General features: G+C 42.6%; 1 protein-coding gene across 1 annotated transcript; it reads right to left on the bottom strand.

Moving 5' to 3' along the window:
• Positions 1 to 60,424: 60,424 nt before the first annotated feature.
• Positions 60,425 to 168,961, bottom strand: STAC (SH3 and cysteine rich domain). The gene is made up of 11 exons (XM_065399811.1): positions 168,845 to 168,961; positions 139,284 to 139,560; positions 97,120 to 97,220; positions 92,901 to 92,982; positions 89,048 to 89,163; positions 83,059 to 83,140; positions 79,212 to 79,276; positions 75,444 to 75,532; positions 70,405 to 70,456; positions 70,170 to 70,307; positions 60,425 to 60,523 (listed from the first exon to the last, which is right to left on the bottom strand). The coding sequence occupies exons 1-11, from the start codon at positions 168,959 to 168,961 to the stop codon at positions 60,425 to 60,427; spliced, it is 1,218 nt and encodes a 405-aa protein (XP_065255883.1).
• Positions 168,962 to 288,358: the final 119,397 nt, after the last annotated feature.

Consider the following 288,358-nt stretch of genomic DNA (forward strand, 5'->3'; position numbering starts at 1 on the left):
ATTGCCTATGAGCAGAATAATACCGTTTGGAAAATTTAGTTCAAACCCTGTTTTTTTTAACATGCTCTTTTCCTTTCTGTTCCTTTGATATCCTTCCCAAACAAGCCAGGAGAAGAGGAAGAAGTGTCTGAAATGGGGTAGGAAGGAAATCTATTTAACACAGGAAAATGTAAGGCAAATTCATGTATTGCTTATTTATATAATGCCAGGGTGCTTCTTAAAGTGAATTTAACACTGGTGAAGATTCACAACCTGGAGAATGTTGTCTTCGTGATAGCAACGGTATATAAATGGTATAGCGGGTGGCAGCAGCTGCAGTGCAACCTTTCCTATGCTACCCCACCAGTGTGCTAGACCAACTTGAGGAATGAAGCAGTAGTGTAGGCTCCAGGACTATTCGGGGAGATTTTCAAAGGGGCAAAGGGCAGGTAGGTGGCCAACTCTCATTGAAAGTTATGTTTTCAGAGGAATGTTTTCATAGTGTTAGAACCCTAAAAAGCACTAAGCACCTTGAGGAGAGTACAGAAGCCCTTACCTAGGACTGTCTGCTTATTTGAACTACAGTCATCACCACCATTACTCCAGTTTAGTTTATTAGGGGCAAAAATGCATCAACCTTGCTCTATGTTAACTTCTGCCTAGGACAACAGACAGCAATTGTTCTGGTACAATTAGCCTCTACTTCTGTGTGTCCATGGGGACAGGCAGGTGTAGTGGATAATTGTGTCTGCATGTGCAGTGGCCAGACACAATCTGGCCCTATCTATTCACTGAATGAAAATCCCTGCAACTTTTATTTTAAAAAGCGACAAAGAGTCTTGTGGCACCTTATAGACTAACAGAAGTATTGGAGCATAAGCTTTCGTGGGTGAATACCCACTTCGTCAGACGTATTCACACACGAAAGCTTATGCTCCAATATGTCTCTTAGTCTATAAGGTGCCACAGGACTCTTTGTCGCTTTTTACAGATCCAGACTAACACAGCTACCCCTCTGATACTTTTATTTTAAAGGTACAGCTCATTTGACTACCGCTCAATCTACCCCTACATTAAATAGATGGGCTTTTTAATTATGTTTTGAATTTGACAATAGATAAATCATCCAGTGAGCTCTTACAAGAGAGAGGCTTAAAATTGCTCAACAGGCTATTGAAAAAATTAGGCTTTATTGTAGCCTGTGTGTGGCGGGGCCAGGCTACCCCGCCTTAGCCTGGAAGGAGTTAAGCCCCAGGGACTGACAGCGGAAGTCCCGCCTTCCTGGGCAGACTGGGCATGCTCCAAGTGCTATAGGAGTATAAAGGGAGGGAGACCTGCTCATTCGGGGCTGGAGCCCGTAGGCGAAGGACCTGCCGGGGAAGCTCCTGCGGTGGACCAGCCACGGCCGGTGGCTGCGCCGGGAAGAGACGCTGTCCACGAACCGCCGGCGCCTCGGCGGTTAGAGGAGACCCAGGGGACGACCGAACTCGCCGAGCACCAAGGACCCGTCGACTCCTGGGAGACCCCAGCGGAGGCTCTGGTAGGAAGGGACCCCGGGAGGGTGACAGAGTGGTACTTCTTCCCCCCCCCCCCCCGGGGAAACTCAGCGTGTTTCGGTCGGAACCCCCCCGCTGAGTTGGTGAAAAAGCCGCACGCTACCCTCCGCCCGAGGGTCGCCTTTGGGGACGCCGGCCACTAGGCCTTGCTACCCTCCGCCCGAGGGTCGCCTTTGGGGACGCCGGCCGCTAGGCCTCGCTACCCTCCGCCCGAGGGTCGCCTTTGGGGACGCCGGCCGCTAGGCCTCGCTACCCTCCGCCCGAGGGTCGCCTTTGGGGACGCCGGCCGCTAGGCCCTACCGCCCGGTAGCCGAGAGCAGTGTTCCAGACTCCTGCCGTTAGGCCGTGTCTCCTTGAGGAAAAGGGGACGTCATAGACTTTGGCTGCAAGGCCATACTGCCCTGGACCGAAGGGATATTTGACAGACGGTGGCGGATAGTCCACGCCGCTCGCAACCTTAGGGGTGTGGACCGTCACACTGTCCTTCAGAATGTGATTGATTTAATTTTTAAAGAGAGCAATTTTTGTGCCCTACTGACACCTGCACTTCCAGGTGATGGACTCCAAATGAGTTGTGCCTTTACAAATCCTATCAGTTATGAACATGGATGTTAGGGCCAGAGTCTTTCTAGTCCTCAGCTGCTGTTCTGTTCTCCAGAGGGTCTAGTTTGCCAGCCTGTCTCTCTCTTTTTTCCTGGATTCCAGTTCTCACTCCCCAACCTCCTGCTGCCTAGCTCCATGGAATAGTGCAGGGAGCAAGCCCTGTAATCCAATTAATTCCCCCTGTGAGAATCTGCAGAGAAAGACAGCTGCAGGGAAGTCCTAGCAGTGCAGGAAGAGCAAGATCAAAATGCCAGGCACCTGGCTGTAGCAAAATGGTGAATGCCATCGCAGAAATACTGAATTCCCTGACATCTTGCAGAAATGCCAAATTACAGAATTGCAGAGAGCATAGGGCTCTGATTGAGGTGAACAGGGCAAATGGCTCCTCCCAGAACTATTGTACTGGTCTCTCTGGGGATATAGATAGACCAGACTCTATCCACTACAACTGTTCATATTTTTGAGGCTTTTTTGGGGGGGGGGGCAGCCATAGGAGCTAGAACGTTACTTTTAAAAAAGCAAGCTAAGATTTTGGAGCAAAATTCTGTTGCAAGGTGGAAATCTCTGGGCCAGTTTCTGTGGCTGTGGAATACATAGTGCACTAAAAAAAAAAAAAAGTACATGCAGGCATTGACACATGCCACTAGCTGAATCTGCGTTAAGGCATCACTGCAAATCAGGCTCCGAATCCCTTCTAACCTGAAACATACCCATCCCTCTGCCAGGGAAGTGAGGTCCTTCATCTAGTTTCAAACACTTTGGAGTCATTGGCATTCTTTGTGGTTTTGGCATGATCTGCTTCTGTTTGCGGCACTGAATCTAATGGAAACATTCCCCTGTATTAAGTCTGATTAGGCTAACAGCAGGTACCCGATAGAAAAGACAAACTTTTCTGGTGAGCTACATGTTGAAGTGCTATTTGTCATTGTGCCACTCCATAACTTGATGAGATCCAGCTTAACATGACATGATCTTATGTGGAAGAATAAGGAAGTGCAGAGTTACAAAGTTAATGACAAAAAAGGACAAGGTTTGTCTGGTGTTAGGACTACAGTTGCTTTGGACCAAGATGCTTATGTACAGAAACTGACCAAAATCCTGTAACACAGGCTTGCAATTATTTATTTTTGTGCTTCGTGTAGTTTCTTAGACCTGCATTAAGTTGTAAACCAGCTCTTACTATTTTCAACCCTGCCTCTTAGTTAATGGAAACCCATCTAATTCAGCTGCTATCTGATGTGGGTGAGGTGATTAGGAATGGGTGAACCTCTTGGCATAAGAGCCAACTTAAACTGTGAATAGGGTTGCCACCCAGCTGGGTTTTACCTGGACAGTCTGGTTTTTGGTTTGTGTGTCCAGGTGCCATTTAGGGTTGCCAGGTGCCTGATTTTCAAATGCAATGTCTGGTCAATTAGGGTACCTGGCACTGTCCAGTCAGATGTACACACTAGAAACCAAAACCCAGTTATGGAAGGATGAGGGGAAGCACCGGGTCATTAACCCATGCTTGCCTCTGCTCAGCTGGGCCACCTCTGACCTGCAGGCAGGCTCCTTGTCGGGCTGCAGCAGCTCCTAGGAGCCCAGCCGGGGGAGAGGGAGGTGGAGACAATCCAGCGAGCAACATGGGGGGGGGGGGGGGGGGAGAAGAGAGAGAGAAGAGGAGCAAGTGATGTGGGTGAAGCCTCAGGGAAGAGAAGGAATGGGGGCAGGGCCTCTGCAGGGGTCTGGTTACTAGCAATTAGAAAGGTGGCAACCCTAACTGTGAACCTGAACTTTTTTTTTTTAAGTCTATAGTTTAAGGATCAAAAAGTGTTTAATCGTTTTGTTCTTTAACTTTTGTTCATGCTTCTTTTTCTTCTTTTGGATGGGAAGGAAGTTAGATAAATATAGCGACTGGCCCTTTGCACAGTATTTCTGACCTGACAAGCACCTCTTCCCTGTCCTCTTTGGAGTACATTGCACTCTGAGGAATCCATACTTTCCTGATACCAGAGACTATAATTATGTCTGTCCCTTATGTGCTCAAGTAAGATGTGGAGAAAGATTCTTCTTGCCCCAGCCTCCATGCATCCCTGTAAATTCTAGTCACAGTCTGGCCTGATTAATTCATTGAATGTGTTAAACTGGTCTTTCAATCAGAAGTATTGTTTAGTGGTTACAGCCTAGGACTCAGAGTTAGAAGAATCCCATTCTCTTCCCAGCTCTGCCATAAACGTCTGGTGTAAATTTGGGAGAACTCATTTGACCTCTTTCTGCCTCAAGTTTCTCCATCTTTGAAATGGGGAAAGAATGATATTTCTTTCATAGTGAAGTCTGAGGGTTAAATCATTGTTTGTTAGGCAGTTTAAGGTTCTCAGATGCAAGGTGTTATAGCTGTGCAAAGAACGGTTTTTTCAAGCTAGAGTGGCCAAACTCAAATAGTTGATATAGCTCAGGATTGTCACTTTATTTTTCAAAGCAACTTATAGTTTGCACTGAAATGCAAAGTAAATTCACCGCTGTCATGGCAATTTTTCACCTGGGGCCAGATCCTCAGCTGGTATAAATCAGCTGAGCATAATATGGTCTTACACTAGCTGAGGATCTGGCCTCTACTCTTTAGAATAAGTACTGTGATCAATGGAAAGCAAATGAGTGATGCATAATGTAGATTTATGTGCGGTCTGTCAATCTGGGAAAAGGAAAGTTTATTAGAATAGTTGAAAGGTTTCAGCTCATTAGCTCTCAGCTGGAAAAAAGCAAAAAAGTGACATGACTCTATATAAGTGTCCCAGCACACTGTCTACTGAAAGCACTTCAGCTTTCCCAGCATTAGTGCTTGTCATTGTTCATATACTTTGCTAACTACATATTTACTGACCTCTTTCTGAAAAGCTGAGTAGGAATGAAGGCTCTGTTTTCCCCATTTGCTCATCATAAACATTTAATACAGGCTCTGTGCCAGGCACAATGATAGTAGATCTTGCCTTAAATTATGACTACTTGCTCTACATTGACAGGTATAATGTGAGTGATACTATGCCAACAGCTCAGTAAATCATCCATTGTCAACATCACAAGGGGGTCTCTGAACTGTGAGCTACTCCTAGCTAAGAAAGCAAAACTAACAGCATGAAGACCTACTTTTTATTTATGAACTACTGAAATTGTCCTTTCCCTAGGTGAAGGATGCTACCAACGTCATGGAGGGAGAATCCTTCTCTTCAGTCTGGTAATGACTGACTTGTAAAAGTGCCCGTCCTTAGTCCATTCATTCTGTTTTGTTGCTATATCTGGCTTCCAATAAGCCATGTGCCCTTGCTTTCCAAATTCATGCTCTGTGCAAAGCCAGTCCTTCAACAGAACACTGATCCCATACTAAATTTAAGGCAGAAAATAGATTGCTGAGGTTATGGTCTCTTCTGATTGTCTGGACTCCAATTTGTGGACCTCATCCAAAGCTCATGGGAAGTCAATAATAGTTTTTCCACTGACTTCAATGGGCTTTGGTCAGGATATATGAATTATGGGTCCACTCCTGCTTAGCTTTTCTCTCCCAAGCAGCCCTTACCTCTTTAAAAAACATTCATAAAGAAACAAAATTAAGTACAAAAAGGTAAGACTTACAGCTTGTGCATGTCTCCAAATACCATATGCTTAATGGGATCTCCAGTAGAATTATGTAGTTTTACAACTTGTCAAAACTGCAAGACCAGACAATACAAAATCAGACAAGACTACACAGACATAACATGTTAGGTTGGGGGGGGGGGGGGGGGGAGGTAACAGTAATAAAGTAGACATAAAGCAATAGGGAAGGAGGGGCTGGGGTATAGAGGGAGGGAAGCAGGAGAGGTGAATGGAGAGCTTGACATTTTTATCCAAATGTATAAACAGCCCTTACGCAGAGAAGTAGTTCCATTGAAGACACAGGCATTACAAGCCAGAGTAAGGATTATTCCTGCAGAATAGGTTGGCAGAAGCGGTCATTGTCTGCCTCTCTGGTTAGAATAATTCATCCTTGTTTTCATGTTACATAATTGTTTTCCTGCCTGCAAACTAACTTTCATATTCAATGTCATTTCCCCCCCCCTACCTCTCCCTAGGAGGCCATCCCATCTAAGATGTTAATACAAAACATTTTAAATATCTTCATCTATGATCCTCTATTTTCCCCTATACCTATTATGACAAGTTCCCCTTGAGGTGCCACCTGGAACTGGGGTACCACTGAGCCCACCTGGCCCATCAGCCTGGGCTCCCTTTACACTGTACTGCTGTGACAGGCTCACAAGCCCCCAGCAGCACACATACAGGTAGGGACACACCCAGCTGCACACACACACACACACACACACACACACACAGCTCTTCATGGGAAGGGTCAGCTAAGGCACCTCCCAGTCCCCCATCTGGAGTATAAACCCCAAATGATATGGGCTTGGGCTGCATAGAGAACTGTATAGCATAAGCGCATGAAATTCACCCCCTCCCTCATGTGGAGGAATATACACAGCTTTCTCTCCCAATTATGATTTCCACACACTGGTTTTAGACTAAACAAAACAAGTTTAACTACAAGAGATAGATATTTTTTAAGTGATAGCAAACAGATCAAAGCAGATTACTTAGCAAATAAACAAAACCACAAACTGAGCTTAACACATTAGATAGGATATTGTAGCAAGGCATCTCTTTTCTCTTGCCAGCCTTAGCACTTCCCCCTCAGGCAATGGTGGGCCTGGGGTAATCAGCCCCACTCAGGCAGGCTTTGCCTTCCCTCTTCTGTACTCCCTTGGTTGTATTTTCAGGGTAGGCCTGAGGGTCAGCCTAAGGGTGATCCTCCACCAAACAAACAACAAAAAGGAAACAGTCTCATTAAAAAAAACCCAGGGGGTATCTTTCCTTGCCCACTTGCTGGGGCAAGGTGTCATCCTATTAGTTACCCTGGGGTGTCGGTCCTTCACGAAGCAGGCACTCAGTTTTGGCTGTCTCCCCTATGGGAAGGGGCACAGCCTCTCACCCTGGAGCAGCTTGCTTGTCTGTGTGTGTGTCTCTCTCTCCCCCCAATGGAGAGGTTTTTAAAGGCCTCAGGCAGCCCTTAATTGGATTCAGGTGTCTGTAATTGACCTGAGGTAACCACTTCTCAGCTTGTAGGAAAAAGGGCCTTTAACATTCTAGGGCTAATATATCGGCCTTCCAGGACCCTCTTGCAGCTGTCCAGCCTGACTTTGTCACGCAAATTCTCAGCCTGAGTGATAAACAGGCTGGCAGATTTTTAAGGCACAGGCTGCCTTAGCTTTTCAGCTTGGGTTTCCCAGGTTTTCATACACAGGCTAGAAATCCCTCTAGCCTGGGACCATCACTTCCCACATTTCAGTCTTTGTTCCTCAGGTGTTTCCAAGTGTGTTGTTGTAGGGGGAGTGAGGTTCCATCATGATGTCATTTCCCCCCTTTTATATCTTCTTTCCACTTGCTGGAAAGCTCTTTTGCGGTGACCTGGATCAAACAGTTCCCATTGTGTAGTGCTATCTCTGAGAGGTTTCTATTGTACACAGTTCCTGGGCTAATCCTTGTGCTTGTGTGCATTTCCTCAATTAGCCATTAACATTGTTTGGCCTTTTTACTGTTGTACTGTACCTGAAAGGCTGCTTGCGGGTGTTTTCAACCTCACAACATGTTGCAGTAACACATATATAGCCTAACTTCACATACAATGATAGCACATACAATCCAATGAGATATAATGTCTAGCAGATCAAGACTTTTAGAATGAGACCTCACAAGGCATACTTTGTACAAACATATCCTTATTACATGACAGTGAATATTGGGCTGCCAGGGTGTCACACCTATGATCCTATGTATCACTCAAGCCAAGGTCTCGGCATGATGGGAAATTTTTTCTTGTCTTTATCAGGTATGCTTTCCTGTTAAGACCATTTCTCAATACCCATTACTGTGTTGTTTTGAGTCAGAATGGCAAGAGACCACCACAATGCCACTTAAGCTTGTGAATGATATTTTGACAAAGCATGCAATTTCTGCTCTATTTCAGCATATTAGTGTGGGTGAAATCCACTCCTATGGAGAGGGCCTTTATTAAGCCCTAAACCTTATGTGATGGATCTGGTAAACAGCAGACTATAATTCCCATCAGCCACTACAGCACATCCCTTTCCTCCTGACCAGGTAAGGGGAAAGGTCCTGAACCATGAAGTGGCTGGGCTCTGTTTGGGAAGCAGTGTCTGCATGGCAAGCCAGGAGCTGCGGGGAAACTGAAGCAGCAGCTGCATGACAAGCAGGGAGCTGAAGAGAAGCTGAATTCAGAGCGGATTCCCCAGCAGCCTTATGCAGAGACACACGTGGAACAGGCTGTGACTGCTGGACATTACAGCCAGGTGCCAGTCTATGTGGGACTTCAGCGTGGCTGGGTGGGGATCCAGTGCAGTGGAGCCCCAATGAGGGACACCAACTGAGCCTGGCCTGGAAACCTGCAAGCACCTACTTGGTTGGAATACAGACTGGATTGGAAAGGGTACCCTAGGCACTAGGCCTGAAGAGCCCTGGCTCTCAGTTGGACCACACTGGAGATGCAAACAAGAACCTCTGTTGCTCACATTGAAGTGTAACCATTTAAGCCTCTGTACCTAGGATATCTGCAACCTTTCTCTTCCCTGCTGCCCCAGTAAAATATCCTTTTGCTGAGCCATGTGTCTGATAATTGGTATCCATCTGGGTTAGTGCCTACAAGGCCTAACTGATGAAGCAACCTACAGTGCTTGCCTCCGAGCCGTGGTACACCTGGCACAGTACTGGCACCTTCAGAGGTTGGCATATACTGGGCAGCCTCATTAATTACACTAACTTAGTCCCTTACCAGAAAGTTTAAATGGGAGTTAAATGGCGCATAGGACCTTGCGCAGGCTTTGCACAGGAGGTAAGTTTCACCCTCCGGAAATGAAAGGAAAGGAAAAGCTGCATACACATCAATGGAAATTTCACTGTATTGGCTCTGACAGTCAGGCTGATCTACTGCCGCAACTGGTCCCAGCAGGGGCTAGGGAATATTTCATCATCATAAAGCTTCAACAGTTGTTTAAATGTAGTCCTGGGAGCTTGTTGTTTGAAATAGAGAGGCTCTAGAGTATGTGCTGTCTTAGGCAAATTGGAAAATATTTGCCCCTACAGTCACTTTTTTGCATTAAATAGCCCCTGAACATCTTGATGCCCTTTCCTGGTGCTAGGTAATAGCTGCTTCTTCCTAAATGGAGGAGCCAGCCCTGGTTTGAGAACGGTGCTATGTGGATGTAATTGGCTTAAGGCTAATGTAGGATAAGATGCTCAAATTATGGTTACCACCAATGCAGGTTTGAGAGCACCCCATATAAGAACCTACCGCACATAGTAAGTAGGACTGTTGCCAAGAGATTTAAACACGAACAACAAAGCTATATTTATGTAGGTTCAAAAGAACGTGTATGCCCTGCAATGAACATCACTGAGAGATCAATATTGTTTATTACACTTTGGGAAATTGCTTGGGCTAATTTATGTTGGTAGATTTGCTAGTTGAATAAACATGGCAATCTCACTTGCAGGAAGCCTCAGATTGCTCACATAGGAAAAAAAGTATTAATGGACTGCTTCATCAACCTTGACAAAACATCCTTTCAAATGCCTGGGCAGTTAAACCAAGTGACAAGTTTACTGTGATGTCCATCTCTCTGATTTGCATTGCCCATTTCCTCTTCTGTGACTTGGGTTTTAAGCAGCATTTGGGTGACAGCTGAGATCCAGGCATCGGCAGGGAATACTGATAATGTACAGCACATATTATTTCAGAAGGATGAAAAGCATTGCTTAGCCACAAGCTGGAGACAGACCAATAAATAATGGGATGCTTCCTTGTCTGCTGTGTGTGAGGGGGAGAACCTCCAGCCCAACGTCTGATAAAAAGAGAAGGTACCAACTTTGACTCTGTTTTGTCTTTTTATTTATTCCTGACAAACTTGATTTATGAATTGGAGCACTTTTTTCATTATAGAAAGGATCTATCTGCTCCATGCCCCGACAAAATGATTTGTTTCTAAGCTGTTCCGTCTACTGTTATACATTTCCTAGCCACATTTCTATACCAACTTGTCAGTTCCATAAATCATTACAGATAAGTAAATTCTTCTCTTAACCTTTTGGAATGGTAGTGTCACTAATATTTTCTGAACATAACAATCCCAGCCTTACTTGAAGAGAGGGATGTTTTAGGTCCAGCTACTGCATTGGTGTATAACAGAATAAAATACAAGGCCAGAGGCTTGCTCATTTTATCGGTCTCCGCTTTAGAGCTTTAACCCTCTCCTTTGCTTATGCGGAAACTCTTTTGATGGAAAAAATTCCAGTGACACTCTGATTTTTGAAGTGCAGCTGTCATTGTTCTTGTTCTCAGTATTTAGTCACTGAATATGAATTCTGCAAAGCTTCTTATCCATTTCACCTAATATAAAATAATGTTAGCGTTTGTGCCTCTGCTGAGCTTCCCTTTCCGAGCAAAGTCCGATAGGCCATTTGAGACCCAGGCTGCTGTTTATGTCATAGGCATGTCCTTTTTCCATATTCAAGAGGAGTTACAACTGCCCATCACAGATCAATGGAGTAAATGTTGGGTTTAGAATAAGAAGGTGATGACTGTCCTCCTTAACAACAACAATAATAATTAATATAATATCTAACTTTTATATAGTGCTTTTCATCAGTAGATATCAAAGCATTTTACAAAAGAGGTCCATATCATTTCCATTTTATAGGGAAACTGAGGCACAGAGCTGAAGTGATTTGCCTGAGGTAACAGAGCCAGGAATAGAACTCAGGTCTTCTGAGTCCCAGTGCTCTGTCCACTAGGCAATACTACCTCCCTCAATTCCCTTCTCAAGATCCATTTCTTCTGTGGCCTTATCTACACTGGGTGTGTGTGGGGGGATTGATCTAAGTCACGCAACTTCTGCTACATGAATAACGTAGCTGAAGTCGACGTACTTAGACCTACTCACTGCAGTGTCTTCACTGCGGTGAGTCAACTGCTGCCGCTCCCCCCATCGACTCTGCCTGCACCTTTGCGGCGGTGGAGTACAGAAGTCGACGGGAGAGTGCTTGGGGGTCAATTTATCATGTCTAGGCTAGCCGCTGGATCGATCACTGCCCGCCGTGTGTGATACCTACAAATAGCCAGCCAATTAGGCTGTAGCTCATAGTTTCTGTGCATTTGTTCGTTAATGGAAAACAAACCGTGGATAGAAATCTGGGTGTTAACATATATAAAGTCACTAGGGCTGTCAAATGATTAAAAAATAATCACAATGAATCACGAGATTAAAAAAATAGTCACGATTAATCACAGTTTTAGTTGCACCTTTAAACAATAATAGAATATCAATTTAAATTTATGATGAATATTTTTGGATTTTTTTCTATATTTTCAAATATATTGACTTCACTTTTTATTCTGTGTTGTAATTGTACAGTGCTCACTTTATCTTTTTTACAGTGCGAATATTTGTAACCAAAAATAGTAATATACACAAAAGAAATAGTATTTTTCAGTTCACTTCATACAAGTCCTGTAGTGCAATCTCTTTATCGTGAAAGTGCAACTTACAAATTTAGACACTTTTTGAATAACTGCACTCAAATACAAAATAATGTAAAACTTTAGAGCCTATAAGTCCACTCAGTCCTACTTCTTGTTCAGCCAATCGCTAAGAAAAACAAGCTGCTCGCTTCTTATTTACAATGTCACCCGAAAGTGAGAACAGACATTCATATGGCACTGTTGTAGCCATGTTGCAAGTTGTTACACTGGCAGACCAGTCAACCTGTGATTGACCCATAACAACTTAACAAGAGGCATTGCAGTTGTATCAAGACAATTCACTTGTATGTGAATTTCAAAGAGATGTACTAGTCTAGCAATCATCAACTCATTCATTTGGAGTAATAGAAATCAAGGGTAGATGCTCAGTGTATTTGCCTGTGTTTACCTATATCTTGTTAGAAGTTTAACAATGTAACCAGATTAATTTGTAGATGTTCATTGTCTTTCATGTCTTAATTACCTGACATTATGTAATTGAATGATTCAGTTAACCTTAAGATCAAAGATGTAAGATATTGCAGGAACTAATAATATTGATCTACAATTGTCTTCAGCTTAACTATCTCTATTATAATGAATGACCAGCTGTTGTCTTATAGTGTAACTGGGTTACCAGTATATGCATAGTAAATAGGATGTTAACTTTAAAGTGATGAGACAGTGTGTGCTCAACAAAGAAGACTCCTCAATCACATGCTGTGCTCAAAACACTTAACAGCCCACTTCAGCTATAAAAGTGAAACCTTGGGCCTCATCCTTTCATATCAAGTCTGCTGAATTTTGAACAGGGAAAGTTTATGCTGTGGGACTGAGATCTGCCACAGCTATTTGGAATACCCTTGGAAAATACATGGAAAGTCTATCAGATTTAACATCTAAGCTGAATTTGGTTCTGACCCCTTGTCATGATGCCAGAGAGACTTTTACAAACCAGCATATTATTCCATCACTGCTATGATCCTGAACTATGAACACTTAAAGTCACTTGTATGTGTATGATCTTTTAACCGTTTGATAACTCTCTTCTTTTCTTTCTTTTTTATATTATTAAACCCTTAGTTTTTGTTACTAAAGCATTGGCATCAGCATGATTATTGGGTAAGATCTGAGACTCATATACACCTGGGGCTAAGTGTCCGGTCCTTTGGGATTGGTGAACCTCACATATGGTGAATTGGGTTTTCAGTAACCTCTCACTATATTAGATCTGTTTGCCTAGATAGGAGCCAAGGGCTGGAATGCTTAAAGGGAACTATATTTGGCTTCTTGTTACCCAGTGTGGTACTACAGAAGCTGTTTTGTTACTGGCATGGTGAATATAATTATAGAATAAATCACCAGTTTGAGGGATTGTCTACCCTATTTCTTGCAGTCTTCCATGAGTGTAGCTTTCTCAGTGTGGCCCATCCAGGCACCAGGTCACACAAGGTATTTATGGGCCAGATATGCTAAACATTTATATGCCCCTTCATGCTTCGATTTGTAGGCTCTAAAGTTTTACATTGTTTTGTTTTTGAGTGCAGTTATGTAACAAAAAAGAAAGAATTCTATATTTGTAAATTGCACTGTCATGATAAAGAGAATCCAGTACAGTACTTGTATGAGGTGAACTGAAAAATACTATTTCTTTTGTCTTTTTACAGTGCAAATATTTGTAACCAAAAATAATAATATAAAGTGAGCACTGTACACTTTGTATTCTGTGTTTTAATTGAAATCAAAATATTTGAAAATGTAGAAAAACATCCAAAATATTTATACTAAATTTAAATTGATATTCTATTACTGTTTAATAGTGTGATCAAAACTCCAATTAATTGTGACTATTGTTTTGATCTAGTTAATTTGTTTTGTGCTAATCACTTGCATTAGCTGCAATTAATCGACATCCCTAAAAACTGCACAACTTTTGATTGTTTGTTTCTCCCAGTTTATGATGATTGTCCTTAGATGCCCCAATCCTGAAACTTGTTGCGCAAGGCCTCAGTAGTCTGTTTATGTAGAGCTCTGTTGAAATCATTAGTAGTATTGGGGCCTTAACTCTTTGGCCCATGTCTTAATTATATGTGCAGTTATAAAGGGCCAGATTCTGCTCCCATGACAGTAAGCAGTACCTTATGCCATGACTAGTTGAATTACTCCTGGGGGAATTCTGAGCCAAAAAATTAAAAATTCTGTGCACAATATTTCAAAATTCTGCATATTTTATTTGTCAAAATAATCTAATATAATCACACCATGTTCAATTATTTTGGTAATTTATTTCAAAATACCCATCAACAACTATGTCTGTAACAATACAGACAACAAAAAAGATTCAGAAAATGTTTTTGACAAATAGATTTCTTAGTAGGCATATTAATACAGAACTCTGAGTAATAATTCATTTAAACAGAAACGTATTTCCTGCACCCCTCTGAAGCAGTGAAAAGGCTTGGGGGAGTCAGGGGTAATGGAAGAGCTGAAGGAGAGGCAAGTAATTGCTGGGAAGGAGCCTGGGAGTGCACCTGGAGGGTTGTTGGGTGTGGGTGGGAGAAGTATGGAACAGATTTTTTTGTGGGGTAGGGATTGTTAGGGAGTTGGGCAGACTCCCCCATGCAGACCCTGGCTGACCCCTAGCCTCTCCCATTCAGTTAGACACATCTATCCCTCTCCACAAGTTTCCCTGCAGCCTACTCAGCCACCCTACCTCCCCCTACCCCATGTGTCCCTGCACCCCCCACTCAGCCATCCCCCATCCCCATCCTTATGTGGCCCTGCACCCACCAACCCCCCAGTGTCCCTGCACCCCCATTCCCATTCAGCCCCATCCCATCCCCCCACTAGCCCTTCTGAACCCCAGTCTATGTGATCCCTGCAACTGCTCTGTGTGCCCTGTTCTGTCCACCCACTCATTTGCTATCCCCCCTCATGTGGCCCCACGGGCATGTTGCTGTACGAAAAGCAGCCTCTGCTCTCACCCTACTGGCTAATTTGGTGAGCCAGCTGCCATCTGTACAGGCACCACAGCAGCCCCTGGTGGATGAAAGGCGTAACTGCAGGACCTCTCCAGCAGAATGTATTTTCTGCGGAGGAAAAAGAATCTGTGGGGGACACAGATTTCGTGTGTATGCAGTGGCACAGAATTTCCCCAGGAATATTTAATTCATTTCAATGGGACTGCTTGAGGAATAAGTGCTATTTGTTGTGAATAAGGGTAGCTCTTAACTATAGCAGTTGCCTTTCAGAGATTGCTATAATTAGTTGCTATTATTCTGAAATGGCAGGAACTTAATAATAATCGGAGTGCTTTTTTATTATTATTATTTTATTACTATTATTTTTAAGATTCTTTCTGGGGCTTGCAGAATGACTAGGTCCTGCCACAAATCTGTCAAAGGACTGTCAAACTGTATTTTGCAAGGACTTCTATTTTACTGTGCTATATCTTCTTTTAACACTGTAAATCTTTTAACCTAATGTGTTTATAGCATAACTCATGGTCTGTATGTTCTCTTCCATAATATCGTATCTATATTTACATTTCACTCATGGTTTTAACTGGATGCAATTTCTTCTCCACTTTCTGGCCCAAAGAGTTGTCAAGAGCTTACAGTTGCTTTGCACTGTTATACAGCTGCCACATGCTTTTCAGTGGTGAGGCCTTTCCTATATCTAGGGCCAAATCCTGCCTCAGCTAGCTCGCTCTAGAAGGAGCAGGGATGCTGGTAGATACATCCTCTGCTCCATGAATCATAGACTCATAGACTTTAAGGTCAGAAGGGACCATTATGATCATCTAGTCTGACCTCCCGCATGATGCAGGCCACAAAAGCTGACCCACCCACTCCTGGAATAATTCTCTCCCTTGATTCAGCTGTTGAAGTCCCCAAATCATGATTTAAAGACTTCAAGTCGCAGAGAATCCTCCAGCCAGCGACCCCTGCCCCATGCTGTGGAGGAAGGCGAAAAACCTCCAGGGCCTCTGCCAATCTACCCTGGAGGAAAATTCCTTCCCGACCCCAAATATGGCGATCAGCAGAACCCCGAGCATGCGGGCAAGATTCTCCAGCCAGACCCACATTGACCATTGATAGTAATTACCAGCGATGGCACGTTATTGACCTATTGACTAAAATCACGTTATCCCATCAAACCATCCCCTCCATAAACTTATCAAGCTTAATCTTAAAGCCAGAGAGGTCTTTCGCCCCCACTGTTTCCCTCGGAAGGCTGTTCCAGAACTTCACCCCTCTGACGGTTAGAAACTGTCGTCTAATTTCAAGCCTAAACTTCCCGATGGCCAGTTTATATCCATTTGTTCTCGTGTCCACATTAGTACTGAGCTGAAATAATTCCTCTCCCTCCCTGGTATTTATCCCTCTGATATATTTAAAGAGAGCAATCATATCCCCCCTCAGCCTCCTTTTGGTTAGGGTAAACAAACCGAGCTCCTCGAGTCTCCTTTCATACGACAGGTTTTCCATTCCTCGGATCATCCTAGTGGCCCTTCTCTGTACCCGTTCCAGTTTGAGTTCATCCTTTTTAAACATGGGAGACCAGAACTGCAGACAGTACTCCAAATGAGGTCTCACCAGTGCCTTGTATAACGGAAGCAGCACCTCCTTATCCCTACTAGAAATACCTCGCCTAATGCATCCCAAGACCGCATTAGCTTTTTTCACGGCCACGTCACATTGCCGACTCATAGTCATCCTGCGATCAATCAGGACTCCGAGGTCCTTCTCCTCCTCCGTTACTTCCAACCGATGCGTCCCCAGCTTATAACTAAAATTCTTGTTAGTCATCCCTAAATGCATCACCTTACACTTCTCACTATTAAATTTCATCCTATTACTATTACTCCAGTTTACAAGGTCATCCAAGTCTCCCTGCAGGATATCCCGATCCTTCTCCGAATTGGCAATACCTCCCAACTTTGTGTCATCCGCAAACTTTATCAGCCCACTTCTACATTCGGTTCCGAGGTCAGTAATAAATAGATTAAATAAAATCGGACCCAAAACCGAACCTTGAGGAACTCCACTGGTAACCTCCCTCCAACCTGACAGTTCACCTTTCAGTACGACCCGCTGCAGTCTCCCCTTTAACCAGTTCTTTATCCACCTCTGGATTTTCATATCGATCCCCATCTTTTCCAATTTAACCAATAATTCCTCATGCGGTACCGTATCAAATGCTTTACTGAAATCGAGGTATATTAGATCCACCGCATTTCCTTTATCTAAAAAATCTGTTACTTTCTCAAAGAAGGAGATCAGGTTGGTTTGGCACGATCTGCCTTTCGTAAAACCATGTTGTAATTTGTCCCAATTGCCATTGACCTCAAGGTCCTTAACTACTTTCTCCTTCAAATTTTTTTCCAAGACCTTGCATATTACAGATGTTAAACTAACAGGCCTGTAGTTACCCGGGTCACTTTTTTCCCCCTTCTTGAAAATAGGAACCACATTAGCTATTCTCCAGTCCAACGGTACCACCCCCGAGTTTACAGATTCATTAAAAATGATCGCTAACGGGCTTGCAATTTCTCGCGCCAGTTCCTTTAATATTCTCGGATGAAGATCATCCGGTCCGCCCGATTTAGTCCCGTTAAGCTGTTCGAGTTTGGTTTCTACCTCGGATACGGTAATGTCAACCCCCCCTCCTTTATTCCCCTCTGTCACGCTGCCTCTATTCCTAAACCCTTCATTAGCCTCATTAAAGACCGATGCAAAATATTCTTTTAGATATTGTGCCATGCCTAGATTATCCTTAATCTCCACTCCATCTGGTCAGGGTTGAACGATGCAGGATGGAATGTGTGGGAGTTGTCCTTTACAGATCATTTTGAGAAGGAGAAGGATACACTCTTGGTTAGCATCTGTGATGCACCATAGCATCTGTGCCAGTTAGCTGGGGGGCTTATCACACTTCCTAACCTGCAGACCAGTGATATGTGGCTCTTCTTTCTCCCTTCCTTCCTCCCCCATGCATGTAACAGGTGTGGGAGCTGCTGCAGCTGTAGTGGAACAACTCTAGACTGCAGCCCACAGAGCAACAGCCTGGAGCTACTCTGGAGCTACCCAGCACTCAGACTCTAAGTTGCCAGGATAGATTTAGTCCTGAGGTTGGATAGTGCAGACCCATGTCCATCAGATAAGGACTAGCTGGAACAATGAAGATATTTGGCTATATGAAGAATGCCCTTGAACAATGTCTATAGATTTTACTTCACGTTAATTGATGAGATTCAAGCTGATTTAAAAATATAGATATTGCTCATCTAAATAAACTGCATATGATAAAAGGCTGAATACAGTACAAGATGAGCTATCTAATGGGAATAGTAATCACACCAAATCTTTAGGTCTCTAGGGGTTAAATTAAGTTCCCACCTGTATCTCTTTTGTAATGCATGTGTAGCATAATCATATCTACCAACAATGGTGCAGTCTGGACATGAGAAAATGACACCCCTGGCTGATGAGAAGAGTTTATTACCTTTAAAGTAGAGCATAGCTGATGAGTGTTACTCAACGTATCAAACTTCTTGGTGTCTGCAGGGCCTCTGTTAGAGCAAAGGTATTTGCTCTGATTGAATACTGCTTACGTGGCTGTATCACCATTGTCATTCCAAGGACTATACCATCCCTGAGGATACTGCATTCTAGAACTTCCCAAGTAATGCTGAAGAAGATGGCCGCCCTCCAGCATCCAGCATGTCAATGGGCAATGTGTTTTTTGGGAAATACCATTGTAGGCTGGTGGGCATCTCTGATATTTTAGTATCAGTTTTCTTATAAAATGCTGCATCAAGACTCCAAGGGAACCATTCGTGCATAAGTGTTCACAGGAGCAGACTCTATGGGGCTTCTTTTTATTTTTAACTTTAACAAGAATTCATTCAGAACATAACAAATAAACAATGCACAAAGTTTTGTGAATAATAGATCTGTTGAACTAAATATATGATAAAGATGAATATTTCCATTATTATTGTTCTTTAATTATTCTCATGTTGAACAAAATAACTAACACTAATAGATGTATAAGTGGTGCGTCTATTACAGTGTTACTATTATGCTATTAGTAGTATAACTGTTAAATACTGGCATTATATTACTTGTATTTGATTAGTTTGTACACAGTATAAGGATTATGATGATGACACAGGTAGCTGCAAGTCTAGGCACAAGACTCTTATAGCTACTGAGTTCTAATAATGAAGTTAAAGAATATTTATGTCAATCTCCTCAGACATTTTGTACACACAACAGAAGAATTTCCTGATGAGGTATGAAGGCTTCTGCTAAACACAACATGAAGTTCATACTTTCTGACATAGTTTTTAAACTCCTTGCTCCCTGTACTAGATATCACATTGTATTAAGGAAATTTCTGTAATCTGTACAGCATTTGTAGTGAACAATACTGTAGCAGCAAAGTTTTTGCATTCTCTAGTGTTCTCCTAAGTTAGCCTTCCAGTGCTCCTCTCACCTTGTTTCATATTTCTTCCTTTCACAAACTTTTGTTGAGTGAATGTATTGGGCATGAACAGTACCTGACTGAGACTTCAGTGTCCAGGACTGAGCATTGTACATCAGAAGACACATGACCATGCAATCTGCCCAGGCTATTCTACCTATCTGCCTTAGCCCTGTACTGCAGTGACTTACCTAGGAGTGTTCACACTCCATGCTCATTCATTCAGTGGTGTCTCTGCTGAGACAGACAACAGGGCTGCTCATTACAGCCAAGTCTGAGGGTAATTTTAATCAATTTGTCTGGCAGTGTCAGCACGTTTTATACAGTTCCATTTTGGATTCCATGTTCTCAATCTCTTCCCAGCTGGGACCCAAATCCAGCTACATTTTTTTGCCTACAAGGAACTGTGGGACTTTGATCATAGTAAGGAACTGTTTCTGCTGCTAAATGGGGTGGGAAGTTTTGGGTTGGGGTAGATGGGTTTGCTTGTGTAAACATCAGAGGAACTTCTTATATTTTTTTCTAATGGGTGTTAGATGTGGGCTCATGGAAACACAACAACAATCCTCTCATTTAAATGCTCCTTTCCCCAGTCCTTTAAGGCCCTTATAACAAAATGACCATCCAGTCCTGCTACTGGTTGACTGTTGAGTGATACAGACCACTACTAGTCTGCACGTTATGTATGAATTGTCAAAAGAAGCTTTCACTCAATAAATCTGCCCTGGGAGCTGAGTTCCTAATCCATTATTTTGCAGGCAAGGGATCAAAAGACTGAATTGAATTCATGAGGGTAGATGACCTACGTGGTAGCACATTTTTGTACCATCACTTAAACTGTGCTGAATGCTGCCAGTGCATAAGAATGATGCATTCTATGGCAGCCATTAATGGAAACCTCAGAAATATTGGTTTTAATGAGAAATTGCATGTTCAGGTTTTCAGCAGAACGGGGAAACAGGTTGATCTGAGTTCATGATGCAGCAAAAACTGGAACGGAATTGCACCATGGAATCAGCAGCGTTCCTTGTCTCAAACAGAGACAGGCTAGAGGAAGCGGGTTGGAGAGGGAGGACGTCATGTGGATGTTCGGAGTTAAGTAAAGAATTACTGATTTTTGCCATAGATAATGGAAACAAGAACCAAGTTGTGTGTTTTAAAATATCAACTGATTTTCAAGAGGTTTTACTCGACAGGATAAAATACTTTTATTGTAGGGTGGAGAGGAGAGGAAGAAAGAGACCAAGGGCACGTCTATGCTGCTTCTGGGAAAGAGCCTCCCAGCTCAGGTCCCCACACTTGTATTGGTGGGTCTTGCACTAGCGCTCTACAAATAGCTGAGCAGACATGGCGGCTCGGGCTCTGAAGTCTGGGGAAGTGGGGAGGCTTGAGAGCTGAGCTGCAACGTCTACACAGCTCATGTGGTGTTGTTGTTTTTAAACTATGTATTTATTTATTTATTTAGGAAGTGTTTACAAGTGGAAAATCCTTGCCATGTAAATATCGGAAACAAAACAATCACACGTTAGCTTTTGTTTACAGAGACATTAAACAGGAATGTCCTCATCAGATCTCCCTGTTTAACAGAGTGTTACTATATTACAGAGTGAGCATCTCGGTGTTATTTCCAGTGAGCTTATTAAATTGAGTGAAATCTCTAGAAACATATTTAACAGACCAGGCATGTCTATCAAATGTTAATATTCCAAAAAATTGGACAGGTGTACTTTCTTGCTTTCTTTTTTTGTTTTTGCAAGTGAATATACTTTGAGTATTGAATAAAAGGTAACCAAATATCTAAGCGCCTATCTAAGTGTTCTGTCTATTTTTCTGGGTATGTAATTGGTGTGTTAATTTTTCCATAACCACAACCTCCCATATTTTTTTTAACCACTTCTCTGGGGCTGGGCTATTTTTATTTTTCCAATGAGAGGCTACCAGTAGCTGAGCAGCTACTAGCCTATGAGAGATTAATTCTTCATTTCCTTTTGTGGGATCATGTCCACTAGGAAGTCCCAGGAGGATTACCAAAGGATCATTTGGTAATAAATATCCAACAAGTTAAGGTATTTGATTATAGATTACATCCTAATACTCTCTAATAGTTGGACACACAAAATCTCCTTTTTCACCACAATTTCGCCAACATTTAGCCCCACTCAGTCTCTACATATGCTTTAACCTGACTTGTACGAGGTACCATTGAAACAGTATCGTAAAGAAATTTCCTTTTATTGTGCTACTGACTGAGGATTGTTGGTCCTCTTTTCCAGACCAAACCCCATTCTTCTGGGGTAATTAGTCTATCCACTTCCTTTTCCCGGCATGTCATATATGGACAATTTTTTGTTAGCAAAGATTGATAAAAATTAGTTATAATTTTTTTGTTTCCTAATTGAGAAGATGCCATCACTTCTATTAAAGTTAGCTTTCTGTATAAAACAGACTTTTTTTTTTGTTCAATAAAGCCAGGGTTTGTGGCTGTGTTAGAGCACTGCCAATCCATTACTGCTTTGAGCTGGCTGGCTTGATAGTACCATAGAATATTTGGAACAGCTAATTCACCTGTTTAATGGGTCTGTACAGAGTATCTGCTCTCACTTTTGGTCTTTTCTAACATTCTAACAACATCCTCTGCATTCCTGCTAGGGCTTTATCTGGGATGATCAGAAAAAGATTTTGAAACAAGAAAGATACCCTTGGCAGAATATTCATTTTGACTGTGGTTATTCTTCCGAACCAATAAATCACACACTTTCCCCAGCATTCCAGGTCTTTTTTTCATTTGCTGAAGTAGTGGTTTGACTTTTAAATCATAGAGCTCTTCTAGGTTGTTTGAGGTTAGAATTCCCAGGTATCTTGTAGAATTTGTTGCCCATTTGTACCCAAATGTTTGCCAAAAGAGTGACTTTTCAAAGTCTGTCAAATTTATAGGTAGCATTTCAGATTTGGCATAATTTACTTTAAATCCAGATGCTTTCCCAAAATTCTGGATTTCTTGAGAAACTAATTTTAGGGAAATATTTGGTTTAGATAAAAATAATATTACATAATCTGTATGTAACGCTATTTTCTGATGTGTTTCTGCAGGATTTATTCTTCTCATGGGTCTTTTGTTCCTTATCCTCTCTGCAAATGGGTCCACAGCCAGTGCATAAAGTAAAGGAAACTATGGACATTCCTGCGTAGTCCCGCTGTATAATTCAAACTGGGGAGATTTTTACCCCATTAACTTACACAGCTGCTTTTGGGATGGTGCAGAAAGCAATTATCCATCTAAGGAACTGGGGGCCCAAGTCCATATGAGACTGGACTTGAAACAGGAAGTTCCACTCTATTCTATCAAAGGCTTTCTCTGCGTCTAGTGATACCAAGAGAAATGGATCTTTATTTTTGATCTGGCATTATGCATGATTCCAAGTATTCTTTGAATATTCTCTGACATTTGTCTGTATTAAATTCATTCAGATTGATTTGAATTTATATAAGCTCAGAGCATTGACTGTAATCGGCTAGCTACTAGTTTTGCTAAAATCTTTGTCATGATTCTACAGTGATATGGGCCTATAGGAACTGCATAAGATCAGGTCTCATCCATTTTTAGAGAGAACAACCACAGTAACATCTTTGTGGAAGTTCCTCCCCTAGCCAGGATGCATTGAAGGTACCTTTCAACAGACCTACTAACATCGCCTTAAATACCTTGTAAAATTAATCTCGAAAGCCATCAGGTCCGAGAGTGTTACCACTTTCCATACTTGTTATTGCCTCTAGCATTTCTTTTTCCTACGTAGGTATCATTAGAGCACTAGCATGGGCCCCACTAGCACAATGCTGTGGACCCAGAATGGAAGGCTTGCTCCCAGATGCAGTGTAGGCGTGCCCCAAAAGGCCAAGAAGACTGGCCGGCAAAGGAAGAGTGGGGGAATAAAAGATGAGGAAGTAAGAAAGCTCTCAGCATTTCCTGTGTTGTGCCCTGATGTAACCCCAGTGACGTCAATGGGCATCATTTCACTGACTGCAACAGGCTTTGGATTGGGAGAACATAAGAACATAAGAACGGCCATACTGGGTCAGACCAAAGGTCCATCCAGCCCAGTATCCTGTCTACCGACAGTGGCCAATGCCAGGTGCCCCAGAGGGAGTGAACCTAACAGGTAATAATCAAGTGATTTCTCTCCTGCCATCCATCTCCACCCTCTGACAAACAGAGGCTAGGGACACCATTCCTTACCCATAGCCTCCATGAATTTATCTAGTTCTCTTTTATACCCTGTTATAGTCCTAGCCTTCACAACCTCCTCAGGAAAGGAGTTCCACAGGTTGACTGTGCGCTGTGTGAAGAAGAACTTCCTTTTATTTGTTTTAAACCTGCTGCCCATTAATTTCATTTGGTGGCCCCTAGTTCTTATATTATGGGAACAAGTAAATAACTTTTCCTTATTCACTTTCTCCACACCACTCATGATTTTATATACCTCTATCATATCCCCCCTTAGTCTCCTCTTTTCCAAGCTGAAAAGTCCTAGCCTCTTTAATCTCTCCTCATATGGGACCCATTCCAAACCCCTAATCATTTTATTTGCCCTTTTCTGAACTTTTTCTAATGCCAGTATATCTTTTTTGAGATGAGGAGACCACATCTGTACACAGTATTCAAGATGTGGGCGTACCATGGATTTATATAAGGGCAATAAGATATTCTGTCTTATTCTCTATCCCCTTTTTAATGACTCCTAACATCCTGTTTGCTTTTTTGACTGCCGCTGCACACTGCGTGGACGTCTTCAGAGAACTATCCACGATGTCTCCAAGATCTCTTTCCTGATTAGTTGTAGCTAAATTAGCCCCCATCATATAGTATGAATAGTTGGGGTTATTTTTTCCAATGTGCATTACTTTACATTTATCCACATTAAATTTCATTTGCCATTTTGTTGCCCAATCACTTAGTTTTGTGAGATCTTTTTGAAGTTCTTCACAGTCTGCTTTGGTCTTAACTATCTTGAACAGTTTAGTATCATCTGCAAACTTTGCCACCTCACTTTTTACCCCTTTCTCCAGATCATTTATGAATAAGTTGAATAGGATTGGTCCGAGGACTGACCCTTGGGGAACACCACTAGTTACCCCTCTCCATTCTGAACATTTACCATTTATTCCTACCCTTTGTTCCCTGTCTTTTAACCAATCCATTAAAGGATCTTCCCTTTTATCCCATGACAACTTAATTTACGTAAGAGCCTTTGGTGAGGGACCTTGTCAAAGGCTTTCTGGAAATCTAAGTACACTATGTCCACTGTATCCCCCTTGTCCACATGTTTGTTGACCCCTTCAAAGAACTCTAATAGATTAGTAAGACATGATTTCCCTTTACAGAAACCATGTTGCCTTTTGCCCAACAAGTTATGTTCTTCTACGTGTCTGAGAATTTTATTCTTTACTATTGTTTCAACTAATTTGCCCGGTACTGACATTAGACTTACCAGTCTGTAATTGCCGGGATCACCTCCAGAGCCATTTTTAAATATTGGCGTTACATTAGCTATCTTCCAGTCATTGAGTACAGAAGCTGATTTAAAGGACAGGTTACAAACCATAGTTAATAGTTCCACAATTTCATATTTGAGTTCTTTCAGAACTCTTGGGTGAATGCCATCTGGGCTCGGTGACTTGTTACTGTTAAGTTTATCAATTAATTCCAAAACCTCCTCTAGTGACACTTCAATGTGTGACAATTCCTCAGATTTGTCACCTACAAAGGACGGCTCAGGTTTGGGAATCTCCCTAACATCCTCAGCCGTGAAGACTGAAGCAAAGAATTCATTTAGTTTCTCCGCAATAACTTTATCGTCTTTAAGTGCTCCTTTTGTATCTCGATCGTCCAGGGGCCCCACTGGTTGTTTAGCAGGCTTCCTGCTTCTGATGTACTTAAAAAAACATTTTGTTATTAACTTTTGAGTTTTTGGCTAGCTGTTCTTCAAACTCCTTTTTGGCATTTCTTATTACATTTTTACACTTAATTTGGCAGTGTTTATGCTCCTTTCTATTTACCTCACTAAGATTTGACTTCCACTTTTTAAAAGATGCCTTTTTATCTCTCACTGCTTCTTTTACATGGTTGTTAAGCCACGGTGGCTCTTTTTTAGCTCTTTTACTGTGTTTTTTAATTTGGGGGTATACATTTAAGTTGGGCCTCTATTATGGTGTCTTTGAAAAGTGTCCATGCAGCTTGCAGGGATTTCACTCTAGTCACTGTACCTTTTAATTTCTGTTTAACTAACCACCTCATTCTTGCATAGTTCCCCTTTCTGAAATTAAATGCCACAGTGTTGGGCTGTTGAGGTGTTCTTCCCACTACAGGAATGTTAAATGTTATTATATTATGGTCACTATTTCCAAGCAGTCCTGTTATAGTTACCTCTTGGACCAGATCCTGCACTTCACTCAGCTCTAAATTGAGAATTGCCTCTCCCCTTGTGGGTTCCTGTACCATCTGCTCCAAGAAACAGTCATTTAAAGTGTCGAAAATTTTATCTCTGCATTTCGTCCTGAGGTGACATGTACCCAGTCAATATGGGGATAATTGAAATCCCCCATTATTATTGAGTTCTTTATTTTGATAGCCTCTTTAATCTCCCTTAGCATTTCATCGTCACTATCACTGTCCTGGTCAGGTGGTCGATAATATATCCCTACTGTTATATTCTTATTAGAGCATGGAATTACTATCCATAGAGATTCTATGGAACATGTGGATTCATTTAAGATTTTTACTTCATTTGATTCTACATTTTCTTTCACATATAGTACTCCCCCCAACCCCCTGCATGACCTGTTCTGTCCTTCCGATATATTTTGTACCCCAGAATGATTGTGTCCCATTGATTTTCCCCACTCCACCAGGTTTCTGTGATGCCTATTATATCAATATCCTTCTTTAACACGAGGCACTCTAGCTCACCCATCTTATTATTTAGACTTCTAGCTTTGTGTACAAGCTCTTTAAAAACTTGTCACTGTCACTTCCTAAAAGAAGGGAAAATAAAGCAGATGCAGAGCAGACTGTAGTTCCTTTCACAACCTGTTTGCAGTCTTTGGATCCTCTCAGGCTTATTTAAGATTTGAGTTCTGGCTTCAGGCCATAGTGCCATCAGGTTTCACTAGAGTAGAACCTCAAAGATTGACTGGTCAACTGGACACCGGAAGTAACCAATCAGACAGCAGCAGGGACCAAAAAAGAAAAGCAAAAGCAAATACTGTACTGCACCTGTATTGCATCTTAAAGGTAGGCACATCTGGGCTGCCTGTCCCCAACCCCATCTTCACGTGTGGAGCAGCCACTTACAGCAGGACGCTGCTGAAGCCTGGCCTGGAGTGTAAGCTGCTGGATCTGGAGTCCAAAGGGTGCTTTGTTCAGAGTTACAAACATTTCAGAGTTACGGACTGTCCGTAACTCTGAGGTTTTACTGTATCTCTTACCTCCTCCAGTCAGCTGCTGATGCTGAAACTTTGGCTTTGCCATAGACAGAGCAGAGCATCGGCCGTAGTGCAGCTACTGCTGATATTTAGTGGTTTGTTCAGTAGACAGGGGTACTAAATTTAGGGCCTATTTTTTGTACAGCTTCATTTGTTTTGGTGGCTCACACAGAAAACATGTTCTTTCTGTATCCGTGTGATGTCTCCCACCCACTGTTAATTTAATCTACTTGTCATTTTTTTGGATTACATTATTGTACAGTTCCTAAGCAGAAGGACACAGCCATCTTAAATAGTTTGCAAAATGCTTACTCAATCCAGCAGAGTCCTGATTATCCAAAGATCTAGGGAGCGCATGGCTTCACTTTCAGGAGTGCTGACTTCATTACAGGTGGTCAGCACTTCTGTAAGATCAGGCCAATAGTGTTTATGAAAGGGTTAGTGAACTGCACACCAGTATGATCTGTGGCCCCAAAATTTGTCATATTACCTATACTGGCCATTTGAGGGGCTGTTCAATTTGAGATACCAGGCATGAAGATGTGACACAGAGTTGTGGTCAAAACTGATCTCCCCGATCTAATGTATATTGCTGTGAAATTAAGTATTCACTGAGATATCTTTAATTCTTCTAGAAGCAGAGAAACACACACATGAACCTTGATGTAGGTTGGTGCACACATGACACCTTGGTGCACACATGACAGGGTAGAAGCACTGTTCTTCTGGGCCACCCTGTCAACAGGGATTAGAACCCTGCAGAAAGCTGCTGTCTGCTGCCCTCTTATGTCACGCATGGATGATTAACTCCACCTGGGAGTTAGATTCTCCATAGAGAAAGGATACTAGGAAGTTAGGACGGAGGAGGGAAACCCTAAGGGGACAAAGGGTCCTGTGGCACCTTTGAGACTAACAGAAGTATTGGGAGCATAAGCTTTCGTGGGTAAGAACCTCACTTCTTCAGATGCATCTGAAGAAGTGAGGTTCTTACCCACGAAAGCTTATGCTCCCAATACTTCTGTTAGTCTCAAAGGTGCCACAGGACCCTCTGTTGCTTTTTACAGATTCAGACTAACACGGCTACCCCTCTGATACCTAAGGGGACAGTTAAGCTGTGGCGAGGAAGCTTGCACTGAGTGCTGTATTTGTGTTTGAGGTACTTACAGAGCCAAACCCCAGGAAGAGAGGGGTGTGTGTGTGTGTGTGTGTGTGTGTGTGTGAGTTTGGATGTGTTCACAGTGCTGTAAACTCCCAGCTGAGGGAGTTTCATTTCAATTGCAATGAAAATGAAAGGGGAGGAGAGTTAGGGTGACCAGATGTCCCGATTTTATAGGGACAGTCCCGATTTTTGGGTCTTTTTCTTACATAGGCTCCTATTACTCCCCACCCCCGTCCCGATTTTTCACACTTGCTGTCTGGTCACCCTAAGGAGAGTAGTGAAACAAAGGGAACGATCAGCTGCTCCAGGGAAAGACTGAGGGATTGAGTCTCTGCTGCCTTGCATACAGGTGATCACTTGTGCCTGTGCAAAGTGGCAGTGTTGTGCGCCCACTTTGCATGGGTGTAACTTGTTGTGCAAAGCAGCAAAGAATCAGTCCTCGGGGAAGGGGTCTTTCCATTGACTTCAATAGGTTTGTGGCCTAAATCTTGCAAGCAAAGCACATGAGTTAACAAATGATATTACTACAGCAACAACAAGCAGCAGCAACTTCTTCCTAAGGTCACATGTAATTATCTCCATATTAAAATAGTTCTTTTGCTGCTTTCCTTTTTTTCCCGGCCATGGATTGATGGCAACTACTTCACATCCATCTGTCTTGTCTTTATACTGGTGTTTATCTCCACGGTGGCAACAGCCTTGCAAAATCTATATGTGTAATGCTACACTGGCCTTGAGTTTTCTCTTCTTTCCCCATTCCAGGAGCAGGTTGAGCTGCCAGCTGCTAAGCCGTTCCTTTGACCCCATCTCTCATTCATCAAGCGGGATCTCTGTCTGCTGCTCAGCAGCCTCACAGCTGTGCTGTGCTGATGCCACCAGTCCTCTGGCAGATATTTACTTTCCAGTTTGTTAGCTGCGGTTCTGCAAAGGTCACTAGCAAAGCAAAGGAAAGAGAGAAACGTTGTCACTGCTGACAGCTCACTGCTGCCTCTTTTCTGAGTGGCATCTCAACTGGACACTCAGAGGCTGGCTAGAGAGGCGTGTGCTAGTGGCGGGGGAGGAAAACCTGCGATGTGTTTTCTTGATGTGAACTATGAGGCAGACATTTCATTCATTCCATAGTATGAAGAGTAAAAGTGTTCCGGCATGTGATATGCATAAAATTGGATCATTGTTCATTACGTTTTATTGTTCTTTCTTTTGTTGCTTTGTCAATTTTGTAGTCTCTGCCTGATAAACCTGCCTCTGAAGTTTTCACTGAGCAAATTAGTAGCCAGGTATGATGGCATCTGTGTACAGTCATGAGCCTCTTCTACACAGAGAACTCCCCTCCCCGCCTTCTGTCTATTTGCATGCAGGCAACAGAGAGATTTCCTTGATCACATGTTCTCTTTATCATGTATTTATTTATGATGCTCATTTCTATAGTGCCTGTCCTTTTGGTGCTTTAGATACAAAGATTAAAGCATGAATTTTCGGTGTTACTCAGAAAGAAAAACTAAAAACGAGCACTAGACAAAATAAATGACTCTTACATTGTGCTTTGATAAAGGGAAATTATGATTTTCTGTGGCATCAACATTGCACTAGGTGTCTACTAAAAATGTGAATGTAGAGACTGCCCCGAAGATCTTATAGTCTAAAGTGCAATATCACTAGCTAAATTGTTTGAATTCTAAAGCTCAGGGAGCTCAACTGAAAATGCCCTGCTGCCATTAATGGAACATCCAGCCCTAGGTATTAGTGGACTGAGCTTCACAGCTGATCTTAATTACTATGCTAAGGACTAGAACTAGATGTGATCTTTCACATAACTCGGTTTCAGGCCATTCGGGTCTTAAACACCTTGAACTGCTCGTACAATTAGTCCAGAGATCTGAGCATAGGTGTTATATGCTCACAGTGACTGGCACCATGCAGGACTTGGATTCTGCAGAAAGTGGGGGTGTTGAGTGGGCTTCAGCTGCAGCCCTAAAGCACAATATATTGCAATAGTAAAGCCTGGAAGATACAGAGGTGACCATTACAAGGTCTGTATAAGACTGGTTGTGTCCTCCTGAGTCTTCTAGGCTTTCCCACCAGAGGAAGGCTCAACATTGGCACATGTGCAAGAACACTTCTCAGTTGCCAAAGCTTTCATAAATGCATGCCGGAGATCACTTGAGGAACAATACAAGAATGCATTACGGAGGCCTTGTGATGTTAAGTCAATGAAGAAGTGATGTACAAAATGAGAAACAACCCCCAAACTGTATAAGATTTTGATTCTCAGGAGGCCTGGTCTATGATTGAGATCCCCAGATGCTATTGCAAAACAAATACATAATCATAATAATTAATAATTTGTAATCCTCTTGTCACTGATTCCTCTGACCTGCCTGAAGTTATTATAGATTCATAGTTTCAACTTTTTTGTAAATGCCCTGAAACAAAACTGTCAATTTATGTCAATGTAATCACATTCATTAACAGAAAAAGATTGTGTCAAGTCAATTTCTATGGTTGCAGTACATATTGCAGTCTCCCACTGTTTGCTTATAATAATTCCCCCACCACCCAATCAAAAACTTTCTGCAAACTTTTCATTTCTCGCCAGGGAAAGAAGATAACTTTAACTCAATTAAACAAGTGTAAAATTTCTCTTATCCCCTGCTGGATTTGTAAAAGGGTCTCTAAATGACTAGCTGCAGAAGAGAGGAATTTGCATCCCAGAACAGACCAATGGTCCACATAATCCAGTTTCCTGGCTCTGAAAGTGACCACTGCTGGATGCATCAGAGGAAGGTATAAAACCTCACGAGGATTTAATTGATGTGGACTTTAAATATATTATAGACAGAGAAAGTTCCTTTCTGATCCATGGATGGAGGTCAACTTGTGTTCTGATTATAAGGATTGTTAGCCTGTGTAATTGTATTTTACTGGAAACAAAAATCCTCCCTTCTGAGAAATTTGCATGTGTTACATGTTGAGTCAGAAGCTGGCAGTAGGAAAAAGAAGTACACATTTGTATGGAGATTGTACGGGGAATATATATTCACCTTCCTGTTAGAGGAACATTGTATTTTCATTCTGGGTAAATCAAGAGATCCACCATACTGTGCAGTCATTTTAATCTTACCCCAAAGGTTCCTGCAACAGGGGTCTAGCACTAACAAAGGCAGGATTTTGGGCCAGGTACTGAAAATACCATCAATCCAGCTCACTGATATCAAAACATGGGGACTTTTGAGTCCTTAAGTGTTACTCTGATTCTGCATTTTGTCTGCTTTAGCTTTGTTTTTTTTGCTGTTGCTTGGGGCAGGGGGAGACTGTGAAGGCAGTAGACTTGCTTCCCAGTGCATCACTGTGCATGTGGCAGTCTTCTCTGGAGATGCAAATGAGCCGTGCGGCTCTGTTCTCCTTTGAGCCATATCTCCTGCGTCCAACTTTGTGAGAGACTCCCCCTTTGTTGGTCTTTCAGTCCTTTGTGGCCACAGTTGCAGTCTGTGAAGACAAGGTTTTCTCATTCATTAATTTTCTTGTTCTTGTTACCATGGTATATTTTACTTGGCAGGCATGAAGTGCTGTTAGCAAGTGCATTGAAGTCAAATTGATCAGAATGCCTCGGAGAGTGTCCCTGAAAAGTAATCTTCATTTTTTTTTCACAAATGAAAGAGCACTAGGGAAAGATTATTTCCTGCTGTGCATTACCTGCTGTCATCTCAGTAAGCAAAAGGTTGCAGCTAACCCACCTCTAGAGGCTGGACTGTGGAGAGAGCAGGAGCTCTAGGATGGTGTTTTGAATCAGAGGTGGCCCAAGCATGCTCAAAGCCGCAATGGCAATCCAAACCCATTAGTATAAGTGGGCTTGATTCTATGACATCACTCCTCAGTTTACGAGCCCATTAATAGGGAAGATGGGGAAGGAAAGGAGACAACTTGTCATGCCGTGACACTGTAGGGTCTGGATACCACCTGAATTATGACTCTGGTCACAAATGTTAAAGGTCACACAAGTTGACAAAGCTGCAGTCTCGTGTTTAGTGCAAACTCCAGCTAGCTTGAGACATTTTTAAAATAAACCTAATAAATTATTAACACTGCTAAAAGCAGAATTCCTGTTATAGTTTTCTCTCCCACGCTGCCACATTCTCTCTTTGATCAGTTTGAGAAGAGCCATAATGTTTCTTTCTATTTATTATGCATGGCTGTAGACAAAGAACAGTTATATCCTCTCAGGCTGAATTACTTGTCTTTTGATTTAGTGAAAATCAACAAAACATGAGAGAACAGAAGTAAAGGCTGTAGGTGAGAGCACGGTGTGTGTGTGTGTGTGTGTGTGTCTTCTCTTGCAGGCTACACCCAAACTGAATGCAAAATGGCAACCATCTGCTGGAGAATTCTAGGAAGATAAGAGGTGAGGGATGCAAAAACAAAGATAAGAAGTGAGGGATGCCACCTCTTGATGTAATGCTGTTCACTAGCTTTCAGAGAGGACCATACTAAGGGACTCAACTACATATGGATCCTGAATTTTTTTTTTCAGTAGATTACAAAATGTGGTGTGTATGTAATGTCTGGTGCATATGAACAGTACTGTGTATGAATGGAATATTCCTTCCCAAATTAGGAAAAATTTCCACCAGGAAATGTATTCTGGCTGTGTGTGAGTGTTGTGGGGTATGCCCGGAAGCTGTCACTTTCATGAGAGATTCCTGCTTTTTACACTCGTGTCTTGGATTTCAGTTAAATCAGGGCTATGAAACAGCAAATATATGCAAACTGTCTATCTTAAATGGCCTGACTGGTGACTACTTTCTTGAACTTGATGGGTCAAATTTTCAAAAAGCCCCTAACCTCTAGCACCTATTTATGGCTGCTCAAATTGCTTGTGTCTGCCATGTTAGTGAATGACCAAAATGAACAGAGAGTACCAAAAGCCTGATTTTCCTTTCACTTACACCAGTTTTACACCAGTATGGTTGATTTCAGTGGCGTCACTCCTGGTTTACACTGGTCTAAATGAGAAGACTCAAGTTCTATGTGCCTAAAACCTATTTGTGCTCAGTGGAACATATCCTAAGCTTGGTGCCCACCTCAAGTACCCAGGCACTGACTGGGCAGTTGTGGGACAGGCAAGGAATCCTCCCACCAAACCATCAAATAGCTGCCGTGTGGCGGCTACTTGTAGCCCAATAGCAGGAATAGCTCTGCACTTCCTGTATAGGAGAGGACCAGAGGATTAGCACAGCAGCTGATCCTGTGCCCTGCACTATCCCCTGCAAGTTGTTATGCCGACACTTCACTGGGTGCACACCCCCATTTCCGCATTCTCCTTGGAAAGTGGAATTGCATCAGTTCTTCCATCTGGGGACCATTCACAGACCCCGAGGCAAGGCTAGGATTTGCCCCGCTTTATGTATGTAACTGGGTATTCTGAATTGGTCTCATGGTATTCTTTTTATGTCCTGGCTGGTGTCTGCAACTCCTCCTGATTTAGTATCATTTGCATTGTTTTCTAATATGTCATTTATTCCCTTTGCTAAATCAATAACTATCTACTTATCCAACCAAACTTTTCAATCTACTTACATGGCTCCCATCGGTACAGCCCAGTATCTGAGTTCCTAACTCTTCACCCAACATAGATCATTGTGGCACCTCCCTAGGCACTTCCGCCCCTCCCCCGACTTCATATACTGCCTTTGTTGATGGCTCACCGACCAGGTTTTAGTCTATGTGACAGTGTTCACATCCAAAGCAATTTGAATGAATTTAGAGAGTAAGATTTTGTGAGATGGTAATAAACGCTTTATGAAATCCTACTATATTAGAGCTACTTTTCCCCCCCTTTGTCCACCCATTTTGTAATTCTATTTACCCCCACCCCATGTTTGTCTGGCAAGGGCTTTCCTTTATAAACCCATTCTCGTGGTTGTATTAACTTCTAGAAATGTAGTGATATTCTTCCTCTTAATATTTATTCCAAGGCAGTGAAGTAGTGAGGGCTGTTGTATATACACACACATTATTTTTTTAATAAATATGCAGAATATATTGCTAAGCAAGCTCCCAATCCTGTAAAGCAACCATAAATTATGTTAATAATACACACACGAACAGTCCCATTGAAGCCAATAGGGGGTACTCATGTGAGAGAGGATTTCTCTTGTAAGTGTTTCAGGATTGGGCCTTAATATACAGGGTAGTGAACCTAAGTTATGACACCATTCCGTATTAGTAAGCAAGGTGAATTTGGAGAAGATAGTGAAGAGAGAATGCTGGATAGTCATCCAATTGATACTATTTAAAACAATTATTCAGGGGTCTCATGAAGTCAGGTGGTCTTAAAATATATCCTGCAGCCCTCCTCTCTCAGCTTTTCAGCTATCCTGTGCCTACAAGCAATTTAGATTATTCTGACATGGAAGGTATGGTACAACTACAAGCACCTCGTATTATATTGTGCATTTACTTTTGATGTTTAAAAATCTGTAAATATATATGCAACTAGGGTGCTGACCTCAGGGCCCTGACAAGTTGCCAGCATCGCCCTTAATGACACAGAGTTTGGTCTTTTTGGTATGGAGCCCAATTCTGCAGTCCCTATTTTGGGCCAAATTCTTTTGGAAGCGAACAGTGATAGGCCCTGAAGAACAGCTTCTTCAGTTTTTCATGAAAAGACAGTTCTCGAATATTTCAAGTCGTGCTGGACCAAACTCATACCTGATGTAATTCCACTAATTTCAGTATGGGTTATTTTGGCCTGTTATATCCAATAAAGCTGCAAATCCTTGTGAAAAGTAGCAGTGGGGAAATTTTCCATTTTAGGTGTTATTATTTTAAACACCATTTAAAGAAATCTACTGCTGGTGGAAAATATGAGCCTGATAGCCCTGCAGAATGAAATTCTTAATTTATCCATTGGATGGGTTCAGTATGGACAGTGGCAGTATAAACTTGCCCTCCTGATGTACCATACTGACCTGGAAAGATGAATTTTAGGGGGTAAGTTCTGTCTTCATGCTCATTCAGATCTTGGCTTCTCTGGCTGTGTGGAAATTGCAGGTAAATTTTTTCATTTGATTCCTGTTGGTTACTAGATTTAGAACATCGCCTGGGTCTATTGATCTGCATGTTCCGGGGGCCACTGGGCCTTAATTGGATGCCAACGGAAACTAAGAAAGATCACTAGAAGCCAGGTAACTTATTCTACTGCATCAGGTTATGAGTAATTTCTGTCAAAGCAAAGGGGAGTTACTTTTATCTTGTGGTAGGGGAGAATGGGGACTCAAAAATGACCAGTGGAAACCAAAAGAGACCAGGTGAGTAATTGTTACAGAGTCCATGGGAATTACAGATAGGAGTGATAGTTAATGACAGTTATTAGCAGCAGTTACACTCTATGATGGATTCATCCTATGCCCAAGATTGCTTTTTAATCAAAACTATTTTTGAATGACCCAGGTTGAGAATGTATTTTAAATCAATAAATGTGTGTGATGTATGTATGTGTACTGTACATGCAGTTATGCCCTGTGCAACTCAATTGAAGTCAATTATATTGCATATAATTTGATGTAGAATTGTATACAAAATATATGTAGCAAATACATTTTTAGATAAAACCAATTTTTTTCTTAGTTACAGCGGTATACCCCTATTGATTTTAATGGAGCTGTACTGGCATAACTGTGAAGAGAATTTGGCCTATATATCTATCTATCTGTGTGCAGTATATAGGCCAAATTCTCTTTTCTCTTTTTGTGTGTATATACACAAACCAAATTCTGCACTGATTTACTCTGTAATCCCATTCACTTCAAAGATTTTAAAGGGTGCAAGCACTAAATCTGCTTTATAGCTTGATTATAATTGAATGACTCAAAATGATAAATTAAAACTATTCAATCTTTGTGCAAAATGCCTAAAAATCCCCAGCCCTAGAGCGTTCCTTCCCTGAGATCTTGTATGTCAAGATTGAGTCTAGAACAAATATTTATGCCTCCATTATAATTTTAAACAACTGAAAATGCGCTTAACAGTAGGAATCCTGCCACTAAACAGTAGAAGACCATATTGTTGTATTAAATAAGAAGAGACTGAGTTTGGTTCTCCGAAAGGATCCACTGAATCAGACACTTGGGACTTTTTCAAGTTGAGTTGCTGGCTTTGAATGTTGTGGATATTTTGGTCATTTGAGATCTCATTTTAGCTGCATTAATTTTTCATTTCCCTTTGTATCCCTTTCTCTTTCTTTTGCGTAAAGGAGCCTAAAGAAAAGGTCACAAGAAGGCCTGACTCATGTTTTCCAGGAGGTGGACTGGATTAGTGACAGAGCAACAAAAGACTTCTACTAATTGACCATTCTATTTGGAAATATTTGAAAATTAGAAAAGGGGGAACATATCTGTACTTTTCAATGGCTGAATCCGAAATGATAGATTTCTGTCATGCCTGGATTGCTAGCATGAGTACGTACCATACTATACAGATGTCATGTTGCTAATACACTTTCTTTTCAGAACCGAGGCATACTATATACTTGCTTTCTGTTTACTGCTGATAGATGAAAATTAAGTCTTCAAATCAAGGTATGTCTTGCATTTCATATGACCTTACCCCTCGGATGGTTTCGTTTATGAATTTCAACAGGCTGTAGCTCTGATTATTATTATTTGAGGCTGCCAAGACACTTAAACATTCAGGGCTGCAATTGCTTATCACAATGAAAAAGGCTGTGTTCAGCTTCCATTTCTTTAGTGCTGTGCTGTGGATCACAATGACAGGTGTTTGAATATGAGACTTAGGGGAACAAAAGGCAGTGTTTACTTGTGGTAGGTCACTGAGAATGGGAAACGGGGCACTGAGAATACACAGTGCTGGAGGGATGAGGAGATCTTGCTATGTTGTCCTATAAGTATGTGGAAAATTCAAGTGTATTTTAGGAGTCGATGGGGGGCACAAAAGTTTTCTAAAACTGAAAATTTAACCATCAGCATAAACAAGGTCATAAAAATGCTCTTTATATTGAAGGCCATATTTTCAACATCTAGCCACCATTTTCCTGCATGCAAATCATTTGTATATGACAGGTTTCAGAGTAGCAGCCGTGTTAGTCTGTATCCGCAAAAATAACAGGAGTACTTGTGGCACCTTAGAGACTAACAAATTTATTAGAGCATAAGCTTTCGTGGGCTACAACCCACTTCTTCTATATGCATCCGAAGAAGTGGGTTGTAGCCCACGAAAGATTATGCTCTAATAAATTTGTTAGTCTCTAAGGTGCCACAAGTACTCCTGTCATTTGTATATGTTATTTTTGTGCATATAAATCATAGAACATACCTGTGCAAAACCAATTTGCCCTCAAGTTACATACACACAAATGGTTTTTTGCATGCACAAGTGACAGTGCACACAAATGATTTCCACAAGCAAAGTTGTGTGAGCACAAACTCAGGCCACATTTTTGGTTTTCAGAGGTTCTGTTTGTTGCCACACAGACTCCACTGGCTTAAATCAAGCCATGCCTGATTTACATCAGGGTGACCAAGAGTATAATCTGGTTTATAGAATCTTTACTACTGATGATAATGCATGAACTAGAAAAGATGCAATTTAACTTTCAAAATCTAGGTTGACTGTGCAGTGATGATGGCAGGAGAAGTGGGGCTGGTTCTCCAGGGCTTCTTCCCCGTGTGTCATGCTTTACATCAGTTATAAGAGGGTGTAAAATGTCACCACATCAGAAGGACAATGATTTATAACCCATTGGCACAGGTGTAAATGAAAACGCATACTGCAAGGCAGTGGAAAATTAGCCCTGCTACATTTTTAATTGAAATCTGATCTAGAATCTCAGAGAAGCAATAATTATGGAAGCCCCCGCTGCAATTTTCATAGTCACTTTTCAGAGGCACTGTGCAGTAAGGTGGGGTTTAAAGTAAAGAGCTTTCTTTTCAATAGCTTTAACAAGGTAAGATCATGATGGCAAGAATACACGGAGGTTACAATGAACCAGGAAAATTCAAAGTACAGCCTTTAAAATAAAAATCTATAAAATATGCAGGGCCTGATTCCCTCTTGCATGTGCCAGTGTAGTAGATTGGGACTAATACCTCTAGAGTCAACAGAGCTCACCCATGTAAAACTGCTGTGTACCAGAGACCTATTCTTATGATTCATGGTTTTGAAGCCTGGCCAGTTCTATAATTCTCCAGCCCTTGCAAAGGCAAACAGCCTGCCCCTGCCCATCCTTTGATCTTCCAGCCTATTATTTGTTTGGAGTCTGTGCCCTATTAGTTGACTTACTTTGGTATTAATCTGGCATAATTATTCAGAGCCATATCTGATTATAAGAAATGGTAAGCGCTAAACAAGAGAATGCTTTTGTAAACAACGGAACAGTTTTTTCCATTACATCAACAACGAAGTCAAATGGGGTGCTAGAAAAAAGCAATTTGCAGGATAACTGTAAAAGATGATATCGTTACCTAGAGAAGGGGCAACAGCATTAATTAGTCACTGATCTGGAAAGTTATGGATCATTTCCAGCGGACAACAAAGGTGCCTTCTACGATGCACTCACTTGAGACATATCAGTAGCTGCCTTAGTAGTATATAGCTCAGCCCTCCCATCGGGCTAGGTGGTTAGCACGGCAGTTCCCCAGAAGGAAGAGAAAATTATGAGGGAAACGAATCAAAGTCATTGAAGGTGCTAGTAGGAGTGTTGGTGGCCCTGTATACACTTTCTTTTGAATTATACAGTTATGGGCACTAGTCTTTAAAACTTTCCCTCATTTTCAATGAGAGAAAATTATGAGGGAAATAAATTGAAGATATTGTGCCATTCTCCCTGTCTGTCATATCCATCTAGGGCCTAATCCTGAAGTCGGCAAAGAATGGGAGTGTGAGAGACACATATGAGGATTAGTGTCATGTTTACTCCCCATCCTGCTTGGCACGTGTTACCTCAGGTCCATATTAACAGCTATCCTTGTCAGCATGCATACATAATGTTTTGTTTTTTTATGAAAATGGTGACTGTAGATCAGAGTTTAACCCCAGGATTTGATATCAGGAAGTTTGCTCATGTTCACAGCTGTTTTCTCCCACATCACACCAAGTTCTTCCCTTTTTGGCAAAGATGAGATTGCTCAGGGACACAGACAGTGGCAGGATTTGTTACCCCCTGGCGTCCACACCTTTCTTTCTGATTTCGTACACCCTTGCTGGTGAGCAAAATCTCTAAGTGTGCCTCTGAGCATCCCTTTGCATAGGCTGATGCACAGTCACCCCCCAGCTCATTTTTGATCCAAAATTTCCATGGGATTATGTTTTCCTACAAGCTTTCCTTTTCCACCCAGCACATTGACATTGATTTGATTCCCGGGGGCTGATTTTGCTTTCGCAGGCTTTTTACACTACTGTAATTCCACTTGGCCATTAACCTTGGCTAACAAAAAGAGACTGGAGGCTGCCCATCACACGTGGCTTAGGAAGATACTACAGAAAGATGAAATAATAAATGCAAGAGGAAGGGAGCTGACAGAACAGCACGTATTAGAAAATATCATAAAAGAAAGAAGGCTCAGGTGGTTGGGACATGTACCCTGTATGGAAGATGGGAGACATGCTAAGCAAACATCAAATTGGGTACATGAGGAAGGAAAGAAAAAGAAAGGAAGGCCAAAGAAGACCTGCCAGCAGCCAGTGGCACAGGATATTGAATGTGCTGCATCATGTGGGAAGAAGTAGCACAACTAGCGAGTGACCATAATCAGTGGGGGAACTGGACTGTCTGATGTGTCAGCGGCACAGGATGAACTAGTGTCTAAGGGTACGTCTATACCCAGCCACTAGTTCGGCGGCTGGCAATCGAACTTCTGGGTTCGACTTATCGCGTCTTGTCTGGACGCGATAAGTCGAACCCGGAAGTGCTCGCTGTCGACTGCGGTACTCCTGCTCGGCGAGAGGAGTACCGCGGAGTCGACGGGGGAGCCTGCCTGCCGCGTCTGGACCGAGGTAAGTTTGAACTAAGGTACTTCGAACTTCAGCGACGTTATTCACGTAGCTGAAGTTGCGTACCTTAGTTGGATTTGGGGGGTTAGTGTAGACCAAGCCTAAGGGTAATTCCACTGATTTTAGTGGAGTGACTCATGATTTACATCACTATGAGATCAGAATCTGGCCCCCATACACTGGCTGACTAATAATGGGTTTCAAGGTTAGGATTAACTTTGTTTAGACAATTGAAAACTGCAACTAATGCTGCAAACACTCAGGCAAAGTTTTTTCAAAAAAATAAATGCCACTTCTATAGCTAGGAATCATTTCCGCCTCTTGTTCCTGGATAGCACAATTGTTCCCTTTTGTTTCTCTGTATGCTCAGTAATGTTAATACATAGGTACTTGTAATGAGAGGTTTCCCAAAGATTTTCAATGATTTTTATTTTTCAAGTTAATGGCAATGATTTTCAGTAATGGTTTAACTTTCATATCTGAAGGGTACTCAGAAGGATGCCCTGTAGCCTTTGTCATTTTGGATCTTTTATTTGAGTAATTGACATGGGGAAGGGCTTTGAATAACTTTTTGAAGAAAGAAAATGTGTGTATGAGTGTGTGTGTGTGTGTGTGTGTGTGTGTGTGTGTGTGTAAAACTCCTAAAAATCTTTGTTGACTTCGACATAATGCTCCTAGAATGCAGCTTTCGCCAACACAAATTGTAAAAAGCACGGAAACAAGCAGTTAAGACCTGCTCCAGAGCCCAATGATCTTTGGATTAGGCCCTTCATGCCCATCATTCTCCATCTCATCTGCCCTCCACTTCTCAAATTCAACTCCCTTCCACCACTCACAGGCCATGCATCATTTGTAAAGAACACACTCTTTTTACTGTACAGCAGGCTGGGAACATGGTGTTTTATTCAGCTACATAACAAACAGAGTGGGTGATCCCCACACTAACTAAACAGTGAGTTAGGGAGGGGTGGAGAATGGCTCCAACCCATAATACTCCAAGTCACCCAGTTAAGCCCTGGATGACTACTTTACTACAATATCTTCATCCTCATCCTATCAGTAAAGTATCTACTGGAGTAGGATTGGAAATGTTTGTGATTATTTGGTCATTTCCCTGTGGAAAGTTGTGGGCTAGGAGCAGATGGGAAGGCCATGGGCCAAATCTTACTAATGCTATAGATTGAAGTCAAGAAAGGTGCTAGTAGAAATGTCGGTGTCCCTGTGATATAGTAATCTTTCTTTTGCATTATTTAGTTATAGGCACTAAATTTTAAAATCTCCCCTAATTTGAAATGGTTTCTGTCCAGGAATTTCTCCTATAAGTCTCCAGATGTTGTCAGATTCTCTTCCATTCAGTTCAATCTCTCTTCCACCCCATTCTTTCTTTCTTCCTAATTCATGTTGCTTTGCCCTTTCCTTAATTCCTTTTTTGGACTCTGCTTTATTGACTCCCTGTATTATAGGCCTGATTCTACTCACAATGGGAATCTTTCAATTGATTTTAATCAGAGCTGGATCACGGCCTATATAGCAAGGCCCTGATCCTTTAGTAAGCTCTGTGTAGGAGGACCCCTCTGCCCATACAGAGCTCCACTGATTTCATTGGGACTCTGTTCATGTGCAGCTAATTGCAAGATTGGGGAAATAATTCATAAAATGTGGAATCATGTTTGTTTGAGTCCTTTGTGTATATATATATTTAGTTGAGATTTTGCACTATATCCTGGGCAAATAATAACCTACTGCCAGTATTGTTATGTTCCCATCAGTTTCATTGGTGATGTTGGTGATCAATGCCTGGGTTCTGTTTAAGTCTGTATAAATAAAGCAGTGGCCTTTATGCTCAGCTTTGCTGTGGTTCTCCTTTAATGAAAGATATGTACCAAGTGGGAGGAGGCGGAGGTGGGCCAATACAAAAAAGTGCCTTTCATAAGCACACAAATTCTTCAGGTCTTTTTTGAGATGCAATTCAATAACTTAGCTTTGACCTTGGGAAAACAAAAAGCTCTGCCATGGCAGAACAGAAGTGCTTCTCTGCATGTCCCCCGCATAGCTGAGAAAACACATGAATGGAAAGCAGTATATTTTAATCCATTTTTTGGTTGCATTATTGTGTGTATCGGAAGGCTTGTTTGTTCACTGATGGCTATTTTGGTGTAAAAAGAGTAACGCTGTACTCGATAAAAAGAGAAGTAAGACCAGATTAGCAAACCTTGTTCTTCTGAAAGGATATCTGTGCGATTTCTGTGTTCTGAAGGTCCATTATCAAGCTCTTTTCTTCTATGAATTTAAATTCAGACCATCCACTACTTTTTAATATCAACCTTTGCTGTATACTATTGAATCTATTTAAAATCTATTTTAAAAATCTATTTAAAAAAATTCAATTATTCACATACATACACTGATATATATGTATGCATGTGTATAAAATAATAGAAGTAACACACACACTTAAAGCAGAGCTAACTTTATAAACAGAGATCTATTAACTGTAAGCAACATTTAACATTATACATCATTGTAAGAGAAAACACTTGAAAGAAGCAAAATTCAAAGTTAAGGCTATAAGTCATGTTTGAAAATCAGAATTGGTCAGTAACTAAAATAAGTTAAAAAATCCTAATTCTAAAAGTATGGAAATACAGCTCTTATGCAGCACTTTATCTCTTATAGAGCGCTTTACAAAGGTAGCATTATTGTTCCCATATTAGAGATGAGAAAACTGAGGCATGGTTTAAGTGAATGACTCAAAGTGAGTCAAGTATCAGGGGGTAGCCGTGTTAGTCTGTATCTACAAAAACAACAAGGAGTCTGGTGGCACCTTAAAGACTAACCGATTTATTTGGGCATAAGCTTTCGTGGGTAAAAACCTCACTTCTTCAGATGCATAGAGTGAAAGTTACAGATGCAGGGAGTTACCCTGCTCTCCATGTGTCAGTATATAATGCCTGCATCTGTAACTTTCACTCTATGCATCTGAAGAAGTGAGGTTTTTACCCATGAAAGCTTATGCCCAAATAAATCTGTTAGTCTTTAAGGTGCCACCAGACTCCTTGTTGTTTTCAAAGTGAGTCAGTGACAGAGGCAGGAATAGGACCGAGGTCTTCATTGGATGTCATGATCCTGGAAGGTGTGGCAGTCCCTCAGGTAATTTAGGTAAGTCCGATGGTGGGCTTTGAAAATCAGGCATGAAGTCTTGAATTTAACCCAGTATTCAACAGGGGACTAGTGCAGAGAATGGAGCACTGGACTGATGTGTTCTCAGTGGTCTGTATTAACAGAGCAGACAGGCTGCTGAGTCGTGAACCAACTGTAGCTTTCATAGGACTGGCGATTTCATATTTAAGGATAGAGAATTTCAGTAAGCAAGGCTGACGGTCAGGAATGTGTGTGTAAGCAGGGGGATTTGTCCCACCATAGTAGGAGAATTTCTATATGTACACAGTACCCTGGCTGAACTGAGTGATAAAAGGATCTGAGTCCCCACCCTGATTCACTTCACCCTGGTACCTGCCCGCCTTGACTTTCCCTCCCAGCCTTATGTGAACAGGACTCGCATCACACAGGGAGGACTGAGCCCAGGAGTTCCTGGGTGTTTACTACAATCTTTCCATGGGCAACGCTGGGCAGGGACGAGGGTGCCCCTACTGCAGGATATGCCTAACTTACTCATTCCCCTTTTAACCTGTGATCACTGCAATTCACTTAAACACAGTGTAATAAACTTTTACAGTTACAACAAATTTACAAATCTGGTGTCTTCTTCCTGGACCTGGATGTGCTGCTGTGAGGCTGCTGGCATGACACTGCCCCAGGATAGGTCTGGGCTCTATGTGAGAGAATCCATTCTCCACCTTCGGTTCTGGCCCTCCTCTTAGGCCATGTCCTTCTCTGGCTCTCTCGACTGGTGACATCCCCCTCTGGGGCTGGCACTTAATGCCCTCTCGACAGTCTTTGGGAAAGGGGCCCATCTCTTTCTCTCTCCCTAGAGCAGCGGACACAACCCTGCTGTGAGAATGGGAGACTTCCCCCCCTACCACTATCTCTCCATTGCTTCTCTGACTCTAGCTGCTGCTCTGGTTCCTTGGCTGTGGAATGCTGCTCGGGCTGCTGCACTCTCGGCTCTGGTAGCCCTAGCTCACGTGAAGGACCAGCCCTGGGTGCTTGACTCCCCTGTTGGCCTGTCTGCCCTGTCAATCTGCCTGATTTGGAGCACTGGCCTCTCCTTGTTGGCCCCGGGACCTGTCAATCCCTGGATCCTGACTCCCCTTCGTCCCTTCCCCTTTCTCCTGGTATTGGGAGTGGGCCAACCCTCCCCCCAAGTTTCAATAAGGGACCAGCGGCCCCTTTACATGTGGATCCTGTGTCTAGATTTGACTCTGACAAGAGTGGCTGCTTCTTACAGGTCATAGATGGAAAAGGACACTTACAGTCCATGGCTATCTCTGTATATGAGGAAATAATAAGGAGTCCAGGTGGACACCAGAGCTGCAAACTGTCTCAGTGATCTGAGGGCAGATGCCTTCAGTGAAGTGATGTTACAGATGTGGCAAGTTCTTCAAAGTACTTCTCCCTCCCCTCCAGCATCAGCTCAGTCTTTCCAGGAGCTAGCTACAGCTAGTTGCTCATTGTCCAACTGCTGTACAGATGCTGTAGGGCTGGGTGACATTTTGTGTATTGCTGATATTTTAGTCCCTGCTGTTTCATGGTCATCCTTAGTAGCTTCATATGGAAGTGGCACTAGCTGAGGTACTGTTTGGCAGTTATTGCCTCTTTTGTTCTTATTATACCAATTTGTGAGAGTATTAAAAAACAATGTGCCAAATGGTTTGAACCCCACGGGTGACTCACCACTGGATGCCTACAGATCTGTGCATTGTGGTAGCAAGCCCGAATGCTTCACTTCTTGACAACCCAGAAACAAAATGGGCCGGGGAACCTACTGCACTAACTAAATCTGGAGAGATCTCTCTGTCTACCATATTAATTATTTCTGAAAACTGTGACTTCTTTCACTTTAATCTTAGTCTCCTGAAGTTAAAATGTCTTTAGCTAATAATGTGTGCGATGTATCATGAGTCATATCCCATATGCTGCACAATAATATCACACATGAATGCAATATTGTAGGCTGGCATATCTGAAGAAGACATCATTTTCTGAAAGTTGATTCTGCCCTGTTGCAGCAGAGCATTCCTTATCTGAATGTGGTAGCCATCTTCAGAGACATACTTTGAACGTATGTCGCCACAACAGATTGGGTATTTTGAATTACAACAGAATAATTTTTCCTTGAGGCCAGCAGGATTGTAATTAGTTTAATGTCTACTAAATGACAGCCAGTGTCTGAACTAATCACTAATTGCTAAGCAACTGTGGATGCTTTAGGGCTTGGACTGTACCAAATCATGCGGAAATGGTGTTATTTAATTTTGCATTGCAAATATGAGTGTGAGTTTATTATGAACTCCTCCAATTTGCTCATGATTGATGCTTCACCTCAACCCAGCTATGTGTGCTCCAGATAACGGCTAAGCAGTATAATTATGCAAAAAAATTATTGCGCCAAATATTGAACTTTGATTAGAATGCAAAAAGATGTATTAAAATGGCCTTTATTTAACAGAAATTGAAAAAAGAAAAGCCTTTTCTGAAAGCGTCACACACATTGTGTGGGGATCACTTGTCGGGTCTGGGAGGTGAATGGTATTTTATATCTCCAGCTTTGAAAGCGTACTCTTTAGACTGTGTAAAAGTGCTTTGTTGCGGGGGGGGGGGAGGGGGGTGAATTAGCCATGAGACTTGCAGATAAAAGTCAGACCTGCTGATCTGAAAATGTATTGCAAATTGCAGATTCTAATAGGCCCAGTTCTGCAGCTGCTCATTGTGCTGAATGTCAATTGAAGTGAATGGAAGTTTTGTGCATGGAGAAGCAGCAGATTTAGTCCCTATAGATTCTTTCCCCCCAGCCCATAGTCAACAAATATATAAGAATAGACCTGGGAGGCACTGTGACTTGAGGACACATCTTTCTGAGGCACAATTCTGCTCCTTCTTCTCCTGTGCTTCCAGGTGCTAATGATTTACTGCTAGGCTGTACCAGCAATTAATTACTGAGGTCCCCCACCCTTCTTGCTCAGCTGCTCTGAACAGCCCCGTGAGTGGTAGAGCCAAGCTTCTACCCACTCTCACAGTGTGGGAAGTATCAACAGAGCAGAAGCTCGGCTTTGCACTAGACCTGGGTCCAGGTAGGCTCAACAAGGGCATAAAGAGGCCTCTGCCGAGTAAAACTGCCTCTGCAATACTCCCTAACCCTAGCCTGGTAGTGTATAGATAGAGAGTGGTATCCCTTTAAATAGTGTGTGAGCCCTTTTATGGTGCTCACTGCATTCTCTGTGTTAGACACTGCCAGAAAACAGCCATAGCAATGGGTAGGCCTTTCATGTTTGTATATATTTAGTAAATGTGGTTATTTATTTGGAACCTTACTGTGTGAGTTCGTCACATGATTTTCCTTCTGCAAGGAACAAAAGACACAATAGGCGAAGAGGCTGGGGTTCTAATCCAGAAATACAGTGGGGGAGAGAGTGCTTGCAAAGGCCTAGTGAAAGTAAACTGCATCTTGCACCCACTGGGTCTGTGGGTAAACTGCTCATTTAGAAAGAAAACAATATTACCTTATTCCTACTCTACAGAGGTCCTGTGGAGCCCTTGCTGTGTCCTGTATGCGTCATTGGTAACCTTTGTGCATGTATGTGCACTTCCTTTGCTATGAAGTTTTTGAGCTTAGCAAAAACTAAAGACAGCCCATATAAAATATACTGTGCTTGGGGCCTGATCCAAAGAAGTCGACGGAAAGTATTGGGAGGAAGTCGTTTGTTTAAAGTGTGCATGGAGAAAGGCTTATTGGATGGAAGGGAAGTTAAGGCTATAGTATGTGGCGTATGGCAGTCGTGGTAATGCTAAGGACTGGCGATCGATGGGAATGGAGATGTTAGGTGGCTTAATTTTCCATTTCCTCACTTTGGCCTGGTCTACACTGGGGGGAAGGGGTGGGATCGATCTAAGATATGCAACTTCAGCTACGAGAATAGCGTAGCTGAAGTCGACGTATCTTAGATCGACTTAGAATCACTTACTTCGCATCCTCGCGGTGCGGGATCGATGGCCGCCACTCCCCTGTCGACTCCGCTTCCGCCTCTTGCTGTGGTGGAGTTCCGGAGTCGACGGCAGAGCGATCGGGGATCGACCCCGATAGATCGATCACTACCCACCAATCTTGAGCATTTCTTTGAGGTGTATTGGGAAAACACTGTTTAGAGCTGGTTCAAAACTTCCCAGGAACCATTTTTAAAAAAAAATTGGAATATAGCTTTTCAATGAAATAGAAAACTTCATGGAAGGCTTTTATTGTTGTTGAAAATGTTCAGGCTTTAACTGAAATCTTGAAAGGTGAATATTTTCAGTTTAAAGCTCGCAAACAATTTTTTTCATATTTTGATTATAAACACAACATTTGAAGAAAAATTTAAATGAAAAAGCCATTTTTGTTGAAATTTTTCATGTCGGTAAAAAAGCTTCTTTCCCAGACAGCTCTAGAATTGCTAGACCCATTTTACAGATGAAAAATCTGAAGCAGATGAAAATTGCTTGCCCAAGATAAGAGAAAGTCTGTAGCAGGGCCAGGAATGGAACTTTCCAGACTAATTCTCCCAAGTGAAGGTTAAGAGGAATTCCCAGTGAGTTCCTTATATTCTGTGGCTGAAGAATAGTGCCCCAGAATGCCTAACTCCCAGTCTGATCCCTTAACCACAAGACCAATATTAAGTGCACATGCACAGTGCTTTAAAAACACGTTAAAGAATGGGATAGCATTGCCCATGTTATTCTTTATCATGCTAATATATACATCAGTGGTACACCCTCAGCTCAAATTCTGCATTGCATTTTGGTTGCCTGTTCTTCAAAAGGATGGAATCAACATAGAAAAGGTCCCAGCCAGAATGAATGACAGTGCTTAAGAGCATGATGGGAAGACTAGGTTTCCATATAAGGAGGTGGGAAAGGAAACTGCCATATGAGGAGAGATTAAACAAACTGGTATATTTTAGTTCGGTGAGAGGGGATGAGACGGGGTGCATAAAAGCAACAGAGTTTAGTGTCAGCTAATGCATCTTTGAGCCTGGCAGAGTTGGAGGCTGCAAATAAACAGCCTCAAAAAGTATGTAGGCTTTTCCAAAGTCTAGCTGGGGTAGAGACGCCTCTTCACATACCTGCATAGAGTCATGACTGACAGGTCTGGTAGCTGTCGCCAGCATTCTTCTCAAGAAACCTTGTGGATGATAGGTGCTTGTTTATTACACCTCTGTTTGCTTAATATTGATATAAATAATGTGATGAGGAAGGAATACATGGCCAGAGGTTTCTGACTAAATGTTTTAAGACAATAAAGAAGATGGGATTATTAATATAAACCCTCCTCTTCTCCTCATCTGTTCTTTCATTTTATCTTGTAACTCGTTTGCTACTTCTCTTCTTCTACTCCACTGCAATTTCCCCCTCAATTTTTCTTAATATTAGCCAAGATCTGTTACCTGTCACCTGCTACTTAGTGTTGAATCGGGCTCCTGACACTGCTTTACCCCTTTCAATTAATCACCATGCTTTGATGATCCTTTTTAATCCCTGCTAACCCCAAGGCAATTTCAATCTGCTGTTTTGAGAGGTGATTAATGACTTTCTGTTCCTTCAGCCAGCAGGACAGACAAAAGAGAAATGAAGCAACCCAGCACAGATTTTCCTTCTAACTTTCCTTACACCTCAGTCATTTCAAGAAGAAAGAGAAGAGTAATGGATTTTTCACTGTTCTTCAAGGAACACCAGCCATGTTGGTGCCCAGTGTTAATTACATGAAATATGTAAATGAATTAATAGCATCAAAAGAGACTTTTTCTGTCGTCAAGTGGGCCGGTGGCAAGACTAGATTCCTTTAGTAACTGCTCGCAGTGCTGAACATCCTCTTCTTTCCTTTAAAGTCTGGCATTTTCCCTGACTTTAATCTGATCCCGTCACAGAGTTGCATCACTGCAATGGTGTGAGCATTTGCCTATAGATGTGCGGCTGTGGATTTAATCTAATCTATGGTATTTTATAGACTGCTAATTACTGCAACATGCCACTGCTGATAGTAATACTTTCTGCTTCTATGATGCCTTACATCTGAGATTCTCAAAGCACTTTACAGACCTAAATGAATTTAGCCTTTACATACATTAATGAATTTTATTACTCTCATTCATCCACTCCCAGCACTCAATGGCTTGTATGAATCTGGTTCTACACTGCAGTAATATACAGTGATTATGAAATTCTGCTTTATTCATATGCAATGTGATTGATTCACATGTTCCTCCTCCTCCTCCTTGGGACAAAATCAAGATTCCACACTCCTCTTGTCTTCCCTTCTTGAGTAATGATCTGCCAGACTTTATTGCTCACACTTGACTGCGATTTGACACATCATTTTGCCTTTTATGTGTCCCAAGTTGCCTCATACATTTTCTACCACAATTTGAGCCACATCCATTCATCACTGTTTGTTTGATCATGTAAATGTCAACCGTGCCTTCCTTCTCATTACAACCCGCAAGCCCAGGGTCTATTAATTCAACTCATTCTGTAGACCTCTAGGGAGGTCTATGTAAAGTTGGGTCCCTTCCTTGAATATTCACCAGTTAGTTATGAAATTTGCTGCAGTGTCCTGACTTATGAGTATTGCACACATACAGCAGTGTGCACTATTTATAGCTCTTGTATTTTGTGGGCCAGTAAACCAACTCTGCCTGTTTTCTTTTAATTTCAGTACTCATTTGACAGCATATGAGATTGCCAAATAATCCACTAGTGAAATTCTGGGTTTGTTTATTTGCATCTAATCAATACATTTATTGCTGTGGTATGTATTTACAAGTAAGTATACTGTCGTCTTGGCTACATGTTATAAGGAAGAAAACAGGCTGAGTAAGGATCTCAGAGTTTTTGTATGACTGTATGATCTTGCAGTACTGTCTATGGTATCTTGATTACATACATACCTGGTTTCTGTTCCTGACTGTCTAGCATGGCTGGAGGTATCATGTATGATGGTCAGCGGTGTGACTTTAATAAAGCAGTGAACCATGCGGGAAGCACTGTCTGCCTCACCTTACTCTAGCTCTCAAACCGTAATTGTATAATTCACTCTGCATCTCAGTACTCTGACTGCTTCGCCTTTCCCCACTCCCCACAGGAGGGGAAGGTGCATATCGTAGTTGTGTCTGCACTGTAGTAATTTGGCTGGTATAATTCCATGATATGTCCCAGAAGCTACCACCCCACGTCAGGTGTTACTCTAGCCCAGGGGTTCTCAAACTTCTGTACCGGTGACCCCTTTCACATAGCAAGCCTCTGAGTGTGACTCCCCTTATAAATTAAAAACACTTTTTTTATATATGTATTTAACACCATTATAAATGCTGGAGGCAAAGCGGGGTTTGGGGTGGAGGCTGACAGCTTGAGACCTCCCCATGTAATAACCTCACAACAAACTGAGGGGTCCTGATCTCCAGTTTGAGATCCCCTGCTCTGGCCACTCTGTCAGGCACGCCAGTGATTGGAATTCTGCCGGGGGCTGATCAGGACAATGCACAAGTAAGGTGACACTGGGTGGAAGGAAGAAATCTTTGAAGAACTAGCTAGGATTCTCCCCTCCCATCTACAGCTTGCTAGGGAGCCCTACAACCCAGTTCAGGTTCTGGACATAATTAGCCTCATTCGCATTTACAAAAAGAGCCTCTTTTACACCACCCAGGCACTGCAAATGGACTTGAAAGCAAGTGTCCCATGACACTCATTATAAGGCCCCTTTATAATGAAGTGTAAAGGGATCCTAGTGTAAATGAGAATTTGGCCCAATGGTCTGTGCATTCATCACCTCTGTACTTGATTACTGTGGTTGTGGGATTCTGGGACTGAAATGTGGGTGCAACACTGAATCTCCAGCTTGCCGCAGAATGCAGCTTTCTGCCTTGTCATGCACTTCACCTCTCTGCTATGCTCCCTCCACAGACTCTCAGCTCAGTTTCACTGTCAGTCAGCTTTGGTCCTGATCTTCTTAGTCATCAATTCCTAGCTACATCAATTACCACCTCTTCATCCACAACTTGCCTAGCCAGCCGAAGTTCCTCTCAGAAAGCTTACAAAGCCCTGAACGACACGCATGAGAGTCGAAGATAGATTATTCTCAGTCAAAGGGTTGTGGAACAAGCTTCCAGAAGAGAGAGACCAGTCCAGAACCTGGCTGCTTTCAGGCTGCAAGGCCCTCTTCTTCGATGGAGCAATTCCACCAGAACGAGCATGATGAAGATGGATGGGTGCTACAGAAAAGCCCGAGATGGACAGATAAAATGTCCTGGAACGATTCCCTTTTAAAGGGCCATGTCTTTGGAACAATCATACGTCAGAAAGCGTTTGAAGGACAAAGTCTAGGTTTTGCCTGCGCACGGTGTGCTTTGGAAGCACAACCTATAGCCCTTACTGTGACCTCTTTGCACTTTGCTGTTTGAGTAATGTGGCCATACTACTGCTCCAAAAGGGCCGTTGAGGAGTCCCCCAGTTTGGGTGAGTATCCAGCAGGTATAGCTGCTGGATACTCTTCTGGCTATGGTGGCATAAGCAGCATGCTTGAGCACATGTGGCCAGAGCACACTGCAGTGGAGTAATTCCTGTCTGGCATAATGGTGCTGTGGGCCCTGGGGCTGCTCTAAGTTACCCTGGAAGCCAAACCAGCTGACAACAGACCTAGGGATTGGGGCATGTGATCGGGGAGCCCCTCTTTCTCCCTGCCACCCTCAGTTATACTGAGCAGAGCTCTTGCATGGAGTAAGATCTAGTTCAAAGAAAAATGTGTTGCAACAGTAGGCTTAGACACATTTCGCTGCTGAGGCCTGCTTGGTCAACTGCATAAAAATGAAAAGGGGGTGGGGGGGATGGTGCCACCTTCAATAGTTATGTAATCTCAAGACATGGATTTGTTGAGCTCCAATTTGCAAGCATTGTACAACATTGCCTGCTAGTGAATGAATTTGAATGGTTCAGTAACTGCAGAATTGGCTTGCCAAATCTGGTCTGACAGCTGATGCGTTACAGTCATCTGTGGAGCGTGCTGGTGGTGTTATACAGCAGGAGTGGTGGGGCAGGCAGCTTTTCAAGGAAGAATAAACCCAGTGGGCTAGAGTGTGCAACCCTTCCTGATGTCAGTGGGGCTAATCATGTGAGTAAAGACTCTCCAATGTGAGTTAGGATTATTCAGCCCAACCCACTGAGAACTGAGACAAAATATCAGTGCTGTACAGCATGGCTTTGCTTATAGTTGGCTCTGACTGGGAACAGGAGCAGTAAATGTGGATTTATTTCTGCACATTAGTAGATGCCATTAAAAAGCAGCCCATACCACATGCTAGTGTTTGACTTTGCCATGGTTTTGTTGGATTATTTCCAATAAAACCCAGGAAATCCTGCAGAAAAGTCACATACCAGAGGGTAGCAAAGGCTGCTTTGTTTTTTAATGGCATGCAGTCTCGGTCGGCCTTTTAGGTGCAGCCCTGGAACTTGCTGTAGTGGCACAGGTGCTCATTACAGGCCAGATTTTGTCCATCGCTGACAGTTGCATGAGGCATTGGGGGCCTGGAGTGTGCAAAGCTCTTCCCGGTCTGGCATGGCCTGCCCAACAGCCTGTCCCAGTTGCAGTCTCTGTATTTGAATGGAGGGCAGGGACTGCTCTTCTGTGTGCTCTTGTGGTTTCCCATCACCTCCACGAGGAGGGGAGAGGAGCCTGGCCTTACCCTGCCCTGGCACTGGCTCATAGAACAGGCCAGGCATGCTCACAAGGTGTTGGGGTAGCAGGCGCGCTCCTCTGGGTTCCTCAGAGATTTGAGCAGAATTCTCCCCCTCCCGCTGTATGCCTAGAAACCCCATCCCTTTCCCTCCTGGGCCGAATGATTTGCCTGAACCCGAATGAAGGGCCGTTCACTTTGGCTGTTCAGCTCTTCATTGAAGTGACTGTCTGCAGGGTGTAACGTAACGGGTAGCTGTGGGAGCGCAGTGTCCTCTTCTTTGTACTGCAGTATGATGGGCTTTGCAAGCCCCGTATGAACCCCTGTGGTGGGTGTTAGGCCAGAAGGAAAGGGCTGAAAAGAAGCTGGCTAGGAAGAGATGTACAGTAATGGCCCTCACGTGGCAAGAGAAACTGGGCAGGAATCCAGCGATGAGTAGGTCTGCTGCCTGATCAAACCTCCCTGCAGGGGGAAGGTAGGACCTGACAGGGGACTATGTGGCTGGACCTAGGACATGCTGATGGTCGTACGCCAGGCCACTGTAGAGGATATGTTACCTGACAAGACAGAATGGGGATGGAGAGCTAAACCCAGAGGGTGGATGGACAAATAAGCCCAGAGGGGCTGAGAATTAAGCTGATCTGGGGCAAAAAGTCCTTTACAATGTGTGTTTTGGACTGAGACAACAGTCTCTGCTAGGGAATGAATTTTTATGGTGATCTGGCTGGAGCGCTGAGCCCCATAAATCACCAGAGTGGGTGGAAACACACAGTAGGAGAAACTGAGGCAGAGAGCCTGCAGCGCTGTGTCTCAACACCAGGAGGCATACAGAGGGTGGTGGTCTGATCCTAAACAGTAATACCAAGATACCACAACACTGTAGAGACTCTTTATAAGAGGCAGTCCTGCTCTAAAGAGCTTAAAAGCTAAATCAACAGGGTAATGCAGGAGAGAAAGGGGATAGTTTTTATTCCCATTTAGACGAGGGGCACAGAGGTTAAGGGCAAGATTTGTAAAAGTATTTAGGTGCCTAATGCTGGAGATAGCTGCTTAGGCCCCAGTGCAAACAATGGTAGATGGGTGCCTAGGTGCTTTGGAAAATTCCATTAGGCACCTAGCTGTATCTTTAGGTGCCTAAATACTTTTCAAAATCTGATCCTAACTGAGTGGCCCAAGGTCACACAGAGAGTCTGACAGAGCTGGAAATTGCTTCCAGATCTCCTGGGCCCTAGCCCAGTGACTAAACCCCCAGGCCCATCCTTCCCCATTTATGAGCAATCTTAAATGGTAAGGGCCCGATTCAGCCAGCTGCAGCTGGTACACAGCACCTGACAGGAATGAGGCCTAAGTGGCTAGTCCAGTTAGCACTATATTAATTTGGATGGCTGTTTATAAGATACGTACCATGTGTAATATTTATGTCCTTATAGTGTCACCCTAGCCTCTCCCATCCTGGTATAAAATGACACACCTTGTGGCTGTTTCTAAGCATCAAGGGGTGTCATGTGATGCCAGTATGTGTGAATAACAGCCTGCTTGTATCTAATTTTACACACCATCCATTCTGGTCAAAGAATTCTGCTTCGTTGGTGCCCATGTGGGCCAGCCAGGTCTGATTAACCACACTGTATGCGATTAAAAACCAAACACAACACTTCCCACATACCCCTTCCAAATGAATGTAAAGTAGTGAATGCTAGTACATCACATCCCTCTCCAGTGACTGGCTTTGCAAACATGTGCTTCAACCGATGCTCATTGCTGTTGTGCTGGAGTTTAGTCACTTCACATTGTAATCTGATGAGGCACCACCCAGAAAATTAAGGCGCAAAAAACAAAACTCCCGCCCTTCCTGCCTGGGCATTTCTTGTCATTTCACATTGTGCTGCACAACTGGGGCCAAAGACATTCTCAGGGTACTTCAACAGGGCCATTGCAGTGACATAGAAATCGCCAAAGGAGATGCAACATCATTAGCCTAAAAAAAATCCACAAAGAGGAATTCCTCGCAGTGACTTTAGTTACCATCCACAAGGCGCACAGCCCTTGGCAAGGGGGCAAGAGGAACGCGTATTGGGCAGGCCTTGGAAATGTGGGCTGTTTCCAAAGTGTAACGAATCATCACAGTTTTTTTGCTCAGACATGCAACCCTCTCCTGCTGCTTGGCCCCCTCGTTTCAGATCAGCCCTTTGCCCCTACTCAGCTTTCTGGCCAGGGGCTGGTAGGAAAGCATGCAGGACCTGTGTTTCAGGGAAATCGAGATTCAAAATCAAGTCAGTTTAGGGACAAGACTATTTAACAGGGCAGCTGCGATGCAGGCTTGTGTAAGCAAAAGGACGCGCCGTCAAGGGAGAAGTGTGTGTGTCAATGCAACCAAAACACGAATGGATGGTGGGCTAACGGTGAATCAGGGCAGGCCCAGATGTTTACTATTAGTCATGACAAATGGCCCATGGCAGACAGATACAAGAACTGGCGGGTCTGCATATGGCTGTGTAATGTGTCATTAAGAAGGCCACACTGTAAAGTTGAGGGCCTGCCTGTTGCCATTTTAACTGTCAGTTTTATTTGACTGTTGTTCCTGTGGGGACAAATCTAGCGCTTTCTCCAATGGGTGCAGCCGACCCCAGCAGCGGAACTGTCATGCAGTCATTGCCGGTGGGGAGGGCAGACAGGATTTGGCAGCGCCACTCAGCAATATGCACTGCCCGTATGGCATATAGCTCAGCGCTAGGGTGTCTCCGGCACGCCAACATAGCAGAGGGGGTAGGTGGGTGGGAAATTACTACTGTGATGGAGATAGTAGGGGAAGAGTGGGTGCCAAAGAGCTGATGCTACATCTGGGTGTGTGTATATGTGTGCACACGAGCGGGGGGGAGGGAGGGGTGTTGTCACTTCATCATCAGTGCTGTGTCGGAGACTTTGGGGGCCTTGATTAATTTAATGTTGGCAACTGATATATATATTTAGGCAGACTATCCCAATTGTTTGTTATGGCCTCTCATTGTTGGAGCTCATTGCAGCTTGTTTCAATGCTAAAATAACCCTTGTTTATTTATATGCCACTTTCCTTTGATCATCAGGTATCAGTGGCCTGGCAGGATACTTAGTTAGCTGTACCAATGGGCTGTTTCTGTCTCATTGATGTAGATTTTCATATTGTGCCGTTACCATAGCATCTGTACATTGGACACTTTTTTTAAAAAATCCGTCTAGCCCCAAGTGAAGAGAGATATTTTGAGTGTCTTGTTCTAGTGAGAAAGCTCAGTTCAAGAGGTGAGTTTTACATATTGATCTGACTGTGGTTCTAGGGTTGGGGTACAGTACTTTTTATATGGTAAAATAACCTAATTGTGATTAGCTAGGGGCATTTTGGAAATGGAGAGCATTTTGTTATGACTATGCCTACAATATTGTATGTTTGCAGTGCAGATATATGGTAGACACTTTGTCTAATGCAGATAGCACCCTATATCTATTTATCTTGCCATCTCAGGGTGCCACTTACCTGAGTCTCCAGAATCATAGAATATTAGGAGTTGAAGGGTCCTCAGGAGGTCATCTAGTCCAACTCCCTGGTCCCAATTGTAGGACCAATTCCCAAACAGATTTTTACCCCAGTTCCCTAAATGGCTCCCTCAAGGATTGAGCTCACAACCCTGGGTTTAGCAGGCCAATGCTCAAACCACTGAGCTATCCCTGCCCACCTCTCTAAGTGCCAAAAACATTAAGAAAACCAGTCAATAAGGCTGGACGATAAAGGAGCTAAGCGCTTGCCCTCCATTTGATGCTTGTGACTACAACGGACTAATAGCGTAAGACACATAGTTACATGCTGACTTGCAGCAACCCTGCTGTTCCAGCTCTGGGCCTCTTGTGAGCAAAGTCTGCCAAGTGTTTGTTCCCCAAGCACACTACCGATTTCTATATAAAGAATGGCTTTAAAAATAACACTTGTGTGCCTCTTAACTTAGATTATCTTATTTTTGCCATGGAAAAAACTAAATGTGAGGAATTTGTTGACATATAGTCCCACTGGAAAACATTTAGGAGCCAGGCACTATGTGCTTTACAAAACGTATTGCACACATCTTGATGATGATTTGTAACTTCATACAAAATGTATAAAATGAACTGGTTTGGTTGGTTTATGATTATAAATAAGCTAGTGAAATATAGAATAATATACACGGTAATATCTTTCATACCACCATCTATTCCAGATAGAATGAAAACTGACTTTTTGTGCATTTTTAATATTTCCCCCCCTTTCACTGATGTGCAAAAACACTTGTTTAAGCATGAGACAAACTTATGGAAAATATCTAAATAGTATGTCTTTCTATCTTGCATAAGTGAATAAGCATACGGACAACCACAGTGTATCAGACCTGTGTTCCAGCCAGTCCGGTATTCTGTCTCTCACGGTGGCCAGGACCAGCTGCTTCAGAAAGTGTTGCAAGAAACCCTGCTGTAGTCAGACTGATGGGTTTGGACTGTAAAGCAGCGGTCTGAAAGAGCGGTAACTTCGACTATCCCAAATCCGCACGGATAACACAAAACCTTTATTCTACACTGCACCATCCTGTATATACTACTATGTTACAGAAGAACTGTTTTAGAAATGTTTCAAAGGAGAAACTCCAGTTGGGACAGGAGCAAGCCATATAGGGTTTCAATGAAAGTATTCAACAGCTCCTGTTGCTGATGCCTGCACTAAGTGCTCCGATAACATCTCTGTAATGATAAAATACCCAGTGCAATGAAGAGATTGATACACGTGTTCTCCATTCTCCTTCCAGCCAGCCACTGCATGTTCTTTATTAAGCAAAATATAAAATTAGATATGAACAACCCTTATCTCCTAAAATACAATTTATCTGAGCAAGTGCTAGATAGGCCAGCCACAGTGATGAACTGGACTTTATCTGTTTATTAATGCAAATATCTATGATGAACTGCACATGGTAGAAAAAACTATGGAATGCCAATCTGAAATCAAAGTAAAGCATCCAAAATTGATGAGTAAAGTGTTTAAGCAAGTGCCTGGCTTCAACCATATGAGCCATTGGTTACTCTTCTGCTTAAAGCTAGGCACATGCATAAACAACTTGCTGAATCAGGGACAAAATACACATCAACCAGTGACAGAAAAGTAAAAAGTAAAAATAACCATGAAAGCTTTTATTTAGAAAGTAATGCTTGCTCCACCATGATGTAATCCACTTAGGGGCTTTTATTTATTATTTATTGCTTGGTATCAAAAGAAATCAAACTGACATTGATTAAAGGCCATTGTGAATTGTAGTTAATGTTCATATTATTCTTTGAATAGTACGATGCATGTTTTAGGGAGAAACTGAAATAATAGGAGAGTGACATAGGAGGGAATCACAGTATGATGCAATCATGTAAACAAGAGCATATATGTATAGATTAAAACAGATTTCCCTAGTCTTATGCATAACAGGCTGGACCAAAGTAAGCAATAATTTTAGTTGTATCAGGCATTTGAGGTTTTTTAAAAATTGGTGAATATCAAATAAAATAATGTTATAAAGCAGGATGGATTAATAGCATTTCTGCTGCTTTTCCTCTTGGTCTCTAAGCCATATCAGCATCTTCAGTCCCCCCATCCCCCACAGGAGTTTTCTGATTATCTTGGACAATAAGCTGAGTTAAAGTAGTTCATTGTTTACACTGAAAAAGGCCATTTATATATCTTTGATCTCCCCACTGAACAATATCTGAAATGAAATGACATGTGATTTGTTTAGATTACATTAGCTATGAAGAAAAAAGGTTCAGCAGCTGACACTACCACACTAATGAGAGCCAGACGAGAGCTACAATGTCTGGCTCTGATCTTGCACTCTGAGGCTGAATGGAACCCCATTGTCCTCAGGAAGCCTCTGCATGGACAGTTCATATAGGCCAATCTAGCTGCAGGACCAGGGCTTATGGATACAGATTCATAATTCTGCAGTGCTTGACTGCAGGATTGTGTGGTTCAGCCCATTTTAAAGAGTGTTGCCACATGTGAAGTTCAGATGCAGATCTGAAACTTCTCCTTTGTGTGGGAATATATGGATTTAGGATTTTGAGTTGGGTCTATCTCTAGTAGTAATCATAGGTGCTGGAACCAGGGGTATGCCGCACCCGCTAGCTTGAAGTGGATTTCATTATATACAGGGTTTACAGTTTGGTTCAATGGCTCTCAACACCCCCACTATAAAAATTGTTCCAGCACCCCTAGTAATAATATAGAGTAGGGTTCTGTCACAGGCTGGACAACAAAGGCAAGAACTCAAGTGGGAAATATTATGAGACCAATAGACCAAGGCCCTGATGCTGCCATCTGATCTGCACCGGCAGACTCTTATGCCTGCACAGAGGCCATTGCAGGGGTTCATATGCACAGAACAGATTACAAGACTGGGGCCTACATGATGCAGACAATAGGCCAAACATTGCCCTGACAGACACCTCTTGCAACCTCACTGGCATCAATAGGGTTTGCATGTGTGTGTGAAGGCAGAATTTAGCTTAGTCTGATTCCTAAAAGCTCCCGTCTAGTGAATGAAGCAAGAGACTTCGTGTTAATACAATTAAATGATACCCTAGTTTATTTCTCTCTCTCATTGATCCTGGAATGGGAGGATTCCTAGCTTCTCCAACAATTACTGCAATTCTTTAGTAGCGTTTTCATTCTAGAAGGAGCTTGGTTGATTATCTACTACTTATAAATAGGATCAATATATAAAATCTCTTCAAACTTAATACTCATGGAAAAATAGAAAACTTTTCAAGCATCGGGCTCTCACTCAGCTCTGTATTTCTGACACTTCCTCTGCCACCAGATAAAGGAGCAAGGAATCACAGAGGAATACTTCTAGCCTGGCCTTCCGAACAGGAGGGACTCTAAGTTTGTCAGCTACCAGAGCAGCAGTTACATCCCACGTGTGCCAAGAGTTTTGTTTGTATACAGAGAAAGCAAAGGACGTAGAAGTTGGCTGCTCTTTTGTACAGTCTGAGCACAGAGAAAGAGAAAGCCGTTGGCGTCCAGACAATGGTGCATTAACTTCTCAGACTGACGTTTACACAGTGCCTCCAAACTGCTTTGTTAGGAGACTTGACATCGGGATTAAACGCTATGCTGATTGGCTAATACTGTGGACAAAACTCTAGAATCACAGTCACACTTTACTACAAGATCAGTCTGTACTACAAGGACAGTTTGAACCTCGCCCCCATGAAATCACACTTCAAACAAAAACATACTCCAACAGCTTTTTTTAAGACAGATGAGCAGGTATGAGGTTAGTCCTTCAGAACAGCTGTCTGTCTGTGTCTGTCTGTCTGTCTCCATCAGGATAATTAATAGCCATCTTGCACTGAAAATGAGCTAGTCCAGCCATTCCTTACCTTATTCCTTTTACTTTCCTTGGCCCCTTTTCCCCTAGAGGTTTCCTGATGTATATTCTTTTAATCAACCCTCATCTTTTTATTTCTTGTTGCTGTAACAGTCTAAGTGTCTTTTTTTTGTTGCTGTGGTCGTCTCACTAGTCCCTGATCATCTGCAAGACGGCCCAGCGGGGTTGACACAGTGTGAGATGAGGCAGACAGGCATTGCCAGCAAAGCTTTCCTACTGCAGCAAGTGCAGTGCTGAAATCAGATGATTTCTAAGACGTCTAGGGGGACAAAGCCTTTCTTCTTCCCACAGTACACTTTGATAAAGCCATCATGTTCCTTTTCAGAAGTCACGCAGATCTGAAGTTAAAGAGGGGGGGGGGGAAATAGTCAGATAAACAGCCACTTTATTCCATGAGCGAGTACTTACTGTGTGGGTTAGACTTTGTGCTTATAAAGCCTGTATATAGAGCTGTCTCCTTTATATTTCAACTCCAAATGTAAGAAACTCCACCTCCATATATAAAGTGATCAAGGGTTTCTTTTTGAAGTGCCAGTATATACTTGCAGTTTTCTCTGGCATCAGTGGGAAGTGTCTTCTATCAAGGGTTTTGAAGCAGGGACTCTCACTTTGCGTGTGATTGTATAGTGTCTCTGACAATAGGAGCCAATCATGAGTGAAGCATCTGGACTCTACTACAATACTAAGGTTAAAGAATATATTCTCTGAAGTGACTAGTGATTTTAGGTAGTGTAGTTTTAGAGGGCCCAGCTAGAGACACCATTAAGAGGCCTGCCTTTTACACATTACTGAGCAGCTGTCTTCTAAAAATCTGGCCCTGTAAAGTTTATCAACTGGACAAGCAACAAACAAACAACGCATCCCAAATCACTTTAATAAATGTAAGCCAACGTGTACAATGTGGCGCTAAGGATCCGTACACTTCCAGCAAACAAGCTATTGAAATCAAACAGCACTCCAAAGTTAGGCATAAAACAGATGCATCCACAGCAGTGATGTGGGGCACTGAACGGTCTCTCTGATGGACTCTTGCATCCTTGACACCATGCCAGCTGAACTATCACTTCATGGTGTTGTCTCTGAACAGGGGAGAATATGCTGCCAGTATGTGCAATATTTAGCTACTCAGAGGACATGCAACTAACACATGGCCCTAAAATATATCTAATTGCATAATTTTCAGATGGATGATGATTTATATTTATTACATTAGTACCTAAATGCCTCATCTTAGATTAAGGCCCAATTCTGGTAGGTATTGTACATATGTATAGGCTCAGATCCTCCAAGTTATTTAGATGCCTAACTTCTAATGGGCATAATTCTTCATGGGTCAAAGAATATCACTTATTCACATAGTCACAAAAGTCTCGTTTCATCCCCCTCTGCAATAACTGAACAATGGCAGGCTGGGCTTTCAAAGGGTTTTTGATCTTGCTGCTGATTCCCTTCAGAGCTCCCACTGCTGTCAGTGGTAACACCCTCTATGAAACTGCGGCAGATTTAGTTCGTAATTAGGTGGGAGGATATAGTTTCATAGAAGTAAAGGGAGCATTAGGCCACCTAATCTGGCCTCCTGTATATAACAGGGCATTAAATTTCATCCAGTTACCCCTGTGTTGAACCCAATAACAGGGATTAGACTAAAGCATTTTAGTCCTCAGACTAAAACGTTTTGTGCCAGACTGAGATGTCACCAGCAACCCAAGCCCCCTGCAGGGGCAGAGAAATGATTAGGTAGGATAGACCCAAATGATCCTAGCAGGTGATCCACACTCCATGCCACAGAGAAAGGCAAAAACAATCCAAGGTCCCTGAAAATCTGACTTGGGGGGGGAAAATTCCTTTCCAACCCCAGATCTGGTGATCAGTTGGACCCTCAGCCCATGAACAAGATTTACCAGCCAGGCCTCTAAGAAAGAGCCGTGAGCACCTCAGAACCCCTGTCCAGTGGCCTGTCTTCAGCTGTGGTCAATCCCTGATGCTTCAGAGGAAGGCAAAAAACCAAAGACAGAATACATTTGGCCAATTGTGCATTGGGTAAAAATATTCCTTCCTGATCCCTGTAAGGAACTGCCTGTCCAAAGACATTTCTCTTGCAAGCTTGTAATACTCTAGTCCTTGCCTGTGGGAACCTCCAGCTGGCATTCTGCCAGACATCAGGTCTTAGGAGGCTGTAACAGCTGCAAGAACTTAGATCAGGTGCTCCAAGCTGTGCAGTGGGCCAGATCAGCCCCTAGCAACCTCAGGGATTGGGGGAATGCAAAGGTGGCTTTAAGCTGTTTTTTTCCCTTCCTTCACCTCTCGGGGGTCCTGCCTCGATCAGAGCTTGGCCAGCTTCAAGCATTGGCCACAAGCTGTAATCTTTGGACCTGATTCTTATCTTGCTCAGGGGTAAATCAGGAGTAACTCTGTTAAAGCACTGTAAAGGGCATCTAAGTTAATGGAGACTGAAGCCCCTTATTGCTCACTGTTGTCACATTAGATTGGGAACCTGCACAGTGCCTCAGCTACTACGTGGAACTAGTGCTGCTGATAAATGCAAAACAATAGTGTGGCTTTGAGGGGAGGGCGGGGGAGTGAGAGATTACTGCTTTTGGGCACTTACAGCTTGCTGTATCCAATTGGAATCTGCTTAAAACAGCACCTACTCATGCTGACATGTTCATGCATGGGAGGCTGCCATACTGCCAAAGCACATGAGTGACTGGGAAGCAACTCCCCAATAAATTAGCAACACAGACACTGAAACACTGCCGCTGGTTCATGAGGTTAGAAATGGTGTATGTGACCATTTCTCAGGCTATTTCTAAGATAGCGGATGGTCCGAGGAGAGAACTGGAGGCAGAAAACATGATCTAATATTAGAAAGTCACTTCCCAATTCTTTGTTTCCATTCTATTTAAAAAAAAAAATTTGCTGGGATCCTGACTGTTCCCTGAACTTGGCAACATATTCTAACCCTGTAGAATTCTTCTCCATCACTTTTCCCTTAACAGATGGGCAAGATGAATGATTAGGAAATGATCTTTTAAACTGCACAATTATTAATAGTCTCCAACTCACATGAGTCCTATACTTTGCATTTTGCCATCAGAGCAAAAGACTCAAGTGGAAAATAGTCACACAGCAACTCTGAGCTTTTGCTGATTTTCACTGCTGTCTCTTATTTTCACCCCAGAATGTTCCCCTGGCTCCTGCATGTCTTAAAACACCATTTCTCATTGCCATGCCATGCCTTGGTTTCCATCAAATCGTAATTTGGATACAAACTCACTACAGTTTTTAGCGGGAATTTAGAACTTTAGAAAGGTATCAGATTGACAGTCCTGGAGGCTGATGCCCTCTATGTAGCTGTAAAACTGGTGTGGCCATGTAAGCATGCCTAGGTTGTCTTGCCAATTCATTTCAATCCTGGCCTGAAATCTCCAACTCTGGGACCTGAGGGTAGTTCAATCGCCCCATTCATTCTTTTTGCTTCTCGATTGAAACTGCCAGCCAGGATGGCAGTTGTGATGATGTATTTTGTGCCCACTAGCGCCCTAGCATTTGGACTGAGAGCACCAGCTCGTTCCACACAGGTTACCAAAGAACGTTCAGATGGTGATGACTACCAACCGGGCTGGATTTGACTCACTAACAGACTAATGCAAGGCTCCAGAGTCCATTCCCAATCCGCTGTGTTAGCCAGTCCCTTTAATACAACAGGGATACAGATGTCAAGTCGCCAAGACATTGATAACTTCAGCTCCAAGAATGGCCTGGAGGAAGAACTGCCCTCCACTGATCTGAGGGAAGTTAGTTTGGCCTAAATTTTCAAACATAATTAGTTTTTTTTGGGGGGGGACCTCAATTTTAGGTTCCTGAGATACCTTAAAGGGGCCTGGTTTTCAGACAGTGCTGAGCAACTATCCAGGGAAAATCAGGGCCCTTTACAGTATTTCGGGATGGGAACTCAAAAACTTGCTAGGCTGGGAGCATGAGTTTCAGTGTGCTTAGGGACAGCAAAGTCTAAAGCTGTGTTAGTACAAAGCCCTGAGATTCTATCCAGTTATTGGGCTTGGGTGTTCTAACAGCATGTCAGTACAATATTGCTATGTAGCAGTGTCAAGTTATAAGCACAGAGGCTAGTTCTGTAGTTGTAGCAATGTCTCTTTCCTGGGAGGTTCTTTATGTAATAGAAACAATTTACATTGCCGTGTTTTGATAAACGCGCCGATCCTTCTGCTTAGTTTTTCAGGTCTCTCTAGTTACTCCTCTATGATTTGCTGCACTGTACACTATGGAAAATTACAACTCCCCTTTTTGAAGGCATCTGCTTATCCAAGAAGCAAAAGACTGGATTAAAGGACTGACTGTTAGCCTTGGGTATGAATTTCTTTGCCACCTTGGACCTTTTGGATTATAGTAGTTCAACTTTTTGGAAGCACAGGGGACCAGATCCTCAGCTCATATAAAATGATGTAGCTCTATAGACTTCAATGGAGCTACTCCAATTTACAGGAGCTGCCGATCTGGCTCAAGGCTTTTTTCCCAGTGTTCATTTCCTTTGTTTTAAATAGGAAATTAGGGAGAATAATAAACAGAGGTTCAAACAATAGATTATTTAGAGTCCTTTAAAGGCCATTATGGTCAAAATGTTAATTTTATTGTTAATGTTATTTTTCAAACATAGCTCATATAATGATATATATTTAGATATGTTTCAATATGCAGATTTCTTTTTTTGAGCAGAGTTTCACTTAAGACCTGCTAACGTATAAAGGGAGGGCTGCAGAATCTGTGTTATTGAACTGATATGCTGGGTCAGACATTTCAGGCTAGAGAAAGATTTTCACATCCAGGTGAGGACACAATCTCAAATGGGAAAGTTTACACAACTAGTGTCATGCAAGAGTTTTGTTTCAAAATCTGAAAACCTGCAAAAGTTGGCTAGCTTTGGTTTCAAACTCAAAAATAAGGGCCTGCTCTTACTCTCCTGAAATCAACGCAAAACTCACGTTTTTTTCTAAAGGTAGTATCTTTTATTGGACCAGCTTCTCTCACCAACAGAAGTTAGTCCAATAAAATATGTTACCTCACTCACCTTGTCTCTCTAATATCCTGGGCTACAACACTGCATACACATTTTTTTTTCTAGGAGGCACAGAATTGAGCCCTATAGAGAAATTTTTCTTCTGAACCAGTTTCAACCTGCACAAGCCTGTCACTGAACCCTAGCATGAAAAATGTTGATGTCTTTGAAGAATGCTTTTTTCCTAGGCTGAGTTTCATCTTTCATAATGAATTTTTCAAGAGCTCTTATGTGAAGTGGAATCCTTACATAATGCAAGAGAGGGAGGAGCAAAATGTGCTGTTTCCCTTCTCCTCCTTAGCATAATAATAATATATGGAGATATCCTATCTCCTAGAACTGGAAGGGACCTCAAAAAGTCATTGAGTCCAGCCCCCTGCCTTCACTAGCAGAACCAAGTACTGATTTTGCCCCAGATCCCGAAGGGGCCCCCTCAACTCACAACCTGAGTTTAGCAGGCCAATGCTCAAACCACTGAGCTACCCCTCCCTGTCTACACAGCCTACAGAAGCAGGCCTCCCAACCCAAATCGACAGACTCCGGCTAGAGTGGCTTGTCCTAGACTCTAAAACATAGTGATGTAGCCAGTGCTTTGCAGTTGTAGCTCGGGCTGGGGCTCAGGCTCTAATGCCCACCCCACTCCCTAGGTTTCAGAGCTCAAACTCCAGCTCAAGTTGCAATGTCAACGTGCTGTCTATAAAGGTATTTTTAGAGTGCTAGCACGAGCCCTGCTAGCCTGAGTCTGCTGATCTAAGCTCAGAGGCCTGCTTCTGCGGGCTGTGTAGACATACACTCAGCATCAGCTTTGCCATAAAGGTTTGGATGAACCTGAAACTCAAAGTGTTTGAAACTGTGCAAAGCAAAGACACAGGCAGACGTGCCCACGGTGCCTAGGATGCTGAAAATCTCTTTGCCTGTATTTGAAAATAGCCTGTATTTTTGTCTATGATTATGAATTTTTGCTGCCGATTTGATATAATATTGTGCATACAAAAATTTCCTCATTTTCTGCACCGAGCACTTTAAGGTTTGTATATTCTCTTCCTGATGTGCATACATAACACCCACTAACGCGGCAGGGAGTTATGTTCAAGCATCAACAGGAGCATCCTGCAGTATGAAAGCCCTTGGTGACAAGCACTGTATTTGAAAATGAGAAGCTCACATTAAACTCAATGGGCCAGGTCTCTGTTGGCGTAACCCCACTGACTTCATTGTCACACATGCTTTTCGTATGACTTCTGGGCCAGCACAGATTTTGACCCAGTCAATTTACATCCATGTAAAATGAGGAGAATCTGTGCTAATATAATTTACATGAATTTGTTAAATGAATTATGCAGTTTTCCTAGCTAAAGAGAAGCCTGAGCTCTGTGTTTGGGACTGAAGAATCTCTCCTTTTCCTTCAAAAGCTAGGCTGGCATGAGTGGTGAACTGTGTAGAGCAGGTATATTAGCCACACTTGTGTCCAAAGCTGAAAAATGTTAAGTATTTTCCAAAAAAATATGTCAAAAGGAATGAACATTTTTCATTTCATTCAAAAATTTCCACTGAAATTTTTGGGGTTTTGATTAAACCAATCTCCCTACATGAATCTTTCTTGTTTTTCATTTTTCTTCCCCTTTTTTCCTTTCCCATTTTCTATTTCCAGTGGCAAAATAGAAAAGAGGAATGGAGAAAAAGAGAGACAAACAAACATTTAAAAATTGATTTTTGAAAAGTAAACCTTTTAATGAAAAATCATAGCAAAAACATAGTTTTTGGTGAGGAAAAATTGTAATGGTCAAAAAGCCATTTTTTGTTTTAAAAAAAAGTTCAATGATCCAGACTTGTGCCAGTTAAGTACAGCCCTGTGTGGGGGTCAGACCACCTCAGGGATAGTCCCAGGATGACGAGAGGGATTCCTGGAGGAATTGTGACAGAATGACCTTTGTGGAAGTTGTGCCAAGTGGCATGGAGGTTCCTTGCACCTTCCCTCCTGCATCTCCCTGAAGTGGGTGGTCATAATTTGACCTCCTACATTTATTCCTTCATTAGATTTTGTTCTGAGTCTCTACATCTTTTCCCCAGATCCCTCTGAATTTACTTGTTCACTCTGCCTGATCTCTGTGCTCTATTTTCCATTGAACACATTTTCCCCCTCTTCACTCCCTTTCCCCCAGCTTCTCCTAAGCAGACAGAGAACCCATAGCATTCAAGTTGAACTTCAGTGTTTGCATGGGTTTGGAATTAAGCGAGACAAGTTTGCTCGTCCTTACTAAAAGGGAACAAAGGGGTTGACAGACAGGACCAATTAGTCCACCTCTATTCATCTCATATATTGAATTGAAACAATGAGCTGCTCCTGATGATAGCTCCCATGCAATCCTATTATGAAAGAAGGACAATAGGATGGTTTCATGTTTAGAGACAAGTGCCAGACTTTATATCAGATCTTTTAGAAATTATAGTTTTATGGGAAATGATACAAGAAAACTGATCCATAGCATTTACAATGGTAGTCATGTTAACTGACAGGATATCATGTGCTTAACATTATAATCTGATTTAAATCACACAAATCATCTGTCAATCTACCTTCATGTTGACACATCACATTCACAGGGCTAGATTTCCCACTCCCTTCCCCCTTACCTAGTCATTCACACCAGTGCAAAGTGGTTTAAACCCCTACTATCCTGATTGGATCATGTTTTTCCCATCCTTTTGCACAGATGAAAATAACCACTCAAGGTGCAGGGCAGTGGAAAATCAGGCTCACAGTGAAGACATTTGCATTAATTTACTGTGATGGTAAAATACTTCATGCAGCTTATCTCATTTTAACAGCTTCAGTGCTGCCTAATGTACTTGCTGCAGGAAGGCAGTCAAACTATATAATCCAAGTACTGCTCTTCCAATATCTTATTTACAGGGCTGATGTTGCCACAAAATATTAGCACTTAGACATTCTTCTACATCAAAGCGGTGAAATATCCTAACCCATCATCAAACTGAAGTGCTAACAAATGTCACAAGCAAATGCTACATTAAAGAAACATTAGGGGCCAAATTCTATGCTGACCTAGACACCCCCCCCACACACACACATTCAACCGCATTAAGGTCAGTTGCATTGCAGAGAGTGCAAGTTAGCACAGAATTTGGCCCCTAGGGATATGAGATGTGATGCAAATCTCCAAAGGAAAGAAAAAGCCCCATGAAGAGGGGAAAATAATTAGCTCTATCAGGATGTACTGAGAAAGAGTTCAAGCTGATGTCCCTTTGTATCAGAGATCCTAGGCTATATTTTTTCCCTTAGTTGTTCGTTTCCTTAGTTATGTTACTGTGTTTGTCACAGTGTTGATGTTCTTTTAATGTAGAATGGGCCAAATTCTGCTTTCATTTACGCCAGTGCAATCCCATAGAAGCCCTCCACTGACTTCAATTGGATCCATTCAGTATTCAGGAAAAGTAGTTATAAAATCAAATTTGAAATAAGAACACACCAAAGGCGTATCCCCAGATGAAAGATATGCCCATCATTTTGTGTGCACATTTAAAAACAATATTAAAGAGGAGGATTTGATCAAAGACCTTCAGAGTGAATAGATTGTGTGAGTTCAGTGAAAAAAATATTATACGGGGTGTTTTTAAAAAAATCAGTGTGTAGGAATGAGAGGGAAAGGGAGGAACAAGGAGTTATGGAATGACAAGGCATTTAAAAATGATAATGAAAAGATATCTAAGGATGGTGTTATCTTAACTGCTCCCTTTGAAGTCAAGCCTTTGGGAATTGGCATCGGTGGGAGCAAGGTCAGGCCCAATGCAAAGCAGTTTTGAAAATCCCATTCTGAATTATTTGGATGCCTCTAGTTGTTCACATATTGCCCCATGTATCAGCATTCCCGTCACTATTACCCTCAACCTCCCCTTCCCTCTTATTGTCTGTTAAACACATTTGTTGAGTCTTGTCTTGAATTAAGCCCCAGTTCTGCAACAAACTTACATATGTGCTTAACTTTATGCATTGTTTGTTGTCTCATCTGAAGTCACTAGGACAATTCACAGTCTGTAAAATTAACCATGTCCATAAATCTTTGTGGGATTGAGGATTTAGACCATAAACTCTTTGAGGCACAATCTGTCTTCCCAGTGTTTGGTACAGCTGGTCAGAATTTTCTGACAAAACATTTTTTCCGTGGAAAATGTTGATTTGTCAAAATCAAAACTGTTTGCAGGAAAGGGTTGGTTTTCACGAATATCCTGATATTTTTTTAAAAAACAAAGTGTATAAAATCTTGAAAAATCTTGTTTTGAAATTTTCAAAACAAAAAGTTTCATTTTCTGGTTCAAAATGACTTTGTTTTGAAATTTGAGTTAGTTTATATTAAATAAAGGTTTTAAAAGGCCAATATAAATGAAATGTATCAAAATTGTTGAAAAGAAACATTTAGATTGGCCTGATCTGAATTTTTTTTCAGATATGTTCATGAAAATTTTTGATATTTTGATTTTTCAGCCTGAGTTGGCATATGAAGAAATTTTAAAATCTTGAAAACTATCAGGGGATGAAAAAACAGTTTCCTACACAGCTCTAGTGTACATACAATGAGGCCATGATCCTGACTGGGCACTAGGTATTACCACAATATAAATAATATTTACTGAAAAAAATTCTGTGTGCTGTGAAAGTCTGCTCATGGTTTCTTTGCACACCCAAAACTTCTAATGAAATCAAGCAGATTACTGGGTACACTAGTATCAGAGGTGTAGCCGTGTTAGTCTGGATCTGTAAAAAGCAACAAAGAGTCCTGTGGCACCTTTAAGACTAACAGATGTATTGGAGCATAAGCTTTCGTGGGTGAATACCCACTTCGTCAGACGCAAACTGTGTCCTTAATGTACAGTAAATGGTGTACTTCACTTACTTGGTTCTCTTTCAGAGTAATCTGTCCTTGCTCCTTGCATCCGATAAATGTTCTGACGCACTTGAAAATCTTTTCGTCTTGTTGCACTCTCTGAACAAAATTAGCAGGAAAAAATCCTATTCTGTCCTCAATTCTCCCCTGCAGAGCAAGCACATTGACAGAAGAATGACCTTCATACTCATTATAAATACCATTAATTTATTTTGTGAAAGGATATAGAGTATTTGGCACATACCTTCCACCAGTCTTCATTAGAATCCTCCAGCAGTGTGATCATATCACCTGGTCTATAATTAGAAAAGACAGATGTCGGGAATTTCGATTAAGATGTGTCTTAATTGCAACAGCACATCAGCATTCATAGTGAAATTCTCTTAGAAGGGTAACCCAGCCTTGATCGTTATATCTCATTAATCACTACATGTGGATCCATGAAGCAATGAGAACTTCCTAAGTCAGATACGAGTACAGAAGCAAAATCTCCATCTGCCAGGTGAGAGAGGGTCAAACTCTGCTCTCAGTTATACAAGTGCAAAGCTCAGTGATGCCAACATAGTTGGACCATTGTAACTGGGTGCAAAATTTGTCCCGTTGAATTCTCCTGTGCATTTTGATGCCAAGGTAGAGCTATCAGGTCCCGCATGGCTCTGCTGATACTCCCACAAGCTGTAACATTTTTTACCTGCAGCTGAGTGGGGACAGAATGAAGTCAGTGGTGCTGTGCCAATAAATACCAGCTGAGGATTTGGCCCTGTGTTCTTTGCACTGGCTCATGTTAGAGGCAGTTTGGCAGGGTACAATACCAGGGTGAACACACTGAGGGATTTTTGCCTCACAAGCATAATCTCTGGCCCAGCAACCTGACACATGGAAGGGGAGAGTGCATGTGACATCATTCTATAGAATGGGACAGTCTTCTCCTTTCTGTGTTCTGGCCGGTGAGCCACGGACTGGTGAGGGTTGCATTAGGTGGAAGTTGAGGGGCACATGGCCATGACCCCCATTTTTCCCCATCCCCTTTGATGTGATCCTGTGCTCCCTAGAGTGGAAGGACTACTATTGTGCCTGGCTAATGCAGGCACTTGGCAGAGAGAAGGCGCCTTTAACCCTCCCCCAACGTCATCCATTCTAGGGCCCTAAGGTTTGGCCCAATATGGCCCTAAGGTTTGATCCACACAGAGCCTGGGCCCTACTCCCATTCAGTTTTGCTGCTGAATTCAACAGGAGCAATAAAGGGCTGTGAAAGTGGTGGGTGATATATTAAACCAAATTTCACCGTACCTCAGCAATTAGAACCTGACATCCCAGTTTAGAATACACAATCTCCTCCCCTCCTTTTTATAGAAAGACCTTTGTTGTAAGATGGCAAATCCTATGTGATGTACTTTGCTTCCAATTTAGTCTGAAACTGCTTAGAAATACCTATTTGTAACTGGGATCACCATGTTACATGAAGGCATTAAATATTGTTGGGCCACAGAATCTTATCAGCCAGGTTCTCGTGCTGTTACTGCTAAAGGAAGGTAGCAGGAAAACAGTTTTATTTAACTGACAAATATAATTAATCAGCAGGGATGTAATTCTACACAGAAATGTCTTTTTGATTCAAATGGGACATATTTACCTTCATAATGTGTGGAGTCATGCTGTAATTGCTGAGTATCATAAGGCAGCTGACTAGTTACAGACTCAGGCTGGGAGAATAATTTGGCCAGAAATATTAGCCTACTCCAACTTGCCATATTTGAGTCTGCTGGGCTCATCCCTAATATTGCAGCATTAGTGCAGCAGATATCTGAAGACCCACTTTGGTGCTGCATCAAGTTGTTACACAAACATGACACACTGTGCTGTTGGAAGTAAGTTCTGCCCACTTCCCAATGTGACCAGCTCCAAGAGCTCTGTTCTGCTGGGTGTGAGCCTTTCCTTGGGGCAATGGGTTTTGAATTCACTGAAATTAATGGGCAGTAGCTGAACCCTAATTTCTCCAGCTTTCCCCACAGCCTATCTTGAACTCCTTGTACAAGAGTGATGACATCACAGAACCATAAAACTTCCAGTCTTCTTGGAACATGTCAGGAACTGATTGGACAGCGTGCGCCAGTGACGGCACATCAGACCTGGGTTTGATTCCTAGCTATGCCACTTAAAAGCCAGACCTACTCCCATTAAAGTCAAAGGACTGAGTCTTTATTTTCTCTGTCTCTGTTTTCCCCTTTATCAAATGGGGATAATAATGCTTGCCAACGATTTTAAAGTGCTTTGGGCCATCTTTCAAAAGGTATTTAGGCATCTAAAGATTCACACAGGTGCCTAGTGGAATTTTCAAAACCACCTAGGTGTCTTACTCCCATTGGTTTAAACAAAAATCTAACCCGTAGTGACCAGTGTGAATCCAGCCCAGGTCAGTAGCGACCAAACAGCATTGCTATCTGGTGATTATTTGATGCTCTTCATTGTGGTGGCTTTGGGCCACACACAAAAATCTACCACCATAACAAATGGCACTAATCGAAAACTTAGCTGGCATCTCAACTGAGAAGGCAAGTCAATCCAAAGCAGTCCTCGTTTATCAACCATCAGGACGGACTGCAAGGCACATTTTTATACTTTGTCGTAAGGGTGTGGGAGGACTCTGGCAGGGGATGAGTATGTGGTTCAGCTGCTGGGTTATTAGACATCCTTGGGAAGCATGGTTACATTATATTTTAAGATGGTGCTCCTTTTTAATCGAATGAGTGAGTGCATAAACCAAAATAAATCAATAATGCAAAATGAGAGTCCAACATGCAGAGCATTTAGACATAGGGGCTCTGGATTCCTAGCAAATGTCATCCTGCATGTGGCTATTTTCTATCCAGTTATCACACCTGAAACGAAGCAATCATGGAAAAATGCCAGCCATGCAAAATGGTAGCTCTATCTTGAGCAAGGAGAGGGCACAGTTGAAAACTGGGAAATAGAAAGATGCTGAAGAGTGGGACTTTTCTTGAGTGACTTTGTAAGTATATGTTAGCAGAGTCAGAATGAGCTCTACCCTGACATCTGGTGGTGAGCTGTGGAAAAGGACTTCAGGGGCTGATCTCATTTGCATGGGCACCCCCCCCCCCGCCTAGCATGATGGACTGCTTGCCCAAATGGTCATTTTGGTGCTGTGGGATCCCCAGTCTCTTTGTTATTGGGGCAGGAGTAATAAAGTGTTGTTATCCTGGTTATGTGAATCAAGGACAGTAGAACTGTACTTGGCATTTTATGATGGAGGGACTCACCCTCAACTAAGTAGCACTTGCTAGGCAAGGGACATGGGTTCCAAAGCCCAGTGAATTGAGAAATGCTGGGGATAGGCATGTGTATCCAGTAGTGTGGGGCTGCAAACACCACTTTGACACCCCCTGCCATGGTGTAATAATAGAGTTAATTTTGACTCAGTTAGGAGTCTTGTTAGGTGCTGCAGAGCTGTAAACACTGATTCCTAGGTCTAAGCATTAGACCTACTTTGGACTAGTGGTTCTGAGTGTGCCAGCACTGAGGCCCCTCCTACTAACAGCAGAAATCATTGAGAGCTGAAAAACACTAAAGAGCTGAAGTTACTGAGAGCTGTGTTAAGTAGAGGGGGGCCTGAAGACAAGTTGGTGAGTGACTAGCAGGATGGCTAGCAGAGAGGAGCGGCTAGCAGGATGGCTGGTGGAGAGGCGCAGCTGGCAGTGAAGACTGCAGCAGAACCCCAGGGAGAGACATGGCAATCGGCCATCAACCCGAGCAGCGGAGCATGTAAGATGCCCCCATACCTTTCCCCCACTTCCACCCAGGCTGGGAGATAAACTCTGCAGATGAACTTCTGAACTCTGGGGGCTGCACTGACCAAGGATAGAAACTGTGGGTGGGGTGACTGTTGGGTTGCTGGACTTAAGATCCTGAGGGGAAAAGGACACTGCCAAACTTACTTGGGAGTGGGTCTTTTGCTCATGGTTTGTGTTATGAATCCTGTTTGTGGTGTTTCCCCAACATAATGCCGCATTGTTTTCCTCCTTTATTAAAAGGCTTTTGCTATGCTCAGCCTCTGTGCTTGCGAGAGGGGAAGTATTGCCTCTTAGAGGCACCCGGGGGGTGGTATGTAATTGTCCCAGGTCACTGGGTGGGGGCTCGAGCCGGTTTTGCATTGTGTTATTGAAACGGAACCCCTAGATACTGAACCCGGCCCTTGTTGCTGCCAACTCTTATGGGCAGAAGGGTTACATATATTTTATTGGAATCAGCATCTGACTGGGTAAATCATGAAGAGAGATGATTTGTTTTGTGAACTGTGCCCAAAGCAGCCAGCACTCCTAGAGCCTATTAAAGTCTCTGCAACAAACTACTCACTGTGGGCCTCTGTCAAAGCCCAGGGTAGTCAATGGAAAAATTCCCTTTGACTTCAGTGGGGCTTTGGACAGGCCCTGTTAGACTGGACAAGGCAGCACTAGTGCAGGGTTACATGAAAAAGTGCTAAAGAAAAGATATTTGAACCAGAAGATTTTGCAATTCAAACCAACCTTCCATGTATTGTACATGAAAACACACTAACAGCCATTCACCATCTTGAGATCCTCCTCATTCCCCTTTTCTGAGACAAAATCTCTGGGTGGGGGAGGGCAGGAGGGGAGGGAGCAATCAGTTATATAACACTTAGAAGTTCCGACCTTGTCACTAGATCTGGTTAGAAAATGGGATTCTTTTTCCCATGGACATTTTTTTGTCAAAACCCCCCAAATTTAAAACCTGATATTTTTTCAGTTTTTTTGGTTGCTGAAAATTGAATTATTTTTGGCCAAAACAAAACAAAGTTTGTCGTTTTCTGATTAAAAAAAAAAATCTAAAATTTCAGGGAAAGCAGATGCTGCAAAAATATGTATTTAGCTGAAAATCCAATTTTCTGTAAAAAAATTGTCAACCATCCCAAAAGAGACGTCAGCACTTAGGAACCTAAGTCTCACTGAAAGTCACTGAATGGGACTTAGAGCATAATTATCAAAAGCGCCCAACTCACTGTACTTGACTTGAAAGTTTTACCCATTATTTTCTTTGTAAAAAACTTGTCCTCAACTCTGTAGCATTTTCATAAGTGGAAAGAGGGAAAGAATACATAATTAAATAGCTGTGAGACCATGTTTATATAAATAATATAATACAAATATGCATAGCAAAATTAGAATTAAAAGTACAACACTAATTTAAGTCTGCACCATTCTCAGTTTTCCTGGGTCAAATCAATAAGTAAATATGTCAGCACTTTACCTCATCTCCAAGTCTTCATTCTCTTGTGGTACAAATTTGTACAAGGCAACGTAGGTGTGCATTTGTAATGTGTCTTTATAAAGAGGTCCCTTTAAGGGGGGGAAAAACAGATAAGAAAACCTGTAAGTTTCTGGCTGCTAGAATTGCCATGCCCTCGATAGAGATGGGTCTGAGATGTAATATTTGGCTCCAGATCTGAACTTTATTGAACTCTGGGGCCTTTCAATCCAAGATTTTGGTTCATCCCATTACACACATAGGGACAAGATGCAGAGTTGGCTCTAAATCAAAGAAATGTTTAAGTTTTGAGAGGGTATTAGGGGATAAACATGACTTCTGAAGTTTGCAACAATTAGACCCTCTAGAACCACAGGTTCAAGTTCTGTCAGAGCTGACTCAGCTTTTCATCCTCCAGAAGCAGATAAAGAGTGCTTTGTGCATATTTTGGGTGAGATCTTAAAAAAACCCCATGCTCTTTGCCGTATGTTAAGGGCTGCATGATATGTGCCTTGCAGTTTATTACTGTCATATAGAATCATAAAAATGTAGGACTAGAAGGGACCTCAAGAAGTTATCAAGTCCAGCCCTCTGCGCTGAGGCAGGACCAAGTAAACCTAGACCCATCCCTGACCGGTGTTTGTCCAACCTGTTCTCAAAAACCTCCAATGATGGGGATTCCACAACCCCCTTGGAAGAATAGGAAGCTTTTCCAAATAGTTAACCTAAAGCGCCCATGCTTCAGATGAAGGAAGTAATGGGCTTAAATAAACATGGAGAACAATTGATCAGAGTCCTCTTTATAACAGCACTTAACATATTTGAAGACTACTATCAGGGCCCCCATCAGTTTTCTTTTCCTTTTCTCAAAACTAAACATCCCCAGTTTTTTAATCTTTCCTCATAGGTCAGGTTTTCTGTACTTTTATGATTTTTGTTACTCTCCTCTGAATTCTCTCCAATTTGTCCAGATCTTTGTTGTGCCCAGAACTGGACACAGTACTCAGCTCTGGCCTCACCAGTGCTCAGTAAAGCAGGACAATTACCTCTTGTGTCTTACATACAACACTCCTGTTCTTACACCCTGAAAATATCAGCCTGTTTTGCAACTGTAGCACATCATTGACTCGTATTCAAGTTGTGATCCACTGTAACCCTCAGATCCTTTACGCCAGTACTACCACTTAGCCAGATATTTCCCATTTTGTAGTTATGGATTTGATTTTTCCTTCCTAAATGAAGTACTTTGCCCTTATCTTTACTGAATTTTATCTTGTTGAATTCAGACCAATTCTACATTTTGTCAAGGTCCCTTTGAATTTTAATCTTGCCCTCCAAAGTGCCTGCAACCCCTCCCAGCTTGGTGTCATCTACAAATTTTATAAGCAAATTATCTACTCCATTATCTAAGTTATTAATGAAACCACTAGATACACCCTCCCAGTGTGACAGTGAACAATTTATAACTACTATTTGAATACTGTTTTTCAACCAGTGGTGCCCGCACCTTATTGTAAATTCATCTAGATCGCATTTCCCTAGTTATGAGAATGTCATGTGGGACTGTGTCAACAGCCTTACTAAAATCAAGATATAGCATATCTATTGCTTTATTTCTATCCATTAGGACAGTGATCCTGTCAAAGAAGGAAGTTAGGTTGGTTTGGCATGATTTGTTCTTGACAAATCCATGCTGGTTGCCCCCTATAATCCTATTAACCTCTATTGCTTATTTAATAATTTGTTCCAGTATCTTTCCAGGTATTAAAGTTAGACTGGTCTATAATTCCTGGGGTCCTCTTTGTTCCCATTTTTAAAGATAGGTACTATATTTGCCATTCTCCAGCCCTCTAGGAACTCACCTGTCCTCCGTGAATTCTTGAATGTAATTGGAAATAGTTCTCAGATTGCTTCAGCTAGTTCCTTAAGTACCCTAGGGTGAATTTCATCACATCTTGCTGACTTGAATAATCTAAATATTCTTTAACTTGTACTTTTTGGCTTGTGTTCCTTCCCCCTTGTTTGTTCATATTAATTGTATTACGTAGCTGGTCACCATTAGCCTTTTTAGTGAAGACTAAAGAAAAATAGGCATTAAACACCACAGCCTTCTTAATATCATCAGTTATTAGCTCCACTTCCCTTCTAAGTATAGTACCTATGCTTTTCTTTGTCTTTCTCTTGATTTTAATGTATTAAAGAACCTCTTCTCATTCCCTTTTATGTTCCTTGTTAAGTATAACTCATTTTGTGCCTTAGTCCCTCTGCTTTTGTCCCTACCTACGTGTGCTGTTCTTCTATACTCCTCCTTAGCAATTTGCCCATATTTCCGCTTTTTGTAGCATTCCTTTTTGATTTTCAGGTCATTAAGGAACTCCTGATGGAGTCATATTGGCCTCTTACTATTCTTCTTATCTTTCCTTTGCATCAGGGTAGTTTACTGTTGTGCCTTTAATACTGTCTCCTTGAGAAACTGTCAGCCCTCCTGAACTCCTTTTCCCCTTAGATAAGGTCCTATGGGAAGAGAATCTATCAGTTCTCTGAGCCTGTTAACATCTGCTTTTTTGAAGTCCATTGCCCCTATTCTGCTGCTCCCATTCCTTCCTTTCCTTAGAATCATGAAATCTATAATTTCATGGTCACTTTCACCCAAATTGCCTTCCTGCTTCAGATTCACTACCAATTCCTCCCTGTTGGTCAGAATCAAATCTAAAATGGCTGTCCTCCTGGTTCCTTCCTCCATTTTTTGAAACAAAAAGTTGTCCTCAATACAGTCCAAGCACTTATTGGAAAATTTGCGTTTTGCCATCTTACTTTTCTCACAGATGTCTGGGTAAAGTCCCCCCATCACTAACAGGTCTTTTGTTTTGGATATTTCTGTTATTTGTTCTTGAAATGCTTCATTCACCTCCTTGTCCTGATTTGGTGGTCTATAATAGACCCCCTACCATGATGTCACCCCCATTTTTTTACCCTTTTGATCTCTACCCAGACACTTTCAACTGGCCTGCCTCTTACCTCCTCCTAGACTTTAGAACAGGTGTATATATTCTTGATGTATAATGCAACACTTCCTTCCTTTTTATCCTGCCTGTCCTTCCTTAAGCCATAATCTAGTTTACAGACTAATACTTTCAGTTCTTTCTGTTTATTCCCCATATTCCTTGCATTTGTGAATAGACATCTAAAACATTGAGCAGATTCCTCCACTGGTTTCCTTGTTATTGCTCCTATGGCCCTACTGTAATTTTCCATGTCTCCTCTCCATCCCCCTTCCCCGCCAACATCTAGCCCTCTGTTAAAGTCACCTTTTTTATATGACGGGTATAAATTACAAAGAGCTAGCCTGTGCTGGTCATCCACAGTGCTGAGGAGGGTGGTGCATAACCATGAAAGCCAGAGCTCAAGGAAGGATTGGGCACTCTCCCACCTCAGGAACGTTTGCACAGTGTGCTCAATGAGGGAGACCACTCCTTGCATCCCCTCTCTCCATATATGCCCTCACGCAAGGGCCAGGGACAATTTGACCAAAAGAAACTGCAAAAAGACCAAGATCGTTTTCAAATTATGTCAGACTCTGGATTGTGCAGTGTCATTTTTATGCTGTCACAGCTGTAAGACTGCTCCATTCACATCGCTCTGGCTCACCTGTCATAATGTTTGTGTTCACCAGGCCAATTTATAATACTCACCCAAGTGCGTTTCTGTAAAAACAAACCTCTTAAATCAATTAACATTTTCACTATACGCTCACTAAATCTTTGCCCATACCAGGGAGTTTATCCTTTTTGATTCTTCTCCAAAGTCTTCTGTTCCATTTTCTGAGTAGGTAAACACTGAAATAAAACACAACACATGACATTTTAGGGACAGCTGAAGGCCATTCACCTCCCGAGGCCCATCTTATATATCTCTCTCCTAATCCTCCCTTTCTAACTGTTCCCTACCGCTCTCAGTAATGTTCTTCTTTTGTTAATCAGGCATTTGTATTGCAGTAGCACTTATATGCCCCAACCAAGTCTGGCACCCCATTGTGCTAAGCACTGTACAAACAAGTAGCACAAGACAGTCCCTGCTTGAAGAATTAACAACCAGAACACATAAAACAAAAGGTGGGAAGGGAAACAGGAGAAATTCCCAAGGTCATGCAGCAGGTCAGTGGCGGAGTTGGGAATAGAGCCCAGGTCTCTTGACTCCCAGGCAATGAGTTTCTGGCAGCCTTACTCACACTGAGTAACACCTCACTTTGTGGGTAACTCCATTGAAATCAATGGGTCTACTCAAGAAGTAAGGTCCCACTCAGGGTTAATAAGGGTATCAGAATTTAGCTTAATCTACTGTAATTGTTTCATTAGCTGATTTATACACCATTGCTTCAGGTGCCTTCCCTGCTAACATCAACTGCTTTATTACATTATGTTCCTTCTTCATTCTCTAAGAACAGTTTCCTAATTTGTAGAGAATAGTGTCCCCTACTTTTGGACAAAGCCCAGCCATGATTTTAGTAGATGGAAGCCATCAACTGTTCTGGGCCTAAGTCACTTTTAGAAAAGTTTAGTCCCAGCATTGGCTTACATTTGTTGTTAGAAAAATAAGAAATAAGTCAGAAGTCTCCAAAAGCAGTCTGAACCAGTTATTAGTGGTTGTTCTGTGTATTGTTGTCTCCCTTCTCTGTGATTTAGTTTCATACTTTCAGAATAATAAAAGCCAAGAAGCCAGTGCACTCCTGCTGAATCATTCTCTGCTTCCCCAGTGGTGTAGCGAGACAAGCTCAGTAAGCTAATATCTGTTATTGGGCCAACTTCTGTTGGTGAGAGAGACAAGCTTTCGAGCTCACGCAGAGCTCTTCAGTTCTGGGGAAGAGCTCTGTGTAAGTTCAAAAGCTTGTCTCTGCCACCAACAGAAGTTGGCCCAATAACAGAAAAGATGAGTGAGGTAATATCTAGCTAGACTTACACCATTCATAATGTGAAAAGGCTTTACAAAATTTTAGAGTGCATTTCTGATCTGAAAAGTAGACTATCTAAATGTAACCTTCTTGTTCATCAGATTGGCTACCTCTGTGTATTCAGGGTAATTTCTGATTTCTCCATTGACAAAAATAAAATCTTACTACTATTTTTTACTCTGGTTAGCAATGCAGAATCAACTGAGTGCGTGAGCTGGGTTCTATTCCTGGTGCGTTGACAGAACTGAATACTAAGTGTGTTCCTACATGGAGATTGTTTCCTATACCTGAATCAGTTATATCTACGCAAACTCACTGATGACAATGGGACTGAACAGATGTCTTTTACAGAATAATTTGACCTGCAGAACTTTTATTACTGGTAACAATGCATGCAAAGTAATGAGCCCAATTGATTGGTGGAGACCAGGGTGAGTTTACAGAGTTGGCAGTTGGAAAAGTCATCTTTTTATTTGTAAACTAAGCACATTTGATATTGTCTGTGCTTTAGCACTGTAGAGAATTAATTTCCCCTTGAAATTATCTCAATCCTATTGACATGTATAAACCAGCCTGTGTTTGTTGTGCCTCCTAGACTTCTCCATACTGTGTTCCTCTTGCTGTTTCCCTATTGCATAAACAGACACAAATCTGCATTTTTCTAAAACATTCCTTGAGGAAGTCAGGTTTCTCTGGGAAAAATAAAACACCAGGGGCCTGATTCATTGCTGTGTTACTCTAGCTTTATGGTGTTGTAACACCATTTAGAATCACCAGAGTTATCCCATGTAAAGCTGGAGCAATGCAATGGTGAATAACGCCCCAAGAATATTTTTAAATGAGTTCATTAAACTTTTAATCTCTGTTTAGCTCATGCTCTCTGAATATTACTGGGAGACATGTAAAAGTAAAGGTCATAGCAAGTATGGGGTTCATCTCTACACAAACCAGAAATCCATCTGTTTGCCCTTGCAGCGGCAGGAAAACCATGTGGGAACTCTGACAGCATGAAAAGGGTCTTAGCATTTCCATCATTAGTACAAACAACACAGGCAGTTTATTAAAATCTACCAAGAGGAAATATTTGGAGCAATTGCTGCATAATTTATACACTAGGCCTCTGAAGGATGGATCGAAAAAGAAAGCCAATGCCGATCAAAGGAATCATTAATGTGCTGAGGAAGTTATTTGGAGGTTTGGCACATGCTGAGTTCTTTAAAGTGATCTCTTTGAGCAAGTTTCTTGATGCCTCTAAGTCATGCAGATCCCATAGAAAAGTTTCTTACAGGCTCAAAAAAAAAAAAAAGGAGGTAAGTGATGGGAAAAAAAAAAACGATCTGAAAACCTCAGGGGAAAAATGAAACTCAGGTTGACCGGATGCTTTACCACTGGCCAGGTTGAGTTACAGTTCCAAGTGCTCAAATGAGGTTGAAAATCCCCTCTCAGCATGTAGCCCATCCATCAGTCAGTGCCACTGATGGGTGGGCCACATGCTGAGAGGGAGGAAAAGGACTGAAAACAGAGATGTGAAATGAAAGGGTCAGAATGAGGAGCAGGGAGGAGTCTGGGAAGGAGGAAAATGGGGGGTGGGGGTGGGAAAAGACAACTACAGTTAACACCTGACCACTATAAAAATTACTAGCCATATGCCAAGACCAATGGGGATCTGCACTGTGGAGGAGGTGGATGTTGGGGTTCAAAGAAGGGAGGTCCATTCACTATGGCTTGTGTTTGCCTCAGATCCGGCCTGTCTGCCCCTGCCTGAAGTTTGGGAATATTAACGCTTCTTGGTGGTATTGGTGAGCCTCGGTGCAACAACAACTCCACTCCTAGCTTAGAGGTTTATTGGGTGCCCCAAAGTTCTTTCTACACACAATCCTTCTATTGCCAGGACTGAACTGGAGCCCAATGGACACTGCAATTTCGCTACTCAGTGTTCCAAGCTCCTGGCTAAGGCTCCCTCACTGCACTCACAAAAGTCTTCATCACTGGGCTGCCAGTGATGGAGTTACCTCATAACAATTACAACAGTACAAGAACATTACATTCAGATGCCAAAAGAGGACAAAAGGTTTGGACTATTAGTGTTATTTATGATTTGTACTACAGTAGCACCAAAAGGCCACAACTGAGACCAACACCCATTGTTCTGGGCTTGGTATGGAACACATGTAACAGACTGTCTCTGCCCTGATAGTCTAAGTAGACAAGACAGACAAAAGGGTGGGAGGAGAGGAAGTATTATCACCCCCATTTTACAGGTAGGGAATTGAGGCGCACTGACATTAAATGACCAGCCTAAGGTCTCACAAACACACAGGAAGTCTGTGCCAGAGGCAGGGACTGAATCCAGATGTGCTGAGTGCCTGTCCACTGTCACCTAATTCTGGTCATAGTGGGTATGGAAAATCAGTCCCCATAGACCATTAGGAGCCAAGTAAATATGCAACACTGGTCAAGAGACCTTCCCAGACTCCTGTTCCCAACCCCTTGGCCAAAACTCTCCCCCAACTCAATAAACTCCCTTGAGGACATCAGAAAAGTCAACATTGGGCCAAATTCATCCCTCATGGATTCCACTTGTGTGGGCCAAGGTAGTGGAATAATTACACCACTCATTTAGAAGAATATTTTTGTGCATCTGAAAATACTAGATGGTACAGAACTCACCACTGTTGCTGCGTTTCCTGTTTATATCAAACATGCTTCCTGAACCATCCGCTTCCTCAGGAACTTCTGCCAGGTCTGAAGTCTATGAGGAAAGAGAGGATGAATGGTACTGAATAAGGAAGAAAGTGGATAATGAGGTGAAATAAAATCACACAAGAGCATTAAGTGAAAGCAGCAGCTTGGTGTTTTGAGTGTGGAGGGAGTCAACATGAAGAGATTTGCTGATAACATGCTATCCAATGGGGCAGTTCAAATTCTTAATGGGAAGCAGCAGGAAAGCCAAATGAATGCCAGTTCTAGTGTACAACAGGTTTTTGGGCAGCAGATGAAGTTGGGGGGTTAGGCGTTAATAAAGAATGGTTGGTATCTGTACAGAGCAGCTGTTTTTTGGTGCTTGTAAATGTTTATTTGCAGTTACACTTCATAACACTCTATAACAATGCATTAACCGTTTATTAAAAGAGATATAATTTATTAAAATTTTAGAAACATATCCTTAATATGAAGTGTGACCTTAATTTCTCCAATTTGCTATGGAAGCAAGCTCAGGAGTGTGAAAGACCTACTGAAATCAGTCACATAATCACGGCACCTAATTTCTTCGCTGGTATAATTAAAAAATTGAAAGCTAAATACCTTTGTTATGCTTATTTTATGCATTAGTTGTACTGCAGTAGTGCTTAGAGGCTCCAATCAGGATTAGTGCCCCCACGGTACTAGGTGCTGTACAAACATAGAGGACAACACAGTTCCAGGCCTCAAAAGTATATAGTCTAAGGGCCAGAGTTACTTGTGTTGAGTAGCACCTTTCTCCATGAGTAGTTACATTGGAGTAAGGAGCTGCTCCAGATAAGGTTATCAGAATCTGACCCTCTGAACCCTCAGATTCTGAGTTCACACCCTGCTCTACTTTTTAAAAATCCCTATAAACTCAGGAGTTTTCTGACGCATTTTCTAGTCTGAAAACCTATTTCCTTTTATATATTCCTAAGATTTGTTTATTTCTTGTTAACATCTTTTTAAAGTGCTTTTGAGGATTTCATCCTACCATTTAATTTCTTCATGTTACGGTGTAATTATACTGTAAACACAAGTAAACCAACTGCTTTGCAGGCCTACACTTGCATCGCGAAGAAAAGACAAAAAATTTACTCCAGCTATGTTTAAAGGTCACCATCAGTGATGTGGCTTTCTTTAACAATTTTCTAAATCTTGTTTTCTGCTTACTCATAGGCTCATAGACTTTAAGGCCAGAAGGTACCACTGTGATCATCTAGTATGACCTACACATTGTAGGCCACAGAATTTCACTTACCCCCTCCTGTAGTAGAACCATAACCTCTGGCTGAGTTACTGAAGATCTCAAATAATGATTTAAAGACTTCAAGTTAAAGAGAATCCACCATTTACTTTAGTTCAAACCAGCAAGTGACCTATGCCCCATACTGCAGAGGAAGGCAACAAGCACGCAGAGTCTTTGCCAATCTAACCTGGGGGAAAATTCTTCCTGACCCCAAATATGGCTATCAGTTAGACCCTGAGCATGTGAGCAAGACCCACCAGCTAGACACCTGGTAAAGAATTCTCTGTAGTGACTCAGAGCCCTCCCTATCTAGTCTCCTGTCTCCAGCCGCTGGGGCTCCTTGCTACTAGCAGTCGCAGATGGGCCACATGCCATTGTAGGCTGTCTCATCATGCCACCCCCCTCCATAAACTTATCTAGCTCAGTCGTGAAGACTACTAGGTTTTTTTGCCTCAACTGCTCTCCTAGGGAGGCTTTTCCAGAACTTCATTCCTCTGATGGTTAGAAACCTTCAACTAATTTCAAGTCTAAACTTGTTGATGGTCAGTTTATATCCATTTGTTCTTGTGTCAACATTGGCCCATAACAAATAACTCCTCCCCACTCCAAAACCAGTGGGAGTTATGCATGAAGACAATGGGGGGATTGCCCAAGTAGTGCAAGACTGGACTTTAAATACATTTCTTGGTTTTTAAAAGTTAGTAGTGTCATGAGCAATATTTCCTCATAGGACGAGGATTTGACAAATAATTTTTTGGATCATTGTCTTTTTAAAAGATGTTTCTTTAATTTCCTTTAGCAGAAATTTATAGTAAAAGTTGGGCATCCATATTTGAAAAGTCAGGCCTTAGCTTTTTTGGTCTTCAGTTTTCTAAGTTGTAACTAAGGATAAAACTGCTTACTTCTCCTACCTACAGCTCTGGATATGTCAAATCCAGTATATTTTCAGATTTTGCCCGAGGGCAAATATCAGTGCTCCTATTTTCCCAACTTCCCCCTTCCTCAAGGATATTGAGGGGCCATGGGAGTTAACAAGAAACTGGTGGGACTCAAAATCATTTTGTCATCTTGTCTCCCTCGCCACCACCCTGCCCTCCTGTTTGTCCCGTCCACCTCTTATGGCTTGTCTTTTAGACTGCAAGCAATTCTGGGCAGGAGCTGTCATTTATTATATATTTGTACTGTGCCTTGCACAATGGGGTCCCAACCTGGTTGAGGCCTTTAGGCTCTATCACAATATAAACATTAAGTGATAATAATACTGTGTAAAGCAAGGCAAACTATGGGGAATGTCACAGGCTGAACATGGACTTCCTAGCTCCTAGGTGGAAAACAGACATCGTTGAAAGAAACCCCAGATCACAGTTATTTTTCAACAGTTTGCAAAGGCCAGGTCCCTGGGTTTCCCACCAACTAGCTTCAAGACTTAACCTCCAGCAAATATAATGCTTCATTTTGGCTCCTTCAACACCAGACTCCTGCATCGCTGTAATGATTAAAAAGTAAAAAGCCTTTGGCTCCATACCTTAGGTACAACACAGTCAAAGTGTGAGGATATCTTGTTATAACAAAATGTTTTGCTGAATATTGTGTCAGTGCCATAACAACCCCTGCAGTATGGGCCTGGTCCAGAGCCCACTGAAGTTAGTGTGAGTCTTTCCACTGACTTCAATGAGCTTTGGATCAGGCCTTATAGGACAAATATTCTCATGTTGAAATACAAAGCGTCACTTGGAAAGAATTGATCCATCAAACCCTGAAGGAAAACTGGTGTCATGTTTACATTACCTCAAACAATTTCCCCATATAAACATGGGCTAGAGGGTTACATTTTGAGGGAAGCAGTTAAGTGGCAGGTGCTCAGTTTGGAGCATATGCCTACCTTCCATTTATGGTCATTCAAGACACCAGGCTAAAATCACATAGAGGGACATGCAGATTCTAGATGGTATTGTGACATTGGTCTCAATAAGGTCATAAAGGGTGTATTCCTTCCTACTTTGCATCTATTACCTGCTTCACTGCAGCATAAACACAGCTGGCACATTGGGCAAACCAGGTACATCATTCACAACCTCCACTGTGATTGTAATGAAACAACGGCTCAGGGATGTGGGATGAAAGGGACGTGGGATGGAAGGACCAACAGTGAAGAAGTTTAGTTTCTGTATTTCTGTAACTGTTCACCCATTGCTGAGTCAGGATTTAACTGTGAGAAGTTAGGATTTCCCATATCTGTCTCTCCATCTTATGCTTTTCTATATTATCTAAGCACAGACATGTGCTACGTTTAGTCACAATCTGACTCTCTGGGAGACTAGCTCATGACAAACTGGCATTCTATACTTTACACCCACTCCCCATCTTGTTATGATCAAAAGTCCAGGGCAAGCCAACAATGCATTTGTGTTTTCTACGCCTGAGTAATCATTCATAATTTAACATAATGCTTTATTGATTTAGCAGGTAATAATTACATTTGTAGAACTCCTGTTCCAGTATAAATTAAATAAGAGAAAGAAAGAGCTGTAATCACAAACCGTGAAAGGTGTTAAAACTGGTTTTGGATTTAAAAAAGGTGGAAAATTATTAAGTTTCTTTTAAAAGAGAAAACACTGGATGAAGGGCATGTCCTTTACTAACTCCTGTGCAGCTTTCACTTAGGAATTGTAAGTCTCTAGTTTGAATTTCTCTGTGTTTGCCTTTCTGAGTTAAATTAACATTTGTTTAAAAGGCCATCTGTACCATTTAAGGCCCTGATTCAACACAGCAATTAAGCACCTGTTAATGTCCCAATGAAATAATGGTTTAAGTGCTGTGCTGAACAGGGATGGATTGAAGCACCAGTTTAAAATTAAGCATGTGTTTAAGTGCTGTGCTGAATAGGGGCCTAAATCCTATGAGTGCTTTCTTACAGTGATGGCTTCACTCTAAGGCGGGAGTTCCCTTTTTCAAGTGCAGACAACACCTTAGAGAGATTGTCTGTTGACCACCTTCCTTCTCATTCATGATGGAGGATCACTCCGCCCACCCACATAATGTATTATTTCCAGCCATCTTTAATGAAATAAGGACCCAACCTAGCACCATGTGATCAGCCAGGGCTTAAATTCAGCTGGAGCCCACCGGAGCAGAGCTCCAGTCAGGGGTGGCTCTAGGCACCAGTGCACCAAGCGGGTGCGGCAGTCAGGGAGCCTTCGGCGGCATGCCTGCGGGAGGTCCGCTGGTCCCGCGGCTTCGGCGGCAATTCGGCGGCAGGCACGCCGAAGCCACGGGACCGGCGGACCTCCCGCAGGCATGCTGCCGAATCCACGTTGCCAGCCAGACCTCCCGCAGGCATGCCGCCAAAAGCCTCCTGACTGCCGTGCTTGGGGCGGCAAAATACATAGAGCCACCCCTGGCTCCAGTGAATATTTTCAAACCCGTGGGAGCCCTGGCACCTCCACACAGGGTAAAGCCCTGAGCCCAAGCGCCTCCCTATGGGGCTAATGCAGAATTTAAGCCCTGCAGCCAACTATTCCCAGACTACTACTACTATCTAGGTCCTGATTTTCAGAGATGCCAATCACCTGCAATTTTCCACTGAATTCAGTTAGAGTTGTGGGCATTCAGCACCCCTGAAAAAACAGCCGTCTGCTGCTTCAGTCATGGACTGGCCAACAAGCCGAGGAATGGAAATGAGGGGATGTAAGGTGCTACCTTAATGACCTGCATGGTCTACTCAGATCATGGATCCCAGTGCCATTGGGCTGCTACTCCCTCTCCTGTGCACATGGGCAAAGAGTGGGTGGAGGCAGAATTCAGTACCAGCCCTGCCCCTAGAATAGTGTGACTATGCACTGCTGGCTAGTCACAGCTAATTGCAAGATACCAATGCGTCTTTTAAAGTCGGTGCTGTGCCCATGCAAGTCACTTTTCAAATTTAAACATTTTTGTTTATTTTCTGTTTTTACTTCCCCTCCTCTCCCTCCCAAATGATTCTGGCCTACGTGGTTTGTTGAATTTCAGCATTTTCAGATCAAAGTGAAACAGGAACGCTCACCATCTATTTTTCCTTCTTTTTAAGGTTATTTCATAGAATCATAGAATATCAGGGTTGGAAGGGACCTCAGGAGGTCATCTAGTCCAACCCCCTGCTCAAAGCAGGACCAATTCCCAACTAAATCATCCCAGCCAGGGCTTTGTCAAGCCGGGCCTTAAAAACCTCCAAGGAAGGAGATTCCACCACCTCCCTAGGTAAAGCATTCCAGTGCTTCACCACCCTCCTAGTGAAATAGTGTTTCCTAATATCCAACCTAGACCTCCCCCACTGCAACTTGAGACCATTGCTCCTTGTTCTGCCATCTGCCACCACTGAGAACAGCCGAGCTCCATCCTCTTTGGAACCCCCCCTCAGGTAGTTGAAAGCAGCTATCAAATCCCCCCTCATTCTTCTCTTCTGGAGACTAAACAATCCCAGTTCCCTCAGCCTCTCCTCATAAGTCATGTGCTCCAGCCCCCTAATCATTTTTACAAGATTTTTAAAAACTGAGTTTACAAAAAAGAGTTTATAGGCCCTGTTCTAGTCTGGAATGTATTTTTTTAATAGCCTGAAATTTGGGCTTTCTGATGTAAACTGACAATTATTGTGCATGGATGTGCTGTGATCCTGCAAAAGGAAAAGGGAAGATAAAACACAAGAATTACAGAGTTCCGTTTGGGTGAATCAGATCCACTTCCAGAGCTGCTCCTCTTGGTCTTCTGTGCTAAGGAGGTTCCAAAGCGGAGGGTTTCATACACAGGGTCGACTTTGTTGCCACAGGCTGCAACAGAAGAGGCAAAACAGAGATAAACACGTGAAAGAAAGTACCCACCATTATGTCTCCTTCACTTAGAGACTTAACTGCCCATCCCGTCATTCCACTCATTCTTTGCTCCCCTTCCTATTGACTGACCCCTGCCCCCAATTGTCTCCCATTGCAACTAAAATCACCTCATCTGTGAGAAACTACATGATCTACACCCATTCCCACTGTCCCACAGCCTCTCCCTTCTCCCACTTAGGATAAGTCTATGCTGCAATTGGGATGGCACGTGTAGGCATATCCATATTAGCTTTGATTGAGCCAGCTTGCTATAAGTAACAGTGTAGGCATGGTGGCATGGGTTAGCTGCTCGAATTCGTACCTGGGGTCCCAGGTGGGACTGTATTTGGGTAGCTAGCCTGTGTCACTAGGTTGACCAGACAGCAAATGTGAAAAATTGGGACGGGGGTGGGAGGTAATAGGAGCATATATAAGAAAAAGACGCCAAAATCGGGACTGGCCCTATAAAATCAGGATATCTGGTCACCATATGTGCCACTGCCTGTACCGATGCAACTTCCCTGCTATTTTTAGCAAGCCTGCTTGAGTATGCCGATGTGTGCTGCAATTGCATCATCTATTGCTGTGCATATATATATATATAAGACATACCCTTAGGCCATCGATCTTGCTCATAGACTCCTTTTCTCTGCTATCTTGATCCCTCCCACCCACACACTCTATGACTGGCTCTTACTTCCTTTGCAAGAGAGAGATGGGCCTTATCTCAACATCCAGCAAATTGTGGCCTTTGTTTTGAATGGAAGATATTTAAAATATATGTAAAAGGACAAAAGTCATTAGCAGTTCACGAAGGGAACTGGATCTTCTCATAAGAGCTGAGCTCTACTTTGTGTCTTTGTGGGTATTTAAGGAGCTAGCTGAAGCAATCTCGGAACCATTACCAATTATCTTCACAAACTCATGGAGAATGAACTGGTTCCAGATGACTGGAGAAGGGAAAACATACTAATTACTTTAAATGGGGAATGAAGAGGACCTGGTGAATTATAGACCAGTCAGCCTAACTTCAATACTTGGAAAGGTACTAGAACAATGATTAAATAATCAGTTGGTAAGTACCTAGAGGATAATAGGATGATAAGTAATAGCTAACATGAATTTGTCAGGAATAAATCATGCAAAACCAACCAAATTTCCTTCCCTGACAGGGTTACTGGCCTAGTGGATAAGGGGAAAGCAGTAGACATGATATAACTTAATTTTAGTAAGACCAGTGCCATATGACATTCTCATAAGCAAACTGGGGAAATGCAGTCTAGATGAATTTACTATAAGGTGGGTGCACAACTTGTTGAAATACCATGCTGAAGGAGTCATTATCAGTGCTTCGCTGTCAAACTAAGAGGGTGTATCTAGTGGGATCTCATAGAGGTCAGTCCTGGGTCTGGTATTATTTAGTATTTTCATTAATGGGCAATGGGGTGGCAACTATGCTTATAAAATTTGCAGATGACATCAAGCTGGGAGGGATTGCAAGTACTTTGGAGGACAGAATGATAAATCAAAAGGACCTTGATAAATTGGAGAACTGATCTGAAATCAACAAGATGAAATAAATACAAATGCGAAGTACTACACTTAGGAAGGAAAAAGCAAATGCACAACTACAAAATTGGAAATAACTGGAATAAAGGATCTCGGGGTTATAGTGGATCACAAATGGAATATGAGCCAACAACGTGATGCACGAGAAAAAGGCAAATATCATTCTTGGCTGTATTAAGAGGAGTGTTGTATGTAGGAGACTCTACTGAGCACTGGTGAGTTCTCAGCTGGAGTACTGTGTCCAATTCTGGGCACAAAACTTTAAGAAAGATGTGGAAAACTTGGAGAGAATTCAGAGGAGAGCAACAAAAATGATAAAAGGTTTAGAAAACCTGACCTATGAAGAAAGGTTAAAAAATTGGGCATGTTTAGTTTTGAGAAAATAAAACAGAGGGGGGACCTGATAACAGTCTTCAAATATGTTAAGGGTTGTTATTAAGAGGTCTGTGATCAATTGTTCTCCATGTCCACTGAAGGTAGGACAAGAAGTAATGGGATTAATCTGCAACTAGGGAGGTGTAGGTTAGATATAGGAAAAACTATCCAACTGTAAGCATTGAAACAGGTTACCATGGGAGGTTGTGGAATCCCTATCATTGGAGGTTTTTGAGACTAGGTTGGACAAACACCTGTCAAGGATGGTCTAGGTACGCTTGGTCCCACTTCAGAGCAGGGGAATGAACTATATGACCTCTTGAGGTCCCGTCAGCCCTACATAGCTATCATTTTATAAGAACTGAGCACTTCTACCGTATCTCAAAACAGCAAAAGTTTCAGTCGAGTAAAGAGAAAAATGAGGCAAGTTAATGAATATGGAACTCCAATCCTACATTGAGAACCACAGGAGAGGACCCTTGTCCCCAAGCTGAGCCCCAGTTAAGTCAATAAGGTCTGTCCACACAGTTCTCAATGTAGGATCAGGGCCTTACATTTGACTAGCACTCTTCATCCCAAAGCGCATTCAAGAACTGTGGACCTGATTTTCTATCATTAGAAATTTTAAAATCAAGACTGGATGTTTTTCTAAAATGTATGGTTTAGTTCAAAGAGGAATTATATGGGGCAAGTTCTGCAGCTTGTGTTATACAGGAGGTCAGTCTAGTTGATCACAGTTGTTCCTTCTGGCTTTGGAATCTCTGAATGTACGCTCTCCCTTACACTGGTGTAAATCAAGGTAAGTCAGTCGAAGACTATAAATTTACAGCAGTGTGATTGAGACCAGATTCAGGTTCTACATAACACATAGCATAACAGAAATGCAGCCTCCTCTGGGGTGAAGGGTGGTAACCAGCTAACCTACATAGCAGGGCGGTGAAAGATACTGGGATCTTTAATGTCACAGAGAGCAAGACAAACCTTGTTTTTACAGACGAGCTGCTCAGAATATTTTGAACAGAAACAATTCTCATACTAAAAGGGTCTTTTTTTTAAAATGGAAATTTACACCCAGCCATTTAATTAAAAAAAATATTTGATGGAAACTACAGGCAAAAATATTAGCCCATTGGCTGTTCTCAGACATATTCTTTCATGTTAGTTATTTTCTTGGTTTTCAGTTTTTGCATTGCCAGTTTTGAATGGTCAACTTAATTACACGGAGGAAGTTTTTCAAAATTGAATATTTCTTGGTTCAAAATTTTCATGTTCAGAATAGGGTGTAACAGAGAGCAAAATCTGGCCCAAGTATCTGAAGAAATAATAACTAAATCAGTAACAATAAAAAGAGAACAGAAAGGAAGGTGAACAAGAGAGAATGGAAGCATAATTCATTCAAGATCCTGATCAGTGTTGAGCATAGTTCACTGTTATTTTAACATACAACTCTTGTGGTGCTTCTTCCCAAATCAGGCCTGGCTAGCAGCAATGCACAGGCTCCTCCTACTTTGAGCACAGGCATTGGTTTGATGACAGTGAGCATCTTATTTGTACTGTGCCTTTGAATCATGTAATATTGAAAATAAAAATAAACACATTTCTTTCGGTTACAGTTTTGAAGGACTACTTCTCTGAGATGGTGGAAGAACACCTGGCCCCTCACTGGCAAAGGAGTTGAAGGGCTGCTGAGAACAAACCCCACTTCTGAAAGCATAGTGCAGCCCAAGAGAGATTGAAAGATTAAAACTCACCAATAGGCATCACTTCTTTGATGCAGCCAAACTGTTCATGAATGAGTAGTGGGGAACTGTAGTAACGCCGAAACCCCTTTGGCTAGAGAGAGGAAACATGTGGCGTGTTGTAGCGTGATATGACTGATGTAGCGTCATAGAGCATCAGAAATAATCTCAGCTGTTCTGCTAGACTGATTTCCCACTAAATAAAGTCTCGAGAGCAGGAACATACTCTCTGTTACAGACCAGCAATTTACCTCCTTCACTGCAGGGTGCTGAGAATAGGGCTTTATTTTTTTGCCTGCTGGAAACATCTCATTTCTGTTTCTTAATATTATCTGGAATGATGGCCTTCATTTTCAAACTCTATTTTACCTTCAACCCTTACACAAATTTAGTATTAATAAGTTTAAATTAATTACAGCAGAAATGCTGGATCATAAAATAGAGGTTTTGCAATATTTGATGCTAAGGAAGCTATTGCCACACTATTTAAACTTTCGGGAATTGCTGATTTTCTTGTGGCTCTCAGTTTGGGTCTTTATCCCATATTGGGGTGACCCACTTCGGAGCCTTGGGAGGTAGAGACACACACCCATAAATATGGCTTTAAGGGTGAATCATCTTTCCTTATACAAAGCCAGAGTAAATGGGCTTTGCTCAGCAGTTCTCTCCAGGAATCATCCCTACAGGATGCAACACTGCTCCATAGCCTGTACTACAGCCCATTGGTTGCAGTAGCCCTCAGGGTGGCTCAGTCTTTCCTGTCCTAAGCAGTGAGGAATCCGGTGGCACCTTAAAGACTAACAGATTTATTTGGGCATAAGCTTTCGTGGGTAAAAACCCACTTCCTCAGATGCATGGAGTGAAAATTACAGATACAGGCATAAATATACTGACACATGAAGAGAAGGGAGTTACCTTACAAGTGGAGAACCAGTGTTGACAGGGCCAATTCAATCAGGGTGGATGTGGTCCACTCCCAATAATTGATGAGGAGGTGTCAATACCAAGAGAGGGAAAATTGCTTTTGTAGTGAGCCAGCCACTCCCAGTCTCTGTTCAAGTCCAAATTAATGGTGTTAAGTTTGTAAATGAATTGTAGCTCAGCAGTTTCTCTTTGAAGTCTGTTTTTGAAGTTTTTGTTGTTGAAGAATGGTTACTTTTAAATCTGTTATAGAATGTCCAGGGAGATTGAAGTGTTCTCCTACCGGCTTTTGTATGTTACCATTCCTGATGTCTGATTTGTGTCCATTTATGCTTTTACGTAGAGACTATCCGGTTTGGCCAATGTACATGGCAGAGGGGCATTGCTGGCACACAATGGCATATATCACATTAATAGATGTGCGGTGAATGAGCCCCCAACCACATAAGCCTCACCATCAGGGACTCATTCCCCTGCACATCTACTAATGTGATATATGCCATCATGTGCCAGCAATGCCCCTCTGCCATGTACATTGGCCAAACCAGATAGTCTCTACGTAAAAGCATAAATGGACACAAATCAGACATCAGGAATGGTAACATACAAAAGCCGGTAGGAGAACACTTCAATCTCCCTGGACAGTCTATAACAGATTTAAAAGTAGCCATTCTTCAACAAAAAAACCCTTCAAAAACAGACTTCCAAGAGAAACTACTGAGCTACAATTCATTTGCAAACTTAACACCATTAATTTGGGCTTGAATAGGGACTGGGAGTGGCTGGCTCGCTACAAAAGCAATTTCCTCTCTCTTGGTATTGACACCTCCTCATCAATTATTGGGAGTGGACCACATCCACCCTGACCGAATTGGCCCTGTCAACACTGGTTCTCCATTTGTAAGGTAACTCCCTTCTCTTCATGTATCAGTATATTTATTGCCTGCATCTGTAATTTTCACTCCATGCATCTGAGGAAGTGGGTTTTTACCCACAAAAGCTTATGCCCAAATAAATCTGTTAGTCTTTAAGGTGCGACCGGACTCCTTGTTGTTTTTGTGGATACAGACTAACACGGCTACCTCTCTGATACTTGTCTCCTATGCAAGAGTATTTGGCCAGTGAATGTATATAGCGATGGATCTATTAGCAATGCCCCCATCCGGCCCTGCCCTAACATCAAATCTCTGTGCTGCCATGCACAGAGCCTATCAGAGCACAGTCTGCAGTGCACAAAGGGAATAGTCTGCCCATGCGTGACCACTCCCTGTGGGTCCTATGCACTTACAGGTCGAAGGACCAGGATTTGGGCCTACGTACAAAAGATTTCAAACAAAATAATCACATAGCCCTCAGATGTTCTTTCTAGGGAAATATGGTATAACAGCCAGAGCCATGCCGCTTTTTTAGCGCAGTTCATAATGAATGAAGTACTTTGTTAACTCAGTATTTACCATATCTTGAGATAAGACATTCTCAGCCTAAGGCCAAAGGCTCAGGAATTCACTAGCCTGCAATATGGCTGGGGTGAAAGTAAGCCCCGCCCATTCTGCCCGAGGCCCTGCTCCTTCTGGGGGCCAGAGCCGGCCCCCGTACCGGTAAGTGTTGAATGTTACTTTCACCCTGAATATGGTTGTTACCATGTACATAGTTTTGATTAGTTATAGCTCATAGCTAATCAGTGCTACCTGCATTAGGCTGCTGTAACCTATGGTACATACAGGCTCGCGTCACAACAAGAAGTGTAGAAGCCTCATGACTGGGTGACTTCATTTAACAGTGGCATTTTCCAAATTGCCAGTAAAGAAATGTTTAGGGAGGATGTGTATAGCTACAATATCCAGATGGGTAAAGTTGCAGGGAGTAAAACCTGCTGCTATTGTGCTTCCATATAAAGACACAAACGGAGAAGGAATGATGGAGTTGACAGTTGTGATGCCTGTGGGGAACAAATGCTAGTGATTTACAGCCTTACTTTCCCAACTACAGGCCAAATTCTGAGTGCCCGTAGGCCTGTAAAACTCCTGACTTAAATGGAATTGTGCCTGCTTCTGACAGTTCTGAATGTGGCCTTTTTTCTTTTGCTCCTGTATAAAAACTAAACCACCACCAACACAGCTTTAACTGGCAATGTGTATAATGACACAGTACCCTCTCCTGAAGTCTGAAACAATTAATATTCAGCTTACACCAGACCAGCAATTAAATTCTTTAATACCCATCTATTCTTAAGAGCTCAGCTTTCTGCACCAGAAAGACCCAGGCTGCGACTACAATTCTGGTTAAAACACATTCTGTTTTACCTCATGTGTAACTTCCATTCATACTAATAGGAACTACTGTACAAACACATGGAGAGAGCAGGCCCTGCAAGACTATGGGTGGATTTCCTAGCCCCTTTCAAATCAATGACGAAACTTAGATTGACTTCAGAAGGGCTGGGCTTCAACCTATTTGTTCCTAACTTGTGTCTGGTGTAAAGCTTTGATTTCCCTCTTTATCCTTCAAAACTAATGTGTGTGAAATATTTGCAACAAAACTCAAAATGTCTGAAATGCGAACATTTGTCCATTGAGTTGCAAATTCATAATTGGCTGAATTATACTGGGCCTTCTTGTTTTCACTAAGAAAGCATGAAACACAGGAACATAAGAACATTGTAACTGCCAGACTGGATCAGACCCAGGGTCCAGCTAGTCCAGTATTCCCTGTCTCCAACAGTGGCTAGTCGAAGATGCTTCAGAGGAAGGGGCAAGATCCCTGCATAAGCATATGTGGGGTAATCCACCCCCGTTAGTAGGTCTTATCCTGATCTCTAATAGTCAGTGTTTAGCTTAAGCTCTGAAGCATGATATTTACTATCCTTGTAAAGTGTTGGGGTTTTTGCAGCTAAATTATTGTTTTCACAAAATTCTGAGGGCAGAAACCAGTCAAATGAAATTCACAGGATATTTATCAACAGATTTTCAAGTGCTTAAACCAGCCCTAATTTTAACAGTTTTATTAATTCTGCAGAGATCCGTACTATATAGCATATTCAATTAAAAAATAACTAATATTTAGATTAATTTGACCCATGTGTAACCATATACCCACATCCCTGCAACAGTACAGAAACTGTATGTGTTTCCTCAGCTCTCGAGTCATAATTGCCACAGTCTAAATGAAAGGAACTTGATTCCAGATTAGCTAACACACCAATCGGCTACATTCCGGAGGTAACTGCTAACAGGGCAGAGTTTAGAGAGCTAATGGAGCAAATGCGAGCTGTGTAGCATTCTGTTCAATTTGTACCGAGCAGCTTGCTTACCAGTTTGCCCATGCAACGCTGTTGTCCAATACCGTCTATGCACTTGTGGTGGATGCTCATCTTACAAGCCTTACAACGCAGTCCGTGTTTAGCATTTGTCCCTGTCAAATGCACAGAGATAATTTAGTTAAACAAAATCAATACTTTCCACGCATTTAACAAGTGACCTAAATGCATCACAGAGAAGGTCAGTTTCAGTTTTGTAGGTATTGGTAATAGCCTTTTTCCCATTCTTATTTGTGTACAAACTCCCGTTGGCTTTTCTGGGTTTCTCCTGTTTAGGATAGTCTCTCTCAGGCTTCTCCCTGTTTTCCAGGATAATACTTGGTTATAAATTGGATTATTCTTTGGTTTACCATGAATCCTGTCCATGACCTCATAACCCCATAAATGCTATCACACTGGCCAAATCCAGGAACCTAGTGCCCAGACCAGTGAGGGACTCTAAGCCCCAGGCTATGGGAGCCGCTCTACAGAGGCTGCTTTAGTCTAGTGGCTGGTTAGGCTTTGTGTCCCAAATGTGCCTCCAAAGAAGTGATGGGTGGTTGTTTGAAGATCTACAAAAAGATGGATCCTATGGCCTGTCCTGGTCAGATTCCAGGGCACCCAACAGGCCCACACCTGCCTCTGCACACGGAAGCAAGAAGCTACCTCCCCGTGTCTTTGTGCAGTTGCTGGGTACATTTGTTGTCACTAGTCTCCTAATGCATGCAGAGATTTTTCTCTTCATGTGTTTTCTGAGGTGCAAGACTCCCCAAGGGGATGGGGAGGTGATGAGGCCATGGCCCTGGCCCTCCTGTGCACTGGGGCAACAGTGCTTGTTGGACATACTGTGGGGAGTATGCAGCACCCCTGAAGGAGCAGAGCAGCAGGCACACTTCGCTTGCATGCAGGGGAACTCCAGGAGGGAAATTTTGCCTTCCTGGCACAATGCTGGGTTCAGCTCTGCACGACCTGCAACATGGAGCAGCGCCTTATGACACAACTGAGCCCACTGACTGCAGGGCAGGAAACATCCCTCTTGTTTATGTATCCACCGACATCCAGAAACTGTACTTAAGAATTTAATGTGAATCAACAGTTTAATTTTTAGGAAAGTATAGAAGAGCTGCAAAAATTTGCTCTGGGCCGAAACTTTGTTTTTCTGGGCCCATACAGATATTTTTTTTTAATGGAATGAATACATTGAACTCCTGTTCATTGTTATCTACTCCGATAAACAGACTGTTGTGTGCAAGAGTTGGATTCATTTGCAGCCCGAGCACAGCAGAAAAGCTCTGAGATCTTCACATAGTGCGGGAGATATTAGAGCCTAACGGAGGGGAAGAACCGCATAAAGCCGTTAACAGAGAAAACCGATCGCTATTTGGATTGAATTTTCAAAAAGACATAAGGGAACTGAGTTGCTAACTTACAAGTCAATGGAAGTTGGTTACCTAACTCCCTTAGGCGCATTTGAAATGCCCACTCCCTAAATGGAACATACATTCACAAGAGGGCACATTTCTGCCAGGGAAGCATAGATCCAGAAACAACAGAATGATTTAGAAGGCGTTTCTATGAGCTAGCAGGTCCCTGTGCTTTGAAAAGAGTAAAGAGGACTGAACATCTTGAAGAGAAATTTGTCATGGGCATCTTAGATAGGCAACTTTTCCATAAACTGCAGTTAGGTCTTCAACCTCACACTTATAAGAGTAGTGAGATGAGCTATAGGACAGTCTGATCAGGCTGGTAAAGATTAAAATCCACGATCACAAAGCCTTTCAAAATGTTATGATTTGTCATTATTATCTGCCGAGCTTAGTACAGTTATTGGGTGGGTGAGGGTTACTGCATTTCTCAAACGTTTCTGCATTTGAAAGTACGCATGGGGAGATTGGTTATTTGGCTAGCTAACCTGGCGAACAAGCTGCTGTAATAAAAACCTGAGTGATCGTGATTTCCATTGGCTAGACAACTTAACCTAATGAGGTACTGCTGCTGAAGGAAGTACGGCTGGAAAGGATGTCATTAAGAAGATGACAAAATATTAGCCTCCCCCAGATGTTACTTTCAGTGTCAGTCCTTTCTGAAGTGTCAGATGTCAAGATGGTGATCCTATTGGGATCCAGGAAGTGGGCGGGCGGAGCATGCCCACTGCTAAAGGACTTCCCCCCAGCCTAAGGGGAGGATCCACTGGGCCTGGAAACCAAATGATTCTGGGGGACAACTAATAAAATAACAGGAACAGGAGTGTGGTCAAAGGGTCAAACGAAGGGAACCTGACTGGTATGATGGTGATGGTGGGTACCAGATATAACCACAGGCAGCACTGGGAATTTTATGGAGCGTGCAAGCGATCAGATGGGCCAGCCATTTCAATACTGGTCACGTCTTAATGTTATGGATCAAATTCTTCCCTGGATCACATACTGTATCTCCACTGGAGTTGAATAAGGCTGAAGTGAATAGGACTGCACAGGGCGTGGGTCAGGATAGAACTAGGTCCAATGTAATGTCTGTCAGGGAGAGCATTTTCTGGTATTTGGAGACTGACTAGAGAAGCTGAGGGCTGCAGTTAATCCAGGTGGTTATAAACTGCTAGGTAATGCCCAATCCTGAGATCGTTATTTTTATTAATATCATATAGGAAAAAATCTTTTTTCCTGTGTAGTAGTTTTTTGAGTACTGTTTGTGTGACTATGGATTTTTTTTTAAATTTACACATTGGGCCAATTTCAATCACACATGTACAAACCAATTTTGACTTCCAGCTTGTTTTACTGAGAACAGAATGTTGACTCACCTTTTCTAGAAGTGAATGACTGGCGTAATCAATACAAAAACAGGACTTTGTCCTCACTATTCTATTAGATTTATTGGGTGGAATAAAAATTTCAAAATGACAAGCTATTGCACTTGCAAGGAATAACTACCATGCATATTTGATACAGTGTCTACACTGGGTCTGATTTTCCTTTCACTTACATTGTATAAAACCAGAATATCTTTACTTGTGCCTGATTTTCACCAACGTGACAGGAGAATCAGCCCCCTTGCCTTTATTTTTCATTTGGGTTGCTTTGCTAGTCCAGTCATTTTAATATTAATGTTTATTTGAATGTTGGTATTTTAAATGTTTTTCTGATGATAAAAGCCTCGTAATAAAATATCAGATCTTAGACATCTATTGCTCTTATATATAATTATAAACCTAAAAGATGTGCTAAATACATGCACTGTATCTACATACACTCTTTTCAAAACCAGAAGCATTTTCTCTTCAGGAATACACATCTGTGAGCATTGCCTGCAATCAACTCAACAGAACAAATTATAGAAGGGCAAGCACTTTATATTTTTATTAGTGAGTGTCATTTTTCACCGATAGGTATGTAGGTAACAGCTTGAAAGAGAGGAAAGTTATTTCAGGTGCACATTGGCATATAAAGAGAATCCGTAAATTAAAATGGAATTTCCTTTAGCCACCCAAAACTTCAATTTCTATTTTGCTGTCTTTTCTAACCTCACAATTTATTGTGTGAATTAAGCAATCTGGGAACAATTTTGCACGTGTCTACCAGGCTTCCTTTGTGCAATAGCCGGATTTAGGAAAGAAGAGTTTACTTTGTGTCTAATTGACATTTCATTGTGTGACAAAGCTTTGTTCTTGTCTCAGTGGGTCCCACGCTTTCTGGCGGATTTCGCTAGCCTCAGAGGCTCACTGTGACCCTCCACGTAGCCCTTCTCTCTCTAGAGACAAGGGTCACAGCCTACTGAGCCATTTTCATCATAAGCCAGCAAGGGAGGTGAGGAGAAGCAACCCTCCCTCGCACAGTCTCTGTTGTCTCCCAATCTCAGTGATTAATCGGGGAGGAGTGGGGAGCCCGGGCCCACCCTCTACTCCGGGCTCCAGCCCAAGGACCCTAATAATAGCAGCTATGGTAGCTGACTTTTTGGAAATAGGACGTGTACAATTCCCTGGGCCACTTCCCCACAGCAGCCCCTACTCAGTATTTCCTTCACCATTACCTCAGGGCCTCCTTTCTTGCACCTGATATGGATTTGTACTGCTTAGTTCTTCCAACAGCGTGGCTTCCTCCTACAGCTCTTGACACGCACACCTCACTGACTAAGGGTACGTCTACACTACCTGCCGGATCGGTGGGTAGTGATTGATCTATCAGGGATTGATTTATCGTGTCTAGTGTAGATGCAATAAATCGATCCCCGATCGTTCTGCCATCGACTCCTGAACTCCACCGTGGCGAGAGGTGGAAGTGGATCGACGGGGGAGCGGCAGCAGTCGACCCCGCGCCGTGAGGATGTGAGATAAGTCGACCTAAGATACGTTGACTTCAGCTACACTATTCCACACTACCCTTTTTTTTTTTGGTCTGTAGAACTCTTTTGGAGCATAATTTTCTTTTTATCCTGACAAGATTACATTTTGCAGATTTCCTGGGCACAATTTGCACCAGCAAATCTGGCATGCACATTTTCATATTGCAGTTCAATTGCAGATGCAAATCAGCCAAGTAGCGAGGCAAGTGCTCTGATTTGTATTTCATTTTGCAGGTTGAAAACTGCAAGTGCAAATTTGGTGGGCATAATTCACACACACAGAAAGGGAGAGACTCCATCTCGTCCTTTTAAAGAAAATACCCCCTGTGATGCTTTCTTGGGGTGCCCAAAACATGAAGTCACTGTGTAACCCCCTTGCCTCAGCGAGTGAGAGATTTGCTGGTGCTAAACTGAGTGACAGGGAGCTGTCACCCCTCTGGTAGATATCCCAGACAAACTTCTCTGGACTCTGCCAGCCCTTAGTTTGCCTTGCAGGTAGCACTTGGTTCACCCCAGTTCCTGAGCCTGCTAGAAGTGTGTTCCTCTGGAGTTTCTAGCCACAGTCACTGGACACTCACAGAAATTGCCAAGTGTACTATCTCCAAAGAGAAAGTGTAGATACCAACTTGTTTGATTCAGCTAAGAATTCACACTTTGTTTAATATTACAGCACTGAGATCTACTTATGGTAAAACAAAGAGAAGTGTATTAACAAAGAGAAAATCAAGTGACACAGAGTAAGGACATTGGAAACAGAATTGGTTACAAATAAAACAGGAGTATGATACGTGTCTAACAGATGAAACATAAAACTTTAGCAACCTACAATTGTTTGGCTAAAGCAGTTCTCTAACCCTTAAAGTCTGTAGAGTTTACTGATTTTCAGTCAAATTAGGATCCAGATTTTCATGATCCCCCCATGCTCTACTAGGAGTTTCCTCAGCAAGTGGATAACAAAATGTCTTTTCGCTTTACCTTATATTTCCACAAAACTCATTGTTTTGATCCCCGAGATAAGACAACCCCTGTGGCGTTTGGTCTCCTATGCTGATTTCAACCTGTTTTCCTGTCGACTTAATATGCAATTAGAGCTTCTTTTATGTTGGCTTATCAGCTTACTTTACATCAGAGATTTAGGAAGATAGCTAGATCAACATTCCTGTGTCTGGGAAAAACTTGATCAACACTGCCTGGTTACGTGATTTAAACATATTTTTAGTGCGAACTTGCAACCTCTTGCATGATACCCCTACATACATCTTGCAATGCTTATGATGACCAGTGTGATATAAGCTTGTATTTCATACCTTGCATCACATTCTTTATAGATGAGATCACTGGTCCTTTTAGTTCAGCCTCCTGCCTCCTGCAGTGCCTAACCTGGTGCTTCAAAGAAAGATAAATTGCACTCCCACCCCATGATGTTCCTGTCCAATTGTACAATGCTGTACGTGGAGGAGAGCAGTTCTCCTTATCCCCCATGCGGGTCGTTTTATGTCCTGCATTCATTCTGTATACACCCTTAGAACCATTCTCATGGCTCAGTGTCGTACTGCATATGGCTCATGTGTCAGAAACGACTCAGGTTCATGAGTCCATCCCTTGAAGAATGAGCAAGGTTCCTCTAGTCCCTCAGCCCTCAGTAAGCTTAAGCACACACAAACACAACTCACGGAACTTTAGTCAGCTGATTAGTTCACAGCGAGAGTGATTGCAAGGAATGCTCAGCGTGCCAATTTCTGCCTTTAGCTACTTCCCTGCAGCTTCAGTGAAATCACTGGCATCCAGTGTATAGTTAAACTCTCCCCCCAACTTCCTGTTCTGCATAAACAGCCCGCAGACTCTAGCAGCTGACTAACACATCGCTTAGGGTCAGGTTCTCTCTTACTCTCGGGCAGGAGCACAGGGTCTCCTCTCTCTCCTTGCACCTCCAGGCACTCAACTCACCCCTAAACTAGGTGGGGCCATGGTGCCTCTCTACCACGCTGACTCAGCTTGCCAGGGGAAATCAGATTGTGCCATCCTGTCCCTAAAGGGATTGTCCCCTGAACGGCACCATTTGACCCCACAATAGGTACACAGGTTAAAGGAATTGCAATCAAATCTGGGTTTTATCTCTGCCTTACTCTGTGGACTAACTGAAGGTTAGAGGGATATTTTCACCTGCCTCCCACTGCTCACGTGGATGTGTTTGGAGCACCTGTTTGAAATGAAAGACTCCACCTCTGTGCTTGTTCCCATTAGAATGAACTTTCTGAACAGCAATGGAAGAGGTGAATATTATCCTTCTACATTCATATCTGAAATGGCCACCTCATGGCCTGGAAGATGCTGCTCCCAACAGAAGTGGAAAAGGCCTATATGTGAGCCTGGCCATTTCTCTGTTGACTTCCTTCTGTCCCTGACCTCTAAATAGCTGACAGTCTGATTGCAGCCTACTATTCATCCCCATCAGCAGATGTTCCACTAAACCAGCCTTAAAGCACAGCTGGAAGTAATCACTGTAAAGTGCTAAATAAAATGTTCTTGCCAGTCAGGATCGTGACAGTAACTTCCATTTAGGAATGATCAGCAACGTAGTAACTACTGTCCTTGCAATTAGACGTCAAATACTTCAGGCGACTTCAAACACAGATATATTGATCTGGGTTTCTAGAGACAGCAATAATACAATTAACCATCTTGTTGGCCTATTTACTATTACCTTATAAAAGCTACATTACAAGAATGTTATTAAAGTTGGAAAGTCAAGCACGTGAAAGTTAGGAAATGCCAGATTTAAGGTTGTCTGTGCAGCCTTAATTCAGCCTCCTATTACATATGCATTATGATACAGTCTTTAATTAAACGATCACATATTACTTTTTCCACATTAAGTGTATAGGATGGACAGTGCTTACTGAATAGATAGCTTTTCAATATTTCTTTTCATCTTCATCACTCAATATGTGGTCCCACACATTATTTATTGCACATTTTCAAAAACTTACTCTTCAGATAGAATTATTAATTTCTTCCAGGGCTTTTCTGTGGTGCACTCATCATGTTATCTTAGTGCTTTACAAACATTAGTGAATTTCACAACACCCCTGTGAAGTAAAGTGGTCTTATTCTTATGTCACACATGGAGAACTGAAGCAGATTACAGTCAACATGTCAGAAAAGTCAACTAATTTCAGGGGCCTAATTTGAGAATAGTAGGGCCTGATTTTTCAGAGGGGTCCAACCAACAAGTCTCCATGCACTACAAAACCTGGATACATTCCCAGAGCACCACTCCATAGCTCTTGCTTTCCTCAGCTCCTAGCCGCCCCTCTCCCTCCCACCCATTCTTGTTCCTAGCTCCCCATCTTCTGCCCCCTTTGCTCCTACCCAGTCCCCGCTGCAAGCATTTGCTCCTAACTCCCCTTCCCCACTTCCCTCCTTGAGTTCCTACCCCTGTCCTCCATCCTGCATCTCTTTCCCCTGTTCCTGATCCCTCTGCATTCTACTCAGGTGGATTCCTTCTCCTTGCTGTCTGGGTGCCAGCAGGGGGATCACAAGACAGAGAGTCTCCTTGCACTCAGTTCCTGTTCCAGGCACAACAGAGGCTGGGGGCAGAAGCTGGAGAGAAAGTCCTTCTCCTTCTCTCAGCTCCTGCTTCTCTTGGATGGAGCATGCTCAGTGCAAATGAAATCTTCAGAGAATTTAGCTGCCAAATTCCAACAAGTCTCTAACTAAGCATGTGCAAACTGAGATTTTTTTCAGAGACTTTTAACTTGGCCAGATTTGGGTGAATTTTCATGTAGATGGAAAAAAACACATCCCTGACACCAGGCTGAGCCCTATGCCACATTTCAAGCTCCAAAGTATGAGGTATTAGATCTTCTCATTAAAATGGTGGTAATTTTTTTAACATGGGCAAAACTACATGCTTTCCCCTTAATACCATTCTTTGAAACAGCAGGATCCTTTTAGCTGAAACTTCCCCAAAACACTCAGCCTGAGGCAGACACCTGGCATGGGAAATGTCAGTGTGAACAATTTAAGTTTGGAAAAGTTATAAGCAACTGGAAACAGGGTCTTCTAATGGAAAGTGTTAGGCAGCCTTCACTACGTGTAACATATCTGTCAGTTCAGAAAGTGGTTGAAAAGATACCTGGTTTTAATGTCCCTTAATTATGATAACACAGACATGCATATAGTATCTCTCTCTCGCTCTCTCTTGCACACACATCCTGAGGGAGAATAGGCATTTCACATCTATTAACAGGAAGGCCACTCTGTCTCCCAGTGTATGAAATACGACACCCTTGCAATGTCATTTTGCTGAGGGGAATCAAAGAAACAATCATAGACCATTATATTCCATGTGACTCTTCTGATGAAAACAATACATGAAATTCCATGTCAAAGTTCCAACTAGCTTTTAATAAATTCTTTTAAAATGAGATTATGCATGGATTCCTGTCTTTCAGTCATTTTTCTCAAGCTCCAGTGACTGCATCAACAAGCTTGGGACTGAAGGATGTAGTTAATACGTTTTTTAAGAAGCAGGTAAAGTTTATAATGCCTTGGTAGAAGTACTCCAGAGCTGGAATTTTTAGCATCCATGACAGAAGACAGGACTGAATTGAAAAGAGCACAGCTCCTGTATAAACATTCAAGTAGATGGCCAGATCTTCACAAGAGCTCAGCAGATTGGGTGCTGAGACCAGATCCTCAGATGTATTTAGGTGCTTAACTCCCATTGATTCTATGAGAGTTAGAAGCCTAAAGATCTTTAAGGGCCTGGGCTTGTGCCATTTTGAAAATCTGGTCATAGGTGTTACAACTGGAGGTGCTTCAGCATTTATTTAAACCCTTATTTAGAAGACTAGATGGGAACAGAACATCTAACCATAGTTGTGTAACAAGTTTGGGAGAAGAGGCGATATTTGATTAATCCTAGATCTCTGGCCCTGGCCTCTTTCTCAGTCTCTCCTATATGTAACATACGGACAAACACCGTGCTGCAGGAAAATAACCTGCACCCCAGAGGATGAAAATACATGTCATCAAACAACCCCGTCCCGCCATTGTTTGCTCAGTCAGTAAACTCATGAACAGAGCTATCCACGACAGGATAGCTTGGCTTTTTGTAGCTGTTGTTTTAAGACTGTTATCGGCTTGGGAGCCACTGAGAAAGAGCAAGAGTTTTCCAACCTGAAGAAAGTCAAAAACAAAACATACAATTTAGTATTTGGGAATAGCTGGATTATAAATGGCTAGTCGGAGGTAAATATATTATTATGCCTTGGGTGAGTGTGCATGAGAGACAGAGAGAGAATTCACTGAGAGTTATTTGGTACAGGAGAATCAGGACCTTGATCAGTTAGGACTAAGGAGAGATGCTAGGAGGTTTTCCACCTTGAACTGGGACCGAGTCTGTGAATAAGAGCCAAGCTCCAGCACAAATATAACTACGCTGTCAAATAATGAAACATGCAACAACTCCTTTTCAGAAGAAACCCGGGCACACACTGCTGTTCTGTGTGAATCTACTGTGCTCATGTGCACACGGGGACTCTACAGCATGTCACCGAGCTTCAAATGTAGTCGGCTGCTTTCACTGCTTCAGTGGAGGCGTATTTCCTGTTGTTCCTTTCTAACAAAATGGACTTGAAATCTGCCTGGAGGGCAACGCAAGCTACAAATGCCACTTACCTCTCTGCAGCCATTTGTTCTGCCCAGTAAACAAATGCATGGTAATGAATCTTAAACATCATGCAGATTTGACAGCAATATAAAGAGTGGTGGCTCTAGTTGTCAAACACTTTATTTTGACAGGTTTCAGAGTAGCAGCCGTGTTAGTCTGTATCCGCAAAAAGAACAGGAGTACTTGTGGCACCTTAGAGACTAATGCTCAACTTTATTTTGAGGACTCATACAGGAAGTTTAGCTCCATGACCTCGTGTAATCACATTTTTTCCTTATCTCAATAAGAATGGAAGATGCTCTTGGATAGCTAAAGAAAATAGATCTTGGGCCAAATTTGGCCTTGTTTTAACTAAACCAGCTTCTGTGGAGTTATGCCAGGGTTGAATTTAGCCCCCCGTGCATGGTCTTTATTCAGTGACTGATCAAGGCAGCACTGTGATATCCAGGCCCTGCATTCCAAAGAAGTGCCCTAAACTGGAAACATTTGGTGTTAGTGCAGAAGACGATAGACAGTCTCTCCTTCCCCATCTGCTCAAGAAATATGCAAAGAACTCGCTGGGGGAAAATGCAATCCATTTGGGGTCCTTGCTTAATTCATTGCTCCAGCCCCCATTTAGCTTGAATCTATCCCTGGGTTGATTAAAAACTCTTTGGCTGAAATAGTGGGTGAAGTAGCCATCATTCCACAACGTTTTCTGAGGCCAGCTAGCAAAGTTTAGATTCAACAGGACACAGCTGTGCAGTGTGGTAGAGGTATGTTAGTGGAAGATGATAATTTAGAGATGCTCCCTCGTAAGGGACAGTATTATGAACATAGGAATTTAGAGATGTGCCTGGAAGCTGGGTGTTAAGAACACAGTGTGGGTGTGCACAGCAGTTCACCACAGAAGTGCTCTAGTTTGTTTTATTAAAAGTTTTATTCCTTTCTCCTGCACCGTTTTTGTTGTTTAATGAACCCCAAGATTATTACATGGTGTCAGACGTGTTGAATGAGAAGGAAACTGCAGTCATTTTGAAGTTAACGCCTGTGTTTGCAACTGAAAGCAGAGGCACGGGGAGCAAGTGGAGCAGCAAACAGACAAGAACAAAAGCTTTTGTATGTATTTTATGAGCACAATAGTAACTTGACTAGCTTAAGAAGGGTGAAAAAAGCCAAAAATGGTTGTGTTGCAACCTCCATCCAGTCTTCAATTGTCAGGCAATGCTGCAGAGAACTGGAAAAAATTCAGACAGAGATTTCAATTGTATTTAGCAGCCATAGGGCCAGAGGAGAAAAATGATAAAGTGAAATAATCGATCTTTTTGCATGTTGTTGGGGAGGAAGCATTGGCTATTTATAAACAACTTTAAGTTTGAAGAAGGTGAAAGCATGAAGTTAAGTAAAATGCTGACTAAATCTGAGGAACATTGCATGCCAAAAAGGAATGAGACCTTTGAGAGGCACACATTTTTTACATGCGTGCAAAAAAACTGATGACACCTTTGAGCAATATGTCACAGAATTAAGGAAAGTCAGTAAAACCTGTGACTTCGGTGAGTAGACAGTCTGTAGTTAGAGGGAGAATCATTTCTGGCATTAAAGACAATGTGTTAAAAGAGAGACTACTCCATGAAGGAGATTTAACTTTAGAAAGAGCTCTCCAGATATGCAGGGCAGCAGAAACTGCGAAAACACAAGTCAAAGAGCTGAATTCACCAGAAGGGGATATCCATGTACTGAGTACAAAAGAATATAGCCAGAATAGGTAAAATCAAAAAGTGCAACCACTCAGTACAAAAACCACTGCCAAGGGGAAGACTGGATGTGGAAGGTGTGGATCACAGCATGGTTCCAAACAGTGTGCTGCCTTTGGGAAACTCTGTCAGAAATGTGTGAAAAATAAACATATTGCAAAATGCTGCAGATCCCAAATGCAGAAAAGATAAGTGCATTCGGTTGAAGACAACCTGGTTGAGGAGTTTTTCATAGACGTACTAGGATCAAGCAGTCCTGATAAGAGGGACTGGATACTGCCCATGAAAGTGAATGAAACAATTATTCCTGGACAGAGGAGCTCAGGTTAATATTCTGTCTGAACAAGATTATGAGAGACTGAAAATAAGACCAAAACTGGGAACAACAAAAATAAAAGTAACTGGTTATTCTGGTACAAATATACTAGTCAAGGAGAGGTGCATTGCTGACATCCACCATAAAAACACCATGTACAAGCTCCTATTCATTGTAGTGCCAAAGGAGGTGACACCAATTTTAGGCCTTGCTGCATGTGAAAAACTCAATCTGGTAAAACAGGTGCTCTCACTATAAGGTCATACTGAACCTGGCTATGAGGCACTCATTTGGGAATATCATGATCTATTTCAAGGGTTGGGTTGCTTGCAGGGTGAACATACAATCCAGATAAACAAGCAGGTCCCTTTAGTTATCCATCCATGTAGAAAGGTGCCATTTGCACTCCATAATAAACTCAAGGTTGAGCTTGCAAGGATGGAAGCGATACAAGCAATACAAAAAATTGAAGAGCCAACAGAATGGGTAAGCTCCCTAGTCATTGTGGAGAAAACTATGCACATTTAATACCCTAGTTGGAAGGTACTGATTATTACGCTTACCCTTTGGCATAGATTTAGCACCAGAAGTATACCACAAAACCATGCATATGATCTATGAACATATTACTGGTGTTGACATCTCAATGGATAACTTCATCATCTGGGGCGCAATGAAAAAGGAGTGTGAGAGTAGATGTTGGGAAGTTTTGGATGCAACTAGAGCTGCAAACCTCAAACTAAATAGGGAGAAATGTGTGTTACGGTTTACAGAACTGGCTTTTGTTGGGGACTTTATTTCCAACAAAGGTGTAAAACCTGGTAAGAGGAAGAGTTCAGCCATTGAAATGATGCCACCTCCCCAGTTAAAGCAAGATGTTCAATGGTTCCTGGGAATGGTTAATTATCTTGCAAAATTCATACCCAATCTATCTACCAAAGCAGCGGCTTTGAGAAAACTTTTAGAGAATAGAAATGAATGGTATTGGGGTGCAGAACAGGAGGAATCATGGGAAGGCTTAAAATAACAACTGATACAAGAACCAGTGCTGAAGTTCTATGCACCAGGAAGGCCTATTAAAATTTCAGCAGATGCTTCACTGTCTGGGTTAGGTGCAGTGATTTTACAGAAGCATGAGGATTGTTGGCAACCAGTGGCATGTGCATCCAAATCACCGACTGAGGGAGAAAGCAGATACTCACAGATTGAGAAGGAGCTTTTAGGAATATTGTTTGCCTGTGAGAGATTCAATCAGTATATTTATGGCCAGACAGCGGAAGTTGAAACGGACTGCAAGCCCCTGATAGCATTATTTAGCAAACCTCTAAATGACTGTACAGTACCTTAAGGATTCAAAGAATGATAATAAAGCTGCAAAAGTATGATTTGGCTGTTCACTGCAGATGCACTTTCCAGAGTAGTCACTCCCACTACCAAACCAGAGAAGACTTTAGAGATAAAGATGAAAGCCTATGTGAAGTCAATTCCTGTAGCTAACAGGAAACTTAAACAAATAAGAGGAGAAATGGAGAAAGATCTATTGTTGGGGATCCTTAAACAAGTGATAAAGGGTGGCCTGAAGAAATAAGCAGTTGCTGTCCAAGTATAAGAGACTATTGGAACTGCAGATATGAACTTACTGTGAAAGATGGGTGATTTTCAAGGGCAGCAAGGTTGTAATACCAATGAGTCCCCCCCCACCCCCCCAAAAATACTACAGAAGATCCATGAGGGTCATTTAGGAATTAAGAAGTGGAAACAAAGAGTATGAGAAGATCATTCACGGCATCACTAATGTGGTAAGAAACTGCTTTTTATGCTTGAAATACAAGCCATGTCACTGGGCTTGTCTACACTGGCAATTTACAGCGCTGCAACTTTCTTGATCAGGGGTGTGAAAAAACACCCCCCTGAGCGCAGCAAGTTTCAGCGCCGTAAACCTAGACCTTCCCCATTGCAATTTGAGACCATTGCTCCTTGTTCTGTTATCTGCCACCACTAGGGTGACCAGACAGCAAGTGTGAAAAATCAGGACAGGGGGTGGGGGGTAATAGGAGCCTATATAAGAAAAAGACCCAAAAATCGGGACTGTCCCTATAAAATCGGGACATCTGGTCACCCTAGCCACCACTGAGAACAGCCTAGCTCCATCCTCTTTGGAACCCCCCTTCAGGTAGTTGAAGGCTGCTATCAAATCTCCCTTCACTCTTCTCTTCTTTGGACTAAATAAGCCCAGTTCCCTCAGCCTCTCCTCACAAGTCATGTGCCCCAGCCCCCTAATAATTTTTGTTGGCCTCCGCTGGACTCTTTCCAATTTGTCCACATCCTTTCTGTAGTGGGGGCCCCAAAACTGGACGCAAAACTCCAAATGTGCCCCACCAGTGGCAAATAGAGGGGAATAATCACTTCCCTCGATCTGCTAGCAATGCTCCTACTAGTACAGCCCAATATGCTGTTAGCCTTCTTGGCAACAAGGCCACACTGTTGACTCATATTCAGCTTCTTGTCCACTCTAATCCCCAGGTCCTTTTCTGCAGAACTGCTGCTTAGCCACTCGGTCCCCAGCCTGTAGCAGTGCATGGGATTCTTCCTCTCCTGCCCCCGATCCTCAGGGCATGTTGCATTCTGCTAGAAAGGAGCTAGTCTCAGCCCCTTCCATACTTGGAAGCACACTGCTTCCCTGTGTGACAGAGTTGCAGGAATCCTCACCCACCTCAGTGGTTTCTGAGATTCCCTCCCCCTTCTCTGGGCTCCCCTCTGGGACACATTTCCCTATGCTCCCTAGAGCGAGGTTTGTCTCTGGTTCAGCTGCAACTTGCTGGCAGCTAACAACCTCGACAATTCTCTCCCTGGCAGGCATTACGTCCCACTCCCTTGCTGAGGTGGTGTTGCCGCCAGATGCAGTTCAGGAGTTGGTTTCACTCTCCCACCTGGAAGCATTTGGCTTCCTCCTGCTGCAGAAGAATCAAGGAGACTCTCTCCCATTCTCTCAGCAGCTCCTGAGACCTTACCCCTTCCCTCGGCGGTCCCAACATGAAACTCCTTCCTGTGCAGGCAAATACTTTAACTCTAACCTGAGCTACATGGAAAAAAATCATTACCAAGAAGCAGGTCAACTAGGAGGTGTTCCATTATCCCCACAGTCAAAACACTTTCCAAACCTTCCCACACCACATGGATTTTAGCTAGTGGTATGAGGAATCTGCTTTCATGCACCCCCACAATCTCTGCCATTTGGCCAGGTAATATGCTGGCCTTTGGGACCACAGTCTGCTTAACCAGAGAGATCTGGGCCGCTGTATCCCTCTGCCCCAAGCATTCCCTGCCATTAATTTGGACAACCTTAACATGCTCCATATCTGGTTCTGCAGAGGCTAATCTCACAAAACCAATATGATAGGTTTTGATTGCCTGGGGGGGGGGGGTTTCTGTGTTGAGGACAGCAGAACTAACATGAGTTATTGGTTGCCTGCTTCCTCCTACCACAGGGCAATTATTCCTCAGATGATCAATGGAATTGCACCTATAGCACCTTTTGGGCTCTTCTGTTTTTACAGGCGGTTTGGGATGAGGGCTAGAGGAATAGTTTTGGGGAGATGAGTGCCCAGCCTCCCAGCCACCCTCCTTCTTGCTAGAGATAAAATGGTATCCTCCCTTCCCACCAGCTTTAAACCCCTGTTTTGGCAGTTTGCTTTCAATAGATGCTTCAGACTGTTGAAAAGCATCAGCCAGAGATTTTGGCATCAGGGATTTCATGCACTGCACACAGCCTTTCAAAGGGAGTCAGATATTCAGCAATATCGTCTGCCTCATTGTATGCAGGATATAAATGGTCCCAATTGTGGATTTTTGGCGTGATGGGAATCGCTGGGGTTGGTGGGTTCTGGTTCTGCTTCTCTAGCAGGTCCAGTTGGTATTTCACTCTCTTTCTCCCCGCTCTCTTTCTCTTTCCTCCCGCTTCTCCTTTATCTCCAGTTCTTTCATTTGCAATCTTGGATGTTCTCTCTCTTTTTCTGCAACCTGTAGTCTAAAAAGCTCCAACTTCGTAATTGCTTCATTGCTTTCATTCGTTTTCCTGCTTTTCTGTCCCCACTTCCCTTTCCCGAAATAAGCAAACAGAAAATAACAAACCGGTAGCCTCCTCCTGACTGTCCTTGGCCACCACACTTAAAGCCTCACTTAAAATGTTTATACCAGTGTATGAACTGCAAATCTTGCTCAGTTCAACAAGGTGTGTATTTCACCCTGCTTGCTGCGCCACTGTGACGGGATCCCCAGTGTGCAGTTTGGGACCATGGGACCACTGTGCCCCCTGAACTCTCTCCAGCCTGGGCTGTCTCTCACAATGCCTTGCTAGTGACCAGCAGCAAACCCCTCCAGGTGCTGTTATCATTCAGCACAACCACATGTGGAGCCCTACACCCAGCTATATTGCATGAATGCTCTCTCCCAGAGCCACTCATGAATCAAACAGAGAAAGGCACCGGCCAGCTCCCAGTGCTAATATCTGGCTGAATCTCTAATTTACAGTATGTTTTAGTGACAAACATACAACACAATTATCATAATTTCCCCAAGGTACAGAATGTCACAGGGAGGATGTGGAAGTTTATAATTGAGAGACATTCCCTCATATGGGCCAGTATTTTGAATATAGGAATTTAGAGGTGTGCCCTAGAAGCTAGGGTTAACAATACAGTGTAGTTAGTAGCTGTGTACAGCAGTTGACCACAGAAGCGCTCTAGTTTGTTTATTAAAAGTTTTCTGGTTTTGTTGTTTAATGAACCCCAAAATCATTAAAAGTATCCTGGCAGAGCTTGCAGTTCACATGCTTATAAAACCTTCCCTTGGAGTTGTTTGAAAAATGCAGACAGATTTTTGTGGTGTTTTCAAAATTTTGCACAAAATTTTCAGCCAAATTTAAAATTTTCCAAAAATTCTCATCATTTTATAAGCTTGTTGATAAAACACACATTTTTTGGGGGGGAAAATCCATTGAAATTTTAAAAATTCAGAAATTTCCTACCAGCTCTACATGTATTGTTTCTGAAATCTGGTTCAATACCAAAGATAATCAGATGATTCAACCTGAATAAAATGGACACTGAAAATATTTAAAGTCATCTACATTGAACAAGCACATTTCCTTCCATAGATTTCTAATAACAATCCACTGTATTTTTCATCTTCTCTGCTGTTTGCTTTTTGCATTTCTCTCGGTTTGGTCAATGAAGTCATTTTCATTTATAGTCATTTTTAATATATCTGTACATCATTGTATACATTTTGGAAATGCCAAATTTAAGGTTGCTTGTGCAACTTTAATTCTGTCCCTTTGTGTGTATGTATTATGATACAGTCTTCAATTAATTATACTGCCTAGATTTTACATAGTGGTTTTCATCAGCAGATCTCATAGCACTTTGTAAAGGTCAGTATCATTATTCCTGTTTTACAGCTAGAGAAACTGAGACACAGAAAGGTTAAGTGACTTGCCCGAAGTGACCCAGTAGGTTAGTGACAGAACTGGAATATAGCCCAGAGTCTTCTGCGTCCCAGTCCAATGCTCTATCCACTAGACATTCACATATTTTTTTCCACAGGATTGCTGACAACAAATGATGCAGAGGACCTACAGAAAGCCTCATTCTCTCTATAACCAACCCAGATTCCTTCACTGTGCACCATCTAACCTGTGCACTGAATGAGATGGGGGTATGTGTGCCTCATTACCTACTTATGCAATTAAAGGCTGGATCCTAATGCATATGCACAAGGAGACTGACTAAAGCAATATGTAGGATTTGAAACTTTGCATGGTGTCATGGTAAGAAGTGAAGGTTTTAAATGAGCTCCACTTGGAGTTTTTGGGTTGTTCATACCTGAAACTCAAAGCCAAATTTGGGGATAGGGCCCATGAGAACCAAAGCTGAAGGAAAGAGCTCTGTAAGCTGAAACCACCACTTTTCACGCAGTTCTACAAACAAGATTCTTCCCCGCCTCTGATGTGCATGGTTCACTAAAAGAGCAGACTCACACCACAATACGTTAGCATTAATCAATAGCATGCCACTAAGTGGCTGTTCATGACTAGTTCATTCTCAGTTATTGATTATTTGTATTATAACAGCACAAAAAAGCCGCTATTAAGACTGGAGCCCTATTATGTTGGACACTGCTCCTGGGGATGTTTCTGAGGGATGGAATTAACATAAATACATAATATTTGAAGACACAAAAACAAAAGGGCCATATCCTGTCAACTTACATCCAGTGCAACCCCATTACATCAAACATGGGCTGTAATTCAGGACCTAATGTGACCTCTCTCTCCTGAAGGTGTCATTTCCATTCTCCTATCAACAAGAAAGGAGACTGTTGCATGCACCTAAGCTGATTGCAGCCTAGACATTAGGTTTATTGTCATTCCCATGCAAAGGATTATGCTATTCACCAGTTGGATTTTTTCCCCTCCTTTTGCTAAAAACACCCAACCCACATACTTTCCGTCAAACTTGAACTTCTGCTGTGGGAAGCTGATGAAAGCAACATATGCTCCCCCCCATTCCCCAAGCACATTTGGAATTGTTGCAGGAGAGCTGCCTGTGAGCTGGAATTGGAGAGTTGAAGTTGACAGGGCCAATAATTTGTCAGCAAGAGCTTTCCAATGTCACCCTGAAGCACAAAGAAAAGTCCATCAGATGACCTCATTGGCCTCTCCTCATTCCTCAACCTCTCACCCCCTCTTTGCTTGCATTGTTTACTTTTTGCTTAGTTTTAAAAATAATATTCATTATTTCTAAAATTTCTCTGTGACCACTTCCTGTTTCTGCTGCTGTCCACCAGTGGATAAACTCCCTCCCGCATCAGTGCTTCAGCTGTAGAATTGGATGGCTCCAGGACTGGTATTTGGTAGGTGGCATTGCCAAGCCCAAAAGTTCAAAAATCCTGAGTCAGACCCTTTCCCCCAAAATCACAAAATGGACTCAAAAATCACAGGCCACTTCCCTCAGATCCCACTGAGGAATACACTAAGGGCAGGTCTTCACTACGGGGGGGGGGGGGGGTCGATTTAAGATACACAAATTCAGCTACGCGAATAGCGTAGCTGAATTCGACGTATCAGAGCCGACTTACTCCGCTGTGAGGACGGCAGCAAAATCGACCTCTGCGGCTCCCCGTCGACGGCGCTTACTCCCACCTCCGCTGGTGGAGTAAGAGTGTCGATTCGGGGATCGATTGTCGCGTCCCGATGAGACGCGATAATTCGATCCCCGAGAGATCAATTTCTATCCGCCGATTCAGGCGGGTAGTGTAGACCTAGCCTGAGAAACTGCACCATCTACTCAGGACACTCCCTACACTAACTCAGGAACAAATCAACATACCCTTAGAGCCCCAACCGGGGTTATTCTATCTACTACCCAAGATCCACAAACCCGGAAATCCTGGACGCCCCATCATCTCAGGCATTGGCACCCTCACTGAAGGACTGTCTGGATATGTGGACTCCCTACTCAGACCCTACGCCACCAGCACTCCCAGCTATCTCCGTGACACCACTGATTTCCTGAGAAAACTACAATGCATTGGTGACCTTCCAGAAAACACCATCCTAGCCACCATGGATGTAGAGGCTCTCTACACAAACATCCCACACACAGATGGAATACAAGCTGTCAGGAACAGTATACCTGATGATGCCACAGCGCAACTGGTTGCTGAGCTCTGTGACTTTATCCTCACACACAACTATTTCAAATTTGATGACAATATATACCTCCAGACCAGTGGCACCGCTATGGGCACCCGCATGGCCCCACAATATGCCAACATTTTTATGGCTGACCTGGAACAACGCTTCCTCAGCTCTCATGCCCCTTCTCTACCTATGCTACATTGATGACATCTTCATCATCTGGACCCATGGGAAGGAGACTCTGGAAAAATTTCACCATGATTTCAACAGCTTCCACCCCACCTCAGCCTGGACCAATCTACACGGGAGGTCCACTTCCTAGACACCACGGTGCAAATAAGTGATGGTCACGTTAACACCACCCTATACCGAAAACCCACCGACCGCTATGCCTACCTTCATGCCTCCAGCTTCCGTCCCGGACACACCACACGATCCATTGTTTACAGCCAAGCACTGAGATACAACCGTATCTGCTCCAACCCCTCAGACAGAGACCAACACCTACAAAATCTTCACCAAGCATTCTCAAAACTATGATACCCGCATGAGGAAATAAGGAAACAGATCAACAGAGCCAGACGTGTACCCAGAAGCCTCCTACTGCAAGACAAGCCCAAGAAAGAAACCAACAGAACTCCACTGGCCATCACATACAGTCCCCAGCTAAAACCTCTCCAACGCATCATCAGGTGAGTATTCACCCACGAAAGCTCATGCTCCTATACGTCTGTTAGTCTATAAGGTGCCACAGGACTCTTCGCTGCTTTTTCAAAAATCACGGTATGTTTCAAATAGATACGTGTGGGTTTTGGTCTGTCGTTTGGTTTTTGCAGACCTCCAATGTGCCTGACGGTGCAGAGCCTCCACCTTCTTCCCAAACCCAAACACTTTAATTTATTAATTCTGTGTCTACCCCATCCCCACATCTGCCCCTCTCTCCCTCCAGACCAGCACCTAGACACATCCAGCCACTTATATTAATTCTGCTCCCCTCAGCTGCACAGCTGTTCCCTTGCCCACAGCACACCTCTGCTCCTCCCACAGGCTGCAGAGTAGGGTTCTCTTCTCACCCTTCCCAGGCCTTGGGGAGAGCTTCAGGGGGTTTTCACCCCCTCTCCCACTTCCTCTCAGGCCTGGTGTTCAGGGCCGGCTCTAGGTTTTTTGCCGCCCCAAGCAAAAAAAATTTTGGCTGCCCCCCGTCCCAGCCCTGGGCTCCTTGCCGCACCCCCCTGCTGCCCCAGCCCTGGGTTCTCCCCCCCTGACCCGCACCCCCTGCCGCCCCAGCCCTGGGCTCTCCCCACCCCACACACACACCCCCTGCCACTCCAGCCCTGGGCTCTCCCCCCCCCCACACCCCCTGCCACCCCAGCTCTGGGCTCCCCCCTACCTCCCCACCATTGCCCCACACACACACCTCCTGCCGCCCCAGCCCTGGGCTCTCCCCCCCCCCCCCACACCTGCACCCTCCTTCCGCCGCAGCCCTGGGTCACTGGTAACTTGCTCCCAGGGCCGGTCATTCAGCAGGAATTTTAGATGTGCACAGAACACAGACAGGATTGGTTCCCATATGGTTACAGAACTGCAGTAAAGTGGAACAATTTCCAGCTTGTGTGATTGGAGGATATCTGGATGCATATTATAAGACTGTCCTACATAAATGAGGAAAAGTTGAGGTGCCTTTATTATTCTTTTGTTCCACTCTTTCTTTCTATGGGGAATTTGCCTATGCAATATCACTGTCTTCCTTTTAAACAAACAAACAAAAAGGCAATGGCTGTTGAAAATAGCAATTCCAGTCCTAATAACCACTGGGAAGCATTTCTTGCTCAATTTTATCCTACTTTTTCTACAGCAAGTTACAGTGGATCAGTATATTTGATTTGGGAGAAATGAAGTAACAGCTGCCCAAACTGAGCTTGAGCACTCCTGAATTTTGAGGTGTTCAAATCTGGAAGGCAGGTGCTGGGGGGGGGGGGGGGGAGCTGTGGCTCCGCAGGGGAGCACGCAGCATGTATGCAGCAGCGTGTCTGGTGCTGCGCGAAGCCAGACACGCCGGTCTGAGTGGCACGGTAAGGGGGTTGGGGGGTTGGAGAAGGGGTAGGGGGTTCCGGGGGGGGGCAGTCAAGGGACAGGGAGGGTTGGATGGGGCAGATGTTCAGGGGGGCAGTCAGGGGCAGGGAGAAGGGGGGGTTAGATGGGTCAGGGGTTCGGGGGGGCAGTCAGGGGACAGGCAGCAGTTGGATAGGCATGGGAGTCCCAGGGGTTTGTCAGGGGACAGGTAGGGGGTGGGGTCCTAGGGGGGGTCTCAGGAGGGGGCAGTTGGGGACAAGGAGAAGGGAGGCTTAGATAGGGGGTGGGGTCCCAGGAGGGGGCAATCAGGGGACAAGGACCAGTGGGGCTTAGATAGGGGGTGGGGTCCTGGGGGGCAGTTAGGGGTAGGGGTCCCAGGAGGGGGTGATCAGGGGACAGGGAGCAGGGGGGTTGGACGGGTTGGGGTTTCTGTGGGGGGCAGTGGGAGGGAGTGGATGGGGGCAGGGTGGGGCTACCCTCCCTCCCCGTGGAGTGTCCTATTCTTTGAATGTTAAAATATGGAATCCCTACTCACAGTGCAGCTCTCCATTCACAGCAGGCTGCAGCATGAGGTCTCAGCTTCCTCCCTCCCTCCCCCTCTTTCCTGTTGGTAGTGGCCAAGGGAATGCTGGGAAATGTAGTTCTTTCCCTGCTCCAGGGCTGGCTCTATAGGCAGGGAGCTAACCAAGGAACTACAGCTCCCAGGGCCCCCTGTTGGTTCTCAGCTCCCAGGCTAGATCCCCCGGCTGCCGCCCCTGCAAATGGGCTGCCCCAAGCACGTGCTTGCTTTGCTGGTGCCTAGAGCCGCCCCTGCTGGTGTTGCAGCAAGGGAAAGGTGTGGTGGAGGAGCAGGAAGCAAACTGACTCTTTTCACAGGAGCAAAGAAGGGACCGGAAGAGCTGTTACACTTTAAGTTTCCTCTCCCCAATTCCCCTCCCTAACCCCCACATTTTTTTGGCTGCTGAGTTGAGGGTGGAAAGGAGATCTCTGCATTCCTACTTCAGCGCCTCTGATCGATGGTTCCTTCCCAGGGCTGACAATCATGTGCAGGAGCGGCGCCAGGGTTTTGCCGCCCTAGGCTGCAGCACTCCTCCTCTGAGCATTCGGCGGCGGGGGTCTTTCCGCTACGCGTCTTTGGGGCATTTCGGCGGCGGGTCCCGGACCAAGTGAAGGACCCGCCGCCAAATTTCCGCTGAAAACCCGGAGCGGAGGGACCCCCCGCCGCCGAATTTCCGCCGAGGGCAGCAAAATGCTGCCCCCGAAATCCTGCCGCCCTAGGCAACTGCCTAGGGTCGCCTAATGGAAGCGCTGACCCTGATCATGTGACAGATGGAACTTCTTGCTCCATCCCAGACTGGCTACAGCAAGGGCTAGAATTGCCCTAATTGCCCACTGGGCAACTCCCTCCCCCCACAGCTGGTGTAAATAGGCATAATCCTATTGAAGCCATTTGCACCAGCTGAAGGTCAAACTCAAAGTCTTTCCCATCTAAGTCGAGAGTTCCAGTAGTCCTGCTTAAGTTGGTTGCAAATGAAAGTTGTGATGTGATGGCCACAGGGTGGCCTATGTAAAACAAATGGTTCCCGGTCAGATATCCACATCACATAAAATCATGAGCAAAATCGGCAACCCCAGGGGCATCCTCAGCAGAGGAGGCTAGGACTGAATGGGCTGATGAAATATCGTCTACCAAGCAGAGATAGTCCCTCGATGTTGGGAGCAAGCTACATTGGTGGGTAGGTGAAGGGCCAACTTGTATTGCTCCTCCCTGTGCTGTAGATAAATAGTCTGGCATAGTTCATAAGGATCAATTTCTCTTTTCTTTGTTAAGAAAAGAAATAGCACGTCACAAACAGCCCTCTCTATCAAAGGTTCTGCTACTGCCTGAACTCAGTGGAACAGGGGTTCCAGATGTGAGGGGCAGATATGTAGGATGGAGGATTTAAAAACCTCTACATATAATTTAAAAACTGACAGAGTAATGAAAAGAGGCAAAGAATTTATTTATAGTGATCTGCCTTAAAAAAGTGACAGTATTGGTCTGACTTTGATGTGTTGTGAAGTTTACACCTTTACTTTTTTTTGTTTTGTTTTTTGTTTTTGTTTTTTTACACATTCCTGTTGGTTGTTAAGGATAGAGAATTTCAGCATAGCCTTGAAATCACTCTTTTCAATGAATCGTGAAATATAGTGTCAAACTGTGTACAAACCTCCCTGAGCATAATATATTAGCAACGTATCAATCAGCAGAAGATAGGATGTTAACATTTTAGGGCAGGAAATTCATTTCTGCTTGAGTCACCTTTAGTTCCCATGCATCCAGAGCTGCTTAAGAATTTCAGATAGCTTTTTTTAACATGTAGAAATAGACTGGGGGGAAAAAAGAGTTCTTTTGTATGCAGGCAGGCTGGAAAACAGAGCATAAAATTAGAAGTGACTTCCCAGTGACAGAGCTTTCTTTAGAAATATTGTGTTAGGACAAAATTAATGATCAGGCAAGTTTTTCTTCAGGGATTGGTCCAAAAAAACCCCCCTTCACCATTAAAAGTGTCACACATAAGTTTATTTTTCTCTCTCCAACGTGCATTGGTGAAAACACACTTGTTCCATCTGTAATTCAGCTCCGTAATGTCTACAGCAGTAACACCATTACTCAGTTATTAGGTCATGAATCGATCCTTGAAATAGGGCTTAAGTGGCACACTGGCCTTCTGTACGGGGCGAATTTCACTCTAGATCTTTTAATGTTATGAAGATGATGAGCTGATTGCCTCACAGTGAACACATAAAGCCAGAGTTCTCCCAGCATTCACTTATCAAATATTCAGCAGCTTTGCTAACTACTTCTGTCCTTGAAAGGAACTATCCACCACCGCATTTCTTAAAATATCACCTCTTGTTGATGATTATCTAAATGTTGGTTACGATGCAAGAGCAACATGATAAATAAATTAACAGCCAAATGTATTATTAAAGCCAAAACACAAATGGAATAAATCATCTCTGATTTACTGTATTTTAAACAAACTGGCATTGATGTCTCAATAGCAACTACTCCTCTGCAAAACAATGATTGCCAGCGTCAGGTGAGCTCTTTGCAAGCCATATGCAACAGAACTTTGTAGAGGGTTGTTTTATCTGAAAGGCAGATAAAAATTGCCTAAAGAAGCACAGTACTAATATTCAGATTTATCACCGCTGCTGGAACTTGCTAAACAGCAAGAAGCAATAGGTATGAGACAATATTTTTAACACGGAAAAGTGGTTCAGACAAAATAAGCAACACAAACACATCTTTAAAAACACTACAGGACACTACAGTAGAATCCAGATTTAGGCCAACATTTTTAAGTTGGGTTTCCTCAACGGACACAACCTAAGTTTGTGGCCTGATTTTCAGAGTCTGAGCACCTGGATTGCTCATGAAAATCAGGCAACATTGGATGCCTAACTGTGGATTTCAGTGTCTTTACTTCAGTCACGACCATACATACTACAGCAGATGTTAAATAATTAAATGTTTAAAAAAATCTTCCTATAGAAGATTTCCCGTGGAGGGTAAATGGCAGAAAAGTGGAGAGCTACTTCTGGAAAGCACTCAGATACTCTGGCGATGAGGGTGGTATAAGAACCTGACCAGAATAGAATAAAGAACAGCAGAAGCAGCAACCTGGACCAGTGGCTGAAGTAAGGACCAGTAAAGGCCAAGAGTTTGGGCTTAGTTTGGGCAGATAAACTTCAATTCCTAGATCAAAAAGAGATTTTTGATTCGGAAAGCCAGATTTTCCGATAATGGCCTCTATTTGTGTAGGCACAAGTTATTTGCACCTGTCTTTTCAAACCTGCAAAAACGGACACCTGATTTAAAAAAAACTGGCTCCTGAGTGTTTTATGAGATAAGCTTCTCAAAAGTTCAGATGCTTATCTGTACTAAACCTGCAATCTTCTGAGGTCTACAACCCATGACGAGGAACCTGGAAGGTGAGAAAATACTATCAGACCAAAGCATTGGCTGCAAAATGTAGAGCAGTGCATTTGCTATACTGAGAAGGGGGAAAGGAACCCCACGCTGGGAAATAGAAGAACAATCTGTTCTGAATACATCACAGCTAGGGGATTTTTCATCCCCTCTGTTCTGCTAATAACTGTTTAACGTTTTTGTTGCTTGTGGCACTCCATTACCAATGAATCTGAAGTGAAAGAGAATGCTGTGTGCCAAAGGATTAAGACAATTTGACTTAAAAAAACCCCTTGATATGTAAACAGCTGATTGCCCTCTGCGCTTCTGCTGTTCCAAACTTCTTAAAGCTTTGGCTGTTTCCTCTTGTGGCACAAACACTAATTTGTCATACCAACTTCTCTGTTGTGTACCTGGACTTTGTCAATGCAGACAGAGCAGCAGAGCTGATTCTGGAGCCGGCCAAATGAAAAGACAGATATCTGACTTACTTTTGCAACCCCTCCCTCCCTCCATCTTCCCCCCATGTCACAGAAGCTGCCCAGGAGGCAGCAGCAGAGGATAACTACACACACGCGCCTAATACTTAGTCCGCTCTCAGAATCTGGCTACATGCAATTTTCTAATCTGAAGCCAAATTCTGCTCTTGGAGGCACATTCAGCTCTAATTGACCTGAGCTGAAGCCACAGGTGTGTGCGGGTGGGCATAATTTGGCCCTGAGTGAGGATAACCCCAACTATCATATTTAGTAGAGCTGTACAGGAACCATTTCACAGGAAATTCAGCGATTTCAAATTTTCAAGTTTTCAAAACATGTTTTGGGTCAGCTGAAGCATTTCATTTTGATTTTGACTTTTTTTTTTAGGGCTGTCAAGCAATTAAAAAATTAATCGCGATTAAACGCACTGTTAAACAATAATAGGATACCATTTATTTAAATAGTTTTGGATGTTTTCTACATTTTCAAATATATTGATTTCACTTACAATACAGAATACGGAGAATACAGGGCTCACTGTATATTTATTTTAGATTACAAATATTTGCACTGTAAAAAACAAAAGAAATAGTATTTTTCAATTCACCTAATACAAGTACAGTAGTGCAATCTCTTTATCATAAAAATTGAACTTACAAATGTAGAATTATGTACCAAAAACCCCTGCATTCAAAAATAAAACTATGTAAAACTTTAGCGCAGACAAGTCCACTCACTCCTACTTCCTGTTCAGCCAATTGGTCAGACAAACAAGTTTGTTTACTTTTGCAGGAGATAATGCTGCCCACTTCTTGTTCACAATGTCACCTGAAAGTGAGAACAGGTGTTTGCATGGCATTGTTGTAGCTGGCGTCACAAGATATTTATGTGCCAGACTCACTAAAGATTCATATGTCCCTTCATGCTTCGATCACCATTCGAGAGGTGTCCATGCTGATAATGGGTTCTACTCGATAACCATCCATAGCAGTGCGGACCGACGCTTGTTCATTTTCATCATCTGAGTCAATCAGATGCCACCAGCAGAAGGTTGATTTTCTTTTTTGGTGGTTCGGGTTCTCTAATTTCTGCATCAGAGTGTTGCTCTTTTAAGACTTCTGAAAACATGCTCTACACCTCGTCCCTCTCAGATTTTGGAAGGCACTTCAGATTCTTAAATCTTGGGTCGAGTGCTGTATCTATCACATTGGTACCTTCTTTGCATTTTGTCAAATCTGCAGTGAAGGTGTTCTTGAAATGAGCAACATGTACTGGGTCACCATCTGAGACTGCTATAACATGAAATATGTGGCAGCAAGCAGGTAAAACAGAGTAGGAGACATTAAACTCCTTTGGGGAGAATTGTATCACAAATTTAGTTAATGCATTATTTTTTTAACGAGCATCATCAGCATGGACGCATGTCCTCTTGAATGGTGGCCGAAGCATGAAGGTGCATACGAATGTTTAGTGCATCTGGCATGTAAATACCTTGCAATGCTGGCAACAAAAGTGCCATGCAAACGCCTGTTTTCACTGTGAAGTGTCATTGTAAACAAGAAGTGGGCAGCATTATCTCCCATAAATGTAAACAAACATGTTTGTCTTAGCAATTGGCTGAACAAGAAATAGGACTGAGTGGACTTGTAGACTCTAAAGTTTTACATTGTTTTGTTTTTGAGTGCAGTTATGTAACAAAAAACAACAACTATTATTCTATTAACAGTGTAATTAAAACTGCGATTAATCACGATTAATTTTTAATCATGATTAATTTTTTTAGTTAATCACGTGAGTTAATTGTGATTAATCGACAAGCCCTAAAAGCCCTACTTTTTTATAATATGAAATACATTTTGAAGCAAAAAGTCATTTTGAAATGAAAAATCATTTGAAATGGAGTAGTCATTATCAAGATGCTTCATTTCAATTTTTTTTTTTCAGAATAAAATTTTGTTGAAATAGATACTTCCCACAGAAAGTTTTGGTTTTGATGAAATAGTATTTTCCAACAGAAAAACATTTCATTGGAAAATTTCTGACCAGCTCTCATATTAAATGTTGGACACAGAAATAGGTAAACTCTGCCATCAGTTACAACCTTTGAATAGAATTTGGTCCTGGATCTATGGTTTACTCAACACAGCAGTGATAGCTTAAAAACAACTCTACACAGTAGCTGCAAAGGACATAATTTTTTTAAAAAGAAGAAAGCCTCTCATTTGCTGGAAAGATCTCTTTCACATGATCAATACAGGACTTCACTCCATCTCTTCAATGTACATGAAAGGCACTTTTCTTCCTTTGGGTCAATCTTTGGAGCAAGATAATTTGACTGGTAAATAAAAATTTCATTATATTTCATAGGCTTTGGTCATTAGTTCAGCCAGATGAATAAGGCCTTGTAGATATTTGGGAATAGCCTTCATTCAGTGTTCAGTAGCTGCCCTGCTGCAAACTCCAGATGTAGATTTCAAGAGCCATGATTTGCATTGATTGAGTTTACCCTGGATTGAAGCTGGAGTAAGTTGAACCAGTGCAAATTTTGGCTTTCCTTCTCTACACTTGGGCTTTGCACGAGAGCAAATATACCAGTTTCTGGTCTGATAGCTAAATCCCAAGCCTAGACAAGGCCTAAGTGTACTAGAGACAGGGAAGGAAATTGGGAGAGTTATAATCTAGTGGTTTGTATTTAGGAACCAGTGGAGCCGATCAGGTGAGCTAGTCCCCAACAGCATAATTTCAAATGTAAGGGGACTTGTGTGTATGTTTCAGAAAGGGACTTGTTGAGGGGCTGGCTTTTGGAAATCAGCAAAGGGTTTTATCTGAACCAATCAGAACCTTACAAAAATTCAGGTTTGGTTTGTAGAAAGGGGTGAAGTTTGGGCTGTATCCACCCCTAATGATAACAAATGCTATATCACAAACAAGAATGGATTCTCCCACGCAGAATGGGAACAGGGCTCTCCCTCCGTAGGTACGACAGAGCTCAAGACTGGTTGTTTCAAAAGAACCTAAGGGAGCTAGGTACCCAAATCCCACTCAAATTCAGTTAATCCCCGTAGGCTCCTTCTAAATTCCCAGTCCTAGACAATAAATGGATTTGGTGCTTACTCTCCCAAAGGTGCCCCTAGCTGCAATGGTGTTTCAAAGGGAATGAAACAAAAGGGCCTGCAGGAGCAGGAAGGATCTCGCTGTTGGATGCAAAGCACTCCTAAATAGTGTAGTCTTCTTGGAGCCAGACAACAAATGTTTTTCACAGGATGACTCAAATCTGCTGCACCTTCAGAGGCAGCCTTCCTGTGCCCTCTTTTCTGGTGCCCTTTCAGATGTGTTACCCTCAGTGGTTGCCAGTATCACCTACGGCTACAGCTAGAGCAGAACAGGGTAAATATGAACTTTCATGCTGAACAAACCAGAAGATGACTGCTGACCACTGCCAGTAACTTTAAGACATCCCATAGCACGCAGCACCTCACTATTCACCCGTAAGCATGTATATAGCTTGCACCCCATACTGCTGCTAATAATACCCTCTCTCTTCCCAGCAAGCTCCAGGGAACTATTCTGTGTGCATGCTTAAAGAGGAATGCAAGGTGTTCTCCTTTCTGCAAATACCTGATGATTCTTAAAAGATCTAGGGCAGCACAGGATCTATTTTGAGCTTTCCATGTGTCATTGTCCTTGGTGTGTGTGTGAGACACATTAGTGCTGGTGAAAGGTGCCGCATCAAGAGCCCTAGATACGGAAGTTTGCTGCATTCTACACTGGCCAATGAATATGCCTCAACCCTGGCCTGGAACTAAGGACCAGCTGGCATCTTCACATACATTCAGTCCATAACCTCGCTACTGAGTTTATCAACAAGGGAGCCAGTTATATCTATTATGGAAACACTGGTCGTGGCTTTAAAGTTGAGTCTTGCACACTGCTTCATAGATGCTACTGGGGGAAGATGATGTCCAGGCCCTTTTTCTCCCTGATCCCCCACATTAATGGGCCTGGTCAGAGCTCCACTACTCCAGTGCATACTCTGTGACGTGAAACAGGGATTAAATGGGAGTGCAAGTGGGTCCTTTTAAAAAGAGAGAAGGGTGTGTTCCACCACATGTCCCCACCCAGTCCCCTCAAGCCATCCTTCACTGTGCTAGCTGTCTGGCTCTGGCATCCACTACACAGCTGCCACCGCTCTGCTCCCAGCACAGTTTCACATAAAGAGGTCAGGATCACGGTCTAGAGTGGTTCCTAATAAATTATTTACTTGATGAACTGTGCTTTTCTTTTCATGAATTGGCTGCAAACAGATTGGTTAACTCCTTATTCAGAATTATTTGATAATACTTTCCGCAAATAATTCCTGACAAATAATTAACTTGAGTCCAAAATCAATTTTTTGTGTTGCTTACACTGGAAAGATAAGTCACCTGCTTTGTTACCTTCTCTTGACCAAATGAGCATAACTCTACCAAAGGCACCTCAAAGAGGATCTCAGTGAAACCTGAAGCTTTACCTGAGTTCTCTCAGATAAAATTCATTTACAGGGACTTAAATTTATATGGTTCCTTTTACAATAATTGGTCTCAATGAAATGAAATGTCATAGCACAAAATGTCATGAGACAGAACTGTGGCTAGAGCTGAGATAAGAAACATACGGTACTTCTACAGTGTAATGAGACACCCACAGTTGGCCCATGCCAGCTGACTTGGGCTTGAGGGGCTCAGGCTAAGGGGCTGTTTAATTGCAGTGTAGATGTTTGGGCTTGGACTGCAGCCCAGGCTCCGGGGCCCTCCCACCTCACAGGGTCCTCAAGTCCAGGCTTCAGCCTGAGCCTGAACGTCTACAGTACAATTGAACAGCCCCTTAGCCCAAGCTCATGAGCTTGAGTCAGTTGACACAGGCCAGCCATGGGTTTTTAATTGCAATGTAGACGTACCCCTAGAGTATGCTTTTCAGGTAGTGACCAAATATTTTGTTTCCAAGTTACCTCATGCAGATAACAAGGGAACCTCCCAGCCATAGACAAGCTGTAATCAGAGTCGCTGTTAGCAGGAAAAAAGATTTATAATCTAGTCGTAAGCATCAACTATCTGGTGTGTCCTCGTGAGTGTCAGGCTGGGGTGTCAGCAGGTGTATAATATCCTCTGCACCCACACATATAAAATAGACTTGTGTCAAAGAAGGCAAAGACTTCATCGTTTGTTTATACTGGGGCACCTCAACTTCATCCAACGTAGGATCCAGAAACACAATGGTCACAAAATGGAGCTGCTGGCATCCACTTCCATTTGTAATATGAAAATATGGCCAAGAGTAGCAGTGGGTCACATCATGCAGTGCTGCATGTTGGCTACTAGGATCATCACATCTCTAAGCCATGCTGCTGTCTTAACGATAACGATAGCCACAAGCTACGCTGTAGCTTCCTGTGTGGGGCGCTTTTGCCATCCTTGCTATATGCAGCATTTTACTTTCTTGAAAAAGCAGCTCCATTAATTGACTTACTTTATGATTCCTGCAGTCCTTAAGGTGAAACTCCCATTGACTTGGCCCTTCATCACACTTACCAAGCAAGCAGCAACCGCAGTCATCTATATAATTGCAATATTTGGATGGCCTACAAAGACAGGTCTAGAGGTAGAAAAATAAAGTGCTTCCTAAAAAGGTCAGTTAGAAGAGAGTCACGCTTGACAGCAGCATTAGCCTCAGGAAAGTACTTTTTGAAAATGGTTTTCCCCCCCAACCCGGTCCGGTGGTGCATTTGAAGTCTAGGTTCTCCCCACAGTCTTCTGTTGTATTGGTCGATGCAGCAATGTCGCTACTGAGCAATCATGGGGCCGTCAAAAACACATTTAGAGAGAATTGTTTCAGCGGTAGTGGTGTTTTCACAAGTAGTCTGGGTTCAAAGTGCCTTGACAACGTACTTTTGAAAGTTTTGCCCACCTTCCTGTCTGCTAGGCAACAAACTTTACCCAGCTGCTTGAAAGTGACCAGCTGGAGATTAAACACATTAATTTTCTAAAATTTACAGTCAGTTAAAAATAATAAAGTAACAAATGTGAACTATGCTTGATGCCTTGCAAGGACAAATTAGAATTTGAAGTGGGCTTCCAAGCTCTTTTCTAGGCAATTTAAAGATAAAATTCTAACCTCATCTCAGAGGAGCAAGTCCTCCCAAAGGATAAACAGACCCAATATTTGCTTTTCAATATTCACTTTAAAGTATGCTTAGATCCCTACTACCAAAGAGAAATATTAATTTCACACAGAGATGCTGTACATTCCTCTGTTTCTTTACAGACTTATGGCTGGATATCACTGGGCACTCTTACAACCAACAGGAGAGGTAGCTACAGGGCTGGAATCAATTACTGTTCTTTCATGACTATATTACAAAAGGCCCAGCTGATTGCCTATGGACTACTGCAGTATAACTAGTGCTACATTTAACTGTGTTACATTATCAGTGGTAGGGGTTAGTACTTATCGATAGCCAATTTTAACAAAAAAAATCAAAGCCTGTTACAATATTAATTTCAAGCTAACAGGTATTTTTAAGTTAAGGTTTTATACCAAGTTCTGCTGCTGCCTTTTACGAATGCTTAATGTCTGTTTCCCACTAACTCTTCACAGAAGAGACTAGATGAAGCTAAAGTAAACATTAGGCTGGGATTTTTAAGAGTGCCTCAAGGAAAAAAGTGCCAAACTCCCATCAGAGTCAGTCAGAGTGAGCACCTAATTCTCTCAGGTGCTTTTGAAAATACACCTAAAGGGATAAGGGAATTACTCTGTCCTCTTGCAATAATAATATATGGGATACCCTTTGAACAGAAGAATATGGCTCAATCCTCTAAGCCCTTACTCACACAAGTAGATCCATTGGGCCTATCATGCCCCCTATACCCACACAGAGCAGAACCATCACATGTAGATCTCCCCCATTCTGTATAGAAATGGGTTTATCAACATCTGTGGCAATATTCCTCCCACTCCCCCTAAAACAGAGTCTGTGCCAGGGGATAGTGTGGAGACTGGGAAGAAGGCCATGTCTACACTTACAAGCTTACAGCAGCACAGCTCCCATCGAAGTAATAAAACCAGCTCAACGAGTGGTGGTAGCTACATTGGGATGCTCTTCCAATGACATAGCTCTGTGCACGCAAGCACTTATGCTGGCAAAACTTATGTCACTCAGGGGGAGTGTTTTTTCCATACCCCTGAGCAACAAAAGTTTTGCTGATATAAGTGCTAGTGTAAACATGGCTGAGGAGAGACTGGGAGTGAGCACAGAAGGAGGGCAACGCACATGATTTTTCCTCTGATCCTGAAAGATCTAGTGAAAAAGTTAATACAGTCACAAGCGGTATTATTCTTTGCACTGAGTCTCACAGGAGCCTTAGGAACTATCACAGCCAAGAAGTGGCCCTGGAAAGGAGCCAGCTGGGACTTCTGGCTGGGCCCAAACCTCATGTGATGGCACAGAGCCTCTCTGTGGATGGCCTGGTCTCATTCGGATTCTCGTGGACCTGCCAGGTTTCAGTGCTGTTCCTGTAAACTTTCCCCACAAAGATCTTCTCCACTAGAATCCACTCCTGCAGGTTCCATCCTCCTCAAAAGGGAACAATCTTGGCCATTGGCTTTAGGGGACGATCGTGTCAATAAAGACTACTCAGGCACGTAAACAGTTTGCCACATCGAGCCTTCAATTAGGAAGCTTAAATTCAGCAGTGATACTCAGTACTTTATCCTAATTCTGAGGCACGAACCCTAGTGCACATGAATCCTGTGATGGATTTTTCCATGTGCACACTTTTGGTTATAAAGTACTTCAGTTTCAGAAAAAGCAGTCAAAGGTACTACAGATAATGCATATAGCTTAGGAGTTTCTCATCAGCGATAGATCCTTTAGGTCAATTACTTAAACAGAAAAAAACCCCAAGCAACTGAACAGATACTATATGTAGCAAAAATCCCCCTGCCCTACTAAAAAACTAAACCCACGTCATTTCAACTGAAGGTTTCATATCAAAGCCTTGGCAAAGGAGGCCACATTCAGCTTTGGTGTAAATGGCCACAGTTCCATTAACTTCAGTGCAATTGAGTTATACCTGCTTACATTGCATCTGAGTTTGGCTTGTCAATGTGCTCTGTTTTATCGTTGGAGGGATAAATAGGATTACTAATGCATGAATTTTGTATTGCACTGTATTAAAACTTTGTGATTTTTTTTCTGTCTCTCCTCTTCCAGCCCCCTCCAGTTTTCTTCTTCTTTTTTTAAAACTTTTCCACAGGAAAAATAAAATAAAATGTGTTTTTTCCAGATTGGAGAAAGTTATGATAACTCTGCAAGGAGAGCATATTGCAGTAATCTCTCAGGTGACAAAGGTGAATATCAGAGTGGTAAAATCTACATAAGATTAGGATTGTTGCAGTCACAGGACCATCCGTGAATGGATATGTCACAGATGATCAGCATCTAGACAGACAGAGATCATTTGCCTTGTCCACTTCCCATTTTTGCAAGTTCTGAATTCACTATCTATTACATGGGCTGCTGATCCCAGAATACCCATTAAATCCTCACACTGGCTTTATGAAGGCCAGGGTGAATTGACATCTATCCAGAAGGTATTGTTGCTTTAATTTATATTCAATGATTTAATGAAAGTTAGTTATTCATGGATTTATAGCAGTTGTAATATACATATCACCATAAGGTGGGTGGACGTTATGGGTCAGAGTTAAGGTGAGTAGTGAAAGTCAATTGCTGTGTTTTCAATTAAAGAAAATAACTAACTGTTATAAGGTTGTTTTAAATGAATGGTTTCAGAGTAGCAGCCGTGTTAGTCTGTATCCGCAAAAATAACAGGAGTACTTGTGGCACCTTAGAGACTAACAAATTTATTAGAGCATAAGCTTTCGTGGGCTACAACCCACTTCTTCGGATGCATATAGAGTGAAACATATATTGAGGAGATATATATACACACATACAGAGAGCATGAACAGGTGGGAGTTGTCTTACCAAGTCTGAGAGGCCAATTAAGTAAGAGAAAAAAAAAAAAAAAAAACTTTTGAAGTGATAATCAAGATAGCCCAGTACAGACAGTTTGATAAGAAGCAAGTGTGAGAATACTTACAAGGGGAGATAGATTCAATGTTTGTAATGGCTCAGCCATTCCCAATCCCTATTTAGCCCTGAGTTGATTGTGTCTAGTTTGCATATCAATTCCAGCTCAGCAGTCTCTCGTTGGAGTCTGTTTTTGAAGTTTTTCTGTTTTAAGATAGCCACCCGCAGGTCTGTCAAAGAATGGCCAGACAGGTTAAAGTGTTCTCCCACTGGTTTTTGAGTATTATGATTCCTGATGTCAGATTTGTGTCCATTAATTCTTTTGCGTAGAGACTGTCCGGTTTGGCCAATGTACATGGCAGAGGGGCATTGCTGGCACATGATGGCATATATCACATTGGTAGATGTGCAGGTGAACATTTTTTTTTCTCTTACTTAATTGGCCTCTCAGACTTGGTAAGACAACTCCCACCTGTTCATGCTCTCTGTATGTGTGTATATATATCTCCTCAATATATGTTTCACTCTATATGCATCCGAAGAAGTGGGCTGTAGCCCACGAAAGCTTATGCTCTAATAAATTTGTTAGTCTCTAAGGTGCCACAAGTACTCCTGTTATTTTTAAATGAATGGCTATTTACTGACTGGGAACACTGAAAATACATTCTAAACAGATTTATTTTCATGTCAGATATTTTAAAAACCAAGTTGGGTTAATTTGTTGATGTGCCACTTCTATTTGCCTTAGACAGGATGTATTAACGACATGCAGTCTGCGTGGAATGTGTGGAAAATAAGATTTTTTTGCCATCTGAGTCATTACGGGAAATGAACCGTAAATGAGTAAAATGTTTAGAAGAGGGCCACAGATGGAGCAGGGTTTTTTAAATACACAATGTTTTCTTTTAAGTGTGAAGTACTGACACAATGTTTTCTGCTAAGCGCAAAGTACTATAGTGATGAGTGATGACACACCATAGACTGGGAGAAAAGAGAGAACACATGGTTTTGATCACCCTATCTTTTTTAAGATTCTTTTTTCTGACGTGGCATTACATTTACAGTTCCTGTCTTTGCTGGTGTGTAGATATTAAATGCTGACAGACTTTTTCCTTCACCTCATATTGAACTGAGTTATCACATTCTGCCTAAAACAAGTGAAATCTTAGAAAAGAAAACAAAAAATGGGAAGAAGCATCTGAAGTTGGGTGTAGAACAGGTCCTTGGTAATAGTGACTATAATATAATTAAATTTAACATCCCTGTGGCAGGGAAAACACCACAGCAGCCCAACACTCTAGCATTTAATTTCAGAAATGGGAACTAAACAAAAAGGAGGAGATTAGTTAAACAGAAATTAAAAGGTACAGTGACTAGAGTGAAATCCCTGCAAGCTGCATGGACACTTTTTAAAGACACCATAATAGAATCTCAACTTAAATATATACCCCAAATTAAAAAAACATAGTAAGAGAATCAAAAAAGTGCCACAGTGGCTAAACAACAAAGTCAAAGAAGCAGTGAGAGTCAAAAAGGCATCCTTTAAAAAGTGGAAGTTAAATCCTAGTGAGGAAAATAGAAAGTAGCATAAACTCTGGCAAATGAAATGTAAAAACATAATTAGGAAGGTCAAAAAAGAATTTGAAGAACAGCTAGCCAAAGACTCAAAAAGTAAAAGCAATTTTTTTTTAAAGTACATCAGAAGCAGGAAGCCCGCTAAATAACCAGCGGGGCCACTGGACGAACCAGATGCTAAAGGAGCACTCAAGGACAATAAGGCCATTGCGGAGAAACGAAATGAATTCTTTGCATCGGTCTTCATGGCTGAGGATGTGAGAGAGATTCCCAAACCTGAGCCATTCCTTTTAGGTGACAAATCTGAGGAAGACAGGATACTGGGCTAGATGGACCTTTGGTCTGACCCAATATGGCCGTTCTTATGTTCTTAACGTGGCCTGAAGTTCATCTTTTTCGGTGTTTGTCCCATGTTCCGACAGATCTCTGGTCGGGACGCAATTTGTCCCGATATTTTGCTCTGCCGGCAGCACTTGGCTTTTTTCTTTTGCTCCCCCTAGTGTCCCGATATTTTGTTCCTCTCATCCGGTCACCCTATTAAACACTCACGACTGGCCAGTGTCAGCTGACTTGGGCTCGGGCTACAGTGCTATAAAATGGCAGTGTAGACATTTGTGCGCAGGCTGGAGCCTGGGCTCTGGGAGCCCATGAAGGGGGAAAGTCCCAGAGTGCAGGCTTCAGCCTGAGCCCAAACATCTACACTGTAACTTTATTGCTCTGCAGCCTAAGATCAGCAAGCCCAAGTCACCTGACATGGGTCAGCTGGGAGTGTTTTATTGCAGTGTAGACATACCCAAAGTACTACTGCAAGAAACTGCCCTAAGATGGGAGCTCCCTTTATCCTGTAGTGCTCCCCTGAATGTGGAAGGCTCTCCCTTGTTTGGTCTGACAGGCAAGAACTGCCTCTGTGACAAATGCTCATTTTGCCACTCTAGCACAAGGGAATTGCACCCAAAAAACTGAGAGCAACACTTGGCCTCCCATCTTTAAGCCCAAGCTTAAAGCATATTATTGTTCCATGTCCTGGTCATTTCCACAGGAATTTTACCTTGTGAGTGCTTTTGAATGGGTTGTAATGCATTTTGGGATGCACTATATGAAAAGCACTAAAGTAGCTTTTCATTGTACCCATCCTATTCTGTATATTGAAACCAGTTATATGTATTTGACCTTTATCTCCTGACTCTACATCTGTAAAAGGAACAAACTGAGACAATAAGGGAGCCCACACTGAAAGGCAGAATTGGGCTCATTGTACTTGATGACAAAGAGGGATGTGATACGCACATTTTCTGTAGGATGATGATGTTTCATGTTCCATCACTTTAATTTTGCCTTCAGTGAAAAGAGCAGCATAGAGAGCCTGCTGTCTGTGTTGTAAGTTTCTTGTTAGCTCTTAAGCTACAGTAAGATTTTGACACACTGGCAGGATAGAAGAGCATGCTGTGCAGAGCTCATCATTCAGCACCATACCCAACTGTGCTGTTCAGTTCATAGATCAGCGCTCCACTTAAAGTGAGCCTGGAATCCTTCCGGATGACAAAAACAATCAAACCATCTGAAGCCAAGTGGAGATTTTCCTGGACTCTTTCTCTCAGTGACCTTTACAAGTCTTCAAAACATATTTCAGCCTTTCCCTTCACTCCAATCAATAAAGAATTTTGAGCCATACACTCATTACCCTTAAATATCACAGCTGATGGAAAATATGAATGGAAAGAATGAAAGGTGTTATGTTATTACAATGAAAATTCAGAATCACAACTGACCAGGGCAGAAGTGGGTTGGCACAAGCTTTTTCGTTTGGAAGCAGGAAATATGATGAGATTTCCCCCCAAAGTGCCTGTTTTGTTTCAACAGCCCTATGGCCCATAGTTACACAGCTTATCTGGAGTAATTGAGCTATATCAAATATTAATATTCAGTTTCCACAGGCAGTCCATAATACAATGCTATACAATCAGACATGGCTATGGGAAGAAGAGATGGAGAGGACTGCTGTAATAGAAGCAGTTCCATACGTCACTTTACAGGGTGTCTAGACTGTAGAGTACCATGTGGTAAAATAAATCTCAAAACACCTTTTCCTTGCACCTTCAAGTGGAAGATGCACCAACAGCTGCATAGCAGAGGTCTGAGCAATTCACCTGACTCATCCAGGCAGCCAGAGAAAGTAGGTCACATTAGCTTCAACTCAGCAGGGATAAAAGGTTTCTTTCTGTAGCAAAAGGGCTAAAGTGAGGGGTGGGAAGCCCTTCAAGGGGAAGCCCTGGGGAGATCCAGCTCAGGATGCAGGTAGGGCCAAACTGATGTTTTGTAGTATGCCCTGCTTCAGGCCTTGCCTGTTTAAACTGTGTCATGGAGGAAGCTGAAAAAAGGCAAAGGGTGTATAAGAACTGGACTTCCAGGAGCTGTGCTTGCTGCAGGGAGTTGGCCCCACCTACCTACAAAAGAGCAATAATATTTTGGAATTGTGTTGGTTTGCAGTCTTACTAATCTACATCATTCACAGCATTAGTGAGAGACAGTTAAAAATGTGAAGAGTGGGAAGCAAAGTTGTTCTGAGCTTATATTCTCAGCTGTATACATTTTTGAAATTAATACTTGAGAACAAATCCACATTGGCCTGTTTGGTTTAAATAACCTGTTGTCCTCAATCAGACCCACGCCAGCCATACTTCTTTTGCTCTAGGCCTCTAGTATTCCATGGTGTTAATACTCTCTCATATCCTCCTGGCCTCTGATCTCAAACAGGAAACTATTCTCCTCCTCTCAAGATTTTTTAAGGCTATAAACCTTATATATAATAGTACTTGATGACCTGTCCCCAGATAGGGCTTAGTCCTGTGTGCCCAAGATCAGCAAGTAGCACTGTCTTCAACTCCCATGTTATATTTAAACTTTATTTAAAATACATTTTAATTTCAAAGGCTTCCTTTTTAGCATAGGTGTGACCCCAGAACCTCTTCTGCAAGGAGGTATAGAAGGCTTACAGGGACCTCCTAATTCTAGTACGTGCGTTCTAGTTCACCAAAAAAACGTCATGTGAGGTCTCAGATGAAAGCCGGTGTCCCACTGCTCACCAATATCATCACAAAATACATGTATGGATGTTGTGCAAGGAGTTATGCAAATACACTGAAAATCTGTTGAGTCTGTATCAAGGCACTGGTCACCAGCGAAGGTGAAAAACAGGGTCTGTCAGTCCAGAGGTGTTTATCCATCTGTTTACACATAAATTGGTTACTGTCTCATTCAAATTGGGTCTCCTATCACCAGGCTGAACTGAATGCAAATGAAGAATTGTAAGAATTTCAGAAAGAAACTAACAGTAAGAAAAAGACAGCTGCTGGAGAGAACCATATCTTGAGATGCACATCAAAGGTTTGCTTCAGTATATTTGGGGGAGCAGGAAGACAAAGGAGATGCCTGGGCATCCCTCACCAAGGAAGTAAATGGACAGCAAATTTCTTTCTGAAAATGAGGTCACAACCAGGCTTGGTTGAAAATGCTGGAGTAGACTTTGGGTGAGATAAACTTCTTTAGAGAGAAGGTTAATCTGTTATTTCACTGCAGTCTCTAGAAAGCATGTCATGATTTTGTTTTGTATGTAGCCATTTGTTTCCAATATTCTTACTCTCCATCATTGAAATCTCTGTTCTTTGATAATAAACTTATTCTTATTTTCACCATAAATACATCTCAGTGCTGTGGTGTTAAGCAAAATAAATGGCCTGAGTTGAATCTTACAAACTGGTGTGCGCTGTTCCTTTGGGAACAGCAGGCCTAGGTAATTCAGTGGGTGTTCATTGGAGAAAGGGCTAGACACTGCAGGTAATGCTCTGAGGACTTGGGAGGTGGTGTGTACCTATCGCTACCTGTACAAAGAGAGCAAGACCTACAGAGGCCTGGAAGGCAGTGCTTGTGCTGCCCGAGGCTGGTGGTTTCAAGAAGCTGACCCACAGCAAGCACAGACAAGACTCCTTCATGCTAAGGGCAGGTAGTGGTGAGGTGCCTCACAACCCTGAGTACCCTTAGAGAGCGTCACAATAGGAATATCACTAAATACAGCTGAAGTCCAGGGCAATGTCTTCTGTTGGCCCACCATCCATTTAAAAATTCTGCAGGAGGGCCCCAGGCCCTAGAAACACTGGAAAAGCTAAGACAGGACACCACCAATGCCACAAACTGAAAAAACGAGCATACTAGCATCTTCAGATAAGGGAGCCAGAGAACCTCACAACAGACAAGGGGCCACATCCTCATCAGCTCCCCAGAACTCCATGGAGTTACACTAGTTTGCACTGGTCCAATGTACAGCTCAGAAAACAAACATATTTTCTCACATCACACCTGGCATTTTGAAATCTGCCACCATACTGAAGAATATGCGCTGCTGCAGGTTTCTGTCTAATACTTGAGCCAAGGAAGCGTGTCACTTTTTCTACATGAAAGTATTCACTGCCCCACTCTAATTTTTCCTGAGGAATAACATGGGCCCGGTTCTCCTCTCACTTACTCACTTTTACAGTGATATAACTCCATTGATTTCAGTGGAATTGCTCCTGCTTTACATCATTGTATGTGGGAGGATAATCATCCCAGGTGAAGTGAATCATTTGCAACACTGAGTGTGCCGGCCAACATTCTCGAGTAACAGCCTCCCTGTTGGCCTATTGATGGCTGGCATTGACCCCCACCCCCCATGACATGTAGAGGATGCAGCCTCTGTGCCGCCATCCTGCCTGCACCCCTCTCTCTACCTCTTCTGGAGCACTATTGCAAAGCTGGTGTGGCAAGCCTCCACACTTGGGCGAATTTACACGTAATCTCTGTAGGATGAATCAGAATAGTAATTAACACTTTGGAATGCAGTGAAACAGTGTGGGACTTTCGTTCTATTTGATTCATTATAATGAATGACATTTTACCATATTTTCTAGCAATACAGCCAACAGGAACCAATATTCATCAAAACCCAACAGGGCAAAATTTGGCTCCATAGCTTCTGAGTTGTGATACCTACGTGTCATCATGGGGAGATATCTGTTATTTGGGTCAAGCTGCAACCTATGTTAACTACACAGCTTGAAGTGTGAGATCAAGGAGCCCATGATCATGTTAATGGGCTGGTTGGTGTGGATCGTCAGTCCAAGTTCCTTTGGACTAGTACTGTCAAGAACATCTCTATGGTCACATATGGTCTGGGAAGGCCACTCTGCATATTCTTTCTCACACACAAACAAAATAATTCTTACCAACAATCATGTGGTTGCAGACATCACAGAAGGTGGGTTTTTTGAAGATGTACTCCTGGAAAACATGAACCTGGTTGCTTTCTGACTGCTGTTGGAGTTTGATGGGTGTGGAGGTCTGGCTCTCTGAGCTGGGGAGCTGGCCGGTGCTGGTGCTCACCTCAGGCAGCAAATCAACTTGTAATTTCACGTCACTGTTAGTCCTCTGGAAAAAGTTGTCTGCGCTTTTACTCCGTAAGCTTTTGGTCTTGAAAGAGAGTGATCTTTTCAGTTTCTGGAGCTGCAATGCAATAACAGAAGAGTTGGTCACTTTTTTTTAAACACACAGCAGGTCAGGGTCATGTTGTGAGGTGTATTGTTGACTTTGTGCATACATGTACATTTCCATTGATATTAACAGTATGTTGGGAATGGGTTATCCCAGAGATGGGACTGCAATGTAATGACTCCACTCCAGTGAGCTACATAATCCACTCCAAAATCCAACTAGCAACTTGAGAGTTAAGACAAGAGCTTGCAAGGAGAAAACCCATTAATCCTGTAGGCTCTAACAAACAACTCTATTGCTGCCTTCTTAATAGGTGCAACAACAAAGTCATTACAGAGTATTATGCACATACATCCTGGGGAGAATATATGCTCCTTTGTGTTCAAGCCTGACAGAAATTAAAGTACCACACACCAATGTACAGTCCTTGAGTAGCAGGTAAAGCTATTTCAAGAACAGCTGTTAAAGGATGCTGGAAGAGGAATGAATTCAGTGAGGTAGGTTATGTATTTTTTTTTAAACGTCTTCATTTACAATTCAGTGCAAACAGACACAATATTTACTGGGTTTTGTCCTAGAAATCCTGGTTTTAAAAAGAAAAATTAGTGAAGATGAAGAGTTACAGCACTATACGTTTTATCAGAACGACTGTGTAATTTTCCTGTAATTCAGGGTGGCTCTGGTACTGCGTCGGTGCTCCCCGCAAAGAATTAGCAGTGCTATGAAGGGCAGTGGGTGAGGTCTGGTACCTATCGTGGTGTGAGTTACAGAAGTTGGCAGATTTGACAGGCTCTGAAGTCTAAAGAGGGCAAACAGTCAGGGGAAAGAAAAGCATGCTGGGAAAACCTAAGCTGCATCTCCTTTCACGTTCATTTATCTCTGACATACAGCATGTCCGTTTTGCCTATCACACAGTATTATTTCAACTACAGCAACGCTGGGCATTATTTTCTTGGCCAATGTGGTGTAGCATGAAATTTTCCATGCCACATAGAGTCTGTCTGTGCTAACTAGGAGCATTTGTTTAGACTAGAAACTATTTACACTGGAAACAATGGCGATTGGAAGTGATAATTCAAATTAATGGAAGGGAATGAGCTTACATACTTTCCTGAAAGTGCGTGGTACAGGTCTGTAATCCTGGCATGAGACCTGATGTAGTGGCCTTGCGGCTCTGTTATAACCACTTTCCACCTCTGCTCCTCCCTATTTTTTTTTTTATTATGAAGCCTATAGCAGATATAGTGGCCTGGGGCTTCATAAAATGGTGTGTCCCCCGTTATGAACAGGAGGCAGCCTCTACTCTACACCAGGCAGCCATATGAACTGGCACAAGGGATACTCAGGCCCTTTTCCTATATTTCTCCACAGTAAATTCCATTGGTCCGATGAACGTGCAAGGAGATTACGCTGCCTTAGCTCAGCTCTCCAGGTTAACAACAGTCCAGGTTGCTGTGTTGTAAAATTCTCAGCACTCCTGTTTGTACCGGCTTTCCCCCCCCCCCCCCCCCCGTCAGCCCTGCCTGGGTGTGAACATACAGCACACTAGCCTGCCGCTCACTCTGCAACTGCACACTAAAAGTTCTGGAGAGTGTTTCCTGGGAGAGATCCTGACAATCCCTAAAGTGAGTTGTCAGATACATTTTTTTTCTTGGCATCAGGGGCGGCTCTAGCTTTTTTGCCGCCCCAAGCACGGCAGGCAGGCGGTTTTCGGTGGCACGCCTGAGGGAGGTCCCCGGTCCCACGGATTCGGCAGCATGCCTGCAGGAGGTCCGCCGGTCCCGCGGCTTCGGCGTACCCGCTGCCGAATTGCCGCCGAATCCGCAGGACCGGCAGACCTCCCGCAGGCATGCCGCCGAAGGCTGCCTGACTGTCGCCCTCGCAGGGACCAGCAGGCCGCCCCCCGCGGCTTGCCACCCCAGGCACGCGCTTGGAGCGCTGGTGCCTGGAGCCGCCACTGCTTGGTATGCAGAAAGAGCCCTGAGGAGATGTTCAAAGCAAATGCTAAAGTGTTTGCTAAAGACTCACTTACTTCCATTACTCTCCAGAAGAATCATTACCAAACAGAGATTCATAGATTCTAGGACTGGAAGGGATCTCGAGAGGTCATCGAGTCCAGTCCCCTGCCCAGTTAACTACCAAGCACAAGGACAAATTAGCTGCCGATTTCCACAGCTACATCAACTGAAGCTTAATACTTAGAATTTCTCAGCCTGAGAAACACTATACAACAGCACCATTAAAATGGGTCATATCCCCCCTCTTGGGTCTTAAACCGTTGGCCCCCACTAATAGAGTCTCAGCTGAGGTTACTTCATATCCCCAGTGACAGACATGAGATCAGCAATTAAAAAAAATAATCTCCTGGTTGCTATTGAAGTGATTCTCAAAGAAACAAGACCTCATTAGTGCAACCAAACACAGAGAATTATAGCAGCATAAGGTGACTGTAATGGCATTCATTATTGATTTGCTACCCATTTCTGCAGTGCCACATGAAGTTAATTAAATCTCAAACATTACTATGCTTCCGCCATGGGCAGAAGATTAAGCTGTACAATAAAGTGTTTTAGCACAAAAAACAAAACAAAACAACCCACTCACAAAAAACCCTGACTAGTTCGACAGATTAAGATTCATTGAATATTATTTGCTCAGTCTCAGATACAGTATTGTTTACCAGAGAAGAGCTCCACTGAAATCAAGACAGAGAGGCCCAAAGTTTTCAAAAAAGCCACAACCTGAGTGCCACTTGTGTGTGTGCAAATGTATGCATGCAAATGCTCTTGAATGTGCAATTTGTGCACACTGTTACCAAAATGATAGAATTTGCACATTCAGATCCCATTTGAAATTGCACTTGATGAAATAGATGAGTTGTGCACATCTAAATCCTGTAACTTTATATGGAAGTAAAAGTGCAAAAATTGTAGCCTGAGTGGTTATATATGCATAGTAATGAACACATTTGGAAGCCCTAGATCTGATTCTCTATGGTTTTGCACCTTGTGTAGTTAATTACACACGTGTGCAACTTAAGTGCAAAACCTAATACGGCAGTGTTTTTTTTTTGCCCACTATGCATAGATATAAATGACAGCACCAGGTGCATATGTAACACTGACAGACCCCAGTCGTTGGCAGGCGGAATCGAGCCTGGGCCCTCTGCTGCTTAGTGCATGAGCCTCTACTGCATGACTAAAAGCCATGTGGCTCTTAATGAAGGCTTTAGACAAGACTCATTAATCTCTAAGTGGTCTTGGTGCCACTACATGGACAGAGCACCACACCTAGGAGGTGTGTGGGTTACACATAGGCAATGGAGAATCAGGCCCCATGTTTTGAAAGTTTGACTGAAACTATTTATCTGTAACTACATTGTGAGGAGAAATTGGCCCAGTAGAGAACCCTAAGTATGTTATTGGATGTGAATGCATATCTTTGCTTCTGGTTTATCTTAATCTACTAGAGCAGGGGTTTCAAACACGCAGCCCGCAGGGTTATTTCCTGCGGCCCGCCAAGCTCCACCCGCCAAGCTCCCCACGCCCCCCCGGAGTGATTTCCTGCAGCCGCCAAGCTCCCCTCCCCCGCTGCCCCCCCTCCTCCCCAGCGCGCCACGTCCTCGCTCCTCTGCCTACCTCCAGGTGCTTCCCGCCGCCAAACAGCTGTTTGGAGGCGCTTAGCGCTTTCCAGGAAAGAAGGGGAGGAACGGGGAGCCGCATGCTCAGGGGAGGAGGCAGAGAAGAGGCAGGGATTTGGGGAAGGGGTTGGAATAGGGGCAGGGAGGGGGCAAAGTTTTGGTGGGGACTTTGGGGAAGGGGTTGGAATGGGGGCAGGGAAGGGGTGGGAAGATGCGGGGCAGGGGCGGGGCCTCATGGAAGGGGTGGACTGGGGGGGGTCTTTTGTACCTTTATATGAAAAGGTGTCAGTGATGCAGCCCTCAGGCCAATGTACTAGTCCTCATGTGGCCCTCGTGGTGATTTGAGTTTGAGATCCCTGTACTAGAGGGAGGATGATGCAAGCAACCAGCTAATTGGGGAGAGTTGAAGACTTTTGTGAAAATGTAAATGGCAAAAGATGTAAAATATAATCACATATATTATTACACTGCAGTCAAAAGAACACTGATTCTTTAAACAAAGATTTCTGTTTTCCATATCTTTGCAATTGTTTAAGCTAATTCATTTTGTCGAACACTGAAAGAGATCTTAAAAGACATGTCATGAAACATTTACATACACGGTTTGCCTGATTTTTATCTCTTTTATACGAATTTAATGCTGCTGTGAGGCTACTGACTTACTGAAGCTAATATGTTTAGCTGGTGTAAGTGAGATCAGAATCAGGCTCTGTACATTTTCTCTCATCAGAGCAAAAACGTACAGTTTCAAGATTTTTAATCTCTCTCTAGAGACAAGCCCACAACAAAACCCCAGATCTGAACGCCTAAGAATTTTGTCTTAGAAATGCAAGCGGCCAACTGTTTGTTACTTATCTGGTTTAAGATACACATGGAAAGTAATTTGAGCTACAAAGTTTAGACCTAGATCTTGATCCTAGCTCAGTGTTGCTTCTGTTGAAGACAGCAGCAACCCAAACTTCTAGTAGTACTAACCCCAACAATTTGAAAATAATGAGTCAAGGCCTGAAACCCCTCACCCGCCATTAGATAACTTAAAGACATCTCATGATTTTTAAGCCAATAAATGTGGGATACTTTTTTGGTTTTAGGATTTAGGTTTACTTTTTTTTCCTGCAAGCATAAGAGCTAGAAACTTCCACTTATAAATAATATAAAAAGTAAGCTGAGATACTCATGAGTTCAGAAACTGGGGTTTTAAGACACCTCCCTCCCCAACCAAATATTGCAAGACTTACAATAAAATCACACATATGAACCCTAGAAGGCTTGAGTTCACTGTCTGATTTGAAACCTAGGATGTTTCTGTGCTTTTGAAATTAGACACAAAAGTTTGCCAATCCCTAGTTAAAAGCATTATATCATCCAAACAAACTCTGATTGCAACACTGTACCCTGAGGGCAGGACACAGATAACTGCAATAGCAACTTCTAAGAGCTGATTAACCTTTTCCTGGGTATCTTATACCACAATCTCTTCCTCCCCTACTGTCTCACTGAGTTTTCCCACCCCAAAGATTCTGGTAGCTCCACAGAAATAATATTCTCACATTGTTTCTTCTGTTCCTTATTCCCTATAGATTTACTGTGAGTGTCCTGATACCTCTCTGGATTTACTGGCGATCTATTAGAAATAGTGGCATCATTGTAAGCATTGTAAGCAGAGATGCATACTCTGCTCTAACTCTGGGGCCCTAAAGTTGGCTCCTCTCAAATAATAGAGAAATAAGTGGTAGCAAAACTCCCTCGGGTGAAATTGTGCCCTGGTCGGAAAAGGTGCAATTTCCACTGGTTTCAATGTGAGTTGTGCCCGGTTGTACCAGGGCTGAATTTTGTCTTAGAAATGCAAGCGTCCAACTGTTTGTTACTTCTCTGGTTTAAAATACACATGGAAAGTGAGAGGAGCCCAGAGATTTTGGTTCCTTTTTAATTCTGGTTTCATGCAACTAAGAAACAATTTTGTCTGTCCAGGCTTTTATCTCCTGTCTCGCTTGTTGTAACCACCACCTCCTCCTCCACCTCTCTAGCACCACCCACATCACCCTGTTCAGTCCACTTCAAAAATATCCCATGCTCACTTAACTGATGGTGTAACCCCACTCTGAATCCCTCGGCTGGCTTCTCTGCCTCCACCACATCAGTTTTAAGCTTCTTGGGCTCACCGTCAAGGTCCTGCTTTACATTTCATTCACACTCCCCTTCCCGTGGAGTTTACTTTACTCCCAGTCAGATTGCTCCTTGTCTCCTGCTCTCCACCAGCAATGGCAGCAGATTGCACTCCTCTCTCTGGGGCCAGAGGGAGGGTTCTCCCTGGGGGAGGACTGTAATGCTTCCTGGGGGGTGCCCAGGGATTGTGAGGCACATGGCTACCACCTACCCTCAGTGTGAGGAACCCTCGTCTGGGTCTGCTGCGGGTCAGTTACTAGCCACAAACCTCTGGCAACACAAGCCCAGCCTTGCAGGCCCTGCTCTCTCTTTACAGGTTACACCAACCTCTGAATCCTACAAGTGTCACCCTAGAGTGCCCAGCTCCTGTTCCGCCGGCCACTCACAGAATTCCCAGAGGAATTGCGTTCCCAAAGGAACTGTTCAATGCAGCTTATTGGTTACACCACAGAACACAGCTCTGCTTAACACACAGCACTTAGATTTGTTTATAGGGAAACCAAGTATACATTTATTTAACAAAGAACAGAGATTCACAGGATAGCAAACTGAAGTACTGAAAACAACAGGTTACACTCAAAAAAACCATAACAGACATACTGAAGCCTAAACTTAATGAATAAGACACTGTCATGTCACAAGAGCAAAAAGCTCACCCCAAATCCTGCCAGCATATTACAGCCAGGCTTGGCTGGGATCTTCTGTTCATGAAACAAGCACGCTGTCCTCTTGCCTCCTCAGTGGAAAGACCCAGATTTTTCCTTTGTCCCTACAGGTATATTCCAAAAATCCCTGGCCTGCACTTGTAAACAGGCTAACCCCGGCTGCTTGCGCTTTCCTGTCTAGTGGCCTCCCTGCAGACTTTGCAATCACTCCACTAGCATTTTGTTCAAACTGTAAATGGATGCCCATTGTGAACCAAACAGTGCTGAACTAACATGTAAACAGGTAGATCAAGATCTCTTGCCTAAGCCTAACCTGTTTCTCACCTTTTCTGGTGACCAGCCCTAAGCTGCACCCCTTAAGTACAACATTTTCAGTATATACCCAACTCTTTACATATTATCCGTACATACATTTCACAATGAGCATAATGGCCTGTGTGACACAGGCTTTCATCACAGACCTTACCTGACACTCTTTGGTGAACTAGTATGTAAATACTAGTAGGGGGAACCTTGAAAGCCTTATGTACCCCTGTGCCCTCTGCCAGTTGTCACCAAGAGGTCCCTGGGTCACAAGGACAAGCAGGGGTACCAACGCTGCCCTCTCCTGGAAGTTCTGCTTTACAATCTGGAGCAGCATTTGTGGAGGTTGCCCAAGAGACAGGGCAGCCCAGTACATTTCCCAGCCTGCCTAGCTCCATCCTCTACCCAAGCGCCCCCACTGTCAGTTTTGGAGGCTGGCTCTGCACCTCCCCGTGCAGGTAGGCCAGTAAAGGGCTTGTGCCACTACATTCCCACTACAAGAGGGCAGTGAGTGAATTCACTGCATGACTCTCCAAGGCCAAATAGTTTAGCCCTTAGCTCTAGCCATCTCCTCTCCCACTACACTGCCAAAAATAAACCAACAAGAAAAAGATAGCATGCTTCCTTTCCCTTTCCCTTTATTTAGTCAAGTGCTACTGATAGCATGGTGTGAATTACAAATAATGAGGGATATTGAGGAAATTGGACTGAATCGCCCACACATATTTTTTCCGCTGCAAATTTTACAAAAATGCACCAGTTTTGCTTAACTCTGTTCACTGGCAATGCAGAGAATAAAAATGCAGCACTGACAGACCACCAGGTAAACACCCACCCTGCCCTTCCTGACAGAGCCAATTTTTTCCTCCAGCTTTTCAGAGTCATATTCAAAAGCACTAGACTCTTGCTTTGCAGCAAGGGGAGGACTTCAGTGCACGAGGCTCAGGCAGCATTCTCCAGACTCACCAAACAACATGTCAGGTGCATTATCTGTTACCATGAGGACTACGACCAAAAGCACGTCAAATAAGGGGAAGAACAAATGGTTGACAAACAGATGATCTTCTACCGAGTACACTTTGTTTTCTGGGCCAAGAAGCATTCAATTCACATCATCATCTTCTGGGATGCATTAGTGTATATTGATGTTAACCAGAGTTGTTCAAGAACTGCATGTTACATATAGGGCCAGATTCCCAGCTGGTGCTGATTAGCCTAGGTGAATTTGTTTCAGCAGAGGGGTATGCTGATCTACCGCGAGTGAGGATCTGGTCCATGATGTCAGTGAAGTGCTTATGGGACGTAAGCATCAAACATGTTTATCTTGTTCAAATTGAAAAAAATACAAAGACAACTGATTTCACTGCTCTACAGCCAAAATGCTTCTGAAATAAATGTAGTCAAACTTTACTAATTCTGGGTCACTGAGAATGAAAATGATGCTTAAAATTGTTGATTGGCTCTAGTTTTCAAGATATGCTATTGGATCAGTATATACGACCCTTGACTTGGGAATGGCAGCGGATAAGTGAGTTATAAAGGGAAGGGATCTCAATTTAAACCAGAAATGACTAAAATACATCTTTGACTGGATCTATGAATAAATCTATGACTGGGTTTGGACAGTACTTGCTTTTTAGGCAAAACAATGAATGATGCAATCTGAAGCTGGTATTGCGTAATACATGATATGAATTGCATCATGTTATTCCTAGAAGTCATGGATGATGCAATCCTAACGAAGCTTACATCACTCTGCTGAACAAATTGCCCTATATCAGCTCTAGAAATCATACAGTGTCGTGCTCTCTTATTTGTCAGTATTTGATTTTGCAAAGGGACACATTTCTGTTTAGCCAAAGTGAGCAGAGATGCCTCGTACTTGTGTGAACAGTGCAGATAACTTCTGCTATGTTTGTGGTGAAGTGACTTTTGCATCACAAAAGCGCAGTATAACCACTATGGTTAAGAAAGCCTATCACCTTTATTTTGGCTGCAAAATTGGAGATCAGGACAAGAGGTGGGCCCCACACATATGCTGCAACACTTGTGCAACAAATCTTCGCCAGTGGTTGAACGGGAAAAGGAAATCTATGCCTTTTGCAGTGCCAATGATTTGGAGAGAGCCAACAGATCATACCAGCAATTGTTACTTCTGCATGGTGCCTCCAGTTGGGAAAGGTGTGTCAAAGAAGAAAAAGTGGACTGTGCATTATCCAAACATTCCATCAGCTATACGCCCAGTACCCCACGGAGAAGGACTGCCGGTTCCTGATGCACCAGAATCATTCTCACTCGAGTCAGACGAGGAAGAGGAAGAGGATGAAACTTCTGGTCCTGAACCATCAATGTCACAGGACCCACATTTTCTCCCATCCTCCTCCTCTGAACCACACCTCATAACACAAGGTGAATTGAATGACCTTGTCAGGGATTTGGAACTACCCAAGAGTAAGGGAGAGCTGTTGGGCTCCAGACTACAGCAGTGGAATCTCCTGGCAGGTGATGTTAGGGTTTCCATGTTCCGTGACCGTCAAAAGGATCTTGTCCCATTCTTCTTCATGGAAGGTGATCTTGTAGCCTGCAACAACATCGATGGTGTGATGGCAGCCCTCAACATCGTTCACGATCCAGATGAGTGGAGACTGTTCATTGATTCATCGAAGACGAGTCTTAAAGCTGTTTTACTGCATAATGGCAATGTTTTGCCATCAATTCCAGTTGGTCATGCAGTCCATATGAAGGAAACCCTATGACAACATGAAACAACTTTTGAGGTGCATAAACTATGACCAACATCAGTGGCAGCTTTGTGGCAATTTGAAGGTTGTTGCTCTCTTGCTTGGTCTGCAGACTGGATACACAAAGTACTGCTGTTTTCTCTGCGAATGGGATAGTCGTGCAAGAGATTCCCACTACATCAAGAAAGATTGGCCACTCCGACAGTCATTGGAGCCTGGGAGGAAAAGTGTTCATTCAGCATCCACCACTTGTTGAATCAAGGAAGATTTTGTTACCACCCTTACACATCAAGCTGGGTCTGATGAAGAACTTTGTCAAGGCCATTGACAAAATACAAGCAGCTTTCAAGTACCTCCGTGGAAAATTTCCAAGGTTAAGTGAAGCTAAGATAAAGGAAGGTGTCTTTGTTGGTCCTCAGATCCATGAACTTCTTCGAGATGATGCATTTGACCATGCACTGTGTGGCAAGGAAAAGACGGCATGGAAAGCCTTCCAGTTAGTGGCAATAAATTTTCTCGGAAACAACAAGGCAGACAACTACAGGTTGTTGGTGGAAAACCTCCTCAAGGCATACAAAAGCCTTGGTTGCAACGTGTCACTAAAGATACATTTTTTGCACTCTCATCTAGATTTTTTTCCACCGAACTGCGGAGTAGTGAGCGATGAGCACGGTGAGCGATTTCACCAGGACATTGCAACAATGGAGAAACGCTATCAGGGCAAATGGAGACCATCAATGCTTGCAGACTATTGCTGGACAGTGACAAGAGATGCTCCATTTAATGAATACAAGAGACAAGCCAAGAAGCGCCGAGTAGACACTGAATAGGACTAAACTATGTACATAATAGTTTTTTGCCTTTTGTTTCATAATAAATTTTATTTATATAACCCTTTTGCTGATTTTTAAAGTGTTACATAAACAGGACAGGTGAAATATTATCATGTAAAGCAACCATAAACACATGAAAAGACCTAGGTTTACAATTTATGATTAAAACTCTACTATCTACACAATATACATAGACATAAAATGTAAAAACTTAAATATCTTAGAAACAGTAGCCAATCAGTTGTTTTAATTGTCATCTTTGAATTCAGCACATCAAAATACATAATAAATAGCACATTTTATCTCTGAAGCAGACGACGTCTCAAAAATTGTAGACCAGTGTTACTTAAGCCTGGATACATTATTTTTCTGGCTTTGATTTAAAAAGGCATTGCATCAGGATTTTAATAGGCAAATTCATGATTAAAACTATCTCAAAGCCTACATCTCCTTTCAGTAATATTACAGATTTCTGACAGTTTAATGGGACACAATCTAGACCATTGGCCAGATAAAAAGATATTTTAAAAATTCAAGTTAGTTATTTTTGTGTGCGCAAAAACTCCAGGTTAAACCTGTGAGCAAAACAGATTTATTTTCAACATGTACCCACCATGGATATAAATAGGCCAGATCCTCGACTGATGTAAAGTGGTGTAGCTCAACTGACTTCAACTGATGCCAATTTACAGCAGCTGAGACATGGCCCAATGCATTTGTTCAAGGGTTGAATATCCAGCTTTCTTGGGAAAACACATCCTTATCCATCACAGTCAGAGGGAGTGACCATCCCTATAGAATCCGTTATGGCTTATATTTGTGTGGTTTCCCAGCAGATTAGATAGACGACATTATAACTAATACATTTATTTTTGTTTAAGAAAGTCATCAAGCTGCCTGCCTGGATACTGTATTGAACTAGTCAAAGGCAAAATCTTATCCACCATGCCTAATGATAATGGCCAGGCAGGTGGCCTGTTAGCGATTCATTTACATCTCTTGTTCAGTTATCTAATTTAACAAAGAACAGATGACTACAAAGCCTCCAAAATGTACCCTTCGCTATTACATGAAGCTCTGTGTTCATGTTACTGTCACCGTTAGCTTCCTGCTCTCTCCTGACTTTGTGTTCCACACAGCTTTTGAATTGTGTAAACTCTTTAGGGCAGGGCTTATCTTTTATTTTGCCTTTGCACAGTGCCCAACACAATGGAGGCCTGATCTGGATATTACTGTAATGCAATTAGCCATAGTGGAAAAGCTTAAGGAACTCAGAGGGCCAAATCCTAATAGATGTTGAACACTCAGCACTCCCAGTGAAGTCAATGTGAGCTACAATGCTTAGCCCCATTCCAGGTTTGATGTGCATATCTGATCAAAATATCCAAACCAAAGTATCCAAATCTTGATAGGTATCCAAACTGTTTATCCGCTCATCCAAACCTTGACAGTACCATATGAACCTCTTGATAGCTCAGCATAACTAGGCTGGAAATCTCATGTTCCCAAGTACTTCCTGCTCCATTTGGGCTGGAAGCATTGGGGCACTGCAGTTTCTGAGCTTAAAAAGAACAAAGTGCCCATGTATGTGAAAATGCAAAAGAAAGGGGGAAAAGGGGTTTGTGCATGAGAATTTAGTGCCAGTGAAAGATGTCAGATTGATAGTCCTGGGGAATGAAATCTTTTGTCTATTCTGGGAACAAATTCAGCACATAAATTGACAGTACAAGCGTTCCCACACTCCTGTACCAGTGTGCCTCAAACCTTGTCTTTAGGGTGAAAGGGTAGTTCATTCTTCATGCCCATTCAATCCTTGGCTTTTGCTGAGGTTGAGAACAAGGGTACTAACTGTGGTGGTGGTTAATGTGATGTGGACACGTACCCAATGAGCGCTTGTAAGAGAATAATCAACATGCACATAGGCAACTGAACAGCCTTGTGATTAGAGCCAGTCAGAAAAATAGGACTTTTTTTCCATGGAAAATTTTGAATTTTCAGTGAAAAACAGAATTTAAAATATTTTGAAATGCCATTAAAGTGCCTCATGGAAGCTGTAGCTCAGGTGCCTCCTGTTCTCATTCTCTCATATAGGCTGAACTCCCTGGCTGGACACCTCCCACGATGCACTACATGATCTCCCCTCTTGGTGAGAGGAGGCAATGCATCATAACAGTCACAGGGCCATGGTGCATCACAGGAGATGAAATCTATCTGGAGAGACCATCCCATAGTAGAATGGAAGCATGAGATACCCAAACTACAACTACACGGATATAAACTGGCCATCAACAAGTTTAGGCTTGACATTTGATGAAGGTTTCTAACCATCCGAGGAGTGAAATTCTGGAACTGCCTTCCAAGGGGAGCAGTGGGGTCAAAAAACCTAACTGGCTTCAAGACTGAGCTTGATACGTTTATAGAGGGAACGGTATGATGAGACTGCCTACAATGGCATGTAGCCGATCTGCGGCTGCTAGCAACAAACATCTCCAACGGCAAGTGTCTTCCCTAAGAGCTGCAGTAGAGCCACTGCCCCAGTGCAGCTCTGTGAGTGTAAACTAGCCCTTCTTTCAATAGTCCTAAAGCCCTGGTGTGCAACATTTCAACCTCATCTCTCATCAGCTCGTCTGCCAGAAAAGAATTCATCTCTTTGATTCTATAGCTTGCCATTCAAATCATGAAAATTACATTAAAAGTCTGAAAATAAATAACATCTGCTGAGCTCATAGCACTCTGCCCAGTGACTGTCAATTCTTCTTCCTTTGTAAACACGTGTATAAGTCACAACACGTTACAGTTTAAACTAAACACAGAACCTCCATGACCAAAGCAGGTTGTTTGTTTTACAACAGGGCTCGTGAATGCATCACCCTCTTCTGCCTCTTTTCACGCATCACCTAATGAAAAGAGCTGCTGGTCTCAAGAACAGGGAGGGAGACTGTAAATCTTGTAGGCTGTTGAATGTCTTGTTTAACACATGTGGCAACAGTTGCAGCACATCTTCTGCAATTTAGCTTGTAAAAGAACAAACTAAAAAAACCCTTTATGACTCATTTTGTTGTCACTGTGGGTCAGCTGACTCTTCTGTTTGCCCAGAAATCTAATATGAAAGCTGACACATTAAGTAACAGAAGGTTGATAGTAACTTTCTCATTTTTTCCAAACATTCCTGCAACTTTGTTTAAAATACATATATTTGTTTACACCTTCTGGTTTTGTACTTTGGGTTTCACCTCAGTCATCTGGTTGCTAAGCAGCCAGTCTTTGCCATAGTTGGTCCTCATTATGACGGTGCACATGATTAGTATGTCTTTTGCGTCTCAATATGCCCTGAAGTTGCACTGTTATCTTTAAGGTCTCGTCTGGGAATTCATTATTTCACTGCCCCGCTTGGATTTCTCTTTTCTAAATGGTACAGTGATTTCCCAGTTATTTAATAATTATTACTGTGTAGGTACTGGTACAAGGTGGGTTTTTTTCTTTTCTTTTTGAGAATAAAGGGCCAGATCCCAGGCTGTTGTAAATCCATATAGATCTACTGAAGTCAACAGCACTGTGTTGATTTACACTAGCTGAGGGTCTGGCCATTGAGAATTTTATAAAAAAACAAAACTAAACAAACACACACAAAAACCAAGTAGGGGGCTACATTTTGCTCACCTTACTCTCCTGAGTAATCCTACTGGAGTCAAGATTCTACTAGTGTAAGGTGCCAAGCCTTTGACCCTACATAATATCTGTATACTGATGATGTGTGTGACATTATTTTCTACTTCAGGTGTACTTTGCCCATTATAAGTTAAAAATGAGTAATTAAACATAAGCCCCATATACACCTGTGCTTCATGACACCCTTCAGCTAAAGAACTCTGGCCCAGCTAAATCTGAAAACTTCCAGTGGATTTTATTTTGCTGATGAGTTTTTTTTTTTTAATCTTAGCCATTTTATAATATTCAAATGTCAGCCTGTTGAATCAATTATGAAAACGTATTTAGCATAGAGGCTGATACACATAACATCAGCACCAGATCCCACATATAATCTCATTTGAATTGTCTTAGAACATAAAAAGGAAGGTCCAGAAATCCCTGGGAGTTGTTACAGTTAATATGCTATCAGTGTTTCCACTCGTTAAGGGGTTAAGAACTTGCCTGTTAAAATTGCTTCAAATAAAAACATAACTGCTCAGTTTTGCAACCACACTGTCACTAGGCCAAATCCTGAGACCTTTGCTCATGGCTTACTCCCACTAACTTCAGCGGGAATTATGCCTGAGTAAGGACTTTAAGAAAAAAATAAACAGAACTAAACCCTAGAGTGAAAAAAAAATCCTTTTAGTATCTTTCATTGTTCATAAAAATAAGATCTTTGCACCAGGAAAAGGCCAGCTGTCTCAATGTACTTTCCCTTATCTGGATGATCTTAATTCCAGCTTCTTGATTTTTCACCATCTCTGTAAATCCTCTGCTTCTTCAGCACCAAATATAGGTGTATCTTGCATTTGTCTGTACTTCCTGCTTACTTTGCCTCTCACAGTCACTTGTTTTTATGTGTATTAGTTCTATCTAGGTTTCCTATTTACTTGCCGTGTGTTAAACTACGCTAGAGATGGACCTGAACCAAAATCTTGGAAACCCCCATGCTATGCAGAAGTTTGGAAACGGAGCCTGGATCTGCATTTTATGGCTGAATTATCCACCAGACCCCAGTATACAAATCTCTATTCCCCAGCCTACAACTGTTCTTTCCCATAAAACTGAAATCACACAGCCAAATACTGCAGCTTGTCTCCACCACTTTGTTTTAAGCTCTTATCAATGTGAAAATCTCTCTCCATTTTTGTTATCCTTTTCATAATTTTAAATGACTTTTAGGTGATCTCCAAGTCTCAGCTTCGTTTGCTCCTTTATCCTTCCTTCATAACTAAAATTCTTCCAACTTGATATCATATTTTCTGCCTTATGACCTACCCTCTTGAGAGTAATATCTTTCCTGATGTACTGTGGCCAATACCGAGCAAAGAGTTTTGGGGTGGGGTGGGGGGAGGAGGAAGTCTAGTGCTTCTTTATATAGCAAATGTGTCACCTTCTTAGTTTTATATCTACTGCATGGCTAATACAACCCTGCATCCGGTTTGCCTCTTTACTGCTACTGAGCCTTATGCTGATGGTTTGAATGATTTTTCCACAAAAGCTCCTATATCTGGTTCAGTGAGCTAGATGATTGTTCTATTAGTGAGCTAGATGATTGTTCTCTAGCTTAGTTTCTTGTTCCTAGACCAGTTAGCAAATAATTGACAAATGCAGGGTCACCTAAACAATTCAAAACCTTTCCAATCTGATTGCATATTCCTCACTATCTGGCCGGTCTCCAATTTTAGTATTGTCTGCCACTTGGAGATATCTATTTTTCAATTCCTGCTTCAAAATGGTTCAGAAGCTTGGAGTAGAAGTGCTGAAAACAAATCTTAGGGTTCCCCACATCAACCTATTTCCACTGCAGCAAGTTTTCATCTAAATTTGTATTTTGGCTCATCTGTATTGGGCCATCAGTAATGCTCAGTGCTCTACAAACATAGCCAATGTTCCACCCACAGGGGCTTTCAATCTAACTTGGTGGGGAATTATTATAATAATATAAATCCTGACACTTTATAGATATGTAAGAAGGCATAGTCACTGTGCCAAGGAGCTTACAGTGTAAATATATACAACAATATCTGATAAATTCACTTATCCCATGACTGCACTTTATCATATACCCTTGACTGCCTCACTTGCCCTCTGGCCACTAATTCATCTCTTTGGTGTTTATTCTAAGTAGAGCTGTCCAAAACTGGTTCATGGGAAATTGTGATATTTCAACATTTGTTTTCATTCTGATTTGGAACAAAAGCATTCTTTAGAAAATTTCCTTTGAACTAAAAGGTCCGTACATTTTTAATTTGGGAAATTCTAATGTTTGAGAGAAAATCTGCTCTCTGGACCCAGTAGCTGCTGACTGAAATTAACAGGATTGTCAGTTTCACACTGCCCATCACTGAATAGCAGGGGTGAAACTGACAAAATTCATGTCAATTTCAGTCAGCAGGTGCCAGGGCTTCCCAGGATTGAGGGTCTGGGAGGGTCCCACCACACAGACTGCCCTGGGGACAAGGACCCCAAGGCTGCCAGACTGCTGGGCCTACTGCCTGTCCAGGCTCTGTGGTGCTTGGGGCAGCTAGCTTACCATTTGGTGTCAGACAGCCTGGGGAGTCAGCTGGCCTGGGAGTCTAGAAGCACTAGGCTCCCCAGTCCCTGGGCAGGCTGCCGGCTCTCAGAAAACACATGTTTTTCTCCAGTGAAGACGTAGCTCAAGTGTTAGACTAGTAACAGCTTTTTTGTAAACATTTCACAGCTTCCATGTCCATTATCATGCAGCTCTGCAGGGTTAAAAATGTGGAGTTTTACTTCACAGAGTGGGGAGATTCTGAGTTTCTTAGTGAGTCACACGTAAGGATAGGATGCTCAACCAGTGCACCAGAGACCTGACCCAGCAAAGCAGTTAAGGACATGTACGACTTTAAGCATGTGAGTAATCCCATTGAAGTCAATAGGGCTACTCAAATCCTTAACGTTACACACAAGCTTGAGCACTTCGCTCGGCCCAAAGACAAGGAGGGAATACCAAGCACTCAGACTGTCATGGTCAGAGGTGCATAAATGAGTGAGAAATTAATCAATAGCAAAACACCCATTGACTTCAATGTGGAGAGGATTTTACTCAGGATATTTTGGGCAGAGGTGGGCAAACCTTTTGGCCTGAGGGCCATGTCGAGGTATGGAAATTGTATGGTGGGCTATGGATGTTCATGAAATTGGGGGTGGGAGGGGTTAGGAGGGGGTGAGGGTTCCGGCTGGAGGTACAGGCTCTGGGGTGGGGCCAGAAATGAGGAGTTCAGGGTGCGGGAAGGGGCTCCGGGTTGGGGTGGGGCTGAGGATGAGAGGTTTGGGGTGCAGGAGGGAGCTCCAGGCTGGGACCAATGGGTTCAGAGGGTGGGAGGGGGATCAGGGATGGGGCAGGCTGTTCAGGCACAGAGGGGGTGAGGGCTCTAGGGTTGGGCTGGAGATGAGGGGTTTGGGGTACAAGAGGGGGATCTGGGCTGGGATTGAGGGGTTTGTAGGGTGGGAGGGATCAGGGTTGTGGCAGGGGATTGGGGCATGGGGGGGGGGATCAGGGGTGCAGGCTCCGGGTGGCGCTTACCTGCGGGGGCGGCGGCTATGGACAGGGCAGCTCACAGAACTGCCTGGCCACGCCTCCACATACTACGTAGGAGCCGGAGGGGGGTCATGCCGGCTGCTTCCTGGGAGCCATGTGGAGCAGGGCAAGCCTCCGACCCCACTCCCTGGCTGGAGCGCCGGAGTGGGGCAAACCCCCGACCTCACTTCCTGGCAGGAGCTGAGGGCCGGATTAAATGGTCTGACGGGCCGGATGTGGCCCCCGTGCCGTAGTTTGCCCACCTCTGTTCTAGAGGGTTGCATAGAAGGAACCTAGGCAGCCAGAGGCAGAAATGAGAGAGAGACGTGGTCAGGGCAGAGCTATGTCCTGACCCTCGAGGTGCTGAAAGAGTACGAACTTGATGCGAGTGAGGATTCTGCTCCTCTGCCAGTTTGCTATGAAGCACCTTACTCTACCCTCCTCCTATTCCATGACCCTTTCCCCTTAGCCATTCATCGCCATCTCTGCTGAAATCTTTTTGGAATATTTAAATGAACAACAGCCCTTAAATTTCATTTATCTATCATGGCAGAAATAGCTTCAAAAACCTCCAGCTGAGGAATTAAGCATGAACTCTCCGCTAGCTGTCATTCAAACTACACTGTACCATTTTCCAATCCTCGGGAATCCTTCTTGAATCTAGTTAGCTTTTAAAAAATACATATTAAAGGCTCCCAAGATTTTCACACGCTCTTCTTTTAGGCTTTGTGCTATCTACACCTGGTCCTTTCTCTACATAACAAATAATAAGCTATTGTACTGTACCTAGCTGCAATGGAATGATTTAACAAATAACAATGTTGACAGCAAGATTGTCAAAACTGGACTTCTAAAGTCAGGTTCTTGCATTCGCAACTAGGCACTGTAACAAGTGGCTTGATCTTCAAGAGTGCTTGGCCCCCAGTAGCTCCCAATGACTTCAGCACAGGCATTGACAGTACAATGCTGTGTGCTCAGTACTTGAAAAATCAGGCTGATTACGTAGACCAGGAAGGAGCAGAGGCCTGCTGTCCTCTGAAGAGACTGGAGGTGAGGATAAAGGCAACCAGCACTTCCACCCCGAAGGCCACAGAAAGGTATAAGGGAGGAGGAGAGGAAACAAAAGGTTGATTTGGAATGATGCCCAAATGACTGAATCCGGGTTTGTAGCAGGGCTTGTGCCATACTCTCAGGTTGGTTATGAACCTGAGATGGCACTTTTCTGAGCTTAACACAATATGGTCATAGAGCCAAATTCTCTGCTGACAAAGTGGCATAGATCCAGAAACAGATCTGTGTTAACTGCTCTTGGGAGTCAAATGATGGCTATAATACTGGACAACAAGTGCAATGTTTATTACTTTGTGTTGGGTCAATTATTTCCTAACTGTAGTCCTGCTTTTCACATACTGGGGAGGCTACCAGTTTTATTGACCATGAGGTATGATACCTTGGGGAAGGGGATCTTTTCAGGGGCTCGGCAGTTGTTGGTGGAGAATAAACTGTGGGCCCCCATGGTTATTGCTTTTGGTGGAGTATATTTGTTATAAATTGCTTACATTCCCAGAAAGAGTTAGCTTAATTTTATTACCTTCTTTTTTCAAGAGGTCTGAATTTCTACACTCTTGTATGGATTGTGGGACTAGCTAACTCCTGTGGACTGAGTCTCCCAAACTGCGTTCTCTGCGTAGTGCAGCTCCGAGAAGGACGGGGCTGTTCCATTTTTTAAAACTTGCCATCGGTTCCTGAGCCTTTTGTGGCAAGGCCTTAATTTATCTATATTAGAGCAGCTCTGGTGGAGCTGTTGCCATCAATTCCCCCTTTGATGATCTCTAAATAATCATTTGTCAGAGGTCTGTGCCATGTGTCACTTAGACCAGGTGGGAATCACTGCAAAAGTAATAATTATAGTCTACACGCTAGTGGATTTGCTGACACAATAAGTCTGAAAGAAAATCCCACCCAGCAATTACACTAGCCAGTTCCCCACTGGATGAGGTCCCTCCTGGCCAGCTTGGGGGCACATCAGAAAGCTTGTACGGCCACTACCCATACTGTACCTATTCTGTTAACATACAAATAACTTTGGTCCTGAGGGTTGCAAATTTGGAACGCTTTCACAATCACAATGGTCACTTAAATAAATAAATTCCACGTAATGTGCAGGGATTCCTGGCCTGTAGTTGTAGCACTCTGCACTACCTTGGGGAGACTTGGGTTTGATTTCTGTTTTTTTTTATTCCTGTGCTTGAACAGGCAGGGGCTGTGAATGCCTGGGTGGGCAGTGCATTTAAACTCAAAGGGAGGAAACATCCCCTTCAGTCCCATTACTTACTGCCTACCAAGGCCCAAATGCCAGGAAGATACCGCACATGAGGAGGAAAGAGATCCATTTTGTTAGCATACCTAACATTTTCTATGGCCTGCTTGCCAAAGTTCCATTTTCCTGTTGAAAATAAGGTATAATACAAAAAAGAAAACAACATGAAGTTATACCAAGAGAGAAACAAATTTACATCCAAACACGGTGGACAGTTTGTGATGCTTAACATTCCAGGGCAAATAAAAGGGAGCACATAGCAGGCCGTAGAGGAGCAGCAGCAGTGTATTTCTTGTAAAGAAAGCAGTCATGACTCATTTATAGAGGAAATGGAGGGTCAAGCCTCTGGAGTTTGCTTTACTGCAGCAATACTTACGGCTTGAGCTCCACAGTTCTAGCAGAACTTATAAACCAACTCCCTCCCACGCTAAAGGATTATCATCCATTTTCATTATAGGCAACTTTTAACTTGACTAGGCTTGACCCTGGACGTTTTGTATGAACAGAAAATCTAAGGTCTGGCTCTGGCTTCTGTGATGAAAGCACTTGGGTAGCTGAGGAACAGAGAGGAGATTGAAGAAGACTGGAAGGCAGAGATTAAGTGAATGACTGTTCATCTAGACCCATGCAACGCCTATGAGAAATAAGTATATTTGTCATTAGGACCAACTACTGAAGATAGATTTAACTGCTGCCAAAGTGTCCTCTATGCCCATATTTCATTAAACTGTTGTATGATTCATCGAGCACCTTGGATAGAGTCATATTTCTTTCTGTTTTTGTCATCAATGCATAATTTTCCACTAGAGCTGGCCAGAAAACAACAATTCTGTTTTGTGAAAAATTCTGGGGTTTCAAACTTTGTTTTTATTGTGATGTGAAATGAAGCCAGAACCTTTCAAAAAAATACCAAGTGCAACAGACTGACTTTATAGCTTGCTAGTTAAGGCATTCAATTAGGATGTTAGAATCACAGAATCATAGAACTGGAATGGATCTTGAGAGGTCATCCAGTCCAGTCCCCTGCACTCAAGGTTCAAGTCTCTGCTCTGAATCAGGCAGAGTCGGGACTTCAATCATGATCTCCCACATCCCAGGTGAGTGCCTAAAAGACCAGGGAGACCAGCTGAGATCTCACCAGCACCTTGTACAAAGGTAATAATATGTCCTTATCTTTATTGGAAATACCTCACCTAATGCATCCTAGGATTGCACTAGCCTTTTCCCTGGCTGCATCACATTGGCAGCTCATAGTCATCCTGTGATCAACCAATACACCCAGGTCTTTTCCCACCTCTGTTGCTTCCAACTGGTAAGTCCCCAGCTTATAGCAAAATTTGTTGTTAGTCCTTAAGTGCATGATCTTGTACTTTGCGCTATTAAATTTCATCCCATTTCTATTACTCCAGATATGGACAATCCTTGAAAACTGGGGTAATACAAATGGGATGAAATTTAGATTTCCGAGTCTCTCACAATAAAGACCAGTTTCTCTCTCAGGTAGACCATGTAATTCTACTGAAGTGAATGGAATCTCACTAAAGTAACTGAGATGAGAACCTGGCCCTAAAACCCTATTCAACATCATTTGCTATAGGTACACCTACTGGCGTTTGCTCTGTCCAATGAACCATAGCCCTATATTTCTTTGTCTTATTCTGAGAGATGGCTGAAAAAAAAGGATTATTTTCTGTATGTGGAATTTATAAGTCTAAAGTGTGCCAGTGTGTAGCATTTTGCTCCTATCTGAACCAAATCTAATTGGCATGTACTGAAGGTCAGCTGTATTTTGCTTTCCATTCACAACAGTTGACTGCTAAAATGATCCTCATTAATAAAGCAATGCGTGTGTGGTGTTTTAATAATGCTCCCTTTCTAAATGCCATTTAGAAACTTATCTGTAGCAAGAAAACTTACTGAGCTGTCACCGACACTCATCTACAGGACTCACTTAGGAATTCCATTGGGAAGTCAAGCTCCCATGGCTGGGAAACAGCCCCATTATTACAATTGTTAATGAAACAGCGACAGTGTGACTGATCAATGACAAAAGCCTAAATGATAGGAATTCAGTTTGATAAGGTCTGGCACAGCACTACAGTTGGTTAAAAAGCAGATCAACTGTGAAATGACCTATATACAATAAGAAAACTTTGCAGCCTAAACAGGGGGAATGATTGCACATGAATTTAGACGCAATAGCTTCATTTCTCTAAACAGATTTGCAAACTGTTTACAGTGTCTGAACGCTCAATGCCAACATCACAAGAACTTCATTTTATATTCATCACAGAAATGGATTGGAGGTTTTCAGAGCTGAATACCCAGCCAAGGGTCCTTGGTCTCCTATTACACTAGTGTAAGTATTGATGCTCAGTGGAGTCACTCCTAATATATGCCAATGTAAAAGGAAAATCAGCCCCATTGTTTATTCCAGTCATTCAGTGCAGATTGTCATTTTCAAAAGTTGGATACCTGTGATGCCACACCTGCAAAATCGACTCATGCATCAATTGGAAATGGACTTTCAAAGGCATGAAATGGATAATTCCTTGCCCCAAATGGCTGGTTAGGTATGTTCACTATTGCCCCTTTTGCATGAATGCCCATTTGTATGTGCATATGCAAGTTTTGTGCATGGGGTAGGTGCACTCGCAAATCAAGTGAGCCCAACTCAGACACCCATAGCTGAAAAACTGGTCCAACATCTGAAGTATATCTGGGCAAACCAACCAGATTTTGCTCTATGAGCATTCACATGAAAAAAATGATAGCTTTCTACTTGCAAAAACTGCTTATTTTGTTTCAGTAAAATATTGCTTCTCTTTTGGCAAATCTGTTGTTATTGCTGGCACTGAGTTTTTTTTCACAGAAGGCTAGAGTCAAGTCATTACTAGCCGGTGCTAACTCAGATATGCATCAAGAGACAGTAGGCATTTTTCTTTACTCTGGATTGCAGGGTGGGTAGGTGAAAGGAGAATAAACAGATTGACTTCCCATTTTACTTCGGATATTCTGATGCCCCAGAAGGAGCCACAAACCTAATTATAGAGAGAGAAAATAATGCAGTCCCTGAATATTTGGTCAGCAGGTGAATAGGTGAGAGGTAAGAAAGAAAAGGACAAAGACAAAAGAAATATATATATATATCAGTAGAGGGGAACCAAAAATGTAGTTATTCATAGAGATAGAACACCACTGTCTTGCCTGCAATTAAAATTTCTTCTGTATTCTTTTATTAAAATACTCCCCCAAATAAATGTGTTAGCCCAATACCTTAGCTCATTTTTTACCCTTAGCACTACCAACTTTAATTCCTTCACAATTTGTACTCACCATTTTATGAAGTGGCATGTAAAGCACCTGTGGGGAAGAACAGGAAATGACTTTTTTTTCCTTAGGTTTTCTTTTTAAGTTGTTTTTTATATTCCCTTGAAGACAATCATAGTAGCAGTTTGCATATTAGATATTTATTCAGTAGTGTGGAGGGGGGAACAATAACTGTATGCTATATTACCTGCCCTTTTAAAATATTCATTGACCAGTAACCTATCCCTCATCTATGAAGCTTCATAAAGTATTAACTCTTTATGCAGGAGAGATCTCGATTAAACACCGTAGACCAAATCCTGCAAGATTAAAACCATGCGCAATCCTATTAACATCAATAGGGTTGCAAGCCATTTAAGTCAGCTCAGAATTTGCTACTGACATCTTTGTTTAGAAACATTATTTAGTCATATTATTACTTGTATATGGCCCACCGTGTGGTAAGTAGTGGGTTCTGGATTGCTACTGTAGAAACCGGTACGAAGACCAGATCCCTCTCTGGAAGATTCATTGTACTAAAAAGGTAGATTTTTAGTATCTTCCATTACATGTCAGTTATGCTGATACATAGAGAGTGCATAAATGTGCTGTATATCTTTAATTGCTGTCACTAACCTGGGAGAGAATTGTCTTTATTTACCTGTGAGCTAGTCACTGGCTACGCAGTAGACAGTAGTTTTGGCCTGTGTAAATCGCTTGTACTTCTCTGACTCTTTAGCCCAATGCCAAATTGATTTAAAGCACTAGCTATTCAAAGCAACAATTCTTAGATATTCCAAACACCTAGATCTCTACAATGCCAGCGGTTCAATGTGCAAGTCAATTTGGGGTTGTTATGCAAATATTTCAGCTACGGAGCACATTCAAAGGTGTGTGACTCTCATAACAGACCTGTACTTTACAAAAGTGGATGGAAATGGGCATACCTATGAAAGAATGAAACTTGAACAGTGTAGAAAACTTGACTAATCATAGTAGAAGTCAAGATGTGGATTCAGTTTTCTACATTTGTAGATGTAGGATTCAGTTAGGAAAGTTCCACTGAATTCAATAGGGACAGAACTAATCAGTGTCTATACCAATAACTCTAAAAAATCTATAGCATTTAATGGAGAATTATCTCCTTCTCGCAGGCTTTTCAATCATCCTATCAAACATTATAGCAGGGATTAGAATTCTTTATTGAATTCAATAACATGGTGCAAAAATTGAAATGTTATAATTTTCTATTACCTTCTATAGGATTTATCCAAAGGGGCCTAAAAGGCACAAGTAACCATAAGGGCTGGAACTAGAGGTGCTGGGGGTGCTGCCGCACCCCATCTTGAAGTGATTTCCATCATATGCAGGATCTACAGTTTGGTTAAATGGCTCTCAGCACCCCCACTGTACAAATTGTTCCAGCACCCCTGCAAGTGACAAGATCCCAGAGAAATAAATTCTCTTACAGAATACATTAGTCAATTCCTTCCTTTTTTTTAGGTGCGGAACTAGAGGACCCTACAAAAACTGGCCTTTTCCTTCTCACTAGATCTGCGGGGTCAAATACACAGGAGCCATAATTTACAAACATATGTACATAGTATAATTTATAATTATTACAAATTATTATTAATTTTGAACCCATTTAAGGTTCTTCTTATTATATATCTAAAGCACCCATTTCCATTGTACTTAGGTGCCAAATAAATGCTTGTAATACCTAATAAATTACTATTATTATCACAGTATTTCTAACCATTCAAGCTGCAGACTTTTGAACACAGCAGGAATTTATATTCTGTTACAAGCAGGCCTAGTTATATTTATTGCCCTTTGAATACACATCTGAAATAACAATATCTACAGTATACTGTTCCTTCAGGTAGCTCATACATTAAATTAAGGGCAGATAATCTGAAAACTTGTGTTTATATAGAGTAAAGCAAACATATTACAGAATTCCTTAACATAAAGTCGTATGTTCTATGCACGTGTTTGTTGGTTTATATTAGGGGCTATACAATGTTTCATGTATTCAAATGCAATGACCCAAAGTGTAAAGGATCATTGACAGCATGGTTGAGAGGAATGAGGCTTGATCTACATTTAAAATTTAGGTTGACATTGCTACACTGCTTAGGGGGTGTGAAAAATCCAACAGGTTTAAATGCAGCTAAATCAATGGATCCAACAGGTGTAGATGCAGCAAAATCAATGGAAGAATATTTGCATTGACCTAGCTACCATTGCTCGCGATGGTGGTGTTCTTATACCAACAGAAAAACCCTGTCCGTCAGTGTAAACTGCATCTGCACTATGGGGTTATACGATGCCATAGCTATGCCTCTATAGTCCCCATAGTGTAGACGTGGCCTGAGTGTGGTGCTGGGAGTTAGATTCTCCTGAATTTTCTGGGCAACATTCAGACCTCATTTAAATGCATCTCCAGCTGTGTGTCCTTGAACATATCATTTAAGGTTTGATTCAAATACACTTACCCATGCTGAATTGTACCTTACTCTGTGAGCAGTTCCACTGAAACCAATCATTAAGGTGCTAGTCAGTATGAGTGAGGGTTATCAGAATCTTGTACTTATCCTTTCTGTGTATCAGTTTCCTCATCTGTAAAATGGAGTTCACAATACTTACCCAGCCAATGCAGGGTTTGTGAGGATTACTTGATATTTTTACATGGCATTGCAGTTTACTATTAAGTGGGATATACTTCCATATAAGGAATGTGATTCAATTATGAGAGGCTGTCCAATTAGAAATGCCTGATAAACATCTTTGAAGACACTTGCACAAAACTGCATGGCAACAAAGTTAGGTTTTCACCAACCACTCACTTCCTGCCTGCTAGATCCCTCCAAATTTCAGCTGCTTTTCTGATAGCCTGAAATTGTGCATCTCAAAACATGCTAGTCAGGTATTGCAGTATTGCTTGGCTGTCATCTTTTTGAATACAACAGTTTGTGTATGCACATTTCAAGCCGGCTTTCTGAAATATGGCCCCATGAGTCTTTATTCCTCAGAAGTTTTTATACTGCTGAAGAGCTCCCTGTTCATCTTTAAAGTGGCTTTTTCTATACAATGGAGAATACAATGTCCTTTCTGATTGCATATAAAATAAATACTCAAAACATAAATATACACATTACATGTGTTGAAGTTTTTATATGCAAATAATAGCATTGACTGATCAAAACTGCACAGACATCCAGGCCTTTTGCTTGTTCATATGTGGTGTGAGACTGGCAAAGCTAATGATTATTGTTCGACTATAAGTCATTTAGCAGTATCATGACCTCTTGCCAGATGAGCCTAACTCCCATTGGCATTACTGGGAGTAGTATGGATGTATGACCAGGAGACGAATAATTTTACAGGTAATATTTTGCTTGATCTGATTGTAGGATTAAAATTAGTCCATTTTTGTTGTGCAGAAAGCATTTTTAACTTATCCAAGACGCATTTCATGCACACAGTAGTAGCAACGTCTGATTAGATGAATGGAACCTAAAGTTTTATAACTTTTTGCTTGGCCCTGCCTGAGGACAGTATCATACAACACAAGGAGCCATGGCCCAGCACACACCTTTATGCACCTCACCTTCATGCAACTCATCTGTCCATGGGGTAGAGTGCTGAGTGTCTCCTGTGAGGCACTTTCAATTCCCACGGACTTCTCGGGGAGACAAGGTTGCTCAATACCTACCAGGTAGGTCCTGGTGGAGCTGGGCCCTCAGTGAATAACTGTCTCTTTTTTCATCTCCTCTAAAAATGTGTCTGTGTTCTACAGTGATGTCCCAAAGCCCTACAGTTCACAATAGTATTGAGTCATTATTGCAGAATATTGATGGTGCAGGGTTTTTTCTTTTAAATATAAAGGTGCGCCTTTACTTAAAGAATTCTCTAATTCTCTTCCTTGTGGTACCAAAGAACACTCTCAGCATGGCCTAAAGCATAGGTGCTGACTCTATGGGTGCACCCACGGAAAAAAATAGTGGGTGCTTAGCACCCATCAGCAGCCAGCCCCCCGGCGCCTCCCGTTCACTGGTGCCCCACCGATCAACTCCTCCCCCTCCCTCCCAGCACCTCCCACCCACCGCAATCAGCTGTTCTGCGGCGTACAGGAGGCACTGGGAGGGAGGGGGAGGAGTGGGGATGGGGAGCGCTTAGGGGAGGAGGTGGAACTGGGTGGGAAGAGGCAGGGTGGGGGTGAAGTGGGGACAGAACATGGACGGGAAGAGGCGGGGGTGAGGGTTTGGGGGGGAGGGGTGGGGGCAGAGCCTGGTGTGGAGCAGAGGGTTGAGCATCCCCGGGGCCCGGAGGAAGCTGGTACCTGTGAAAGAACTGCGGCGTATTATACTGTTACTACAGTGCTTAGGTCATTATTGTGGAATTCTGTGATATACTAGAATATATGTATACTGTGGGCTAAAGCAGCCATTTGACTTAAATCCAGATACAATGTGCCCCTTATCAGCTAAACCAGGAGTGGGCAAACTACAGCCTGGGGGCCGCATCCAGCCCTTCAGATGTTTTAATCTGGCCCTCGAGCTCCCGCCAGGGAGCGGGGTCGGGGGCTTGCCCTGCTCTATGTGTGCTGTGGCTCCGTGCAGCTCCTGGAAGCAGCAGCATGTCCCCCCTCCGGCTCCGACACATAGGGGCAGCCAGGGGGCTCCACATGCTGCCCCCGCCCCAAGCTCTGCCTCCACAGCTCCCATTGGCCGGGAACTGTGGCCAATGGGAGCAGCCTGGCCGCACCTCCATGTAGGAGCCGGAGGGGGGACATGCCACTGCTTCCAGGAGCTGCTTGAGATAAGCACCAACCAGAGCCTGACCTCCTCCCGCGTCCCAACGCCCTGCCCCAGCCCTGATCCCCCTCCTGCCCTCTGAACCCCTCGATCCCAGCCTGGAGCACCCTCCTGCACCCCCAACCTGTCATTCCCAGCCCCATCCCAGAGCCCACACTCCTAGCTGGAGTTGCACCCCCATCTGCACCCCAACCCCCTACCCCAGCCCGGAGCCCCCTCCCACGCCCTGAACTCCTCATTTCTGGCTCCACCCCAGAGCCTTTCACCCCCAGCTGGAGCCCTCACCTCCTCTCATACCCCAACCCCCAATTTCGTGAGCATTCATGCCCCGCCATACAATTTCCATACCCAGATGTGGCCCTTGGGCCAAAACATTTGCCCACCCCTGAGCTAAACTGCCATTAGGTCCTGTGGTTTCTAAATATCTATCCGGACATAAGCAGTTAGGGTCAGAGACCATCTTTTTGTGCTGTTTTTGTACAGCGCCTAGTACAATGAGGCCATGCCTGAGGCTCCCAGGCACAACTGCAATACCAATAAAAAAATAAATTGTGAGATAAATGGTGCAGAAGAGCACCATTTGGAAATCTGCTTTGTTTCATATACTTTTCTCTTCCTAATTATACACAGATCGAGCCAGAAACTTTTCGCAAGTACATCCATGAAACATTTAAGAGCACAGAAATTAGAGATGAGTGGCTGTTGTTGTTTTTTAGCAAGGTAAGTTGAGCCAGATAATTAAAAAGAGGCTGGGGGAAGAAAATCCTCTCTTATGGGTTTTCTTATGGGTAGGAATTCTTGCACCAAAATGACCACTCAGGCCCTATTTCAAATACTGATGTATTTAAAAGGGAATGCCCAAGTTCCCTGAAGCATCTGTCAGGAAATAACCCATGACTGTTTCCTGAACCTGCAACACATTCAGTCATTCCAGCCATGAACAAGTGAAAAACCTTGGACCTATTCTCATGCCAAGTATTAAAAAGTCTATTGAAAGGGATTGATTCCCCCTCCTCCTCAAGAAAAAGAAATCTCAAAACCATTTCTCCCCCTCAATTCAAACTCTAGGGGTCACCCAGATGAATGGCAAGAGTTCTGAAGTCTGGCCATTATAAACATGTAATAGGGTTAGAACATTATAAGCCATAACAATAATAAATCACTATTTTAAATCCTCGTTCAGAATTTCAACGTAAAAAAAATATACCTCCAGCACAGAGTAAAATTTGCTTTTTTTATATACCAAATGGATTAAATACCTTTGATTCCTGGCTGGTAGTAGATGCTGGAGAGGGGGGTTGATCTGTGTTCTCCAGTTCATTTTCTTTCTCCACATTATCCACACTGACTTCAGTAGTGTTGCTTGGAGGAATCATTTTACCTCTAAAATAATACTGTTGCTATCGGGAAGAGAGCTCCAGTTCTCTCCTGCTTTTGTTTGTTTAATTTGCTCTTTCTTCTCCGTTCCTTCAGAGCAAACACACTCCTCTCATTCTCAGTTTGGCTATATGTGAAGGCTAGAATTCTCTGGATTTTCTTTTTCTTCTCCTCTTCCTCCCTCCCTTCCCCTCCCACTGTAATTCTGCTGCAAGGGAAGTAAGTTATTGATGGTTCTGTGGGTCAGTTGTGTGTCTGCTTCTGTGTTTTTCTTGCTCCTTCTTCCCTCAGAGTGAAGCCTGGAGGTGTAGAACAGAGAGTCGTGACTGTCAGCCCAGTGATCAAATGGGAGTGAGCTGAAGCAGAAAGCCTGAGCGGCTCACACACATGGGGCACTGGAGGGAGGAGTTGTATTTCTAATGCCTTGAACGGCTTTGCAGGAGCATGTGCTGTCATAGTAGTGAAAGAAAGTAATGCACTCACACGCACGCAACTGCACACGAGGCTTGGAGGAGCTGTTTTACCTTTTAGTAAGGCTCAAGATACAGGAACGAGGCACCGTTTGAAGAAGTGCAGCTGCTCATTTATGTTCTTGTAAATCGTATGGTGTGTGCGTTAGGTGGATTCCAGAAACAAAGAGGAAAACATCCCCACCAAATAGGGACATTACAAACCAAAGCAAGCTGGCACTTTTAGACCAGGAAGTTTCCTCCCAAACTTCTTGCTAAAAGGGGACATGACAGGCACACAGAACCCCCCCGTATCACATGCCCCTGGGTAAATAGAAAATGTTGGCAAAACAGCATTGCCCTGAGTGAGGCACATGGAATCGAGCATGGCAGCAGCTGTTGAAAGGTCAAATGAAGCATCCGTGAGCTGCACAATTCCTACAGGTGGAGGTTGCCACGGTGATAATGCTAGATGAGTAACTAAATGGTGGTGTCCAGTGAACCAGTGGGAAATATCTCTCCACACAGCTGAGAATGGTGTTGCCACACCAGGATCCTTTGGGGGATGAGCCAGTGCTGGGGACTTTCACTTAGTTAGTGGATCAGATACTCAGGGTGTGTAAAAAAAAAGTGTCGCTGCATTGTCTTTCTGATTTACACCTGCTGAGGATTTGCCTCAGTACATTTACAAAGCTACTTACTCGCTGTTTCATCCTCTGTGCCCTCGCACACAAGGTTGTGTGTATAGCATGTTCTTTAAAGGGGATTCTATGGGGCATTTTTGCTTTTATTCATGCAGCGTTATTGTGGGACATGTCTCACCTCCTTTCCACACTGATTTACGGGCTAAGTGCCTTACAATCAATAGGATTTGAGAGTGCTTGGCTCCTGGCAGACAGGCTTACCATGTTGTAGGGTGAGCCCGTTCAGTTACACTGGTCTACAATTTTTGAGAAGTCGACTGCTTCAGAGATAAAATGTGCTATTTATTATGTATTTTGATGTGCTGAATTCAAAGATGACAATTAAAACAACTGATTGGCTACTGTTTCTAAGATATTTAAGTTTTTACATTTTATGTCTATGTATATTGTGTAGATAGTAGAGTTTTAATCATAAATTGTAAACCTAGGTCTTTTCATGTGTTTATGGTTGCTTTACATGATAATATTTCACCTGTCCTGTTTATGTAACACTTTAAAAATCAGCAAAAGGGTTATATAAATAAAATTTATTATGAAACAAAAGGCAAAAAACTATTATGTACATAGTTTAGTCCTATTCAGTGTCTACTCGGCGCTTCTTGGCTTGTCTCTTGTATTCATTAAATGGAGCATCTCTTGTCACTGTCCAGCAATAGTCTGCAAGCATTGATGGGCTCCATTTGCCCTGATTGCAACAATGGAGAAACGCTATGTCCTGGTGAAATCGCTCGCCGTGCTCGTCGCTCACTGCTCCGCAGTTCGGTGGAAAAAAATCTAGATGAGAGTGCAAAAAATGTATCTTTAGTGACATGTTGCAACCAAGGCTTTTGTATGCCTTGAGGAGGTTTTCCACCAACAACCTGTAGTTGTCTGCCTTGTTGTTTCCGAGAAAATTTATTGCCACTAACTGGAAGGCTTTCCATGCCGTCTTTTCCTTGCCACGCAGTGCATGGTCAAATGCATCATCTCGAAGAAGTTCACGAATCTGAGGACCAATAAAGACACCTTCCCTTTATCTTAGCTTCACTTAACCTTGGAAATTTTCCACGGAGGTACTTGAAAGCTGCTTGTGTTTTGTTAATGGCCTTGACAAAGTTCTTCATCAGACCCAGCTTGATGTGTAAGGGTGGTAACAAAATCTTCCTTGATTCAACAAGTGGTGGATGCTGAACACTTTTCCTCCCAGGCTCCAATGACTGTCGGAGTGGCCAATCTTTCTTGATGTAGTGGGAATCTCTTGCACGACTATCCCATTCGCAGAGAAAACAGCAGTACTTTGTGTATCCAGTCTGCAGACCAAGCAAGAGAGCAACAACCTTCAAATCGCCACAAAGCTGCCACTGATGTTGGTCATAGTTTATGCACCTCAAAAGTTGTTTCATGTTGTCATAGGTTTCCTTCATATGGACTGCATGACGAACTGGAATTGATGGCAAAACATTGCCATTATGCAGTAAAACAGCTTTAAGACTCGTCTTCGATGAATCAATGAACAGTCTCCACTCATCTGGATCGTGAACGATGTTGAGGGCTGCCATCACACCATCGATGTTGTTGCAGGCTACAAGATCACCTTCCATGAAGAAGAATGGGACAAGATCCTTTTGACGGTCACGGAACATGGAAACCCTAAATCACCTGCCAGGACATTCCACTGCTGTAGTCTGGAGCCCAACAGCTCTGCCTTACTCTTGGGTAGTTCCAAATCCCTGACAAGGTCATTCAATTCACCTTGTGTTATGAGGTGTGGTTCAGAGGAGGAGGATGGGAGAAAATGTGGGTCCTGTGACATTGATGGTTCAGGACCAGAAGTTTCATCCTCTTCCTCTTCCTCGTCTGACTCAAGTGAGAATGATTCTGGTGCATCAGGAACCGGCAGTCCTTCTCCGTGGGGTACTGGGCGTATAGCTGATGGAATGTTTGGATAATGCACAGTCCACTTTTTCTTCTTTGACACACCTTTCCCAACTGGAGGCACCATGCAGAAGTAACAATTGCTGGTATGATCTGTTGGCTCTCTCCAAATCATTGGCACTGCAAAAGGCATAGATTTCCTTTTCCTGTTCAACCACTGGCGAAGATTTGTTGCACAAGTGTTGCAGCATATGTGTGGGGCCCACCTCTTGTCCTGATCTCCAATTTTGCAGCCAAAATAAAGGTGATAGGCTTTCTTAACCATAGTGGTTATACTGCGCTTTTGTGATGCAAAAGTCACTTCACCACAAACATAGCAGAAGTTATCTGCACTGTTCACACAAGTACGAGGCATCTCTGCTCACTTTGGCTAAACAGAAATGTGTCCCTTTGCAAAATCAAACACTGACAAATAAGAGAGCACGACACTGTATGATTTCTAGAGCTGATATAGGGCAATTTGTTCAGCAGAGTGATGTAAGCTTCGTTAGGATTGCATCATCCATGACTTCTAGGAATAACATGATGCAATTCATATCATGTATGATGCAATACCAGCTTCAGATTGCATCATTCATTGTTTTGCCTAAAAAGCAAGTACTGTCCAAACCCAGTCATAGATTTATTCATAGATCCAGTCAAAGATGTATTTTAGTCATTTCTGGTTTAAATTGAGATCCCTTCCCTTTATAACTCACTTATCCTCCGCCATTCCCAAGTCAAGGGTCATATATACTGACCCAATAGCATATCTTGAAAATTAGAGCCAATCAACAATTTTAAGCATCATTTTCATTCTCAGTGACCCAGAATTAGTAAAGTTTGACTATATTTATTTCAGAAGCATTTTGGCCTTAGAGCAGTGAGGGGAGCATATGACCCTTCAATATTAATAAAGTACTTTGAAAAGTAGTTTCTCCTTTAATCCATGGTTCTACCCTGATAAGTGGCAACTGGTAAAAGTGGTAAGAATGGTAATTTCTTACTTGGCTGATTTGCTACCCTGATATATTCAGAGGTGGATCCGCTGAACTTAGAGAGATAGATACATTTTGACTGCTTTCCACTCCCTGTCACTATGGGACAGTGAACTGGATTCTGTGGTGGCCCATGCCTCAGCCACAGGATTGTTAACTAAGGTTCTGTTGCAGGGCCATATACTGCCCCAGGTAATTCACTGGGGGTTTCCACAGGTGTAAATGAAGGTAGAATTTGAAGACAATGGAGTTGTACAGGTTTAAGGGAGTGCAGAATTAGGCCTGTGGACTTCTTATTCTTTGTAATGATGCAGGGGGCAGGGAAAAAGCCCTCAGCCTTACTTTGAATCCCCAGGTGAATTTTCAGGGCTCTCAGGGGGAAAAAAAAAAAGCTTTTTACTTTTAAATGGAGCATCTTGGATACCAAAATCATTACCAGCCAATCAACATGGACCCTATGGAAGCTTTTTGTACAGTCCCTTCGGAGGAGAACTGTACCTGCGAACAGAATTCTTTGTTTGCCCTGTTGTAGTTAATGCCATTACAGCCATCAAAAACGCCCTTGGGTTACTCGCTAAGGGCTGCAATGAAGCTAAGACTGGGGGGGCAGGGCGGAGGGGAGTGGGAGGGAGAGGGCACAGAACTCACAGAAGAGAATTTGGCAGGGAAGCAAATTTCAAATTCTGTATTTTAAAACATTCAAGCGGAGTCCTAGACTGTGCCTCTCTGAGCCTTGGGGCCCTCCATCCATGTGTGGACCTCACCCCTCCTGCATGGAATATGAGGGCCAGGTGTTCCATGGCACCATCCCTTCAGAGAGTACCTAAGGTAGGAATGGGCCAATAGCGGGGCCCATTAGGCAAAAACTGGTCAGATCTGAGGACAGGTCATTGTCTCTCCTTCTAGCCCTGTGGAGACAAGTTTAAAAATAAAGGTAACCTAGAACCAGACCTGAAGAAGAGCTCTATGTAAGCTTAAAAGCTTGTCTCTCTCACCAACTGAAGTTGGTCCAATGAAAGATCTTACCTCACCCACCTTGTCTCTCTGATATCCTGGGACCATCACAGCTACAACTACACAGCAAACTGCAGGCCCTCTCCATTCAGGGGACTCAGGTCAGCTGTGGGCATGGGAGATCCTGCCAGGATGATGTTGGTGGAGATACATGGGCCTCTCTGTGGATGGCCCTGGATTCCAGGCAGTTTTGGGGCACCACATTGGGTCATTCCACAGAGCGTGCATCTCCCAGCCCAACAGAGCAATTTTCCTCCTCACCCAGGAGTATTTCCAGCCCATACCTCTCAGTTTGAAACCGGTACCTGTGTTCTATTAATGGTTAGGGAGCTCAAACATGTCCTGTATAAAAAGATTTGCCGTTCCTCTCTAAAATAAACATGAGATCCTTTAAAGAAGCTGAGTAATACATAATGCTCCAAGTATTGTAAAATCATGCACACATTTTGTATTAAAAGCATGTAACGTCATGAATGTGAGAGTGACTCTCATGCCACACTCGGTACTCAATTCTTTTTGTTTTACCAAATTAGTACCAAACACCTGCTGCACGCCCTTCCTTCTCCCAATTACTCACTTGTCAGCCATGACTGATCTGCCAGTTACTTGACAATTAGCCTGGGAAAGATGACTCAAAGCTCAAATCTTAAAAATGCCTCTCCCCTCCCCCCATCAATAGTGATTTATCAAAAATCAAATATCAAGTATAATAAAACGGAGCGATCCCATTAAATAAACCTACAAATCCTCTCTTTCCCAGTCATTCTTGAAAAAGTTGGCCATGTGATTGATGCTGATCATTCTTTGGATGAAGGTTCTTGCCTGATATGCGAGGTACTACCGTATGGCACTAAATGAAAGGCAATGAAGCAGATTCTCTAATGAAAAGATGAGTATAGATTCTGGAGCAGGGAAAGGAATTTTAATGAATAAACGTAAGAGATTCTCAACCCCCAACTGTGGCTGCTTAGCTGCATGAAGCAGTTGTAAAGTCACAGCCAAGAATTCCCCTGACAGGGGGATCCTCAGGTGATGAAAAGCCAGTATAGATGGCTCCATGCCATCTGCTCCTCCCTCCATATAGAGGGAGAATTAGGGGCAGGGATGGGGAGCATAGAGGAGCAGTGCACTGTGATCCACTGAACGCCCGCTGGCAAAATGCTTCCTGAAGGACTACTGCAGCTAGCATAGTTTGGAGCAGCCCAAAGGTTGTTCTAAACTACACCTGGGCTGTTTCAGCTCCCAGACAGTCCAAGAATGGGGGAGTGAAATGGTTGCACAGGGTATGTCTACACTGCCAACAAAAAAAATCCTGTAGCAGTGAGTCTCAGAGCCCAGGTCAACTGACTCGGGCTTGTGCTACAGGGCTAAAAATAGCCATGTAGATGTTTCAGAGTCTGGGCTCCAGCCCAAGCAGGAACATCTACACCACTACTTTTAGCCCTGTAGTGCAACCCCACGAGCCTGAGTCAGTTGACCTGGGCTCAGAAACTTGCTGCTGCAGGATTTTTTTGTTGCAGTGTAGACCCACCTTTAGAGGCACATTTCTCCCCACTTCCTCCGACTGCACTAAGGGTCTGTCTACACTATGGAGATTATATCAGCAGAGCTGCATTGCCGTAGCTACACCAGCATAACCCCATGGTGTAGATGCAGTGCACGCTGATGGAAGGGGTATTTCTGTGGGTGTAGGAACACTACCTCCTCAAATGACAGTAGTTATGGCGACAGAAGCATTCTTCCATCGATATTGCTGCAGCTGCACCGGGGGCGAGGTCAGCATACCTATGGTGGTCAGAGGTGCGGATTTTTAACATCCCTGAGCGATTTAGCTATGTCAGCCTAGCTTTTAAGTGTAGGCCAGGCCTAAGTCTGAACTCAGTGTAGCTGAAAATCTTCCCCAACTTCCCTATTCTATGCCATTCAGACACGAACCTCCTGACAGACATTTAACGCTCTTTTAAAGGAACAGGTATGGAATCTATTTACATTAACATAAAAATTAAAACAAATGAATTCAGCATTTATAAAAGGGTTTTAGATTGACAGACTAGGAGACCAACATCTTCTGATTATTAATGGGGAGGGGACGGAGGAGAAGGGGAGAAAATTACAGGCCTGATTCTTCACTGTCTTGTACCCTGTGCAGTTATGTACACCAGTGCAAAGTGGGTATAAAATGCTGACAGAACAGAATGTTAACATTTTGCACAGACTTTGCGCAGGTGTACAAAATAACTACCTAAGGTGCAAGGCAGTAGAGAAGCAGGCCCTGGACAATCCCAATCTCTTATATTCAGAATATAGAGGAGTAGGAGACTCCAATCTAGGAAATGCTTAGACTGTTGGGTGTCATAGAAATCTTAAAATAGATAGAAAAATTACAGCATGGGCAGCTTCAGTACAAGTTGCCTCTGCATCAGCCCCCATGCCTGTGTGCTTCAACCCTGTTCTGGGGGTACTTCTCTAAGGATCAAACAGTAGCTGGGTTTCTTTGCCTGTTCGGTCCTTTGCCTGTCTGATGAGATCAGCAACAAATTTACCATTGAGTACCATTGTGGCGGTGATTATATTTTAAATGTGGCACAGTTGGCCAAGTGTATTGTGGGATCCTTGTTTGGACTATCCTCTGAAGTATTAGCTATTGGCCACTGCTGGAAACAGGATACCAAACCAGAAAGCCCAGCAGTTTGCTTCAGTATGACCACTCCCATGTTTCTAAGTAATGAGGTTGCAAGCACTTCTCAGTAGACAGCCATTGCACCATCATAGGAAACAGTATTACAAATAGCATCAGTTGGCTAGTGGTTTTTTTTTTGCTTGCAATTAAACATGCCTTGTCTGCCTTTAGTACAGTCTTATCAGTTCAGCTGGCAGATAATATAGTAACAACCACCCCTGATTTTGGTCATCAAAATGTCTTCTTTCAAAGGTACATAAGAACATAAGAATGACCATACTGGGTCAGACCAAAGGTCCATCCAGCCCAGTATCCTGTCTACCGACAGTGGCCAATGCCAGGTGCCCCAGAGGGAGTGAACCTAACAGGTAATAATCAAGTGATCTCTCTCCTGCCATCCATCTCCACCCTCTGACAAACAGAGGCTAAGGATACCATTCCCTACCCATCCTGGCTAATAGCCATTAATGGACTTAACCTCCATGAATTTATCTAGTTCTCTTTTAAACCCTGTTATAGTCCTAGCCTTCACAACCTCCTCAGGAAAGGAGTTCCACAGGTTGACTGTGCGCTGTGTGAAGAAGAACTTCCTTTTATTTGTTTTAAACCTGCTGCCCATTAATTTCATTTGGTGGCCCCTAGTTCTTATACTATGGGAACAAGTAAATAACTTTTCCTTATTCACTTTCTCCACACCACTCATGATTTTATATACCTCTATCATATCCCCCCTTAGTCTCCTCTTTTCCAAGCTGAAAAGTCCTAGCCTCTTTAATCTCTCCTCATATGGGATTCATTCCAAACCCCTAATCATTTTAGTTGCTCTTCTCTGAATCTTTTCTAATGCCAGTATATCCTTTTCGAGATGAGAAGACCACATCTGTACGCAGTATTCAAGATGTGGGCGTACCATGGATTTATATAAGGGCAATAAGATATTCTCCATCTTATTCTCTATCCCTTTTTTAATGATTCCTAACATCCTGTTTGCTTTTTTGGCTGCACACTACGTGGAGGTCTTCAGAGAACTATCCATGATGACTCCAAGATCTCTTTCCTGGTTAGTTGTAGCTAAATTAGCCCCCATCATATCGTGTGTATAGTTGGGGTTATTTTTTCCAGTGTGCATTACTTTACATTTATCCACATTACATTTCATTTGGCTAAGATTACATAGGTGTCATGGAACAGCTGGCTGCAACATTCACACTTTAGCATCGATAATATAGGCAGAGCTGTTTGTTCTGTATCAAGTATAAAGTGACGGAACCAAGGCAGTGCAACATTCCTGCACATATACTGTCCTCTCTCAGCAAAGTAATAATAAGACCAATGACACTATTTGTAAAACAAGATTATGAATGGGCTTGGACTAAAAGCATTTTATTAAAAAAAGAACAAAAAAGCATAGAGTATCTGTAATTTTGAATTGCTACAGAAGTTATTGTTTAGAAGGAAGAATTGTTAGATTTATGCTTCATATATAGCCTAAAAACTGGATTATTTTTGTATCTTTACACATGGGTTCATTAGAACACTAGGTGATTGCTATATTCCTCCTGTGCAGACTGGGTAGCATGACTACAAGGGATGCTAAATATCATTTAGAGATCAGACACTGAATTGGACTTGCAGCTGCTTCTCTGGTGACACTCAGACACATTTGGAGAAGTAAAGTATTACTATGAAGTGTAAAATGGTTTTGCTGCAGTCTCTTGTCTTCAGCATCTTGGCATATGCATGGGAGACATGGACATGCAGGAAACAGAACATTAAGAGGCTTTCGGTTTTCAAATTGAACTGTTACAGGCAATTGCTGCATGCTAGCTATACCTCACACACGACTAAAGAGGAGGTAATCGCCTGGATTTACAGAATAATTGGAGTGATACCTAATATGAAGATGATCAGACAAAGAAAACTTGTGTTTGTGGGACATGTGGGTTGGCTACGTGGCAGAAGATTGCTGAAGCAAGTTTTGCAGGGACTGGTGCCAGGGGCACCCACCCACGGTGAGTGTGGTTTGATGATGTGGCTGACTGGTTGGGATGCAGCGTGGCATGCTTCTCAATGCTGTGAGAAGACTGGGAAGAAGATTGCTGGCCAGTGACTCCTGTGTGGTGTGTTTACTGTTCATTGTGATGTGACATTATAATGCTTTACACTATGAGAATAAATAAATAATAATACTAAAATGATCCACATCTATTGCACTCCATGTCCGCTAGAAATGGGCCAACATCAAATCCCTGGATTTTATCACATACAAGAACATTACTGCTAGCCCGTGAGCTAGGTTCTCAGCTGTTGTAAACCAGCCTTCCTCAACTGAAGTCAATGGAGCTACCTCTGGGAACACCAGCTGAGGATTTTGCTCTAAGGGACTGAACCAAACCTTCAGATCTGAACACCCCCAAATTTAGGGACAGTTCAATTTTAAATATGATTTTGTTTCTCTCCCATTATCTAATCTCATCTGCACCTACTATAAATGTTCACATGTGCAAAACAGTGATCCACAGGGAGGGTTTTTTTTTTTCTATTATTGATGTTTAATCTTTTCCTTTGCTTCCCTCTCCCCATTCTGTTATGATAAACAGGGAGGTTAACTTGTGTGCACTGATTATTAGAAACCTTAGGAGGAAGTAGAAAGACCTTATTTTTTTAAACTCATAGCGCTAATGGTACTGTTAAGACTGGAGACTTGAGCAAAGACTTTGAAGTAGAGGATTAGGAGCTGAACAGTGGATTTTTATAGAAATATGCTCATGTGGTGTAAAAAAGGCTCTTTACTCTTCCCTGCTCCGCACTGTAACAGCTTCATTACACTATAACTGGGATGACTGCTAGACAGTAATAGATGGTATTGCTCAGGCACTGTGCTGAAAAGGTCCCCACACTGAAAACCCAATAGCTCGAAAGAGATACTGCAGAGAATGATCCAATTTAGATGATGAATAATGTAATTTAGCCTATACATATGTGACCACCTAATGAGATCTTTGTGTAGAAAATCTGTGTTTATCTTCACCAAAGAAAAGCAAAGGACACACAGAATTATGATCAATACATGTTGAACTGCAGGCAGTTGGTGCAAGGCTATTTTTAGAAATGGTTGGAAAAATAGACAGAACCGGTTTCCACTGGCAAGCACAGTCCATCAAAGTAGAAAGTCCATCAAGCAAGCACAGTCCCATCAAGTGTGCCAAAATTTTGTTTTAGAGAAAAATTGAAACATCCCATTTCAACATTTTGGAGTGACAGGTTTTGATTTTTCATTTTGGAATGGGTTTTAGCATGGAAGTTTTTAAAAAAAATGTATTCTGTATTATAAAATATACATCTAAACAAAACATTCGGGTTTCATTAAACCAAGCATTTAGATTTTTTGTTTTGGATCAAATTTCCAAGATTTTCCTTGGCAAAGAATTTTCAAGTGTTCAGGTTTCTTTCCAATTCTAAATAAAAACAATTTTTAAAATCTCAAAATCCTTTGTGAATCAGAGCTTCCGTCCCCCACCAGCTCTAGTTATTTTAGTTCTTTAATCTCCTTGAAGTCAAAGGATTTAGGATTAGTTTTAAAATAGGTCTTTAAAGCTGTTTCTCCACCAACTGAAATATACAGGGCTAATTCAATGTCTTGGGTTAATGTGAGCCTTAATTCTGTTTCCATTGAAACCAATGGCAAAACTCTCATTGACCTTGAAAGGAACAGAGTTAGACCGAAGCTGAGTGTAAAGCCAACAAACCCCGGTCGCCGGTGGGCGGGACTGAACCAGGACCTCTGAAGTTTAGTGCATGAACCTCTACCGCATGAGCTAAAAGCCAAGTGGCTGTTAGCTAAGGCTGTAGAGCAGGAGTGGGCAAACTATGGCCCGCGGGCCACATCTGGCCTGCGGGACCGTCCTGCCCGGTCCCCAAGCTCCTGGCCCGGGAGGTTAGCCCCCCGGCCCCTCCCCTGCTGTCCCTCCTCCCCCGCAGCCTCAGCTCGCTTGCTTCGCCGCTGGCGCAACGCTCTGGGCAGCAGAGCTGTGAGCTCCTGGGGCAGCACAGTTGCAGAGCCTGGCCTGCCCCGGTGCTCTGTGCTGTATGGTGGTGGGGGTGGCGGCGTGGCCCGGCTGTAGCGCCGCCAGCCACCAGTGCTCCAGGCAGCGCGGTAAGGGGGCAGGGAGCGGCGGGGTTGGATGGCAGGGGTCCCGGGGGGGGACATCAGGAATGAAAGGAGGGGTTGGATGGGGTGGCGGGGGTCTGGGGGCGGTCAGGGGACAGGGAGCGGGTGTGTGTGGATGGGACAGAGGTCCTGGGGGCAGGCATCAGGGAACAGGGGGGGGTTGGATAGGGCAGGAGTCCCGGGGGGGGGGCAGATAGGAGGTGGGGGCTGGGCCACGACCCCCTCCCCTAACCGGCTCTCCATACAATTTCCGAAACCCGATGCAGCCCTCAGGCCAAAAAGTTTGCCCGCCCCTGCTGTAGAGCAAACTATCTCTCTCTATGTGGTCTTGGTGCCACTAGATGGGACAGAAAACCACACCCAGAAGGTGTGTGATTTACATGAGCACTGCTGAAAATCCCTCCTCTAGTCTAGTTTGAGATGTTCTAGGCCAAAATTTTCTAATTTAGGTGCCTAAAAATATTTGTACAGTAGTTAGGTATGTAAATAAGTGCCCATAACTCCTGCGACTCTCCTTTTTTAATTCTTAACAAGTCAGGAATGGCAGCTTTGCTCCCCAGCCCTGAACTTAATCTGACCATAATTTAAAGAACAAAAAGTTAATAGACTTATGAACATTTATGCTCTGACATTTATTGTTCTGCATTATTTGTTTAATGGCCAGTCATACGCTACAATGATTACAGACAATTAAAAACAAAAGGGCCAAAATTTTCACAAGCTTGGAAATGGGTTACTTCTGTTTAATCTGCCTTGTAGTGTCTCGTGAGGTTTTGATGTTACCCAAATTAGTCACCATATTTTAAAAAGGGTTTCAAGAAAATGGAATCCTTCAGTCAGACCTTCTTTAAGTGTTCTCACTAGAAAGTGGAATGTGGTGTCTTTTGCTTAACATGATGGTGAAACAGCTTCTGCAATGGGGAACCATACAGGAAACTAGAGTTGCCCAGAGGAGCTAGACCAGACCTGGAAATACCTAGAAGGAAGATGGAACCAGATTGGGATGGTCTAAGAAAAAGACAGAATGACCGAAGACATTTTAAGGGGAGAAACACGTGACTGGGTTTGGCCAGGAACAAGTAGGTGGGTCACGATTCTGAGATTAATCAGGCTGCACTTGGTTGACTTTTACAGGCAAATGGGAAGAGACAGCTCAATTGAATCTTGGTTGAGTTCCTTTGGGTGACAAATATTTGAGTGAGAATCCTGAGGGGAACGTCTCCTTATGCTAGTGTGATGACCGGAATGAGTAGTCAATCCATGGTGCAGTGAGATAATTGTAAGGAACCTTAAAGATTCAGAAGTGTTTAGAATTAGATGACATGCTGATAGTACAGGAAAGACAATACATGGGATTTATATAATTAATTTAGCCACCTCAAGCAATCAGAATCTGCTTTGAGTCTCTCTCCATAATAGATACCTACAAATATGGAGAGAGGACTGTTACTTAATTGGGAAGGGATGGTATCTATATAATCTAATATTTCTATATTTTGTCTTTAAAGGTGGGGATTGAATTAAATGGCTAACCGTAGTCTTTTTAGTGGGTTCAGGAATTCTTGCTGTAGTGAAAAGGTGAATCAAATGCAACTGAAAAATTGTTCCTTGGAACAACATGTTATCTGTTTCTGGGGTCCCTCGCTTTCACATTCCCCGAAGGGAGCAATACGCAGGGTAAGTTCTGGAAGGAGTTCAGCATTTGTAAAGTAACACACCCCAAGTTGTATTTTTCCCTGTGTGCCACTAAAAATTAATTATTACTTTTTTAAAGGTACCTTCTTCTTGCAACTTGGATAAAACTGCAGCTGATCTCTAAGGCTCCTTGGAGAAGGAACATTTTCATGAGCGAGAACTTAAGGACAATTTAGATGTATTTCAGTTTTTTCAACTCTGATTTTTAGGAGTTTTAACTTTTCTTACATAATTATATCTCCTATATTAGATGTATACAATTAACATGGTTTGTATGCTGACTAATATTGCTGTCTGGTTTGTCTGCTGGATAATCAATGATGGCCTGGGTTTTAGAAGTGTTATACACCCACAAATATCACTGAAGTTGCAGGTGCTCATCGCCTTTGAAAGTTAAGCCAGTTGTCCTTCTCAATTGCCCTTGGCGTTTTTTCCCTGACCCTCATTTCTAGGTCTTCTTCCATGCAGACACCTACATCTCGATCATCTCTCCTTGAGTGGGTCCTCCTTGACTCAAATCACAGGATGAAATCCTGTCCCCACTGAAGCCGAATGCAAATTTCCCATTGACATCAATGGACCAGGATTTGACCCTGGACTTTGAGAGACTTCTTAAAACACCCTTCTTTCAAAATCTATTAATTCCATCCATCCCCTGATGGGAGTCTTATGTAAATTGATAGCTGCACCCACATCACCTTTTCTCCCTAAAAGAGATAAAATAACGGAACTTAAAATCACCTGTGCAAAACTACATTGTTCAATCAAACTGTTTTTTGTCACTTCCCATCCTTCATCTATATGCCTGTGTATGTTTTTCATGCATGAACATAAAAGCTGTTTTGAAAAATTGTCCCTATATGTTTAACAGTATTTTTTTTTTAAAAAAGGGGGGGGGGGAAGCAGGGGGAAGAGAAGGATAGAAAATGGGAGAGGAGAGAAATTTTCCTGATAATTCCAGATACTGATTGTTTTAAAGAGAGATTTCTCAGCTGGTATAAATTGACAATGCCCAGTTGACTTCCATGGAGAATGCCTATTTACACCAGCTAGGAATCTGGTCCAAAAGCAGGAAGCAGCACTAGAAGCCAGATAAGCTGGTAACCTACATTGCATCTGAAGAAGTTTATGGATGTTTCCCTTTATAGCTCTTGCAACTTCTTTCAGATTAAGCTGGAAGGCTCTTGACTCAGTGTGCAGCCCTGCTGCTGCTAGCTGGGAAACAATGCAGTAAGGGTGAGTTTACAAAAAAGAACACTCTACTAACAGCACTTCACTTTGTATTATAGGAACTGTAGTAACTACACCACTTGAGACCATGGAAGAGACACTGTGAAAATAGCACAAATTAATGGCGTTGTTGCTCCTATTCTGTAAAAGATTATGCACTAGGGAACAACTTGACAAAATATCAGTCACTATGCTAAATGACACTGCTGAGCCTATTCCACCTAGCTGCCAACCATTCCTAGTCAGGAGGAACAGTTCCTGTTTTTACCATTTATTACATTCTGTCTCCCAAAGATGTCCTATCACTCCAAAGCATTTCAGTGTGGTTTAAAGGCATGTCCCTATTTCAGCTCCCAGTGTTCCTGTTAATCTCCTTCAAATGCTGCAGTCTATGTTAGTGTAGGAAATAAGCCCTCCTATCTTAAAATTAGTTAGTTATAACCCATGATTGCACTATTGATTCTGTTCCCACAAATATGCTTCCACCAGAATCAGCTTTAGCATTTTGGGCTTGGCCTGAGAAACAATTTCTAAGGAACCCCCACATAAATTTAGCTGGCTCCTTTCCACTCTTCACCTCAGCTTCACTCACACCTGCCTCATCTATCCTTTCCTTCTCTGGCCTACCCCACACATCTCTTTTCTTTCCATTTAGCAGATTCCTTCCTAAGTAACACCCCGCCCCTCAAAAAAAAAAAAAAAAAAAAAACCATCATGGCACTAATGTGCTGTTTGTTGCTATCATATTGTTCACTCTGCTTGTGTGTTCTACTCCTTCCCCCACGCTTTGCCTGCCTTACCTATTTAGACAATAATGTCTCACTGTTTCCTTGTACTCTCCCGTCCATCTGTCTCTTGTCGGCTACTTAGATTGTAAGAGCCTTGGGGCAGGGACCGTCTTTTTCTTCTGTCTTTGTACAGAACCTAGGACAATGGGCTTCTCATCCAGGACTGGGGCTTCGAGGTGCTACAATAATACAAATTAATAACCACAACTATTGTGATCATACCAGTCATGCAGATTTTCCCCACCCTCGGTGGAGAGGTGGAAGCATTTCTTTCTCCCATGGTGCCATTGCCTGTTTCCCAGTCCTTGCTGAGGACCCTTCATAAACCAGCAAAGACGCACCAACAGCAAGGGCTGAAGTATCAGTTGTGGAGCAGCTCTCCTACCACATAATGTGCCTGAATGTGCCCTGCTGAGCTGTGTGCAGACGAGACCCTTGTGTGTGAAATTCACTCTCTTCCCATTTGGAAGGAGAGAAGGTGGAGTCACACAATGCGTCCAACCCTTTCCCCAGGCCCTGTCTCCACTGGTCTGGGGATGTGTGTGATAGGAGAAAGCAAGGAGTTCATTGTCACCCTCCACCAGCCCTGAGGAGATCAGGACACAAAGGTAACTATGCCTTGGGCTGTACTACCTTTTCCACTGCCCCTTCCAAGGTGGGGAACAGTACTCTTTAAGGAGGATCCCAGGGGCAACCATAGGTAGAGATGGCTCCAGTAGGGCTACACTGCAAGGGAATAGGAGAGGTGCCCCAGAGTCCCAGAGCTGACCACCCATATAAATTTCCCTAGGTTCCTACAGATCCCCTGGAATCCATGGGCAGAACAGGCAGGGCAGGGCAACAGGCAGGGCAGGGCAACCCACCTGAAATTTTGTAGCGAAAAATATCCCACCAATAACTGCTAACCCTTTCCTGAATCCAGCTCTTCCTTTCTGGTGCAGACCTACCGCACACAGGCACATATACGTCTGATAATATTTGCCTGGACCTTAGAACAATTTAAAAGAATCCCTCCTTAATTAACTTGGTTTTCAGACCACTGGGACGTGCTCACTCCACACAGACACCCCCCCCCCCCCACTTACGAAGTTTCACTGTAGCCATTGTGTGCAATTTCTCTGAAATCTTCAGACAAATCTCTTCCACATTTATCATTTATAACATTGCAAAAGCCTCTGAATCTCGCAAACCATTAGAGTTCAATCAATCAACGTGAGCTAATGAAAGGAAAACCCGCAGCAGAGCGAGACTGAGGAAACACTTTGCTTTTCTATCTATTGTATGCCTAAAATAACCCTTTTTCTAGATCATTCCCCATGAACAATGGTCTTTCTATAAGATGAGGGAAAGCACTAGGTGCATTGCATTTAAATGAGCTTTCCAGTCTAAGTACAGTAACTTCTAGGTTCACAGCTGTGCATATCAATACCCATGTTTTAAAAGGAAAATGGAAACATTTTAAAAAAGTTATCCTTGAGTCAAATTCTTCCCTCAGTTGCAGTTATATAACCACACTGATTTCTAGGAAATTACACTCATGCAATTGAAGGCAGATTTTTGCCCCATAAAAATCAATAAGGTATGGCATGTTTAGATCGTTAAATGATTAAAAAAAAAAAAGATTGCTGTCCCTAAGTAATACTGGGCCAGATTGTCAGCTGATGTAATTTGCTGTGGCCCTATTGAAATTAATAAAACTACTTTACTGTACACCTGCTGAGGATCAGGTCCATTATCTGCTATTATGGGATACTTTTGGGTCAAACCAGATGGAACTGCAAGTTTCACATTATTTTGATGCAACACCATAAACTGTCCCATATTCATTTGAAAGATTGATGAACCTCAGCAAACTTTGATGAGCCCGGTCTCAGTTTCAAATACACAACAAAACTTGATGCCAGTTGAGTTTCTTGTGGACTTGGGTTTCACTGCAAACATTTTGGATCATTAAAGAACTGAGCATTTAATTAATTCAGTGGTGCCTTAAATAGCATAGTTTCCCCTGTATTTAGAGGAGGGCATAGCTACAATAGCTCTGATACTACAGCAGTGAAATGTGAAAAACATTGAAAAAAACACTTTTAAAAATTATTTTTCATTTCTGCGTGGCCCAGCAATTCCGTTGTTACGAATAGGACACAGACGCCTTGATGCTCAGGCCCCGGGTGCCCAAATATGTGAACCACAAGAGCGGTCTGATCTTGCCAGGTGCTGAACACTTGCAACTCCCACAGACGCCATCTGGAGTTGAGGTTGCTCAGTAATTTGCAGGACCATGCTCCAAATTTCTAAACTTTTTAGGGGAAATCCTAGTTCCATTGACATCAACAGCAAAATTCCCACTGACTTTCATGTGGCCAAGATTTCACCCTTTGAGTTTCATGCATTTCTTAAGGTCATGTCCTGCAATCCTTACTCACACAAGTAGCCTCAATGAGGATACTCGTGAGAGTCAGGGTTGAAGGATCAGACAGGCACTACATTAGGAATGCCTTTATTTTTGTAGGATTGGGATGACACTTTGCCTTGTTTTTCCATTTGTACTCATAGACTTTAAGGTCAGAAGGGACCATTATGATCTTCTAGTCTGCCCTCCTGCACAACGCAGGCTACAGAATCTCACCCACTCCTGTAACAAACCCCTGACCTATGTCTGAGCTATTGAAGTCCTCAACTTGTGGTTTAAAGACTTCAAGGTGCAGAGAATCCTCCAGCAAGTGACCTGTGCCCCATGCTGCAGAGGAAGGCGAAAAACCCCCAGGGCCTCTGACAATCTGCCCTGGAGGAAAATTCCTTCCCGACCCCAAATATGGCGATCAGCTAAACCCTGAGCATGTGGGCAAGACTCACCAGCCAGACACCCAGGAAAGAATTCTCTGTAGTAACTCAGATCCCACCCTATCTAGTGTCCCATCACAGCCAGTAAAGAAGAGACAAAGAACTATGAGGCCTGTTGCACCCTAATAATAGGCTTCTTAGGACTATGGCTACGTCCTCACTACGGGGGGGGGTGTCGATTTAAGATACGCAAATTCAGCTACGCGAATAGCGTAGCTGAATTCGACGTATCGGAGCCAACTTACCCCGCTGTGAGGACGGCGTCAAATCGACCTCCGCGGCTCCCCCGTCGAAGGCGCTTACTCCTACCTCCGCTGGTGGAGTACAAGCGTCGATTCGGGGATCGATTGTCGCGTCCCGACGAGACGCGATAATTTGATCCCCGAGAGATCGATTTCTACCCCCCGATTCAGGCGGGTAGTGTAGACGTAGCCTGAGACTTTAGTCTAAGGATGGTGCTGTTTACTTGCATATTAACAGATTGGCCCAAAGGGCAACATTTTTTTTAGTTGTATAAATCAAATAATGCTAAAATTAAATTAACTGCTGAGCATCTTGCAACACAAAACAGTTTTTTAAAAAGACAGATTAAAATATTTATATATGGTAGGAATGTATTTTTTATTCTTTTTAAGGTCACTGGTGGTGAAGTTGTCTATCTGCAGTCTCCTCTCTAGCAAACTGATAATGCTTTTTCTCAGAGCTATGATCTGATGTTCCTCACATAATTTGCTAAATTGGTAAACCGTAATCTCTGAAATAACTGACTGGGTCCATAGCAACTTCTGGGAATATGATTAGGATAAATTCAGGAGCAAGAAAAACATGACCCATTTCTGGAAAATCAATCTCTGTAGTAACAGGTGATTCAGTATTGAGTTTTGCCTTAATTGGTATAGGAGCTACCATACATTTTATGCATTCAATAAAAAGTGGCATGCCTCTTACAGCTATTCTAATCCAAAACATACTTTCATTTTGTTCCACATCAGCAAGTAACATTACACATCCTGTGTTTGAATATGAAAGCCATGCCACGCCACGCACTCCTTTTCTATTTACATGAAAGTGCATGAAACACAATCTGAACTTCGATTTTTTCCCACTATTGCTATCAGCAGCATGTGATCCTAGTCAGTCTTTTTCTGCATCTTCTTCTTTAAGAGATGTTGTGCAATGAAACTTAAAAGCACATGAAGTACAGCCAGGTTGGAGGTTTGCTACAAATTCAAAATTCAGACTGGGGCCCAGTCACGAAGTTCTGGATCAAACAGTCCATTGATTTCAATACAAGTAAAGGATGCAAGAGGAGGTCTTATACTTGTTCAAAGGTTTCCAAACTTTTTGAGTAGAGATGGGCCCAAACCAACAGCCTGATCCAAAATCCCTAAATTTTGGGGGAGTGTTTGAAATTCAAACCCAGATTGGAATTTTGCGACTGCTCCCTGGGCCAATAAACGAGTTATACCAGCCGAGAATTTCCACCCAGAACTTCATAGTGGGTTGACTGAACCTCACCAAATCTGAATATTTCAAAACTTTTGGGGTGTTTGAGATCCACAGCTGAATTTGACAGCTCAGGCCTCTTTCTAGGTTAAACAAAACAAATAGGGGGGGAAAAAAAAAAAAAGCAAAACCACCGCCAAGGCCAAGCTAGTTATGTTTCCTGAGCAAGGACCTCAGGTCTGGGCCCATAGCATGTGGCATTGAGATTTGACTAGAATACACACTGTCACTATTTCCCACTTGGGCTTTGATCCTGCACTGTCCTTAATCTCATGAGTAATCTCCTGTCACAACCTGTTCCTGTCCCACTCTCTGGATGGAAACGAGTCTGTTGTGTTTGTATTCATCCACCGAATCCCATGTGCTTCTAAGCCCCCTGAGTCTGGGTAGTGACTGATCACTATTCCTATCTCTGGGTCTCTCAAGCACAGCCTCAGGTGCAAACCCCATATCGGACACCCTTCTTGGGCAGTGAGATCCCACAATCAGGCCACCTAGACCTCAGAACCAGTGGCTCAGCGCTCCTGAGTTACTTAGACACATTCCCCCAAGGTCCACCTGGCTGTGGAAGTTCTGGTTTCCTAATTACAACCTTCAGGGATAACATGGCAATAAAGCAAGGTACGGAGGCTTAGCATAGGAATTTCTCATTCACAAACAATTTACTCTTAAAAAAGCACTAGACAGTTACAGATTGATGGAAAACAACAAACTACTAAACGCATCCACCTCAGTCGGATCTCAACAACCCTGTGAGCCTGGGATTTGGTCCAAGGTTTTAGGCCAACAGCTCTTCCTGCCTGCTTGGCCTGGACTTCTGCATGCTGTGATGGAATAGCTTCTCTTGCATACAGCAACACTTAACTTTTAAAATGGTCTTTATCCCTTTTTTTTGCCCATGTGATTCTGCTGGGGAAATTCCAGCACCCCTCCTCCTCTCCCCATCCACCTCCCCATTGATGTCTGTGGAAACACATTAAAAGTCAACACAGAAAACCCTTTGTTTCAGTAGGGAAGAGTCGTTCAGTGCTGCTCAGGGCTGCCCAGAGGATTCAGGGGGCCCGGGGCAAAGCAATTTCAGGGGCCCCTTCCATAAAAAAAAGTTGCAATACTATGAATACTATGTTCTCGTGGGGGCCCCGGGGCAAATTGCCCCACTTGCCCCCCCCTCTGGGCAGCCCTGGTGCTGCTGGCCCTTGACTGCTCTCTCAGCTTCTCAGAAATAGACTGTCCACTAGGTGTCAAGCCTCTGCTACAAAATGGTGCTCTAATCCACAATGGAGGTTACTATTATAAATGGCTTTCACAAAAAATAGAATTAATAATTTGACAGACATATCCTCCAAACTGTCACAGGCCCCTTGAAGTGAAAGGGACAACTAACATAAGGAAAGATTGCATGATCAGGATCCCAAAGCGCATCTGGAATGAGACCATGTTGCTCATTCTGATATCAGTTTCGGAAGCACCACATAATGCTCCTCTATATACATATACCCACCCACACCATGGTTTGGCTTGCCTTGCCTGGTGTCTCTGTGGTACAATTTTGATCTGTCATCACAAGCATTTAGCCCAAGGCTCTGAACACACTACATCTCTTAACCAAGATTGATTGGAGACACCAACTTTACCTGTTACAAGTATCACAGTTCAATTGTATCCACCCAGCAGCTTTTACTGCTGTCACAGCCTTGTTAGCATGCCTACACTTCCCACACTACCTATCTGTGTTTGTATCAGGGCATTCTGGGAAAATCTGCACAGCCTCAGCAGGGGGATGGTGCCTGGAGGACATACATATGGCATCAGAAACAAGTGGGGCAATGCACTCTATACCACCACATGGAAGTAAGAGGAAGGAGGACCAGCCAAAGTGGAGACACCAGTATGGTTAGTGATGGGCCATTACAGTTAATGGGAAAACACTGAAACAACTCGAAACTGAAAAAAAAACACCACCCAATCTTGGAAAGCTAAGAAAGGAGGGAATTTCCTCAGCATGAATCACTATATTTGGAGAGAAAGGAACCCTACCCCCCTGCCAGCAAGCCCTATTAAATGGAAAAGAAGTTTGAAGTGAAGGCTATCCAGAACTGAGGGACCACCTCGAAAGTGGGGGGGGGGGGGCTGTCTGAACACTGGATGCCCCCTTAGGGCTAGGGGGCATGCTGGGAAACTGAGTGAAGGCAATAGATAACTTGTATCAGAAAAGGGATTTTTATCTGATGTATAAGTGTAAAACCTAAAGTTGCATCTTAATTTATTTTCTGAGTAATGTGTATGTGTTTGCTTTCCTTACTGTTTCATCTTTGAATTGGTGATTTTTCTATGAAATAAACATGTTGTTTATTTTTACCTCAAGCAGGTCTCTGTTTTACAAACTGTGTGTGGTGTGTGTCCCAAAGTGAACTGATAACAGGGGAACCAGAGGGGAAAAGTGAGTGTCTGGTAGTTAAGAACTTGGGGGTAGATGGATTTGGGGAGACTTTGGACTGGAAGGGCTGTTGAGGCCACCATGCAAGGAGTAAATAAGATGGTGGAAGCCAGGGTGAGACCTTTATGCTTGTAGGCTGCCTACTGGTGTCAAGACTCTGAGCCATAGCAGCATAGCATTAAAGTGCCCAAAGTTATAAGGGAGGTGGTCAGAGAACCCCTTCCTACTCTGAGAGATCCCTAAAGCATCACAGTGAAGAATGTCAGTGATATTTCTGTCCCCCAAATCTATCCCATTTTCAACCAACTGCACAGCTGGTTGATTTTTTTCCCCATTTTAACAAAATTTCAAACTTTTGATTTTTGAAACCAAAAAAACCTAGACAGATTTTTTTAAATGCTGTGAATTGACTTCCCATTTTCTCCTAACAGCTCTAGTTTCTGACCCTGCTGATTGTGAATATAATTTTGAAAACACAAATTGAGAATAAAGCGAGTAGAGTGCAGACACTGTCTGAAACAATAGCTCAGAGGCATGAACTGTCTCATTCCTCTCAGATGGTACTCGGCAATAGAAAGATAACACTTAACATGAATAGACACGAAATAGTTAACAGAAGTATCTAACTAATGTACATCAGGCACGTCCTTCTGGTAGTCGGGCCTAGTGATTGGCGCTGAGGTCAAGGCCAGATGTAGGGTTGGCACTGGGCCAAAAGTGGTGCTGGAATCAAGATCCATGGACAGGCCAGGGTCAGAACCGAGATCAGAGTTAACAAATAAGCCAGAATCAGTACTTTAGCTGGAGTCCTGGTGCAAGCCAGGGGTTGGTGATGAGTGGTCAGAGTCTGAGGGTCTAGGGAAGGTCAGAAAGTAGAGGCAAGGCTGGAGCAGGTCAGTAACAGGGCTGCAGCAAGGTCAAAGCAGAGCAAGGACAAGACTGGAACAGGGCTGGGGCAGGAACAAGATCAAGAGCAGGCTGAGAGTCTCAAGAGTCTGATACACTGCAAGGCAGCAGAAGGGTCCTGGTCAGGTAATGCCGTTGCACCGACTAATCTGCAGCTCTGACGGGTTTGGGGAAATACCTGAGGCTGGGGGTCATCTGATCCAGGCTTGGCTTGGAGCTAGGCTGCTGCTGCATGCCTGGGGGCTGAGTCACTGCAGGCTCTGTTGGAAGGGTAAGGCAGTGCAGCTGGGTTATTGCTGCATGCTGGAATGGTGACTCACCTCAGCTCTGCTGGAGGGGCAGCTAAGTGAGCAGCCCCGGTTTGGCTGTGGGTTTGTCTCACAGTGTGCATCTCTCACAATCCAATGTTGCTTCCCAGGTGCCAAAAGTCCTCTACACTGCAGCCAGTTAATACTGGTTGAAAACTGGCTGACAAACATGCTTTTGACAACATAATATTTTTTCGTGATGTGTCTGCTTCATGTGGAAAATTGACTTTACACCTAATTTGACTTTTTATTGAAAAACTGACCACCCAAAACGGAAGTGTTACTGTTTTTCAGGCAAACGCTGAAAAAAATTGGTTAGGAAAAGCCATTGCTGTGTCTCATGGGAGTTGGATGATTTATGTCCCCATTCTCTTCTAAGGCCAGGTTCCCCAGATGAATGCTATCTCCCATAATGCAACACAGCCAGGGACTCCCATGATGCATTGCAATGGCTCAGCAAATGGGGAAAGTATGATGCATAATGGGGCTTGTGTGTATCTTGCTGATATTTAAAGAGCTGTTACGTTAAGGGAGAGGGCAGATCCCTTTATTTTCTTTTTCATTCAGAGTTAGGTCAATGCAAGACAGCTTACACTGACCTAATTCTATAAGCGTCTACACTAAAATGTCGCTCCTGAGTCACCCATTATGCTGACTTAATAATGCCACTTCCATGAGAGGTGTAGTGCTTAGGTCGACATACTTAAGTCGACTCAATATCAGTGTAGACACTGTGTTGCTTACATCGACTGTTGCTGCCTTTCAGAAGTCATCCCACAATGCCCCCACACCGATAGTTAAATGTGTTCCTGGTGAGGGCATGCACCGCCGACACAAGGAGTGTAGTGTGCACATGCAAAAGCGATTTAATTACTGCAGTGGCTGTATGTTGATGTAACTTAGGTCAACATAATTTTGTAGCGTTGACATACCAATAGTCTGGCCAAGGAGCCTGTCCCACAGCAAAGAATGGCAGCATGAGGCACCGTGGTGTTATTTCCAAATCAAGTTTTCAGCCAAAATTTATCAAATTTCAGTTAAAACATTTTGGTTTTCAATTTTTTCCTGAAAAGTCAAAATTATCCATGGAAATGTCAATGAATACAATTTTTTTTTATTCATTTCCATCAAAATTTTCCATGGGGAAAAAAGTTGTCCAACTAGCTCCATTGCCAATATCTTCAGCTTGCCCCCAACAACTCCAACAATGCAGGTATGTGCTGTCAAGTGATATGTCAGAAAATAAGTGTCAGAGTAAAACATAGTTAACTTAGTATCAAAATAAGCAAATCTCTGACTACTGCACTAATTTTTTTTCATATTTAATTCAATAAAATGTCAGTTTATCTGAAGCAACTATGGAATGCTCACCAGTCTATCAAAGAATCGAGGGACCCTGGCAAAAAATTGAAGGCCATCTTGCTTCAGAGTACATATGGCCTTGAACATGTGGCATGTAGACACAAACGAAGTTTAGCGCCAGCCATGCCAGTAGTTGGTTACAAAGTTGGCTAAAAGTTGTAGTCTGAAGTAAATAGAGCTGCTTGATTTTTTAATCAAAATTTTTTAAATGAAAAATGGGACCAAAATGAAAAATTTTAAAAATACTGGTTTTCACTCAAATATGATTCCCCTTGTAACTCAGCAGTACTATGTTCAAGTGGATATCTAAAAAGTGGATTGACTTTCTAAATCTCCATTATAGGTATAACAAGATTGTAGGATGTAAAGACAATAACACAGACCCCCTTCTGCCTCCAATTAAAATGAAGGCCTGACAGTCAGTTATTAGGTGCATATCTATCTGCAGCTACCCTGAAGAGATGATATGAATAAAGTGCCCTGGTGCTGTTGCCTAATTAGAAGGAGAGTTAAAGTTATAATTTCTTGCTTTGAGCCACTGCAACAATGTCATAGGCAACAGAGAAAGTGAGAGTCAGAAGTAATATTTCTTTAATTTAATATACAGAAAAATTCATTTTCTAGCCATCAGCATATATATTTTTCTCTAAAGAGTAAGGGAGAAATCGAAGGGAAAGAAAATAGCCCTGAGAAGCCACAGTTTAAAACAATGGCTCCCAGATTTTGGAAAGCTGAGCCCCCTTCAAGAAAAATGAAGCCCATCATGTCCCCAAGCAATCTTTCCAGGTGATGCTAAAGGACAACCCATCTTACACACTTTCAAAAACTCCTCTTCCCTCCCCCACCCCAGGGCATGCCCCACACTTGAGCAATTGCTGATCTAAAATATATATTACTTTTGAGCCCTGGATGGTTTCCTAGTTGCTGCGTTTTAGTTCCTTTGGCTGCTGCTGAGTGAGACGCTCATGGCTGAAACATCTCTGCTAATTCTATTTTAAATGTTCTGTATGGATTTCAGACAAGCCTTTTACCTCCCCACTGTTGTTGCTAAAGGTCCCCTTACCCTGACCTCATGGAATGCAAGATGAGGGATACAGTTTGTTCACTCTGGTGGAGCACCAGAGAGGGAGGGCTCCCTGCTCTATTTCTTTCCCCACCTTCTCCTTTTGTTCGTGCACCAGTAGGAGAGCACCAGAATCTGGCCTCTTCCATGCAGAGATCAGGTCTGAAATTCAGTCATCTCTAGGGCACAATCTTAGCAGCACAAACGAATACTACATAACTGCTCAGGACATTTCTATTAATAATACTTTGCCTGCCCCTAAGATGGTGTAAACTGGCATGGCTCCTTGGACTTTAATGGACCTATTTCAATCTACCCCAGCTGAAGTTCTAGCCCATTATAGCCAATCAAACTGCAAGGGAAACTTTAGGTAGGCATAATATTGTTACCCTAACTGGAATTCAGCTGGAACAAATGTTACTTTTGTGAAAAATGACAAGAAATTTGTAATGACCACGAATTGTCAGGGCCTTGGTTTGAAATCTTGTTGCAGAGACAGACCTTCCAGCAGCACAGCACCCCCTAACATTATACAGGGTCAGCGGATCAACAGCAACTCTGAGTGAGCGGCACACCGGCTGAATCTGCCACTGCCTGCATCACTTTCGGTTTCCCATCTAAGTAGTGACGAGACCCAGTCTGACTTAGCTTATTAGACTTTATGAGACCATAGCTTTATGGTGTGTGCATGAATCTAGACAAACTGCTGCAATAGGTTTATGCTGGATTAACTAATAGTGTATTCCAAAAAACTTCAGCCGTGCATTATTTATTTACATTGCTAGTGAAAAATGTGCCATAGTAATATCAACAGAGAGCAGCTAGCACATAATATTTACTACTGAACTAGAGTCATTTCAAGTTCTATTCCAACACTTGGAGTGGGAACCTTAGAAATTACTATTAATGTCATCTATTTACAGCATAATCGGAACAAGCATAATTATTCTTAAATGTTATAGTCTAGCTGCATATGCTTAGTGTTAAGTGTGATGAAAGGTAAGACTTTATACATAAATGAGACAGATTTTTCCCCCCAGCTGCACAATTAAAACAGACTATTGCTTTCATCCGTCAGGTGGCAAGAATGTACGTAAACATGTAGTTAAATGGTATGAGTCTCTCTTCCCCCGCTCTCCCTTCAAGATGGGTGATGGGATATATAAAGGTATGCGTTCAAATGACACAGCATAGCTAACCATGTATCTGGTCTCCGGGCTTCCCACAAAAAGATGATGATTTCTTACGCAAACTCCCTTCAGCCCGACGGCCCTGGAACATTCCCTTGCTGCTCAGCATGGGAGCCTCTGCTCTACTGCACAAGCTCAGCGAGGAGCTCAGGGTGGCTGCTCATAATAGCGATCCCTGTGCTCCCCAGAGCTTGTCCAAGCTTGTTCCCATTTGTGGAGCAGGATGCTCAAAAGGGGCTGAGGGGCAGATGGGCAAGGCTTTGTCCCTCTCCCCTCCCTTCCCAGTAGCCTGTAGAGGGGGCCAGCCAGGGAGTAGCAAGACTAAATGGAGAGAAAAGATTGCACTTCTGCCGTGCGCAAGGAGCAGCGTGCAGGGCTGTGGCTTTAAAAGTCACAGTCTAGCCGTGTGTCACAGGCCTCTAACTGGAGCTGCCTGTTTTTAATGGAACCCTTATTCATTTCACCCATGACTCAGCATACTCCACTTTGCTTACACTATCGCCCTTGCTAGGCACTTTGGCCAAGCTCTCTTATGTCAGTAGAATCCCCATTCCCCATTAGCAGTAGGAAACTGAAGCTTTGAAAAAAGGGAGAGAAAGAAGAAAACAGAATTTAAAAAGACAGAACTATCATTTAATAGTAGAATTGAAACAGTTATGTGTGTGTGTGTATGGGTGGGTTACATGAGGATATCAGGATGGGGCTGTTATGGTAATTGGGGAAAGATTCGACTAAAGACTGTCCTCTGCAAAGGAAATTGAAACAGTTGGAAAAGCCAGCAATTACTAGAACAGTCCTGTAAAAAAGAAAAGAAAAAGTGCCCAATGTAACATGGCCCTCATAACAAAACACCTTTTGTAGACTGATACAAAAATTACATGTCCACTGAGCTGAAACAAAAACAAACATTTAGAAACATCACTTAATTCCCCCATTTTTTTTAACTGATTACAGAGAAACAGAATTTCAACCAGTACAGACTGCTGAATCACTAGTGACAAGACAGATGATCATGTTGACAAGAAACTAATGCAATCTTATGGCCAGACGGCAGTAAAGTATAGTCCGTTTGTTTAAAACTCCTCAATACAATGTCTGCTCAGCACTTAGCTTCATGAGATGGCCAAGGTTACACTTCAGTTTTATGGTCTTGGGATGAGGCAATAGTTTCACTATGATCTTGAATCTATTTTCAAATGTTCCACTGCTTGGACCACTCTGACTGTACTGGATAATTCTCTCTTGAATAAATTGCTTCTGAGAGACTTTCTATGAAGATAACCCCTTATATAAGATGCATCCTTAGGCAGTTATAACATTTATTAACAGCAGTGACTTTCTGAGAGCTAAGGCCAATATTTTCAAAGCTGAACACGCATGAATACAGAGTTAGTGCCTAACTGGGCATGGAAGGGGAACTTGTAAGGGTCAGGATGGGATTCAAGGAGGAGAAAGGGACATGAGATTTCCAATGGTATCTCTAAATTATAAAAACAGACCAGTGTGGTGAGATTTCCTTTCTTGCAGTTTCCTAACTGTTGCCTTCAGAGTCCACTGGTAGGTTCTCCTCACCTGCTGGCAACTTAGATGAGTGCAGTTCATCTTAGAAACTTGATGAAGTTACTAGGCTCTCCAACTACTGGTGCCAGCATTTTGTGAAAATGGTAGAATAAGGAAGGTTTCATTTCTGCTGTGGGGGAAGGTAAGCAAAGGGCTTTGGTGCAATCACATGGGTATGAGGCAGACTCACCAGACTCTGCAAGAGAAAGTGCCCTGCCTAGGAGGTGCTGGGCGAGCAGCTGACTAACTGCCTCTGCTAAGGAAGTCTGTGACCTTCCAGACTCCCTCAGTTTCCATGAATGAAAGCAGGAAGCTAAATAACCCACTCATGCACTGCACTCCTGCATGCCCACTTCAGCATTTCTCTGCTGAGTCCCAGCTGCTGTTTGTCTTAAGCAGCATGTTCACGGGAAGGAGGGAACTCAAAAACTAAGAGGAACGGGAAAGTGATTCAGCTACAAGACAGATTGCTGGTGGTTTATTGTCATTAGGTATTTGATTCTCATATGGCGTGGCAGCCTGATGTTGCAACTGACTACCTCTAAAAATGGAATATATGCTGATGGAGCCTTAAAATGCATATCATTCCAAAATGAAAATAAAATGTAGAACCACCTTAGCCTCAAAAACAGAGATGAAACTGAAGTGAAAACACACTGACCTGAATATTTCAGAACTGCAAAAGAGGGCCAATTTGAATTTGATTCTGAAAAGTGAAATGGAGAACACCTGGTAGCCAAAATATTTTAACCCTTCCCTGCTCTTAGAACATGTAAAACTGTAAGTCTTTTACTTCATTTACTGAGATTGGGGCCTATGCTAGGCCCTCGACAAATACACAGGGCCAGTTTTCCAAGTGCTCAGTACGCATAAATGGAATGGATTTTCAAAAGAGCTCAGCTCTTGTTTAGGAACTCAAATGAGAACTAGATTTGCAAAACTGCTTGGCACCTTTCCATCATGATACCAAAAAGCAGATTTTCCAAAGACCTCAACACTAGGCCCCTACCAAATTCACGGTCCATTTTGGTCAATTTCACAGTCATAAGATTTTAAAATTGAAAATTTCATGATTTCAGCTATTTAAATCTGAAAGTTCACAGTGTTGTAATTGTAGGGGTCCTGACCCAAAAAGGAGTTGTGGTGTGGTCACAAGGTTATCGTAGGGAGGGTTGCGGTACTGCTACCCTTATTTCTGCACTGCTGCTGGCGGTGGCGCTGCCTTCGGAGCTGGGCAGCTGGAAAGCACTGGCTGCTGGCTAGGAGCCCAGCTCTGAAGGCAGAGCCACCGCCAGCAGCAGCAGCGCAGAAGTAAGGATGGCATGATATGGTATTGCCAACCCTTACTTCTGTGCTACTGCCTGCAGAGCTGGGCCCTCAGTCAGCAGCTGCCACTCTCTGGACGCCCAGCTCTGAAGGCAGCAGCGCAGAAGTAAAGGTGGCATGGTATGGAATTGACACCCTTACTTCTGTGCTGCTGCTGACAGGGTGCTGCCCTCAGAGCTGAGTTCCTGGCCAACAGCCGCTGTTCTCCGGCCACCCAGCTCCGAAGGCAGCGCATAAGTAAGGGTGGCAAAACCGTGACCCCCCCCTCCCCCCAAATAACTTTGCAACCCCCCTGCAACTCTCTTTTGGGTCAGGACACCCAATTTGAGAAATGCTGGTCTCCCCCATGAAATCTGTATAGTATAGGGTAAAAGCACACAAAAGACCAGATTTCACGGTCTGTGATGCATTTTTCATGGCCATAAAATAGGTAGGGCCCTACTCAATATCCAACATGTAGAGCTCTTCTGAACATCTGGCTACTTATTTTGGGGCCTAAGCAATTTTGTGGGAGCTAAGCAATTTTGAAAATCTGGCCCTGAGTATGTGGGCTGGGCAATTTTGACAAACCTGGCTATAGTAAAAGACAACCCCTGCACTGAGGAGCATACAGTTGAAATAGACAAGCCAGATATAGGGTAAGAGGAAAGAAGTGTTATTAGATCTGATCGAAATGTTTCAACATAACACTTTTATTCAAAAAATTTACTGACGATATTATCGAGATACCAAAATGTTTTATTTACTGAAAATCGGGTTTTCAGTCAGCACTTTTGAGAATGCTTTTAATAAAAACTAAAATGTTATGAAAAATGATTAAAATTTCACAAAGTGAAAAATGGATCCCTTTCGCATCCTTCAATAAGAATAACACTGAAAATTTTCACAAGATTAAATTTGACTTGTTTTAACCATCTCTAATTCTTGGCTCCAGTTTAAATCTACTGAATCCCAGACCAATGCTTTGGCCACAAGACCACCCTTCCACAAATATGTCGTACAATGACTGCTCTACCAGTGTGGGGGAAAGCATGCATTTTTTAACAAGGTTTTAATTCCACTGAAATGCAATAGAAGGAAGGAAGACTTCAGAAAACATTCAGCATCTCAGAGGATGCACTGTCCTTGCAGATATTAAAACTGTACTTAATAATAGTTATTTCACTGTGGTGAAATGTTAAATGTATTTAGCTTTTGTGGACTGAAGGGTGAATAGATAGTTCCCAGTCAAGTATTTGTGTTTATATGGCATTGTACTGACATGAATACATCTCCTGGATTTTTTTAGCTGACTGCTATTATTCTAAATACACTGATAAGGAAATTATATGATGCTTCCCTGATATAAATGTTTTTTCCTTTTTTACTGAGGTAGCCCAAACAGTGCATTTGCTAAGAGAAAAACAGAAAAGAAAATTAAATAAATAGACATTCTATTATAAAGATTTTTAGGGTGCGGGGGAAAGTTTGTTTTAGCGTAACTTTGGTTTGAGCATTGTTTCATGACATTTTCTTTTTATTAGGCTGAGATAAAAGAAGATATGGTCTGAACCTTTGTCCAAAACTCAAACTAATTCAAATCTTTTCTTGGGTAAGAACATTTTCAAGTGAAGATATTTTTTCTTAAATTAAAACATCTCTAGTTCAGATGGCAGAACCTCAAAAGGTCTGAAATTCAGGCATGAATGAGTTCAGATTTTAAATGGGGATAATGTTACTGATCCAATTTTATAAAGTGCTTTGAGATCTATGAATGAAAAGCTCTATAAGAGCTAGTATCAGAGGGGTAGCCGTGTTAGTCTGGATCTGTAAAAAGCAACAAAGAGTCCTGTGGCACCTTATAGATTAACAGATGTATTGGAGCATAAGCTTTCGTGGGTGAATACCCACTTCATCAGATGCATGTCTGTGCGAAATTTCATTCTGGAGAGCCTAAGGGGGACTGTCTGTGGCTCCAGGGTAAAACTAATATAGTGATCCAGGAGTGCACATTTGTTACTGGTTTGGTGAAATCTAGTTATAGAACATACCACCAGTTTGGGAGTGTCTGACCAGTTTTCTGACAGTCCGACCTGAGATTGGCACTCACAGCTGTGACCCCACTCTAGGCACCATGACACTTTATGAAAACTAGTACCCAGTATCAGGCTTGATGCTGCCAACTCACTGAGCTTGTGCAGTATAGTCTTTTCTCTGGAGATGTGCTTTGAATTTCTGATTATAGCAGGTCACTAATGAAACGGAATTCAATGTCTTCTAATAGACAACATGGGGTTAAAATGCCTAAGCCTTGTCTAAGTTACAGCTTCCAGTGATGCCACCATTGGTGGGACTGGGCCTGTTGGGAATTGGGGGTCAGAAAAATTCTAGCGTTGACAAGGCCCTGGAGCCTATGATCACACCTTCGTCATTCAGCCAGATAAGGTGCTAAAGAGCAAGTCAAGGTGTGGCATCTGCAAAAAGCACCCCGATTTTGCAGAGTTCATAGCCCTGGCTTACTTGGTATCAGGAGTAAGGGCCTCAGCTAGCTTAACGCATAGACAATCTAACGAGCACAGCTGGGCTCCAATTTAGCCACCTCGTTGGCCTAACCACCCATTTGGCTGATGAAATCAGTAGACTTGCTCTTAAGACCAGTAATGGCAAGATGCAGGCTATTCACAGCATTTGCTCATGGATGCAATAGCTCCTGTACCTGTCTTGGACTCAGTCCTGCTTCTGCCTGGCCTCACTTCAGGTAACCTGGTTCTGACCCTGGGCTTCGATTCCTGGCTCCGATTGTGAGCTCTTACATTTGGCCTTTGATTCTAGTTCTGATCCTAGGTGCTGGCTCCTGACTCCAGCTGTGACCCTTGGCTCTGGCACCTAGCCTCTGACTCCAGCTTTGACTCTGGGCTTTAATTCTTGGCTACTGACTTCTGTTCTAACTACTACGAATGACTGCCTACCTCCTGGTCACTGGCACCTGGAAGGCATGGATTTCGTAGATACACACCCTGAAATTCATAGAATCATAGAATCTGGAAGGGAGCTTGAGAGGTCATCTAGTCAAGTCCACTGGAAATTGATCCATTTCAAGGCAGCACAATTGTGTTAGCCATTTATAGTTTGTTTCTGAGTGTTTAAAGATATTAATCATTTATGTGAACTTTGGTTTATAGTTCTTTAAGATGCATTGACATTGATAGAACTTGTGTATGTGTGTGAGAGAGAACACATGTCTCTCATACAGAAATACTTGTTGGTAGGAAGACTGAATGATCCAGAGGTCTGAGAGAAAATGCACCTTGAACACATTGCTGATGGATGCTCATGCTGTTGTGAGTGATTTGCTTTGGAGGAGGCCAAGACACTCCTGTTGTGATTAAGGAGGTCACTACTACAAAGACACAGCACAGGAGGGGAATGGCACAGTGATTAAAAGCAGCAGAACTCACAGCTCAGCAGTTAGCTAGTGTTAGGGAATTTTCTCTTGTGGACATCCATAGCTGCTCTAAGGAAACTAAATGGAAAAACTAGGAACTCAGTATTATGACTCATGAGCCCTGAGGTATGTATCTTCATCTTCTCAACGTTTCTGTTTTAACTTTTTATTTGTAACTTTTGTATCAAAATACAAAAATAGTAGAATTCAGACATTTCTTTTTTTCTTTTGGCCTAGAAAGATTTCCAAATAAACTTCCCTCTAAATAACAAGTAGTTCCAGCAAAGTGCTTAGGAAACTAGCTCTGGCAGCACACTTGCCAAGAAATCCAAAATGAGTTACACCTGGCAAGAGACATAAAAGGCAATAAGAAAAGGTTCTTTAAATACATTAGGAGCAAGAGACAGATGAAGGAAAGTACAAGGTCCTCTATTTAGCAGGGAAGGAGTGCTAATAACGGATGACATCAAGAAGATAGGCTTAAGGCTTCACTAAAACAGTTAATGTTGACCAGATACTCAACACTATTGATATTAACAACCAGGGGGAAGGAGTGCAAGCCAAAATAGGGAAAGAACAGGTTAACAAATATTTAGATAAGTTAGATGTATCCAAGTCAGCAGAGCCCAATGAACTTCATCCTAGGGTACTTAAGGAACTAGCTGAAGCCATCTCGGAGCTGTTAGAAAATATCTTTGAGAACTCATGGAGGATGGGAGAGGTCCCAAAAGAGTGGAGAAGGGCAAATATAATCCCTATCTTTAAAAAGTGGAACAAGGAGGACCCCAGGAGTTATAGACCGGTCAGTCTAACTTCAATACCTGGAAAGATACTGGAGCAAATGATTAAACAATCAAGTTGGAGGATGATAGGGTTATAAGGAATAGCATTATGGATTTGTCAAGAATAAATCATGCCAAACCAACTTAATTTCCTTCCTTGATAGGATTACTGACCGAGTGGATGGGGGGGGGGGGACCGTAGACGTGATATAACCTGATTTTACTAAGGCTTTTGACACAGTTCTGCATGACATTCTTATAAGCAAACTAGGGAAACGTGGTCTAAATGAAATCACTGTAAGGTGGCTGCACAACTGGTTGAAAGATGGTTCTCAAAAGAGTAGTTATCAATGCCTTGCTGTCAGATTAGGAGTGAGTATCTAGTGGGGTCTGCCAGGGGGCAGTCCTGGCTCCCGTACTATTCAATATTTTCATTAATGACTCAGATAATAGAGTAGAAAGTATGCTTATAAAATTTGCAGATGACACCACGCTAGAAGGGCTCGCCAGCAGTTTGAAGGACAGGTTTAAAATTCAAAATGACATTGACAAATTGGAGAATTGGTCTGAAATTAACAAGATTAAATTCAATAAAGACAAGTGTAAAGTACTTTCACTTAGGAAAGGGGAAAAAAATCAAATGCTCACCTACAAAATGGGGAATAACTGTCTAGGTGGTAGGACTGCAGAAAAGGATCTGGGGATTATAGCGGACTACAAACAGAATGAGTTGTCAATGTGATCCAACTGCAAAAATAGCTAATATGATTCAGGGGTGCATTAAAAGGAGTGTTGTATGTGAGGCAGAGGAGGTAATTGTCCCACTCTACTTGGCCCTGGGGAGGCCCCAGCTGGAGCACAGTGTCTAATTCAGGGTACCACAATTTAGGAAAGATGTGAACAAATTGGAGTCCAGAGGAGAGCAACAAAAATGATAAAAGGTTTAGAAAACCTGGCGTATGAGGAAAAGTTTAAAAAAACTGGGCATGATAAAAACTGGGCATGTTTAGTCTTGAGAAAAGAAGACTGAGAGGGGACCTAGTAATAGTCTTCCAGTATGTTAAGGGCTGTTATAAAGAGGACAGTGCTCAATTATTCTCCATGTCCATTGAAGGTAGACCAAGAAGCAATGGGCTTAATCTGCAGCAAGGGAGATTTAGGTTAGATATTAGGAAAAACTTTCTAACTGTAAGTGCTGTTAAGATCTGGAGCTTGTGGAGTCCCCATTATTGGAAGCTTTAAAAAACAAGTTGGACAAACACCTGTCAGAGATGGACTAGGTTTACTTGGTCCTTCCACAGCACAGGGGGCTGGACTTGATGACTTCTCAAGGTCCCTTCCAACCCCACATTTCTATGATTCTGTGATTATCCAGTGAATATGTAGCTTTGATATTTTTGGCAATTATTTTCGCATATTAATTTTGCATTGCATAAAAATAATTCCATTTTATGAGTTTTAAATGTTGTTGCCTTTCAGTTTCATTGGAAAGATAATGCAGGATTCCCATTGACCTGTATCAGGAGTATGTATTTAAACAGAGGTATGGCCACAACCGATTATAATCCAGGAGACTATTAGGCATGTATGAATGAGTCTACAACTAATTGGTCTCAGTACTGATTTTCCTTCTTTTTATTAAATAATCATCTGGTTGATACAGATTTTTATTTATTAGCATGGTACCTTGATGTACTGTTAATGCAAAAAGACATCACACCAAAAGAGGAGGCAGAAAGATAGACACAAATTACAGAGAAAGACAGAAAGATGAAACACTGGGAAATGGAGAGAGAACTTTTTTTAATTAAAAAAATGTCAAGCAAACTAATGAAAAATAAATCTCTGTGCCAACAGTTCCACATAAAAATCACGTTATTAGGTATTATACATGGGTTGCAACAGATACCTGCAGTTACAGACATGTGCATACTGCATGGGCTGCAGGGATCTTTTTTAAAAAAATGAGTGAGTTATTTTTGGATGAATTTTATGCAAAATTTAGTACAAAAGCTATTTTTATACAAATAGAGCTAGAAATGTACCTGCAGAAACCAAAATGAGAGTAAGCGTCCCTCTCACAGGGTTCTGTACAAAGATCCTCACACGAGTATTTCAACTCAGATATTTAAAGGCAAAGTTACCCTTTGCCACTGAAGACATTGTACTAAAGAGCTGGAAAATAGCTGTTTCCATGGTTATGAGGAGACCAGGTGGAACACAGAGAATGCTTGCAAACTAACCGTTCAGGTACACACAGGATAACAATGTAATGTTGCTTAGCTCTTTGCATATTACACATTCATACATTCACATATGCCACCGTAAACTAATTGTTAAAAAGATAAGACCTCATAAAAGAGGATTGCAGATGCAAAACTTGGCATTGGAAATAAAGCATATTTTCCAAGACATCAAAGGGCACCATGGATGGTAAAGAAGGTAAAGAACTCAGAAAATCTTCATTAAAAATGTGGCATGTAAGAAAAGTGCAAAGGAAGAGCAAAGCAAATTACAATAGCAGCTACAACTGGAACAAAAATTCTAAATCTAGGACAGCCAAGTCTGAGTACAACTCATCAGCCCATTTCTGATGGTTCTTGTACCCACCCTGCATGTTCTCACAACAACACACAAAGGGGTAAATCCAACTTGCTTTAACCATGTGTATGCAGGGTCTGAATGAACTCTCCCCTGACAGCTAGCTGGGAGAGGAAGAGACTTCAGGAGTAAACTGTATTTACATAAACACACCTACTCTGCTTAGATATCCAGCAGATAGAGCAGTGTTGATCAAAGTGATCAACTTTGGCTGGTGTTGGGTTACACATCATTTTAGTACTGAATGCAGGGGTAGTGAAATGTTATCAAAGTTGTTTCCTTTATTGTATGAATAAAGGGGAGCAGAACTGTGCTTAACCTGTCCCAAATGAGGGGGTCACCCTCAGCTGAAAGGAACTTGTTAAGCCAAGGGCTCAAATACCAGAGCCCTGCGAAAGTAAGAGGGGTGGGGACAGGTGTCCCAGTCAGGAGGTGTGGACTCTCCCTAAGGGTCCCCAGTCTGGTTTAACCTGTTCCTCCCCACTGTTCAATATAGCACTTTATCTTAAATAACAGCTGAAATCGCTTGTCGCAGGACAGCGTTTCTGCCCAGCCTACTAAAAGCTGAAAATCACTATGAGACTGACCTGCAGAGGTCACAGCAGAGAGGCAGGTGGCAGCAGACGGTAACTGACAGTCAGCTGGTGGGAGTGGCGAGCAGTCAGCTGGTGGGAGTGGCGAGCAGTCAGCCAGCGGGAGCAGAACGAGCGCAGCCAGCGGAGAGGAACAAGCGGCTGGCGGGGTGGCCAGCCAGAGCAAGCGCTCAGATGGTGGAGCAAGCAAGGAGCCTTCTTCTCTGGGTGGGAGGTGAACTGACACAGATGCATCTCTGAACCCTGGGTCCTCACTGACCAAGGACAACCACAGTGAGTGGGGTATGGTGAGGGAGCAGAGAGGCACACAGAAAAGGAACTTTTAGGTGTAGAACTCAAGGACATGAGGCGGAAGGCACTGCCCCACGCACTCTGGGGGGGGGGTGTGCTGCTCACAGTTTTATGATTATGAATCCTGCTTGTGGCATTTTCCCTAGTTAATGTTGGGTGACTTCCCTCCTTTTATTAAAAGTTTCTTTTCTATGCTCAGACTCTGTGCTTGCAAGTGCAGAGCCACCCAGGGGTGGTGTGTAATTTCCCCAGTTTACTGGGTGGGGGCTCGAGCCAGTTCTGTGTTTGTACTTTTGAAAAGGAACTCCTAGATATTGAACTCAGCCCTGGTTGCTGCCGGCTCCACCTGGCAGAAGGGTTACACATGTAAGTGGTCCCACAGGTGAGCAGGATTGAGGCTTCATTTACCAACATTCATGGTTGGTAGCACAACATGCATGTTTCAAATTATGAAATGAAATCCCCCCTGCAGTATTATTCATGAGAAGCTACTGAACATGTACCAGTGAGGGGCACACTTTAGGCACGGACCCTGCTTTAGTAATGGGAGAGGGAAGAAAAGGGATCAAGAAAAGAAAGATATCACTGTAGATGATGAGAGTTTGGTGAAAACTGGAGTAAGCAGAACAAATGTGGACAGTTGCAGAAAGGCCGCTTTGAAAGGTGTGAGCTGCTGGTCAAGTCTGAAGAAAAATGGCAGATCCTGAAACACGGGCAGAATAACTATTTTAAAATTTAAAAAAGCCTTCCAGAAGTTCATCTCCCCAGTCACAGAATGGTACTAGTGTAATCCGCAGGTGAGTCTGTTATAGGTCCCACTCGGTGCCCAATCCTCATTCCAGTCCCAGCTAGGGAACATTGCCGTTCAAGTGGTAGCCTCTCATACTTTTAGCTCTGGAGATCCCTGATTCAGTCCCTGGTGACTTGGCACGGTGGTGGCTACCGTAAATTGTACAGAAGCAGCAGTTTTGTCAGCTTCTTCCAGTAACTCATTCTTAATCCTCTGTTTAGTAAATGGCAATATCTGTCAAGTGAGTGTCAGTGGAGAAAAGGGGATAGACCTTAGGCCTGTACAAACCGGGAAAAGAAGATTCTGTGGTTTTGTCTTCCCAGACGGAGAACAATTAAGGCAAGAGACTCTGAAACCATAATAATAGCAGCACAGTTAAGTGCTGGTGTTTTTTTCCTGTATGGAGATTTGACTATCAACTTTAATTAAAGTGCTTCCTCTAAATGCTGTGTAATGCAACTTGACTGAGCCAAAGCACCCAGACGTGTCAGACTGAGGATATGAAAAGTCTTGATTTTTCAGCGAACAAAAACTATAATTTAAAATACTGATCTGTTTAAATAGCCTCTTTCCACATTTTGTCATTGGTGTCAGTGTAATAAATAAGAAAACTTAACCTAAAGGCTCTGCCAGTATATGGATTATTGTTTGACTGTTGCTGAATTCTTGCAAAAATCACTTGGTCTGATCCTAATTAATATACAGCTCATTAAATTGTGTGTTATATATAACTCACATATATATGTAAATTGTATATAGCGTCTTCTTCCATATTTTGCCCTGAACTCTTAAGCAAGAAGCTGTAAATAAATCGTTATAAAATAACTGTGATCTGTTTGGTTATAACAACCGTATGTTTTATCAATGATATAACTGAGTAGGTTTGGATCAAATAAAGAGCTCCCCTCCCCTTACAGCCTCCTGATTCATTTGGGACTACTTACAGTGCATAATATTGAAGTCCTGCAGAGTCTTTGCAGGATCAGGATGTTAGAATCAAACCAACCCCAACCCACCCTGCCTTTTTTTGTTGGTTATGAAATGTTCAGATGAGGTGGTTTTTAAAAATTATTATTCCTACTTAATTTCCAAGCAGATCTAAAATACCAAGAGAGCCTTTTGTGATATTTACAGCCCAACTTTGTAGACTCAAGAGGTTTGGATAGTTCAGATATGTATCAGAATTTGTGGATGCTTCTTCAAACTGAACTTGACCTCTGACCCTTTGTAGGTTTCACCTCTCAATAGGGAGCTTAATATTAAAGCATTTGAAGTTACCCAAGATCTGGCAATTTATGAAGTAGTTCCAAGGATGAAAGTGCAGTGGAGGATGTTTGGGAGGTGCTGCTTGAACCTTCCCTCCACCCCATACCTCTCTCGTTCTTCTCCTCTGTCCCACAATGGCTGCTAACCAGCTATATGCTGGTGCTGTCACAAGGACGCACACTTAAATGCCCTCTCAAGATGTTATTGTGGGTGAAGCTTATTCCTGTTAGAGGAGAGGGGCTTCTTTGTGATCCTGAATAGTAATCATCCCTCCACCCACTAACTATTGATAAATAAATTAGACCCATTGTGGGCTCCAGCTACTCCAAGGCCTAACTTTTGTACAAAGTGAGGGTCAAGCACACAGCTATGCTTTAACTTCATAGAAGAAATTTAACTCTGGAAAATGCCAGAGCATACCTAAGAACAACCTTGTCCATCTACTAGGAAATCAAATTGCCGTCAGCAGTTTAAGTTGGACCACCCTGCTCTGTTCTTCCCAGAGTAACTATTTCATCCCAGTTCTCATTGCTTTGGAACACAATAAATGGAAAACATCAACTTAAGAGTAAAAAAGAAGCAAACTAGCAATCCCCAAATGTGAATTATTTTCTATACCACATCTATATCCACTCAATAGAATATCTATCTTCCCTACTTATATGTAGGGTGGCCACTAACGCCTCCCCCAAAATACTGGACAGTCCAATATTTCCAGAATAGTATGGGACTGCTCCTGCCAGAGTACCCTTGCACCTATGGTTTCAGCGAGATCACGCTGCACAGAGGTTGCCATTTTGAAGAACCTGCACACACTGTGAGCATGATACCAATCAAAACCATGTCAGGCTTTATATCAGTACTAGGCAAGGGACACACTATTTAAAAACAGGACTGTACCTGACTTAAAACCAGATGAATGGCCTGCCTACTTATATGGTCCCCATCACCATAGTAACTGAGTGCCTCACAATCTTTAAAGTACACCCTCTTCTAACACGAGGAAGAGCTATTGTCCCCACTTTACAGAGAGAACAAGTGACTTGCCCAGAGTCACACAAAAAGTCTGCGGTAGCGCACGGAATTGAATCCAAATCTTCTGAGTCCCAGGCTAATACCCTAAGCACTGAATATCCTTCCTCTCTCTAATATATACATTGAGACAGAGGTGGTGCTGTCCCTTTGGGGGGCCTAAGCAAGAATATTTTTGTGCTCCTCCCCACAACACATACTAAAAAAAAGCAAATAGGGGCTCCTTGAGCTGCTTGGGGCCCTAAGCAATTGCTTAGTCTGCTTACACATAGTGTCAGCTCTGCAGTAAGATATATATAGTCTGATAAGTATTTTGCCAGGTTATCTAAGTAAAGCTGAGCGACACTATGAGTAGAGTAATGAGTAACTGAAAAGAGAAGAACAGGAGTACTTGTGGCACCTTAGAGACTAACAAATTTATTAGAGCATAAGCTTTCGTGGGCTACAGCCCACTTCTTCGGATGCATATAGAATGGAACATATATATATATATATATATATATATATATATATATACACACACACAGACACACAGAGAGAGCATGAACAGGTGAGAGTTGTCTTACCAACTCTGAGAGGCCAATTAAGTAAGTGGAAAAAAAACTTTTGAAGAGATAATCAAGATAGCCCAGTACAGACAGTTTGATAAGAAGTGTGAGAATACTTACAAGGGGAGATAGATTCAATGTTTGTAATGGCTCAGCCATTCCCAGTCCTTATTCAATCCTAAATTGATTGTATCTAGTTTGCATATAAATTCCAGCTCAGCAGTCTCTCGTGTGAGTCTGTTTTTGAAGTTTTTCTGTTGTAAAATAGCCACCCGCAGGTCTGTCATTGAATGACCAGACAGGTTAAAGTGTTCTCCCACTGGTTTTTGAGTATTATGATTCCTGATGTCAGATTTGTGTCCAATAATTCTTTTGCGTAGAGACTGTCCGGTTTGGCCAATGTACATGGCAGAGGGGCATTGCTGGCACATGATGGCATATATCACATTGGTAGATGTGCAGGTGAACGAGCCCCTGATGGTATGGCTGATGTGATTAGGTCCTATGATGATGTCACTTGAATAGATATGTGGACAGAGTTGGCATCGGGCTTTGTTACAAGGATAGGTTCCTGGGTCAGTGTTTTTGTTCAGTGATGTGTGGTTGCTGGTGAGTATTTGCTTTAGGTTGGGGGGTTGTCTGTAAGCGAGGACAGGTCTGTCTCCCAAGATCTGTGAGAGTGAGGGATCATCTTTCAGGATAGGTTGTAGATCTTTGATGATGCGCTGAAGAGGTTTTAGTTGGGGGCTGAAGGTGACAGCTAGTGGTGTTCTGTTATTTTCTTTGTTGGGCCTGTCTTGTAGGAGGTGACTTCTGGGTACTTGTCTGGCTCTGTCAATCTGTTTTTTCACTTCAGCAGGTGGGTATTGTCGTTTTAAGAACGCTTGATAGAGATCTTGTAGGTGCTTGTCTCTGTCTGAGGGATTGGAGCAAATGCGGTTATATCTTAGAGCTTGGCTGTAGACAATGGATCGTGTGGTGTGTCCTGGATGGAAGCTAGAGGCATGTAGGTAAGTGTAGCGGTCAGTAGGTTTCCAGTATAGGGTGGTATTTATGTGACCATCGCTTATTAGCACAGTAGTGTCCAGGAAATGGACCGCTTGTGTGGATTGATCTAGGCTGAGGTTGATGGTGGGATGGAAATTATTGAAATCATGGTGGAATTCCTCAAGGGCTTCTTTTCCATGGGTCCAGATGATGAAGATGTCATCAATGTAGCACAAGTAGAGTAGGGGCGTTAGGGGACGAGAGCTAAGGAAGCGTTGTTCTAAGTCAGCCATAAAAATGTTGGCATACTGTGGGGCCATGCGGGTACCCATAGCAGTGCCGCTGACTTGAAGGTATATATTGTCCCCAAATGTGAAATAGTTGTGGGTGAGGACAAAGTCACAAAGTTCAGCCACCAGGTTAGCTGTGACATTATCGGGGATACTGTTCCTGATAGCTTGTAGTCCATCTTTGTGTGGAATATTGGTGTAGAGGGCTTCTACGTCCATAGTGGCCAGGATGGTGTTTTCTGGAAGATCACTGATGGATTGTAGTTTCCTCAGGAAGTCAGTGGTGTCTTGAAGATAGCTGGGAGTGCTGGTAGCGAAGGGCCTGAGGAGAGAGTCCACATAACCAGACAAGCCTGATGTTAGGGTGCCAATGCCTGAGATGATGGGGCATCCAGGATTTCCAGGTTTATGGATCTTGGGTAGCAAATAGAATACCCCTGGTCGGGGTTCTAGGCATGTGTCTGTACAGATTTGTTCCTGTGCTTTGTCAGGGAGTTTTTTTAGCAGATGGTGTAGTTTCTTTAGTTAATCCTCAGTGGGATCAGAGGATAATGGCCTGTAGAATGTGGTGTTAGAGAGCTGTCTAGCAGCCTCTTGGTCATATTCCAATTTATTCATGATGACGACAGCACCTCCTTTGTCAGCCTTTTTGATTATGATGTCAGAGTTGTTTCTGAGGCTGTAGATGGCGTTGTGTTCAGCATGGCTGAGGTTATGGGGCAAGTGATGTTGCTTTTCCACAATTTCAGCCTTTGCACGTTGACGGAAGCAATCTATGTAGAAGTCCAGTCTGTTGTTTCGACCGTCCGGAGGAGTCCACGCAGAATCCTTTTTTTTGTAGTGCTGGTAGGGGGGATTCTGTGGGTTAGTATGCTGTTCAGAGGTATCTTGGAAATATTCTTTGAGTCGGAGACGTCGAAAGTAGGATTCTAGGTCACCGCAGAACTGTATCATGTTCATGGGTCTGGAGGGACAAAAGGAGAGGCCCCGAGATAGGACAGACTCTTCTGCTGGGCTAAGAGTATAGCTGGAAAGATTAACAATATTGTTGGGTGGGTTAAGGGAACTACTGTTGTGGCTCCTTGTGGCATGTAGCAGTTTAGATAGTTTAGTGTCCTTTTTCCTTTGTAGAGAGGCAAAGTTTGTGTTGTAAATGGCTTGTCTAGTTTTTGTAAAGTCTATCCATGAGGAAGTTTGTGTGGAAGGTTGGTTTTTTATGAGAGTATCCAGTTTTGAGAGCTCATTCTTAATCTTTCCCTGTTTGCTGTATAGGATGCTGATCAGGTGGTTTCGCAGTTTCTTTGAGAGTGTGTGACACAGTCTCTCAGCATAGTCTGTGTGATATGTAGATTGTAATGGAAAAAGAGAAGTTGTCTTGATATTTTCCTTATATCCTGCCTGCTGTAGGGGCAGCTGCCATTTTGTGTCTCACTTCCGATGCAAACATTAGAGTGAATCACGGTGTTCTTTTTCTCTCCCTCCCTCATGTACACTTTCTATTGTCATTTTGTTTTGTTGTTTACCTTAATGTGAAATAAACCATGTGTTTTGCTCTTTGCTTTTGGAGATAAACAGCAATGTGTACAGCAGAGGCACTTAAAGTTCATTCTCACTTCAGTGGTATTACCAGTTCTATCACTATTCTCCACTTTAAGAGAATTTAAAGGAATTTCTCTGAAACTGTTAACAAGCAGCACAATTTTTTTCAGGGAATCCAATGTATTAAATTAAATATGCTAAGTATAATTATTAGGGCTGGTCAGGAATTTTCCATCAGAATGATTTTCCAATGGAAAATACAGTTTCTGCAAAATCATTTTGATTTAAAAAATGATTTCTGTTGGGAAAAGCTAAATTAAATATTTAGTTTCAGGTTGGTTTGACCTAAATTGGATTTTTTTTTAACTTATCAAAATGGTTCATTTGACTCAGTTCAAGAAAAGATTAAACTTTATTTCTGTATAATCACATTGCCTCCTGAGACTTGTAGTGCCCCATTGTCTGTTATGACTTGACTCTCTACAGGAATAATCTCCCATGATGCAATGTGGAGAGTCCACTTTGACCACGCTTGATGTATGGTGCATTTTGGGAGTCACATGACCCTGGGTTTATTATGGGAGTTGCAGTCCAGCCAAGAAGCCTGACCCACAGCGGAGAATGGGGACATCTGGGTTCCAAACTATAACTCCCATAAAACAATGTGTCACACTGAGAAAATGTAGCTTTAAATTGAATGGACTTGAAATGAAGTGTATTGGGTCAAAACATTTTCATTTCAGTTGAAAAATGTTGAAATGAAACATGTAGACATTTCCAAATCCAAATTTTCAGGATTTCTGATCCACAAAATGTCTTGAAATTTCAACTTTTCATTCCAAGGTGGGATAGAATCAAATGCTGAAATTTCAGCATTTCCCATGGGATGGAGATTCTGAAATTTGATCCACCCTAAATATCATATGAAAAAAAAGCTTTACCATTCTGTAGCGCTTTCAAGCTATCCAGAATGAGCTGCCAGCACGTAATAGTGATGGGCAAAGCATCTAGCATCTCCATTGAAATAGCTTAGAGAAACAATTCTCTTTAATCTTTAGGAGCCAAAGCCTGGACTTCACATCTGTGCAAGACAATAAGAATAATCCCATTACAATCCAGTATGGAGAATGGGCAGAGCCTTTGCTTCACTCTCCACTTATTGGCCAGCAAAGCTGAGCTAGTGCAGCAGGTGTCACGATTTGCTGATGGTATAGCCATATCAGGAGGTCAGACTGGAACTAGCATGTAAGCCAGCAGTGGGGAAGATGCTGAGGATCTAGTAGTTGGGGGGGAAAAAGTAAGGAATAGAAAGCAACTGGCACGCTGGGGTGAGAGGGTCAAATGCCCATATTTCGTAAATTGTTGCCGAGGTTTAGAGGTTTTGTATTATGAAGGGAAGATGAGTCCAGATTCCTTCTGGGAAGGACAAGAAGCAGGAAGCTTCCTTCTGCACCTTTGTATGGTGCTTCGGTATAGAGGTCTGAGGATGAATATCCTCAGTGTTCAAAGATTTAAAGCACACATGAAGTTAGGACAGAAGATGTCTCTAGGCATCAAAGAAGAACCTCACACAGGGAGTACTGTACTGCATTTAGGAGAAATAATTACTAAAAGCAGAATCTAATTAAGACAAGGCATTTGGAGCATAGGAGCCCAAAGCTGGAATTAACTACGTAAAACATTACTCTCAAGGAGTTTTTGGTTCATGATATGATGCCTCCTTCATCCTATCTCACAGTCAGTGCTATTCTCCTATAATTCTTTTGAACACTAGTTTCCCTGCATGCAGCTTTACACATTTAATTTTGCTATATAATGGTTTTGAAATACATTTATTAAGTCTAATGCACAAGTTTCCATTTCTACATGTTGAGGACTCATGTCCTTCTATTAATGGTAATATAAATCAGACATTTATATTATTTCTATACTAGAGAGTCCATACAAAGCCAGCTTGAGGAATTAAGTATTACTACTTTGCAATTCTGCTTTACTAGCTCCTATTTAATGACCTCAAAGTATGTTGGCAAAGGTTTTCAAAAGTGACTAGTGATTTTGGGTACCTGACCTGAGATACCTTAAAGGGGAAAATGAGGCTCCTTTTTGGTGTCTCAACTTGGGCACCCAAAACCATTCAGCATTTTTAGAAATCTTGGCCTTTCTAAATGTTAATCAATTAAAGCTTAATCCCACTGAAGTCAAGGGATCATCCTCTCAGATGACATGAAAGGGGTCAGCCTCATAAAGTTGCTATTCTTCTGCGGCATCTCCATTAGTGGAGATCCGCAACCACGGTAGCCCATTCTGCATGATCCTCTGCTAATCTCTTTGTGGATGAATAGTCCTTTTGATCCACCCAAGATACCACATTGTCCATACAAGATGAAGTTGCTATCATCATCCCTATATTACAGATGTGGATGGCAAGGGAGACAGAGGATAAGTGACTTGCTCAAAGTAGCGAAGGAAGTTAGTGGCAGAGCCAGAGAGAGAACCCATCTGTCTGACACCCAGTGCAGTGCTTTAACTGTTAGACTGTCCTTCCAGAGGGATTGAGACAGATGAGTACAGAATGCAACATCATTTTTATTTTTTCTATGTCCTGCTTGCTTCAAAACAAATGACTTAAAGCAAAGGAAACAGCCATATAAAAAGGGACCAGGGAATTACAAAGAGGGCAAAAAGTGAAACTTCTAGTTATTCCATCTTATTCCTCATTCAGGGTGTGAGGATCCCTGGGTCTTGGACTTGGGTCCATGGATTTTCAGCTAACCTGCATATCCCAGCTTCTTAATAGCTGGAGCGCTGAGTGGCTAATGTAACCCTAGCTCCAGCAGAGGCACCTCCCACAGGAGTCCTGATTGGAGCAGCACCTGATCCCACTGATTTTCTGGCTTAAATAGCAGAGCTGGACCAAAGGCATAAGAAGTTGTCTGTGCTACTGGTTGAACTCCTGGCTGGCTGCTACATTGGACCATACCTTCTTGTCTGAATCATAAGCCCAGCTTACCTGATTTGTCCCCGGTTCCTGCTTTCCTGCCCCTGTTCTTTGCCTCCGACTCTGATCCTTGGCTCAACGCTGATTTCAGCTCTGATCCTCAGCCCCGCCGTCTGGCCTCTAACGCTGCAGCTCCGACTCCTAGGCCTGACTCCTACTCCAACCACTTGGCCCGCCCGCCCACATCCTGGTCCACACACAGGGCATTAACTAAATTGACTTGTTTGCATCAGTTATTTGCCAAATGTTTCAAAGGTTGGGGTCATTCTAGAAAATCAACTGAAAGTGTGAATGCTTAACCAAACTAACTATAATAGCTGTATCTGAACAACTTGGCTGGAAAACAAGAGGCACTCTAGTGAAATTCAATAGTTTTTGTTTCTATTTGAGCTGAATTTAATGGGAAGATTTATTAGTGTTATGTTGACATTTAACATTTGAGTCCTGGCAGGTACAAGCAAAAAAAGAGACAAAAAAAAAATTAACTGGATTTTTGTTATTAACTTCAAATGATGTTTCATTTAAGGTTTGTGTGAAAGAGCCATCCTTGGGCTCCTATAAAACCCATGGCGTGACAGTGCTGGGCTGGAGCATCAAGGAGCTGTAACCAGTTCTCTGCTGGCCCTCACAGCCACTGGAATGGGCAGATCTTGGTTGCTGCAGAGAATCTGGCCCAGAAAATAATAAACACCTACTGAATCATTTAAAAAGAAGTTCATAAAAATCAAATCAACAAAGAAAGCAAAAACATTCATCTCATAGACTCATAGACTTTAAGGTCAGAAGGGACCAATATGGTCATCTAGTCTGACCTCCCGCATGATGCAGGCCACAAAAGCTGACCCACCCACAACAGAATCTTCCAGCCTGCGACCCCTGCCCTATGCTGCGGAGGAAGGCGAAAAACCTCCAGGGCCTCTGCCAATCTACCCTGGAGGAAAATTCCTTCCCGACCCCAAATATGGCGATCAGCAGAACCCCGAGCATACAGGCAAGATTCTACAGCCGGACCCTCATTCTACCCGCGATGGCACGTTAATGCCTAATTGACTAAAATCACGTTATCCCATCAAACCATTCCCTCCATAAACTTATCAAGCCTAATCTTGAAGCCAGAGAGGTCCTTCGCCCCCACCGTTTCCCTCGGAAGGCTGTTCCAAAATTTCACCCCTCTGACGGTCAGAAACCTTCGTCTAATTTCAAGCCTAAACTTCCCCACGGCCAGTTTATATCCATTCGTTCTCGTGTCCACATTACTACTAAGCTGAAATAATTCCTCTCCCTCCTTTGTATTAATCCCTTTGATATATTTAAAGAGAGCAATCATATCCCCCCTCAGCCTTCTTTTGGTTAGGCTAAACAAACCGAGCTCCTCGAGTCTCCTTTCATAGGAAAGGTTTTCCATTCCTCGGATCATCCTAGTGGCCCTTCTCTGTACCCGTTCCAGTTTGAGTTCATCCTTTTTAAACATAGGAGACCAGAACTGCACACAGTACTCCAAATGAGGTCTCACCAGCGCCTTGTATAACGGAAGCAGCACCTCCCTGTCCCTACTAGAAATACCTCGCCTAACGCATCCCAAGATCGCATTAGCTTTTTTCACAGCCACGTCACATTGCCGACTCATAGTCATCCTGCGATCAACCAGGACTCCGAGGTCCTTCTCCTCCTCCGTCACTTCCAACCTATGCGTCCCTAACTTATAACTAAAATTCTTGTTAGTCATCCCTAAATGCATCACCTTACACTTCTCACTATCAAATCATCCCTAGTGAGTATCTAGTTAGATGAACAACAACTATAAATTACTATGCTTAAATACAATCAGGCCACAACAGACTACATATGTAATCCCACACCATGGGAGGAACAGAAAATCATCTCCCGTCAAGAATTAACAGTCCAGAATTAACTGTACTGGCCTCTGAGAAAGTTCTCAGATACCATCAATGCAAATTTAATGACGCCAGCTGTCTAGCATATGAATATTGTGGTCAAGTCTGGGGAATTTTCATAGTCAGCAGGGTCGTATGTAATGCTTCATGTGGCTAGTTTAATTATGCGGTACTACAAAATTTTATTTCTGTGCTCTTCATCCATGTTATGTGCTGGAGCAATGTGACAAAGAACAGGCAGCAACTTTCCATGGCTATATAAAGGAACTCATGAACAGTTAAATAGAAATATGGAACATGAATCATTTTTGGACTGTTCATTTAAATTTACTTAACATTAAAGTACTAATAAGCAGGGCCAGCTCTGGCTTTTTTGCCACCCCAAGCAAAAAAATCGGATCTGCAAACAAAACAAAACAAAACAAAACAAAAGCGGCTGTGCCACCCTAGGATTGGGCAGAATGCTGCTCCGTAGAATCTGCCGCCCCAAGCACAAGCTTGCTCGGCTGGTGCCTGGAGCCGGCCCTGCTAATAAGTCTACTGAGATATAAATCTCATTTCCAAGATGATCTGGCAGTTATCTAGTTTCCAGGGCACTTTTTTAATTGCGCTGAAAGTTTTGGGTTAATGCACTAGAGATACTGTCCTTATAAGTCAACACATTGAAACATATACCCAACTTCTGTTGCAGGACATAAAGAACAATGTCTATAATTAGACTTACCGGGAATAACCATGGTAACAGACATCAGATTCACTCAAGGAAACAAAGTCAAAGCAACTCCGAAATATCTGTGATTCCAGTTTTTAAATGGATGAACTTGAACTATATCTTTAATCAGGAATATCAAGAAATCCTACCATATTTTCATTCTAAAAACTCTTCTATAAGATACATATGCATGTTAACTTTGTGGAGTCTAGACTTTATCTTAATCACGAATACTCAGCTGCATGGTATATTATAGAAAACTGCTAGAGCGCAAGGGACAAATTTAGGTCTCATGTAACTCCATTATCTTTAGTGGACTGATTTATACTAAGGTTGTATTTGCTCCTAGAGCAGTGCAAAATTACATGTGTAGCCAGTGTGGCAACTTCCTGCTGAACTGTAACCCTCTATAGCACAGGAACTAGCAGAAAGTCAAAGTGTCGGCCAGCACTGTTTGCGGTGCCACCAGTAATCCAGCAATACCATAAATGTGGATATTAGATCTGGCATGTGAACCTGAGAGAGAAAATTTGTTCTGTATGTATTTCTTTGTACCCTTTAAAATGTCTTTTTGCCCTAAATGTACTGGAGTTGCAGTTACTCTTTTGGGGGTAGCCGTGTTAGTCTGTATCTACAAAAACAACAAGGAGTCTGGTGGCACCTTAAAGACTAACAGAATCTGTTAGTCTTTAAGGAGCCACCAGACTCCTTGTTGTTTTTACTCTTTTGGGGCATCTGTTTTAGCCTTATAGCATCATGGAACACTATCTTGTTTTGGCCAGCAGAAGCAATGTACCATCTTGGATTTCTGTATACAGTAAAGCTAAGTTTTACAGACAATATTTTTGTGCACACCTCCTGGTGCCTCCAGGGGAATAGTTATATGCAAAGCAAATTTCTTGGCTAAATATTTTCTGAATTTCCTTTGAGACTGAAATGAACTGGTGTGTGTGTGTGTGTGTGTGTGTGTGTGTGTAACATTTATGTAAGCGGGTACAGAATTGCTCAGCTGTGTATCATACTTTAGACCCAGTGGGCCAAATTTACAAATTAGTTCAGCACCCACAATTGGGGTCAGGTTTTCTAAGGAGCTTGGCTCCACTTTAGATGCCAAAACAAGCAACCAGATTCTCAGGAGAACTGAGCACTTCTGACAACCTGACCCATATTTAAGTGCCTAAACGGGAGCTGAGCTCTTTTAGAAATATGGATCCAAATGTGAAAATCTGGTCTCACTTTGCAAACAGCAAAAAAGATTCTCCTTTCTTTTAAGCTGTTCTGTGGTTTTTGGGAGCCGAGGTTCTGTGCCCTCTTCCCACTGCCACCTTGAAGTTCTGAGGAAGCTTGGTGTATGACAAATTAATGACTGCCAATTTCTATGGGGCCATGGATTTGCTACAAAATTAGTTCACATATTTTGGATTGGATTGGAGCTTTCTCTCTCAGGCCTGGTCTACACTATGAGTTTAGGTCTACTTTAGCAGCGTTAAATCGAATTAAGCCTGGACACGTTCACACGACGAAGCCCTTTCTTTCTACTTAAAGGGCCCTTTAAACCGGTTTCTTTACTCCACCTCCGACGAGGGGATTAGCGATAAAATCGGCCTTAGCGGGTCGGAATTGGGGTAGTGTGGACGGAATTTGACGTTATTGGCCTCCGGGAGCTATCCCACAGTGCTTCATTGTGACCGCTCTGGACAGCACTCTCAACTCAGATGCACTGACCAGGTAGACAGGAAAAGCCCCGCGAACGTTTGAATTTCATTTCCTGTTTGCTCAGCGTGGAGAGCACAGGTGACCACGCAGAGCTCATCAGCACAGGTAACCATGATGGAGTCCCAGGATCGCAAAAGAGCTCCAGCATGGACAGAACGGGAGGTATGGGATCTGCTCGCCATATGGGGAGATGAATCAGTGCTAGCTGAACTCTGTAGCAGTAAACGAAATGGCAAAATATTAGAAAAGGTCTCCAAGGCCATGAAGGACAGAGGCCATAACAGGGACGCACAGCAGTGCCGCGTGAAAATTAAGGAGCTAAGGCAAGCCTACCACAAAGCCAGAGAAGCAAACGGAAGGTCCGGGGCAGAGCCTCAAACATGCCGCTTCTACGCGGAGCTGCATGCCATTCTAGGGGGTGCAGCCACCACTACCCCAACCGTGTGCTATGACTCCCTCACTGGAGAAACACACAGGGAAGCGGGTTCGGGGTACGAGGAAGATGAGGCTGGAGATAATGTAGATAGCTCACAGCAGCAAGCAAGCGGAGAAACCAGTTTCCCCAACAGCCAGGATATGTTTATCACCCTGGACCTGGAACCAGTAACCCCTGAACTCACCCAAGGTGTGCTCCCATCCCCTGAGGGCGCACAGGGGACCTCTGGTGAGTGTACCTTTGTAAATATTACACATGGTTTAAAAGCAAGCGTGTTTAATGATTAATGATTAATTTGCCCTGGCAATCGCGGCCAGTACAGCTACTGGAAAAGTCTGTTAACATGTATGGGGATGGAGCGGAAATCCTCCAGGGACATCTCCAGAAAACTCTCCATCATGTACTCCCAAAGCCTTTGCAAAAGGTTTCTGGGGAGGGCTGCCTTATCCCGTCCGCCATGGTAGGACACTTTACCACGCCAGGCCAGTAGCACGTAGTCTGGAATCATTGCATAACAAAGCATGGCAGCGTACGGTCCCGGTGTTTGCTGGCATGCAGACAACATCCATTCCTTATCGCTCTTTGTTATCCTCAGGAGAGTGATATCATTCACGGTCACCTGGTTGAAATGGGGCGATTTTATTAAGGGGACATTCAGAGGTGCCCCTTCCTGCTCTGCTGAACAGAAATATTCCCCGCTGTTAGCCACGCGGTGGGGGGGAGGGGTGAAGTGATCATCCCAGAGAATTGGGGGGGGAGGGGAGGGGAGTTAGTTGGGTATTTGCTGCATGTTAACCCGGAAACCGCAGCCCCTCCTTTTACATTGCAAACCCATTTTAAATGGCCAACCCAACTGGTGCTTGGTATGGGAAATGAGAGCGCTACTGTTTGAAACCATTCCCACATGTTAAGAAGGTTAAAAAAGCCAAAAGACTGTGTCTTACCATGGCTGCCTGCAAGCCGAAATCTGTGGCCTGGCACTGCGTGAGTGATCTCTCACACCAAACCGGCAGGCCCTCAATATAAGAGGAAAAATGCGACCTTGTAACGAAAGCACATGTGCTGTGTAATGTGAACAGCAAAATTTTACGTGAAAGAGTGTACCCATTGTTCTCTAAAATGTGTCTTTTTTAACCACCTCTCCCTTCTCCTCCACCACAGCTGCAAATGTTTCTCCTTCACAGAGGCTAGTGAAGATTAGAAAGAGAAAACAGAGGACGCAGGATGATATGTTCACGGAACTCCAGATGTCCTCCCACGCTGACAGAGCACAGCAGAATGCGTGGAGGCAGTCAATGTCAGACTACAGAAAAGCACAATATGAACAAGAGGAGAGGTGGTGGGCTGAATCGCGGGATGAACAGAGCAAGTTGCGGGCTGAAGATGATAGGTGGCGTCAGCTTGCAGACAGAAGGCAAGAGTCGATGCTCTGGCTGCTGGAGCATCAAACTGATATGCTCCAGCATATGGTTGAGCTGCAGGAAAGGCAGCAGGAGCAGAGACCGCCGCTACAGCCTCTGTGTAACCAACAGCCCTCCTCCCCAAGTTCCATAGCCTCCTCACCCAGACGCCCAAGAACACGGTGGGGGGGCCTCCGGCCACCCAGTCACTCCACCCCAGATGATTGCCCTAGCATCAGAAGGCTGGCCTTCAATAAGAGTTAAAGTTTTAAACTGCAGTGTGTCCTTTTCCTTCCCTCCTCCCCCACCCATCCCGGGCTACCTTGGCAATTATCCCCCTAGTTGTGTGATGAATTAATAAAGAATGCATGAATGTGAAGTAACAATGACTTTATTGCCTCTGCAAGCTGTGCTCGAAGGGGGGAGGGGAGAGTGGGGTGGTTGGCTTACAGGGAAGTAGAGTGAACCGGGTGGGGAGGGGGGGCGGAGGGTTCATCAAGGAGAAACAAACAGAAGTTTCACACCGTAGCCTGGCCAGTCACAAAACTCATTTTCAAAGCTTCTCTGATGCGCACCGTGCCCTGCTGTGCTCTTCTAACCGCCCTGGTGTCTGGCTGCATGTAATCAACGGCCAGGCGATTTGCCTCAACCTCCCACCCCGCCATAAATGTCTCCCCCTTACTCTCACAGATATTGTGGAGCGCACAGCAAGCAGCAATAACAATGGGGATATTCTTTTCGCTGAGGTCTGAGCGAGTCAGTAAGCTGCGCCAGCGCGCTTTTAAATGTCCAAATGCACATTCCACCACCATTCGGCACTTGCTCAGCCTGTAGTTGAACAGGTCCTGACTCCTGTCCAGGCTGCCTGTGTACGGCTTCATGAGCCATGGCATTAAGGGGTAGGCTGGGTCCCCAAGGATCACGATAGGCATTTCAACATCCCCAACGGTTACTTTCTGGTCCGGAAGAAAGTCCCTTCCTCCAGCTTTTGAAACAGAGCAGAGTGCCTGAAGACGCGAGCATCATGTACCTTTCCCGGCCATCCCACGTTGATGTTGGTGAAATGTCCCTTGTGATCCATCAGGGCTTGCAGCAGCATTGAAAAGTACCCCTTGCGGTTTATGTACTCGGTGGCTTGGTGCTCCGGTGTCAAGATAGGGATATGGGTTCCGTCTATGGCCCCACCACAGTTTGGGAATCCCATTGCAGCAAAGCCGTCCACTATGGCCTGCACGTTTCCCAGAGTCACTACCCTTGATATCACCAGGTCTTTCATTGCCCTGGCAACTTGGATCACAGCAGCCCCCACAGTAGATTTGCCCACTCCAAATTGATTCCCGACTGACCGGTAGCTGTCTGGCGTTGCAAGCTTCCACAGGGCTATCGCCACTCGCTTCTCAACTGTGAGGGCTGCTCTCATCCTGGTATTCTGGCGCTTCAGGGCAGGGGAAAGCAAGTCACAAAGTTCCATGAAAGTGCCCTTATGCATGCGAAAGTTTCGCAGCCACTGGGAATCGTCCCACACCTGCAGCACGATGCGGTCCCACCAGTCTGTACTTGTTTCCCGGGCCCAGAATCGGCGTTCCACGGCATGAACCTGCCCCAGTAACACCATGATTTCCACATTGCTGGGGCCTGTGCCTTGTGAGAGGTCTATGTCCATGTCAATTTCCTCATCACTCTCGTCGCCGCGCTGCAATCGCCTCCTCGGCTGGTCCTGGTTTTGCTTTGGCATGTCCTGGCTCTGCATATACTCCAGGACAATGTGCATGGTGTTCATAGTGCTCATAATTGCCGCGGTGATCTGAGCAGGCTCCATGATCCCAGTGCTAGCTATGGCGCCTGGTCTGAAAAAAGGCGCGAAACTAGTATCTGATGGACCAGGGGAAGGAGGGAGTGAGGGAGGGGCGAGTGACAACATGGCGTACAGGTACAGGGAATTAAAATCAACAAAGGTGGCTGTGAATCAGGGAGAAACACAAACAACTGTCACACAGAATGGGCCCCCCCAAAGATTGAACTCAAAACCCTGGGTTTAGCAGGCCGTTGATTTCACAGAGGGAGGGGGAAGCTAATGAATACAGAACAAATCTATTTTTTACATCTTAAGCTGGCAGCCGACGGTGCAGCATGACTGATAGCCACTGCAGTACGATGACGATGGATACCAATCGTAATATACCATCTTCTACCAAAAGGCAAGGGGCTGCTGCTGTGTAGCAATGCAGCCCCACGTCTGCCAGCCCCACGTCTGCCAGCACCCAGATCGCCCTCGGCCTCTTCTGGGTGCTTAGCAGAAAACACTGGGCGCTTGGCAGAAAATAGCATACTACGACTGATAGCCATCATCGTCAAGACAGTTCAATAGGACTGAGCATGTCTGCCCAGGTGCCCATGATCGACAGCCACTGCAGTACGATGACGACGGATACCAGTCGTAATATACCATCTTCTACCAAAAGGCAAGGGGCTGGTGCAATGCAGCCCTACGGCTGCCAGCCCCACGGCTACCAGTCATGCCAAAAGGCAGTTAGCTGCTGCTGCTGTGTAGCAATGCAGTCCCACGTCTGCCGGCACCCAGATGACATATGGTGACGGTGAGCTGAGCTGAGCGGGCTCCATGCTTGCCGTGGTATGTTGTCTGCACAGGTAACCCAGGTAAAAAGGCGCGAATCTATTGTCTGCCGTTGCTCTGACGGAGGGGGAGGGGCCTGACGACATGTACCCAAAACCCCCCGCGACACTGTTTTGCATCATTCGGGCATTGGGATCTCAACCCAGAATTCCAATGGGCGGCGGAGACTGCGGGAACTGTGGGATAGCTACCCATAGTGCAATGCTCCGGAAGTTGACGCTAGCCTCGGTACTGTGGACGCGGTCCGCCGACTAGAGCACTTAGAGCATTTTATGTGGGGACACACACAATCGGCTGTATACAACCGATTTCTATAAAACCGGCTTCTATAAATTCGACCTAATTTCGTAGTGTAGACATACCCTGAGTCCAACTTCTCTGTCTCCTGGATGCTGTTGTGATCATTCCGTTTTTGTGACCTTGTCTATGGTCCTGGAAATAGTTTACATGTACCTGCCACTATCACAATCTATAAACAGGGCATTTAGAAAGAAAACTAAACTAAAGACACAGCTTTTAATTCCGTTAAAATATATTGGGCTAGGAGGGATTTTTTTTTGAGGGGCAGAATGGAAAACTGATAAATCCTTTTGCTAAAACCTAAGGACTGTCCTTCCTAAAGAGTGGCCCTAATGCATAATTACATCATGGTCTTAGTATGATGACATCATACTACAGAATCAAGCACGAGGCAAAGTGGAGCTGAGAAGAAGTAAAATCATATTTGAACCTACACATCTTCAGTAATCAGCAACTGGGGCTAGAAAAAAAATAACTAAGGTGATAAACTGTCCATATCTGCAAGATCCTAGTATGAAAGTCCTCTATTAAAGCTATTGTATAGTAGTTGAGCATGGAGGAAAAGAACTCAATCCCACGAATAACTTTTAAAAAAGTAGGTGTATGGGCACTAGTTTGAGAGCAACATGCTCCATAGCCTCTGTCACTTGAAGATATTGCTCCTAAGCATTAAGGGAGCAGTTTTTTAAATGGTTACATGCATTTCCAGAGGCTTTTTCATTCCTGATTCTTTCACTACAGCTGCATCAAGACAGCCCCCAGGAAGACAGCAGAGGACAGCGGTGGCATACGGGAAAGAACCAGACACACAACAGAAGGGAGTAGGAGAAATACAAGAGGGCAGAGGGATCTGGAGTGTTAGAGAGAGAGATAGGGATTTCATTCCCCTCTTCAGAAGAACTCAGCCCAAAGAAGTTCCTTAACAAACATAAAAACCCTTGCTTGGAAAATTTCTCAAATGTTGGACTGCGATTCCCCAAGTCTCAGTATGAAGAGCTGCTTAACTATATACACTGGTGTCAAGGACTGTTCTTAATCCTACCACTCCATCACTTGGAAACAATCACGCTGCTACAGTTTCTAAGGCACAGCCTACAACTCGTTAATTACATGTACAGTGGCAAACAAAGTGAGCTTGATGCAGCCTCTTGGCTGCTACTGCCCACCGCCCCGTATTTAAAAATAACAATGACTCCCTGTTTAAAGACAGTGATGCAGCTTTTGCAGAAATTGAATAATGATCACCCCAACCTGTAACCAGTGGGCCCAAAATACATTGCACAGATCTGATTGTTTGTATGTGTCATGTGGCAGCGTCAAGTGAAATCATCAAAAGGAAGGATGTGATTTGAATTGGCAAATGATGAATGAATGGTAGTAGACATAAGCACTTTATGTGTCAAGGATTTGGCATCCCATTCATTATTCTAATTAATGTCATCCAAGCCTTCTACATCTGCCACGGGGGGTATTTTAACCTCTTTCTAGAAAAGCACTTTATGCCCAGTGCTAGTTGAGTCCTGCTAAAAAGGGCATATACACAATTAAAAGCCATGGTGAATCCATGTATACTTTTTGTTTTATTCAGTGGAACAAAAACCTATGTAACAAGCTGGAATTTGTCCACATGAGTTAGATCACTGACGGGCACAAGGGTCTGAAAAGGTTGTACATCTCCAATCCAGAAACATCTTCCTCCCATAGCATTCAAGGATAGGATCTACATGATCTGAAGTGCCCATTCACATCCTGAACACTGTACTGAGAACATTCTTCTATGGTTTAGTCATATTTCAGCATCTAGCCATACTGAACAAACCTGAGCATCGGCTCTCCTGATCACACGGAACTAGGATGGAACTGCGTACCTTCTGGGGTGGGTAGGAAACTCTACAGTAGACTGAGTCTTGCCCCTGAGTCTGACGACAGAATCCACCCACATGCCCCAGTACCACCTTGTCTCTGACAAAGGGACATGAGCAAACATTTGAACACCTGGATAAATAATCTTTTGATGTGCGGGTTCAAAGAATCAAATGTTCCTCCTTTTGCCAGAGGCTCTGTATTATACTACCTTCTGCCTTGTGCATTTGTTCACTCAAACCATAGTGCTTACCAATAATTCGCAATTACAGCTTTAAGGGCCCAGGGCAAAATCCATTACAGTTAATGGGAGCCTGGCTAAGAAACCCTGAGCTAGGCCTCTGTCATGCCAGCTCCAATCAAGAAAGGGGAATTGGAGTTGGCTGAGTAAGCCCGAGCCTGATTGGCAAAGGGGGAACAGCTGCCGGCCTCATTAGTAGGGGCTACATAAAGGCTGGCAGGAAAGATGCAAGAGGGAGAGAGGAAAGGGAGGAGCCAGAGAATTAGAGTGAGGGAGGGCTCGTCTCTGCTGGCTACAGGGGCTAGCAGTCCCTGAGGCTGTAAGACTAAAGCTGTGTGTAGCTACAAGCTGGTGGGAAAGTAAACTGTAAATAAAGAGTACAGGTGATTCACCAATGCAGAGGTCTCTGGCTGGTTTGTGGGAGCAGCAGGGGAAGAAGCTAGAGGGGCCCAGCTGCACCCCATTACAGGAATAAACTGAAGACCACAGAATTAAATAACTTGTGCAAGGTGATTCTTGAAACAACACCAGAACTCTAGAAGCCTCAGTCCCTTGCTCCAACTATTAAACATATATGGCTTAAACATCTCATTTTAATTAACAACAATATATTGTATTTATATAGTGCCTTTATTCCAAAGGATATCAAAGCAAATTAAAATGATACACAAAAGTACCATCCATGAGAGATCACACTACACCACTGAATTAAAGCCATTGCTAGGGCAAAACAGCCTGTTTCAATAGTAACTGATACCATTTTAGCACACTTAAGAGTTATTTTAAAAAAAACCTCTGATTGTGTGACTTCGCTATGTTCCCCTGTGACATACCACTTTAGCATAGGTAGCCCAAACCTACTGACATTTCTTTGGATATAGGTGACCCTTGGATCTGTGACCCCGTTGAGTCTGAACCTCTTAAGTTATTTTCCATCTCCAGCCGGGGCGCTGGGTCGGGGGCCACACCACGCAGCTCCTGGAAGTTGTGGCATGGCCCCACTCCGGCTCCTACATGCTCCAATGGGAGCTGCAGGGGTGGTGCCTGTGGATGGGACAGCGTGCAGAACCGCCTGGCCACGCCTCTACATAGGAGCCGGAGAAGGGACATGCCACTGCTTCTGGGAGCCACTTGAGGTAAGCGCCGCTCGGAGCCTGCACCTCGGAGCCTGCACCCCTGAGCCTCTCCCCACGATCCAACCCCCTGCCCCAGCCCTGATCCCTCTCCCACCCTCCAAACCACTCGGTCCCAGCCCACCCTCCTACCCCCCAAACTCCTCATCCCCAGACCCACCCCAGAGCCCGCACCCCCAACCAGAGCCCTCACCCGCTCCCACACTCCAACCCCAATTTTGAGAGCATTCATGGCCCGCCATACAATTTCTATTCCCCGATGTGGCCCTCGGGCCAAAAAGTTTGCCCACCCCTGCTATCAGAGGACCCTCCGTGCATAGGCGCCAACTTCTCCTGGCGCCGGTGGGGGCTCGCGCCCCCCTACCCCCGGCTCCGCCCCAACTGCACCCCTGCCCCGCTCCCATTCCAACCCCTTCTCCAAACTCCCCACCCCAACTCTGCCCCCTCCCTGCCCCTAGTGGACTCCTTCTCCAAGTCCCCGCCCCGGCCCTGCCTCTTCCCCACCTCCTCCCCTGAGCGCGCCACATTCCTGCTCCTCCCCCTTCCCTTCCACAGCTTGTTACACCGCAAAACAGCTGTTTCACGCTGGCAAGCACTGGGAGGAGAAGCGGTGAAGGTGCGCTCGGGGAGGAGGTGGTGGGGGCGGAGGTGAACTGGGGCAGGGCGGGGAGCTGTCAGTGGGTGCAGAGCACCCACCAATTTTTCCCCGTGAGTGCTCCAGCCCCGGAGCACCCACGGAGTCGGCGCCTATGCTCCTGTGCTCTGGTTCCTCATCCTCAGCCATTTACCAAGTCCCGCAGTGGGTAGAGGTTAGAATGTGGAACAAATGAATGACAAATGACAAGATACAACTCCTTGGGAGTATCATAAGATACATCACAACCATCTTATTTATAAAAGATACCACAGAGCAGATCTTTCAAATTTGAAACAACATGGCAACATCTCATTGCAAAGTTCTACAAAATGGTGTAATATCTCAACCCCTTCCCTCAATTTTCTAACTTAGATATGAACTCTGACCTATCCTTCAGTTATAGTATGATGGGGTAAAGATTTTAAACTCATAAGTAAAATATCAGAAAGTAAGAGAGAGAGAGAGCAAGAGAGAGAGAGAGAGAGAGTGTGTATGTATGCACAAGCTCAACAAAATTTAAATGACTAATATTTACAATAGCCACTAGTTTTGAAGACCCTCAACAATCCTGTGGGCCAAAGCTTGCCCTCTGTTATACCCATGCAACCCCAAGGACACAAGTGTAGGTAGAATTTTATTCACAGTTTTCAAGAAAGCTCATCTTTTGGAGCTGTTGGCCGTTGCAGCCATTTAGACGTAGGGCCAAATACTGTAATCAGAACTGGACCCTTTGTGTTATATTCAGGGCATGAGTAGGTGTCAGAAATTGACTGCAACTTGGAGGGGAACTCCCTGCCTGTGCAAATATGCCAACTCCAAGCCCTGTGCCTGTTGCTTGCACCCCTCCCGCACTCAGTGCTGGGGGGGAGTCAGGACTAGGACTTAAGGAAGGGACATAGTGGGGTTCCACCTACCTGCCACTGGTATAGGGTCCAAAAAGGACCATGCATCAGTGGCGTAAGTTAGAACTGCTTAGAAGCAGCTCTGACTCTTGCTAGAGTCGGTGCTGGATCTGAGAATCAGGGAGCTAGAGCTGACTGTCTAATGCCTTACCCCTCTCATGAGCCAAACATGAAGCAGCAGCACCACCCATGGGCTTCCTGCCATGGCTGCTACTGTTAATCCATAGGGCATAGTCATCCCAGGGCACCATGATTTCAAAGGTGGAAAGGAAAGGTGCTAGAAGGATCTCTTGGCCTCCACATCTCTACAGTGGTGGCAGGGAGAACTCCAACCCAACCTACACTGTGTGAGCCAGAACTCCCTGCATCCTATCCAGGGGAAACAAATAAAGTGAGAGAATATAGCCCAGTATTTGTGAGACCCCAAACATGACCTATAGTATAGCACTTGTTCTATATTTTTATTTTGTATGTTATCCCTGCTTTCATGATCCATCCAAAAACCCAGCAGTCAAGTTGAATTACAGACTTCAGAGGACTTATTATAAATAGCACAAAGAGGGTGTGAGGGAGAGAGAGATTTTAAAAATAAGTAGATACTTTAGCAAGCAGACACTATTTCCAGAGCAATGCTGACATCATTGATGATGCTGGTGCACAAACCAAGATGTTTTGGCAGGATAAGGTGCTATGTACTGCAGATTCAAGTTGTCAAATAAAAATAGCAATGATAATTTCAGCTACATCCAAAACACAAAATATTTGCAAAGTGGAAAAGCTCAAAATTATTTGCAGAAAAGAAAATATTTCCAAGGTTCTCAGAGAGTACTGCAAACAAGGGAGAACAATAACCACAAATTGGAACTGGTCTGCACATGGATGAGGTATACTATGTTGGTTAGGGGAATGATTTTTCTATCAATATAATTGTACCACAACAACCCCTAGTGTTAGGATGACCAGACAGCAAGTGTGAAAAATCAGGACAGGGGGTGGGGGGTAATAGGAGCCTATATAAAAACAAGACCCCAAAATCGGAACTGTCCCTATGAAATCGGGACATCTGGTCATCCTACCTAGTGTGAACACAGTTATGCCGGTACGAAGATGCCTTATACTGGTATAATTATACCCCTTCCCACATGGAAATAGCTATACCTGTATAAAGTGCCTTGTAACTGTGCCCACATTAGGGAGGTTGTACTGCTGGTATAGTTAAAGTGGTACAAACTTCTAGTGAAGACAAAGCCTTTAGAAACCAGTAACCAAATACTGAAGCCCTTACTCACTGTCATTGAAGTCAATGGAAGTTTTGCCTGTGTAATTATGTGTAAAAATTGAAGGCTTGATTCTCCACTACCTTAGACCATGTGTAAAAATGAATTAAATTTACACCTATGTAAAGTGAGTGCTAAGTAGGTAACAGCTGCACATTTTATACTCACTTGTGAATCTGGCCCTGAGCATGAACTTTGGGATTTGGCCCCATAAACACATGTTTATTTGATAGAAGCCTTTTAAATGTTATGAATACAAGGAGTTTAGATCAGTGTTGCAGTATCACAGCTAGGAACATGTGCAAAAAAAAAAAAAAACCACCTTATGTATGTAAACAAACACACACAAACCTATCATAAACAGCAGAGCTGCTAATTATTAACAAGTGGGTCATATCTGAGGGTATGACAGCAATTCACTCTTCTGTAACTGATTAAATGCATAACTAGAGGAGGAGCTGTAGTGACTGACCACAAATAGCCTTCCAAACAGATCTGGGGTTTGGACATCTTTGCATTCAAGAAGTAAATGTGTTTTGAGCAGAACATTGCCCACAAACAATCATAGGAGTGTCACCAAATCCAAGTGCTTTAAAAAATCCTGATAAACACAGATGCACGCACATTACAAAAGACTGCAGCCAGCTTTCAAGAGGGGAGTTACCCATTTTTGGCCCTTAATACACCCTTTGTAATGTATTGGCTGGTGTGTATGTTAGTGTCTTTTTGCTCTGTACAGCTGTACGGAATTAGTCCTTTTAGTTTTTGTTTATGACACCCTCTGGTGGCTGGCCTACAAAAAGGATCTAAACCCTAGGACCAGGGTCAACTCAATCAATTTCCCAAGTAAATGGGGACATGTCAGGTGAGAGGGGAAAGCACCACTTCCTTGGCAAATAGGATGGAGCAAGTAATTGAAATACCTTTTCCCACCATTCCACGCCCGACACTCCTTCCTGTACACAAACCAGCAACCCTCCTCCGCTCAATCCAATTCTCCTCGCACACTACACGCACCTTCACCCACACCCACTACCCCCACAAACATAGCTTACCCACTCTACACCACACATCTGGCTTGTACTTAGAACCATCTCTGAACCCTTTTGCACACACAGCTTCCTACTTCCAGTTTTAGAACGTCTCTAAGTTATGGCTGGCTGCCATTCTGACAGCCAGAAATCACTAGAGTGCAGCATCATTCTGGCTATGTCCTCTTCCCCCTACCCCAGGTGTCAGAAGGGAGGTGACATGGAGCTGTTACACCCAATCTATGCCACCCAGTGTTTCTCCCTACACTGAGGGAATCCTCAGGAGACTGGTCAAACCAGCTTTACTTCCCCCTTGCACCAATAGATCAACAAGAAAGGGCTGTAGTGGGACCAAGGTCCTGGCCTAGTGCATGAAGGAGCAGAGTGGGTGGATGGGGATGGATGCGGGAGGTTGTACTCGGAACATGCAGAATTTTTGTCTTGACAAATTTTTAGTCTGAGCAGGTCTTTATACAGGAAAGTCTAGTCAAAGAGGAGGTGGAACTGGCTAGTATAAAAGGCCTGGTTCTCCACTGCCTTTTACATTGTTTAAGTCCCTTCTCTCCTCTGAATTCTTTGGACCTGATTCTCTGTTGCCCTGCACGTTATTCAGTCATGTACACCTGTGCAAAGGGAGTGCAAAATCAGTGAAAAACACGATTGGCTCAGAGTGTTGGCATTTTACACAGGTGTAAATGACCACACAAGGTGCAGGACAGCAGAGTCATGCCAAAAACTTTTAGCAGTAGAGCTGCCTCCCCTGGGCAGCACCACTGAAACCTGGTAGCAATGATTAGAAGGAAAGGTAGGTGGTACTACAGAGGGTTTGAGCAGTGAAAATTTCAGATCAACGCGTGTTTAAACAATGTAGCAATGAGACTATAGCAGCTTTCAATATGCATTTCCTTTTCAGACTCCACTTTCTCCAGTTACTCAACTGGATCAACTCTCTTTAGCAACAAAGCTGAATACTCATGCTCCTTTCATCTCAGCTCCTCTTTTGCTTTCCTTTCAAAGCTCTGACAGTAGGCTGCCTCGTCATTTCTGAAAAGGCGTTCTGTTGCGTACCACTCAGGTCAACTAAAAGGACTGCGTAATATTACTATCTGTGTGTTTTAAGACTGCGTGAACACAGCTGTCACTGACTGTGTTAAATGAAGCAGTGACTCATACTATATCCAGGGTATTGAAGGAAGTGTGGGTAGAATTTCAGATCTCTTGAAAAGCTATTATTTTAGATTACGTTTAAAGAGAGAAGGGCAATAACTTTAAAGAGAGTAAACGATAGATTATCGATGATGTATCACATATTAAACGAGTTTGGTCATATTTTACGCAGTGCTGTCATCATCAGTCAGCAAGTAATAGGAAAGTTCACAGGAACTTTTGAATAAAGTGTACCTGATGGAAAAAATTAAGAACTGGGCACTCTAAATATGTTTCATCTAGTCACCAGGACAGATTTTCTGTGCTATGCCAGCAGAGACACGCAGAATGAGGCCTCTTGTTTGCCTGCCCCACATGCAGTCATTCACACCTGTAAGAACTGGGTGCAAAACGCTACCATTCTAATCTGATGGCAATTCCACACCCATTTTGTGCTGGTGTAAATGACTACCCAAGGGGCATGACAATGGAAAATAAAGGGCTTGTCTACATGGTGCATTAGTGCATACCAGCTCAGGGTTGTAAAGTGTAGTGCACACCAGCATGTCACCCACTTACTGTCAGTGTGAACTCCATTAGCACTCACTAAAAGTGAACGATGATGTAGTACTGTTTGAAATGGGAGGATGTAAATGCATGCTAGGAACTTTTAGTGCAGGCCAGCAGGCTCCACCTGGACAGTTAGCGCATGACACACCTGTGTGCAGTAGAATATACACCCCCCACGATGGTGCACTCTAACACAATAGACAAGCCCTAAGAGCCAAGGAATCCACAGGGAAAAGTCGGCAAATCTTGCTTTTTTCCTCTTTCTCCACCCAGCTGCACCAAACATTCGTATCTGGCATGTAAAAATATATAAGTTACAGCTGTAGTGTTTCGCTTCTCCTAAATACTTAAAAGGAAATGAAGCCCAAAGTAAAAGAAGCTGAGAACAGAAATAATCGATGAAATCTCTAAAACATTGTTTTGGTCAGAAACAAAAATTACTTTCTGGATATATCTGCTTTCCTGGGCTTGCTGGATTCTTTCACAGACAAAGGCCAGATGATAGCTAGTGGAAAGTTCTACCACTCACATTTCCTGGTCTTCCTGCATGCACTCAGATATTATGGTAATGAGGGCCATATAGGTGCCTAGATAAATAGACCACCTATGGCATGGTGGACTCCTTTTGAAATCATCAGCACTGTTTATTAATAATGAAGGAATTTATTGATGAGAAACCCGAGGCACTTGTCTTTTCCCTAGCCTGAGCACTCTAAGAGCCTGTTGACGTAGGAAACACCAGGACTAAGAGACCAAAAGAGACCAGCATGATGAGTACTAAGATTGTTTTCCCATACTACTTCTTTTGGGGAGAGAGAGCGTAGCAGGGGAAGAAAGGGCTATAAAGCAGCTATTTTCCAGCTGTTTCCATGGGAATTTTAACTTCCACCTGGCTGCCCATCAGAGAGACAGAAATTTTAACTCTCTCATGGAGGACAGCAGCCTCCTGAGCAGTGCATGCAATGGGCATCAGTCTGGTGCAGGGTGGAACTCACGATCCTCTAGCTGAGTGGAAAGACAATAATGGGTCAAACCCTGAAAGGCTCTCAGTGCTTGCTCAGCACCCCTTAAGATTTGGACCATTTCAGTCTATAGCATGAGTTTTTCCAAAATGCTCAGTGGTGGACTAAGTCTACTCCCTTTAAAGTCAATTGGTTTCAATGCCAGTAGAGTTGGGTCAACATTGAGAGCTTCTGAAAATGCCTCTGCTACCATTAATGGTGTTTTGCAAACTATTTGTATAAATTAATCTTTCCAATAAACCTGAAGTAGGTGGGGGAAACTGAGGCATAAGTGACTTTCCCAAAGCCACCCAACGAATTGTTGGTATCTGTTGGCTGCTGGTGTTAAATGCCTTTAGACAGATCAATTCTAATAATGTTTATAGTCTATGAATACTACAGTGCAAAACTTGCAGAAGCTGGTGGCTGAGCCATCATGTTTTGGAAAACGGATTGTTTACTTTGGGTTTCCATACAGATGTAGTGCTTCTAAGCATTATTATTTCAAAGGCCCTTAATTCATTTGAGATTCTCCCTTGATCTTCTTTCTCCTTCCAACATTTGCTATACTAATTTCATATTGCCCAGTGATGCTGCATCTGATATAGTGTGGCATTTATTGTCTCTGTGTTCCAGAGCTTTTCCTTTTTTTTTTTTTTTGGCGCGCGGATGTTCGTTTTCAGCTTCAATTGATGGTGCTGGTCTTGCGTGACATCTGATTTATGCTGCTGATTTTCTGGTGCACTGAGCAAAATCAAAGTAATGAAAAGGACAACCAGCAACCTCAAAAGTTGCAAGTTTCATCATTTTTTCCCTTCACACTTTTTATTCGAAGGCCGTCCAATAACAAGCGAACCAGCATAAACCACAACACACGCACAAACAACCGGAAACCAGCCTCACTGTACTCCAATGGTAGCCTAAGTGCAGCTTACAGGCTTTTCTACAATGTGGCATAAACCTTCATCTTTAGTACAGATCCCTGCTTACATTGCTCCATCTTGATCCAAACTTGGGCATCATACTGTCATCTTAAAGATGCTGGCAGCTGTCAGAGTCTCTAGTTCAGGGGTGGCCAACCTGAGCTTGAGAAGGAGCCAGAAGTTACCAATGTACATTGCCAAAGAGCCACAGTAATACGTCAGCAGCCCCCCATGAGCTCCCCACCCCCGCTCCCAGTGCCTCCTGCCCACCAGCAGCCTCACTGATCAGCGCCTCCCCTCCCTCCCCACACCTCCAGATCAGCTGTTTTGTGGTGTGCAGGAGACTTGAAGAGGGAGTGGGAGGAGCTGAGGGCATGGCAGGCTCAGGGGAGGGGGCTGGGGTGGGGGGAGGGCCTGTGGCAGAGCCAGGGGTTGAGCAGTGAGCACCCCCCGGCACATTGGAAAGTTGGTGCCTATAGCTCCAGGCCTGGAGTCGGTGCCTATACAAGGAGCCGCATGTTAACTTCTGAAGAGCCGAATGTGGCTCCGGAGCTACAGGTTGGCCACCCCGGCTCTAATTGAGGGATATCAGTTGTGACCATCCATATAAGGAGTTTAGATCAGTGTTGCAGTATCACAGCTAGGAACGTGTGCAAAAAAAACCCCAAAATCCTTATGTATGTAAACAAACTATCCAACCAAACACATCAAGCCTATCACAAACAGCAGAGCTGCTAATAATTAACAAGTGAGTCCTCCAATCTGAGGATATAACAGCAACTCTCTCTTCTGTAACTGATCAAATGCATAACTAGAAGAGGGGCTACAAATCTGTACTGACTGACCACAAATCACTCCTGTGATTGTTTGTCACAGTCTTTGGTCGGTCAAAGATTGAGAGCCGCTACTCTAGATTTTATTTCAGATTTACTTTTTATCTATCTGCTCTGAAGTGCATAATATGCTCTTCCAAAGTAGTGGACCAGAAGAATTTTATCTGCAGGCTTTCAAGTAAGTGTCTTTGGAAAATCCATACAATTCTGGTCAAGATGTATTTTGCTGTCAGATGCTTTTTCTTCCTTCTCTCCTATAGGCAAAAATTCATTCTATAAATGCCAACTTGCGTTCTTTGATGTAACAGTTTCCTGGGGTGTTTGATGACCACTTCATCTGTTCCGAAGGAAGATGGAGGACACCTTTCCAGCACCAGATGGGGAATAACACAACCTATTTGGTATAAATCTTATAGCTAGCAGCTTAAAGGCAGTAATTGGAACAGCTTGATGAACACTTTCTTTTTCAGATGCTCCAAATTGCAATCTGTTGGAGAATAACCTTAATTTTTAACAACCTTCCTTTGCTGCTGTTGTTGACTAATACGATTAGAATAATTTCAGATAAGGTGCCAATTTTGAGGCACACTAAGGTAATCTGGCAAGTTAAGCAGTTTATATTCCAGGAGGGTTTGGAAGACTACATTCCAGTAACACTCAGCTTACCTTTGAGCAGCCTTAAATCCCACTTCTTCCACAACGCCTATACAAGGGTGAGTCAACCAAGACAGTTTTATTTTATTGGCAAGGTGCATGCAAAGCACATCTGAATAACTTGCATATTATTGCTGTTATTGTCATCTTTCTGTTGCTACCATGCTGGTTTGCTGCCTCTTTCCTGCATCCAGTATGAAAGTATGTATTACATTCCTTGGGGCATGGGCCATGTCCCATTCATTGATACTGCGAGGCACATGCTTGACCTGCTGTAACATAATAAATAAATACATACAAATAATGCATGTCATGCAGAATTTTGGAGCTGAAATCTGTGAATCTGAGCAGCACATTGTTGTTAGGGTGGTTATTCAAATCTCATAGACACTAGCGATGGGAAAGATCTATTATAATTAGACCCATCCAGTTCACCATCTTGTCAATGCAGGAATGCCCCCTCCAATCGTCTATTGTTCTGTCCAATAGTTTTAAATATCCCATTAGAGAAGTTTTCCCATTATTTTCCCTTGGGACACTATTCCACAGCCCACTACATCTCATTGTCAAAAAGTTTTTCTGATAGTCCTTCCATATTTGCTTTTTCTTAATTGTATCCCAATCCAACCAAACACCTACAAGCCTATCACAAACAGCAGAGCTGCTAATAATTAACAAGTGAGTCTTCCAATATGAGGATATAACAGCAACTCTCTCTTCTGCAACTGTTCAAATGCATAACTAGAAGAGGAGCTACAAATCTGTACTGACTGACCACAAATCACTCCTGTGATTGTTTGTCACAGTCTTTGGTCAGTCAAAGATTGAGAGCCGCTACTCTAGATTTTGTGTTTATGTCCCTTAGATATTATGCAGTGACAGCAGTTGAAGGCTGCAGTGAAGTTTCCAGCAGGAGCCCACAAACTTTGGATTTAGATCTAATTCCAGCTCTGAACTTTGGGCCCCATTTCTAACCCATTGACTTGTCCCAGCCATAAATAGAACCCAGGGGTCTTGGCCACCCAGCTGCCTACTCAAAGCGTTTGTCTCTGGCTATCACCCTAAGCAAAACAACTAAAATCTTTTCCCTCCTCCCCACAAGCAAACAGGGACAGAAAAATATTTTTGAATTTTGATACAGACAAAAAAAATAATTAAAGAACTGACGAGAGCACCAGGCAGAAATAGCTGTTATTTTGCTGCTGGGGGATTTTTGTCATGTTTTTTAAAACCTTTATTTAGATATGCAGCTGCCTCCTTTCCTTCCATCCTACCCCTTCCCCATGAGTCAGAGTGCTGCTGATTATATTGAGAAGAGTCAACCTATAGAACTGTGTAAAAGCAAATGGAATGTATCCCTTTGCCTTCAAGTTCCTGCCCTCCGCGTTGCATAAGTTTGTCTTTTGCACAGAGAAAAGAAGCAAACAAACAAACAAACAAACCTTGTTCATGGCAAAAATAAATGGAAATGGAAAAAAGTCACCTCCACTCACATTTTTGTAAAAATGGTATCTTTGGCACAAATCTAAGAGCCTCTCCTTATCTGAGATGAGAAGTAAGAATGCAAATATTAACTGTGTGCCAAATCTTCGCTGTTATCTGTATGGTTGGGGCTACTTTCTACCTTCAGAAGCATGTTTATGGCCCTACAGGAGCCACCTGTGCATCCGAGGACACATTTTAGAACAACAGGAAGTGAACTGAAACACACAGGAGGGACCTCTGCCGACCCGCGAGCAGCTTTCCAGCTACCCAGATCCTGAAGGCTGCCATTACAGAATTCGTGTTAGCAGCTCCCAGTGCTGCACTTCTGGAACAACCTGAACCTGTGCACTAACCACCTAGGATATTAGCAAATGGGATTCATGACCCGCTCTCTTCATCATCCTGCCCTGTGGGTCACACCTACAAGGCCTTCGGGGCTGGGGGCTGTGGCACACTAATTTGTGGAGTCAATTCCTGTATCTCTTTCTTTCTTTTTTTTTTTAATACTGTAAGGGACGAAAGAATTCTCTTCCCTGCTTCAGAAAACATTTGGGCTCACGGGGCTTGGGAGTCTCCTTGTTGTGGTTGGAGTGAAGAGGTGAAAGTAAGCTGGTACAGTCCGGTACAGCGTACTGGCAAGAGCCGGTGCACCGTGCCAGACCGACCGGCTTCTCCAGGCTGGTGATTTAAAGGGCCCGGGGCTCCCAGCCGCCAGAGCCCTGGGCCCTTTAAATCGCCACCCAAGCCCGGCTGCCGGAACCCCGTGGTAGTGGCAACAGGGCTCCATCGGCGATTTAAAGGGCCCAGAGCGCCGCTGTGGTAGCAGCGGCCAGAGCCCCGGGCCCTTTAAATCGTCCCTGAGCCCCAGTGCTCCCAGCCACCTCTGCAGCTGGTAGCTCCGGGGGTGATTTAAAGGCCCTGGGGCTCCCAGCCGCAGCTGGAGCCCCGGGGCCTTTCAATTTTGATTTAAAAGTCCCGCCTCTTCCGGTTGAGGCCACGCCCCTGCTCAGGACTCCAGTGTTCCAGTAAGTCCTTTAACTTACTTTCACCCTGTTGGAGTGTCTCTATTCTGTGATAATAAACTTATTTTTGTTTTCACCATAAATATATTTAGGTGCTGTGGTGTTAAGTGAAGCGGTGATCCTGAGGTGAATCTTACAAGTTGGTGTGTACTGCTCCTTTGCGAACAGCAGGCCTGTTAACTCTGTGGAGAAGGGGGTGGACACTGCAGGGAACACTAAGAGGAATCAGGGGTTAGTGTCTGCCTTTCAGTAACCTGCACAAAGAGAACGAGGCCTGCAGAGGCCTGGAAAGCAGTGCTTGTGTTGCCAAAGACTGGTGGTTTCAGGGAGCTGACTCACAGCAAGCACAGACAAGACTCCTTGGTGCCTCACAACCCTAGGTACCCCAAGGAGTTTCAGAGTGGTCTAAACCAGTGGTTCTCAAAGCCGGCCTGCCACTTGTTCAGGGAAAGCCCCTGGCGGGCCGGGCCAGTTTGTTTACCTGCCGCATCCGCAGGTTCGGCCGATCGCAGCTCCCACTGGCCGTGGTTCGCTGCTCCAGGCCAAGAGGGGCTGCGGGAAGTGGCGGCCAGCACATCTCTCGGCCCGCTTCCTGCAGCCCCCATTGGCCTGAAGCGGCGAACCCAGGGGCGGCTCCAGGCACCAGCGCAGATCACCCGCAGAAACGCCGCCAAATCTGCGTGACAGCAGACCGCCCACAGGCATGCCGCCGAAGGCCACCTGACTGCCGTGCTTGGGGCGGCAAAAAACAGAGCCGCCCCTGGGCAAACCATGGCCAGTGGGAGCCACGATCAGCTGAACCTGTGGATGCGGCAGGTAAACAAACCGGCCCGACCCGCCAGGGGCTTTCCCTGAACAAGCGGCGGATCGGTTTTTAGAACCACTGGTCTAAACAGCAGAAAATCTCTCAAGAGCATGTTCTCTAGCTATCTGGAACTTCCTAATTCTGGTTAGGCCAGAAATGTCACAGAAAGGTTTTCTCATGTTATTTTGGCTCCGTGCTTCCAGTCTCCAGCTATTACCAGGAAGGGTAATATGGTGCAAAACTGCAGGGGGAACCCTCTAAATACTTATCTAAACTTTTTCAACATCCAAAAAAAAAAAAAAAAAGTTCAAGTTGCAAGCAGACTTTTCCATTGGTTCTCAATTTATCCAGTGCACTTTGCCCATCTCTAGTGACAGTCCAACAGACAGTAGTCATTGTTAGGCAATTAGTTCAAACACAGACACCATCCGACCCTTCTTGGGTGCCAAACAACTCAGATTACCCAGGAATACTTTGGGACTCCTATTAACCACAAGCATTTAAGACAAGAGAAATTAACAAAACAGGCACTTCCAATTTAGAGACATTCTTCATTTTAAGTGTCTTAGAACAATATTAGCTAACCCTATTAACTATGACACAAAGGAGATTATTTGATAGCTTCAGAAGGCTCAATACAGTCTAGATGTTCCTGATTATCTTGCCTAATTGACTTCCTACAACAGAAGTCTGTACCATTATGACAAATCTACACTGTGAGGAAAGAATTAACCCTGAAAATGCCACAATGTAACAGGGCTATTTTTAAAGTGAGAAACAGGTAACGTTCTTTCAAACCAGGGGTTCTCAACTGGGGCCACAAAGGGTATGTCTGCACTGCAGTTAGACCCCCGTGGCTGGCCCATGCCAGCTGAAAGAGGCCAGCTGTGGGGCGGGGAGGGGGGGGTCTAATTGCAGTGTAGACCTACTCCAAGAGATGCTGTGGGGGAGAGGGGCACAAAAATGCTCACTGCTAAGTGGGAGAGACATCCTGGCTACATGGGAAAGGAGTTCCCATGTGGGGAAAGGAGTCCAAGTATGGAAAAGGTTGAGAATTACCATTTCAAACCTCCAGTAAGACAATTTTAGCAACCCCCTTCAAATACACTTTTAGTTTTACCCATGAGGGAAAATCCAAACAAATCATGCTGGATCAGATTTAATATTATTTGATATTTATACAGTGATTTTCATTCTGAAGCATTTTACGAACTATAGGGCCAAATTCTCTGCAGATGTAAACTGCTGCAGCTCTACTGAAATCCATGGAGCTGTACACTGTCCCCAATGAACACTGCCCCATTTTCTCTTCCCATTGTCCTTGGAAGGTCCTATCACTTTTTCTCCCTTTTGCTATGGCCCCTGTTCCAGTGCACCCTGTATGGAAGCTCTGCAGCAGTGGGTAATAGAGTGCTCTAAACACAGCATACCCCTTATACGCAGTCAGAATTAAAGGAATTCAAAGAAATGCACAGAAGAGATCAGGTGAGCCAGTGAGCACAATTAACATAAACAAGAGATACAGAGAGCTGCAGGGCAGGGAATGGTAATGGGGTGAGAGCAAGGAAGAATGTTCCTTCCATCTATCAGGAGAAAGAGAAGAAAGCACCCCTCTACTCTCATAACTCCTATAGCAGTGGCCACATAGCTAGAGCACAGGACTGGACTCAGAAGACCCGAGTTCTATTCCCTTTTCTGCCCCAGGCCTGCTGGGTGACTCTGGGCAAGTCACTTCACCTCTTCTGTTTCCCCATCTGTAAAATGGGGGAAAAATTATACTGATCTTTCTTTGTAAGGTGCTTGGAGATCTATTGGTGAAAAGCAAGAGCTAGATATTACTTCAAGTGGACTTTTTTAGAAAGGCAAAAGGGTTCATTCTACAAACTGTTTCGTTTTTAAGTCAGGACATACACCCCCAAAATAAACAAACACACACACACACACAACTATACATGTGTGCTTTTTCCCTTTGATGGATCCAGCCCCAGCAATGGAATATCTGTAAGCTCTGGCACACTGCCTTTGAAGAAGAGGGAAAGAACATGCCCTATCTTTTTAAAAATTAAAATGAAAGATGTATTTGTTTGACAGAGGCTTTGAACTGGCAATAAGAACCCCTGGTTTTATGAGCTGTATTAAGATATATTGTCACAATATCCGCGTGCTAATTTGTTCTTCAAAGTCCTTTGGGATGAGTTCTGTGGGTGAGATGCTGTATAAATATGGATGGGACAGCACTGCATCTTGCATTTAAACATGAAATATTTACGGCATTCAGAGCTCCAGACACTTCAATGCTATAGGAAGTGGGAAACCACATTAATATGTAGTTGTCATTTAACAATATATCCCGTACACTTAAGAGCAATATAGAAGCCATCTATCTCTAGCAATCCTAATCTCTACTTTGAAAGCTACCAGAATAAGAAAAAAGTGGTACTTCCTGCCCCTCCCCCCCCTCCCAAAAAAAAGAATTAGAACCATAGAAGACTCAGAGATAAATCATTAGGAATTTTAAAATGATTTTTCCAAGAGGAAGAAAAATCATTGTAAGTTAAAATAAAATCCATGCACATTTGGAGCTGATTCCAGAACTCCTCCCTCAAAGTTCAAGAATGTGAAGGTCCATTACACAACACACTGGCCAGGTTCTCCGCTAGTGTAAATCAAGGAAGCTTTAGGGGAGTTAGAAATATGCCTATTTGCAGCAGCCAAGAAGCTGGCTCGTTGTATTTTATATCCTGTAACAGCTTTAAAACACTTCACAGAGAATCGATCATAGGCTAAAGAGAAATGGAAGGGTTTTAAGAAGAAATTTTAAAAGGAGGAAGTAACTTGGTGACATATAAAGAATACACATACTGGGCTAGATCCTCTGGTGTCATTCAGTGTGGCTCCACTGAAGTTGATTTATAGCAGCTGAGGATGTGTCTGATTTTCAAGCGGGTTGCATTTGCATATTTGGGCATACAAAGAATGACATTATTAATGGTTGCCATTAGTTAATGGTTGCCATAGTGTGACAGATTTCTGTTACCAATCTGCCTGGGGCGTCAGGTGATCAGGCTGAGGCCACAGGATCTTTAAGGGAGGAGATGACGAAACACACCAAGGTCTGAATTTGAAAGCTTTATTAATAAAATAATAAAATAACAGCAGAGAGTGATGGGGGCTCCCCATGTCACTCAGAGGAAGGAAGAAAGCGTTAGTGCCCCAAGCCCTAACCCACTTTCATACTCACACACGCTTTACCCACGGCTGGCCAAGCCTGGGTGTAATGTAAGAAGAAGAGGGGGAAGGGTGGACAGGAGTGCTGTCCTGGACCCAGGCCATCCGAGGTCCGCTGTTGATCTTCGCCTTGCTTTTGCTCTCGGGAGGGTTTTAAGTCCTGGGTTCCTTTGGGGGTGTTGTCGTCCAGGGCCCTCTGTGCCTGGTGTTCTTTGTACCAGTCCCAATCGGCTCGCTGTGGCCTTCTTAGCTGCCCAAAACACACCGGCTCTGAAGACTGTTTTCCCTCCTGTTGGCCTTCACCATCGCCGCCTTATTCGCTTTTACTGCTATCTCTGCAGCTCTGGGTCTCATTCGCTCTTACTGTTTTTGCTGCTATCTTTGCAGCTCTGCTCAACTTAGTTTTCCTCTTCTCACAGCTGGTGGGGGGGGGGTAAGATGTGAATACAGCTGTAGACTCCTTGTCGAGCCCATGGCCTTGGACCAGGGCCAGCGTCTTATCTTCAGAGCTGAAGTGTGGAGTTAACTCGTTCTCTTCCCTCTCCCTCTCTCTTCAGCCTCTTGCAACCTGCAAAAAAATAACCTTTCACTCCCCCATTGACCCTTCCTGAAATGCTTTGCAATGCCTGCACCAGCATTAGCAACATTCAGTGCTGATCAGGGGACCCCCTGAGGGCGAGGGCCACTGGGGGGGTGACAATAGGTCTGCAGGTGTGCAGCTGTAATGATCTTTTGTATTTTCAAAGATTATGACTGAACATATTTTGTTGTGAGTTCCTTCAGACGTAAGGGCTCAAGCCTATACACGTTCACTCACCTGAGTAGTCCTAGTGAAGTCAATGGTTTGCAAGAAGTTAGGCTTTGCAGGAATATGCACAAGGACCTTTTCATTTCATTTATCACTGCTGCTAGAAGTGTCATTATTAATGCTAATTATTACCCTATGAAGTGGGCCTTTGGTTTGAAAAAACGTGTTTATATGCCCATTGCATGGTCTTTCCACTTTCCTTCCTGGGTACATTGCTCCATCCTGCCACTTTCCTGGCTTCCTCTTCCCGGATGAGCTCAGCATGGAATGAGAACTGATAGAACCTCTACGCTCTGAATGCTTCCAAGGGCTGCCACTCAGTCAGTTTCAACTGTTTGCTGATTCGCAGCAATGTCTATAGGCACTTCCTCAGTACAGTTTCATCCAGTAGCTGGCATAACAGGTCCAGCTGTGCCTGTAAATGGAGATTTGAGTCCCAGTAAGACTAATTAAGTGTTTGAAAAGCTTGCATTATGTTGCAGAGTAGTAAGGACCTTGTTGGTAAGTATTATTGGTGGCAAATACCTTATCAAAATGATAGAGCTAGTTGAAATTAAAAAAAAAATATCCATGGGAAAATGTTATTTTCAACTTTATTTTTTTGAAAATTCTAAATGAAACAAAAAAATTCATAATGCTTTCAACGGAATTTTTTTTTTTTATAGTTTTTGACAACTAATTATTTTTCAAAAATTTCTAATTTTTGTTTTCCCAAACCATCTTTTTGCTATAACAAAATAAATTATGCTCAGAATGGGGTGTTTGTTTTGTGTGTGCTACTTTTCTCTCTCCCTCTCCTCACTTTTGGCATTCTAACTTTTCAAAGCCTCTCCAGTTTTGAAAACAGAGTGACAAAAGGAAATATGAAACAGTACAACTTTGCCACTAACCTTTCAGAAGCTCAGGACTTCCTCCCTCATGTCCTCATTCATTCTACTACATTTGGTGACAAAAAAGAAGAAAAAATGAAGACATGGAAAACATCTAAAATTTTGAAATTTTGCATAATTTTCTAAAAATGAATCAAAATGAAAAATATTCCATTTGAACTGAATAACTGAAAAATGTCATTATAAAAAAACCTCAAGTTTTCCCACCAGTTCTATAAAAGGGACTCTAAAAGCACTTAAATTGGTGCTTTTGTTTACACTGTTTTTAAATCAGGATTATGGCTAATGAAATTATTCAGTCTTTAACTACAGGATGTTGTATTTGCTATTTTTGAATAAATGTAATAACAATAATGGCCTCTTATACATGCTTTTCATCCTTAAGTCTCACAGCACCATGTACTTGTAAATTAGTGACTAATTAATGGAAATCTGATGTATTTGAGTTTCCCCCCAATAAAAAAAGAGAACAGTTTACATAAGCTTTAACGTAGATTGAACAATTTAATGGTATTTTCAAAGCCATAATCACACTCTTTACAGATTCTAAGCCCTGCTTTGCTAATTTTAGCAACTGTACTAAGGAATGAAGGCTTTAAATTGTTAATCAATTGAAACACATTATTTACACAGCCGCATTCAAACAATGTGACTCAGAGGGCTTTCTGAAAGAGGCAACAGAAATGTTGAAAAGCTTGAACACCAAATAATAAAAAGAGGTTTTGGAAAGAGACAAGGCTAAACAAACTATTAGCAGGTGGAAATAAATGCAAAATGACTATTTTTGTTTAATGCCAATAATGCTCTCAGGACAGTCTCTGCCCTAAAGCGGCCCCAATCCTGTAAATGATTCCACTTGGTGAGCACCCTATTGGCTTCTCTGAGGCTCCACATGGGCAGAGGAGTCTGTCTGGGTGGAGAATGTTTCAATGTTGGAGCCTATAATGCAATAGAAGCCAGGACACACTGGGAAACTCAGATGAAAGAGTTAGCTTCGATTTTTTTTAAGTGACTCAGCAACCTCCTCTTGACTGTCCAAGAAGTGAGCTCTTGTGACAAAGTGAGAATTTTTTGTATTGTTTTTATGAAGCCTATATGTGCCTCAGTTTACCTCTGTAACATAGTAGGCATTGCTACCTAGTGGGTATAAAATGGTTAACACAGCTTCTGCAACAGCGCAGGAGACATGCAATGTGTGTCACCTAGCTACCTGGGTGGAATGAATGGGTTGTTAAAGAACTGGATGAAATCAACCTATATCAACAGCGAATCTGGAAAAACAATGAGAATGAATGAACAATCCACACCTAAGAGCAGGAAAAGCCGGGCAGGAGGACAGAGGGGGGCAAAAGGTTTCAGGTGGCTGGAATAAGGGCTGCCCTTTGGAGGGATTCAACAGCTCTCACCTGGGACTAAGGACAAAGAGAGGGAGATGGAGCCAGTAATGGAGTCCATAACAGCTTGGCTGGCTTCTTGCACTGGTTTGGCCAGGACAGACTATGACTTGACTGTTGTCTCTCTTTACTTATCCTAGGACTTTCGGATTCTGTATGCCAGGCGACTAAGTAATTGTTACTTTGGTTTGAAAATGTTAAATTAAAAAAATATAAATTAATGGAGATATACCTATCTCCTAGAACTGGAAGGGACCTTGAAAGGTCATTGAGTCCAGCCCCCTGCCTTCACTAGCAGGACCAAGTACTGATTTTGCCCCAGATCCCTAACTGGCCCCCTCAAGGATTGAACTCACAACCCTAGGTTTATTAGGCCAATGCTCAAACCACTGAGCTATCCCTCCCCCACTTCTGTCACTGCAAATACTCACTGAGAGTGTTGTGCCCTGAAGGGTTATAGCAGAAGCCTCCTGCAGGAGTTTGGCTTGGCTGGATTCACTGCAGGGAACCACAGAAAGAGTCAGGGACTGCTGGTGCCCGAAAGCCCAGTCTCCAAGTCTTGGAAGCCAGGGGCCTGCCCCTGTGGAACTGTGTGAACTCTTGGGGTTCAGCACAGTAAAAGGGGCTAGTTATAGGTTGGGACATAGACCAGGTCCTGTGGCTCCGTGACAGCTCCTATATATGTTTTAAATAAGAGGAATGTGGTGGTTTAATAGATGGGGATTCAGAGGATGTTCCAGGCATGGGGTGTGGCATGGGAAAATTGCATGGACTTGGAAGCATGAAAGAGAGAGAAATGGAGTACCCTGGCTGTGGGTGCAGGGGGGATGCATGTGTGTGGGGTTGGTGATACAGAAATGGTTTGTATTTGGGGGTGGGAGACGGGTGGTAAGAGACAAGGCATCAAATATTCAAAGTGATTTAGGAGCGTAAGTCCATTTTCCAAAGTAATGTAAGCCATTAGGAGCCCAAGTTTAGGGTGACCAGCTAGTAAGTGTGAAAAATCAGGGCAGGGGGCGAGGGGTAATTGGCACCTATATAAGAAAAAGCCCCAAATATCGGGACTGTCCCTATAAAATCGGGACATCTGGTCACCCTGCCCAAGTTTCACTGAAAGGCTGAGAGATTTAGGGCTTGTCTACCCACAGAAGTTGTAGCATGTGAACTATACTTGAACTATACCAGTGCTCCCCCCCGCTCCTGAATGTAAACACAATTATACTGCTGTAAATGAGATTGTACCAGTATAGTTTATTCCTGTAAGGGATGAGAATCATCTATACCCACATTAGGCACTTTTATACTGGTCTAACTGCACCCACACTAAGGGTTGTACTGGCATTACTGTATGTGTAAAAAATAATAAAAAAAAATCACACACTCCCAATAGTTGTATCATTAGAAAAAAGTGAATGTCATGCCTAAGGCTCTTCAGAGTGCCTTAGTTACTTTGGACAATGGGACTCCAGCACTTCTGAAAATGTTACGCAAGGTCTGTGATGTATCCTGAGGCAGAATTGAAAGTGAGGGTGAGAAGGTTAAACTTGAGGCAGTGTGCACCATGGGGAGTGAAATAGGGTTCTCAAAAGATTCATTGACGGTGGTGTAATTTCTCTCTTATTATATATAAGTATGGGTTAGGGTTTTACATTTTTCTGACTAAAAGTCCAAATGAAAACTAGGATAATTGGCAGTGCTGATATCAAGACTCCCACAGCCCTCTACAAGCTGCTGCTACTCTGCTTCCTAATGGCCAGGTCCCTGGGGTTTCTGTGCTACATCCAGATGATGAAGGGAAGTAACCATTGGGACCCCATAGTGACTCAGTCGTGTGTGTGTGGGGGGGGGGGGGGGGCGGAGAGGAGAAGCTTCCATGCCATGGGAAGCATATTTTAAATACGAAAACATTCAATTTCCTCAAGCTTTGCATGGGCTCATTAAAAATGCCAGGGCTAGACAACATGGTAGTAAAATGCTGAGTGCCAGCCTACACTAGACCTCCCAGCCTTGCCACCACCAGTAGAGTTGCACCACTAGTAACAAGAGTGAGACTTTTAAGTGGGGGTAGGGGGACTGTAGAAAAGGGACATTTGTTATTGTAGTTGTAAGGCGGAAAGGAAGAAGGCAATTCAGTTCTCATTATGTGCTCTGACATTTCTAGTCACAGAATCATTTAGCTGAGCAGTAAAACATAAACCACCAGTGCCATACAAGCCTCTTTTTCACAGCTTCTTTATGGGGAATGCTAGAATTCCAAAGTACTTTCCCAAATTAGAGGCAGTAAAGTATGCTCCAATACTTATTTTTTTAACCATCATCAAAGCAGTGCATGAATGCCAGATGAGGTACAACATAGGGTTAGTGTGCAGGTGGTCTACAATGACCATTGGCAACTCATCCATATTGTTGCCAAACGTTCAAGGTTTAAAAGGGACATTCTTACAATGATTGGTCTCTGCCTATCAAAGCTATATAAGAACAGGCGATCCTATGATAATACACCTCTTGAAGAATGCAGACAACTAACTCTTCCTATTGTTGCTGTATAAATGGAAATATTGATGGTTTTTCAGGTCACCGTACCTGTTCACAATTATTCTGCCATGTTTCCATTCATGTGGCTTGCAGGAGTGATACAAAGATGTGCCCATGGCTGAAATATTAAGTGGGCATTTGGAGGCCAATGCTTCCCTCAGTTACGTCTGTGTAATTCCAGTAAAGCAATTGGCATTTAAAGGCTTCAAAGGCTGAGGGCAGAATTTGGCCCTTGGTGTTCTAAAATCCCTAAATAGACAGTTTGATGAGTCTTCTCCTTTATTCCAAGCACAATGCATGCATACTAGAGAAATGGATAATGCAGAACTTCTGAGGAACCGCATGCTGAGAAATCTTGGGACTACAGATCCAAGTATTCATTCCACTTAGTGCAGAACAGCAAAGGTACCTCACCTTTGTGGTTAGCTGCTTTATCATGAGTATGGTACGTTGTGTGTTTTATGCTACTTTGCTTATGTGGTCATGATAGATTAATAGATTCCAAGGACAGAAGGGACCACTGTGATCATCTAGTCTGACCTCCTGCATAGCACACGCCAGAGAACATTCCCAAAATAATTCCTAGAGCAGATCTTTTATAAAAACATCCAATCTTGACTTACAAATTGCCAGAGATGGAAAATCCACCATGATCCTTAGTAAATTGTTCCAGGCTTTCATTACCCTCATGCTTACAAATGTATGCCTTATTTCCAGCTATTGGATTGTTATTCCTTTTTCTGCTAGATTGAAGAGCCCATTATCAAATATTTGTTCCCCATGTAGTTATGCATAGAGTGTAATCAAGTCACCCCTTAACCTTCTCTTTGTTAAGCTAAACAGATTGACCTCCTTGAGTCTCTCACTATAAGACAAGTTTTTTAATCCTTTAATCATTCTTGTGGCTTTTCTCTTAACTCCCTCCAATTTATCCCTCTTGAATTGTGGACACCAAAACTGAACCCGGAATTCCAGAAACTGTCGCACCAGTGCCAAGTACAGAGGTAAACAATCTCTCTGCTCCTACTCAAGATTGCCCTGTTTATGTATCCAAATGTATAAGCTTTCAGTGATTAATACAAACTTGTTTTAACAAACCCAACATTCTTTACAATTTGACATGAGATACAGCACTAACCTTGTCTGTATAACCAAGTCTTGGATTGAGACTGAGCCATCTGTGGGTTCAGTTCTACCTTACTAGCTACCCAATACAACACAGGCTTATGGCAGGACAAGTAAAAGCCCCCCCCCCCAAAAATAGGGAAAGATGCAGAAGGGGAGACACTATGGACACAAAATCCATTGCGAGTACCCTACATGGCAGGGGAATCCAGGAATGGAAAGATCTCATCCTCTCCCCTCCTTAAGTGGTATAAAGACAACCCCCGTTCCCCTTCTGAGCTAACAAAATGGCTGTCCAGCATGACACTAAAGACCTCCAAGCTCCTGATTCTTAGACTCCAATGTCCACAAAGACTAGGTCTGATGTTCAGCCTACTGGCTGACAAGAGCAATCAAAGTGCTCCATACAGTGAGTTCCCGTGTTCTTCTTAACAGCATAGTAGTAATGAAAGGAAGAAGAATACTAAGAGAAGTTTATCATAAGATGAGCGTGTGGGCATCAGTGTTAATATCAAATTTGCATTCAAGCTATAAGAAAATAGGGAAGCATAAAATATTGTGTGCCCGGAGGTGGGAGGGAGGGTTTTGCCTGCTGGGGAAATTCAGAGAAATGATCAGTCTTAAAAACAGATTGTAAAGCTCTTTACTAACATTGGTGAGCAGTTACTTACACAAGTAGTTCCACTGAAGTCAATGGAAACACTTATGCAAGAACCTGTTAATCAGAATGAGTAAGGAGTTCACAGTCTGGCCCTTCGGTATTTATTTCTGCATCTGAAATAAACAACATTCAGTGTCTCTCATTCTCTCCCATTTTTATTTGAAAATGTCTAATGTGTCCATAAAAAAACAAAAACCCACACTCGATGTGACAAACCTATCAAGAATTAGTAAGCGATAAGCATTAATAAGTATTTCTCTACACAGGGACAATTCAAATATTTTATGGCTGTACCTTTCCACACTTGTTCAAATGAATGACTGAATTTCTGACCAGCTCACTACATATTACAATACTGCCAAAAGGAACCATGAATAACACTGTGAATCAATTAATAAGGTTAATACGTTATCTTAGATACTTATATCTGAGCAACTGAGGTCTCCTGAGTGACCTATCAGGGATAGATAACAGTTTTAGATGACAAAATTATTTCTTTACTTTGATTATATGTGCTTTGAAGAAAAAAAGTCATAGAAGTATTAAGGATCCAATCCACCATTTATTGAATTCAATGGGAGTCTCTCAATTAACTTCCATGGACATCGGATCAGGCCCTAAAATTGACCAAAATAACAAAGGGGCATTGACAGCCCAAAGCCATTCTGTCGTGATGATGTGTAAAAACCTTGCTTAAACTTGCAGCAAAAGACAAAAAGGTGAAACATTTGCTGCTCTACAGAAGCCTGATGCACTCGAGACATTCTGCCAATAAATCATGGCATTTTAGATGTGACTTGCCAACTAGAATTCAAGGCAAGATTTTCCACTAGGCTTTCTAAGAAGAGAAATCTTGCCAACAAGTACACTGTAGCTTGATTTAATGATGTTTAGGGTGAATAGCCTCAACAGTTTTCCCCCTTCTTTTAATGCAGCCATGCTACCAATTTCAATATGAAGAATAGATTTATTAAAACAGGTATAGGCTTTTTTCTCAGTCCAGAAGTTTGCCATTCTATAGTGACAATGGTTGCCCTGAAACAATTATGCTGACTGTTTACCAAGCCTCACAAGCAATCCTAACTCAAATTTGTTTGTTTTCCTTCTTTATATGTTACTTGAAAGAAATTATTCCACTCCAACCGAACTGTCAGAGGGTCATGCACATTTCTCTACTGTGTCATAAAGTTTAATTTCTTGGCTTTCAATATAATTTTTTTTCAACTTTGCAAGGCAGTAATGAATATTTGCATAGGTAGATCAAATATCAGCCTTCAGTATAAATTTATTGAAGTTAAATTGGACAGCCAATAAATTAGGGTTCAGAGATCAAGATTTAAAATAGCAATGCTTGACAACAGACATTAGTTACTAATAGGGCTTACACAAGAACTCAGAATAACAATGCAAGAGACGGAAGGCAGTTGACTGAAAGGTGATTAATGACTAAAGGACCATGTGCCACTTGGCAACTTCTTCTAGTATAGGTATGAGCTAAGGATTTAGAATGACAGCTCTTTGTTAATGAGGTTTCTTACTTAGGAAACAGATTAACCTTTCAAATACAAGTTTCTTGGTGCTATCACTGTCTGTCTCAATCGTACTTGCAATCAGAAGAGATCTTGAAGGTTATCATCATTAGAGCTGAACAAATAATTTGCAGCAAATAATTTATTCTGTGACTTTAGTTCTAAATATTCAAAGAAGTGTCCACTAATTTGGCCGTCTCTGTTTTCGGATGCCCTTCTTTAAACTCTGATTATTTGATTTTTAGGGGTGCTCAACGCCCACACCCACAACTCCAAGTGAAGTCAGTGGGAACTACAGAAGCTCTGCACCTCAAAAAACCCCAGAGGCCCTAATTGTCTCAAGTTGGACAACCAGAAGTCAAGACACCCAGAATTAATGGACATTATTAAAAAAAATCTGGCTTTAGTTTCTCTGCTTGAGGAATATCCAGAGCAGATTGCAATTTCCCAGACACCAATTGGTTATTAGATTATTTTTAAAATCAATTGACCTCAAAGAGTCTGCTGTATTTGGCATACAAGCTGCATTGCTTAGTTGTAACTGATCAGATAGTCACATGACATTGTCATGAGATTTCTTCACTGACTAGTCAATTTTGCAAGCACTTCCAGTGCACATACTCTCATGTGTGAATTGAAAATTTGTTGTTTTGTGCATGTGCTTTTGGAGAACATTCATGCTGGGTGAATTTGATCATTCAAATGTTTATGAAAAGTGAATGCTGAAGCAATCCACCCATAGAGTCTCCGATTTTTAAGACCAAAAGAGACCACTACAATCATATAGTCTAACCTCCAAGATAACACAGAACGGGACCCATTAATTATTGCAGTGGAGGGAATTATTCGTCCTTACTATTAGTTATCAAAGTCAAAGCAAATTCATTAAATAAAAAAAATCAAGAGACTATTTCTCCCCCCTGCACCCCCCCCCCCAAAAAAAAACAGCTGAGATCCTTTGGAAGGGTCTAGTTGTTGCACAGTCCCTCACTCACAGGGATTCTCCTCTGGGGACGGTTCTGGTTCCACCCCACTTCAGCACTGAGTAGTACCTTCAAGGCACACTCTAGCCCCAAGTGCTTTAGGATAGCTTGAGTAAGAAAAGTGATATGACTATAAGCCCAAATTCTATTCTAAATAGATCACAGCACTGGAACCCCACTCTAAATACATTTCAGCCAGCCTCTTAGTCCCCTGCTTTGCATTTCAGGTCACGCTGACAATGGATATTGTTAGCCCACATGTGACAGTATGGTTAGTATTTTCAGACCAGCTTCACAGTATTCAGGGGAGAGGAGAGTGACACAAATGAATCATCATGAGAAACTTCAAACTGTAACTTTTCAGAACACCTTGAAATTTTAAAAAGGCAACAAACAATAGACACCCAGGCCTGCCTCCCTAATTTTTACTTTCTCTAGCTTTGAATTTACATGTGACCTGCTGGAGTTTCAGCCTATTTCCCAGCCTGTCTCACAGCTTGCACATAAACAGCTACTGTGCTTATGTGGAGCTCCATTCTTGTATTTGTCGGTTAGTTTATGGATTTTACCATGACAGTGCAATTAGTAGGTAATGTGCATGTTTCTTGTTTAGTAATAGACAGCAGGAGCCTTAATTGAAAATATGCTAATTTCAAAATGAACTGTTATTTTTAGAGATGCAAATGCATTCATACCAGCCAATTCATTGAAATAAATTGCATGAATTCTTAGAGATAAACTCCCTTGGCAAGTAAGTTAGACTGACCACAACTCTGTCAGCTTATTTTGGAGCTCAAGCTTCTCAGTCAGCTAAAGTATGATCTCCATGCCAGCGAGATGTCCCCTAAGCATTACATCCCTTCATCCGTCACATCACATCAGGGGTAGTTGTCATCTTCGTCTGGTATTTTACTTACCATATTGTAAGTACATCACAAAGGTGACAGCATCTTCAATAGGTCTTTATACTGCACCTAGCAGATGGGGCTTTGATCACAATTAGGTCTTCAGGTATTACCACAGTATAAATAATGATTAGCACGAGAGATATTTTTTGAGATAATGCTACTCACATCCCTTATGCATTACACACACTTTGGGGCAGCCTGTTTTTTTAAGAGAGAGAGAGACATGAAGAGAAAACGCTTGTGTTGGGCCATGGCAAAAAATTGAAAATACAAAACAAAACTCCACAAAACTCCATGAGAGGTGGTGCTTTCCCATTGTCCCACTGTGGGGTCAGGAGCTTGATGGCTGGGAGAATGAGCTGAAGCGCTGGTAAACCTGTTTTAAAAAAGCAAGGCTAGCTGGGAAGAACAGGCCAATGAGAGATGAAGATGCCTCTCCCTCCTTGGGACAATTAGTGAGCGGCAGTCCACACAGCCTCCTGGATGGTCTCCCACAGGTTTTCAATATCAGTAGCAAGCCATCTCTCCTATTCCTCTCTGAAGTTCTTTGCGGAGTGTGACATTGCACTCCATATGTTTTATAAAAATATGTTTATAAGTGTGAATATGATGCAACTGGAATATGCCTTAAGCAAAAGGTCTCTTGTAAGGTATCATTACAAAGCTCATGATCTACTGAGTGTGTTCATCCTATTTGTATGAATGTATCATTCTTGTATCCGAAACTAGGAATATGAAGTATAACTCTGAGGTCCTATTATAATTATGCAAAGTGTGGGCCATTAATGGTGGTTTAGAATCTTGATGGCTCCCATTGACTAGGACAATTGGTTGTAAATGGCTCTGTTTACTTGTAAGCCTTCCTGTTTGTGTGTGCCAGCCAGTGGGTAATGAAGTCTTACAGTGACATGTGACCATGTCACATGATACTGGAATCCATCTTATACCTGGTGCTTTTCCATTTAGAAGGAGGTGTGGGAACCCAGAGAGAGACACAAAGGATTCCTGCTTTGGGCCAAAGCTATAAAAGGGGGTGGAACAGAACAAAGGGGGTCCCAGTCATGAGAAAACCCCTGCTTTTCACCTAAGATGCCTGCTGGAACTAACAAGGACTGTACCAGGGGAAAGGATTGGGCCCAGACTAGGAAGGAGTCTAGTCTGTGAAAGAAGCTCATTGGAACATCTCTGAGGGTGAGATTTATCTGTAAAGAGTTTCTTAATGTATTAGGCTTAAACTTGCGTGTTTTCATAGAATCATAGATTATCAGGAATCTCAGGAGGTTATCTAGTCCAACCCCCTGCTCAAAGCAGACAGAGTTTTGCCCCAGATTCCTAAATGGCCCCCTCAAGGATTGAACTCACAACCCTGGGTTTAGCAGGCCAATGCTCAAACCACTGAGCTATCCCTTCTGTTTTGTTTTAATTTGCTTGGTAATTTACTTTGTTATGTCTGTTATTACTTGGACCCACTTAAATCCTACTTTTTATATTTAATACAATCACTTCTGTTTATTAGTAAACCCAGAGTGATTAATACCTGGGAGAGCAAACAACTGTGCATATCACTCTCTCAGTGTTATAGAGGGTGAACAATTTACGAGTTTACCCTGTATAAGCTTTATACAGAGTCAAATGGATTTATTTGGGGTTTGGATCCCATTGGGAACTTTGTGTCTGGGTGCTGGAGATAGGTGACCTGTCGAGCAGTTTTGGGTTAAAAGTCTGCAGCTTTGGGGGTGTGGACCAGACCTGAGTCTGTGTTGCAGCAGGCTAGTGGGTCTGGCTCAACAAGGCAGGGTTCTGAAGTCCTAAACTGGCAGGGAAAACGGGCTTAGAGGTAAATTGAGCACGTCAGGTAACAGTCCCAAGGGGGTCTCTGTGACCGAACCCATCACACAGAAATTCTGTCCTTCCGCTAGAGTTTTCTGGTAGCTTAATCCAGCTCTCACTGAAGTCACTGAAAAGAGCCAACTTGTTTTCAGTGGGAATTGGATCTGGTCTATTATCCTCTTCCCAATTTGCCCCGGCATGTTGTAAAGCTAAATCCTGACTGCACATACCTGCCAACATATTGTCACACACTCAAAAAAAAAAAAAAAACAAACAAACAAACAAACAAACTAGTGGATAGGAAATGGGAATATATTTTTATATACATTCAGATACAAAGTCAAAGTATGTACCGTCCCACGTTTAGCTATTGTAACAAAATCCCAATAATGGGAAAAAGCTGAATATATTTCCATACCATATTTCAAATATTATTCTTATTCTCTCTGTCATGACGACACATCCTAAGAAGGTGAATGGTTGGGGGTAATTAGTGTCTGTAATTAAAGCATTACCCATAGCTTTATCATCACTTAATTAACCCTGATTAATGTCAAAAGAAAACATAGAAATGTCCAAGCATTTTCAATAACTCTCTACTGGTGTGATTAAAAGAACTGGTAATGTCATCTTAAAGGTGTAAACTGGAAAGGCAGGAATCAAAATATGCATTCCAGTTTATTTTTTTCTGCAAGGGGTTTGCCCTCTGACTCCAAGGATCAACATCAACAATCCCAAGATACTGTAGCTCCCAAGATGAAATTTCAAGCCTAAATGGGATGAAATGGGAAGAGAAGAAATGTTGACATTAAAAACCAAAAAATGAAAAGCAAATACTTGAATGGAATTAAATCATGGAAGTGCCTGGAGGAAACTGAATATGGATCGTCTAATTTATTACAAAAGTGAGGGAAACAAAGAATTGCTTGGAAACATTTGAGTAACAGAGGTATTCCATAGGACTTCCATTCACTCACATTTCTGGTTTCATATGAAGCCACCCTGGACCAAACCCAGAGCTCATTCCAAATCTCAGCACAAGTCTCAAACTGAACCTTTTCATAGGTCGGGAAACGTCCAGCTAATATCTTTTAAAAGTACACGTCATTGGCCTCCACACTTCAGACCTCTATATGTCTTGATTGCAACCCAGATCAGAGACAGAAGTTCCAAAATACCACAAGAAAGATAGTAGTTGCATTACTTCCAGCTAGACTGGAAACAGCAAGGAGTGGCTTCAAGTCTTGTAACAAAGCCCATCCTTACATTTCCAGCCTAAGTGTGCAGACCTCATGGGTTCAGTTATACATCTGGGCTGAGATTTCCAAAACAGCTCTCTGCATAATGGAAGGTGTGTGATTAAATATCTTGCACTGATTTGAAAATGTCAACCCCTAAATCTTGATTATTTGTTTCATTTCCTGTCTAATGTCCAGTTAAGAGCCTAGTTTGTCAGAAAAAGATGACTATTTAGAAAGTTTGAGACTTTTAGAACCACTTAGCCAATACATTAGTAAATTATTGTATTACCGCATTTTCAAATTACACAATGGTGGGGACAGAGGGTTTATACTTTGATCACTTTGTCATACTTTATATTAAAGTGGTGTTTACACAATTGGGTATATTCACCATTGCCAAAATACCAATGGATTTTCTTATCTATTAGTATTATTTCCCCAAAGTATTGGAAACCTTCAATAAATGCACTTTAAAAAGGAAAAACCCAGGGTTAATGAGTTCAATGATGTAACTTTGGAAAGCCACAGCTCAGCTGAAGACCTGAAGAAGAGCTCTGGGTACCTTGAAAGCTTGTCTCTCTCACCAACAGAAGTTGGTCCAATAAAAGATATTACCTCACCCACCTTGTCTCTCATATATCTTAGATGTATTTTGTAATACACACACAAGTTCCCATTATTTTCATATAGTTACTTTACATAATATACCAGAACTTTCAGTGCTCCCTGCTTAGTGTGACTCAAAGGCAGGACACAAAAAACACTGGACTAAATTATTCTTGCACAAGTCAGCACAGCTACACTGAAATCACATGCATACCTGGAATACGCAGTACAAATCCATGGATATCGCTTCCCATCGAAGCCAAAAAAAGGCATCAAATAAGTTCAACAGCAAGTCTCTTGCTTGCCTTCAATGATCACTTACCCCAATATGTATTTGGTCCATTATGTGCAATGAGGATTTTAGATCACTCAGTTTGAATGATCACTAAAGACAACGACAAGTTGGTTAAAGGCATTTTCCTTTTATAAACTGTGCTACTGGATTCCTTCCCCTGTATTCCTGTAGCCTTGTGCAAGTGTTTAACCTAACATTTGCACGGATTTAAGACTGCTCCCTGACCATTAGTCTTGTCAACAGAAGATGGTTGGTATGTGCATTCATTTTACTAAACCTTTACTTAAATAGATTAGGGGAGATAATGTTGCTGGAACTAAAAGGAGATTACCTATATGTATGTGGAACTCAAGATGCAACAGGTTTTATTAGGCAATGATACTACCCTGAAATTGGGTACATTTTCCTGATCCCCATTACAATTTATCACGAGCAAAGAGCAGCTGTGCCAGTATGTATAGGGAAGAAACCAATGAAATGCAAATTCGCAAAGGACTAATTACCAAGCAGGCAGAAAAATGTCTATTTTCAGTCTGTTGAATAGGGGATTAATTTCTTATGCCATGTAATGGAACATGAAATCTGCCAGATCAGGCTGCTGCATGCCCACTGTTTTCAGATTCTTACTGAACCACTCTAGAGTTGCATGAATTTCAGCTGAAAACAGAGGAAAAGGGTTCTCAATTATATACAGCATACTTCGCTAAATGGTCTGTCAAGCAATCCTACAACATCTCCAAGTACTCTTAACAAATCTTTCTAATGAAGACATACTTCTCAAGTATGAAATAGAAATGCACGGTTCTTATTTTGGCTCTCAGCAGATGCTGAAACCTGGGACCAGATTCCACTAAAAAAAAGAAAGAAAGAAAAAGCATCTTTGAAGTGTTTATTTTCCTTGGAGTAATAACAACTGACACACATTTAATGAGCATGCTTTCACTCTATTTAGTGATAATTGCTTGCAATGCTTGAAGTTAAAGTGAAGTACATCAAGAGACCTACCCGTAGGCAGAAGGGCAGGAAAACAGTTACTTTTCCCCAAAAAGATCTAAAGAACTGATCCCCTATCAAGTAAATAGCTTCATTTCAGAAGGATTTCATTGTAGTTTTACTACCACGCTAAATCACAGAGGGCATACTACACTATAATACCTTAGATTTAGGAGGTTCTAGTAACTGTATTTCTAGCTAGCTACATGAACCATATTACTGTACCTTTAATCCCCTACAAAAAACTCTGGGTTTTTTAAGGCTATGAGCTATTTTATTCTGTTATTTTCTATGAGGCCCATGAATTTTGTTGAATTTAACCCACCCTGAAGTTCAAAGAGCAGCATTACCAACTTGACTTATTCCATTAGTGTTCTAGATCTCCAGTAAAGAAAGAAGCAAAACAGAACCCCATGATGCTGAACTATTCTCCATGAACTCAATGAGACTTGGATTTGGCCCTATTTGCACTGAAGTTTTGGGGGGGTTGTAAATAGTTTGGATTAATTTTAGTATTTGTGAGCCACTTGTCTGTCACTTCTACAGCATCTGGGGTCCCTGCATATCCTTTAGTAGTGCAGTTTAAGCCTGAGGATTCACAAACAGCTGCATCCACTGGCCAGTCCCCCATCTGCTTATCTAGAGTGAGCTGGTGTGACAGCACCCGCTTTGGTCAGAGAGATGTGCACTCAGTCTGGCAGGGCACACAGTCAGCTTTTCTTGCCCGAGTCTCTATGGTAGTCCCATTCTGGGCTATGAAGAGTGTAAGTTTCAGTCCTGCTGGGGTGTGTAGGTATTTCCCTTATACTTGGTGTGGTCAGCTGACCCTGGTATTCAGGGGGTCTGGAAACCCCTTCGGTCCTTAAGCCTCTGAGGACAGGTGACCTACAGATATAGGGGAACCCAGGCCTACCCACACCGCTGGATTCCAGCTCAGGGCCCTTAAATCAGACAGGTGGAATCAGGCCTCAACAACTTCTCCTGCTATGCCCTGAGCTCCTTCTTACCTCCGTGGGTTTCTGTAGGCTTCTGCAACCTGTGGCTCTGGTCATCCCTTTCCTGGGTGCTGCCTCTGAGCAGCTTCTCAGCAGCTTGTTAGCAGGAGTTTCCTTCTCCAGACTGCTTGCTCCTCTGGCAGCCACCCTGCCCCTCAGCTCCTTTATTTTCCCAGCTGCTGTGAGGCTGCCAATCAGCACTGGCCAGCAGTTCCTGCATTCAGCCCTTGGTTGCCAGGCCTGGATGGGGTATACACCCCCCATGACAGCATGTTTCTAGCACCCGAGAACCCTACACGTACATGTTTATTTTCAACACCCCTCTGAGGTAGGGAAATAATAAACAACAATGACAGCTAACTCTTATATATTATTTCCATTTTACGGATGGAGATTGGAGGCAGAGATACTTAAGTGACTTGCTCAGCATCACATAGGCAAACTCTGACAGAGCCAGGGACTGAACTGAAATCTCTTGGATACGCTCCGGGCCTCACTGAAGTTAATGGTAAACTTCATCCCTGGAGTCCCATTCCAGCCTCTGAACTGCAATACCATCCTCCTATACGCCTGTTCTCTAGCCATGCCTTCAAAATCCTTATGCACCATTATGGAGAGAGGCACCTCTGAGCAGAGTTTTGCAGTGAGCACATGGTATGAAGACCTCCCATGCCCTCTGTCTGCTGCCAACTCTGCCAGTGGTGACAGCCCTGTGACAGTTCCACAGCATTTAAGATACAGTACTACGAGAAAGATGCAGGATGTGGCCCAAGGAGAACTGGAGAGAGAGATGGAGCATGCAATGAATGACATGTCACCAAGCTATGCTCTTCTGAAGGTATTGTGAATGTCAGCACAATAGCTATGAAAACATTTAATCTAGTTTCCAACATATGATTCTATGATTACTGATTTTAGGCCACAATTCAGAACAACAACTAAGCATATGCTTAAGTGCCCTTGAAGTCAGTGGGATTTAAATACTGTGCCTAGGTGCTTTTCTGAATTGGGGCCTGTAACAGAGGTGCCACCCCAGCACACCCTCTTGTGGAGCGGAGTGGTGACACAGCATTTCTGCCTCAGTTTCCCCATGGGGTCTTCAGCCCACTTCTGCTATAGATGTGGCTTAGCCATCCAGCCAACTTGCTTTACAGAGTTCAGTCCCTTCTGGTGTAGGGGAGTCCTTTAGTCTATAGCCAACAGAAGCACAAAACAATAGCATGTTTGGCCCAGCTGGGATTGGCTATCAGTCCCTTTCCTTGCAGGCAGGCCCCAGCTGCAATGGCCTGTCTCAACACCCAACAACAGGTTCCTGGGATTCAATCAAACCAAACATCTGGTCCAGGCCCACCCTCCTACCAAGGGGTTCAGGCGGTCTGCAGTCTCCAGCCACCTCCTGGCCCCAGCCAACCGTCTTGTCCCACACAAAGGCTGCCTGTCTGCTCTCCTTCATCATCAGGCCTCAGCTGTTAGGCTTCTCTCCTTTTAAGTCCAGCTCCCAAGCCTAACACCCAGTGCAGGTGAATAGGGCTAACTGAATCAGTCTCCTCTTTAACTCCTTCCCATCTGGTGCAGGGTTTGTATGCCCTGTCACAGGGCCTATAGGCACAGTGTTACAGCTCAATGTCTAATGAGAGGCAACTACCAGCAATTGTTTGGACACTCATTCTTTTAAAATGTAAACTCCAAAGTAAATGGTAAAATAGTTGGCAACCATGGGTTTTATTAAACAGTCTGGATGCTATGATATCCTGTGGCCAATATTTTTTACTGCCTATTTTAAAATATCTTATTTTAAAATAATATTTTATTCAGAAGTTATAGGGTAGTTATACACAAACATTTATAAAGTAATATTTTCATTTAAAATAATTAGAAATCCAGTGCCACAGTCTGAGTGTATAAAACAGATTATATTATTGATAAATTGTCTTCTTTCCCCTTCTCTGAACATTTATCTTCCCTAGAGAAAAAGGATGGTACAGTTTGAAATTCCAAAGTAATTTACCATTATTGTCAGCAGAGGTTTATTATCTGATGCACATCTGTTTCTCTCTGATATTTAATCCTGTTTTGTGTTGCCTCCTCTTCCTTTCCATAAATGTTATTTGCAAATAAATTACTATCCTCATGATCTCAATCTCTCTAGAATTTTCTTCCTTTTGCTATGGAAACTAAATTCAATATGCTCCTTCAGTGACTTAAGATGTACCTGTAGGTTACCTGTCCAGTGAAGAGTACTTAATGTTCTGCCTATGATTCTATGGCCATTTGAATTGCAGTCCAGCCTCATAGACGGTGTAAAACAATTTGTCTCCAGGCAATTCTCTTCTACTGAGCTATTTTATGTGTAAGCTGTAATGTTACTCAGACTGCTGATTTCTCTCATTTTTCTCCACGCCACTTTTATATTTTTACAAGCTCTTTTTGTAATATTGCCCCATATGTGCCTTGGAGGATACCCTATGTGTGATGGAAAACAGTAGAAATGAAGTGGGCGGGCTATACAGAAACACAGAAATCAGAGATAGAAAAGATATCAGATATTGCAAGCACCAGAAAAAGTAATGCGCTAAGATGGAACTACCCTGATTATCCCATGAGCAAAAACCCATATCCATTTATAAAGCAACCTGTTATCTAGAAACCAGTATCTATACCAGCCCAGACTGATAAAGTATTTGCAAAGCTAAAATGTAACTTCTTTGGTCCATCTCTACATCCCGAGTATTGTTGAACAGATGACTTTTACGCCAACTGTTTCACTTCTACCTACATTTCAGGTTTTGGTACATATCCTTACCCAAGGAACTCATAGGATGGTACATCTGTAAACCCTTCCCTTCCACAGGGAGCACAGAAGAAACACAATCTAGCCCTTAATATGGAAGAGGATGAATAATGAGATGGCAAAATTTGTGGATAACAGAAAATTATTTGGCTTTGTCTGGAGTGGATTATGAGGAACTTCAAAGGGATTGCAAGCATGTGGGCAATACAATGGCAGATACAATTCAGCATAGGTAAGTGAGACAGAATACACATTGGGAAGAACTATTTGTACTACTCACACACATTGATGAGTTCTAATTCACTGTAACCACTTATGGAACCAGGGCCGGCTCCAGACACCAGCTTAACAAGCAGGTGCTTGGGGCGGCCAAGGGAGAGGGGCGGCACCTGCGGCAATTCGGGTGCGGCAGGTCCCTCACTCCCTCTAGGAGCAAAGGACCTGCCGCTGAACTGCCGCCGCCGCTGATCGCGGCTTCCCCCTCCCCCCCCCATTGCCGCCGGCGATCGCGATCGCGGCTTTTTTTTTTTTTTTTTTTTTTTGCTTGGGGCGGCAGAAATGCTGGAGCCGGCCCTGTATGGAACAGAACTAGGCATCATTGTGGACAGCTCAGTGGAAATATTTACTCTATTTGTTCCTTTGAAGCATCCTTTATTGGCCATGGTCAGAGGCATTATACAGGACTAGATGTATCATTGGTTTGATCCAGAGGGCGGCAACCTTTCAGAAGTGGTGTGCTGAGTCTTCATTTATTCACTCTAATTTAAGGTTTCGCGTGCCAGTAATACATTGTAACGTTTTTAGAAGGTGTCTTTCTCTAAGTCTATAATATATAACTAAACTATTGTTGTATGTAAAGTAAATAAGGTCTTTAAAATGTTTAAGAAGCTTCATTTAAAATTAAATTAAAATGCAGAGTCCCCCGGACCGGTGGCCAGGACCCGGGCAATGTGAGTGCCACTGAAAATCAGCTCGCATGCCGCCTTCGGCACTCGTGCCATAGGTTGCCTACCCCTGGTTTGATCTAATATGCAAGTTACTCTGTGCTCATGCACAGGACTTTTATGTGGACAATTAATCTCATAGAGTCAGCTCTCTCTGTAAAACTAACAGAGCTGGAACTTTCTCCAGAAGCACACATATTGAATATAAAGAGGCTTTGATGAGTCCATGCCCCAATTCTCTCTCCAATCAGCTATGACTCGACCTCTCTAGCTTCCTGGCAATGCTAAAACTTTCTTGTTTCTTAGCAGGAATGACAAGCACCTTAATGTTTACATCACTTGCTTTTTAACTTTTTACACTGGTACACATTTTCATTCACAGGTTGAAATTAGAACCTATTGATCCAAGCAAAAAAACCTCCAGATACATGTTACAATCATTTCAATGCTTCAGAATGATGGATGTTTTTGAAAAATACTGATAAACTCTCAAAGAACATTGTGGGGAGGGGGACACATTTGATTTGGGGTAGTTCCTCTAATAAAACAAAATTAAACCTGTTTTTTTCACAATGCTGAATTCAATAGTAGCTCCTTAAGGGAAGTGGTGTATAGCTTATCAGTAGATGCATTACAAATTAGAATGGACATAGCACTAAAGAATATATTATTGGGAACACTTCACAATCTCTGGCTCTTCAACTTCTGCAAAACATAAAAAGCTGAAAGCTATGTTCAGGGATGGTGGGTTTTTTCTAAATGATTTATATAAAATTACATAAGCAGGTCACCTTATATTTTAAAAGATAAACCCCCAAATAGATCTGGAAACTATAACATGTTCAGCTGCATTGTATAGAAGAGAATGGTTGAAGTGTAATGGTTCTGGATGTTGAATACTCAAGAGATCTTCAAGGTGGTTATCGGCACTGTAAGAATTATGCTAGCTACAGCTTATCCAAGTGATATCCATGTCCTTGGAAACAACATTTTCCTACATTATCCACCATAATCAAGGCTTTCTTCATATTTGATATAGTAAATAATACAATGTTTTCAGTTTAAAAGATGATTTTTTTTTTATTTTTAATCTGGACACTTGAAAAACCCATTGATGCAAGTGGCTTATATAAATCTGTGTTAAACCTATCAGGGATAAGCATTAAAATACATGCTCAAATCTTTGACTGAGTCTGCAGAAGGGGAAGGGGCAGAGGCTTTGGCTACATAAACCACCAGGACACACTGCAAAAATGACATTTAAAATAGGGCTGTTTAGCTAAGAGGCTTCCTTTGGATGCACAAAGAGAAAGGGAAATGGGGAAACTCTTTATGTGATACAGTGGACTTCATTCTTTTGAGTTCTATCCTGCTGCCCCTCGCTGTATGAAGTATATCTTGTTCTCGTTCACTCCAAGGGGAGCATGCTTAGGCCCTATGTTTGTAAGACCCACCAGTGCCACTGGGGTTGCTACACAGGCAGACAGAGTAGACTAGCCTTGAGGTAGGTGGCTTGATAGTCTATAGTTTAAAGCTAAATTACTCCCTCCATAGAAGAAGAGTCATGATGAACTTCAGAATGTTCCAAGTTGGGTGAGCTCTAAGAAACTCAGCTACTTGCTTTAATCACTAGAGTCTACAAGAACTGGCTGCAAATTGCATAAGAACAGGAGCTCTCACAGGATTTCTGATACTTGTTTGCAGTGGGGTCAGAAATACCATTATAATAAGAATGGAAAAATTACAGGAAAACTTAGGCAAAGTTCAAAACACTTACCAGCTGGGAGGAGAGGGAGATGCAGCAGCCAGTTACAAAATGGCTACATTAGGGCTGTAGCTTTCTGCCTCTGCTAAATTTAAAGGGCCAGCCACAGGAAGGCAAGCTGAGAAAGAGTCCCTATAAAAAACAGCCCTGTGTGAAAGAAGGTAAGTAGGGACCAGGCAAAGGTAAAGCAAGGGTCTTTTGAAGGAAGAGCTGCCTCTGTGTTTTGCATACCGCCACTACATCACCATACATATAATTAAGTAATTAGAGCATGTGCCAGTTGTGACAATTTGCCTTCAGACTGCTTATGCACAAAATAGATCAAGAGCAATCAATCATGCTTAAATTTGAATAGTGATGGCTACACATCAGCCACTGCCCCCAGAAGCAGCATATAAAGTAGGCATAATACTGTTATATGACCTCACAGTCTCCTGACTGGTAGGCTAACACAAACAGGCAGAGTCCCAGGCAGAGTCCCTGGAATAACGATGATAAAGAACCATTGGCAACATTTTAAAAAGCATCTTAGTGAGCCTGATTCCCATTGGCATTCAAAGTCCCTTTTGAAAATTTTACCTCATGACTGTTTATTACTGGAGGAGGTTACAAAGTCAGCTTCCCTCCTACTGCTGCTGCCAGTTTCTTTTTTCTCTCAAAGGAGAGGAAGGACAGACACACCCGTAAGTTTCTCAGTTACTTCCTGAAAAGTACTTCCCACCTTGAAGGAGCCATACACCTTTTAGGGCCTGTGTGGGTGTCACAAGAAACACTCACTCACCTAGCACAATAACTCTGTTATGATATCTCCAGGAGAGCTGAGGGAACATAGCACCTACTCCTCCTGCTCAATGCTGGCCCAATTTGGCTGATCAGTATACAGCAGGCAAAGCCAAGACCCCACCCTACCCTTTCCTGGGCATCTGGAACAACTGTCAGGGCTAGAGTCCCTCTGATTTTGCATAAGAAGAGCTCCAGCTTGGAAGTTTATATGGCCCTGGCTGATACACTGGGGATTGAACTAGGGACCTCTCGAGCTAAAAGCATAAGCTACTACAGCTTGAGATGAAGCTCTGAAGTATGGGAGGAGGTCTGGGCTCTAGAACAACTCATATCCTCTGTGGATTGGCACAGATGTGAACCTGTAAAACACAATCACCAGTGTGTAACCTATTTCCTCTGCTCAAAGGAAGCTCACCCCAGGTATCTGAGCCCCACAGAGCTTCACATCAGTGTTTGTATAGTTCCCACCACAATGGAGTCCTGATTCATGATTAGGGCTTCTAGGTTCTACAGTAATACAAATGATAAATATTAATAATCCCAGACAAGCCCTGATTTATGCTGCTGCTATCTGGGCTGACACATCCAGGATCAAACAAGGGAACTGCCAGAGCTAAAAGCATGAGCAACTACCTCTTGAGCTGAAGAGGAAGGCTTGGAAATGGGGCCTATAACAGACTCAGACCTTCTGTGGCATGGCACAGCTAACACACACTCACCAGGAGGTTCCAATCTCTCTTTCCTTCTTGAGCACCAGTGTATGGATAGAAATAATCTAGCCAACAATTGCTATAGATAACACAATGGGGTAGGTTATTTGGAGACCTCCTTGGGACTAAATCCTTTACTGATCACTGACAAAGTCTGGGGGATCCATTACATTTATCTGTTTTAAGAGATTTGTTGCCCCAACTGCAAGTATGTGCCACCTCAGAGAATACTACTCCCACCCATCCTAGGCTTGCAACTTAAAGAAAAAAGAAAAACCAACAACACAGGGTCAAATTCTTCGCTGACAACTCCATTGACTTTAGCAGAGCAAAGCTAGCAGAGAATTTGGCAGTTACCTAGTCCTTTCACCATGTAAAACACTTCAACTCTGAGCCAGATCCTCACTCGGAGGTCCCAACTCTTGTTCCTGCAAAGGCGAACGCTCTCCTGGCCTGGCTGATTTTTCAGGGCAACCAGGAAGATGTAATAGGGTGGCAAAGAACACTTTCTGCATGGCTCAGAGGTTGCATGGCTGTGACCCAGAAACATCCACCCGGGAACAAGGAGCTCATACCAATGAGATTCATCTCTCTCTCTCCTCAAAGGGGCTTCCACAGACCTTCCCTTCCCAAGTCCCACATTGTGAGGGGCTGCGGGAAACAATGCCGCAGCAGTAACCTGCACAGAGCAACCCCAGTAATGGAGAGGTTCAGGGACCTCAAGTAGAGCCCCTAAAAATAGTAGTAGGAAGGAGTCATGATGATTTCTTTTGCCTTCCAAGTACATCTCCTACCCTCACACTGGGGTGACCAGATAGTGAGTGCAAAAAATCAGGACGGGGCTTGGGAGTAAGAGGCACCTATATAAGACAAAGCCCTGAATATCGGGCCTGTCCCTATAAAATCGGGACATCTGGTCACCCTATCTCACACCATTCCCCAGGCTGCCTCTGTGGGGAAAGATGACCTCTTGGGAGGCTCAGTCCAATCCCCCCCATGTAATAGACACCAAGGGGTGGGGTTGACAAGGGTCAGTGATGCTCACCTCAGTCCCCAGTTACCTGTGAAAAGGTAGCTCTTCAGCCTCTTTTCCAAGTGATAACTCCGTTTCAGATTTGACATCCCTCTCCTGTGTCATTCATGGGTGATGTTCCATCCTCTTACTCGGTGCTTGAACCGAAGTCCATTGAACCCTATAGGGTCTTTCCGTAGATTTCAGTAAGCTTTGGATCAGGCCCACTTCGCACCCTGAGACATCCCATACGTATATGCATATAGATATATAACAGGGAAAAAATGAATGGTTTCATCTGGGGTAAAATGAACAGTTCCTAAAGACAGTAAAAGAATATGGACTACTTCTGAGACCGCCCTCAGAGATTCCTTACGGGGTAGTGAAATAGTATCCAGAAGGGCAATGACGTATATCAATACCACAGTCTAGTTACAGATGCATTTCTCTCCAGGAAATAATTACAATATCAGACCCAAATTGCTAGAATGATTATACACGGCACTCCTCTGGTAAATGGTAGTAATGAAGCGTAGAGCCCTCTTCATTTTGCATTAACATTGGAGGAACTATTTCTCAACTAGAGGAAAGACTAAAGCAAGAATAAGAACCTAGCTTATTATTTAGTGAATTCCAAGGCATGTGCCATCCATGCGAATAACCGAAAGATAAGAGATTTGAGTACTGCAGTCCAGGATCTTAAAAATTAATGAGACATTCTATAATTACAGGGCATGCACTGAAAACAAGGTTGTTTCCCCAGTCACTGGGAATCACAATTATAGCGGCTCTGTAAACAGCACACCCACTCAATTCATTTTCTAAATTTTAACATTCAATGATAGGATTGTACATTTTTCTTTAATTCAAATCAAATTTTTAACGTGCATTGCTGATTAATACTTGGGGGGAAAGCAGCTGTGCGCTGTAATGATTAGGAGACAAATAGCTCATTTAATGAATACATTGAACAAAGACAAATTAAGATATGTTGAGTGACTCTACTGTATTTTCGGCAACAAATATCTTCTGACTCTCCTTGCTTCTATACACCTCGATGTGCATGTGTATCTCCTATTAACGTTAATAATGAACTGGGAATGAGGTCTGCGATTCCATCAGGTTGCATGCTGGGGAGGTTTGCTTTAGATGATATAAGAGTGTTTACGCCCTCCAGATCACTGCTCCCATTTTCATCTCATTTTCCTGCTGCAGAAAGTGTTCAGACAACAGACAACCCAAGGAGATTAGGTACTAGCAGTTAATAACCTACGTGCCCCACTAGTTTATATGTTTGTGGAAGCACCCATGATATGGTAAGTGCTTTCCAGACATCCAAGAACATTCAAACTGAACCTCTATGATTATCTGAATCTATCACCAGCAGCACACAGGGAGACCGAAGATAACGTGGCAAGAACTGAGGCTTGGTCTACGCTACCAACTTATGTCGGTATAACTGCATCGCCCAGGGGTGTGGAAAATCCAGTTATACCAACTCTCCGATCAACGTAGGTAGCGTTTTCACTATGCACTGCAGCTCCCTCTGCTGCTGAACTGGTGCAGCTGCTCTGTTGCAGTGCTGTAAGTGTAGACAAGCCCTGAGCTTTTGTTGTCAATTAGCTCCTATCCCTGTAGTATATAGATGTCAACGCATAAACTGGCATTTACAGGATGCCAATCACCAAAGAACTAGGCACTAAATATATTAAAATCAATCAAAATCGATAGTAATGAACTTTGAAGGAAGCTGATCTTGCCAGTGTAGGATGCAGTTGCTCAGATGCATTTTTCCCTTTCTTTTTCTCCCACCTGTGATTGCAGATAGTCTTCTGTATACAAAGGTGTTTTGGGTCGGGTTCCAAAAATGGTCCAACTGCTTTTAGGAGGCTATTCCATAGGCTAGGAGCCAGCACCCAACTGCATATTCACAACAGTCACAATGACTCCTCTGTTGTAGTTGTGAGACTGCAGTATGATTAGCTCAGGTCTATTACTATCTCAATTTGGGACATTTCAATTTTTGTGTCAAAATTTTGAATTTTGAGGAAAAAAATTGGAAAAAAATGTGAAAAAAATATCACCCCAACAATTCACCCTATTTACCAATCAGCTATAGAGCCAGTCCTAAAATTTCAGTGACAAATGTAATCAAAATGTCAACTTTTGACAAAGGGATGATTTTTTTTGTGAAAAATTGTCCTAAAAAAAATATTGCCACTATTTGACCCACTCATTTTATGTTTAATTTTCAGATATATCAATTCTTCTGGTAACCACAGTCCCAAGCCTGCATCCATTACTCATATATGCAGTTCTACATGGGAAGACTTATTGAAAGTCAACAAACTGATGCATTTAAAAAAAAAAATCCATCTCCAGGCTGTTCCAGGACTTTCAGGTGCAGTAACCATGCACAATCATCCCAGCTCTCAAAGCCTGAGTCACCACATTTACATTAGCAAATGTAGGCCTATTCTGATGCATACACTAATGTTAGGCATAGAACAACTTTTAGCATTTTGCTTGGAGAGTCACTGCTACACAGCCGGATTCACAGAAGATAGATTGCAGTATTGCCAACCCCAAATGTTCAAAAATCATGAGTCAGGCTTGCCAAAAATCATGAGATTGGATTTAAAATAATGAGATTATGTAAAAACAATAGATTTGGTGTTCTTTTTATTTGTCTTCTGCTTTTTGAGCCTTTAAGGTGCACTGGGGCTACATTTTGAAGCTTTCTCCACAACCTTGAGGGCTAGAAACTTACTTTTTCTTTTAAAAATGAAGGCCCAAATCATCACATATCCACTTGAATCCAGGAGCAGGGGCTTTAAGGAAAACAATTATCATGAGACTCACGACAAACTCATGAGAGTTGGCAACACTATAAAGATTATCAAAACAGCCCATGGATGTTACCTTACTAATATTCAACCTGTTTCCATGTTCAGTTTTCTAATTTACTTACCATCAATTTGTCTTAATTTGTTTCAAAATGAGGATAGTCCTCATGAGTTGTTACCAAATGTTATTTTAATCGAGTGAGACAGTTTTAACACTTTTTAAAGAACAATTATAAAAAGCAGCACACTGTGCGGAGAGGTAATAGTGCGGGAGCTATTTCTAGAAATCTGCCATTCATTTTGTTTATCTGTGTGAGTCAAGAGTGTGGTTCATGTGGAGAGACGTACAATTAACATGCGTTGACTGATTTCCATTATACTTCTTCACAGCGGGTTGCAACATTTAAAAAAAATAAATATAACAGCAGCAATAAACAGCATGATTTATAGACAGAGCACAAAGCGTCTCAATGGTGTTAAGCAGAAAAGAAAAGGTAAATAAATGAGTGTGTCTAGGTTTAGCAAGTCAATTAGAATTAAATAGTGTCACTTTTGTAGCAAACTGAAGCCTGTGGGACCAGTCACTGAAAGCCCCATCACCATTCCCTGTCTTCTTTAGGGAATGCCTTCTCCTAATTCCAGTTTTATCAGGGAAACAGATCTCCTACTGAATGAGTACTTGCACTGGACACCTGTCACTAGGAAGCACTAGCAATGTGCTCAGCCGTTTCCTCACCCACCCCTAGCTAAATGAGCTGCAACAGCATGAGCTAAAGAGTCAAAGCTTTCTGGCTGATGCTGCAACAGACTTATCTCTTCTGTGGATCAGGCATACACATAGCACACGCTCATCAATGGATTATATAAACATCCTTAAATAAAGGCATGCATTTGGCCTTTAAAAAGTTTTAAATAAGGCCAGTGACATGTGATCGTAGCCATTGTAAGCACTTCCTGCTTTGGGCAGGAGCTGTCCTTGAGGACAGAGCAGAGGAAAACATCCTTTCTTGTACTAAAGACAAAGAAAGTCAAAGGAAAGCTCAGTGGGAAGGACCACTGCTTTCTCCATTCTGTTCCATTTTGGCACTAGAACTGCTTCACCCTAAGGTAAAGTGAACCTCACTGAGACAGACATTGCTAGAGCAACAGTGCTCTTTTAATTGGCTATTACTGAGAGGTGGCCATGAGAATATTTCAGCCTTATTTTTTGAACAGAGATTAAGGTACTGATTTACACTGACTTTAAAGTGTTGTTTCACTGTCGGAGCAGTGTAAATGGGCCTTAGTGTAAAAAAGAATAAAGCCCACTACATTTATAAAGCATAATTTCATTTGGAGTACTGATTTGTCTACTTTTATTTACTATAACAGTGGAGTAGGAACATGTCATCTGATGGTATATATACCGTATCTAGCACAATGGGCCCGATTGGGGTTGCGGGTATGACTGTAAGGTAGATATTAAATAATAATGTAAAGCCCTAGAGTGTTTTTTCCAGTGTCAAGTGATAAGGCTTTTTGCCACTTTTAATGTCAGATGAATGTACAATCTAATAGACCTCACCGCTACAAAATTTTCCTTGATATTTTTAGTAGCTTAAATATTCACTCACATCTACTGTAGTTTATGCATCTAGAGATCATTTAGACAAGTGCATTTAAAGTTCAGATATTTTTAAAGCTTTAAATGTCAGCAACATATTATTTTGTATTTCCATCTTGTAGACTTTCTGTAACTACCAAAGCTATCGTTACAATATTTGGTGTACCTAATAATCTCCATGTCAAGAAAGATTTACAAGTACATTGGTAAAATTCACAAGCATAACAGATTTTAAAATGTGGTCATACAAAACTAGGCCACAAACCTTCCTCTGTTGGGTATTAGTTTGAATTTAAGAATAAAATTCACTTCCTCTCTTCTTGTGACCCTTTTTGTTCCATTTCAAGGCCATTATTGCAATAGAATTTTACTCATTTCATGTATTATGGGAAATGAATGCCAAGCTTCCATGTTTGAATATTTGCAGAGGAAGCTGCCTATTTTATATGGGAGGGTACCTTTGCTGAAATAGCAAATCCTTCACCAGAGTACTGCCACAGAGGCAATTCAATTAATCAGATAAGGGTCTGACTACACCCTTTGCAAGTAGGACAGCAAACCTATTCACAATAACTTTGTGTGAATGCGACAAGAGAAAGTTTATATTTAAACTCTATGCCCATCCAATAAATCCTACATTGACCTAGTTTTTTGTAGAAATGATGCCTCGGGCAAGGTCTGCATGCCCCAGAAAATAAAAACCCCATTAAAATGTTCTAAAATTTCCTAATCCTATTTTACTGCTACCTCTCCCTGAGTGATTTAATACCCCAGTGCTTTCTTCCAGCACTCCTGGTTATAAGAATTATGCTCATTTAAATGTCAAATAGGAACACCATGTGAATTCTGTGACCCATTGCAACTAACCAACACAGCACAAATTTCATACATCAAATGCTGAATCCTTGCAAGCTTTCCAAAATTCAACTTAGAAAAAATGTCACCAAGTAAATTTGAATAAATGCCTTTGAGAAAAACTGACCTGCTTGCAGACAGTGTACATCAGAATAGGAGATTTAATTCATTGAGTAACCTATTTGCTGTGAATTATTCATTCAGTTCCATTCAAAATGGAAATACTTGTACAAATTGCTTGCTGTAGGCTCTTAGAAATGATGAATGTATTTGGGCAGGGTTAGATTCTGACCAGCCCCTACATGAGTATGCACAGGTGAGTCCCTGAAATTTTGTCCCTATAGTTTATTTAAAAAATACAAAAAGGTTATCTTTTGAATAATTCTACTCTGCAGAGATACTCCTTGTATTTCAAATGGAGAATACCAGTAGGTAATCCCGCTCAAATAGGTAGAACATTTTAAGTGTACCTATTACAGTCTATAGTCTGATGTGTAATGTTGGCAAACAGATAAATTCCACAAATGAATTTGTTATTCAAATTCTATAACTGCATGTTCCCAATATACATAGGGGTAAATCTACTAGCATGCACAAAGAAGTGTTTCCTTGCAGACACCACATAACTGCAAACAGCTAGTCTAGAGGCACAGGAAGGTCTTGTAGTAAGACATGGTACTAGGACTCAGGAAATCCAAGTTCAACTCCTTGATTTTCCACAAGCTTCCTGTATGACCTTGGTCAAAGTATTTACTTCTGCTTTGCCTCAGTTTTCTCATCAGTAAAACAGGGATAGATAAAGGGAGGGGAAAAGGAAGAATTACTATTTAGGTTGTAAGCTTTTTGGAGTAGGGACGGTCTCTCACTACAGCTGGTACACTGCCTGTTACAAGGGGGCCTTGAACTTGGTATTGGTCTCTATGTATTACTATACAGCAGGAGTCGGCAATGTTTGGCACGCGGCTCGCCAGGGTAAGCACCCTGGCAGGCCGGTTCAGTTTATTTACCTGCTGACGCGGCAGGTTCGGCCGATCGTGGCCCACACTGGCCACGGTTCGCTGTCCCGGGCCAATGGGGGCGTCGGGAAGCGGCGCGGGCAAGGGATGTGCTGGCCGTGGCTTCCCGCCGCCCCCATTGGCCCAGGACAGCGAACCGCGACTGGTGGGGGCCGCGATCGGCCAAACCTGCCGCGTCAGCAGGTAAATAAACTGTCCCAGCCCGCCAGGGTGCTTACCCTGGCGAGCCGCAAGCCAAACGTTGCCGACCACTGCTATACAGTAATACAAAATAATAATAATAGAACTATATTATATGGAAACTGTAGATCTATCCAGGGAATTTTATGCACAGTCACCAATTTGCACATGCAACGTCTGGTTTGCTTTCACAAATGCAGGTTTTTGCACATGCCTATGTATTTACCCCTCCTCCCCCATCCCCCAAAAACCCCCAAAACAAAACCCACCAAAAAAAACAAAATATCAAACTCGAATGATTATTTTTACAGAAAAGTCGTGCTGACAATTGGTCTTACCATACCTCAGAAGATAAACAAGTATACTTCACCTTCATCCTCTAAATCCATTTACCTCAGGAAATTGAGATGATTATTAAGAACAAGAGCTTTTCTAAATTACTAATTATTCCTATGCCTGGTGTTTCTTGAGTGTGAACTCTCCGCATAAGGAAAGCTGCGAAGGATAATAGATTCTTTTTTTTTTTTTTAAAAGGTCTTCAGCTTTTAAAAGTTTATGTTAAATGTGGCTTGCTCACACACCAAATAGACGGAGCAATTTAGCAATGGAATATTGTTTCTGTTTTTGGGTAGTGCATCTTTTTATTACTTCCTCTTTTAACCTGCCAGCTACCCAAAATGTTTCTTTGATTGAACCAAAGAAATAATCATGGTAACATTTCAAAATAACAGCCCAATTAACACCGATTTATAGCAAGACTCTTGTAGAATGATTTATGATCTCCATATGGCTACAAAATGGGTTCAAAAGGATTAATGCTTTAAGCATAAATTCTGAAGGATGCCAAATCATTTAAGCCATTGGTTTATCCCATGGCACAGTACATTTCTTGCTGCAGAGCTACCCTGAAAATTTAGAGGAAAACTATTAAGGAGCTGCTTGGGAATTGAGCAACATCACTTAGTCAAAACTACATATCCTAAAACTCTCCTGGGTAGCAAGGTTGTCATCTAATGTAGGTAATAATTCTTTACACAGGCAAGCCAAGAGCCTCTTTCTGCTGAATTATTTATTAGTAGAGCTGGTTGTTTGTCGAGGCAGATAATGGAAAAAGTTGGTCAGCAAAAATACAAGTCATACTTTTAGTTTAAAAAAAATAAAGCCTTTGCACACAATGGGTTAATTACTACATTTATTTTCCATTTGAAACATGTTTCATAGCAGACATGAATACTTTAGAAACCTATAAAGACTGCAAGACACCAAAATAGATGTACATATATGTAATGAACTGGCTAGTATGTTTTGTTTTGATAAAGCATCTTATACATTCCTGAATTATTTGCTCTTACAGCTCTCTCATCTCTAAATACATCATTATACAAAGAAAAGGGGTGGAAAAATGGTGACTTTTTAATGAAAACCCCCTAAGCGTCACAGAAGCCATACAGCTTAAGTTATTGGGAATCATAAAAGGGAAAAGGAGGAGCAGTTTTCTCATGTGTAATCTTGGAGATCTTGAAACATCTGCTGGTAGGCTCAGGGCACCTGCTGAGTAATACACCCTCCCCGATAGTTCTCTCCTAATGCTGTCATCCCTGACTCGTGCTGTGAGTAAAGGCTCGGTGTGACATTGGAATCCAATGTAGCTTTTGATATGCATCTCTCTATGTACCATTCAGAGTATCCTACTATGATTGAAGGAAGGATGCCAACTTGTGATCCCTGATTGAGAGTGAAATCATGTGGCTATGGATCAATGTCTTTGTTAACATCTGGCTTTATTGTGGTAATTCATCATTCGCTCTCTCGGGGCCTGATGCAGTTCCAATTAAAGTCAGTAGAAAGAATCCAGATGACTGAAGTGGAAGTTGGATCAGGCCCTAGAGTCACAGAGTCCAAGGACAGAAGGGGATCATTGTGGTCATCGAGTCTGTCCTCCTGTAGAACACAGGCCATAGAACTTTCCCCAAATTATTCCTAGAGCAGCTTTTTTAGAAAGACATCCAATCTTGATTTTAAAATTGCCAGTGATGGAGAATCCATCATGACCCTTGGTAAATTGTTCCAATGGTTAATTACCCTCAGTGTTAAAAATGTACACCTTCTTTCCACAGCCTGAAATTTGTTTAGCTTCAACTTCCAGCCATTGGATTATGTTATACCTTTCTCTGCTAGACTGGAGAACCCATTATAACATATTTGTTCCGCATGTAGGTACTTATAGACTGTTTTCAATTTCTCTCTTAACCTCTTTGTTACACACGACAGTGATACACTCATGGAGCTCAATCTAAGGCAGGTTTTCAATTCCTTCAATCATTCTTGTGGTTCTTCTGTGAACCCTCTCCAGTTTATCAACACCTTTCTTGACCAGAACTGGACACAGTATTCCTGCAGCGGTTGCATCAGTCCCAAATATACAGGTAAAATAACCTCTCTACTCCTACTCAAGATTCCCCTGTTTATGCAGCCCTGGATCGCATTATTGCTTTTGTCCACAGTGTCAGACTAGGAGTTTATGTCCAGCTGGTTAACCACCAAATCTTTTTCAGAGTCACTGCTTCCCAGAATAGTCTCCCATCCTGCAAGTATGCTCTACATTCTTTGTTCCTAGATGTATACATTTAGCCCTATTACAAAGCATGTTGTTTGCTTGCACCCAGTTTACCATGTGACCCAGACAGCTCTGAAACAGTGACCAGTCCTTTTCATTATTTACCACTCCCCCAATTTTTGGGTCAACTGAAAACTTTATTAGTGATGATTTTATGTTTTCTTCCAAGTTATGTTAAATAGTGGAGGGCCAAGAACCAATTCCTACAAAACCCCACTGGAAACAAACCTGCTCAATGATGATTTCCCATTTACAGTTACATTTTGAGAACTATCAGTTAGCCAGATGTTAATTTACTTAATGTGAGCCATGTTGATTTTATATCATTTTAGTTTTTTAATCAAAATGTTGTGTGGTACCACGTCAAATGCCTTACAGAAGTCTAAGTACAGTACATCAACACTATTACTTTTGTCAAACAAACTTGTAATCTCTTAAAAAAATATGTTAGTTTGACAGGGATATATTTTCCACAAACCCATGTTGATTTGTATTATTTAAATTATCTGTCTCTAATTCTTTATTGATCAAGTCCTGTATCAGTTGCTCCATTAACTTGCCAGAGAAAGACATCAGGCTGCCAGACCTATAATTACGCAACTCATCCCGTTCACCCTTTTTAAAAATTGGCACAACATTGGCTTTCTTCCAGTCTTCTGGAACTTCCCCAGTCCTCCAAGTCTTATTGAAAACCAATATTAATGGACCAGCAAGCTGCTTAGCCAGCTCTTTAAAAATTCTTGGATGCAAGTTGTCTGAATATGCTGATTTAAAAATGTCTAACTTTAGTAGTGTGTGTTTATCATCCTCCAGAGATACTAGTGGAATGGAAAGAGTATTATCATCACCCAATGATGAGACTATAGCATCTATTTTTCCCCACATATAGAACAGAATATTTATTGAACACATCTGCCTTTTCTGCCTTATTACTGCTAATTCTACCATTTCCATCTAGTAATGGACCAATACCATTGTCAGGGTTCCTTTTATATATTATATATATTTTATATATTCCTAATATATTTTAAAAACTCCTTATTGTCCTTAATTCTGCTGGACATAGATTTCTCTTTGTATCTCTTTGCTTCCCGTATCAATTTTCAACAATTCCTAACTAAAAAATATATATTAATTTTTTTAAAGCTGCCTTCACTTCCTCTCTAGACCAAGTCAGTTTTTTAATCAGCACGGCCCTTTTCCTCAATTGTGGCTTTTTGGGCATCCAGTAAGGTGTTAAATGATTCCCAATTATTATTCACATTTTTCTGATTAAATTCTTCCTCCCAGCCGATTTGGCTCATTACTGTTTTCAGCTTTGTGAAATTGGCCTTATAAAAGTACCACTCATATATATATATATATAACTTGTCTGATTTTATGCTGCTTGCACATTAGAAATATGATCAAGTCATATCACTTGTACCTAAGGTACTATTAATTTTTAGTTCTGTGATAAGTTCCTATTTATCTGTTAGGACAAGGTCTAATAAAGAATTCCCCCATGTTGGCTGCAACATATGGACTGTGCAGAAATTTAGATGTTCTCCAGCTATGCAGCATATGGCCATAAGGTACTTAAACACCTAATTTAAAGCACATGAATACTCCCCATGAAATCAATGGGACTCCTCATGGGCTTCAAGTAATCTCATAATCACTATTTCCTGAAACTAAATGTAATCTCAGTTTTTTCACTGTCTCATCACATATAAGTATCATAATTTGTTGCCCAACGTTACTCCATCCAATTTAACTATAACCTGTTCAAATATTAGCTGCACAGTTCTACACTCTTGGGAGGAGCTTCCCTTCTGTCCATGAGATATCAGAACACCCTCAAAACCAGTAGTCATTTGGATCTGAAAGGGTGCATATGCAGCCCTTAACATCCGAAAAATGAGCTATGACATAAATAAAAGGCACTTGGCCCACAGAATATTCTTCAGTGCTATTTGTCCACTGAAACCAGTGCTGTTGGGGCAATACCTTTGCATGCTTACAGATAGAGAATCCTTAGCTAATTTATACGGCACATTAAAGTTATTTGACAGAAATGAGACCAAGCTACAAAATATCAGCTTCAGAATGTGCATATCCCAAATTCCAAGGCTGTATGGATCTGAAAATGTATTAATTGTGTTATTGGAGCACTTAGGAGTCCTCGTCACAGTTTGGGTACAAAAACAGAATGAAAAGATGGTCCCTGCCCTACTTCAGTTCATTAATATAGGGATCATTTGCAGAATTACATTCTGAATTTTGGTTTAGATTTTAAAACTCCCCTCTCCCCACACCGCAAAGTTCTGGTGTTTGGGTGCCTGGTGTTAGTTTGGTCTCATCTGTAAACTGAACTCAAAACTAATGTAGAATAAAGATTGAATTGAACATAAAGTTGTTTGCAATGTAAGTTTCTGTTTTGTCAATAGAGCCAGCTTTTCTTGTCATGCAAAAAATAAATTGTTGTTAAGGAACAGGTGGACTCTCTGTCTGCGTGTGTATATTTCCGACATATATGCCTGTACACAGATGCTGTATTTGCCATTTTAATACCCCATAACACTCATTTTGTACAGATTGCTTTACATTTACCCAGCGCTCCACTTTATTTCCTGCCTAAAATAAAGACAGAAAGTAGTTACCATATTTCATGAAAATGGCAGCACAATTCTCTGAACAAGCAACCTTGAATTTCCTTAGTTTTCTTTTTTAAGATTTAGTGGCTGCCTCCAAGCTCAGTCTTTAGTTTATCAATCAGTTTCACATGGACACACCACAAGCATCACAAATGGCCCCTCTTTGGATGTTAACAACATGGTACTTCAGTCACCAGTGACATGTTTGAATCACTGACTCTGTGATTACAGCTTTCTTCAAACCCTTCTGCAAGAGGAAATCAGCGCTCCATTTGCAACAGAAGAGTTAGTGCCCTTTATATTTAAAAAGCAACCATGGTGACTCACTCACAGTAGACAAGCAAAACTTGAGGTCTAAGTTCCAGTGCCTTCCTGACCTAGGATTCGATAGTATGGGAAAGTATAAGATATTCAAATTCGAAGGGATTTTTTTGACATTTTCTTAAGATACATGTGAAAATCTCCAGTGATGGGGATTCCACAATCTCTCTTGGAACCCTATTCCAGAGCTTACCTGCCCTTACAGTTAGAAAGATTTCCCTAATATGTTACCTAAATCTATCCTGCTCCAATTAAGCCCATTACTTCTTGACCTACCTTCAGTGGGCAGGGAGAGAAATTGATCACCATCCTCTTTGTAACAGCACTTAGCATATCTGAAGACTTATTAGGTCTCCCCTCAGTCTTCTTTTCTCAAGACTAAACATGCCCAGATTTTTTAACCTTTCCCCATAGGTCAACTTTTCTAAGCCTCTTATCATTTTTGGTGCTCTCCTCTGGACTCTTTAATTTATCCACATCTTTCTTAAAGTGTGGGGCCCAAAACTAGACACACTACTCCCGCTTGAGGCCTTACCATTGCCAAGTAGAGCAGGACAATTACCTTCCATGTCTTACATATGACACTCCTGTTAATAGACACTAGAGTGATACTAGCCTTTTTTTGCAACTGTATCATACTGTTGGCTTATATTTAATTTGCGATCCACCGTAACCACCAGATCTTTTTTCAGCTGTACTACTGCCTAACCAGTTATTCTCCATTTTGTAGCTGACCAGTTTCACGTTCTGAGGGCAGCCTCTACACAGAGCTGTGATTTCTTGACCACCCTGACCATTCATCACGGTTTTCCAGATGGCACTTTCTCCCTCCACCTGTTTCCTCCATCCGTAATATCAAAAAAGCTGCTAATGTAATTTATTTCCTATCACCATTCCATCACCATTTGCATCACACAATGCAAAAAGGGTTGCCAGTTGGCTAACGTGCACCGAAAAATATCATTCACCTAAGACAAAATGTCTATTTAAAAAGTCTTAATGGGGGGAATGACAAGCACGCAGGTTCACTGAAAAGAGATGTGCAACAAAGTTGAGGCAGTAATTGCCAACGTGCCAGATTATGCTACCCTGACCTGGAGTAATGCTGTACTTCCCAAGTAGTCCCATTCAAACTAAATTGGACTTCTTGTGGAGGAAGATATTTTTCAAAGGAAGGGTTTCAGAATCTGTCCAGTAATAATTTTATGCATGGCTCCCTCTGCAGTCACTGTAGTAGGCTAACATTTTCAGTGCATTGCTCGGGGCAATTCCTATTAAAGTGTAGGGGGCTTTAGCGCAGGCTGAACTTCAAAAGTTTCAGGAACTTTAATTAATTCAGATAAATATCTAAACAGTTGGATAATCTGGACTTCTTGAATTCTGCAACTTTAGGAGGGAAATTTTCCAAGAAAAGGGTTTGCCATGAGATTTTTACACCTTGCTACCTGCTAGGAAAGAAGTCTCATGATAGCAGTGTTTCTTGGGGTGCTCGGACACTTCTCTTTCCAGTCTGAGCCAAACCTAACAAAGGAGGTATAGAGCCGTGGCAGTAAAAAGGAGAGAGAAAAGTATAACTTTTAAAAAGTTCAACCTTTTTCTTTTAAACCAAAAGATTTCATTTGCATGTTGGGCAACTGTACAGCAGGTTCTTGTTTTGTCTAAACTGAATTGCCCTCTTGAAACCTATTATAAAAACACATACATTACCCTATTTTCGGATTAGACTATAACGTAACTTAAATATAGTTCTAATACTGTGAGAGTTATGAAGATTAAGGTAAAAGGATGCGACAATTGACTTTAAGAGACATTTCAAATACATTTACAAACTTTACATTTGTAAAATTGAATGGGTAGCTTGTTAAGGAGTGTAATACACATGTACTTGAAGGAACACTAATCATTTGCTTTATATTAAATACTGACAAAGGGTTTATACAAAACTGTCTCAGTTTTGATTTATCAATACTCAAGGAGCTAATAGAGGAGGTATCTGAGCCTCTAGCTATTATCTTTGGAAAATCATGGGAGACAGGGAGAGATTCCAGAAGACTGGAAAAGGGCAAATATAGTGTCCATCTATAAAAAGGGAAATAAAAACAACCCAGGAAACTACAGACCAGTTAGTTTAACTTCTGTGCCAGGGAAGATAATGGAGCAAGTAATTAAGGAAATCATCTGCAAACACTTGGAAGGTAGTAAGGTGACAGGGAATAGCCAGTATGGATTTGTAAAGAACAAATCATGTCAAACCAATCAGATAGCTTTCTATGATAGGATAACGAGTCTTGTGGATAAGGGAGAAGCGGTGGATGTGGTATACCTAGACTTTATTAAGGCATTTGATAAAGGTGATCTCCATCTCTGGAGATCTTTAAGAGTAGGTTAGATAAATGTCTGTCAGGGATGGTCTAGATAGTATTTGGTCCTGCCATGAGGGCAGGGGACTGGACTCGATGACCTCTTGAGGTCCCTTCCAGTCCTAGAATCTATGAATCAGTTATCAGGGAAACAATTGGGTCCCGGTTCACAACTAAGGGTCTTAGGTGCTATGGTAATACAAATAAATAATAAAGCTATAACTGACTTGCTAAATTAGCTTGTCTGATACTGTTCACATGACACATATAATGTCATGGGACCATCATGAAATGGTGTTTGGCAGGGAAAGTAAACTATTTTACTTTTCAAATGCCAAGTTCCTTTTTTTAGGGTTATTTTCTTCATAGTACTTTTCCCATCAGTCGCAAAGCATTTGGGATGAAATTGTGGACACATCAAAGTTAATATCAAAACTCCCATTGACTTCACTGGGCTGGGATTTCACCCATAGCCTTAAGACCATCCTTAAAAATGGCCTTCTTTCAAAATTGTATTAATTCCATCTATCCCCTCAGAGGTGTATTAAGTAATTTGATCAGTGAACCCTACCACCTCCCCCACTCAATAAAAAGAGAGAGAGAGACAAGAATGGAACTAAAATCACCTATGCAAAACTACATTGTGTATCATGTTTTTTATCACTTCCCTTTCTTCATCTATATGCCTGTCTATTTAGAATGCAAGCTCTTTGGGACAGAAGCTTTAGCTATGATTTTCAAAAGTGATCAGCGATTTTGGGTGTCCACCTGTGACACCTTAAAGGGGCCTGATTTTCAGAGGCTCATCACTTTCTAAACGGTGTCTTGAATTGGGTCTCCAAAAAATGGAGACACACAAAATCACTAGCAACTTAAGAAAATCTGGCCATTGTCTCTTTAATTGTCTGTAACCCTTGTAACACACGAGTGGCCTTTCCACAAATAATACAGAAAAATAAAAGTTGGAGAATAATGGACAACAGTTTGTTTATGTATATTATTTTTTAACCCCCCTTTAAATCATAAATTAAGTTTCGGACTGAGGAACAAAGCTGCCAATTCTAGTTAACTGCTTAAAAAAATGAGAGCTGAGGAGTTCAGCCAAATCAACATCGGGCCACTTATTTATGCACCTAAATACGGATTTGGGAATATATTTTTAGATTCTGGATTCCGGTTCAGCTCAGAATTCAGGGGCAGGCAGATGGGAAGTCCACATATTTTGTTCCAGATTATGCCTGTCTCTACACTATAGGTCATAACCGACTATGCTTTTATTTTCTGTTGCCTTTCTTTGGAGTCTCTCTAGTGTTTCAAGGTACTGTTTTTAATTTAAACTCCCATCCCAAGGATGTTTTCCCTCAGAAATTTTATGATATATTTTATTTTGACTTTTATTGTGGGGCATTATATACCAAAAATATTCCAGTTCAAGTATCTGTTGTCTGGGTATTCTCTGTATTGGCTTGAACTGGCTTCCTAGACCCAATTTTTTCAGGGGTTGGAGAATGTACACATCTAGGTCCAAATATCAGCCTCATTTCTGGGTTTTTGGGGGGGTTGTTTGAATCTTATGGGTACTTTGGATGGCATGTTTTTGCAGTGAGTGCTCTTGTAAGTCCATAAGCTCTGCATGCTGGTACATACTAGGAGGCATCAGTTTCAGGGCCAGAGTAGTTGTATTCTGACATATGGAGGACTATTTGGAACTGGTCCCTCTTTAAACAGATCCAGCACAAAAGGCTTCGAAGTCACACATTGGTATGTAATGTGTGAGTTCAGTTTATGTGGTAAAAAGTGGACAATGTCTGTCAGACAAGAATAATATAAAATACATCCTGGATTAACGAAGTCCTGAGCTGGTTGCTTACAACTGAATTTTTAAAAAGTTCCCAAATGGCAGTGTAGAGTTCAAGGCCTGATCTGAAATTACTAAAATAACAACCACACACTGATAAAATAGAACGGGCTTGTAAATCATTAACCATTTAAATAAAACACAAATGACAACAGTGGAATATACTGAACCAGAGGTACTGGCAGCATGTTGACCTGCAAAATTCAATCCAACTAACTTTTATTTGCATTTCCAACAGAGGCAAAACACCTAACCCCAATAAATAGATTTTTATTTTATTGTTTCTGTGACAACTATTTGCCTTTTATGTCCATCGAAGGAGATGAATGGTGTAAAACACTTTGTGGTAAATTGATTCCCTCTCATTTATCCCCTTCCATATGGTGCTGTTTTATTCAAACATATTATTGGTTTCAGCAATTTCACTATGTAGATTTCACTGCCATTTTTGTACAGAACATTAATCCAAGGCTATGAACATTCAAGGCTTTAGTAACTTATGTTTTTATATTTTCAGTGGACTGCACAGTCTCTTTTTGCTCACACTAAGACAAAACAACTGTTTAGTTTTTGCAGCTTGCAGTAAACTATTGACAAGGATTTAAAAACAAAAGTATTCTTGACAGACCATGTAGTTTGCCAGCATTTCATAAATAAGCCATTGTCATTATTTCTAGACATACTTTTTAAATGCGTTTTCTAAAATGTTTCACGTTCAGCTAATTAGTGAAACCACATTAAAGAGACCCCTCTCTAGACGAGTACTGTTGATTAGTTTTAAAAATCAGTGTAAATATAGTCTTTTTGTAATGGAAAGGTCACCCTCAACCAACCAAACCAGATTAATTATAGGCTTATACCTTATTTATAGAGATCAAAACTTGCCAAGAGTAACAATGTACCTGATGCACCTGGTGCTGTTTTTCACTTGTGCTGACCACCTGCAGTCCCACTGACATCAACTGGAGTTGTGGGGTAGACTACATAAACTGGTGTAGTCACCCGTAGAGAGGCAAAAATAGTTTTCCAGCTTTCCCCATGTAATTGTGTTCAGGTGTTATCCAACTTCCAAAAAGTCCTGGGAAGAGAAAAAGTTAGTCAAACCTTCTATAAGGACTCACCTGTGGAAAAGAGACTGGTAATATTGAGCAGCCATTTTTAAGAGAAGAAAGACCTGGCTTTCAACCAGCCTCTGTTTCAGATTGTGGCCTCACAAAAGCAAGCTGGGAAATGCTATCTCATGCTGGGAAAAGGGGGTGGGGGTGAATGTCTGGAGTCCTTTTTAAACAATCTCCTCTCCTTTTTCAGGAAAGCAAGAATGCAGAGCTAAAAGGCTGCAATATAGAAATAGGAAAGGTTTCAGGAGCAATACTCACTTTGATTTTACACCGAGGGTGAGATTTACAAAGGTGTCTGACTTTCAATGAGAGTTGGGCACCTAGCTCCCTTAGGTGGTATGAGAAATAGCCTCCCCAACAGAGGGTAGTATAGTACGATCACATATAGGAACTTAGAGAACTCTACTTTCAGAAGCGTTTGATGAGACAGAACAGTATATGTGGAAGAAGGAATACAGCCTGGATGTGGCACTGTCTTAGCTCTCTCAATTTCTATGCTAAACACTGAACATTAGTCACCTATGAAAATCCCACACATTTTTGTTTCACTTCAATGGTGCGCACAGATTTAATCTTGTTTGTGTGTTTATCTTAACAATACCCATTTAAAGAATTTATCTAGCCTAGACTTATATTTAACTTGCTACATCATCTGGTAGGCCTGTTTCTAAGATATCACAGTGGGATGTACACAGCATTCGTTCTGTACTAGCAATATACTGCAATTTTAGAAAAGGAAGCAAGGCATAACTTGTCTGGATGAAATACTAGAAGAACATTAAAATGTGGTTCTACTCTGAAAAGTGGTGGTAGAAAAATGGTACCTTCTTAACACAGCTGCTGATGCTAGGTTTATATGTTCAGAGTCAGCCTGATTATTTTAGTAACAAAAGTAGTTTTTACTATGTGTAATTCTGTAGCGTTCACACAGCTAAGAGAAAGTGAGCTGGATTCTCTTTTCTTGTCCAACACCAACATTATTATTAACTAAAATCTAGTCAGATACAACTGTGTAACTGCAGTTGGTTGGAAAATGGGCTTTTTTCCTCACCACAGAAAAGTTTGATGAAAATGAAAACAATTGTCAACATTTTTTATGGAAAAGTTTGACGTGGTAAAAAATTAAAAACTAATTTTTTTCAAAGCCCAACATGTTTCAGTTTGGAAACCCCACTATGATGCCTCATGGGCATTGTAGTCCAGCTGCCTCTGTTCCCATTCCCCTCTGTGGACCAGACTCCTGAGTCAGACTATATCTCCCATGATCTACCACAGTTTCCCCTCATGATGAAAGAGATGATTGCATCATAGAAGTCCCTGAATATGGTGGCTCATAGGAGACAGAAACTTGGCAAAGGGGAGAATGAAAACATGAGGACACCGAACTACAACTCCTGTGAGAAATTATGGCAGAATATCTAAATTAAAATATTTCAGGTTTCTGACAGAAAAAATGGTTTTTTTTCTCAGAAAGCAGACACTGAGCATTTTCATTTTGTCAAAAAACGAATTTTCAGTCAAAATGTTTTCAACTAGTCCTATTGCAAACCCACAGACAGCAACTGGTTTGCAGAGGGGTCACTAAGTCATCAATTCTCCTGCAGAACCTATATTGGGGTGAATGGTGATGGTTTGTGAGGCTACACCTCATTTTGAGTCTCTGATTCCATCCAGAATTTACAAGGCTTGCAGTTAGAAACAAAAATGTTTCTAAGCCAGTTCAATATGGAAATCAATAGGGGAGAAACATGGAGCACAATAATGATAGTTTTATAAAAACAATTAGGAGTTTTTGTGTGGATACAGACTAACACGGCTACTCCTCTGATACTTGATAGTTTTATAGTCACTTTTCAGTGCAGAACCACACTTATGTAAGCAAGAATTTACAGCATAAGTTAGAATTTAGCTAGGAGACGGTGGTTAGTACTTGGACTGGCTGGAAAACAAGATTTATGTTCCATAAATAAATCTGAACAAATACATTTGTTTTTGTTCCATATCAAAATGAGAACTGGACAGCTTTTGAACTCACTCGCTCTCTCGTGGGTTTTTTTTATGAGAAAATTTGAGAGCTACTA

This window comes from Emys orbicularis, chromosome 2 (assembly GCF_028017835.1).
Source record: "Emys orbicularis isolate rEmyOrb1 chromosome 2, rEmyOrb1.hap1, whole genome shotgun sequence".
Classification (NCBI taxonomy): domain Eukaryota; kingdom Metazoa; phylum Chordata; order Testudines; family Emydidae; genus Emys; species Emys orbicularis.

Excerpts from the sequence above, each read along its gene's own strand:
- STAC (XM_065399811.1), bottom strand. The coding sequence starts at position 168,961 with ATGATTCCTCCAAGCAACACTACTGAAGTCAGTGTGGATAATGTGGAG. Across the intron at positions 92,983-97,119 it reads AGCGTTGCATGGGCAAACTG|CCAAAGGGGTTTCGGCGTTA; the intron begins GTAAGCAAGCTG and ends TCCTCTCTCTAG. Across the intron at positions 89,164-92,900 it reads CAAAGAAGTGATGCCTATTG|CCTGTGGCAACAAAGTCGAC; the intron begins GTGAGTTTTAAT and ends CTTCTGTTGCAG.